This window comes from Pongo abelii, chromosome 19, assembly GCF_028885655.2.
Source record: "Pongo abelii isolate AG06213 chromosome 19, NHGRI_mPonAbe1-v2.0_pri, whole genome shotgun sequence".
Taxonomy (NCBI): Eukaryota; Metazoa; Chordata; class Mammalia; order Primates; family Hominidae; genus Pongo; species Pongo abelii.
Genome location: NC_072004.2, coordinates 93542591 through 93777981, shown reverse-complemented (window position 1 = coordinate 93777981; position 235391 = coordinate 93542591). Strand labels below are relative to the sequence as shown.

The 235391-nt window shown below is 54.5% G+C and overlaps 9 protein-coding genes, 1 long non-coding RNA gene and 1 pseudogene across 33 annotated transcripts; 4 read left to right on the top strand and 7 right to left on the bottom strand.

Moving 5' to 3' along the window:
* Window positions 1-19034: 19034 nt before the first annotated feature.
* Window positions 19035-41932, bottom strand: LOC129051464 (uncharacterized). 2 transcript variants are annotated; one of them, XR_008515749.2, is made up of 4 exons: window positions 41551-41932; window positions 39266-39527; window positions 32568-32690; window positions 19035-19623 (listed from the first exon to the last, which is right to left on the bottom strand). It is a non-coding gene; the product is annotated as an uncharacterized LOC129051464 (long non-coding RNA). The 2 variants fall into 2 exon arrangements; XR_008515750.2 differs by having other exon boundaries at window positions 41734-41926.
* Window positions 41933-73066: 31134 nt separating this feature from the next.
* LOC103892906 (uncharacterized) lies at window positions 73067-73684 on the top strand (annotated as a pseudogene).
* A 14906-nt stretch (window positions 73685-88590) lies between these two features.
* LOC100449110 (uncharacterized) lies at window positions 88591-96742 on the top strand. Its single transcript, XM_054535983.2, has 6 exons — window positions 88591-88712; window positions 90186-90694; window positions 92670-92753; window positions 93461-93549; window positions 93930-94262; window positions 95044-96742. The coding sequence occupies exons 1-6, from the start codon at window positions 88591-88593 to the stop codon at window positions 95353-95355; spliced, it is 1449 nt and encodes a 482-aa protein (XP_054391958.2). The 3' UTR covers window positions 95356-96742.
* Window positions 96743-105911: 9169 nt separating this feature from the next.
* TMEM235 (transmembrane protein 235) lies at window positions 105912-113142 on the bottom strand. 5 transcript variants are annotated; one of them, XM_054537447.2, is made up of 7 exons: window positions 112953-113142; window positions 111502-111582; window positions 111327-111410; window positions 110744-110878; window positions 108678-108791; window positions 108249-108335; window positions 105912-106200 (listed from the first exon to the last, which is right to left on the bottom strand). In XM_054537447.2, exons 1-7 carry the CDS (start codon window positions 113140-113142, stop codon window positions 105947-105949), a joined length of 945 nt encoding a protein of 314 aa, XP_054393422.2. In that variant the 3' UTR covers window positions 105912-105946. The 5 variants fall into 5 exon arrangements, with proteins under 5 accessions (XP_054393422.2, XP_054393423.2, XP_054393424.2 ...); XM_054537448.2 differs by lacking the exon at window positions 108249-108335 and having other exon boundaries at window positions 108678-108740; XM_054537449.2 differs by lacking the exons at window positions 108249-108335; window positions 108678-108791; window positions 111327-111410.
* Window positions 113143-120805: 7663 nt separating this feature from the next.
* Window positions 120806-131380, bottom strand: BIRC5 (baculoviral IAP repeat containing 5). 3 transcript variants are annotated; one of them, NM_001132255.1, is given in 4 exon segments: window positions 120806-122031; window positions 128778-128895; window positions 130782-130891; window positions 131145-131323. In NM_001132255.1, coding segments are annotated over 4 exon segments (429 nt in total). In that variant the 5' UTR covers window positions 131256-131323; the 3' UTR covers window positions 120806-121941.
* Window positions 131381-136950: 5570 nt separating this feature from the next.
* AFMID (arylformamidase) lies at window positions 136951-158987 on the bottom strand. 10 transcript variants are annotated; one of them, XM_009252080.4, is made up of 11 exons: window positions 158795-158900; window positions 155183-155273; window positions 144126-144233; window positions 143981-144029; window positions 142025-142110; window positions 141866-141938; window positions 141576-141673; window positions 141248-141326; window positions 141013-141163; window positions 140716-140820; window positions 136951-138627 (listed from the first exon to the last, which is right to left on the bottom strand). In XM_009252080.4, the coding sequence occupies exons 1-11, from the start codon at window positions 158855-158857 to the stop codon at window positions 138601-138603; spliced, it is 930 nt and encodes a 309-aa protein (XP_009250355.2). In that variant the 5' UTR covers window positions 158858-158900; the 3' UTR covers window positions 136951-138600. The 10 variants fall into 10 exon arrangements, with proteins under 10 accessions (XP_009250355.2, XP_009250357.1, XP_009250356.2 ...); XM_009252082.4 differs by having other exon boundaries at window positions 141028-141163; XM_009252081.4 differs by having other exon boundaries at window positions 144129-144233.
* A 15-nt stretch (window positions 158988-159002) lies between these two features.
* On the top strand, window positions 159003-171916 carry TK1 (thymidine kinase 1). 2 transcript variants are annotated; one of them, XM_024235364.3, is made up of 7 exons: window positions 159003-159299; window positions 159410-159441; window positions 160994-161104; window positions 163479-163572; window positions 170392-170481; window positions 170841-170960; window positions 171060-171916. In XM_024235364.3, the coding sequence occupies exons 1-7, from the start codon at window positions 159108-159110 to the stop codon at window positions 171249-171251; spliced, it is 831 nt and encodes a 276-aa protein (XP_024091132.2). In that variant the 5' UTR covers window positions 159003-159107; the 3' UTR covers window positions 171252-171916. The 2 variants fall into 2 exon arrangements, with proteins under 2 accessions (XP_024091132.2, XP_054391769.2); XM_054535794.2 differs by having other exon boundaries at window positions 159023-159299; window positions 170841-171916.
* A 1402-nt stretch (window positions 171917-173318) lies between these two features.
* Window positions 173319-177539, bottom strand: SYNGR2 (synaptogyrin 2). Of its 3 annotated transcripts, XM_009252079.4 has the most exons (4): window positions 177343-177539; window positions 174994-175231; window positions 174389-174528; window positions 173319-174299 (listed from the first exon to the last, which is right to left on the bottom strand). In XM_009252079.4, the coding sequence occupies exons 1-4, from the start codon at window positions 177439-177441 to the stop codon at window positions 174102-174104; spliced, it is 675 nt and encodes a 224-aa protein (XP_009250354.2). In that variant the 5' UTR covers window positions 177442-177539; the 3' UTR covers window positions 173319-174101. The 3 variants fall into 3 exon arrangements, with proteins under 3 accessions (XP_009250354.2, XP_063574370.1, XP_024091130.1); XM_063718300.1 differs by having other exon boundaries at window positions 173319-174528; window positions 177343-177522; XM_024235362.3 differs by lacking the exon at window positions 174389-174528 and having other exon boundaries at window positions 177343-177501.
* Window positions 177540-180006: 2467 nt separating this feature from the next.
* C19H17orf99 (chromosome 19 C17orf99 homolog) lies at window positions 180007-199751 on the bottom strand. Its single transcript, XM_002827888.3, has 5 exons — window positions 199511-199751; window positions 199041-199073; window positions 185058-185357; window positions 181945-182214; window positions 180007-180402 (listed from the first exon to the last, which is right to left on the bottom strand). The coding sequence occupies exons 1-5, from the start codon at window positions 199545-199547 to the stop codon at window positions 180245-180247; spliced, it is 798 nt and encodes a 265-aa protein (XP_002827934.1). The 5' UTR covers window positions 199548-199751; the 3' UTR covers window positions 180007-180244.
* Window positions 199752-203426: 3675 nt separating this feature from the next.
* On the bottom strand, window positions 203427-215746 carry TMC8 (transmembrane channel like 8). Its single transcript, XM_024234670.3, has 16 exons — window positions 215666-215746; window positions 214774-215230; window positions 214481-214629; window positions 214003-214152; window positions 213645-213727; window positions 212973-213109; window positions 212509-212656; window positions 211975-212145; window positions 211529-211668; window positions 209182-209305; window positions 208727-208824; window positions 208353-208536; window positions 208067-208197; window positions 207815-207973; window positions 207308-207386; window positions 203427-205564 (listed from the first exon to the last, which is right to left on the bottom strand). Exons 2-16 carry the CDS (start codon window positions 214920-214922, stop codon window positions 205286-205288), a joined length of 2181 nt encoding a protein of 726 aa, XP_024090438.3. The 5' UTR covers window positions 214923-215230; window positions 215666-215746; the 3' UTR covers window positions 203427-205285.
* A 1939-nt stretch (window positions 215747-217685) lies between these two features.
* TMC6 (transmembrane channel like 6) lies at window positions 217686-234436 on the top strand. Of its 5 annotated transcripts, none has more exons than XM_024234666.3 (20): window positions 217686-217822; window positions 219556-219674; window positions 219805-219929; window positions 220087-220176; window positions 220557-220715; window positions 221184-221289; window positions 221461-221557; window positions 221665-221922; window positions 222269-222459; window positions 224905-225049; window positions 225941-226096; window positions 226492-226643; window positions 226824-227003; window positions 228250-228345; window positions 228596-228671; window positions 229708-229841; window positions 230000-230176; window positions 230297-230375; window positions 233732-233808; window positions 234142-234436. In XM_024234666.3, exons 2-20 carry the CDS (start codon window positions 219619-219621, stop codon window positions 234203-234205), a joined length of 2418 nt encoding a protein of 805 aa, XP_024090434.3. In that variant the 5' UTR covers window positions 217686-217822; window positions 219556-219618; the 3' UTR covers window positions 234206-234436. The 5 variants fall into 5 exon arrangements, with proteins under 5 accessions (XP_024090434.3, XP_063574367.1, XP_063574368.1 ...); XM_063718297.1 differs by having other exon boundaries at window positions 217820-217869; XM_063718298.1 differs by lacking the exon at window positions 217686-217822 and adding an exon at window positions 218188-218755.
* Window positions 234437-235391: the final 955 nt, after the last annotated feature.

Below are 235391 nucleotides of genomic sequence, written 5' to 3'. Positions count from 1 at the left end.
CTGAGCACTGAAGACAGACTGGAAAGACGCCCAGGGATGGAGCCCAGCAGATGGCCTGGCCACCAGCAGGGCTCAGACGCAGGCTGTGTAGCCAGGGGGGCGTTCCCCCCCTCTGAGCTACCTGGCGTGGCCTGGCGTGCCCCAGACATTGCCTCACTTAGCTGCGGGATGCTTCCTGCGTTTCTCTGGTGAAGAGCTTCAGTCTTTACAACCTCAGATGACCCCTCAGACAAGAAACATCATCCTCTAGAAAGCTTATTTTGAGCTTCCACAGGCAAGGGGGGTGGGAGGTGGAACCGTGGAGCTGGGTGTGGGAAGTAGGGACAGTGCCACAGTTCCTTGGCAACGTCACCTAGGGGAAAGTTGAGGTGATGCCCAACAGCTAGCCAGCTCTTTCCAAAGCCCTAGAGTATCTGATGGGGAGGTGGAGACCCCATCTCTCAGAAGCTCCTTTCTTTTTTTTGTTTTTTGAGATGGAGTTTCACTCTTGTTGCCCAGGCTGGAGTGCAATGGCATGATCTTGGCTCACTGCAACCTCCACCTCCCGGGTTCAAGCGATTCTCCTGCCTCAGCCTCCTGAGTAGCTGGGATTACAGGCGCCCACTGCCATGCCCGGCTAATTTTGTATCTTTAGTACAGATGGGGTTTCTCCATGTTAGTCAGACTGGTCTTGAACTCTCAACCTCAGGTGGTCCACCCGCCTCAGCCTCTCAAAGTGCTGGGATTACAGGCGTGAGCCACCATGCCCAGCTAGAAGCTCCTTTCAAATCCATCCACCTGGTTGGAGAGCTGGGCCTTTCATCTGCACTCTTAGTCACTGCACCCTCATCATCGTCAGGCAGCGTGATACAGAAAGCCCTGTCTGGTCTTCAGCAGCTGAAGGGAAGGTTCTCAGCTACTCTCCAAGCCCTCGCCAATCAGGGCCTGCAGTCCCAGCTCTGGGCAGCAGGTAAACATCTTTCCCAGAGCAGCTCTCTGGGGCACCCAGGTCTGACTTGCAGAGCCTGAGAAAGGAGAGAGGGAGGATGCCAAGAAGGCATGGGGTTATGCCCTTACCTGAACCACAGGAAGGGGACTGCCCTGCCCCAGCATACCGGCAGCTGCTCTTCCAGGGACAGGAAGTCAGCTGAGTACCGAGCAAGCCGCGTGCCCATGTGGTTGGGGGGTGGGGGCACCTGAGCAGTCAGCTGGGCCATCCACCACTCTTCCGGGCCACACTGGTTCCCATGCTCATAGGCCAGATGGAGTGGGGATCAGGAGCCAGGGGGGAATCCCAGTTCGCATCCCAGGACACTAAATCGGCTCCCCATCTGTACAATGGGGATAACAACAGTTTTCTTAGGTGGTTGTGACAGTTCAGTGAGCAAACGCCCACATGGCGTAGTACATAGTGAGTGCTCAGTCAACACTGGCGGCTCTGATGCCCTCCAAAAGGGGCTGAGGCCCTGGACGGCCTTTTTTTTTTCTTGTAAATAACCTGGCATTTAGGTAGTGGCCCAGCCTGCTTAGGGAAGAGGAGCCACCTTCCAGGCAGCCTCATCTGGGCTACTAGCTGTCTCAGGAAATCAGTGACAGCACAGCCCCTCCACCCCCCAGTACACACACACTGGGCCCTGGCAATGGGAGGCAAGTTCTCCCTGAGTCCTCCCTACACCAGGGGCCTCTCTGGCCGGGCAGCCCAACCACAGGACAATCAGGCTTTGGGCCAGGAAGTTACAGTAAGTCAGGCCCGCCCTTCCCCACATGGGGTACCGCTGCTCCCCTGGTCCCAAGCCTCGGCTCCCCTAGAGGAAGAGAAGGGGGATCAAGATCCCTTCTCAACCCTCCCCCACCCCACTGTGCTCTGAATCCCACCCCAAGGACATGCTGGTCTTTCCAGAGATTTTCAGGGGCTGCCTCTTGCTGGCAACTTTGCAGCCCCAGCTGCGCAGGGCAGCTGAAGCCGCAACTGAATTTGGGAGGAGAGGCTGACTCACCCCAGCCAGGCTGGGCCTCCTCTAATATTCTTGGGTCGCAGCCTGGGATTCCTGCAGGTTCCGACAATAGGCCGGACCATCCTCTTGTAGGAGGCGGCGTTCAAGCTAACCCCAAGCGCAGGGAGGGGAGCTCTGGCAGGGGCGTCCATGTGTCCAGGACTCTAGGCCTGGGGGCTGGGGGTGACATGGGCACGCCCCGCTCCCCAGGCCTGATGCAGGAGGAAGGAGGTGTGGGACAGGGAAAGAGGACCACGTTTGGAGTGCACATGGCACATTACATAATTATTCTATTTTAATATAACAAGCCTGGATGGTAGCTATGACTAATCCCTAGTTAATAGGTGAGGAAACCGAGGCCGGGAGAGGTTAAAGAGGTTAGGGGTGGGTGGAGGGCCGGTGAGGGGTGGCGGCTGTGACGGGCAGAGCGTGAGGCCAGGCCCCTTGGAAACTCCCCCTCAGCCTCCGTGTCCACCTAGGCCAACAGTGCGGGGCCTGCGGCTGCGGCCCATGGGCTGTGGAGGCTCAGAGCCCCGGGACCCGCAGGCCCCAGGCCTGCATGTGTGAGCGCAGGAGGCCGGGAGGCAGACACCGCATTTCCACAGGACCCTGCAGGATCAGGGCGCAGGCCGGGCGGCGGGGTCCCTCGGGGCCTCCCCTGGCCCCAGCACCTCCCGCCCACCGCCGTGGGGTTCTTCCAGTCCATGCCAACCTGGCTCGAGCAGGACAAAGTGATCGAGGCTCGGCGGCCCCCGGTCCCCCAGCCCCACGCCCGGCCCGTGGCCATGGCAACCGCTGCGCTGTGGCTCCGTCACCGGGCAACGGAGAGAGTGGAAGGGAACGCGCCCGGCCCGCCGCGCCGCCAGCTGCGAATTCCTCAGGCCTTCCATCAGCCCCGCCGGCCCCGATGGGCTTCCTCGCGGGCTGTGAGGTCAGCGCCCGGCTCCACCCGCCTCGGGCTGGCCCCGCGCCCGGGATCCCGGTCCCGGCCCCGCGCCCCGCCCCCACCCCGCCTGCGGACCCGCCCACCCGGGTCCCCGCGTCCCAGGGCCCGGCCTGTACCCCGCAGCCCCTCCCGGTCCACGCGCGCGGGCCCCGGCTCCCCGGCGAGTCCTGCGGCTGGGGCGGCCCCTGGCGCCCGCCACCCGGCCGAGCCCTATTTCGGGCGCTGGCGCTGCGGGCCGGGGCACCCCTGCCCGGAAAGGAGGCTATTCTGGGCCGGGCCGCCCGAGCAGCTGCGGCCCCGGGCTTCCCGGCAGGGTGTGCGGCGCGGGACAGAGGGCACACCAGGGCAGGGCTCCCCTCCCTCCCCAGCGCCGCACCTTCCTCCCAGGCCGCGCCTAGCTCTCTCCCCTTTTTGGCCAGACCCAGGTCCTTCCTTAGGCCAGGAACATTCCCTAGTGCCAGGTCGCTGAGAATGTCCAGAGGCTAAGGCCATCCGGTGCCCTACCCCAGTGCCCTCCGGGCAGGTGCCTTGCCCTGAGCCTCTCCGCCCTGGGCCCCACTTCCTTCCTTTCTTTTTCTTGATTTATTTTATTTATTTATTTTTTTAGACAGGGCCTCGCTCTGTTGCCCAGGCTGGAGTGCAGTGGCACTATCTCAGCTCACTGCAACCTCTACCTCCCCGGTTCAAGCGATTCTCCTGCCTCAGCCTCCCGGGTAGCTGGGACTACAGGCATGCACCACCATACCTGGCTAGTTTTTGTATTTTTAGTAGAGATGGGGTTTCACCATGTTGACCAGGGTAGGGTGGTCTCGAACTCCTGACCTCAAGTGATCTGCCTGCCTCGGCCTCCCAAAGTGCTGGGATTACAGGCGTGCGCCACCGTGCCCGGCCCCCACTTCCTTTCTAGGGTGGTCTTCCCTACACCCTGTGCTGACCTCGGTTCAGCCCTTGTCCCCATGTGCTACTTCTCCGCTCATCCTAACCCTAATGACCTTCCTGTCCTGGGTCCATTTGGTCTGTGTTGAATCCGCAGTGCCCAGCACAGGATGGCTGCTTCCAAAACGGGTGTGGCATGAAAGCTCTTAGACCATCACATTCAGTATCACATTGCGGACACCAGCCCCTAATGGGCTTTTTACATACCAACCAGCAAACCCTTATGAGGACCAGAGGTCCAAATGCCCTCTTGCCCCCTTGCCCCACCAGAGTGAGTGATCACATCCACGGGTGGTGGCGGCTTGGTGGAAGAAGCTGCGGGTACTTGCATACGTGGCCCTGGTCCCCTTGGGTTCACCCTGTAACCTTAGGACCATATGCTGAACTCCTAGGGGCCACACTTTGCAGTCTGGCCCACATCAATGATTGCAAGGGGACAAAATATGTGCCGCACCACGAGAATGCAGGTCGCCCACATTTCGCCCACAATCCAACCTGCATCTCTCCCTCCCAAGCAAAAGGTCTCCCTGAGATGGTGTCTGAGGATGCTCGGGGGAGAGGAGGAGGGCAGCTGACGCCCATCCATGCCCACTCTCTGCCAGGTGTTTTACATATGTCATGTTATTTAGCCTGGCCGCTCAAACTTTCACGTCAGCACCAATCACTTGGATCTTGTTAAACTGCAGACTGATTCATCTGGCTGTGGTGGGCCATGAGATGTTGCATTTCTGAGCAGCTCTAGGTAGACTCTATCTTGCCAGGACTCTGCCACACTGGAACTGGGAGGGGGAATTCACACAGCAGATCTCTGAGCTCATCTGCCTGGTTTTCAAACGAAGAATCTGAGGTTTAGAGACATTAAGAAGCTTGTTGAGCAGTGAGGCCAGCACCCTGACCGACTGGCCACAGAGAATGTCCCCCAGATCCTAAACCCACTCTCTGTGACCCCAGAGAGTCTTCCCCAGGCTGTTTACACCCCTTAGTTTCCTTTGGTTTTTGAGGCAGGGTCTCCCTCTGTCACCCAGGCTGGAGTGCAGTGGCATGATCATAGCTCATTGCAGCCTCTGTCCCCTAGGCTCAATGGATCCTTCTGCCACAGCCTCCTGAATAGCTGCGACTACAGGCATGTGCCACCACACCTGGCTAATTTTTCTATTTTTTTGTAGAGATGGGTCGGGGGGGTCTCCCTATGTTGCTTACACTGGTCTCGAACTCCTGGGCTAAAGCCATCCTCCCGCCTTAGCCTCCTAAAGTGCTGCGATTACAGGCATGAGCCACTGTGCCCAGTCATCCTTCCTTTTTAAAAAAAGTTGACCGAGCGAGGTGGCTCTTGCCTGTAATTTCAGCACTTTGGGAGGCAGAGGTGGGAGGATCACATGAAGCCACGAGTTTGAGACCAGTCTGGCCAACATGGTGAAACCCCGTCTCTACTGAAAATACAAAAATTAGCCAGGCATGGTGGGGTGCGCCTGTAGTCCCAGCTACTCAGGAGGCTGAGGCATGAGAATTGCTTGAACCCAGGAGGCAGAGGTTGCAGTAAGCTGAGATCGTGCCACTGCACTCCAGCCTGGGTGACAGAGCGAGACTCCATCTCAAAAAAAAAAAAAAAAAAAGTTATCACACTAATACATTGTATTACATGGGTACTAAATATATAGCTATCCTCAAGGAAAATTAATACAAAATTGAACTCATCCCCATGCCCAGTCCAACTCAGCTCACTGCCCAGAAAAATAAATATGATCCACAAGTGGCTACTAATTCTTTAATTAACTAGATAGCTTAATTGAATAGTTTTATTTATAACTTGGGTTATTGCTGTAGAATACGGGTTAAAAGGTTTGGCAAGAGCTACCCAAATTGGGATGGAAATCTGCTGAGAGGAGCCTAGTCTGCTGAGAGAGACAGAAAGAAAGTACGGTTCAAATATGAGCTCAGGGAGAGGCAGGAAACCACTTTCTCCCCAGGACTCTGTACTCCAATCTTTCAGGGCGTGCTGGACAGGTGAGGGGAAACCTAAAGGCGCCAACACCCTCATTCATGAATAAGTAACAGCCGCCCAGTGCTTTGACTCATTCGTCAATAGATAGTTCACTTCCTGACAGAGCAGCCAGCGCCTTCACACTCACATGTAAGTGACAGAGTAATCAATTGACGATTAATTACGTGGAAGTTATCAGGAATATAGAATTGCTCTATCAAAACTCAGCGGCTAAGGCAGTATTTTTCAGGTGTGCCTCTGTTACGGAGATCACACCTGCAGCTGAAATAAACCAGAGTGGTGGTGTTTCCTGAAAGAATATATCTGCCCAATCTTGGGGGGCTTCCAGTTGGGGGGGCGGGTAGCCTGGGAAGACTGGGTCAGATCCTGGTGTCATCATCCTCCGACTAGGGTGTCATCGCTTCATCTGTAAAACGAGGATGCTGACCTCTACAGAGGGCTCTGGTGAGGTCCCTGGGTTCCTGGCCTGACACATAGTGGGGGCTCAACTGGAGGTTCTTCCTTCTCCTGTCACCTGCTCACCAGCACCCTCCTCCGACTGCCCCCAAACCCCCTCCTCAATTCTGGAGTTGAAAGGAACCTTACAAGGCTGGTTTCCTTTACAGATGGGTACTTTGGCAGACTTGGGTAATTGGGTAAAAGTCAGAGATCTCAATTTCTTTTTTAAGAGACAGGGTCAGCAGGACATGGTGGCTCATGCTTGTAATCCCAGCAATCTGGGAGGCTGACGCAGGTGGATCACCTGTTTAAGACCAGCCTGGCCAACATGGTGAAACCCCATCTCTACTAAAATTACAAAAATTAGCCAGGCATGGTGGCTTGCATCTGTAGTCTCAGCTACTGGGGAGATCTGAGGCAGGAGAATTGCTTGAACCCGGGAGGCGGAAGTTGCAGTGAGCCAAGGTTGAGCTACTGCACTCCAGCCTGGGCGACAGAGCGAGACTCTGTCTCAAGCAAAAAAGAGACAGGGTCTCACTTTGTCACCCAGGCTGGAGTGCAATGGTGTGATCATAGCTCACTGCAATCTCAACCTCCTTCCTGAGTTCAAGTGATCCCCCAACCTCAGCCTCTCAAGTAGCTGGAACCACAGGTGCGCACTACCACGCCTGGCTAATTTTTAATTTTTTTGCAGAGATGGGGGTCTCACTATGTTGCCCAGGCTGGTCTCGAACTCCTGGCCTTAAGTGATCCCCTCGCTTCGGCCTTCTGAAGTGCTGGGATTACAGGCATGAGCCACTGCACCCACCCAGTGGTCTCATTTCTGAACAGGGAAGGGGCAGAGGGCCCACACAGGGACTACGGTTGGGGTAGAGTGAGAAGGGAAAGGAGAAGGGGAAGGTGACTGGGAATTCTCACCCATTCTCACTTCTGCTTTGCGGGTTAGAAACACTGAGCTGCCTCATCCTGCTGTCTCTGAACTTCCTTCACAGCCCATTGGGCCATTTGCATATGTCTCGTTGAAATTCCGGATCACAGCGTCACCGCCTCCTCCCCATGGCCCCCAAAGGGTGACCAGAGCATCACTAGGAGCCAAAGAATGGGGATGAGCAGCGCGGGGTAGTGTTGACCGCCCCAACTTTCCCATGGTGACTCACTCTTATTCAATAGACAGACCATTTTCCTAGAATGTTGCAACAGGGGTATTAGGGTTTTTCCAGAGCTTTCCACTCTCGATTACCCAACCCTGAGCCCCTCGCGTGGAACTCGAGGTGATCCCCGCTGGCGAGGGCTGGACATTTGCCTCTGGCCTTGGCGTCTCCTTCATCTTGAACTTTCTCAAGGGGCAGAGCCAGCCTCCCGAGATGGGTTCTGTGCACCCCAGTTGTGCCCACAGTAGGCTCCTGGACTGTTTTTCTTTCTTAATACATATTTGTTTAATGGATGGGATGACTGGAAATTACTTATCCCTGACGAAGAAACAGGAAGGCAAACAGTTTTACATTTCTTTTTACAAAAACTGTCTTAAGTTTTACCCTGTTCGTCTTTCTTCACTTTAGATTGTGAAGTTTCCAGCTCTAACTCCTAAAAATCTTAGTGGAAAGATTCTAAACCCTTTGAGGGTGAGATCAAATCTCCTTCCTCCTTTCTCTCCCCAATCCCTGGTTCATAGTTATGTACTAGGTGCTTAATAGATCTTATTATATTGGATTATTTTAAAAGTCATTATTTTATACAAAAAATTAGCTGTGCATAGAGGTGGGCACCTGTAATCCCAGCTACTTGGGAGGCTGAAGCAGGAGAATCGCTTGAACCCAAGAGGCGGAGGTTGCAGTGAGCCAAGATCGTGCCAATACACTCCAGCCTGAGCAACAGAGTGAGACTCCATCTCAAAAAAAAAAAAAAGTTATCATTTTAAAAGTCAGCCCCTTGGAGAGTCAGGCGTATTAGGTATCATCAATGAAGCCTGGGCTGAGTTTAGGAATCCCATACCTGTTTGGGTGAATTTGAGCTCATTGCCTTGCCAAAAAGTTCAGTAATGGCTCTGGCAAACTATGGCTTTGCGAGAGTGGGTAGAGGGGATTATAATGGTCTTTATTCCAAGGGAAAGTCTACTGCTTGAGCAGGGTGCACTGGCTGGTGCCTGTAGTTCCAGGTACTCAGGAGGCCAAGGCAGGAGGATCACTTGAGCCCAGGAGTTCAAGGCTGCAGTGAGTGAGCTACTATCAAGCCAATCCACTGTAGCCTGGGTGACAGAGCCAGACCCTGTCTCTCTCTCTCTCTCCTTTTTTTTTGGGGGGGTGGGGCGGGATGGGATCTGGCTCTGTAGCCCAGACTGGAGTGCAGTGGCAGGATCTTGGCTCACTGCAACTTCCATCTCCCTATGGAGGTCTGGCCAGATGGGGTCTGGTTTTGTTGCCCAGGCTGGAGTGCAGTGGCTTGATCTCGACTCACTGCAACCTCCATCAAGCGGTTCTCCTGCCTCAGCCTCCCTAGTAGCTGGGATTACAGGCGTGAGCCACCATGCTCGACCTAAGACCCTGTGTCTTAAATTTTTTTTTTAGGTATATTGTTTGAACTCCAGGAAAGGAATTTCATTGTGGGGTCACTCTTCATACAGGGTGATTCCCTGTGAGTTTATAATAGCTCAGGAAGAGATACTGGAAATTATCACATAGGTACCCTATACTTTAGGGGAAATTTCTCCAAAAAGAAATTCTGGCCAAAAAAAGAAAGCTATAGGTTCTAAGAAGGAAAATGGTAAGGTGGACCAAAAAAAATCCACAATTCAGACAATTCAATCACAAAAGATTTCTATGAGAAAGAGGCCAGGCGTGGTGGCTCACGCCTGTAATCCCAGCACTTTGGGAGGCCAAGGCAGGTGGATCACCTGAGGTCAGGAGTTCGAGACCGGCCTGAGCAACATGGAGAAACCCCGTCTCTACTAAAAATAGAAAAAATTAGCTGGGTGTGGTAGTGCAAGCCTGTAATCCCAGCTACTCGGGAGGCCGAGGCAGGAGAATTGCTTGAACCCAGGAGGTGGAGGCTGCAGTAAGCCGAGATCATGCCATTGCATTCTAGCCTGGGCAACAAGAGTGAAATCCATATCAAAAAAAAAAAAAAAAAAAAAGAGAGAGAAAGAAAGTTGGTAGGGGTACAAAATAAAGCACTGATACCTTATGGGAGCTGAGCTCATATTTCAAAAGGACAGAGAAGAGGGAAGGAGGGAGGGAGGACTCTCAACCACAAGTGAAGGCAAAAGAGCCCCTTGAGCCTGGTGGGAGGGGCTGGGGTGCTATTAACCCTCAGCTCCCAATAAAACCTCTAAGAAAACAAAAATGGCTTGGAAGGTTGTAGTCAGGGCTACAAGGACGAGCAAAGGACAGACCTAGTCCTTAGCTGAGAAGACCGAATTGTGTCAGATGACAGAAGAGGAAAGAGAATAAAGACCACCATTATTGAGCACCTACTGTGTACTGGTGCATCCCCAATGCCTGTCCATCCTAAAGCTCTGTCCATCTCCCAACACAGACCAGGGGCTCTTGCCTCCTTCCTAACAGGGAGCAGCTCAGAGGCCAAGACCCTGCCACTGCTTGAAGCGCCTCCCAGGGGAATACAGATCTGCCCCAGGTTCTACCTGCTCCCCTGTCAAACTCAGAGAGAAAGTAGGGTGAGGGTAGGAGGGATCCGAAATCCAGGATAGGGAGGGCGAGCTGGGAAGCTCCACATCGACTTGAGAGTGGGCTGGGCAGCAGAGTGAGACCCTGTCTGGGTAGATGCCAGCCCCGGACCCTTGCTGGCTTTCACCCTTGGCCTGAGATGGAGAGAGGGACAGGAAGATGACAAACAAGGCCCCTGTGGGCCAGAAACTAGACTGGGGAAACTAGAAACTCACGACTATGTTACTCACCCACAAAACACTGCAGTGAATCACTAAGCAAATTCATATATTCTTGCCCTCAGTCAACAAATATCTATGGCGTGTCTGTAAGTGCAAGTTATTGTGTTATAGGTATTAGGGATGCAATCTTAAATTAGGATGGGATCTTTCCTAAGGGATCTTGGTAGCTACAAGCAGGGAGATGACAGGACATAATTTATTTTATTTTATTTATTTATTTATTTATTTATTTTTTGAGACAGAGTCTCGCTCTGTCACCCAGGCTGGAGTGCAGTGGCACGATCTTGGCTCACTGCAAGCTCCTCCTCCCGGGTTGACGCCATTCTCCTACCTCAGCCTCCCGAGTAGCTGGGACTACAGGTGCCCGCCACTGCGCCCGGCTAATATTTTTGTATTTTTTTTTTTAGTAGAGACGGGGTTTCACCCTGTTAGCCAGGATGGTCTTGATCTCCTGACCTCGTGATCCGCCCGCCTCAGCCTCCCAAAGTGATGGGATTACAGGCATGCCACCGCACCTGGCCAGTGACAGGACATAATTATTGTAGTGGAAAATATGCTTACCAAAGAAGCACAGATAAAAAAAAAGCTATAGGGATTCAAGGGAGAAATAGGTCTTGAATACTTAGAAAAAGGCTGACTATAACATCTGAACGTATTTCAGGGAAGGAGCCAGACATGTTCATAACAGGCATATATAACAATGTTTATAAAGACAAAAAAATAGAATCCAGTAATATGGGATCTGTTGAACAGGATATGTCCACATAATGCAATACCACCCAGCTAATAGAAATAGTTTATGTAGCTGTACATATATTCAATCACATGTGAAGATAGTCATGAAATATGAGGAAATGAGAAAAGCAGATAACAAAAGAGTATTTAGAGACTGCATTTTTATGAGTTTTTGGTATATGTACTTTGAGACGCTTTCAGAAACTTCCAGAAATGGCAGTGCGCAGTGGCTCACTCCTAGCACTCTGGGTGGCCGAAGCAGGTGGATCACCTGAGGTCAGGAGTTGGAGACCAACCTGGCCAACATGGTGAAACCCCATCTCTACTGAAAATACAAAAATTGGGCCAGGCCTGGTGGCTCACGCCTGTAATCCCAGCACTTTGGGAGGCCAAGGCGGGCGGATCACCTGAGGTCAGGAATTGGAGACCAGCCTGGCCAGCATTATGAAACCTCATCTCTACTAAAAATACAAAAATTAGCCGAGTGTATGGCACACACCTGTAGTCCCAGGTACTCGGGAGGCTGAGGCAGGAGAATCACTTGAACCCGGGGTGCAGAGGTTGCAGTGAGCCAAGATCGTGCCACTTCACTCCAGCCTGGGCGAAAGAGCGAAACTCCATCTCAAAAAAAAAAAAAAAAAAAGAAAGAAAGAAAGAAAGAAACTTCCAGAAATACATACCAAAATGTTTGAAGTGCTTATCTCTGCATAGAGGGTTTTAGAATGCTTTCACATTCTTTTTTCCTTTATCTGTATTTTGGTATTTTCATAAAACAAGTGCAGGAATATACAAACCATCCTTTTTTCAAAGGTAAAAACAAAACAAAACCCTATTTGCAACTCTGGCCTAAGTAACTCCTTTTTCCTTTGACAAGATTTTCAGATCATAGAAATGCTATGGGTATAGAATGCCTTGATTTCACAGAACATTCCACTTCCTGTGATAGCCTTATATAAGACATGAAACAAAGTAGCCTACAAAACAGGTTAATGAGGCCGTGGCAGGTAGAAAGATTCACTAAAAACAAAACAAAAGGCCATTGATAAGTAAACAGTGCTCATCTAGAAGTGAGTCTCCAGAGATGTGCCACAGGGCTCCGACCTAGACCATGTCCTGGTTAACGTGTTTATCAATGATTTGAATGAAGACCACGATGTGGTTGGATTTGCAGATAAAACTGGAGAGTAACCCCCAGAAGGATGATAGGCTACACCCACAGGTTGAACGACTCAGATGAAATTGAACAGGATTGAAAATCGAGTCCAGCAATCAGGTGACCCAGATGTCCCAGGATTGGGGGGCCTTCAAGGAGGACAGAAAGGCAGGGAAAGGGGTCTGAGGCTCAGAGCCGTGGGAGCAGCTGATGGAACCCAGGATATTTATGGGAGAGAGAGAAGCTATGACGAGGTTCACCAGCTAGTTGACTATCAAGTGACTGTCAGCTAGTCAGGGAGATGGCTTCCCTCACCCAGATCAAAGAACACAGGGAAATAACTTTCCAGGAGGCCGATTTCAACTCAATACAGTGATGGAAAAGAAAAACATCATTCACCAAGAGCCCTCCAAGTACCGGATTCTCAGAGGAGCATCTTTTCCAGCCTCCAAAGAGCCTCTCCCCTGGGATGTTCACTGCCTCATCACACAGACCAGGTGAGGAAGAGTCACTCTGAACCCCCGGGGCCGTCCACTCAGAAACACCGGACTTCGGGAGGTACCACTAGGGACGCTGGTTGGGACAACGCCAGGATCCCCCCTGGCTCATTGGAAGCACAGAGGAAATGGGAAGTGACCCAGCGAAGTGGTGACCCTCGTCCTGCAGGTGCCGTGAGTAGGGGTGGACCCAGCACTGGAACACAGGAGGGTGACCCCGTTGGACTCGTAACAGCAGCCTGATGACAATACAGAGGAGGAAGGGGATTGAGGGAAGGCCAAGAGAGAGCAGAAAGGGAACTTGAAAGAGAGAAAGAGGGCCGGGTGCGGTAATCCCAGCACTTTGGGAGGCCGAGATGGGTGGATTGCTTGAGCCCCAGAAGTTCGAGACCAGCCTGGGCAACACAGGGAAACCACATCTCTACAAAATAAAAATCAACAGCTGGGTGTGGTGGAACGCACCTGTGGTCCCTCCTTAGGAGGCTGAGGCCAAGATGAGAGAGTCAAGATGAGGATCACTTGAGCCTGGCAGGCGGAGGTTGCAGTGAGCCAAGACCATGCCACTGCACTCCAGCCTGGGTGACAAAGCAAATCCCTGTTTCAAACAACAAAAACATATATATATATATATATTTTTTGAGACGGAGTCTCGCTCTGTCACCCAGACTGGAGTGCAGTGGCGCGATCTCAGCTCACTGCCAGGTTCTGCCTGCCAGGTTCACGCCATTCTCCTGCCTCTGCCTCCTGAGTAGCTGGGACTACAGGCGCCCACCACCACGCCCAGCTAATTATTTTGTATTTTTAGTAGAGACGAGCTTTCACTGTGTTGGCCAGAGATGGTCTCGATCTCCTGACCTCGTGATCCGCCCACCTCAGCCTCCCAAAGTGCTGGGATTACAGGCGTGAGCCACCACGCCCGGCCAAACAACAAAAACATTAGCCAGGCATGGTGGCGGGTGCCTGTAATCCCAGGTACTCAGGAGGCTGAGGCAGAAGAATAGCTTGAACCTGGGAGGTGGAGGTTGCAGTAAGCAGAGATCACGCCACTGCACTCCAGCCTGGGTAACAGAGCGAGACTGTCTCAAAAACAAACAAATAAACAAAAACAGGCTGGGTGCAGTGGCTCACGCCTGTAATCCTAGCACTTTGGGAGGCTGAGGTGGGGGGATCACTCGAGGTCAGGAGTTCGAGTTTAGCCTGGCCAACATGGTGAAACTCCATCTCTACAAAAATACAAAAAAAAAAAAAAAAAGTAACTGGGCGTGGTGGCGTGCACCTGTAATCTCAGCTAGCTAGTCAGGGAGCTGAGGCAGGAGAATCGCTTGAACCCGGGAGGCAGAGGTTGCAGTGAGTTGAGATGGCACCACTGCACTCCAGCCTGGGCAACAGAGCAAGACTTGGTCTCAAAAACAGAACAAAACAAAAACAAAAACAAAAAAAAGGAAAAGAAAGAGAGAGAGGAGCAAAGGGAGACACACAGGAGGGGAAAGTTATGAACAGATCAGGAAAAGGGAGGCTAGAGAGAGACCTGCAGGGGAGAGTCCAGGAGACAGGAGCCCGCACGTGGTAGCGGAGGAAGGGGCCTGCCCAGTGTTTGCTGACAAGGAGCTGTGGGGGTAAGAGGGAGGGGCAGGAGGCTCCACTGGAATGGGGCAGGGTTTCCTGCAAAGGCTGGTGCTTTGCCCAGAGCCACCTGCAGCGGGTTTGAACCCATCGGGCACTCAGTCCCCTGATGTGTCAGGGGCTGCTGGGAAGGCTTTAGAAAGTGAGGAGGCCGCAGTCCTGGCCAGCCTGCCAGATTTGCCATCCAGCGAGGTGAACGCCCATGAACTGTCAAAATGCACAGCACGGTCATCCTGAGGTGGGATATGGGCAGGACCAACGTGGGAGTCAGGAAGGCCTGAGTTCAAATCCCGACTTCACCACTTCATGCTGTGTGACCTCAGGCAAGTTCCTGAACCTCTCTGAGCCTTAGTTTCCCTCTCTGTTGTGAGGATGTGAAACAGCAGATGCACAAGCATTGGGTCATCCTCCCACCAAATGTGAGCACGGCCTTAACGTTAAAGGGAGCAACCCCGGCCCTAAGTGCTCCTGGAGTCTGCAGAAAAGAAGTTGCAGAGGTCAGGACATCTTAGAGGAGGGACACAGTCTTGTCTCATAAGCAGCAGGGTTCATTCACTACCTGTTCTTTTTTTTTTTTTTTTTTTTTTTTTTTGAGACGGAGTCTTGCTCTGTCTCCCAGGCTGGAGTGCAGTGGTGTGACCTCAGCTCACTGCAAGCTCCACCTCCCGGGTTCACGCCATTCTCCTGCCTCAGCCTCCCAAGTAGCTGGGACTACAGGCACCCACCACCATGCCCAGCTAATTTTTTAAAATATTTTTTGTAGAGATGGGGTCTCACTGTGTTGCCCAGGCTGCTCTCTAACTCCTGACCTCAACTGATCCACCTATCTCGGCCTCCCAAAGTGCTGAGATTACAGGCGTGAGCCACTGCATCTAGCCTCAATCACCAACAGTTCTAAAGGTGTTGGTTTTGAGCCTACCGATGAGACAGTAGACAAGTCACTAGCACCAACCCGTGGAACTTGAGCCTAAACAGCCTGGAAGCAGCCGGGCCCCAAGGAACTGAGCCTTTGGGTGGTCTGCATGCCTGCTGAGTGCTAACAAGGCCCCCTGGAGAAGGTGCATGGCTGGGGGCAGCCAGCAGAGTTGGAGACCTTGGCAGCTGTTGCCGGCTCTGCAGACAGTAGGGAATTCTTACAGAATGTCCAGCACTGTGCACGTGTCCACAAGTGGCTGGAAAACTCTGCAGGCTGTGGGCAGAGCTGGCAGAGGGTAGATTTTGCCAGCCCCAAGAGGGCGAGGCGGGGCCCCCACCCCAGCTGAGTGCTCCAGGCCCCCCACCATCTAGGGCAGCCCTCCTTGGGGCTTGCCACTGTGGGGTGCAAATCCTCCTATCTTACAGATCATCACTGGCCTAGGGCCTGAGCTGCTATCCCGGCCTCCACAAAGGAGGGGGCCAAGCCACCCCGTGAGTCACTGTGCCCACTTCCTGCCACATGGAACCCGTGGCTGAGTCACCGGCCCCCCAAAGGGGAAGACTGGCCACAAGGCCGGAAAGCTGGAGCCCGATGGTGGCAGGAGTGGGGAGCTGGCGCTGTGATCCCATTACTCCCTCTTCCCTGGGCTACGTTCCTCCTGCGGAACCCAGGGTCCTCCCAGCAGCACCCACCCACCTACCGCCGGCAGGACTGGCTCTTTGCTGGTACTTTTTCCTCCAGCAATAATGGTTGTATCATACCCTTAAAAACAAAACAAAAAAAAACCCAACTTCTTATTTTGAAATCACTTCAGGATTACAGAAAAGTTGCAAAAATACTACAAAGAATGTTCATATAACCTTCACCCAGATTCCCCAAATGTGAACATTTTACTGCATTTGTATTAATTTTCTCTCTCTGCCTCTATCCTCATTTTTTTCTTTTTGTTTTTTTTTGTTTTGTTTTTTGTTTTTTGTTTTGAGACAGAGTCTCGCAGGCTGAAGTGCAGTGGTGTGATCAAGGCTCACTGCAGCCTCGACTTCCCAGGCTCAAGCGATCCTCCTGCCTCAGCCTCTTAATAGCTGGGACTACAGGTGTGAATCACCACAGCCAGCTAATTTTTGTGTGTGTGTACAGGCAGAGTCTCACTGTGCCGCCCAGGCTGGTCTCAAACTCCCGACCTCAAACAATCCTCCTGCCTGAGCCTCTCGAAGTGCTGGGATTCCAGGTGCAAGCCACGGTACCTCTCCCAATTTTTTCTAAGACATTTCAGCATAAGTCACAGGCATGATGCCTCTTTACCTCGAAATACTTCCGTGTGTGTGTGTGTGTGTTTGTTTGTTTCTTTGCTTATTTATTTATTTATTTCTTGAGACAGGGTCTGGCCCTGTTGCCCAGGCTGGCGTGCGGTGGTGCTATCACAGCTCACTGCAGCTTCGATCTCCGAGGCTCAAGCAATCCTCTCACCTCAGCCTCCTGAGCAGCTGGGACTACAGACTTATGCCACCACACCAAGCTAATTTTTTTTTGAGATGGAGTCTCACTCTGTCACCAGGCTGGAGTGCAGTGTGCGATCTCAGCTCACTGCAACTTCACCTCCCGGGTTCAAGCGATTCTCCTGCCTCAGCCTCCTATGTAGCTGAGATTACATGTGCCCACCACCATACCCGGCTAATTTTTGTATTGTTAGTAGAGACGGAGTTTCACCATGTTGGCCAGGCTGGTCTTGAACTCCGGACCTCAAGTGATCCACCCACCTCGGCCTCCCAAAGTGCTGGGATTACAGGCGTGAGCCACCGCACCTGGCCTTAGCTCGCATTTCCTAAAAACAAGGGCATTTTTTACAGAATTACAGTACAGTGATCAGCCTCAGGAAAGGCACATTGCACTGGACACTTTTTATGCACCATCTAAGGTGCTCCTCACTTTACCTGCCTCTAGGGCCAGCCCTGGGGGGGTTCCAGGCTGTACCTGGCCACTTGTGGTGTCCCTGCTGCTGCTGAGCCTGAAACGCTGAGGAGCCGCTAGGCACGGTGAAGCTTAGGCTGTGAAGGCACTGTAGAGGCACCTTTGACTAATGGAGTTGGGAACCATGGATACATTCCCCCTTCCTCCTGGCATTTATCCTCAGATCCAGGTTATTCTGTCTCTTGGAAGATATCCCGGGAGACAACAGCCAGTCACATTAGATACTCAGGGGCAGGGCTGTCATGCAGGGCCCCACACTCAGTGCTTGGGCATTTAATGTTCTGCAGTCACCTTGAAATTCTTTTTTTTTTTTTTTTGAGACAGAGTCTCTCTCTGTCGCCCACACTGGAGTGCAGTTGCGCGATCTCGGCTCACTGCAACCTCTGCCTCCCAGATTCAAGCGAGTCTCCTGCTGCAGCCTCCTGAGTAGCTGGGATTACAGGTGCCCACCACCACACCCGGCTAATTTTTTTTTTTTTTTTTTTTGAGACGGAGTCTCACTCTGTCACCCAGGCTGGAGTACAGTGGCACGATCTCGGCTCACTGGAAGCTCTGCCTCCCAGATTCACGCCATTCTCCTGCCTCAGCCTCCCGAGTAGCTGGGACTACAGGCACCCGCCACCACGTCCGGCTAATTGTTTTTGTATTTTTAGTAGAGACGGGGTTTCACTGTGTTAGCCAGGATGGTCTTGATCTCCTGACCTCATGATCCACCCACCTCGGCCTCCCAAAGTGCTGGGATTACAGGCATGAGCCACCAGGCCCGGCTGTGAAATTCTTAATTTTATCTTGAAAAATTTGAAATTGGTTGAGCACAGTGGCTGACACCCGTAATCCCAGCACTTTGGGAGGCCGAGACAGGTAGATCACTTGAGGTTGGAAGTTCAAGACCAGCCTGGCCAACATGGTGAAACCCTGTCTCTACTAAAAATACAAAAATTAGCTGGGCATGGTGGTGGGCACCTGTAATCTCAGCTACTTGGAGGCTGAGGCAGGAGGATCACTTGAAACCAGGAGGTTGCAGTGAGCCGAGATTGGGCCACTGCATTCCAGCCTGGGTGACAGAGCAAGACTCCATCTCAAAGATAAAAAAAGAGAAAGAAAAATATGGCCAGGCGTGGTGGCTCATGCCTGTAATACCAGCGCTTTGGGAGGCCAAGGTGGGTGGATCACCTGAGGTCAGGAATTCAAGACCAGCCTGGCCAACATGGTGAAACCCCCTCTCTACTAAAAATACAAAAACTAGACGGGCATGGTGGCAGGTACCTGTAATCCCAGCTACTCGGGAGGCTGAGGCAGGAGAAGCACTTGAACCTGGGAAGCGGAGGTTGCAGTGAGCTGAAATCATGCCACTGTACTCCAGCCTGGGTGACAGAGCAAGACTCCATCTGGAAAAAAAAAAATTTGAAATTGAATTTCAAATTGAAACTTGTGATTTGTAAGTCGAGTCTGATGGGACAATGGAACCGGCACAGTGGGCTTGGAGCCTCGGCTTTCACGTGGCCTAGCCTCCTGCCACCCAGGGGCAGGTTCTCAGATGCTGGCTTCCTATCCCCCACCCAGAAAACCTGCCACCCTCGCCCATTGTTGGGGTCTGGGTAGAGGTAGAGGGAGAGTCACACCCCATGCGCCTCTGAGGGTCTGCACCCATCGTGGGTTCCCGCAAACGCCAGATGAGGTCATTGTTATACCCATTTTCCTGCCAAGGTCCAGGTTTGCTGGACCAAAGAAGGCCCAGCCAGTGTTTCTGCTTCGGACAGAAGCTTGCCCCTTGCCCCGGCAGCCTGACTGCCCCTGCTGCCCTTGCTTCTGTCTTTGTGCACTGCACTGAGATGGCAAATTCCTACGTGTCCTGCTCTCTGGGGGCACAGGGCCCTGTGGGATGTGGAAGCACAGCCTCCACCTGCCTGAGCCAACTGAATAATCACAACAGTGATACTTTCCTTGTTTCTGAAGCTACTCGCCATGCAAAACCCCAAGCACTTTTAGGCATCACCTCCAGTGGGTCCTGTTACCCTGCCACCCATTTCACAGATGATATAACCAAGTGTCAGAGAGATTAACCCACCCAAGTCAGCCACTAATTAGTAGAGCTGGATTCAAATCCAGTTCTTCCTGCTCCAACGCCAAAGCTCTAACTTGCACATTAACTTGGTTGTTAATTAGGTAGCTTCTTTGATCCTCTGGAAACAGTAATGGATCTACGTCTTTGAACCGCATGAGGACTGTGGACACAGGAAAAGGTGTTGGACATGGACTTGGGAGTTAGGCAGGGTGAGGCCCCTGGAATGATGTTGGTGCTTCGGCCAGGTGGGCCTAGGGCAGGCTCTCCGCCATGGCCAAGCGGGGGTTGGGCCTGGGCCGGGGCCAGTCCTGTGTTCTTCCCGTGGCCCAGTTCCCCCAGCCAGGCAAAGCAGGTCTGAGTCATCGGCCATCGGAGTCCCCGTCCCTGACTCCTCGCTCGTACATCGTGCATTCCCGTCCTTGGCTCACAGCAAAACCCTTCTAGCTTCTTAGCTCGCCCCACCCTCTTCCCTGAAATAAATCAAAGAAGATTCAAGCTGGGAAGGAGGTCACTGAATGTAAGCTTTTCAGTTTGCAAACTGAGGGCCCAGGGTTCTGATAGAGGTCCCAGTGGATTGGAAAATGTCTGGGCTTGCCTCCTGGGGTGGAATCTTGTCTCTGCCACCAAGTCCCTGTAAGCCCTGGGCCAATTAACCTCTCTGCGTCTGAACATTCTCCCAAAGGGGGCTGATCATCATAGTATGATCACGGCATCTTCACTGTAGGATGCGGAATCACTGGCAGCGTGAACTACAAGAGTGTTCTGATGCAAGGACCCAGGAATTGCTCCTGACACTCTGCGTAGATCATCTCAGTACCCATTCAACAAATCCCCGCCGCACAGAGAGGTATCAGAGACTTCCAGTAACCTCTCTAAGGCAACCTAGCAAGCAAAGCAAAGCTGAGGTCTACCAGATGACTGAGCAGAACCTCTGCCCTTCTCTCCAGACACTGGCCCCAGAGGAGCTGTGAGTACTGGCCACATGCCTGGAGCTCCCGGAGTCCAGGGCTGCAGCCGTCCAGCACCGGGGCCAGCCCCGAGAGAGGAGCAAGGAAACCGACCCCCTCCAGATCAACAAAGCACTTCCTCCCCAAGCCTGGGCCCAGAAGGAGGAGGTGCCGCACACACAACTGTTTATAGAGACAGATGTTTGGGACGGAAAAAGAGAGACAGCCCTCCTCCATCCCCATGGAGACAGAGGAAGTTTGCAACTTGGGCAGTGGCGACTGGAACTGAAAAAGGAGAAGGGGAAAAAAGGGAGGGAGGCAGGTCTGACCCACTGGAAACAGTTTGACATTTTCAGATGCTGGTGCCTAACAAAGGGGTGTTGCCAAGGCAACTGGGCCTGTGGGCACAGGGCTGCCAATCCCAGCTGGATCTGGGGCCACGGCCAGGGAGATGGCAAGGAGAGAGATAAGTGCACGTGGGAGGACGACAGAGAAATTCCACCGGAGAGCAAAGAAATAAGCAAATACACAAGCAGCGCTTCTCAGCCCGGCTTCCCCTCACAAAGTGGGGGTCTGTCCCTCCTCTCCCCTTCCCTCCTATCCCACTTCCTCCTTCCTTCCTCTCTCCTTTCTCCCTTATTGTATTCCTTCCCCCCTCTACCCTTCTATCCATCCTTCCTCCCTCTCTCCTGCCGTTTCTCTCCCTCCCCTCCCTCCTTTCCTTCCTCCCTCCCTCCCTCCCACCCTTCCTTCCTTCCTTCCTTCCTTCCACTCTCCCTCTTTCCTTCCTACTTGCTCTGCAGGTGTTCAGCACTGCCCCTGCCCCCAGCCTAGGAAACATGTCCCCATCCTCCTAGTGACAGCTGGCAGGTGGCTCTGCATATGACTGATACCAAAGGGCTGCTTTTGCCCATAGAGTGAGGCCTTCAGGAGGGGCCAGCATGGCCACATTGGCTCTCTCTGGCTGGAGACCCTGGGCAGTTCAGCTGCAGTCACAGGAAGGAGAGAGAAGAAAGAGAAGAGGGCTTTGGGGCCTCTTCTAAAGAACAACATCTGGAGCCGGGCGCGGTGGCTCATGCCTGTAATCCCAGCACTTTAGGAGGTCGAGGCAGGCAGATCATGAGGTCAGGAGTTCGAGACCAGCCTGGCCAACATGGCGAACCCCGTCTCTACCAAAAATACAAAAATTAGCTGGGCATGGTGGCGGGTGCCTGTAATCCCAGCTACTCGGGAGGCGGAGGCAGGAGAATCGCTTGAACCCGGGAGTCAGAGGGAGTCAGAGGTTGCAGTGAGCCAAGATCATGTGCCATTACACTCCAGCCTGGGCAACAAGAGCAAGACTTCATCTCAAAAAAAAAAAAAAAGAACCGCATCTGGTTCCTTGTAATTCTTCTGCCTGTTCCCCCAGCAGAGCCAGCCTGGCTGCCTGTGGCAGGGCCCTGCTTCTTCGGCCTCTGGATGGGAGGTGATGATCACTGATGTTGGTGACGTTGTCATCTCATGGCCCCCAAAGCTGTGAGGCCCTATGTGGAATTCTACACTTGCACCTACCCCCATATGCCAACTGTCCCTGGACCCTGCCGCACCCAGGCTCCCCTCCCCAGAACCCCAGCCTTTTCCTCCGGCTCAGCCCGATGACCCTGGTCTCTCTCCTCCCTCCAGGGGATGAGGGAGGGGGACTTCCGATGAACTCTGGCCGCGGTGATGGGAATCCCTGAAGCCAGGATGTTCTGTGGGAAAGAGCTGGAAGGGAGTGCTGAGCCGAGTGACCCTGCTGGTCCTGGGGCCACTGCCTCAAGTCCAAAGGAGAGGGCCACCCCCATCCCCCACCTCAGAAACCTCCTGAGATACCCCGTGATTGGGAGGGAGCCCACAGCTGCACACCGTGTACATCGGGCGCAGCCCAGGAGCACGCCCCAATTCCCAGGCTGACGCTGGGAGTGGGAGGGTGCCGGGCAGTCATCCTCCTCTGACGCATGGGGAGATGAAGGCCTGGCAGAGATGGTCTGGCTGGAGGCTGAGTGCAGCAGGGCTGAGAAGAGGCCGAGGCCGTGGGGACATGTCCACAGCTGGGGGTGGGGCAGGGGAGACAGCAGTTACTGGCCCCAGCTGGGTTAAGTGATGGCTCCGAAGGAAGGCTCAGGAAGGGTGGGCTAGGGACTACAGAATCAGAGTCACTGACTCTAGCCCTGACCTGGGATGACTGAGAAGGCAGGACTCAAGCCCTGAAGACCAGGAGTCATAAGCCCAGTCCTAGAAATGACTCGTAAAGAATGCTGCTCCACAGAAGGGAAGGGGCCTTCCGGTGGATGGAGGTCAAGGAGCGCCTCCGTCAGTTCCCGAACAAGCCTGAGACCAGGGATGGAGGCAGGCTGGGCTCCCTGGACCCCTGGAGCAGCCCAGTCTCATCCCCTAAAGCCCTGTACCGGTGGACAGAGGCCAGGCTCCCAGCTGCCCGGAAAACAGTGTACGGGCTCCCTTTGTGCCTCTGCCTCAGCCAGCAGGGTGACATTGGACACGTTACTTAACCTCTCTAGACTTCAACTACCTCGTCTATAAAATGGGGATAATAGGCCAGGTGCGGTGGCTCATGCCTGTAATCCCAGCACTTTGGGAGACCCAGGCTGGCGGATCACAAAGTCAGGAGATCGAGACCATCCTGGCTAACATGGTGAAACCCCGTCTCTACTAAAAAAATATACAAAAAATTAGCCGGGTGTGGTGGCAGGCGCCTATAGTCCCAGCTACTTTGGAGGCTGAGGCAGGAGAATCACTTGAACCCAGGAGGCGGAGCTTACAGTGAGCTGAAATGGCGACACTGCACTCCAGCCTGGGCGACAGAGCAAGACTCCATCTCCAAATAAATAAATATAAATAAATAAATAAATAAATAAATAAAATGGGAATAAATGGGAATAATAGGCCGGGCATGGGGGCTCACGCCTGTAATCCCAGCACTTTGGGAGGCCAAGGTGGATAGGTCACCTGAGGCTAGGAGTTCGAGACCAGCCTGGCCAACACAGCGAAACCCCGTTTCTACTAAAAACAGAAAAATTAGCTGGGTGTGGTGGTGCACGCCTGTACTCCCAGCTACTCGGGAGGCTCAGGCAGGAGATTTGCTTGAACCCGGGAGGCGGAGGTTGCAGTGAGCTGAGATGGTGCCACTGCACTCCAGCCTGGGCAACAGAGGGAGACTCTGTCTCAAAAAAAAAAAAAAACCAGAAAACAGTGGGGTGGGGATAATTGCTATGCTTTGCTCAGACATTGTGAAGATCAAAGGAGACAATGTATAGGAAGCACCTTTAATCAACAAACTAGTAGGCCAGGTGCAGTGGCTCACACCTGCAATCCCAGAACTTTGGGAGGCTGAGGCAGGAGGATTGCTTGAGCCCAGGAGTTCGAGACCACCCTGAGCAACAAGTGAGATCTCATCTCTATAAAAAATAGAAAAAATAAGGGCTGAGCGCAGTGGCTCACGCCTGTAATCCCAGCATTTTGGGAGGCTGAGGCGGGTGGATCACTTGAGGTCAGGAGTTTGAGACCAACCAGACCAACATGGTGAAACCCCGTCTCTACTAAAAATACAAAAATTAGCTAGGCATGGTGGCTCGTGCCTGTAATCCTAGCTATTTGGGAGGCTGAGGCAGGAGAACTGCTTGAAACTGGGAGGCGGAGGTTGCAGTGAGCCGAGATCATGCCACTGCACTCCAGCCTGGGTGACAGAGCAAGACACCATCTCAGAAAAAAAAAAAGAAAATACAAAAAATTTGCCAGGTGTGGTGGTGCCTGCCTGTGGTCCCAGCTACTCGGGAGGCTAGGGCAGGAGGATTGCTTGGGCCTGGGAGGTCAAGGCTGCAGTAAGATGTGGTTGTACCATGGCACTCCAGCCTGGGTGACGGAGTGAGACCCTGTCTCGAAACAAAACAAACTGTTGTTGAGCACCTAGGGTGCTAGGTGGCCTGCCAGAAGACAGGCAGTACAGGTCTTATGGGCCATCTCACCTGGTCCGGTAAGGGAGGCTTCCGCTGAATATTGAGAGAGTTCCCCAACGGAGCAGCCTAGCACAGGGGTCAGCAAACCTCCACCACTGCCCCCAGGCTAAATCCAACGTGCTGCCTGTTTTTGTTCAGCCCACAAAAAATGGTTTTTACAGGCTGGGCACGGTGGCTTACACCTGTAATCCCAGCACTTTGGGAGGCCGAGGTGGGTGGATCATGAGGTCAGGAGTTCAAAACCAGCCTGGCCAACATGGTGAAACCCTGTCTCTACTCAAAAATACGAAAATTAGCCCAGCATGGTGGTGCGCACCTGTAATCCCAGCTACTCGGGAGGCTGAGGCTGAGGCAGGAGAGCAACAACAGGCAGGAGGCTGGGTAACAGAGCAAGATTCCATCTCAAAAAAAAAAATGGCTTTTACACGTTTTAGTTTCTTTTCTTTTCTTTTTTTTTTTTTTGAGACAGGGTCTCACTCTGTTGCCCAGGCTGGAGTGCAGTGGTGCGATCTCAGCTCACTGCAACCTCTGCCTCTGGGTTCAAGCAATTCTCCTGCCTCAGTCTCCCAACTAGCTGGGACTATAGGCATGTGCCACCACATCTGGCTAATTTTTTTTGTATTTTTAGTAGAGACAGGGTTTTACTATGTTGGCCAGGCTGGTCTTGAACTCCTGGCCTCAAGTGATCTGCCCATCCCGGCCTCCCAAAGTGCTGGGATTACAGGTGTGAGCCACTGCACCCGGCCTACATGTTTTAATTTTAATTTTAATTTTAATTATTTTTTTGAGACAGTTTCCTGCTTTGTTGCCCAGGCTGGAGCGCAGTGGTGTGATCATGGCTCACTGCTGCCTTTTGACCTCCTGGGCTCAAGGGGTCCTCTTGCCTCAGCCTCCTTGACTAGCTGGGACCACAGGTGTGCACCACCATGACTGACTAATTTCTTCATTTTTTGTAAAGACGGAATCCCACTGTGTTTCCCAGGCTGGTCTTGAACTCCTGGGCTCAAGTGATCCTCCCGCCTTGGCCTCCCAAAGTGATGGGATTACAGACGTAAACCACTGTGCCTGGCTGGTTTTTACATTTTTAAGTGGTTGAAAAACCAAGCAAAAGAAAAAAGCATATTTCATGATGTGAAAATCACACGGAATTCAAGTTGCAGTGTGCATATGCAGTTGTGTTGGAACACAGCCGTACTCACTTGTTTGTGAGTGGTCTGTGGCTGCTTTCTCACTAAGCAGAGGCTGAAATATTTACTACCTGGCCCTTTTCAGAGAAAGTTTGCTGCCCTCTGGCCTAGGGGAAGCACATGCAAAACCCAGCGGGCAAAAGACTACAAGGTTCTGGGCATTGGCAGAAGCCGACTGCAGCTGGAGCAGAGAAGGGAAGGCAGGTGTTGGTAGCAGGTGGGATAGAGGCCACCAGCTCCTGACACCAAAGAGGGCCCTGCCATTCCCACCCAGGAGAGGGCAGAGGTCAAGGGGCGGGGGGTGGGCTCTGTCCAGTGGCCACCATCCAGCTGCCCTCCTGCCTAAGCCTCCCGGGCAAGCAGGAGGAGAGGAGGGACTAGGGAGGAACAGAGAGCGCCCCATCTGTGTATCCGCAGGGAGCAGCAGACAGCATGGAAGCCTTCAAATTAGGATACCCTGATCCTTCTCCATGGAAACTGGGGGATGCCTCTCTTCTGTGGGGCTTGACTACCCCTCCCTTGCCCCATGGAGCCAAGACAGGCTTGGGGCTCAGGGCTCGGGGTTTGGGGAGGGGCTGCTGTCCTAACTCTAACCCCCCCACACACTCCCCCACTACATCCCCACCTCCTGCCACCAGCTAGGCCCGTGGGGTCCTCCCTCCACCTCTCTTCCGTGAAGAGAGCAGAGAGGGTGATGCTGACACAGCAGATTGAGGGCGGCCCCCTGGGGAGTCTGGGGCGGGCCCACAGCTGGCTGAGGGGTGCTGAGGTCACAGCTGGGACCCACGTGGCCCTCTGGTGGGACGAGGAGCTGCCACCAAGGAGGATGAGGAGCCAGAGAGCATTGTTGGGGCTCCTGTGGGAGGCTAGGACCGTAGAAGGCTCTCAGGGGACCCCCGGACACTTACGGGGCTGCCCAGGTGATCTCTCTGGGGGAAGGTGGTGCCCATCCCAATCCCAGCACACTTTGGTGGGATGACACATGCACACCCAACCCAGAGGGAGCTGCTAGGCTTCTCCCCTGGGTAAGGGTGGCGGTCGGGCTGGGGTCCCTCTCTACCTGGACGGATTCTTCTCTGAGATAGATTCCAGGGGTCGGTTTTTCCTTCCCGGCCCTTCCCTCACTGCACAGATCTGCAAACCCGGGGCTGGGGCTGGTCTGCCCCTCATTTGTCTCTGAGTTCCCTTCCAGTGTCAGGTCCTTAGGCAGCTGCCTAAGGACTGGCCTCCCAGGGTCACCTTCTGATGCATCTGGGACCAGCTGGAGTGGCTCTGGAAATATCCCCACTTCCTCAGTCATCTCCACACTCCCCAGAATTGGGGTGGAGTTTCAGAGGGGGGTGGAGGTGCTCCATGGTGGGAGCATGGAAGAAAAAGGAGGCTGGGAGCAGCCTCCACTGTCCTCCTTTCCGGCCCTAACACGCACTGCTTGCACCTGTGTTGGGTGCCCCTGTCTGGAAGACAACACACGGAGGGCACCTGAGTGGATGCGGGAGGCCAGTGGGGCTTGCTCAGGTGGGAAGTCAGGGAATCAGGGGGAGGCTGCAGGCTAAGTGGTTCTGGGGTGGGTGGCGCCATGGGAAATGCGTGTCTATCCCTCTGCCGGGCACACAGAGAACAGACTCCTCCAGTTAGTCCAGCAGGGCAGGGCATGCTTGCCAGAGCACAGGCCAAGCCTCCTGCCAGCCAGGACTGCAGAGGGTCCCCTTTCTTCCCTCTCTCCTCCTCACCACAGCTGCAAAGTGTGGGACCTGCTAACTCAGTCCTCATTCCTTCCCTCCTTTTTCTCTCCCTACCTGTCCACCTTCCCCTGGCCTGGTGCTGGGAGGTCCTCTTCAGCCAGGCTGAGGCTGGCGGCCTCGTCTCCAGCCCCCTCCTCTGGCAGCCACAGCTAACTCCCGGCCCACACACCCACCTGGCCCCTTCACCGAGGGGAGCCCCACCTCCCAGCCAGCCCCGGGTCTAGGATCCAGAGTGCTCAAGTCCTGGATGTCGCCTCACTGCATTGAACCTTCCAGCCAAGGTCCCCACCCTTGCCCTTCCCTGTTCCTCCCTCCCACTCTCTGAACTTCCTAAAGCCCCTCCCCTCCCTGCCTGCAAGTCACCTGACTGGGAGGCCAGCCCTACCCAGATTCCCCACCCCAACTCTCCCAGCTCTGAAAACAAGAAGCGCTGTCCCTGCACTGCAAACCCACACCTGGTCCCGGTCCACACATTCCAGCCATGCCGCTCAGGCAGTCATGCTCCTATAAACACGTACACACTCACACACGTGCACACATGCACACATACGCACATATGTACATGCACAGCGCACACATGCACAATCGCACATGTATGCGTGTACATCTGTGCATACACGTGTGCACCCTCATGCACATGCATATGTGTGCATATTCACCTTCTCACACACACACATGCACACTCACATGCACACACGCACATGCACTCTTGAACCACCTGGACAGTTTTACACCCCATGCTTCTTCCTCTCAGGCTTGCGAAGTGCTACTTCCTATATCTTAAATCCCCTCCAGGGACCTGCAAGTATGTCTTGGGGTCACCATTAGCTCACCCAAGGCTCTTTCCAGAGCAGAACCCCCACCCCACCCTTCAGATCAGTTATACTTCCCTGCTCCCAAGAACTGACATATACTTTAAAATATATATAGCTGAGCTTAAAAAAAAAAAAACCCTATTACTGTCGGATATTGGTTAATGATTGGTGGGGGAGTTGGAGGGGGAGAAATCCCCGCCCACAAGGCTCAGTTTCACTGGGAAAGGGACTTTCCTTAGAAGGAACCAAGACGTCTCGTATCAGCTCTTAACGATTTGGGAAGGGAAGCTAAATAGCTCTTTCCTGTAATTCGAACAACTAAATTATTCATCGAGAGCTGCAGACAGAGATTGGAGAGTGACCCGAGAGGCAGGAGACCCCAGCCCAGCCCCATGACCCAGGCACAGGGCCACCTCCCCGGCTCCTGAGGGGCCAGTGCCCGAATTAGAGGGGTCTGGAAAGTGAGCGGCCCCAGGGGTCCCAAAGGGTGGTGGGAGAGCCTGGATTCTAGCTGGGAGATGGGGGAGGAGGGAGACAGGAGAGAATCAAAGGGCCCTGGCACTCAGGGACTTGTCCAGATGGGAAGGGGCCTGAGTGGCTTCCCCTTGCTGTCCCCCCTGCGGCCTGGAGCCCCTCCCCTGACCTTGAGCTGTTGGGGTGAAGCAGGCACGCCCAGAATCTTCCCGAAAGATATGGCCTGGCCTCCTTCTGCCACAGGAGGCTTGGAATGGGGAGGCAGGGAACAAGGGACAAACAAGCTTGTCCCTCAAATTCAAAACAGCCCGCAGCTCCACTCCCCTTGACACCCGGTTCTGGGCATGGGAGGCATGGCTGGGTGAGAAACACTGCCCCGAAGCTCCGGCTCCACCACGCACTCGCCCTCAGCGTGCAGTCCTTGCGGTCTGAGCTGGGAGGGAGGCAGAGACAGCGTTGGCTTGGAATGGGATCCTCAAGCATCGTTCTCTGTTGGGGGCCCAGCTCTGTCCATCCGGTGGGACCAACCAGAGGAGCAGGGGCTGGGGAAGGGGACCCAGGCGTGGCCGTGGCTGACCACCTCCCGGCACAAGTCTCCTTTTCCAACAAGAAAGGGCTCTGGGAGGAGAGACCTCGGCCTCCTCTGCCTCCCCACTCCCTCCCGTGGTGCACAGTGCCTGGACTTGGTAGGTGCTCTGTAAACACCAAAGGAGCCAGTGGGTGCACAGATGGAGGCTGGACAGATGGACAGATGCAGGGAGGGAAACGATAAAGGGCAGGAAGTGAGTGGGTGCGCGTGTGTGAGGACTGAGATTCAGTGAGTTCGGTGAGGGAAAAAGTCAACAGGGGACCAGAGGAAAAGTAAAAGAGAAAGAGAGAGACCCAGGAGGAGGAGGGGGAGGAGCAGTGCAGGAGGCCCTTTTGGAAACTGGAGCCCCCGGGGGCAGCACGTGCTGACTCACCGCCCGCCTTCCATTTTCCCTGTTTCCTGGGGATTCTCATTTTATTTTCGGGAAAGCTGCCTGCTCTGTGACTAATTTGTTCTTAAACAAACCAAACCCAGGCAGTGGGGAGGCTGGGCGGGGCCTGAGTCACTCTCTACCCAGGGGGGACCACACCTCAGGGGGTGGCCTCCCCCACACTCCTGAGGGTCTCCCCGCCTTGGGCTGCAGGTGACTCCACTGCTCCTCAGAGACACAGTGCCCACTCCCGACAGGGACACCCTGGGCTGCAAAGAACCCCAGGCTGCTGAGCAAGCTCCTTGGTTATCCACAGCCTAAAACCATGCCTGGCACAGAGGCGATGCTCAGTTTGTGTTTGTTGACTGACTGTCTGACTGACCAACTCTGATTCCTCACTCTCCTCTCCCACTAACCCCTCCTTGAACCCCACCTATCCCACAGGCCCTCGGCTGCATGACACGGACTTTACTAATGACCACCCTTTACCGGAACCATAATCTCTGCCAGACCCCAGGATAAATGGGTTCTTTCTCTGAATCTGCAGGACACTGCAGGACCCTGCCTGGCCTCTGGGGTGTGTTCCTAACCACTTTGCCTTCTGGGTTCACTCAGGGCTGTCATCCCCCGGCCTATCTGTGCCCATCTGGCAGCAGAGCAGATCAGGAGGGCAGCCTGCAGCCCCCAGGCCCACCTCCAGGCAAGAGGGAGATGCCACTCCCTTTATTTTACAGAAGAAGAAACTGAGGCTCAGAGAGGTGGGAGGTCACTGGGCCAGGGAGCAGCAGACGCATGATTTGAACCCAGATCTCAAGGCATCCTCACTTACGCTAGTCTGCACTACAGACTACGCTCCACTGCAGGCTGTGAAGCCGAGACCAGGGCCCTGAAAACAGCTCAGCCCTGGACCTCATGAGGCAGGATGACGTGAACCAGGGGGCGGGTGGAGGTTTTGTCTCCAGCTCTGGGGAGGGGGGCGCCCAGCAGGATGCAGCCACTAAACCCAGGTCTCCAAAGTGGGACATGTGTAAGACAACTTACTGGCATACGGAAAGGAAAACAACTCCTCTGTTTCTATTTTTTAATTCATCCTCTTTAAATCTCAACTTCTATGGATACATAATATATAAACCCAGTAATAAAGTTCCTATGGTTTATAAATAAATAAATATACACGCTCGGGGAGAAAAGTGCCCCCACCCCCACTGCAGTGGCCGCACCTTGCCTAGTAGGTGCTCAATAAACATTTTTGTGACTGGGGCAGCTGGCAGGCGGCTCTTCCCGTGTCAGCAGACACACCCACCCCCAGCACCTCCTCCAGCCGAGCCCACCTGCGCCCTGGGCAGGGCGTGGCTGCGGGCTTGGCTCCCCGCCTCCGCCTGGCCCTGGCGTGGCGCCACCTTCCACCGGGTGGCCGCGAGAATACCGGGAAGGGAGGCGGGTTCGCCTCGCAGCTGCTGAAAGCCCGCCCCACGGCTTCCCCGGGCTGCCCCCAGCTCCCTCCCTCCTCCCGCTCACCCTGGGGAGAGCGGCGCTGGGAGGCCCTGGGCGCCCTCACGACGGGACGGGTCCCCGGGGGTGGCACGCGCCCAGGGTGGCCCAGCAGGGCGCGGCAGCCTGGGGCGCCCGGGCACCTGGCTCGGCCCTGCCCTCGGCCAAGGGCGGCCCCGGGCTCCAGCCGCCGAGCCTTGCGCCGCTCGGGAGCACGTTTCCAGTAAGCGCGAGCAAGTGGAGCCGGGCCGAGTTCCCGACAGCCCGGCCCGGGCGCGGGCTCGCAGAGAGGCCGGGGCCGCGCCGCAGCGGCTGCATCTGCACCACGATCAATGCGCGCCCGCGCCGCCCCGGGCTCCCCTCCTGCCCGTGGAGCGGCGGCGGTCCGAGGTCGTCCGAGCCCCCTGGGCTGCAGGGCCCCGCGCCCCCGCCCCATCATGCCTGGGTCCTGGGTCACCTCATTCCTGTCCCTGCTGGACAAGCCTCCAACAGTCGGTCCTGCCCAAGAGCTGTAAGGAGCATTAACCTGGCGCGGTGCTCAGGACCCTGCCTGGAGACCCCCGTATTGGCCACTGCTCTTACTATCAGATACCAAATCTGATAGTAGATCTAGACTTTGGAAGCTGAACCAGCCAACCCCGTCTCTTAACTACAACTACTTTCTACGCTCACCCTTCCCCCAGCTTTTTTTTTTTTTTTTTTTTTTTTTTTGGCAGAGTCTTGCTATGTCACCCAGGTTGGAGTGCAGTGGTGCCATCTCGGCTCACTGCAACCTCCACCTCCCGGGTTCAAGTGATTCTTCCACCTCAGCCTACCAAGTAGGTGGGACTACAGGCGCGCACCAACACACCTGGCTAATTTTTGTATTTTTGTAGAGATGAGGTTTCACCATGTTGGCTAGGCTGGTCTTGAACTCCTGACCTCAAATGATCCGCCCGCCTTGGCCTCCCAAAGTGCTGGGATTACAGGCATGAGCCACCATGCCCAGCCAGTGGCCTGTGTTTGTTACTGCCTGAGCCTCCTCTCAAGGGCAGGGGCTGTGTCACCGGTATCTCCTATTGCAAGCTTGGCTCACAACCTGGCCTGCAGCGGGATGGCTGGAAGAGGGTATTATATACAGATGGGGTTACCCCAGGAGCGGGTAGAACCATGACCAAATGAGGTGCTGGCTGAGGCGGAGGGATCATGGCTAGATGGTGGAAGAAGGAAGTTATGAATAGAAACTATGGCAGAGTGAGGGACCACCATACACCTTTCCCCTTTATTCTGTTCATTTTTGTTTATGTTCACTAATTTCCTTTTTTCCCTCTTTTTTTTTTTCTTTACTATTCTACATAAAGTATAGGACCCAGGGTCACCACATAGTGTTGTCCAGGTTGCACACTGCACAACTCCAAGAGGGCACTATTGGAAAAGTCTATATTGCAAATGATACTTAGCTTCTGGGGGCCCTAGGGATGGGTGACTTTAATTAATCTCATGGGATTTCTGCCCAGAAGAGGAGTGAACACCACCCACAGCTGAGAGTGACTGATCAGAACATCAGGTTTTTCATTCTGGGGAGAGGGTGTGTGTGTGTGTGTGTGTGTGTGTGCGGGGGGGGGGGGGCGGGGGCACAGTTGTATAGTATTAGGTGAAAGCTCTTGCTGCTTTTTATGCCATAGTGTGGAAGATCAGCAAGATGCTGGCTGGTGGAATCAGCTCCATTAATCTTTTGTTCAGATGGTTGGTGTCTTGGTCCATTCATGCTGCTTTAGCAAAATACCTAGACTGGGTAATTTTCAAAGAACAGAAATGTATTTCTCACAGTTCTGGAGGCTGAGAAGTCCAAGATCATGGTGCTGGCAGGTTTGGTGTTGGTGAGGGCTGCTCTCTGCTTCCAAGGTGGTGCCTTGGTGCTGCACCCTCCGGAGAGAATGAACACTGCATCCTTACAGGGCGGAAGGGATGGAAGGGCAAAAAATGAGCTGAATTGAACACTCTACAAAGCCTCTTTCTTTCTTTTCCCTCCCTCCCTCCCTCCCTCCCTCCCTCCCTCCCTCCCTTCCTTCCTTCCTTCCTTTCCCTCCCTCCCTCCCTTCCTTCCTTTCTTTCTTGACAGAGTCTCGCCCTGTGTCACCCAGGCTGGAGCACAGTGGTGCCATCTCAGCTCACTGCAACCTCTGCCTCTCAGGTTCAAGTGATTCTCCTGCCTCAGCCTCCCGAGTAGCTGAGATTACAGGCCTATGCCACCACACCCAGCTAGTTTTTTGTATTTTTAATAGAGACGGGTCTCGCCATGTTGACCAGGCTGGTCTCGAACTCCTGACCTCAGGTAATCTGCCAGCCTTAGCCTCCCAAAGTGCTGGGATTATAGGCGTGAGACACCACGTCCAGCCTTCAAAGCCTCCTTTATAAAGGTCTTAATCCCATTCACGAGGGAGAAGCTCTCCTGACCTAATCACCTCCCAAAGGACCCACCTCTTAACACTATTGCATTGGAGTTGAGGTTCATCTCATGAATGATGGGGGTTACATTCAGACCGCAGCAGTTGGAAAGCTAGAAAATCTTTCCCAGGTTCCCTCTAGATGTGACTTTCTCTCTGCAAATCAATGCGTTCTTGTGGAATTGGAAAGTGGAAGGAAGACAGACTCTGTTCTTTTTTTTTCTTTTTTTTTTTTTTTTTGAGATGGAGTCTCGCTCTGTCGCCCAGGCTGGAGTGCAGTGGCGAGATCTCGGCTCATGGCAAGCTCCGCCTCCTGGGTTCACGCCATTCTCCTGCCTCAGCCTCCCGAGTAGCTGGGACTATAGGCACCCGCCACCACGCCTGGCTAATTTTTTGTATTTTTTAGTAGAGACGGGGTTTCACTGTGTTAGCCAGGATGGTCTTGATCTCCTGACCTTGTGATCTGCCCGCCTCAGCCTCCCAAAGTGCTGGGATTACAGGCATGAGCCACCGCGCCCGGCCGACTCTTGTCTTTCTGCAGCTGCATGGGTATGAAAGTGGGTTCCAGCAGAAGCACTGGTTGACAGTGGCTGCATTTCCCATTCTGCCATCTCAGTGCCTGATTTGTGGGTGTGGGAGTGGGGAGGATCAGGGACTGTGGTGGAGGCATGGCCTTGCCCCAGAAAGCTTTGACCTTCCATCTCTCCCAGTGATTGTTTTTCTCAAGCTCATGAATCTTTACTAATGATTTTATGAATTTCTGATTCCTTATGTTAAAATCCCTTTTGGCTTGAACCACCTGAGGTGGATTCGCCTTGCACAGAACCCTGACAGGTACACAGTGCAAAATGCAGGAATGGGGCACATAGCTGCTGGCGCATCTGTCCAAAGGAACACTGGAAGGGAGAGAGCAAGAGCCCTTTCAAGGCTGATAGAGGACAGTCTGACAGTCTAAGACATATTAAGGGATAAAAATCAAGGTGCGGAAGAGTGTATATGGCATGCTATGATTTGTAGGGGGATAGAAAGAAGAAAGTTTGGCGGGGTGTGGTGGCTTATGCCTGTAATCCCCGCACTTTGGAAGGCTGAGGCAGGTGGATCACCTGAGGTCAGGAGCTTGAGACCAGCCTGGCCAACATGGTGAAACCCCATCTCTACTAAAAAAATATGAAAATTAGCCAGGCGTGGTGGTATGCACCTATAATCCTACCTACTCACTCAGGAGGCTGAGGCAGGAGAATCACTTGAACCTGGAAGGTGGAAGTTGCAGTGAGCCGAGATTGCATCAGTGCACTCTAGCCTGGGCAACAGAGCGAGACTCCATCTCAAAAAAAAAAAAAAAAGAAAGAAAGAAGAAAGTGTATATGTATATGCATGCATTTGCTTTCATGTCCATAAAATATACTTGGAAACATACTTTTTTTTTTTTTGAGATGGAGTCTCGTGTCACCCAGGCTGGAGTGCAGTGTGGCACGATCTCGGCTCACTGCAACCTCTGTCTCTGGGTTTAAGCAATTCTCCTCCCTCAGCCTCCCGAGTAACTGGGATGACAGGTGCCCACCACCACGCCCAGCTAATTTTTGCATTTTTTTTTTTTTTTAGTAGAGATGGGGTTTCACCACGTTGGCCAGGCTGACCTCAGGTGATCCGCCCTCCTCAGCCTCCCAAAGTTCTGGGATTACAGGCGTAAGCCACTGCGCCCGGCCTGGAAACATACATTTTTAAAAACGACTTGTGAGCCAGGTGCGGTGGCTCATGTCCATAATTCCAGCAATTCTTGAGGCTGAGGCAGGAGGATGTCTTGAGGCCAGAATGACCTGGGCAACATAGTGAGACCCTCATCTGTACAAAAAATAAGAAAATTAGCTGGGTGTGCTGGTGTGTGCCTGTGGTCCCAGCTACTTCAGAGGCTGAGGCAAAAGGATTGCTTGAGCCCAGGAGGTGGAGGCTGCAGTAAGCCGTGACTGTGCCACTGCCCTCCAGCCTAAGCAACAGAACGAGACCCTGTCTCAAAAAGTGAAAAATAAAGCCTGGGCATGGTGGCTCAGTCCTATAATCCCAGCACTTTGGGAGGCCAAGGTGGGCGGGTCACTTGAGGTCAGGAGTTCAAGATCAGCCTGGCCAACATGAGAAACTCCATCTCCACTAAAACTACAAAAATTAGCCAGGTGTGGTGGCGCATGCCTGTAATCCCAGCTACTCTGGAGGCTGAGGCAGGAGACTCGCTTGAATCAGGGAGGCAAATGTTATAGTGAGCCAAGATCGCACCACTGCATTCCAGCCTGGGTAACAGAGCAAGACTCTGTCTCAAAAAAATAAATAAATAAATAAATAAATAATTGAAAAAAAATAAACAAAAAATAAAAAGAAGGCAACTCTGCAAGTCAAGAAGAGAAACTTCATGGGGAACTGAGTCAGCCACAGGCTTGACCTTGAACTCCCCAGCCTCCAGAATGGTGAGAAATAAACATCTGTTGTTTCAGCCCCCAGTGTGGAATTTTGTTCTGGCAGCCTATGCTAAGACACTCTCCCTCCACCTTCAAAGTCAGCAGGCAGGGATGTCTCAGACCTACTTCTTAGAAGGACCCCTGTGATTACATTTAGGGCCCACCCAGATGATCCAGGATAATCTCCCATCTCAAGAGCCTGACCTTCATCACATTTGCAAAGTCCCTTTTGCCATATAAGGTGACATAGTCACAGGTTCCAGGAATCAGGACGTGGGCACCTTTGGGGGCCCATTATTCAGCCGATCACAAAGACAGACGTTTCTCAGTAAACCCTTTTCACGACTGAATTTTGAACCATATGAATGTATTACCCATCTAAAAATACAATGTCAATCAAACAGAGGAGACTGGAGGTGAGACCAGAGGTACCCAGGACAGGGACAGGAAGCTCAGGGGTCATTCCCCTCCCTGGCCCTCAGTTCTCTCCTCTCTAAGTGAGGGATTAAGACCCATGACTCCTGGGTCTGGAGGACTTTGAGCCTCAAGCTTCCCCCCTGATGGGGGTGGTGATGTTTCCTACCAGGGCTGCTGCAGGGATTAAATCCTGCAACAAGAAGCATCCCAAATCCTCCCAAGCAATAACTGCTGGTCATGGAAAAGCTGGTAACAGAAGCCGTTCTTAACTCAGCTGCTCTACTCTCCCTAGCATGGAGAGAAAGCTGTCCCTCAGGCCGGACACGGTGGCTCACGCTCATGCTGTAATCCCAGCATTGTGGGAGGTCAACGTGGGAGGATCACTGGAGCCCAGGAGTTCGAGGCCAGCCTGGGCAACACAGTGAGACCCTGTCCCTAAAAAAAGGTTGGGCATGGTGGCTCATGCTTGTAATCCCAGAACTTTGGGAGGCCAAGGCAGGTGGATCACTTAAGGTCAGGAGTTCAAGACCAGCCTGGCTAACATGGTGAAAACCCATCTCTACTAAAAATACAATAATTAGCTGGGTGTGGTGGTGGGTGCCTGTAATCCCAGCTACTTGGGAGGCTGAGGCAGGAGAATTGTTTGAACCTGAGAGGTGGAGGTTGCAGTTAGCCGAGATCATACCATTGCACCCCAGCCTGGATGACAAGAGCAAAACTCAGTCTCAAAAAAAAAAAAAAAAAGAAAAGAAAAGAAAATTAGCCAGGCTTGGTGACATGCACCTATAGTTCCAGCCACTTGGAAACCTGAGATGGGAGGATCACTTGAGCCCTGGAGTTCCAGGGAGCAGCGAGGTATGATCATGCCACTGCACTCTGGCCTGGATGACAGAGTGAGATCCTATCTCTGAAAAAAAAAAAAAAAATGAAGCAAGCTGTTCCTCCGCCCATGTCCTATTTTCTACAGAGGCCCTGTGCCTTCATGGTGCCCCCTTCCAGGAAGGACTGGCCTGGGAGTGAGTTAGGCACCCAGTACAGGTCCTGGCCACACCCGGGACTCTTCTCAGCACAGTGACTGACAGCAGTACCCTGGAGTCAGATGGAACTGGATTGGAATCTAGTTCTGTCCCCAGGCTGCCATCCAGTGCTGTTGCCTGCTCAGCACCCACTTTCTCTTCTCTTTGTGGAAGCATCTTGGATTCCACCCCTTCATCAGTCTTGCTGTATGTGGTTCAGCGATGGGCCTGACCTGCTCAGGGCTGGTCAAACAGAACATGCACACCCTAGTTGGTCCAGACCTGGTTGGGACAAGACCTAACCAGGCCAAGGCCATCCAGCCCCGGCCTTTTCCTGGAGCTGGCTGCAGCCATTTCTGCTACCGCTAGAGAGAGCCTGCCTGAGGGCGAAGCTATGGCAGAGGAAAGCCAACCTGGGAGATGGAGAGGGACAGTTTCCAGGTGACATCACTGGTGAATCTAGATCCAACTGTGCCTGAGGCCCAGCTCTAAGCCTTTGTGTTTCTGCATGGGAGCCAGTGATACAACCTCCTGCTAATTGCTTCGGGCGGTTTACACTGGCTTCAAAAAGCCCTGGCTGACAGCTATTAGCTGACCTTGGACACTTCACTTGTGTGTTCTGTGCCTCAGAAGGAATATTCCCTGGAAATAATAATACCTACTCATAAGGCTGTTGTGATTCTTAAATAAGATAATGAATTAAAGTCCCTAATTAGGCCGTGCATGGTGGCACTCACCTGTAATCCCAGCTACTAGGGAGGCTGAGGCTGGAGAATCACTTGAACCCAGGAGTTCAAGACCAGCCAGGGCAACATAATGGAATTGCATCTCAATTTTTTTTAAGTACCTAATTTGGTGTCTGGCACACAGTAAGCTCAATTGTGGTACCAGAGTTATTATTTTGTAGGAATTGGGTTAGAATCATGTTAACCAACAAACATGCATGATTCAAATGGGACTACTCTATCTTAACTGGGAAAAAAAAGCCTAATTGTTGGGAAACGAGTCTTAGCTCTCACTGCTGTAGAAAACTGGGTGGAGATGAGGAAACCCATGTCATGGGGCACCCAGTCATGAGGCAGAGACCCTCTCCCTCTTTAGAGCCAGCAAGGCTCTGGCCAAAGAAAACCCCCATCAGTAACTGTGGACATACCTTAAAATGACTGCAAGCAGTCACCCTTGCCTTTGGGTAAGCTCCTCTGGGCATGAAGGCAAAGCCTGGGAGCTTCTTCTAGCCAATAGAACATGGCAAAGATGATGACGTCACCCCCATGATTACACTACATTAGAAAAGACTCCAACTTGGCTGAATGGACTGAGATCCTCCTCATTGGCTTGGTGGAGTAGGCAGCCACATTGAGGAAGCCCATGAGGTGAGGAAGTGCTGGCAGCCTCTAGGAACTGCAGGTGGTCTCCAGCCTCCAGCCAGCAAAAACCTCAGGCCCTTAGGCACACAGCAGCAAGAATAGGAAATCTGACAATAACCAGCATGGCTCTGGAAGCAGAGCCTTCCTCGGTTGAGCCTCCAGATGAGAACCTAGCCCAGCTGACACCTTGTTTGCAACCTGAGGAGATCTGAAACAGAGGATGCAGTAAAGCAGTTTCCAGACTTATCCTTTTTTTAAAAAAAAACTTTTTTAGAGTCTCACTCTGTCATTCAGGCTGTCGTCACTCAGGCTGGAGTGCAGTGACACAATCACTGCTCACTGCAACCTCGAACTCTTAGGCTCAAGTGATCCCCTGGCCTCAGCTTCCTAACTGGAACTGCAGGCACACACCACCATGCCCGACTAATTTTTTCTTTTCTTTTTTTTTTTTTTGTAAAAGTGGAATCTCACCATGTTGCCCAGGCTGGTCTTGTACTCCTGGCCTCAAGCAATCCTCCTCCTTTGGCCTCCCAAAGTGCTTGCATTACAGGCATAAGCCACCATGCCCAGCCAGTTTCCAGACTTCTAACCTGAAGAAATTGTGATATAGTAAACGTGCGTGTTGTCTTAGTTCCTAAGTTCGTGATAATGTGTCGCACAGCATAGAAAACTAACACAGCAACCTGCAGAGGACTGAGGTTTCAGAGAGGAGACACACCAGGATGCCTTTCTCAATGAGTTGGGGTACAATTTCCCAAGGTATTCTGGTTACTTTGGCTACATTACAGTTCACCCCAAAACCTGGTCATTTAAAGCAACAATCATTTATTACCTCTCACAGTTTCAGCGGGTCAGGAATTCAAGAGTGGTTTGGCTGGGTGGTTCTGGCCTGCGGTCTCTCATGAGGCTGCAGTGAGATGGTGGTCAGAGCTGCAGTCATCTGAAGGCTTGACTGGGGCTGGAGGATCGCTTCTAAGGTGGCTCATTCATGCAGCTGTTGGCTGGTGGCCTCAGTTCCTCTTTACATGAGCTTCTCCGTGGGGTAGTTGAACTTCCTCGTGGAAAGGTGACTGGCTTCCCCCAGAGTATCTGAGCTGAAAGACCAGATGGAAGAGGCGATGCTTTATGCCCTAGACCTGAAGTCATGTGAATCTGCCTGATTCAGTGTGGGAGGGGCTACCAAAGGGCATGAATACCAGAGACAAGGATCTGGGGGGCCATCTTTTAGACTGGTCACCACACAAGGGATAGCAGTGGGGACAGAGGCTGCAGGGGCTGGAAGAGGGCTTTGGAAGGAAGACTGGGAGCCTTGACAGGTGGGAGAAGCTCAAAGTGTGAGGCCGTCCCCAGCTTCCTTCTCATGTTTTTCAGGGCGTGAACTATTTGGAGAAGATCTCGGCTCCCAGCTTGGTTTCTCCACCCAGCTTTGGAGTGTGTGCTAATCTCATAATGACCTCCTCATCCATCACCAGGCAGTGAAGTAGGGTCAGCAGCCCCTGGGACAGGGAGTGGTCCACAGGAAGGAGAAGCAGCCTCCTCCACCATGGAGCTCTCCAAATAGGGCCCTGGATCCCTCAGGCACTGGGGCCTGCAGAAGTGGCACAGGAAGGGAGGGAGACCCATCTGGGCCACTCCTCATTGCTGCACAGTCCTCACTCTTTACCTCCACCTCGAAGTTTTTATCTCACTACCTGTTGCTGCGGGAGAGCCTAATTGGCTCCCTCGGTCTAGAGATGGGGAGCTGGGGAGTGGGAAGGGGTTAAGGTGTGTTGGGGGCTGCAATTAGCTAGGCTTCTATATTGCTGTCTCATGTAAGCCTGGACTGATCCTGCACTGGGTGTCGTCCACCCACATCATCCAGATGAGGAAACCGAGGCTCCGCGGTGAAGCCACCTGCCCTAAATCCTGCGTTAAGTCATACAGGCCCAGAGAAAAAGCTGCCCTGACATCCTTCAGAGGTGCAGATCAAGGTTCCTGCACACAGGGCCTCCTTCCATGAGCTGAGCTCAGGCCAGAGGAGGAAGGAGGGAGGGAAATGGACTGGGGAGGTCACTGCCCAGCAGGAAGCAGCCGGGACCCGGGGCTGAGAGCCGCAAGAGGGCTAGAAACCTCTTGACCCCAGCTCTGATGCCGCAGCCCAGTCTGCTGGCGGCTGTCCGTCCCTGCATTGATCTGGGGAGCGGCCCAGGCTTCCTGGAACCATCCTGCTGTCCCCCTAGGGCTGGCCCGACCTGGCTACAGCAAGGAGGTCCCCACACTGGCAGGACGGGGGAACCCCCAGAGCTCGCTGGACATCCGAATCTCCCTCTGCCACCTGGAAGGCCCTGGGCTCAGGATCCTGGACAAAACATCCTTGTGCTTCAAGGGGAGGGCTTGGCGGGAATGCTGAGGCCAGATGTGAGTAGGAAAACAGCTGTCGACCTGGAATTCCAGAGGGGAAGAACAGGATGCTCTCCCAGTCAGGCAGCATGGGTAGATCTAATGTGCCCCGTGAGAGGATTCGGAAGGCCAGGTGGGGCCCTAAGGAAGGAGATAGGAGGGGGCCGCAGAAGCGAGAAAAAGTCGAGAACCCTACAGAGCCCCGAGGGCCCCGCTCCTCCCACTCATGCCTGGTCCTCGCTGCCCCTATCCTGAGCCGGCTGCATCCCACACAAGTGTCCCCACCACAGCCCCACGAGGTGGGGGATTCTCCTGCTCCCCAATTCCAGACTTGTGAGAGACAGAGTCACTGGCCCAGCTCACCCCTCCCATGAGTAGTCACGGGCCTGGAACCCAATACGACGCCTGACCTCACTTAAACACCAGAACCATGGCTGGGCACAGTGGCTCATGCCTGTAATCCCAGCACTTTGGGAGGCCGAGGCAGGTGGATCACGAGGTCAGGAGATCGAGACCATCCTGGCTAACGCAGTGAAACCCCATCTCTATTAAAAATACAAAAAAATTAGCTGGGCGTGGTGGTGCGCGCCTGTGGTCCCAGCTACTCGGGAGGCTGAGGCAAGAGAATGGCGTGAACCCAGGAGGCAGAGCTTGCAGTGAGTCCAGTTCACACCACTGCACTCCAGCCTGGGCGATAGAGCGAGAAACTGTCTCAAAAAATAAAAAAAAAAAAACCACCAGAACCGTTACAGATCCTGCACCGTAGATGAAGAAAGTGAGACTCAGGGGGTCCTATCACGTGCCCAGGTGCCCACCACTGTCCAGTGCCAGGATTAACATCTAGGCTCCTCACTGCATCCAGAAGGTGCAGCCCAGGTGTCCACCTGCGGATCAGTGGGGAAACGACACGGAGAAACTCACACGGAGGAGCAGCCAGCCCTGGAAGGGAGAGAAACCCAGGCACAGGCTGCAGCATGGGTGAGCCCTGGGGACGCTGTGCTGACTGCCATAAGCCCAGCAGAAGAGGACAAATGCTGTGTGACTCCGCTGACAGGAAGTCCCTAGTGCGGTCAGATTCGTGGAGACAGAAAGCAGATTGGTGGGGGCAGGGGGAATGGGGCGTTGGTGTTTAATGGGAAGAGACGTTTACTTGGGAAGATGAAAGCGCTCTGGAGATAGGTCATAGTGATGGTTGCACAACAATGGGAATGTGCTTAATGTCACAGAACTGTACATTTAAAAGTGGTAAAAATGGGGCCAGGTGTGGTGGCTCACGCCTGTAATCCCAGAACTTTTGGGAGGCTGAGACAGGAGGATCACTTGAGGTCAGGAGTTCGAGACCAGCCTGGCCAACATGGTGAAACCCCATCTCTACTACAAATACAAAAATTAACCAGGTGTGGTGGCAGGCGCCTGTAATCCCAGCTGTTTGGGAGGCTGAGGCAGGAGAATTGCTTGAGCCTGGGAGGCGGAGGTTGCAGTGAGCTGAGATCGCGCCACTGCACTCCAGCCTGGGCAACAGAGCAAGACTCCACCTCAAAAACAAACAGCCAGGCGCAGTGGGTCATGCCTGTAATCCCAGCACTTTGGGAGGCCGAGGCAGGTGGATCACTTGAGCTCAGGGGTTCAAGACCAGCCTGGCCAACATGGTGAAACCCTGTCTTTACTAAAAATTCAAAAATTAGCTGGGCATGGTGGCAGGCGCCTGTAATCTCAGCTACTTGGGAGGCTGAGGCAGGAGAATCTCTTGAACCTGGGAGGTGAAGGTTGCAGTGAGCCGAGATCATGCCACTACATGATCATGCTCCAGCCTGGGCAACAAGAGCAAAACTCTGTCTCAAATAAATAAATAAATAAATAAATAAATAAATAAATAAATGTGATAAAATGGTAGACTTTATGTTATGTATATTTGAGCACAGTAAAAATAATTAAATAAAAACAAAGAAATAATTAAATAAAAATATAATATAAATATATATAATGAAAATATAATTAAATAAAAAATTAAATTTTAAAAATAAAAAAAAAACTAAGAAAACCCCAGGCATCAACCTCAGTGTCCACGGTGCAGCCACCAGAGTGCATGGGGGCACGCCTTTGCTTCTTGCTGACCCTACAGTCCCTGCGCAGAGGTGTGGGGATGGGGGTGGGGACAGCCAATGCAGTGGCACATGCGATCCCACAATCTGGAGGCCTTGGAGATGTTCTGGCATAAGCACTCTGGGCAGCTGCCCTGGGGAAGGCTGTGGGTTAGGGAGCCAGACCCAAACTGCTCATGCCACCCCACCAGATGGGGATGTCTAGAGAAGACAGGGCCTGCCCAAGGTTTGCACTCACCCACGCATCCTAGGAGACTCGGCACATGCGGGCCTGTGACCCATCATCTCAACGCAGCCACCTATGCTAGCGTGTGCACATGCACGTGCACACACCCCACAATGAACGCTTGCACACACACAGGCACTCACACATGTCCCTTCCCTCCCAGGTCACCTGAGCTCCCAGGATGGCACAAGGGAGAGGCGGTCCTTGTCCCCGGTACCCAGCATCCCTGATAGCATCATGTCCAAGCCGCACCCACCCACCTCAGCTGCCGCCCTAAGCAGTAGCTCAGTTGACTCCAAACACGGACTCCCTGGCGCAGGGCAGGCCAGGCCTGGGACCCATCCCAGACACTGCCTGGAAATAGGAGGCCAAAGAATGCAGTGGGCAGCTTGGCAGAGAGACAGAGCCAGCGGGGCTTCCAGTAATTCACCCACCCTGCGCTGCCCTCGCCCACTGGTCCAGAGTCTCGGCCAATAGATGCCCGGTCCCAGACTCCAGCCCCCAGAAGTGCCCAGCCCCACATAGCTGCTCCAGGGCCCTCAGGGTCACCACCCCTGCCCCCAGAGACAACAGGACAGGGAACTGGATCCTGGTCCTTTCTGGGCCATGCCGGGAAGGGGGTATCTTTAGCTTCCCTTCCTGGAAGCCCACTGGCTCCCATCCACAGTGGCCCGGTGGCATTGCCTGCAGACCCTGGCCACCCTCTTGCATGGATTCCCTGGGAAAGGAGCAGCCACCCCAAGAGGTTTGCTTGGTCAGCTTGTCCCCAACTCTGGCTTGGGACCCCATGCCTAGCCAGGACAAGAGACACACTGGCGTGGCCCTCCTTCCGTCCCCTGCCCATTAGTTGGTCCCCGTGAAGTCAGCAACATGACGACATCGACTGAAATACTTCCTGTCCCCAGAGTCTCATTCGAGGGACTTAGATAACATCAAGGTGAATCCTTTTTTACCAGAGGAGAAGACCAAGGCCCAGAGAGGGGACAGAGAGTCATACACAGCGGCTGGGTGAAATCCCCCGGAGAAGGGCTTGGTGTCTCCAGAGGCAAGAAAAGCCTGGGATGGGGAGAAATGGCACCCATGGTGGAGCTTCTCCAGGGAAGAGGACCTGGGGTGGAAGAGGTGATTCGGGGCTGAGTCAGCCACAGGGCGCAGAGAGGACAGGCCGATGTGGAGCTGGGGTGGCCCTAGGGCCTCGCGTCGGAAGTGAATAACCCAGGAATGGGATGAGGTGAAGGGAGCCCGCCGGCCCAGGAAGGAATGAGGAGGCCTGACCTCGTTTCCTGCCGCAGAGAAGACACGTGGCAGACTGGTTAAACTGAGTCTGTGGCCTGCTCTCCATGTGATCCACGAGGCTGGGATGAGGGAAAGATACAGGAAGACGTACTCTCTGCTCCCTATGGGCTCACAGTTTGTGGGGGAACAGGAAGGTAGAGAGGACAGGCGAGAAGAGATGCAGTGATTGCCCAGCGACCCATGACAAAGGCAGGGCACGAGACACATCAGAAAGAAGGAGTAACCCCGGAGCACGCCTGCCCCTGGCTGCTGGGACACCTGGGAAGCCCCTGAGGAGGAGGTGGCCTTAGGGAGGCGCCTGGCTGGATGAACACAGTGTCCACAGCAGACCTGGGGGCCAGGGGCTCCGGGACTGGAACAGCATAAACGCAAGGGCTGACAGAGCATGGGAGGCTAGCAAGTCTCACCCCTGTGATTTCAGCTGCAAGAAACGAAGAGTTCAACCATAAAGACTGTCATTGTGGCCAGGCGAGGTGGCTCATGCCTGTAATCCCAACACTTTGGGAGGCCGAGGTGGGTGGATCACCTGAGGTCAGGAGTCAAGACCAGCCTGGCCAACATGGCGAAACCCATCTCTACTAAAAATACAAAACTTAGCCAGGCAAGGTGGTGCATGCCTGTAATCCCAGCTACTTGGGAGGCTGAGGCAGGAGAATCACTTGAACCCGGGAGGCGGAGGTTGCAGTAAGCTGAGATCAAGCCACTGCACTCCAGCCTGGGTGACAGAGGGAGACTCTGTCTCAAAAAAAAAAAAAAAAAAAGACAGTCATTGTTTACATAACAAAATGTCCAGGCTGGGCATGGTGGCTCATGCCTGTAATCCCAGCACTTTGGGAGGCTGGGTGGGTGGATCATCTGAGGTCAGGAGTATGAGACCAGCCTGGCCAACATGATGAAACTCTGTCTCTACTAAAAATACAAAAATTACCTGGGTGTGGTGGCGTGTGCCTATGATCACAGCTACTCGGAAGGTTGAGGCAGCAGAATTGCATGAACCCAGGAGGTGGAAGTTGCAGTGAGCCGAGATCACGCCATTGTGCTCCAGCCTGGACTACAAGAGCAAAACTCTGTCTCAAAAAATAAAAAATAAAAAAAGTCCAGAAATTAGCATCTTAACAAGGGCCCAAGTTTCTATCTTCCTGTGTCGTCAATTTAAGGTGACCAATCATCCTGATTTGCTTAGTACTTTCCCAGTTTTGGTGCTGAAAGTCCTGTATCGAAGGAAGTCAAACGGATTTCTGCTCACCCTAGTATTAGGGCTACTGCTTCTCATGGGCACAAAGTAGCTGCCACAGCTCCGAGCATCGCCCCCTCACGTAACAGTGCAGTGAGCAAAAGCAAATGCCCTCCAGAGATCCCCCCCACTACATTTCACTGGCAGACCTGGGTGAGGGTGACGTGGGCACTCTAGACCAATCACTGGCAAAAGAGCAGGGGGTTGGTAGGACCAGCTTAGGCCCATCTCTATTCATCCCGTGGGGCTGGCGCTCTGTTAATGAGGAGGAAGGGGGAATGGCTATTAGGCATCACCCAAAAGCATGAGGCCCTGCTGGACGAGCCACATTGCAGTGGTTCAGCCTGCAGGATAAGAGCACGGACCAGGAGGTAGGTGGGCCCTGCTCCGAGTCCCAGCTCTGCCCCCACTGAGCTGCGTGCAAGTCCCCCTTGAGCAGGTCCTCCATGAGTAGGTTCTTGAAATGGGGTATAAGAAGAGTGGCTGCCCACACACAGTTCTTGGGAAAATAAAATAAAATAATGCAGAAAAGTGCTGAGCACAGCATTTAGCAAACATGAAACAAGAGGATGGCTGGTGTCCGTGTAGACTGGCCACGCTCCACTATTTTTAGTTCAACTCCCAAGACAGTGATGGTCCCACGCAGATGCCTGCTCTTGTGCCTCAGTCTCCCACCAGACGGGTGTGCTGAAGGGTGGGTCAGGAAGGGCCTTCTTAAGGAGCCTCACATCTGCTCGGCTTAATCTTTTTGTTCCTGCACAACACTTTTTTTTTTTTTTGAGACGGAGTCTCACTCTGTTGCCCAGGCTGGAGTGCAGTGGCGCGATCTCTGCTCACCGCAACTTCTACCTCTCCAGTTCAAGAGATTCTCCTGCATCAGCCTCCTGAGTAGCTGGGATTACAGGCACCACCACCATGCACCAGGCCCAGCTAATTTTTCTATTTTTAGTAGAGATGGGGTTTCACCATGTTGGCCAGGCTGATCTCAAACTCCTGACCTCAGGTGATCTGTCCACCTCGGCCTCCCAAAGTGATGGGATTATAGGTGAGAGCCACCACACCAGGCCTTTTTCTTGATTTAGAATTATTTCTTTGGGGTGTTTTCCCAGAAGAGTAAATATTGAATCAAAGAGAATAGACTTTTTTTTTTTTTTTTTTTTTTTAGACAAGGTCTTGCTTTGTCTCCCAGGCTGGAGTGCAGTGGCACAGTCTCAGCTCACTTCAACCTCCACCTCCTGGGTTCTAACGATTCTCCTGCGTCAGTCTCCCGAGTAGCTGGGACTACAGGCATGCACCACCAAGCCTGACTAATTTTTATATTTTTAGTAGAGACTGGGTTTCACCATGTTGCCCAGACTGGTCTTGAACTCCTGGGCTCAGGTGATTCTCCTGCCTTGGCCTCCTAAAGTGTTGGGATTACAGGCGTGAGCCATAGCGCCTGGCCAAAAAGAATAGACTTTTAAATGATACTTTATTTAAATTATATATGGGTTACATAATGTTTGTAGAAAGCTAGAAAATACGGAGAAGCATTAAAAAGAAAATTAAGGGCCGGGCGCAGTGGCTGACGCCTGTAATCCCAGCACTTTGGGAGGCCGAGGCGGGCGGATCACGAGGTCAGGAGATCCAGACCATCCTGGCTAACACAGTGAAACCCCATCTCTACTAAAAATACAAAAAATTAGCCGGGCGTGGTGGCAGGCGCCTGTAGTCCCAGCTACTTGGGAGGCTGAGGCAGGAGAATGGCGTGAACCCGGGAGGCGGAGGTTGCAGTGAGCCGAGATCGTGCCACTGCACTCCAGCCGGGGCCAAAAAAAAAAAAGTGACAGGTAGCTATAACCTGTACGGTAGTGCTCAGTGGCCCTGGCAGGCTGAGCCCCCCAGGAAGAACGAAGAGGGACAGAGGCTTGGTGGGGGAAAGGACAGTTTCACTTTCCACAGTACCTTTTCTGTAATGTTTCTATTTTTAAAATAATGAGAAAGTGTTTCTTTTCTAAATGGAAAACAAACAAAACATAATGATCAGTTTTTGTTTTTTAAAAAGAATTCTATAAAGAACACCAAAGTTTAGCATTTGTTGTGGTCTTTTTAAAGTGGTAACTGCTGGGGTGGCCCCAGGTATGAAGTCCAGGAGGACCCTGCTCCACTGGGGACCTCTCCCCACTGCTTGTGGGGGTGCTGTGTTTCGGTGGGGACGACAGAGCTAGAGTGGGTCCCCATCAGGAGTGGCAGGCTGAGGACAGGCTGAGTGAGGGCCAGGGGCTTAGTCTGCTTAGGCTGCTATGACAAAATACTTTCTTATTTATTTATTTAGAGATGGTGTTTTACTCTTGTCGCCCAGGCTGGAGTGCAGTGGCGTGATCTCGGCTCACTGCAATCTCTGCCTCCCAGGTTCAAGTGATTCTCCTGCCTCAGCCTCCTGAGTAGCTAGGATTACATGCGTGTGCCACCACGCCCAGCTAATTTTTATATTTTTAGTAGAGATGGGGTTTCGCCATGTTGGCCAGGACGGTCTCAATCTCCTGACCTCGTGATCCACCCCCTTGGCCTCCCAAAGTGCTGGGATTACAGGCGTGAGCCACCCCACCCGGTCTGACAAAATACTTTAGACTGGGTAATTTACTAACGACAGAAATTCATTGCTCACAGTGCTGGAGGCTGCAAGTCCACCATTAAGGTACTGGCCAATCTGGTGTCTGGCGAGGACCCATTCCTTACAAACAGCACCTTCTTGCTGTGTCCTCACGTGGCGGAAGGGGAAACACGCTCCCTCAAGCCTCTTTTATAAGGGTATGAATCCCATTTGTGAAGGTGAAGCCCTCATGACTTAACCAGCCCCCGAAGGCTCCACCTCTTAGTACTATCCCATTGGGTGTTAGGTTCCAACGCATGAATCTGCGGGACACCAGCATTCAGACCACACCAGTCACAAGCTATGAAGAAGGCGGCAAGACTCAGCCCCAGGGCCGAGGCCCGTGCTCTCCTGTGAACTCCAGCTCCTGGCATGGAACCTGGAGAGTCCAGGTGCTTTATTGTTTGCCGAATGAATAAACAAGTGTATGGATTTGGGGCAGTGTGATTGAGACATCAAGACTCGACTCAAGGCCAGGCGTGGTGGCTCACGCCTGTAATCCCAGCACTTTGGGAGGCCAAGGCGGGTGGATTGCTTGAGATCAGGAGTTCGAGACCAGCCTGGACAACATGGTGAAACCCAAAAATTAGCCAGACGTGGTGGCAGGTGCCTGTAATCTCAGCTACTCGAAGAGACTGAGGCAGGAGAATCGCTTGAACCCGGGAGGCAGACACTGCGGTGAGCCGGGATTGTGCCACTGCACTCCAGCCTGGGCGACAGAGTGAGACTGTCTCAAAAAAAGAGGCTCCACCTGAGAAGCCAGAGGAACCCCCAGAGGGAGGTTTCCACGCCAGCAGAGGTGGGGTGGCGGAGGGCAGTGCTTGGGTGGTGCAGCTTGCTGGGTGCTAAGAAGACCTTCCCGCCCGGCTCCAGGCCCAGCTCAGAGCCTACCTTCTCCTCCAGGTGGTAGCTCCTCTTCACCTCTCCCTTTTCTGTGTCACTTGAATATTTTAACGCCTGGGGGAGGTTTTGTGCTTTCCAAGGAAGACTTAGTGACTTGAATTTGAATTGAGTCAAGGCTGGCCACAGTGGCTCACACCTGTAATCCCAGCACTTTGGGAGGCCGAAGTGGGAGGAATGCTGGAGCCCAGGAGTTTGAGACCAGCCTGGACAACATAGTAAGACCCTGTCTACAAAAAAAAAAAATTGAAAATTATCTGGGTGTGGTGGTGCGTGCCTGTAGTCTCAGCTACTTGGGAGACTGAGGTGGAAGGATTGCTTGAGCCCAGGAGTTTGAGATTAGCCTGGACAATTTAGTGAGACCTCTCACTAAAAATTTTTTTTAAAAAATTAGTCAGGCATGGTGGCATGCACCTGTAGCCTAAGCACTTTGAGAGACTGAGGTAGGAGGATTGCTTGAGCCTGGGAGGTTGAGGCTGCAGTGAGGCATGATTGCAGCACTGCACTCCAGCCTGGGCAACAGAGTCTAGTCTCAAAAAAAAAGAGTCAATATATCAAGTGTAAAAGTTGTCAGTATTAAAACCTAGCTCTTCTTAGACCTTGCATTCCAAAATCCAACAAGTTTTAGCATTCTCTTTATAAATCTAATTTTAATATGAAAACAATCACTTTCACTTGGGCTGTGCTCAATTAACTCATACATTTAACACACTGATTACTTCTTATGCATTTAACCACACTGACCTTTTTTTTTTTTATTTTGAGATGGAGTCTTGCTGTGTCGCCCAGGCTGGAGTGCAGTGACGTGATCTCGGCTCACTGCAACCTCCGCCTCCTGGGTTTACGCCATTCTGCTGCCTCAGCCTACTGAGTAGCTGGGACTACAGGCGCCCGCCACCACGCCCGGCTAATTTTTTGTATTTTTAGTAGAGACGGGGTTTACACTGTGTTAGCCAGGATGGTCTCCATCTCCTGACCTCATGATCTGCCCGCTTTGGCCTCCCAAAGTACTGGGATTACAGGCGTGAACCACCGCACCTGGCCTCACACTGACCTTCTTAAATAACACAAGAGCCTCGGGAGCACAGATCTAAAATCATGCCTTCGATGCTGCCGGAGTCTCCGAAGCACCTGGCCCGGCCGCCTGCAAATCAGTGTGTGAATTCTTCCAGAACGCGTAGGCAGCTCCTGTAAATTGAGGAAATCAGACTCATAAAGGCTGTGACTCAGGTTCTCCTCATCATCTCAAACACCATCAAAACAACAATAGAGACACAGAGCAGCATTCACTTCGCAGATGATTGCAACATACGGAAAAGCAACCACTCACCAGGCCTTTCTTGGATTTCTTGCAAACTACTGTATTCTTTCCACCCAGGGGTCACCAGCCAGGGCTGCTAAGCACCTAAGATCGCGGGGAGGGTGTTGGCCTAGGATTCCCGGCCAGGATGCAGGACTAGCCTTAGTTCTGGGATATTCTCCCGGCTTTAAGGAGAGAGGCCTCTTCCTGTGGTCAGTGGCCATGGCCTGTGAGCCTGTACTTGAGGCCAGAGTAGGATCAACACACAATTCCCGCTTCACGACCATGTCACATGCCCCCAGGCATTGCAGCCGCCAGGGTCTGGGGTCCTCACTCTCGCTTTCCCAGCTGCATCCCACCAGCAACCACGATTGGCCTTGGCGTGTACTATTCATCCAGACTGCAGCTGCCCCCCTACAGTATTGTGGGGAGTCTGCCCTGCTCTTCATGGTTAGACTCTCTACCTGCCTCACTCACCACCATTCACGGTCATTTATTGGCCCTCCAGGCATGTTCTGGGGACCTCTCAAGCCCTCCCTTGAAACGCTTAACCCATCGGGTTAGGGCCAAGCAGGAGGGGCTTGTGTGGATTTGAAGACCCTCTGGACGAGGGATTCCAGGGATAAGCATAAAGGAGCAGGCCTGAAGGCCAAGGTTTGGAGTGCTGTTTTCCTGGGCAGTGATAGCCCAGAATACCAGGGGTCAGGACTTGGGGCACACTGAGTTTGAGAATGACTGACCCTTGGGGGCACTGCTTCATCAGAGACGCACTCAACCAGCCAGGCCTTCCTGCACGGGGAGGGGCCCTGTCCTCTGCAGACTCTGCCTAATGGTCACAAGACACCCTTGGGCAGGCCCAGGCCGTGTGCCTCTAGGTCCCAATGCAACGGAAAGGGAACTACTTGGCCAGGTGCAGTGGCTCATGCCTGTAATCCCAGCACCTTGGCAGGCCTAGGTGGGAGCATCACCTGAGGTCAGGGATTCAAGACCAGCCTGGCCAACATGGTGAAACCCCATCTCTACTAAAAATACAAACATTAGCTGGGCATGGTGGCATGCGCCTGTAATTGCAGCTACTCAGGAGGCTGAGGCGGGAGAATCACTTGAACCCAGGAGGTGGAGGTTGCAGTGAGTCAAGGTCGTGCCACTGCACTCCCGCCTGGGCGATAGAGCAAGACTCCATCTCAAAAAGAAAACAAAAAAGAACCTACTTGCAGGTAAAGCAATTGAAACCTATTTATGGGGCCATCTGACCCGGGTCAGGACATGTATCCTATATCATTATAACCAAGGGCGTGAGAGAGTCCGATTGGCTTAGACCAATGAAGGCTCATCCCTGGGGTAAAGTGGATGGTGGAGAAGAAAGTGACAAAAGTTCACTATGGGAGGTGACCTGAATGAGCCCCAAAGTCTATGATTAGAAGCCAAGAGGACGGGGCCAGTCACAGCGGCTCACAGCTGAAATCCCAGCACTTTGGGAGGCCGAGGTGGGTAGATCACTTGAGCCCAGGAGTTTGAGATCAGCCTGGGCAACATGGCAAAACCTCATCTCTACACAAAATACAAGCCAGGCATGGTGGCATGCACCAGTTCATTGGGAGGTTGAGGTAGGAGGATCACCTGAGCCCAGGAGGTTGAGGTTGTGGTGAGCCGTGATCATGCCATTGCACTCCAGCCTGAGCCACAGAGTGAGACCTTGTCTCAAAAAAAAAACAAAACAAAAAAGCAGCCTGGAGGACAGCTGCAGCAGCACCATGCCTCTGTATCATGGGTGTTTAATAAGTGATTGTTGAGGAAGGAAGGAAGGAAGCTGGACACACAGAGGCAGGTATCCAGCTCTCACTTCTGGGAGATTGGTGGAGATGGGCACAGAGCCCAGGGCACCTGGCCAAATCAGGGGCAGGTCCAGCTAGGAGGGTGCCTTCTGAGAGCAGCGATCCAAGCTTGCTCCTCCCTGGGAGCAAAAAGCCTGGTCAGAAACACAGACTGAAGCAGGAGGTGAGTCCACGTGAGGCTGTGGCTTGGACACCAACCTGAGAAGTTGGAGACGTGGAGTGAGGCCCCATGGAGAGGGCAGATGAGGAGGGTGGATTAGGGCTGATTCTAATGGGAGCTGTTGCCCCCATGTCCCTTTGACGTTCACCTTTGCAAACTTTGTAGGCCCAGAGGAGAGTTCTCAAAACACAGCCAGTGTGGCCTGAGGGACACAGCCAGACTGGGCTGCAGGTGGTTGGATCCAAGGTGGATGAGACCAGCCCCCGTTGTGTCCTATGCTTAGATCTCAGGGCACTCTTGGGCGGTCTGTAACTGGCAACAGTGTCGCCACACCCAGGGAAAGCCGAGTGGGACCCAGGGTGGACCTTGGAGAGCCCTCCACCTAGGCTCCAGCTCTGGCCTGCCCACTGGTGAGGACATTACCTGTTCCCAGAACGCCATCTGCCCCACAGGCCATTCACCCTGGCGGCAGGCTGGGCCAGAGAGTAAGTGCCCAGCCCCAGAGCCAAGAGTGAGGCATCAACGATGCCACCAGAATGCCACACATCCTCAACTCGGGCTGCCTGAAGCACAGATACTGTGGCTCCCCTGAGTTGGCCCTTTGACCGTGGAGTCCACCGTCCCCAAGGAGGTGCTGGGGACAGAGGCATCGGCTCGGCAGCATGAGGGTTTCTGTTTGCAGACAGGACAGTGCAACACACAGGTGAGGCTCACACGAGTTTGCCTTGGAGCCCCCGCCTGCTTCAGGGAACTGGGGGTGTGGAGAGGCCCAGAAAGCTTCACAGATGTGGGGCTGACCAGCCTGGGGGAGAACCCTGTCTCTGGGGATCCCCACTAGCAATCTAGAGTGTACTGGGTGTGGGGTGAGAGGGGCCACTGCTATGACTGGGAAGCTTGGAGGTCTTCAACTGTCAGCCCCATTTTAGGAGGAGCAACTGAGGGGCTGACTGAGTGTGTGCCCAAGAGAGGAGGGTCTGCCTGTCCGCGTTGAGGAAGGTGCCTGCTGATGGGTGTCAGGGGTGCGTCGAGCCCGCTCTGCCCGCTCTGTCTCCAGGAACCCTCTCTGCTGCTCTTCAGTCTCCTTCCTCGCTGGGGGCAGATCATGCAGAGCACGGTGCAGGAGTAGAAACCGCAGGGCAGCCAGGCGCCGTGGCTCACGCCTGTAATCCCTGTACTTTGGGAGGCTGAGGTGGGCGGATCACCTGAGGTCAGGAGTTCAAGACTAGCCTGGCCAACATGATGAAACCCCGTCTCTACTAAAAATACAAAAATTAGCTGGGCGTGGTGGCGGGCGCCTGTAATCCCAGCTACTCGGGAGGCTGAGGCAGTAGAATCACTTGAGCCCATGAGATGGAGGCTGAAGTGAGCTGAGATCATGCCATTGCACTCCAGCCTGGGCAACAAGAGCGAGATTCCATCTCAAAAAAAAAAAAAAAAAAGAAAGAAAGAAAAGAAAGAAAGAAAAAGAAACTGCAGGGCAGGCCCAGCTATGACACTGGCAGGGCCCAATGCAAAATGAAGATGCAGGGCTCCTTGTTAAAAAATTACTAAGAATTTCGAAATGGTGACGGAGATCATTAAACCCAGCACAGGGTGCTCTGAGCATGGGGACCAGTGCACCTCCATAGGTCACACACCTCTGGAGCTGGCCCTGCAGCAGGGGGAGTAAGGGAAGTCCGTGGTGAGGTGGCATCTTATCTTTCTAATCGGCATCTTAGGCGCACACACGGTACATAAAAAGGCCCTGTGGCTGCGTGCCAAGGCTCCTGAGGAGGCCCTGAAGTCCGCCTCCCTCTGCATACGGTGTCCTATTAAACCTCTAAATAACCAGAGAAATAGGTGTCATTAGTCCCATCTTACAGAGGAGAAAATGGGGCTCAGGGAGGTGGAGGGACTTTCCCAAGGACACTCAGCAGGCAGGCGGCAGAGCTGGAACCCAGAGCCAGCCCACCAGGCTCCAAAGGCTGGCTTGGGCACACTGGCCATACCACAAGGCAGCTCCTTGTCCCAGCAATCAGGGCTCCTTTGTGCTGTGGAGCCCAGGCCCCAGTCGCCACTCCCTGGGTTCAAATCTCAGCTCTGGAAGTGACTCAGCCTCTCTGAGCCTCAGTTTCTTCCTCTGTAAAGTGGGTATTGTATTCATAGGCCCTCCTTCGATAGGACTGCTTCTCATAATACACGCAGGATGCAAAGAACAGTAGCAGGCACGGAAAAGGCCCTAAATAACATCTTCCGTGGATGCCACTGTAGCCTCGGTTGCTGTTCTTCCTGCCCCTGCCGCCCAGCCTGCAGGTCTCTCCCACCCTGGGTACATAACCCTTCCCCAGCTTTGGCAAGCCAGGCCACCTGGCAGTACGTGCAGGGCTCAGGTCACCGCCCACGCCCACCCGTGCGTGCCCAGGTAGGACACACACACTCTCTCTCACACACACTTACACTCGCACTTACACACACAACACACACACACTCATTCACACTCACACTCAGCACACACAACACACTCGCACTCACACACACAAAACACACACTCTCACACACTCACACTCATTCACACATTCACACACACTCATTCACACATTCACACTCACACCCAAGACACACACAACACACTCACACTCACACAAAACACACACTCTCACACACTCACACTCATTCACACATTCACACTCACACTCAACACACAATACACTCACACACACAAAACACATACTCTCACACCCACTGTCACACACTCTCTCACACCCCTTAACCTGGTGTCTTGAGCCAAGTGTGAGGCTGCGAAGGTCTCCCTCTAGCGGCCCAGAAACAGTAGATGCTCACCCAGGCCTGACTTAACTCACTGGAAGAAGCCACGGGAACTCCTCTGCCCTGGGCTGCAGCCGGATCCTAAGAAGTCCCCGTCCTGGCCGGGGGGCGGGGGGTGGGGGGCGTGGTGTCTCACACCTGTAATCCCAGCACTTTGGGAGGCCGAGGCAGGCGGATCATCTGAGGTCAGGAGTTTGAGACCAGCCTGACTAACGTGGAGAAACCCCGTCTCTACTAAAAATACAAAATCAGCTGGGCTTGGTGGTACACTCCTGTAATCCCAGCTACTCGGGAGACTGAGGCAGGAGAATTGCTTGAACCCCGGAAGCAGAGGTTGCAGTGAGCCAAGATCGTACCACTGCACTCCAGCCTGGGCGACAAAAGCTAAACTCCATCTCAAAAAAAAAAAAAAAATAGAAGTCCCAGGTCCCGGCTATGCCTAGACACCCGCCTTCTGTCCCTTCATTCATCTGAGCAGCAGGAGCTGAACACTTGTCAGCAGCAGCCCAGCCCAGAGGCTAGAATCAGAGCAGGTCCCATGTCCAGGACCCTGAGGAGGTCCCAAGGCTTTTGGGGGGCCAGAGCTGACTGAGGGGTGATGAGTACGAGGTCTCGCAGCCCTCAATGTCAGGCACAAGGGCAGAGGCAGGGTAGCCCAGGAAGAAGGACGTGCACAAGCAGGGGCACCATGCCTTCATGCCTGGGGCGGGGACAGGATCCAGCTGCAGAGGTGAGGCACACACAGTAGGACTGCAATAATGAACACACACAGTAGGACTGCAATAATGAGTGAAGGAAGGAGCACATGAACCAACAGCCTTGCAGGTTTGTTTTTGTTTTTGTTTTGTTTTGTTTTGAGACAGAGTCTTGTTCTGTTGCCCAGGCTGGAGTGCAGCAGCACGATCTCAGCTCACTGCAACCTCTGCCTCCCAGGTTGAAGTGATTCTCCTGTCCCAGCCTCCCGAGTAGCTGGGACTACAGGCACGCACCACGATGCCAGGCTAATTTTTGTATTTTTAGTAGAGACAGGGTTTCACCATGTTGGCCAGACTGGCCTTGAACTTCTGACCTCAAGTGATCAGCCCACCTCAACCTCCCAAAGTGCTGGAATTACAGGCATGAGCCACTGCGCCTGTCCAGCTTTGCCACTTTTGTATCACAAGAGTGCCTCTTGTACCTCTTAACAATAGATCCAGAGGTGGTTTGGTCTCAGCTGGAGAGAAGCCAGAGAACCTACACTTTTAAAGTAGCTCAGATGGGCCGGGTGCAGTGGCTCACGCCTGTAATCCCAGCTCTTTGGGAGGCCGAAATGGGAAGATCGCTTGGGCCCAGAAGTTCAAGACCAGCCTGGGCAACATGGCAAGATCTGTCTCTGCAAAATATTTAAAAACTTGGCTGGGGCATGGTGGTACACACCTGTGGTCCTAGCTACTTGGGAGGCTGAGGTGAAAGGGTCGCTTGAGGCCTGGAGGTTGAGGCTGCAGTGAGCCAAAATCCCACCACTGCACTCCAGCCTGGGCAACAGAGTGAGACCCTGTCTAAAAAAAAAAAAAAAGGAAGCTTAGCTTAGATAATTCTGAGATCGGGCAAGTCTGGAAACTTCCTGGCTCCTTGTGGCATCCCCAGTTGCCTGGACACTGATTAACTCACAGCCCCAGACCCTAAGACTCTGAGCTGGGAGGTCTGGGGCGGCCCTGGAAGCTGCCTGTGCAACCAGTGTCCCAGGCATGGGGGTCCCAGTCACCCTCTGGGGTGCAGCAAACTAACGAGCAGGAACAGGGGACTCAAGGGGATCCCCAGGACGATGGCATTAGCGGGAACTGCCGCAGGCACTGGCAACCTCAGCCAATCCCGTGCTTTCTGGGCCTCTGGTCCCACTCAGAAAACACACCACACACCTTGTCCAGGGCCAACAGCAGTGTGAGGACCAGGACAGGGACCCTGCAGTCCTCACCAGTCATGTGTCCTGGACAGCCCGCATCATCTCTGACACTTGGTCACGCAATGATGTGAAGATACTTACTGCCACTGAATTGAAACACTTAAAAATGGCTAAAGTTGGCCGGGCGCGGTGGATCATGCCTGTAATCCCAGCACTTTGGGAGGCCGAGGCGGGTGGATCATGAGATCAGGAGATTGAGACCATCCTGGCTAACACAGTGAAACCCCGTCTCTACTAAAAATACAAAAAATTAGCCAGGCGTGGTGGCGGGCGCCTGTAGTCCCAGCTACTTGGGAGGCTGAGGCAAGAGAATGGTGTGAACCCGGGAGGCGGAGCTTGCAGTGAGCCAAGATCGCTCCACTGCACTCCAGCCTGGGCGACAGAGTGAGACTCCGTCTCAAAAAAAAAAAAAAAAAAAGGCTAAAGTGGCAAATTTTATGTTATGTGTATTTTACCACAAATTTTTTTTTTTTTTTTTTTGAGACAGAGTCTCACTCTGCCACCCATGCTGGAGTGCAGTGATGCGATCTCGGCTCACTGCAACCTCCTCCTCCTGGGTTCTAGTGATTCTCCTGCCTCAGCCTCCTGAGTAACTGGGATTATAGGTGCGCACCACCCCACCCAGCTAACTTTGGTATTTTTAGTAGAGAAGGGGTTTCACCATGTCGGCCAGGCTAGCCTCAAACTCTTGACCTCAGATGCCACCCACCTTGGCCTCCCAAAGTGGTGGGATTACAGGCGTGAGCCACTGCGCCCGGCCCATTTTACCACAATTTTTTTGAGACAGGGTCTCACTCTGTTGCCCAGGCTGGAGTACAGTGGCACCATCTTGGCTCACCTACAACCTCTGCCTCCTGGGCTCAAGCGATTCTCCCACCTCAGTCCCCCAAGTAGCTGGGACTACAGGTGTGTGCCACTACAGCCAGCCTGTCTGTATGTTTAGTAGAGATGGGGTTTTGCCACGTTGCCCAGGCTGGTCTTGAACTCCTGAACTCAAGTGATCCACCCGCCTTGGCCTCCCAAAGTACTGGGACTACAAGTGTGAGCCACCGCGCCCAGCCCCACAATTTTTTTTAAGGGAAAAAAGCTCACAAGGAGCCCATGCACTTCGGGCCCTTTGGGTAATACAGACTTCAGGTGGAGTAACTCGCTGGTCCATGGACGGCACCTAAGACTGGTCATTCTGGCTGTATCACTGCTTCTGCCTCAGCTTCCCCATTCATAAAATGGGGATGATACAGGCAGAGGCAGCTCCACTGCCGCCCAGTGAGTGGCAGGCAGAGGCTCCATCCTGGCAGCCTGCACCCTCTCTGCTTGGCCTCCTCCTTTTCTCCAGGGCTGCTGCCACACCTCCGTCCCTTGAAGGTGGCTCTCTTGAGATTGCCTAAGGGGCCTACGGTCCTTTTGGATTTTAGGGTCATGTCACTTTTCATTTCATGATGGAGGAAGGGGGCAGTATCAATAACCCACAAGGCAAGGAGAAGCCAGTGGGATTTTGTTAGATATTCCCAGACACCTGTTCCAAACATTCTCTAGAGACAGAAGCTCAAAGCCCAGGGGAGGCGGGGGTGGGGGACAGGAGGAACAGAAGCATGTTTTCTTCCTTTTTTCATTTTAGCAGCTTTATTTATTTATTTATTTATTTTTGAGACAGAGTCTCGCCCTGTTGCCCAGGCTGGAGTGCAATGGTGCAATCTGGGCTCACTGCAACCTCTGCCGCCCAGGTTCAGGCGATTCTCCTGCCTCAGCCTCCCAAGTAGCTCGGATTACAGGCGTGTGCCACCATGCCCAGCTAATTTTTTTTTTTTTTTTTTTTTTTTGTATCTTTAGTAGAGACGGGGTTTCACCATGTTGGCTAGGCTGGTCTCAAACTCCTGACCTGGTGATCCGCCTGCCTCGGCCTCCCAAAGCGCTGGGATTACAGGCGTGAGCCACCGTGCCCAGACTTAGCAGCTTTATTGAGAGTGTTTACACACCACATAATTCACCCATTGAAAGTATACACTCAACAGCTTCTGGTGAATTCACGGAATTGTGCAACCATCACTGTAGTCAACCACAGAACATTTTCTTTTTATTTTCTCTCTTTTTTTTAGATGGAGTTTCGCTCTTATTGCCCAGGATGGAATGCAATAGTGCGATCTCGGCTCACCGCAACCTCCACCTCCCAGGTTCAAGCGATTCTCCTGCCTCAGCCTCCCGAGTAGCTGGGATTACAGGCGTGCACCACCACGCCCGGCTAATTTTGTATTTTTAGTAGAGACGGGTTTCTCCATGTTGAGGCTGGTCTCAAACTCCTGACTTCAGGTGATCCGCCAACCTTGGCCTCCTAAAGTGCTGGGATTACAGGCTTGAGCCACCCTGCCCGGCCCTACCAGAACATTTTCATCATCTCAAAAGTATCCATGAGGCTGGGCGTGGTGGCTCACACCTGTAATCCCAGCACTTTGGGAGGCCAAGGCAGGCAGATCACCTGAGGTCAGGAGTTCGAGACCAGCCTGACCAACATGATGAAACCCCGTCTCTACTAAAAAAATACAAAATTAGCTGGGCATGGTGGCACATGCCTGTAATCCCAGCTACTCAGGAGGCTGAGGCAGAAGAATCGCTTGAACCCAGGAGGCAGAAGTTGCAGTGAGCCGAGATTACACCACTGCATTCCAGCCTGGGTGACGGAGTGAGACTCTGTCTCAAAAAAAAAAAAGATCCATGAGCAGTCACTTCCCATTTCCCCTTCCCTCCCCCAGCCCCTGACAACCACTCATCTACTTTCTGTCTATGGAAATTTACTTTTTCTGGATATTTTTAATTTTTGTTTTTGTTTTTGTTTTTTCAGAGAGGGTCTCACTCTGTTGTCTAGGCTGGAGTGCAACATCATGATCATGGCTCACTGCAGCCTCAACCTCTTGGGCTCAAGGGATCCTCCTGCCTCAGCCTCCCAAGTAGCCAGGACTACAGATGCACACCACCATGCCTGCCTAATTTTTAAATTATTTGTAGAGATGGGGGTCTTGCTATATTGCCCAGGCTGGCCTCAAACTCCTGAGCTCAAGCGACCCTCCCACCTCAGCCTCCCAAAGTACTGGGATAACAGGTGTGAACCACTGCACCCAGCCTTTTGCTGGCTATTTAATTTCAATGGGATCATACAGTATGTGGATCAAAAGTATATACATCGTTTGTGTCTGGCTTTTTTTATTTTTACTTTTTGAGATGGAGTCCCGCTCTGTTGCCCAGGCTGGAGTGCAGTGGCACGATATTGACTCACCGAAACCTCCGCCTCCTGGCTTCAAGCGATTCTCCTGCCTCGGCCTCCCCAGTAGCTGGGATTACAGGCATGCGCCACCATGGCCAGCTAATTTTGTATTTTTAGCAGAGACAGGGTTTCACCATGTTGGCCAGGCTGGTCTTAAACTCCTGACCTTGTGATCTGCCCGCCTCGGCCTCCCAAAGTGCTGGGATTACAGGAGTGAGCCACCGCACCTGGCTGTATCTGGCTTCTTTCATGGAGCATAATGTCTCCAAAGCTCATCCGAGTTGCAGTGTGTACGAGAACCGCATTCTCTTTACGGCCAAGCAGTGTTCTACAGTGTGGTTACCACGCATTGTGTCTGTGCACTCATCAGGCAATGGACCAGCCCGTGTTCTCTGAGACGGGCTGACTTGCACTCTGAAATATTAAGTAACTTGCTCTCCAGGAGTCCTGTGAAGAAGTTGCTTCATCCTTTTGAAGTCTGCCCAGCAGCCGTAACTGCTAGACCAGGCTCCCCAGCTGCTGGTCTCATCAGGATAGCAATGGAGAGTTCACTTTTTCCGAGAAGGATGTTTTATGGGTTTACAGGCATTCTGTAGTTATGTTTATTATTTACGGTCAGTTTTAGGGACATAAAATTGCCACTGTATTGTTGGGAGTAAATTTTATTTCCGTGGTTTTAACACACACACACACAAAAATCATATTAGTAGCTGAATATTGTCATAATTCTGTAGGATATAAATTTTACTGCAATAACAACTATAAAATACCAAGAACCCACTGCAGCAGGATTATCAGGAATAAATGTTACTGCTGCTTCCAAAACACAAATGATCACTCCATTGGCGGCTGCAAAGAGACCTCACACTGGTAAGTATAAATGTGCTATGCGAGCAACTCTAAAACCCACAATACTCAACAACTGCGGTGGGATGATTGTGAATCCATTTTATGTCTCCAGTGAAGACAAAAATAAAATGAATGATGCCCTTTGTAGTTAAATTTTCAATCATCTTGCCGGCAAGAATTTTTTACTGCTGCAATTGTAAAACCATAAAATGCAAAAAGAAGAAGCCACTTCAGCCCCAGGAAAGACAAAATGATAAAAATGCAGCTTTATCCGTGAGAAATGTATGGTTGGGGCAGGAAAATCGTTCTTATAGATGTGAATTTGGAGGTCCGGGCGTGGTGGCTCATGCCTGTAATCCCAGCTCTTTGGGAGGCCGAGGCAGGTGGATCACCTGAGGTCAGGAGTTCGAAACTAGCCCAGCCAACATGGTGAAACCCCGTCTCTACTAAAAATACAAAAATTAGCCTAGCGTGGTGGTGCATGGCAGCTACTCGGGAGGCTGAGGCAGGAGAATTGCTTGAACCCAAGAGACAGAGGTTGCCAAGAGCCGGGATCACGCCACTGCAATCCAGCCTGGGCGTTAAGAGTGAAACTCTGTCTCAAAAAAAAAAAAAGATGTGAATTTGGAAGAGGGTGGGACTAGGATTGCTGGATAAAATACAGGATGCTCAGTTAAATTTGAATTTCAGAGAAACAACAAATACTTTTTTTTTTATTTCTGAGGCACAGTCTCACTCTGTCACTCAGGCTGGAGTGCAGTGACACGATCTTGGCTCACTGCAACCTCCACCTCCTGGGTTCAAGCAATTCTCATGCCTCAGCCCTCTGGTAGCTGGGATTACAGGTGCTCGCCACCATGCCCGGCTAATTTTTGTATTAGTAGAGATGGGTTTCTGCCATGTTGGCCAGGCTGGTCTCGAACTCCTGACCTTAAGTGATCCACCCACCTCAGCCTCCCAAAGTGCTGGGATTACAGGCATGAGCCCACACGCCCTGCCAAATACATTTTTTAGAGTAAGTATCTCTCTCATATTGCATGGGATATACTTATGCTAAAAATGTATTTGTTATTTCTCTGAAATTCAAATTTAACTAGGTGTCTTGGTTTTTTGTTTGCTTTTTTACAAAATTTGGCCACCTTTGGCTGGTCTGAAGAACAAGGATGGACCTCCAAGCCCATCAGTGAACACTTTTTTTGTTTTGTTCTGTTTTTTTTTTTTTTTTTTTTGAGACGGAGGCTCGCTCTGTCACCAGGCTGGAGTGCAGTGGCACAGTCTCAGCTCACTGCAACCTCTGCCTCCTGGGTTCAAGCGATTCTTCTGCCTCAGCCTCCGGAGTAGCTGGGATTACAGGCGTGTGCCACCACACCCAGCTAATTTTTGTATTTTTAGTGGAGATGGGGTTTCATCATGTTGGCCAAGATGATCTCGATATCTTTTTTTTTCTTTTTTGAAACGGAGTCTTGCTCTGTCGCCCAGGCTGGAGTGCAGTGTCGCAATCTCGGCTTACTGCAAGCTCCGCCTCCCGGGTTCACGCCATTCTCCTGCCTCAGCCTCCCGAGTAGCTGGGACTACAGGCATCCTCCACCACACCTGGCTAATTTTTTGTATTTTTTTTTTTTTTTTTTAGTAGAGACGTGGTTTCACTGTGTTAGCCAGGATGGTCTCGATCTCCTGACCTTGTGATCCACCTGCCTTGGCCTCCCAAAGTGCTGGGATTACAGGCGTGAACCACCGTGCCCGGCCTGATCTCGATATCTCGACCTCATGATCCGCCCGCCTTGGCCTCCCAAAGTGCTGGGATTACAGGAGTGAGCCACTGCTCCCGGCCCACTTTTTTTTTTTTTTTTTTTTTTTTTGAGACAGGGTCTCACTCACTCTGTCACCCAGGCTACAGTACAGTGGTGCAGTCATGGTTCACTACCATCTCAACCTCCTGGGCTCAAGTGATCCTCCCACCTCAGCCTCCCAAGCAGCTGGGACTACAGGTGTGCACCACCACGCCCAGCCACAAGTAGACTCTTACAGTGAAGAATGGCTGGGATCCCGGGGGACATTTGGAGGCTTAGAGCTAGCCAGGCAGGGCGCTCTTGGTCTCAGGCGGCTGAACTTGTCCCTAAGGCTTTAGGCGAGGTTCGGTGGGGAGCTCAGGAGCTGCTGCCACAACCTTGGCATGGGCCATTGAAGCACAAAGGCACGATGAGTGGCGCTGACCGGGATTCACACACACTTGTATGTCAGCCTCACACTATGCTGCCAAGTCGGGGGTGGTGCTGCTGATACACAATAGAAGAGTAGAAGGAGCTGGTCCTGGGCCACACAGCCAAACAGAGACCTGCAAGAGCTTTAGAGCCCCCAGTCCCTTCCCCTGGGCTGCAGGGTGAGGCCCTGATGAGGTCTGCAGAGGGCAACTGCATTCGGGGCTCCTGAGTGTGCTAACTTGGGAGGCTACACCTTCTGTCCTTAAAAGCTTTACAGAAGGCCTGGCTTCCCAACCTGTGCCCCAGGTACCCGAGAGTGGAAATCAGCCGCAAGTCTTAAGGAGCCAGGGCTTGTTTTGGAGTAAAAACTGCACGATCCAGTTTTGATCGCCCACTTACTCACTAGGCCTAGTAGCAAATGGATTTCAGCTGCTGCCAAAAAAACATCCACCTTCACAGAGAAGCAGCTTTGCCCCTTCCTCCCCCACCAGAAAACCAATAAGAACAGGAGGCAGTGAGGTGAGGCGAACTCCAGGGAACCCCTAGAATAGGCTCAACCCCCAGCGGGGCCTCCACGGGTGAGGACCTCCGTTCCCATGATTGTTACATAAACCTCTAGGCCCCATCACAGCCCCACCTTGTGGTTTCGCTGAGTTTGGGTGGTGGGTTTTGGGGGGTTGCCCTGAAGGAGAACAACACAGCCTCCCGGGTCTGCACAGCACCCGGAAGATGCCCTCCCCTGCTCCGTCCCCACTCCCAGCCTCCCCACCACAGGTACCCAGGCACCAAAACACATATAGTTTTTCCTTAATGCAAATTAGATGGAAATACAACAGCAAAAATATACTGTTGGGGCTCAGAAAATATGGCGCCTTGACAAGAAGGGACCCCAAGGCCTCTCTGAACTTCCTCCAGCCCCATGTCTTCCCAAAGCACAGGATGAGGCTGTTCTCGGACTTTCCTTAACTACCTAGAAACCAGACCGGCCAAGAGGAACACAATTGCCTTCCCTGAAATGTTATTAACGGGAGAAGATTAAAACTCACATCACAAAGGAAGAGGCCGAAATGAAACACCACACCTAGAGCCCAGACGAACTTCCTCCCAAACCATTGTCTGTTCTTCGGTCCCATTCAGTTCCCAAAGAGAATTATTCACTAACCACTGTCTGAGCAAGGGGCCCATTCATTTCATTTTCCCCAAAAAATCATTGACTTTGCCTCAAAGAGGTGGTTTCCCACCACCTTCTCCCATGAAGAAGGGCATGGCAGGTTCTGGACCCCTCTGGATTACTGGGTAATCACGTCTGGGGACTCCTGTGCTATGCAGTTAGAGTAAATTTTGTGAGCCTTTTCTCCTATGAATCTGCCTTTTGTCTGCTGATTTCTTGGCGAAGCTTCAGAGGGCAAACGGAAGCTTTCTCTTCCTCACCCAGAATCCGACCACTTCTCAGCCCTTCCACTGCCACCCCTGGCCGCAGCCCCCAGCATCTCCTGCCCAGGGGACTTGGTTCCCTCCGTGCTCTGCCTGTTCCCACCGCAACCTCCCAGGGCACCTGGGTGCAGGGCCCCGTCCCACTACATGGCTGCTGCACAGACGATACTCTTCCCAAGGCCCAGAGCTCCGGGCGCCTGGCTCCAGCCTCCTTATGGTTTCTGGAACACACACCGGTGCGTCCTCCTTGCTCATCCTGACTTGTCATCTGTATTTTTCTCTCCCTGCTGGAGCCCTGCAAGGCAGGCATTTTCATCTGCTGGGATATCCCCAGCCCCTGGAACAGCCCAGGCTCATAATAGACACCGAGCTTTGCAGAATAAGTGAATGAATGGGAGACTGAAGGAGCGAGCTTGCTTTTTACACAGCCATCTCTCAGAAGACACATACGTCTGTCTGCACTGGTCTGTCATTTTGAATTCTGGGGCGGGGAGGAGTGCCATTGATTTGCTTCATTCATTCGCCTGGTGGTGTGTGTCCCTCCCTTTTGACTATAGCTTACCTGACGTGAACCTTCTTCCTCACCGCCCCAAGGCCTGACCTGGAGTCCGGCCTGCCATAGGCGCCCCTGCATTCCTGCTGATGACCAGAGGGCTTCAGTGGTCTCACCTGGAGAGAGTGACCAGTTGTGGTTGGGCCTCATTTGCATGTGCTTTGCATAATGCTTTGCATAACCTCCTACAAGCCACATTGAGCAGGGAAGGTGGGGTGCAGAGAGGACTGGCCCTGGGGCCCCCTGAGAGCTGACCCCTGCAGCAGATGTTCTGGGGTTTGGGGCTCCTTGGGGACCAGCTCCACCTGGTGGCAGTCTCCCCAGGCCAGGTTGGGGGTGCAGATCTGGACATAGTGAGGGTGGGGGTATAGCCTTCCCTCCCCAGACGCAGCTTCTCCCTTCCTCTACCTGGGAAAGGGGAGGGCTTCCCTGCAAGCCCCAGGAACCTGCCCCAAGACTCTCCGAAGTTCAGGCCCTGCCTCCCTGCACTGAAGAGGCTGGGGTTGGGGGGCAAGTGTCACCCATGCCTCAGAGTGAGCCCTAGATCTGAGGAGAGACAAGATGGGGAGGAGGGGAAGGGGGTCAGCTCAGAGGGCAGCCCTGCCCACTCTGCCATGTCCCAGCTTTCAGATGTGGCTGAGAGGAGATGAGATGCCCCCCTCCCCGGAGCCGGTCACAGATCTCAGGGTAAGTTTCTGGTCTGCCGACCTGGCAGATGCCCCTAGAGGGTGGCCTCCCCAACGGCACCCACCTCCCCAGGGCAGGTGGGGAGCAGCGTCCCCCACCCCATGAGCCCGGCCGGCCTGGCCACCCTGCTGGGCCACATGGTGCCACAGGTCAGCAGGGGTCTTCAGGCCCTGTGAGGAAGGTGTCTGGGCTGGTGGCCAGGCTGGGTGGGAGGGGTGGGGGCAGGTGGAGCGGGGTGGGCGATTGGGCGACCTCGACCCCTCAGCAGGCTGCACCAACCCTGGCTGGAGCTGCCACTGGCCTCTGCTTCCCTTCTCAGCAACTGTGACCTCAAGCAGCTGCTGCACCTGTTGGGTGTGGGTGAGCCGGCTCTTCTTTCCCTTCCAGGGGAGGAGTCAGCCCAGGAATCAACTGCGAGGTCAGGGAGGGGATTAAGGAGCTGAGAACAGGAGACAGCAGAGGGGACAGGCTGTCTTCAAGCACAGCTGGCACCTGGGGGAAGCCGCCTCCTCCCTCCCACCGCCCCCACCCCCGCTTGTTACTGGAAATGAGGAGAGCCTCCCAGGTCCCAGCAGAGCTGCTGCTGGTAAGTCCCTTCCCCAGTGGCCCCTCCACCCCTCACAGGCCCAGCTGTGCCAGCCCAGCCTGGGCCCCACTCCCGGCTCCTGCTTTAGGTGGTCTCCTGTGGCCTGAGGCCCTGGAGGTGGGCAGGGGTAGGCACCCAGGCCCAGAGGCTCTGCGCCTGTCTCCAGGCTTCCCTGCTGCCTGGGCTTTGTGGTGGGAGGCAGGGGTGCAGGTGAGGGGAGTCCTCCGCAATCAACCCCGGTTTATAGGAATTGGGGCCCCAATGCCCAGACTCATGGGCCTCCAAGGGAGCAGGTGGGAGGCCCTGCCCAGCCCATCTCCCTCTGAGCACGGATCTGAGGTCACACACACCTGGTTGGAAGTGACTTATCCTGTGACCCTCAGTGTCCTTACCTGCAAAAGGCAACAAAATTCCCTCTTCCTCCAAGTGGCTGAGAAAGGTAGAAAAACAGCGTAAGAGCAGCTGGTCCCAGCCCCGTGAGCACCAGCCGGGAACCCTCGGGCGGGATCCCATCGTACCATCTCTGCCCATGATCCAAGGAGACCATTTCAGAGAGGTTGAACAACACGTCAGGCTCAGGGCACGGGGCAGGCTTTAGCTTAGCCACAGCCAGCCGGCTGGTGAGCAGGGGCGGGGCGGCCATGGGCCTGGAGAGTGGGGCTGACTTCTTTCTACCCCCTCCCAGAAGGAGAAAGCCCAAATTTTTAGGCACCACAGCAGCCCTTTTGGGCAACAGGCTTCCCTTTTTTTTTTTTTTTTTTTTTTCTGGAGACAGAGTCTTGCCCTGTCACCCAGGCTGGAGTGCAGTGGCGTGATCTCGGCTCACTGCAACCTCCGCCTCCCAGGTTCAAGCAATTCTCCTGCCTCAGTCTCCCGAGTAGATGGGACTATGCCCACCACTATGCCCGGCTAATTTTTGTATTTTTAGTAGAGACGACAGGGTTCCACCATGTTGGCCAAACTGGTCTGGAACTCCTGACCTCAGATGATCCACCCACCTTGGCCTCCCAAAGTGCTGGGATTACAGGTGTGAGCCATTGTAACCAACCCTCTTTTTTAAAAAAAAACCTTTTCAGTTCAGGGGTCCAAGTGCAGGTTTGTTATATAGGTAAGCCCGTGACATTGGGGTTTGTTGTACAGATTATTCCAGCACCCAGGTACTAAGTCTAGTACCCATTAGTTACTTTTCCTGATCGTCTTGCTCCTCCCAGCCTCCACCCTCTGACGGGCTCCAGGGTCGGCTGGTCTCTTCTACGCAGGTTCTTAGAAATATCAACTGAGACTGGGTGCGGTGGCTCACGTCTGTAATCCCAGCACTTTGGGAGGCTGAGGTGGGCGGATCACCTGAGGTCAGGAGTTTGAGACCAGCCTGGCCAACATGGCAAAACCCCATCTCTACTAAAAATATAAAAATTAGCCGGGCATGGTGGCACCTGTAATCCCAGCTACTCGGGAGGCTGAGGCAGGAGAATTGCTTGAACCTGGGAGGTGGAGGTTGCGGTGAGCCGAGGTCACATCACTGCACTCCAGCCTGGGTGACAGAGTGAGACTCCACCTCAAAAAAAAAAAAAAAAGATAAATACCCCTGATGGAATGCAAGGGGAAAGCTCCGCCGTGGCCCATCAATCCTGGCAGGTGCTCCATCCTCCCACCTGGGGACCCAGGTAGCAACTAGCCGAGCGAGCTCAGAAACTCCACGTCAAGGTGGCAAAGCAGCATCCGCCTGGGTCCCCTAAGGGAGTAGGGCTGCATAGACCGGGTGCACCCACCCTGGGCTGTTACAGAAGGAGAAATAAACTTCTCCACAAGCCACAGCTGCTATTGTTGGCTACTGTGCTGCAGCTGCTAAGCCTACCTTAACTAGTGCCAGTTACAAGAAACAGAAACTCATCTCAAACCAGCTTAAGTCAAATGGAGACTGAAATGCAAATTAAAACCACAAGAAGACACCACTCAATACCTATTAGGACGGCTACTATTTTTTAAAAAAACAACAGAAAATAACAAGTGTTGGTGAAGATGTGGAGAAATTGGAATCCTGTGCACTCAATTTTTTTTTTTTTTTGAGGCGGAGTCTCACTGTTGACCAGGCTGGAGTGCAGCGGCACTATCTCGGCCCACCACAACCTCCACCTCCTGGATTCAAGCGATTCTCATGCCTCAGCCTCCTGAGTAGCTGGGATTACAGGCATGCGCCACCATGGCCTGACTAATTTTTATATTTTTAGTAGAGACGGGGTTTCACCATGTTGGCCAGGCTGGTCTCAAACTCCTGACCTCAAGTGATCCACCCGCCTTGGCCTCCCAAAGTGCTGGGATTTCAGGTGTGAGCCATGGCGCTTGGCCCTGTGCACTCAATTTTGGTGGGAATGGAAAATGGTACAATTGCTGTGGAAAACAGTGTGGTGAGATGCTCCAAAAGTTAAACACAGAATTAGCGTATAACCCAGCACTTCTAAAATAATTAAAAGCAGGGACTCAAAGAGATATATGTTCACCCATGTTCATAGCAGCATTATTCATTTGCAATAGCCAAAAGATAGAAGCAACCCTAGTGTCCATGGACGCATGAATGGATAAACTGTGGTCTATCCATATGGTGGAATATTATTCAGCCTTAAAAAAGGAAGGAAATTCTGACCTGTGCTATCACGTGGATGAACCTTGAAGACATCACACTAAGTGAAATCAGCCAGTCACACAAAGACACATACCATGTGATTCCACTCATGTGAGATCGTTAGATTTATAGAGACAGAAAATAGCATGGTGGTTGCCAGGGGCTGGGGTCCAGGGGAATGGGGAGCTAGTGTTAATTAATGGGGACAGCTTCAGTTTGGGAAGATTAGAATGTTCAGGAGTTGGAGAGCAATTGCGCAACAGTGGTTAATTACTTAATGCTACTGAACTGTACACTTGAAAATGGTTAAAATGGTAAATTTTATTATGTGTGTATATATACATATATCTTTACATAAATTATTTATTTTACATATGGGAAAAAAAGTTTAAAAAATACACTTTACCAAGGGAAAAAAACAGGTTAGACAAATATGGGAAAATAATAATAATTGTAGAATCTGGGTGATGTTCTATGGGGATTCATTACACCCTTCTGCCTATTTTTATGTATTTATTTTTTTGAGATGGAGTCTCGCTCTGTCGCCCAGGCTGGAGTGCTGTGGTGCTATCTCGGTTCACTGCAAGCTCTGCCTCCTGGGTTCACGCCATTCTCCTGCCTCAGCCTCTCGAGTAGCTGGGACTACAGGCTCCCGCCACCACGCCCGGCTAATTTTTTTTGTATTTTTAGTAGAGACGGGGTTTCACCGTGTTAGCCAGGATGGTCTCGATCTCCTGACCTCGTGATCCACCTGCCTCTGCCTCCCAAAGTTCTGGGATTACAGGCATGAGCCACTGCACCAGGCCCCTTCTGCCTATTTTTTTAAAATATTTTCATGGGCCGGGCGCAGTGGCTTACGCCTGTAATCCCAGCACTTTAGGAGGCTGAGGTGGGCAGATCACCTGGGTCCAGGAGTTTGAGACCAGCCTGGCCGACATGGTGAAACCCCGTATCTACTAAAAATAAAAAAATTAGCTGGGCGTGGTGGCAGAAGCCTGTAGTCCCAGCTACTTGGCGGTGGCTGAAGCAAGAGAATTGCTTGAACCTGAGAGGTGGAGTTGCAGTGAGCTGAGATCACACCACTGCACTTCAGTCAGCCTGGGCGACAGAACAAGACTCGGTCTCAAAAAAAAATTTTTTTTTCTTTTTTTTTTTTTTTTGTAATTTTTTTTTCATAATAAAAACTAAAAACAAATAAGGGGAGGATGGAATGATTAGTCCTGCTTCTTCACTCCCTTGTAGTAGAATTATGCATTCACATCCTTGACTTGGGGCATAGCTATGGGACTTGCTTTGATCAGTGGGATGTCAGGGGATATGGAGTGAGTAGACTTGAACTGTGCTTGCACAATGAACTTGCTATCTTTCACTGCTGAAGTCGCCCTGGAAGGAACACGCCTCAGGTAGCTTGCTGGGCCAAGGTTGATAAAAAACATGTGAAGCAAACCTGGACCCAACTCACAGCCCAGATGCCAGCCAGCTAATCCAAGCCTGGATCTGGTGAACCCCCACAGACCCACAGAGATGTCAGCAAAAAAACAAATGCTTATTGTAGAATGCCACCAGGATTGCGGGGCTGCTTGTTACACAGTCTGATTATGGCAATCACTAACTGATACAGGGAGTTTCTCATAAAACCCAAGAGAAGCCACTAGTCAGTACTGTGACTGACAGTGGCACTCTGGTTAACCCAGGCAGAAAAGGAATTCAGTGGGTGTAACCGTTAGCATAGAATGGCCTGCATAGGGTATCGAGGCTGGATACTCACTGCGTGCTGTGACACGGTGCTGTCTGGCTCTGCCACAACCCTTGGGGACAATCCTAAATTACTCTTTTTATATTTTTTATTTTTTTTGAGACGGAGTCTTGCTGCGTCGCCCAGGCTGGAGTGCAGTGACGTGATCTTGGCTCACTGTAACCTCCGCCTCCCAGGTTCAAGTGATTCTCCTGTCTCAGCGTCCTGAGTAGCTGGGATTATAGGTGTGCACCACCACACCTGACTAATTTTTGCATTTTTAGTAGAGACAGGGTTTCACCATGTTGGCCAGTCTTGTCTCAAACTCCTGGTCTCAAGTGATCCACCTGCCTCGGCCTCCCAAAATGCTGGGATTACAGGTGCGAGCCACCACACCTGCCCCTAAATTACTCTTGAACTTGGCATCTCATCTTCACGATTAAACATTCAGGTGGAAGCATTTAATGTGATCACTTTGGTCACATTCCCAGGAGTCAGTTTTCAGAGCCTGGGAAAGGGAGCAGGGAACCGCAGGACCCTACCTCCAACGTAGAAAGGGTATTTGGACACCAAGCAACCAAAAGGGCAAATGTCTACCACTGGCAGGAATGCAGGCAGGGCTGAAGACAGGTGTGAGCTCTCGGCAGGAGTGGGAGGTGCTGCTCCTACCTCCTGCTGTTCCCCCATGTCCCCTCTGTTTTGAACTCAGAGCTTCAGACAAGAGCCCCCTCCTGCTGTCTGAAGGGCACCAGTGTGGCTGCCTGCTGCTCCCAGGTTCCACGTGCCTAGCTTCAGCCACCTGGAGGGAGACTGGTTCCTCTTCCTCATTCCAGTTCTGATTTCTGGAGCCAAGTGAATGCCATTCGGAGAAATGTCCCTCGGCTTCCACTGTCTCCAGGCAAAGCGTAGGAAGGAGCGGTTCCCAGAGGCCGAGAAGAGGACTCAGATAAGGCCACAGGTGTCTGCAGCCGTGTGGAGTCTGGTAGATGCAGGCGGAGACTTGCCTCTGACGTAGGGAGTTGTTGACATCCCAGCTAAGTCAGCCGAGAACAAAAAGCCAGCGAGGCAAACAACTCCAACTCACGGGATGGCTCGGGGGCTGGGGCGAGGCATGCAGAATACACCTGACTGATCCCAGCACAACTCACAGGGTGGCTGGAGGGTTATCCCAGCCCAACCCTAGGACAGCTGGAGGGCTGGGGAAAGGCATGCAGAGTATGCTGACCAATCCCAGCCCTGGACAGAGAGGTATGGAGAGGGCTATTGTGATACCCAACCTTGTTTTAACCTGAATTGACTCTCCCTTAGCTGAGAGAGCCAGACAGACTCCATCTTGGCTCGTTCACTTACAGCCCCTTACCCACTCCCTTCCTCAAGGACTTAACTTGTGCAAGCAGACTGCCAGCACATCCAAGGATGCAATTAACTGATAAGATACTGTGGCAAGTTATATCCGCAGTTCCTAGGAATTCGCCTGGTTGATAGCACCCAGAGCCCCCGCGTTTGTGTCCGGTTGATAACACCCAAAGCCCCGTGTCTATCACCTTGTAATAGATTTAAAGCCCCTGCACCTGGAACTGTTTGCTTTCCTATAACCATTTATCCTTTTAACTTTTTTGTCTGCTTTGCTTCTGTAAGATTGTCTTAACTAGACTCCACCCCCTCCCCGCCCCTTTCTAAAACAAAGTATAAAAGAAAATCTGGCCCCTTCTTTGGGATGGAGAGAATTTTGAGCACTAGCTTGAATTCATCTCAGAGAGTGGCGTTTCTCTATAACTTGCTCGGTTACAACACTGTGAGGGAGGCAGATAGAGGAAGGAACACCCACGCCCCCAACTGCACTGTCCCCCACCCCCATGTTCTGCAGGTGCCTCCCACTGTGGGCTCCACAGAGGCAGAGGATGAGGGAGCCACTGATGCGCCCCTGTAAGGCAGCCTCCCTGAGCGAGCAGGAGCAGGTCAGGGGTGAGTGTGGAAGGATGACAGCCCAGGGCATCCTAGGCCCCTGGGGCAAGAGCAAGCTCCCTGTGCTTCCTGACCTCCGCCTCATTTGCCGATACACATGCTTATGTCAGGAGATACCTGGAGTCATCTCAACTCCTGTCCCCATTCTGCAGGTCCACAAGTCACCAGGTTCCATTCCCCTTCCCCTCCACATATCTCGGAGCTGTCACAGACTCTCCATGCCCCATTTCAGGGGTCTTGGCCCAGGCCTTGTCATGCCTTATCTGGACCAAGAGCAACGGTCCCCAACCAGCTCCACCCAGGTACCCCCTGCCCCATGCATGTCCCCCATAGTTGCACCATGCCTGCTGGCACCTGCCCCCTCTCTTCACTGGTACTCCAGCAGCTGCAGAGGCAGGGCTGAACCCTGGGCCTGCTCTCAGGCCCCCACCTCCTGCTCATCCTCCACCTGGCCCGAGCCCTCCATGGCTGTTTGCCTCTTGCCCACATCTTCCATGTCGATATTGCCTGAGACTGGAGGATGCATCAGAGCATGGGTCCTTGAGCCAGCTTAAAAATGGTGTGTGAGGCCGGGCATGGTGGTTCACGCCTGTAATCCCAGCACTTTGGGAGGCCGAGGTGGATGGATCACCTGAGGTCAGGAGCTTAAGACCAGCCTGGCCAACATGGTGAAACCCCATCTCTACTAAAAATACAAAAATTAGCCAGGTGTGGTGGCACATGCCTGGAATCCCAGCTACTCGGGAGGCTAAGGCAGGAGAATCGCTTGAACCTGGGAGGCAGAGGGTGCAGTGAGCCAAGATCGCACCATTGCACTCCAGCCTGGGCAACTGAGAGAGATTCTATCTCCAACAAACAAACAAACCCGATGTGTGAGTCCAGCTTTGCCACTCAGCTTCCTCACATTCATTTCCTTCATTCACTCATTCATTCAATCAACAAAACTTTATCTGTGCCAGGTTCTGCCCTGAGGCTCCGCAGACCCAGCTGGGGAACAAGCCCACCCCGTCTTCACAGGGTCTACAGGAGTTAGTGCATGCAGCGTGCTTAGGACAGGGCCTGCTGGAGGACTGTTTACTACTATTATTAATGACTGGTACCCGGGGCTAGTGATCCAGCATTTCCTGCCTAGCGCCCCAGCCCTGTCCATTCCATGAGAACCAGCCCTCCTCAGCCTCACCAGGGACATCGACATGTCTGACCCCCTGCAGCCTGCAGGCAAGAATGCTTTCGTCTTTTCCTGTCACTCCCTAGTTCCCGAAAAGGGGCTGGGGCTCAGGCGGTGGGGTGGGCTGGACTGAAGGAGCCCAGGACCAGAGTCTATCCTGCAAGGGAACTGCTCCCAAGACTGAGCCACACCCACCCCCACTCCTGGAGGGGTCCCCATCTTGGCTCTTAGAAGATAGAGGGAGCAGAGTTGAGTCTAAGGGGTGCTGCCCTCCCCTTACCAGAAATCAGGACAGAACCACAGCAGGGTGCCAAGTTGGGGCTCAGCTCCCCCACTTCCTCCTGAGCAGGAGAGAGCAGGTCCTAGGCAAAGGCCGAGCCCCTGGTCCCGCTGAGCAGCCATGGGTGTGAATTAAATGTCTGGTGCGGCCCCAGCCAGCAAGCGGGCCCCACGCAGGCTTCCATCCTCCCTTTATCATCTGCAGCAAAGCGTTTACAGTCAATAAGCTGGCTAATTAATTCTCTTCAAAGACCTCTCAATTATTCATCCTGGGCTCAGAGAGAACAATTAGAGCATCTCCTTGCTCGCTCTGGCTGCAGAAGTGAGGCTAGGCCTGGGCCACGGAGCCCCCTGAGCCCCTGCAGCCTGGGGTGTCCCCAGGGGCCCCTCCCCCTGGCAGAGGCAGCAGGACAGAACCTTCTAGGGGGATCCTCTTCCCCAAGCTTGGAAGCAGCCCAGATCATTATCCCCACTTCTCAGGGGGAGGACACGGAGACCCTGAGCAGGCAGCGACTTCTGGAGTTCAACAGCCCCCTAGGGCAGACCTGTGGATGCAAAGCCGGGCTCCAGGTACGCAGTGCCCTTGGGGGCCGCCAGGTGCTGGCAGCAGGGCCATGGGGACCTGGGACTAAGCCCTCTCTGCCTCCAGGAAAAAGGTTTGTGCCGGGAGGGGAGAGGGGGAAGAGGGGATCGGCTAACAGGGTAGCAGCTGCAGCCAGGCCGGGAAGGGTCTCGTGTCCCAGCGATTGCGGCAGGGGTCACTCTAGAAGGGGTGAAGCCCCGGAACAGCCCTCAGGTTCCAAGAGGAGCTGCGCTGTGGGCCCCAGCTAGGCCTCCTCTGTGCCAAGGGGGCCCCTAGGTCAGAGCTAGCTTCACCGCTCCTCTCCAACTTCCTGGAGTTGCTCAAGTCACTCGCTGGGGCCTTCAAGGACAGGGCAGCTGGTCTTGCCCCCGCCCACCCTTTCCTCTCCAGCCTGGGGCCCGCATTGCCGGCTCTCACTCCCGTCTCCCCTAAACAACAGACACTGGCATGCGCAGGGTTAACTCCCCGAGGCTCCAAGACCGCGCAGAGTGGGGGGTGGGGGGCCGGGCGTGCCTGTCGGGAAGTATGGATTTCTGCAGTGGTTTTACTGGAAAAGCTGTAGCTGAAGGTGGGAGGGGGTCACCATGGCAACTTCTGGCTGTGAGAACAGGTTGGCTAGTGGGAACCCATTGTTCCGGGGGCCCAAGGGGGCCCAGCAGGCCCTGGGGGCCCCCACACTTGCCTCCCAGGGGTCCTCACCCACTCAGAGAGCTATGGAGACCCTCCTCAATCTGGAATTACCAACCTCCCCGCCTCCCTTCCCGTCCTCCCTCCTGTAACATCTCCCCTGGGCTGGGCCCCTGACTCAGCCGCCCCGCCCCCCACTGAAGTGCCCTTGCACCCGAGCTGTTAATCGAAGCACCAATTACCAGGCGGAGGCCCAGGAGCTCCAGGGAATCTCCCTCTTGGAAGAGCTTTTCCTGTGGAGCGAGCCTGACTTCAAAGCCTGGGGTGAATTCAGGGATGCCATAAATGAAGCTCCCCCACCCCAACACAACCCAACAGAGGGATCCCAGGATTCTGGCGGCAGAGGGTGGGCAAGAGCTCACCCCAACCCCGCCCCAATAGGGAAGATTCCAATCAAAGTGACAAATTCTAGGAAGTCCTCCCCACCCCACCACAAACCTGCACAGCCCTCCCTGCAAGGGAAATCAGGGAAAGGGGAGGCAGCCCGGAAGGGACAGGAGGCTCCCGGGTGCCCCTCCAAATCCCAATGCCCCCCTGCCTGCTCTCTGCCCGGGAAGACCCCTTAGTGGCTGGGATCAGCCCTGCCCAGCGTCCCACAACACGGCGAGTGCCCTGGGCTAAACCTCCCATAGGGACCCTCTGCAATGCCTTGCCGAAGGCCCTGCAGCTGATTCAGCCCCGGCCCCGGAGGGCCTACTGGGTGCAGGGTGCACGGGATCGGGGATCAGGCCAAGGGAACGCGGGGCACTTGAGAGCAGACACGGCTGGCTCCTAGACCCTCCAGGCTCAGGTTCCTCCCGGGTTCTGCAGGGCTCCGGGCTGGCCTTGGAGCCCTCCTGCAAACCCGGGAGGCGCAGAGTCGGGGGCTGGGAGGGCCCCGGAGGATGTGTGTGTGTGTGGCCCGAAGGCACTTCCAGGAATCTCCAGTGGCACTGCCCAAAAGGCCCTGGCCAAGCAGCGATGGTTGCGGGGGAGTGAGGGGGGATGGCGGCCGGGGGGGCGGGGGGTGAGGGGAGCCACGCCCCCTGCTTTTGTTCCTTTCTCTTGGGATGCTGCCCCAAAAGAAAGACCACCCACCCGCCCCCCACCTGGGCACCTCCCTGCTCTGCTGGAGGTCCTCAGATCTGTGACTCGTCTCACTCTGGTTTCCTCGTCTAAAAATGGGCCCGATAAGCCCACTTCCAGGGGGTGGTGGACACCGAATGAGATCAGGTGATACGCGGGAAGTTAATAGGTGACAGATTCCAAGGTCACGCTGCTTCCTCCTCCTTCACCCCCACCAGAAAAGGGCAGTGCCCCTTCTTAAGTCCTGGGTTGCTGCTGAGAGATGTAGCTCCCTACCTTCCCCCCAGTCCACCAGGGTCCTGCGGGGCAGAGGAGACATCAGCACAGGCCAGACCCCAGAAAGGCGCGGTAGGCCTGCCCAGGCTAAACACCCAGATGCGATTTTGCAGCACTGGACAGGGCCTGAAAGAGTTAACCTGACCATCGTTAACCAGGGTCTTTCCTTCCTCTGGGTCGTCCAGCTGATTTGGGGTACACTCCAACTTCTGGGGCCTCCCTGTGCTCCCATAATATCCCTGCCCTGCCCCCGCACCAGCTGCCTGCACACTCGGATCTGCAGAATCCCGATAAAACATTTGGGGGAGATAAGTGCTGCATATAAATAATTAAGACCACTTGCATATTCGCCAACAAAAGAAAAGTTTCAAACCCCCATTCCGGGAAGAGCTGCCCGTGTGGGGCCCGGCAGCGCTGTGGAGGCCCACCCCCCAGACTCTCTCTTCTAGGAGGATCAGCCAGGGGCTCCTCCCCAAGCCAGTGCCTCCCCCAGCACCAAGGGGCTTGGCTTCCAGAGTGGGCAGGGGGAGTGTGGCAGGGGCGCTGAGCCCAGAGTGGGATGGGGAATGCCAGCACCACCGTGGAGTGGCCCTCACACACCCACAGAGCCCAAATCCCCAGGCAGGGTCCCCCAACCCCAACACCAGGCAGGCTCTAGCCATCCTGTCGGTTCCCAATAAGCCATTTATTGAATAAAGATTGAACCCAAAACTCCAGGGTTCAGGGGAGTGTGATTCCTGAGCTCTGGCTGAGGGTAGCGGGGCTGGAAGAACTCCCAGAGGGAGTGGCTATCCTCTATGCCCTTCTCCTCTGCAGGACGGGTCGGTGCAGGCTCACCCTGGGCTAAAGGAAGACTTGCCCTGCCATGCGCCTGCTCAAGGACCTGCCAGGGCTCCCTACGGACGTTAGTATCTGATCCCATCCCTCTGCCTGGCTTTCAAGGTCCTCTGTCCCACAGGGCCATCCCCGGAAGTCAGACAGGCCTGCTCACACCATGCTCCATGCCCTCCCTGGAGCTGTTCTGTACTGGCCTCCCCACAACTCCCCACCACCCCCACCCTGCTTGGTCACCCCTCTAGGTTCACGTCTCACCTTCAGAAGCAAGCCCCTCTCCACCCTCTGCTATCCGTTTCCTCATCCAGGTTTCTCCAGTTATTTCCTGAATGCTCATTATGCCCTAAGCCCCCTGCTAGGGATCCTGAGAATGAAAGACTCAGGTCTTGCCCTCCATGAGCCTGAAACCCAGTGAGGGACACTGGCCAGTGACAAAGGCAACTGTGAGATAAGCCAGGTGCCAAAGAAAAAGGGAGAAGAGGGTGTGTGTGTTGGCAGAGGGGTAGGGCTATCATGCAAGGCTTCCTGGAGGAAGAGAGATGCTGAAAAACAGCTGGAATTCTTCCAAGTGCAGAAGAGGAGGAGGCTGGACAGTGCCTGGAGGCCCTGCCAGCACTGCCCCCGGCTGACCCCACACACACCTGGGGTTCACACAGCCAGGGTGGGTCCTAGAGGGAGGCAGAGACCTTAGCGGCGCACGTTCCAATCCTGGCTTTACTGCTCACTAGCAAGGTTCCCTTCCTCCCTAATCTGTTTCCTCCCCAGCAAAAGGGGATCATGGTCCCAGCCCCCCATTCGAGGTCCTCTCCGCTTGGCAGGAGACGAAGGACACTGACCCTAGCACTCAGCATGGGCTGGCAAACCTAATCAGTGCCCATGGATTATGTTTGTCATCCACTGACTGGTGGATGGATTGAGAACCTTGGAGTTATCTTTCTGAATCTTCCCTCCTTGACAGCAACTCACCTCCGCTCACCAAGGGGTCCAGGAAGGCACCTGACTCTCAGGACTGCTGGCGTCTTGTATGTGTCAATCACCCACCAGACCAGGAAGGCATGGCAGCACACACCACCTCTGCTCCTGCCAGGGCCCTGGCAGGAGCGTGACAAATATTTGTTGTGGAATTAGGTTCTCCAGCGATGACGCTCTGCCCAGGGATCCCAGGGCAGCTCGGCAAGTGGGCGTGCCTCAGCAGGTGCCAGTTGTCCTGTTCCCAGGAAGGGGCTCTTGGGTTCCTGATCAGAGGGCCCGTGGCTGGGAGCAGTGGCTCACGCCTGTAATCCCAGCACTTTGGGAGGCCGAGGCGGGCAGATCACCTGAGGTCAGGAGTTCGAGACCAGACTGGCCAACATGGAGAAACCCTGTCTCTACTGAAAATACAAAATTAGCCAGGCCTGGTGGTGTGTCGCTGTAATTCCAGCTACTTGAGAGGCTGAGGCAGGAGAATCACTTCCACCCAGGAGGCGGAGGCTGCAGTGAGCCAAGATCGCGCTATCGCACTCCAGCCTGGGCAACAAGAGCAAAACTCTGTCTCAGAAAACGAAACAAAACAAAACAGAGGGCCCAGTCTTGTCTCTGCTTCCAGCGGGGGCAAGCGCTCACCAGAGAGAGGCCCGAACCCCATGTGTGCCTACATCACCTCTCGGTCTTCAGGCCCGCCCATGCTACTCATTAAACTAGGCCTTTCTGCTGCAGCCTGTCCTGCAGGTCCCCAAATGTGGGACCTTCCTTTATCCTGCCATCCTAGACCTTGGAATCAGCAGGTGGGTGGCCAAGGACAGAAATCATAAGACCTAGAGGCAGATGCGGTGGCACACGCCTACAGTCCCAGCTACCCTAGAGGCTGAGGCAGGAGGATCTCTTGAGCCCGGGAGTTTGAGGATGCAGTGAGCTTTATCTTGGGTTACAAAGCAAGACCCCATCTCTAAAAAATAAATAAATAAATAAAAAGTAATTAAAGAAATAATAAGACCTAGGAGAAAGTGACCTTCAAACCTTCACACTATTTTGATCATGCACCCTTACCAATAAAAATGATATATGCGCAGTTATTTTTAGATTACAAGTTTCCATGACCGTATGAATACATTGCTTGCATTATAAAACATTCACGAAAGATAGGCATTTGAAAAGAATGAGATTTAAATGCTAAGTATAACATTCTCCTCCCTGCCCCAGGGGGTCATCCTGTATATCCCATTCTAGAGGCCAGTGTCAGCAGGACAGCCCTCCCCGCCCCAGCTAGGATGGAGCCCCTTCCCTATGATCCATTCCCCAGCCTCAAGTTCCAACCTTCCTTCTTCCCAAAGACCCCCGCAAACTCTGCCACTATGAAGACCTTACTTTTCCTCGTTTCCTGATCCCAGATGTTCTTTTTTTTTTGAGACAGAGTCTCGCTCTGTCACCCAGGCTGGAGTGCAGTGGCGCGATCTCGGCTCACTGCAAGCTCCGTCTCCCAGGTTCACGCCATTCTCCTGCCTCAGCCTCCCGAGTAGCCAGGACTACAGGCACCTGCCACCACGCCTGGCTAATTTTTTGTATTTTTAGTAGAGATGGGGTTTCACCATGTTAGCCAGGGTGGTCTCGATCTCCTGACCTTGTGATCCACCCGTCTCGGCCTCCCAAAGTGCTGGGATTACAGGCGTGAGCCACCGCGCCCGGCCCCCGGATGTTCTTTTCTTTTTTTTTTTTTTTGAGACGTATTCTCACTCTGTCATCCAGGCTGGAATGCAGTGGCACCATCTCAGCTCACTGCTGCAACCTCCACCTTCCGAGTTCAAGCGATTCTCCTGCCTCAGCCATCTGAGTAGCTGAGATTACAGGTATTTGCCACCATGCCTGGCTAATTTTTGTATTTTCAGTAGAGACAGGGTTTCACCATGTTGGCCAGGCTGGTCTCGAACTCCTGACCTCAAGTGATCCACCTGCCTCGGCCTCCCAAAGTGCTGGAATTAAAGGTGTGAACCACCGTGCAGGGTCTGTCTCAGCTGTTCTATCATCAGCTGGGGAGCCATGCCTGGGGTGCCCAGGGTGCGTCTAACAAGGGCCATCTCTCATCCTCTGCAGGGCCACCCTGGGAGAGAAATTCATCTGGCTTATGGCACAGGGACAGAAGCAGGCCGGCTGAGGACAAGGTAACAGAAGGGCTAGGGCTTTTAGAAGACAAAGCTTCCTTCACGGATGCAGAAGGAGAATGCTGTTTCGCTGCGCTGGGCAACCTGGGTTTGAATCCCATCGCTGGGATAAGTGACTGACAGGCAGGGCGCACAGCAGGTGTTCGGCACACAGAGCCCTTACTGAAGATACTGCTCAACAAGGCAGGATCTGCCTGGCCCTGGCTTCAGGCCCTCGGCAGGGGCTGGGCAGCCACTCTTGCCCATGCCCTGGTGGCCCCGAGATGCCAGCACTCCTCTAGGTAGTTGGGGAACCCACCCAGGGTGGAGGAGGTGGGCAAGGCCTGGGATTCCACGTCTCCAGGGCAGCAGACCCCACGGTCTCCAGGGATCTTGTCTGTGCCCAAACTCCTGAGCTTTCCCTGTCCCTTCCCTCAAGGGCCCTGGCCCTGGTGGCTGCAGAAGTGGGAGGAGGGGATGTGGGGGAGTCTGGGGAAGGCCACCTTCCATGACGCTCTGCCAAGCCAGGAGGGGCAAAGGAGTAACCTGGTCCCCATGCTGGACCCTGGACTCCAGGGAGCAGAGCCTACAGCCAGCTCAGCCTTGGGTCCCCTGCCTCTGTGGAGCTGGCCCTACCCCAGATGGCCACTGTGCCTGAGGCCCAGCATCTGACCCTCTGTCCTCCCTGCTGAGGGGCCAGAACAGAGGCCCCGGGAACAGGCAAGGCGCAGTGCATGGAGCTGACCCCGTGCCTCGGTCCAGGCCTAGTAACAGGAAGTGAGAGGCCAATGCCGGTAAACGAGATCCAAAAGATTAGAGGCCTCGCTGCCGCCCCAACTTAGAGGACAAGTTCCTGGAAGGAGGAGGAAGCTGCCGCAGTAAATAACGCCAGACCCCAGCATCCCAGCTGTCAGCAGCCAGTGTGGCCGCAGGCTGGTGGGCCCAGGAGGGAGCAGGTGGGGACAGAAGACACAAGGGGGTGCCCTGGTCTCAGCCCCAGCTGGGGACACCTGGAAGGCAGTAGAGGGGTTCCCGAGGGTCCCCCCAGCCCAATCTCTAAGTCCCCATTCCCCTGTCCACACACACCACAGCTTGCAACCGTATCTAAAGACAGAAGGGGGGCCGGGTGCAGAGGCTCACGCCTGTAATCCCAACACTTTGAAAGGCCAAGGCAGGTGGATTACTTGAGATCAGGAGTTCAAGACCAGCCTGGCCAACATGGTGAAATCCCCTCTCTATTAAATACAAAAATTAGCTGTGTATGGTGGTCAGTGCCTGTAATCTCAGCTACTGGGGAGGCTGAGGCAGAGAATCGCTTGAACCTTGGAGGTGGAGGTTGCAGTGAGCTGAGATCGCACCACTGTACTCCAGCCTGGGCGACAGAGCATGACTCCATCTCAAAAAAAAAAAAAAGAAAGAAAGAAAGAAAAGGAAAAGAAAAGCCAGTCAGCTGCAGTGGCTCATGCCTGTAATCCCAGCACTTTGGGAGGCCAAGTTGGGAGGACTGCTTGAGGACAAGAGTTTGAGACCAGCCTAGGCAACATAGCAAGACCTCATGTCTGCAAATAAAATAAAATAAAATAGCCAGGCATGGTGGTATGTCCCTGCTACTCTGGAGGCTGAAGCCGGAGGACTGCTTGAGCCCAGGAGGTTGAGGCTACAGTGAGCTATGATCATACCACTGCACTCCAACCTGAGCAAAAGAGTCAGACCCTGTCTCAAACAACAACAACAAAAAAAGACAAACCACAGCATGGGGGAATTTTTTTTTTTTTTTTTTTTTTAGACAGAGTCTCACTCTGTCACCCAGGCTGGAGTGCAGTAGCTTGATCTCAGCTCACTGCAGCCTCCACCTCCTGGGTTCAAGCGATTCTCCTGCCTCAGCCTCCCCAGTAGCTGGGATTGCAGGCATGTGCCACCACGCCTGGCTAATTTCTGTATTTTGAGTAGAGACAGGGTTTCACCAAGTTGGCCAGGCTGGTATCGAACTCCTGACCTCAAGTGATCCCCCTGCCTTGGCCTCCCAAAGTGCTGGGATTACAGGTGAGAGCCACCGCAGCTGTACTGGGGGGAATTTTTTTTTTTTTTTTGAGATGGAGTCTCGCACTATTGCCCGGGCTGGAGTGCAATGGCGCGATCTCTGCTCACTGCAACCTCTGACTCTTGGGTTCATGCGATTCTCCTGCCTCAGTCTCCCGAGTAGCTGGGATTACAGGCACACACCACCATACCCAGATAATCTTTTGTATTTTTGGTAGATATGGGGTTTCACTATGTTGACCAGACTGGTCTCGAACTGCTGACTTTGTGATCCGCCCGCCTTGGCCTCTCAAAGTGCTGGGATTGAAGGCATGAGCCACCGCGCCCGGCCCTGGGGTGAAATCTTTGCAACGCACAGAACCCACAAGGATCAGTATGCCTGCACATACCAACCAGCCTGACCAGTCAATGAGAAAAGACCAGAACAGGCTCTTCAGAAAGAGGAATTCAAATGGCTAAAACATAAGAAAAGGTGCTCTCCTTTAGCAGTTAACAGCAAGAGCAGGTCCCGGTGTGGTGGCTCATGCCTATAATCCCAGCACCTTGGGAGGCTGAGTGGGGCAGATTGCTTGAGCCCAGGAGTTCAGGCTGCAATGAGCTATGATTGCACCACTGCACTGCAGCCTGGGTGACAGAGCAAGACTCAGTTTCTTCAAAAAAAAAAAAAAAAAGAGGCCGGGCACGGTGGCTCATGCCTGTAATCCCACCACTTTGGAAGGCTGAGGCGGGCAGATCACCTGAGGTCAAGAGTTCGAGACCAGCCTGGCTAACATGGTGAAACCCCCATCTACTAAAAATACAAAAATTAACCAGGCGTGGTGGCGGGCGCCTGTAATCCCAGCTACTCGGGAGGCTGAGGCAGGAGAATCGCTTGAACCCAGGAGACAAAGGTTGCGGTGAGCTGAGATCGCGTCACTGCACTCCAGCCTGGGTGACACAGTGAGATTCCATCAAAGAAAAAAAAAAGATCAGATTAAAATTGCCAGGAGATATCACCACATATCACAAGGACGGCTAAGATGAAGAAGTCTGATAACACTAGTGTTACTGAGATGGAGAAGCGTGGGAAAGTGGGGGAGGACGGCATTTCCAGCACTTTGGGAAAGGATTTGGCTGCAGATGAGAGGCCCCAGAATCAGCAGCCCCACCACCAGGCGTCCGCCCTCCCGAAGCAGGCACGTGTGCCCCAGCAGACAGGAATAAGAATGCCCACCAGTGCCACCGTACATGGCCAGTCTGGAAACAAAACCCCAAATGACCCTAAACAGGTAGAATGGAGAAATAAACTATGCTCTAGGGACCCAGTGGAAAAGTACCTGGCAGCAGAGAATAAACGACAGCCACAGCACGGATGACTCTTGCAAACGGCCTAATGAAGCCAGACATAAAAGGAGACAGCCTGATTCAACTTCCGTAAAGTTCACACACAGGCCACACTCAACACTCAACTGCTATTAAGGGATACATCCACGGTGGCAAAATCATAAAGAAAAGCAAGTCCTGGTCATAAGAGTCAGGCCAGGCCAGGCCTGGTGGCTCACGTCTGTGATCCCAGAGATTTGGGAGGCAGAGGTGGGAGGACCACTTGAGTCCAGGAGTTCGAAACCAGCCTGGGCAACATAGCTAGACTCTGTCTCGAATATATATATATAGAGAGAGAGAGAGAGAAAGAAAAATGTCAGGGCAGCAGTAACTTCTGCAGAGGGAGGGGTTGTAAATAGGAAGGAAGCTTCTGGAATCCTGGCCATGGTCTATTTCTTGTGTGTGTGTGTGTGTGTGTGTGTGTGTGTGAGAGAGAGAGAGAGAGAGACACAGTCTTGCTCTGTCGCCCAGGCTGGAGTGCAATGGCACGATCTCGGCTCACTGCAACCTCTGCCTCCCGAGTTCAAGTGATTCTCCTGCCTCAGCCTCCCGAGTAGCTGGGATTCCAAGCGCCCACCACCATGCCTGGGTAATTTTTTGTATTTTTGGTAGGGACGGGGTTTCTCCATGTTGGCCAGGCTGGTCTCGAACTCCTGACCTCAGGTGATCCATCCGCCTTGGCCTCCCAAAGTGCTGGGATTATAGGCGTGAGCCACCACGCCCCGCCATGGACTATTTCTTGATCTGAGTGGCTATGGCACGGGAGTTTATTTTATATGTATTTGTTCGTAACACTGTACAAATATGCTTCATGAGCATTTCTGTATGAGTGGTAAATTTCTTAATTTTTTAAACAAGCAAGTGTATTTGAGCGCCCATCTTGTTGGGCACTGGGGATGGGCCATGCCGAGCTCCCGCTAGCCCATGGTGAGCTGATGGAGTGCAGGTGAACATCCTGTGGCTGCCCGTTGGGGTCATGCACAGGGTCTCCCCAGCTCTGTAGCCCCCCTGCTCTGCACCTGGCTGGGGAACAGCCCTCACACCCCCTTCACTCCACCCCTCATTCTCTCCCGGTCTCGCACCCTCATGGCACCTCACTCTGGATTTCCGGAGATGGTGCTGAAGGCGAACCTGGAGAGGGACGTCTTTCCCACTGGGGGGGTCCCAGTTGGGGAAGTGCAGGGGCTTGGAGGAGCTCCCTCCCTTCCCCTTCCCACCCTCCCAACAGCACATATGACCTTGACATCCAGTGGCCCCCACGTGGGCCAAGTGCATGCCCACCACGGGCCCAGCCAGGCCCCCAGGCCCAGCGCCCTGTCCTTTGCCACCCAGCCCCCCAGACTGGGAATGATGATGGCAGTGCCGACAGCTCCCCTCTGGATCCCAAGCTATCGGGGCTGGGCCTAGGCTAGGGCGCTATAGATCCTGCAGGCTCAGGGCCAAGAGGATGGGATGGAAAGGACATTTCCCCCCCACCCCCCCACCACCTGTTTACCAGGACCCAGGGCCGCTATCTCCAGCTGCGATCTGCTGCCTCCCTTTATCTCAGCGGGGCCAGCCCCGGGTTCCCAGCAGCAGCCTCCCCGGCGCGCACTTCCTGCCAGCAGCCCAGCGTTACAGGAATCCGCACACTGAACTCAGCATGTGAGTGTGTGCCCACACCCCAGCGCCTGCGCCTGGGCGGGTGCCAGGGAGCCGGGGGTGCCGTGAAAGGCAGCCCACCTGGGGCTTATGTCGCAAGCCCCCCTCCAGCCGGCCCAGTGGCCTCCCACTGCTCAGGGGAGCCGCAAATCTCTCAGGAAGGCCAGGGAGGGGGCTGTCTTCAGGACCCCCGAGACCTGACTCTGAGAGGCTGAGGCCAGGCCAGCCCCTGTTCTCCTGGAATCCTCGCCATGTCCTTCTGCACAGGGGTCTCACACGATGCACCCATGCTGCCTGGGGGTCCCAGGGGCAGGGGATGGCGAACCACACGTCCCTCCAGTGTCAGTCACCTGGCTGGTGTTTACTGAGTCCTGTGGCCCCGGCACTGGGCTAGGCATGGAGAACACACCAAAGGATGAGGCCGTCTGGGCCCTGCAGGTGCAGAGCATCAGCCACACGGAGGCGTCAGAGGAGTAAACAGGCAGCTGTGACCCGTGGGCAGTGGGAAGAAAAGGTGCTATAGGCACCACAGGAGGAGGGCTACCTCCATCCCCCACTGGGCTGGGCCAGGAGGGCTTCATGGAGAATGAGGTGTCTCAGCTAAGATCTGAAGACTGAGAAGGTGGTGACGAGGGATGCGTGCCGATGGTTGGGGGTTTTCCAGACAGAATGCAGGTGCAGAGATCTCGGGGTGAAAGAGAGGCCAGCGCATTCGGGAACAGAAGTGTTGCAAGCCAGAGTGCGGGGCGGGGAGGCGTCTGGGAGGCCGAAGGGCTGGATCCCACAGAGGCCAGGGAGGAAGCCCCGCCGAGGGGCCCCACTGCACCCACGGACAGAGGAGCTCAGAAGTTTGGGAAGGGCTGGGCTGCAGGGGTCAGTCCTGGGGGGCAGGGGCTCAGGAGAGAAGGGAGCAGCTGGCGTGTGGGGGCGGGGCCAGCCTGCGTTGGGGCAGGAGATGACTCCAGGACCTCCAGTGACGGTGACCCTTCTAGTGAGAATGTCAAGAAGAACTGCAGAGAGGGGAGGGAAGAGGGTCAGTGCTGGGACGGGGTGGGGGCAAGTAGAGTTGGCTCCACAGAGGGCTTTGGGCTTCTCCTCCCAGCCTGGGAACTGTGGCCTGTCCCCAGCTTACCAGCAAGACAACTCAGATCTCAGTTGCAGCCAGGGTCACACACGCACACACACACATGTGCGCACACACACAGGCACACACACACAGAGACACACACGTGTACACACGCATGCACACACACACATGTAGGAGCCCAGACAACCCCCCAGAGGCCAAGCCGCAGTCATGGGGTCCACCCGCCACAGGCCTCACTGCACCTTTCCCTGTGAGAGCCCACCCTTCTTGCTCCTCCACACTGTCGGACCCCACTGGGACAAGGCAGGGCTGGCCCAGGTGACCTGGGGACTAGATAGGAGGACCCAGAAGAAGGAAACTGTTCTGCCCCAGGTTCCCCCAGGGAGAGGCCACCTATCTGGGAGACAGCTCTGATTTGGGAGAATGGGAGAAAGGGAGAAAGGCCCTGTTGGGTGACCAGCTGTGCCTCTCGGGCAGGGTCCTCAGGCCTCTGTGACCCCAGCCTCCCTGGCCATCCTCCCTCTGCAAGGCTGCGGGACCATTGGCAGGGAAGCTGCAGAGGGCAGGCTTTGCAGACTGCGAAGCTCGGCAAACAGGAGGCCACTCTGTGATTCTGCCATAGCTCGAGAGGCCGGGGGTCCATCTGTTTGTCCCCTTTCTCCCCTAAGAGCTGCTATCCCTGCCCCCAATCCCTGCCCCGCCAGACCATCCACCTCCCTTCCTTCCCACAGAGGCCTCCGTTCCCCGCCCCCTACTTCCCAGCAGAAGGTCTGGAGCCAGACAATGAGATAAGGGGCTTGTTTTCTAAGGGCAGGAATTTGGTGCAGATTGTGGGTCAGGCCCAGAAGGGCTCTGGGGAGGGGAAGGCAGCAAGCCTGTCCATCAGATGGGTGTCCTTGGGACCACAGACCCTGCGGGTACTTACAATTCCCACCAAGCTGAAGGAAGAGAGATGGAGAGCCCCTGAGAGGTCACCAGGCCCCGGATGTAGCTTCTGGGCTCCATCCCCAGCCATGCTGGCCCTCAGGGTCACAAATGCAGCAGCTCCTCTTTACCCCGAGCCTTCACCCCTGCTATTCCTCTGTCCAAAGTCGGCTCCATCTTCGAAGGTCAGCCTAATCACTGCTTCCTCCAGAAAGCCTGCCCTGCTGCCTGGACTGGGCCTGTTAGAGCTGCTCCCTCGCTGCCATCCTTTCACGGCCAGCATCTTGTCCCCCACCTCTGGGACCTGAGCTCTGGAGGGCAGGCCACCTCTGCTCACCCTAAGTCCCCAGGCCTGACCTGGAGCTAGCCTGTGGTAGAGGCCTGGCCATGACTGATCTAGGATGGGTGTCCTCCTCACCAAGGGCCACCCTCACCAGACGCTTGGCCCAGCAGCTGTGGCCCCTCCTGGATCTACTTTCTCCTATGGGGGACAGAAAGAAGAGAAGCCGCTGAGCGGCAATGGGTGCCTGTGCTCCCTGTGTCGGGGAAGGGCACCCCACAGTCTGGACTGAGTCAGAGTTCACCCCAAAGCCCCCGGGCCCTCAGGGTTCCAAGCTGGGATCAGTAACGACAATGATAATAACAGCCACAGCTAGGCAGGTCGTGGTGGCTCACGCCTGTAATCCCAGCACTTTGTAGGGCTGAGGGAGAATCACTCGGGCTCAGGAGCTTGAGATCAGCCTGAGCAACGCAGCAAGACCTCGTCTCTACAAAAAGTTACAGAAAAATTAGCCAGGCATAGTAGCACTTGCCTGTAGTCCCAACTATTTGGGAGGCTGAGGTGGGAGGCTCACCCAAGCCCAGGAAGTCAAGACTGCACTGAGCCGTAATCACACCACTGCACTCCAGCTTGGGGGATAGAGTGAGACCCTGTCTTAAAAAATTAAAAAATAGCCACAGTGGGGTGACCACCCTGAGCTTACAGCAAGGTAGGCACTGGGGTCAGCACCAAATACATATCCAGTCACTGAATGCTCACAACAGCCCAATCTGCAGTTGAGGAAACTGAGGCACAAAGAGGCTACACGGCTTGTCCAAGGCCACACAGCTGGCTTGAACTTCAGCACCACCCTGCCCCCATGGAGGCAGTCCGCCCAGGGGCAGGGGCCTATGGAGGAGGGGCTCCCCACGCATCCTTTTAGCAGTCTCCCCTTAGACTGACACCCGGCTGGAGACATCGCCCTGTCCCCCTGCCTGGCACCTGGACACCTGGACACTGCCTGGCGCACCGAACTTGCTCAACAAATCAATACTGAAGACGGTAAACAAGGGAGGCTGCGTTTTAGGGGCAGCATGAAACGGTGATTTAGGGCTGCCCTCTGGAGACAGCAGTACCCCACCCCGACCAATTCCTACCCAAGTGGCCTCCGGCTGTCCGTTAGCTCTGCGTCTCCCGTTCCCCATCTGCAAGACAGGGATAGCAATAGCGCTTGTCTCCTAGAGTCGTTGGGAGGTTTAACTGAGCTAACATTTGCAAAGGGCCTGGGGCAGAGCCTGGCACACGGCAAATGCCACATGAGCGTCTGCGTTATAAAAGCTCGCCAAGGGCTGGGCGCAGTGGCTCACCCCTGCAATGCCAGCACTTCGGGAGGCCAAGGCAGGTGGATCACCTGAGGTCAAGAGTTCGAGACCAGCCTGGCCAACATGGTGAAACCTCGTCTCTACTAAAAATACAAAAAAAACAAAAAACAAAAAACAAAAAACATTAGCTGGGCGTGGTGGCGCGCGCCTGTAATCCCAGCTACTCGGGAAGCTGAGACAGGAGAATTGCCTGTACCCGTGAGGCGGAGGTTGCAGTGAGTCAAGATCGCGTCACTGCACTCCATCCTGGGCGACAAAGCGAGACTCTGACACACACACACACACACACACACACACACTCGCTCGGCCTCGGTTTCTCCTTCAATGAGCAGAACCTTCTGCTCCAGCGTCACAGGCTCGCTGGTTCTCCGCCGCGACGCAGCGAGTACTACAACTCCCAGAGTGCCACGGGGCCCGTTCGCAGAGGCTCGCGCACGCCCGCCTGCCGCGAGAAAGCGCGAACTACAACTCCCAGCGTGCCACGGGGCCCGCTCCCTGGACCCCAGGCCCAGGGCGCCTGCTTCCCAGCTCTAGGAATCCTGGCCGCACAGACCACCCCGCTCTCGCCGCCTTCGCTGGGGAGTAGAGGAGTCAGCAGCTCCCGCCGGGGTGGGGAGTCGGGCGCTGCCCGCGCCATGCTCCGCAGACTGGCCCGAGCGGCGGTCCCGGCACATGGGGCGCTCCGGGCGGGGTCTGGGAGCGCGGGGGTCGCAGCCCACGTGGTGGGCCTGCGCAGCGACAAGGTGACCAGGCCCGGGCCTGCCATGAGGCGCGTCATGGCCGAGGCGGTCGTGGGGGACGACGACTACGGCGAAGACCGGCGTGCAGGCCGGGGGTCGTGGAGGCGGCAGCGGAGCGCTGTCCGTGAGGGTCTGGGACGCAGGGGAAGTGGTTCCCCTGGCGCTTAAAACCCATTTATGCCTAGTGTTCCATTATTGGGAACTCTAAGCATCTGGGAGGTATTTATTTCTTACTGCTCAAGGTCATCGCCAAGGTCTGATGGCAAAAATTCAAAAAATTGCAACCTCCGACATAAATGGGTTTAATGAACACCTGCCACAGGATAGGCTTGCCGTCTGCGTGCGTGCCGCTGTTACCTGAAAGTTAGAAATGCAGATACCCGCCGGGCGCAGGGGCTCATGCCTGTAATCCTAGCATTTTGAGAGGCCGAGGCAGGCGGATCACGAGGTCAAGAGTTCGAGACCAGCCTGGCCAACATGATGAAACCCCATCTCTACTAAAAATACAAAAATTATCCGGGCGTGGTGGTGGGCACCCGTAATCCCAGCTTCTCAGGAGGCTGAGGCAGGAGAATCACTTGAACCCGGGAGGCAGAGGTTGCAGTGAGCTGAGATCGTCTCACTGCATTCCAGCCTGCGCAACAAGAGCGAGACTCCATCTCAAAATAAATAAATAAATAAATAAAAGAAATGCAGATTCGCATGGCCTGCCTAGGAGAACCTGCATTTCTACAGGCTCACCAGGTGGTTGTGTGTGTCCTGCATTGTCACCCAGCTGCCCCCTGAGATGGGTGATGTCCAGTCTTGCAGAGGAGGGTTCTGAGATGTGGAGGGAGGCGGTCCAGGCCCCATACTTAGTAAATGGCAGAACCAAGGTTTGAACCCGGGTCTTCTGACTCTGAAGCCCACAACTGTTCTCCTGCACTGCCTTCCCCCACGAAGGCAAATGGAAAATAGATGTAGAAAGGGGCAGGTTCTATAGACTGCACCTTGCAAGGAGTGGGTTCTAATAACCTAGGGAGTGTCTCCAGGGTACAGCAACCCCCAGCCCCAGCCCTGGGTTGTGAGTTGCCAGAGTGAACCACTTTGACTGTTGGGGTGTGCACACCTCTCAGCTAGCCCAGGACAAGCCATGGGGTCACCAGTTGAATCCCGAGGGTCCGTCTGCTAAGGGGTTAAGGGATGGCTGGGGCTAAGCATGTATCCAGCTGCCACCCAGCATTGCTGGAGATGCTGATCTCCATGCTCCCAGGCAGCCTCACATGTCAACAAGTCACTGCCACTCAAGGAGAGGCTGGGGAGGCACTTGAGTTGATGGGAGTCTAGAGAGGGTGCCCTGGGAAGCAGAGGATGGGGCGAGGCTATGGCTCACGGGGAAGGGGGCTTCACAGAGGAGCCCTCCTGCAGGCTTAGTGGAAGCATCCCAGGCAGGGAAGGGAGCGCCGGCTCACAGGGCAGGGGGCTTCAGCAGCAGAAGCAGACTGGTGAGAAAGGTCTTCAGGGTGCAGGTGGGGATGTGGCAGGAGTGGAGAGTGCAGGAGGCTATGAGGAGGGGGGGCAGAGGCCAGGTCACGCCAGCCCTGAGTATCATGCTAAGGACTTGATGCCACAGTTGGGGGGACCACAGTGGGCTTTACAGCAAGAGCGGGAGCCTTCCTCACCCTCCAGCTGCACCCTCATACCCTGTCCAGCCCCCCACTCACCCCTTCTGACGAGGAAAGGAAGTCAGCAGAGAAACCACAGGCCCCACCTGCAAAGGGCTGAGGGGAAAGGAAGTGAGACAGGTGTGAGGTCTGCCAGGGACAGGTTCAAACCACAAGAGAGGTTCTTGGGGGGAACGGGGAGAGGCCATGGCCCAGGGTAGGTGGGGTGCAGAGTTGACTGAGGGCCCTGTGGGGCTGGATGTGTGGTCGCTAAGCCCATAGAGTGTGCAGCTGGTGGATGGGGCTCCAAACCCACTCAGCCACTCACCGGAGCCTTGGGCTAGGGGCCTCACCTGGGCTCAGGGTGTGCTGTGGCCCAAGTGACACAGGGAAAGCAGCATGGACGGTGCTGACACCCGAGTGTGCGAGCACAGCAGCTTCCCTGTCCCTCCGCAGAGCTGCAAGAAATGGCTGTGGAGCTGCTAGGGCTGGGGCGCACCCTCTTTGTGCCCTCCAACACTATGGCCAACCTCATCTCTGGTGAGCGCAGGGCGACTTCTGTCTGCCTAGCAGGTCCTCAGTGCATACGGGGGGCTGTGACACTCGTGGACCACATTCCTGCATTTCTGTTGGGTTGGTGGGGAGCCCTGGAAGGAGATGGGGGAGGAGGACAGTGGGGGCTGCAGGTCTGCTCCTCCCCAGCTCCTCTTCCGAGGGTCCCCAGGGCCTCTGGGCCAGCGTCAGGGACCTCTCCACATAGCCCTGGCTCCGGGTTCCTGCAGCCACACCTTCCTCTCACCCCTCAGGCCTGTTCTCTGGGCTTCCCTGCTCCTGCCTCCCCTCCATAAACCGTCCCATGATTAAACACTGCCAGTTTCCCAGTGTGTGTGTGCCATCTGTTTCCTGCCGGCGTCTGACAGCTGCAGGTGCCTCGGCTGCTTGTCCACCAAGAAGCAGCATTGCAGCAGCTTCTCCAGCAGGCGATGCTCTGTGGAGGGGCCTCCAGGTGCAGGTGTGCAGGCTGGGCGTGGCCCAGCGATTCCCAGCGCAGCACAGCCATCCTAGACTTGTGTGTTTAATGGGATGGTTTTCCGGCACGTGGCACTGAGGTGTCTTGAAGGTGCTGTTTCCTTGCCGGCCTCAGGCATTTGTGAGTTGACTGTAGCCTTAGGGCTCAGCCTAGCCACGCTGAGCAGGGCCACATGCTTCCAGACTCAATGCCAAGACCTGCCCTCCTTCTGTCTCAGTGATGTGTCACTGCCGGCGCCGGGGCTCCCAGCTCCTCCTTGGGCAGGAGTGCCACCTCCACGTCTATGAGCAGGGTGGGGCGGCTCAGGTAAGGAGCAGGCATTGTTCACCTGGGGCCCTGGACATCCTCCAGCCAGCGCAGGCTGCTCAAGGGCAAACCCACTTCCCAGGCACCAGGCTGGGACCTGCGGAGGGGAGAAAGGGACAGCCATGGAGAAGCTGGCTGGGATGGCGGCCTCTCCAGGGGAGGAAGGAAGGAGAGCAGAGCCCCAGATTTGCCACGTGGGGGCGGCAGCAGCTGGGGCTGGCCCCAGGCTTGCCGGGCAGACACCTGGGCGGTGCTTGGTGCCTGGTGCCCTCTAGTGGGCACTCGGAGCACTCCCGCGCTCCCGACGGGAGCCAGACAGCAGTATCTGAAGAGTTAACAGGGGAGGGGCCCAGTGCCCCCCAGCTGGGACGTCTGTCCAGATGCACAGAACAGAGGAAAGGCTCCAAGGCCCAGGCCTCGGGGGAGCAGACACAGGACTCAGGTCTGGCTCCTTACTCCAGAGGAGCCCCCCACTCCGCCAAGAGGTGCCCCTGGACCCCTCAGCCCTCATCCCCTTCCTGACCCACAGATGGCTAGAGTGCACTCCCACTCCATCCAGAGCTGCCTCACTGCACCCTGGACTGGCTGAGCTGGAGAGGATGATCACGCGGGGCCTCCAGAGCCCCTACCACCAGGTCTGCGAGCTCATTTGCCTGGAGAACTCACACAGCATCTCGGGGGTCCCGGTCCTCCCCATCGACTACCTACGCCAGGTAGGCCCGGCCCCACCACTGTGTGCCCCCCACCAGCCTGATCCTGGCTTCCTGTGCCCCTGGCCCATCCTGGGGTTCAGTCCCCTCTGATTTATGCCATGGGCACCCATCAGCGGCCAGACCTGTCACAGGAAGGGCACATGTGTGGTCCTAGGCTGAGACACAAAGGGAATGATTGCTCCAGGTCAGGGCCCCTAGTCCCTGCACCAGCCCAACAGCAGAGATGCCCCCACCCCCAAGTCCCCAGAGCCGAGTCCCAGAGCAGCACCAGGACCTGCTGCCCTGGCCTGGAAACGTGCGCCCCATGAGGCTGTAGGAACAAGCTCGTGTGAGTGCCCTCCATCTGGTCCTTGCCACCCACGTGCAAGGTGAGGAGGCCGCAGTGTCTGAGCTCTGCTGTTCACCAGACGCTAGTTAGGCAGCAGCCTAACTCTCCAAGCCTTGCGTTCCTTGCCTGTGAAATGGGAGCAGTGGCGTCTCCCTCGAGTTGTCATGCAGACTAAATGAGGTGACACACATTTACCCTTGGCCCACGGTCGTTTGGCCCATGGTCAGTGCGCGACAAAGCTGGGTTAAATGTGCACCCCCAGCCCCTCCCAGAGCCCAGCATGGAGGCTTAGGCAGCACAGCCTGACTGCTCGGGTCCCAGATCGCCAGAGCCAGTCACCAGCCAGGTCTCCTGATCCCTCAAGATTCCTCAGGCAGCTAAGCCCAGGCCCCTCCTCCCTCTATGCCTCCCTCAGGCCTGGCCCCTCTGACTCTGCCTGCACCTCGTCCCCAGGTGCACCTCCTGGCCCAGACCTATGGGCCCCCGGTCCACCTGGACGGGGCCCAGCTGATGAACGTGGCGCTGGCCCTGCATGTCCCGCCTACCCACATTGTGGAGCACTGTGACTCTGTGTCTTTCTGCCTCTCCAAGGTGAGAAAGCCCTGGGCTGGCCTCCCGCAGACAGGTGGGGTGGGGCGCCCCAGCGGGAGGCAGGGTTGGATTCCTGAGCTCCATCCCTGGCAGCTGGCCCCAGGTTCCCCTTTAACATCTCTGCAGACAGGGCTACGCATCTGTCCCCACCCCGGCCCAAGGACAGGGATGTGAGCTGGCAGGAGTCTCTCCTCTCCACCTCCCAGGGCCTGGGCGCCCCAGTGGGGTCCCTGGCTGGGAGGCCCAAGGACTTCATTGAAGAAGCCTGGCGCCTCCAAAAAGCCCTGGGTGGAAGCGTGCACCAGGTGGGGATGCTGGCTGTGGTGGCCCTGGTGGGACTGGTTGACACAAAGCAGGCACTGTGGCAAGACCACAGGAACGCCCAGAGATTCACCAAAGGTGCCTGGACAGGATGCCCCACCCTCGCTTCCCTGTGCTTCCTCTGACTTGGCCTGAGCTGTGCCGTCGGGGGTCCCCCAGCAGGCCTGCAGGCTTCTGGATCCTGGGACTCAGGGTGGCCATTGAGTCACTAGGGCGGGACCCAGGGCACCAGCTGCTTCAGCAGACCCTACTCAGCGCAGAGTCCAGGCTGGGGAAGCCCTCGGTGGACGGCCAGGATTGTGATGGTCTGCAGAGTCTGGCAGAGCCTCTAACCCGGGTCTTTCATCTGTTCGCTGAGTCCCCCAACAACCCCATGATGTCCCTACTTCACAATGAGGAAACAGGCCCAGAGAGGTCAATAGGTTTGTCTGAGATCACACAGCTAAACGCAGCAGAGCCCAGTCTGTGTGATGTAAAGGCCAAGTCAGGACACGGGGCTCTTCCTTCCCCTACTGCGACTGGACTGCCCCCTGCCTCCCGGGTGACCTTGCTGGGCAATGGGGTCAGGGCCAGGGCCTGGGGTCGCCTCCGCTCACCTCAGGACCTGGCCCAGGACTCCAGGAGCTGGTGTTGTCCATCTGTTCAGTTTATCCCACCTTCGTGGAGACGAACATGGCAATGGTGAGCACGGCTGGGCTGCGGGCCGTGAGTGCTGACGAGGTGGCCCACACTGGACACGTGGCGTGCATGCCGCTGTTCCTATGGACAGAGCAGTCCATGCTTGCCGTGTGGCACCGTGACGTCTCGGCGCAGGACACTGAACTGGTGCTGAGGAAGTGGGAGTTTGCACTGAGGCCGTTGGAGTCCTGAGGACGGAGTGACCGGGACCCTGTGCCCGGGCTGGGGTGGAAGCGGGGAGTGGAGGTGTTCCCAGCAAACAGGCAGCAGAGGAGGCGTTACCTGCTCCTGGGGCTCTTTGGTCCCTTTTACCCCCACAACACTCAGGGTTAGGACCTCCCCCATGCTTGTCAGCACACACTGAGTTCCTCCAGTGTCTGGGACAGGGTGCAGGGACAGGAAGGACACCCTTCCAGCCCCTGTCACCAGAGCTTGGGAGGCAGCAGGGCAGGCCTTCGCTCTAGGTCAGAGAGGAGCCCTTTGTTCAGGGCCACGTGGCCAGTGACAGCTTCCTGAGTTCAGGAAGGGAAACATGAGAAGGAAGCAGAAAGGGACATGGGAACTTGATGGTGAGGGCTTTAACTGCCGTGGTGAGGGATTTCCACTTTATCTTGTGGTCCTCTAATACGTATTTTCCTTTTTAGGAAATAAATTACTCAGGGCCGGGCATGGTGGCTCACGCCTGTAATCCCAGCACTTTGGGAGGCCGAGGCAGGTGGATCACTTGAGGTCAGGAGTTCGAGACCAGCCTGGCCAACATGGTGAAACTGCGTCTCTACTAAAAATACAAAAATTAGCCAGGTGTGGTGGTGCGTGCCTGTAGTCCCAGCTACTTTGGAGGCAGAGGTGAGAGAATCACTTGAACTGGGGAGGTGGAGGTTGCGGTGAGCCGAGATTGCGCCACTGCACTCCAGCCTCGGTGACAGAGCGAGACTCCGTCTCAAAAAAAAAAAAAAAAAGAAAGAAAAGAAATTACTCTGCTTAACAAAATAATATGTCTGTATTGTAGATGATTTGGGAGTAAATCTCACTTTTAGCAACTCTTAGGGTAGTTCAGGCAGACTCAGTCAAAAAAAAAAAAAAAAAAAATGAAGCCAGGCGTGGTGGGGTGTGCATCTGTGGTCCCAGCTACGTGGGAGCCTGGGGTAGGAGGATCATTTAAGTCCAGGAGGTGGAGTTTGCAGTGAGCCGAGATCACACCACTGCATTCCAGCCTGGGCGACACAGGGAGACCCTGTCTCAACAAATTAACAAACAAACAAACAATCTGATAGTACTGAAGAGCCTGCAAGGCAGTCATGAATTGTGAGGTCAAGATCTGGGAGAAGAGGGAACCTAGAGAGGTGAGCCTGGCATTTGGGACACTTTTCCTCTACGCATCTGCTCGGGAGCTGAGGAACTGAGCAGAACTTTTCACAGGCACACAGGGCTGAGGGCAGAAGCTGAAGTTCAAGGCCTGCTGAAAGACCCTGGTAAGAGTCCCTCAAGCAAGACTCTGTCTCAAAAAACAAATAAACAAAAAAACCCTCAAGCTTTGGGTTGGGTCCCTGAGGGGCCACCCACTAGGAGTAAGGGTAATCGGAAGTAGACCGACGGTCATGAAAGTGAAGCCAGCTGTGAAGCACTGTGATCCCTGATTACAGCAATCTGGGGTGGCGGGTGCCTCTGGCCTAGCTGCCTGCCAGAAGTAAAGATCTGTCTTCTCTGGAGGAAGGTGACGTCTCCCAGAGCTTCCAATTTCCTCTACAGTTATTCATATGGGATGCCCCCACTCAATCAGAAATAACCAGGCATAGAATGGGACAAGATGTGATTGAAAATGAGAAAAAAAATGGACAAAAGAGGCCAGGCATGGTGGCTCACACCTGTAATCCCAGCACTTCTGGAGGCAGAGGCGGGCAGATCACTTGAGATCAGGAGTTCGAGACCAGCCTGGCCAACATGGTGAAACCCCATCTCTACTAAAAATCTAAAAAAACATTTAGCTGGGCATGGTGATGCGGGCCTGTAATCCCAGCTATTTGGGAGGCTGAAGCAAGCGAATCATTTGAACCCAGGAAGTGGAGGTTGCAGTGAGCCAAGATCACACCATTGCACTCCAGCCTGTGTGACACAGCAAGACTCTGTCTCCAAAAAAAAAAACAAAACAAAACAAAACAAAAAAACAAAAGAAACAGACCCTTAGGTGACCCAGATAACAAAGTGACTTGTGCCTGTAGTCCCAGCTACCCAGGAGGCTGAGGGTGGGAGGATCACTTGAGCCCAGGAGTTCAAGGCTGCAGTGAACTGTGATCATGCCACTGCACTCCAGCCTGGATGACAGAGCGAGACCTGTCTCTAAAATAATAAATAAATAGCTTGAGTGTGGTGGCTCATGCCTGTAATCCCAGCACTTTGGGAGGCCGAGGTGGGTGGATCACTTGAGATCAGGAGTTTGAGACCAGCCTAGCCAACATGGTGAAACTCCATCTCTACTAAAAATACAAAAATTAGCTGGGCATGGTGGCACACACCTGTAATCCCAGATACTCTGGAGGCTGAGGCAGGAGAATCGCTTGAACCTGGGAGGCAGAGGTTGCAGTTAGCCAAGACTGCGCCACTGCACTCCAGCTTGGGTGACAGTGAGACTCTGTCTCAAAATTAATTAATTAATTAATTAATTAAATATTCTAGGCTGGGTGTGGTGGCTCATGCTTGTAATCCCAGCATTTTGGGAGTCTGAGGCAGGCAGATTGCTTGAACCCAGGAGTTTGAAACCAGCCTGGGCAACATGGCAAAACCCTGTTTCTACTTCAGAGTACAAAAATTAGCCAGGTGTGGCACCTGTAGACCCAGCTACATGGGAGACTGAGGTGGGAGGATTGCTTGAAACTCCCAGGAGGTGGAGGTTGCAGTGAGCTAAGATTGTGCCACTGCATTCCAGCTTGGGTGACACAGAGAGACCCCATCTCAAAAAAATAAAAAATAAAATATTCAAGGAATTATAAGGCAAGATAAAAAAATTTGGCAGGAATCTTGAAACTATAAGAAGGCCACATGAAAATTCTAGAACTGAAAAATACGATAACTTAAGAACTCAGTAGATAGGTTTAATAGTAGATGAGACACAGCTGGAGAGAGAATTAGTGAAGAGGGAGATAAATCAAGAGAAAATATCCAGATAAACAAAAGATGGTTCTTTGAAAAGAGTAATACAATTGATAAACCTCTAATGAGACTGATCAAGAACAAGAGAAAGGAAGTATAAATGACTTGTGATAATGGCTGGGCACGGTGGCTCATGCCTGTAATCCCAGCACTTTGGGAGGCCGAGGAGGGCAGATCACCTGAGGTCAGGAGTTCAAGACCAGCCTGACCAACGTGGAGAAACCCCGTCTCTACTAAAAATACAAAATTAGCCAGGCATGATGGCGCGTGCCTGTAATCCCAGCTACTTGGGAGGCTGAGGCAGGAGAATCACTTGAACCCGGGAGGCGGAGGTTGCAGTGAGCCAAGATTGCGCCATTGCACTCCAGCCTGGGCAACAAGAGCGAAACTCCATCTCGAGTAAATAAATAAATAAATAACTTGTGATAATATTAAAAAGAATAAAGAGGCTGGGCACAGTGGCTCATGCCTGTAATCCCAGCACTTTGGCAGGCTGAGGCAGGTGGATCACCTGAGGTCAGTAGTTTGAGACCAGCCTGGTCAATATAGCAAACCCTGTCTCTACTAAAAATACAAAAAAGTATCCAGGCCTGGTGGCGCGCGCCTGTAATCCCAGCTACTCAGGGGGGCTGAAGCAGAAGAAGTGCTTGAACCCAGGAGGCAGAGGTTGCAGTGAGCCGAGATCCCACCACTGCACTTCAGCCTGGGCAAGAAAGTGAGACTCCATCTCAAAAAAAAAAAAAGAAAAAGACAATAAAAATTACCTATATTTTTATCATCCAAGAATAACTATTAATATTTTTGTCTATTTCATTCTGGATATGTATATATGTATATAAATCTCTCTGTGTGTGTGTGTGTGTGTGTATTAAAGAGGGGAGGTATACAGTCACATCAGTGCTTTAGAAAGCCCTTATTAGGAATCCCAGAAGGAGGATTGGTTTTAGAATGGTAAAGTAGAGACTTTAGCTTAAGAGTGTCAACTTCGAGACCCCAAGAAGAGGTGGTTAAGAAGCTGCCAGGAATATAAGCACAGAGCTCAGGAGAGGGCCTGGACTAGAGGAAGAGCTACGAGAAACCACAGCATGGGCTGGGCGCAGTGGCTCACACCTGTAATCCCAGCACTTAGGGAGGCTGAGGTGGGTGGATCACCTGAGATCAGGAATTCAAGACCAGCCTGACCAACATGGAGAAACCCCATCTCTACTAAAAATACAAAATTAGCTGGGTGTGGTGGCGCATACCTGTAATCCCAGTTACTCAGGAGGCTGAGGCAGGAGAATCACTTGAACCCGGGAGGCGGACTTTGCAGTGAGCTGAGATCACGCCATTGCACTCCAGCCTGGGCACCAGAAAACAGAGTGAAACTCCGTCTCAAGAAAGGAACGAAAGAAAGAGAGAAGGGAGGGAGGGAGGGAAGGGAAGGAAAGGAGGGAGGGAGGGAGGGGATGGTAGAAATCTTGGACTGCAGTGAGTGTAAGGGGAGAAGAGTCCATGTCGCAGGCAAAGGGGAGTCTCCCTCTGTCCCTGCGTCTCTTAGAAGAATCCAGATCCATACTGTGGAAGATCCAGTATACAGGAGTTCCCAGGGCCCCAAAACTGCTCTCCTGTGCTTGAGAAGGTGGTAACTCAGAGAATCAAAAGAAAGCCAACAACTCTCATGCCTATAATCCCAGCACTTTAGGAGGCCGAGGCGGGTGGATCACCTGAGGTCAGAAGTTCAAGACCAGCCTGGCCAACATGGAGAAACCCCGTCTGTACCAAAAGCGCAAAAATCAGCAAGGCGTGGTGGCCAGTGCCTGTAATCCCAGCTACTCAGGAGGCTGAGGCAGGAGAATCGCTTGAACCCGGGGGGCGGAGGTTGCGGTGAGCTGAGATCGCGCCACTGCACTCCAGCCTGGGTGACAAGAGCGAGACTCCGTCTCAAAGAAAAAAAAAAAAGAAGGCCGGGAACGGTGGCTCACGCCTGTAATCCCAGCACTTTGGGAGGCCAAGGCGGGCGGATCATGAGGTCAGGAGATCGAGACCATCCTGGCTAACACAATGAAACCCCGTCTCTACTAAAAAAAATACAAAAATTAGCCGGGCATGGTGGCGGGCACCTGTAGTCCCAGCTACTCGGGAGGCTGAGGCAGGAGAATGGCATGAACCTGGGAGGTGGAGCTGCGGTGAGCAGAGATCACGCCACTGCACTCCAGCCTGGGCGATAGAGCAAGACTCCGTCTCAAAAAAAAAAAAAAAAGAAGAAGAAGAAGAAAGCCAGTAACTCTAAGCCCCTGTAATTCCATGTCTCCCTTACTGCCCTGTCTGGGACAAGCACCAGCAAAAGCGCATTATGTTGGTTATCCATTGCTGCATAACAAATGACCCCAAAACATAGTGCCTTAAAGCAACAATCATTATTTCCTGTAGCACTGTGGGTTAGGAATTGGAGAGTGAGCTGGGTGTGGTGGCTCACGCACACCTGTAGTCAATCCCAGCACTTTGGAAGGCCGGGGCAGGTGGACAGCTTGAGCCCAGAAGTTTGAGACCAGCCTGGCCAACATGGTGAAACTCCGTCTCTGCAAAAACAAAAAGTAGCCAGGTGGCCGGGTGTGGTGGCTCACGTCTGTAATCCCAGCACTTTAGGAGGCCGAGGCGTGGGGTATCGCCTGAGGTCAGGAGTGGGAGATCAGCCTGGCCAACATGGTAAAACCCCATCTCTACTAAAAATACAAAAATCAGCCAGGCACGGTAGCACGTACCTGTAATCCCAGCTACTTGGGAGGCTAAGGCAGGAGAATCGCTTGAACTCGGGAGGCAGAGGTTGCAGTGAGCCAAGATCGCACCACTGCACTCCAGACTGGGCGACAGAGCAAAAACTCCGTCTCAAAAAAAAAAAAAAAAAGTAACCAAGCCTGGTGGCTCACACCTGTGGTCCCAGCTACTTGAGAGGCTGAGGTGGGAGGATCACTTGAGCCCAGGAGGGCCATGCCTCAGTGAGCCGAGATGGAGCCACTGCTCTCCAGCCTAGGTGACAGAGTGAGACCCTGTCTCAAAAAAAAAAGGGGGAGAGGCGGAATTTGGGAGTGGCTTACAGCTGGAAAGTTCTGGTTTGGAGTTTCTCAAGAGGTTTCAGTCAAGACATCAGTGAGAACTACATTATCTGAATAATCCTCTCGCAGGTGGTGTGCTCACACAGCTGACACGCTGCTGCTGCTGTTGGCAGAGGCCTCAGTCCTGTCCATGTGAGCATCTCCTCAGGGCTTCCTGAGTATCTTCACAGTCTGAGGACTTACTTCCCCTAGGGTGAGCAGTCTGAGACCGAGGCAGAAGCTGCCTTTTTATGACCTCCTCACACACTGGTGCTTCCTACTTGACACCCAAGTCAGCTCTGACTCAGTGTGGTAAGGCCTACAGAGGGGTGAGCACCAGGAGATGAGGACAGATGGGGGCTCTCTTGTGGGCTGCCTACTGCATTTATAAATGCCGGTTGGGCATAGGGCCTGAGTTGATGAGAGGCCCCTGTCCTCACAGAGGTCAGGCCCCTGGCAGGGGCACCTACCAGGTGGTGCAGATAAACATGCCAGAGTGGGATGCCAGTGGGCCCAGGACCTGGCAGAGCTGGGCCATCCCTGGAGAAAGGGCTTTGCTGTGGCGAGAGGAGCAAGAGCCTTCAATGCTGGGGGAAGGGCCTCTGAGTCGGCTCGTTTCTGGCACGCACACACGCTTGCTCACACACACACACAGAACACCTCTGGATGGACAGACGTGCGCACAGCTGGTGACAGTGTTAACTCGCCTTTGTGCTGTTTGTGACACACGGGAATGTGTTACCTATTTTGAAAAGTTCTAAGAAAAATCGAAGAAAGAGGCCCACTTGGGCCAGTGGATCCAACCGTGGGAACCACCTTTGAAGCGGATTTGGTGCACAGGCTCTCTCCTCTTGCTGTAAACAACGCAGCACCATTTGAGCCTGATGTCATGTTGTCTATTCTGGGTGACCTTGAACCATGCACTGTCTCTTCCCTGGGAGGCACTCATCTGCCTCCTAATCACAGCTGCAAAGCCTGACACTCAGAGAACCATGAACACAGACAGAACCCTTGGGCCAATCGCTGTGGAGACTAGCCAGAGAGTGAGGGAGTTAACTGGCCATTCAGAGGGTGAGGAACACTGACTGGCCAATCAGAGAGTGTGGGGCATCAACTGGCCAGAGTGGAGTCAACTAGCCAATCAGAGGGTGAGGGATGTGGCTGGCCAATCAGAGTGAAGGAGTTGACTAGCCAATCAGAGCATGAGGGAGTCCACTAGCCAACCAGAGGGTGAGGGTCGGCCAATCAGAGGGTGAGGGTTGTGGCTGGCCAATGAGAGAGTGAAGAAGTTACCTGGCCTGGCTAAGTTCCGCACCCCTCAGAACACGTGGAGGCAAGGTGGGCAGGTCTGTTCTGGAAGAGAAGGGGCAAGCAGCACACCCTCCCCGCCACACACACTCTCTGGGAACTCTGGTGGTCCCAGCAGCCCCTCCTCGGTGTGTCTTCCCCAGTGTCCTATCCCCAGAGCCCAAGCCTATCTGCTGTGAGAGGTCTGAAGTTAGGCTCACACCCCTGGATTCCCAGCAAACCCCCAGGAGAAGCCTCCTCAGCAGCAGCTGGGGGCCAGGAGGAGGAGAAGAGTCCCCCACACCTTTCCTCCCAAGCTGAGAGGACATGCCCGCGAAGCCAGCCCCCATTTCCAACACGGAGACCCAGGCCGCCCTCCCCACTCCCTGTGCTGATCTGGGAATAAGAAGTAGGCTTGTGTATCTGCAGATGACTTCACAGTGGACACACACACGTGCACACACGCTCTCAGAACACCTCTGGATGGACAGACAGACGCGCACAGCTGGTGACAGTGTTTGCTCACCTTTGTACTGTTTATGACAGACGGGCATGTGTTACCTATTTTGAAAAGTTCTAAGAAAAATAAAAGGCGTATACTGCACACAGCACAAGTGATTTACGTAAGGACAAATTGGCACAATGGTCCCACGTGGGATGGTAAACGTTCAAACACCAGGAGGAAGAGGAGGCCCCGCTTACCCCCCAGATTTGTCCTCACTGGGCCCCAACAAAACTGTGCCACCCCCTCGAGCCCCCAGGAGCTTCCTTAACCTTTGAATCAATAAACGGACCTAGGGGTGTGGCAGGGTGGAGGAAAATCAAGCTACGAGAGGCTGCCACCTTCCCCAGCACACCTCTCAAGACTCGGGAAGGGCCCCCAAACCCCAAACGGGGCCGTTTAGTGCTTCCACGTGTTGCACAGGCCCTGGGAACCCTTCTCCTGCAGCCGCCTCAACTGTCCATCTGCATAACGGTGAGCATGCCCCAGGCTTTGTGGCCCGAGGGGACTCAAGTGTGTGCTGGCCACCCCTCTTCTCACCTGTCTTTCCGTGGGACCGGCAGTGGGCCCGTGGGACCGGCAATGGGCCCGCGGGACCGGCAGTGGGCCTGCGGTCCTGGGCCTGCAAGCTGAGCCCCTCCCAACCTGGGGTTCTGCCTTCTGTTTAACAAGCCTGCATCCCAAACTCCAGGCCCAGCCCTGCGCCACCCTAGGCAGCCCTGGCCCCTGTGGTCAAGAAACCCCCTCAGCCAGGCCCCCTTTGAGGCAGGCAAGGAGTGGCCCCAAACTCCTCCACCATGGCATGACACCCCCACCCCACCCTTCTGGGACTTCCATCTCTGCCAGCTCAGTGTGCCCACCAGGGCACTCACAATGGCATACCTCCCCCTGGGTTGCTGCAGAGAGGAAGGGTCGGGGGCCGGAAGCAGCAGCAGCCTGTGCCAGGACAAGGCCAGAGATCTGGGCGCCTGCTCTTCCTGGAAGCGCTCAGTGAAAAGTACCTAGCAGGCTTGAAAACAAGGGAGGGGGCGGAGGGGCACATCTGGGTCGCTCAGCTCCTCGCCCCCCACCCCTGCCAATCGGAGGGGCTCTCGGGCCCTCTCATCAGCCTCTTCTCCACCCAGCCTGCCCTCCGGGGAGAGCGGCAGAACAGAGGCCAGGGAGGCCTTGGCTTGAGACGGCATCTCTCTGGCACCAGGCGATCTGGGTGGGTCCCTCTGCCGCTCTGGGCCTCAGTCTCCCCCTCTGTAAAATGGATAAAGGGTATTAGCCATTGAGTAGGGCCATTGCGGGACTGGAGAGCAGCACGGAGCCCAGCCCCGCGGCATTTAACAGACACCTGCTTTTCTCCCAGGTCCCTAGGAATGGGGGCAGCAGTGGCTCACTAGCCTGCTGCGGGAGGGGCGAGTTCAGGCCACACCCTTGAGAGGCGCCCTACCCAACTCTGCCACTCAGCCTGTGTCACCTGGGCCGCTTACTTCCTCTTTCTGGACTGGCTCTTCTCATCTCTAAGAGGCGGTTGAACCAGTTAGTCCCTAACGAGCCTGAGCCTGCCGGGGCAGGGGAGCCTCCCCAAATATCTACGGAGAAACATGAGGAGCTGGATTCTTGGCTCTGCCCTCCACCCCTTGTCACCCCCTGCTCCCTTCCTGGCCAGGACCGCAGCCAGGCCCAGAGAAGGGATTCCCAGACTCTCAAGGAGCCCTGGCCCTGACCGCCCAATCCCGGGAGGTGCAAAGGGAAACCCAGCCCCCTCTCACCTCCCTCCCACCTGCTGGGGACTCAGATGACCACAGAGTGGGGGGCTCAGGCTGAGGGTCTGGGCAGCTGAGAGCAGCAGGGTTCCGCTGAATGCCTCCAAGGCACAGGAGCCCCAGGCCAGGGCCATGGACCAGCCGAAGCTGACGCGGATGCCCTGCACGTGCTGCGGGCCATACTGCCGCGCCGTCTCCACAAAGGCCAGGTGCGAGTAGCTGATGTAGATGCTGACCCCCGCCAGTGTCAGGACACCTAGGGGAGAGATGGGGAGGGCAGCTGCTCGGTGTCTGCTCTGGCGGGCCCAGGCCCAGGTGGTCCTGCAGACATGGCCTCAGCATCCCCGGCCCCGCTGGCATTCAGGCAGAGCTGCAGGCAGCACACCGCCCTTCCTGTCCTGGTTAGCCCTGCTTGGCTGTCAACCTGGCCACCTGTCCCAGACACCACCTCCTGCTTGGGGTCGGACAGGGCTAAAGGTAATCAACTACATTTGGGGGAGTGGAGCTTTAAGAGGCTCCAATTCAGTCCTCAAACCCCAGAGACCTCATCCCACAAAGCCTCCTGCAAACAGTGCCACCTGCCCCTCAACATGGTTCCCACTCACATAACTGCCCCCCCCACACCCTGTACCCTCCATGGCCCCCAGCACACACATGCACATACACACACACACCTACACAAACACATTCACACACATTCACACACACACACACAGCCATGGCCTCTGCTGGCAGCAGGGTTGCCCGGTGCTCTGATCAGAGTGAGTCCCTGCCCTGCACCCCTGCCTCCTCTTCCTCACACCTTTGCCCTCCCTACCTCTGGGGCTAACGTCCCTCTCCCTCTGACTCCCCTTCCAGAGCCCCCCTGTCCTCCCAGCTCTGAGTTTCAGGCCCTTCCCCAGGGGAGGATGCCTGCCCTGGGCCCTCCTCGCTCCTCCCACCCGCCCTCCACATGGTTAAAGCTGTTGTCAAAGGAATGAAGCCGGGCTTTGCACAGGGTGGCAGGCACCAGGCTTCATCCGGCAGTTCAGGGTCCAGCAAAGAGCTGGGTAGGGGACTCGGCCCATGCCTCCAGGGCATTTTCCTGTCCACTGGGCTTGGAGGAACCAGCCCGGAGTGGCACCCTTTTCCCACAGCTTCAGGCTGATGAGAAAGCCTGTCCTTGGTGCCGACTGTAGGGAATGTTAGCCCGGGGGGCAGGTGTCCCTGATTTCCCCATAGGCACTTCCTGGGTGCACAGGGTCCCCTCTGGGCACTGCCCAGGCGAAAGAAGGCAACTGACCCAAGCTGACGTTCAGGGCCAGGTCTGGATCTCACTGGTGCCCAGTGAAGGGGCACAACCCAGCCTGGTCTTCTGTGATTCCTCCTGGGAACCAAACTTGGGGAGAAGAAGGCATGGGGAGACCGAGGGAGAGAGGACACATGGATGCCTGCCCGGCTGGGCAGCGTAGCAACAGAAATTATGGGTTTAATTTGGGGAAGAATGTGAAGCCAAATTGAATGAAGCGGGCCCTGGAAGAAGCAGGGGCGGGGGTCAGCCCCCAGCAGCGGGGGCTGACTGTGCGGCAGGAGGTGCCTGTCTCTGCCTGCAGCACTGGCCGCAGCTGCAGCCCAAGGCCCCACTTGCTGGCAGGCCGCCCCACCAGCTGAGCCCTCTCCAAACACCAGCTGCCTCCTGTAGCCTGGCCGAGGACACGGCCTTTCTCCCAAAATGAAGGTGAAGAGTAAGCTCCCGAACTGGGACCTGAAGCGCCTCACAACTCCCTGGTGATGGGGCCCAGGCTCAGCTCCTGGCAGACCTCCTTCTCAGCCTACCACCTCCTAAAGAGGCCCCAGTGGCTGGCACCTGCAACCTCGAGCTGGGAAACTCTAAAGGACTCTGTCACTGCAGGCCCTGTCGGTCCCCCAGGCCCCCCATGATCCTGTCTCAGGGAAGGACACCCAGTCGATCTGGGGCCCTCCATCTCCCTCCCCCTCCTTGCAGTGCTAGTGAGGGGTGAAGGCTGAGCTGACCCTAGGCAGGTGCCTTTGGTGTGACATCCTGAGAGCCCTCTGTGCTTCGGCCCACAGCTGACCCTCATTTTAGGATGGAGGCTCCCTCTGCCTGGGGAGGCTGGAGTCGCAGTGGAACCCCCACCCATCCACCAGCTACCTCCAGCCCCTCCGCCCCCTAGCCGGTGCCTTCACTCCCGGGCACAATGCAGAGGGTCCGTGTCCCTGTAAGTTCTTCCAGTTACAATCCCAACCCAATTACTCCCGTCGCCGGCTCCCTGAGGTCCTCTTAATTGGATTTTGAACACTCACAGATGGGCTGCAGGGTCGGGTCATTTGGATTCTTCCTGATTTCATTGTCTAGAGGAGACCTTGACTTCAATGTCGTTCTCATGTGGCCTGTGGCCAACACCAAGGCTGCTGGTTTCCCCAGTCTCTGCACCCAATTGGGCTTCCTCAGTGACAGAGGCCTCCCAGAGAAACAGGGAGGGTGCCCCCAGCCCTGGATGGTCTGCTCCTTATGACCACAGCCTTGACAGTGGAGCTGGCCTGAGACACCAGGGCCTGGCTCGGGCCTAGCCTTGGTTGACAGGGGCGGCAGAGGACAGACTGTCAGGAGCCCCCAGTCCACCTTCTGCAACAGCCAGTGCTGGGCAGTTGGTGGAAACTGAGGAGACAGCACCAGCGGGGGTGAAGGGGGAGCCCAGGCCCTCGGCCCTCTCCAGGCCTCAGACTTCTCACCTGCAGCTGGGACTGGGGAGCCTTCGGAGGAGCGCTTGGCCAGCACTCGGCATGTAGTCGGAGCTGGAACCACGTCAGCGGATGGGTGGTTACCGGTTACAGTCTCAGCCTGTGCTGGGGTCAGAGCTGAGGCCTCTGGTGCCCCGTCGCACCTGCCTTCATGCCTGGCCCTGCCTCTCCCTGAGCCCTTGCTCCTCCCAGGACAGTATGGGAAGGAGAAGGGTGTGGTGAGGGGCTGGCCCCAGGCCCCCCTGCATGATCTGACCCAGCAGAGCAGGTCCTGGGGTTGCCCTGGAGGCCCTCATGCCCCCCACACCAAGAAGCTTGGACCTTGGTGCTCCTCTGTGTGCCAGGCTCTGACCCACAACCAGAAGCCCTGCTCCTATCACGGTGCTAGGGTTTGGTGTCCCGGCCCGAATTGCATGTGGGATGGTAATCCTCAGTGTTGGAGGGGGGCCTGGTGGGAGATGACTGGATCATGGCGGTGGCTTCTCATGAATGGGTTACCACCATTTCACTTGGTGCTGTTCTCTGGATAGTGAGTGAGTTCTGAGATCTGGTTGTTTAAAAGTATGTAGCACCCAGGACCTGGCGCGGTGGCTCACGCCTATAATCCCAGCACTTTGGGAGGCTGAGGCAGGCGGATCACAAGGTCAGAAGATTGAGACCATCCTGGCTAACATGGTGAAACCCCGTCTCTACTAAAAATACAAAAAAATTAGCTGGGCATGGTGGCAGGCACCTGTAGTCCCAGCTACTTGGGAGGCTGAGACAGGAGAATGGCATGAACCCAGGAGGCAGAGCTTGCAGTGAGCCGAGATTGCACCACTGCACTCCAGCCTGGGAGACAGAGCGAGACTCCGTCTCAAAAAAAAAAAAAAAAAGTATGTAGCACCCAGCTGGGCACAGTGGCTCACACCTGTAATACCAGCACTTAGGGAGGCTGAGGCAGGTGGATTACCTGAGGTCAGGAGTTCGAGACCAGCCTTACCAACATGGAGAGACCCCGTCTGTACCAAAAATACAAAATTAGCTGGGTGTGGTGGCGCATGCCTGTAATCCCAGCTACTCAGGAGGCTGAGGCAGGAGAATTGCTTGAACCCAGGATACGGAGGTTGTAGTGAGCCAAGATCATGCGATTGCACTCCAGCCTGGGCAACAAGAGCGAAACTCCATCTCAAAAAAAAAAAAAAAAAAGAAAAGAAAAGGCTGGGCGCAGTGGCTCACGCTTGTAATCCCCGCACTTTGGGAGGCCGAGGCGGGTGGATCACGAGGTCAGGAGTTCGAGACCAGCCTAGACAACATGGTGAAACACCATCTCTACTAAAAATACAAAAATTAACTGGGTGTGGAGGTGCATACCTGTGATCCCAGCTACTCAGGAGGCTGAGACAGGAGAATAGCTTGAACCCGGGAGGCGAAAGTTGCAGTGAGCCAAGATTGTGCCACTGCACTCCAGCCTGGGCAACAGAGCGAGACTCCATCTCAAAAAAAAAAAAAAAAATTGTGTGTAACACCTCCCTACTCTCTTCCTCCTGTCCCAGCCATGTGAAATGCTGGCTCCCTGCCTTGACCTTCCGCCCGTGATTGTCATTTTCCTGAGGCCTCCCCAGAAGCCAAGCATCATGCTTCCTCTACAGCATGCAGAACCATTAGCCAATTAAACCTCTTTTCTTTATAAGCCTAGCTAATTTTTGTGTTTTTAGTAAAGATGGGGTTTCACCATGTTGGTCAGGCTGGTCTTGAACTCCTGACCTCAGATGATCCACCCACCTCAGCCACCCAAAGTGCTGGGATCACAGGCATGAGCCACTGCACCCGGCCTAAACCTCTTTTCTTTATAAATTACTCAGTCTCAGGCATTTCTTTATAGCAATGTGAGAACAAATACACATGGGTACCTTCTGGAACCACAAGGAGCTGCCTGCCACGGCTCCATCGCCAGGCTCAGCACCCGCCCAGAAGGGAGCAAGGGACGAGGGCAACAGGAGAGGCAGCACCCTACTCCCAGGACCTGTGGCCCAGCTCCCATCTTTGGAGCCACTCCCCCAGGGCCCCAGACTCACCCCCCAGCAGGAAGTAGCAGCCGGTGAAGAGCAGCAGAGGTGTGCTCTGGGCCAGGGAGCTGAGCAGGCCGCAGATCCAGCCGCACACGAGGACCAGGCTCAGGGGCAGGACCACCATGACTGCACGGTGCAGCACTGCAGAAAAGGGGGCTCGGGTGAGAATTCTGGTCCAGGTGGGCCCTTCAGTGCTTGTCTGCCAGAGGACAGTGACATGGTGCTTCATCTTCTCAGGAAAAGCGGCTGACACCCATCTCCGTGAAAACCACTGGACCCTCCCAGTGGCCCCATCTCACTCTGGCAGGGGCTTCCTAAGGCCGGGGGGGGAGGCGTCCCCAGAACCCTCCCAGTCCCCATCCCCAGGCCTCACATGTCCCCCAACCCGCCAGGTGGAAGGTGCCAGCCAGGTAGACAGCAGGCCATCTGGAAGAATCGAGTCCTAAATGGGGAGCCAGGAGTCTGCAGGGCCCGCAGGACCCAGCCGTGCTCGGAGCTGCCTGGCTTCCCCAACAACAAAGGGATGAGCCTTCGCCACTGAGAGGGAAACTGAGACAGGGGAAAACAGGACAGGCTGGGAGCCGGGCACCTGTGGTTAGGGACAGCAGCACAGCACTGGGACAGGTCTGCGTGGAAACGTCCTCTTGGAAACACAGGGGCGGTGGAAGCAGTGCTGCGGGATGGGGATGGAGATGGGGATGGCTGGGACCTGCCTTGCCTGAATATTTGGAAAGGATGGGGAGGTGGCCCCACCCAGGACTCACAGATGAGGTGCTGCACCGAGGCGGAGACGTCTAGGCTCTCACTGGCGAAAGGGTCGACCAGCGGGATGCAGCCGTTCTGCCCTGGGAAACAGAGGCCTGGAAGCCTGGGGCCTGGATGCTGTGGTGTACCCGGCAGCCTACCCAAGCCCAGGGGATATCCTGGCACCACAGGGCCCTGCTAGCTTCTCTCTCCTGCTGAAACTCGGGGCTGGGACTCCAAGTGGGATGAAAGGCCCGAGACCTTTCGCCTTGTTTATTTTCACGTGCAACTTATGCCTGCACAGATGCATGTTTAAAATTTCAAACGCTCCATGGAGACCCCCTCAGAGTCCCTCAGGCAGGGGTCCTTGTAATGTGTTTGTGTGTGGAACTCAGACTTTGCCTGAAAGGAAAAAGGTGTGTGCAAAACGGGCTCCTGGGAAGCCTCGCTCTGGAATCTTCCTGACTCGTGTCATGTGGACATACATACTCTCTGGTTCTCACACGCGTGCAGAGCCACCTGCATAGGCACATGTGTGTGCACACGTGCACAGAGGTGCATGTCAGGAGGTCTTTGGAGCACAGTTAGGCACAGTCTGTTGGATGGATAAACACATGGCTCCTAACTCCTCCCCAGTTGCCACCAGCACATGCGCACCACCTACACATGCACTCACTCATTTACTTGCCCACACACTCACATGCACACATATGCACACTGACATGCTCACACACACTCATATTCACATGCACACACAACTACACACACTCACACTCACACATTCATATTTACATACACAGCCAAGTGCTCACACATGTTCATGTTCAGCACGTGCACACATATTCAGATGCACACACATGCTCACTCACACACACATCCCTGCCGTGCCAGCCCTCGGCCTGTGCAGGGGAAGCTCCCCAGGCTGGCCCCAGCTCCGGAGGAGGGAGCTGGGGGGAATGAAGGGGGCCCTGTGGACCCTCCAGCCTGCTGGGATCCCCTTCTCTATCCCCGGACTCTTGAAGCCTCTGTATGCATTTGGAACCCCTGCCTCCGCGGCATCGGGAGGTGTGGGGTGAGCAGCTCTGACAGTGCCTGACAGGGAGGGGAACAAGGGGCTGCCAGGCCCAAACCCCGGGGAGCGTGATCAAGAAACAACCCCTGGGGACTTGGATGAGGCCCCCCAGCTACACACCTCGAGGCTTCCCTCCCCGACTCTCGCCCCACAGCCCCCTCCTCCGGCTGTGAGGGGCCCCGAACAGGGCTCCCTCCCTCCTGTAGCCCTTGGGTTGTCAGTTTTGGGGGGAGACGGAGGGTGATGGGGAGGGAGCTGAGAGACACCCTGGGGCAGAGCGGGATGCAAAGGAGGGGTCCTGGGAGGGGGTCTGGCGGGGCAACACGGGCAGGGCGGGGTTGGGGGGTGTCGGAGGGAAGAGGTCGCGGAGGGAGGAGGGCCGGCGGGGTGGCCGGTTACCTTCGCAGATGCGCCAGAGCCCCGAGTGCGAGAAGAGCAGCTCTGCGCGCCCGGGCCAGGCGCTGCCATTGCCGGCGTCCGCCACCTCCAGGATGTACCAGTAGTCGCTGGCGACCGCGGCGGCCAGGAGCGCGAAGCTGAGCAGCGCACCCAGGGCGGCGGCCAGGAGCAGCGGGCCCAGCCGGGCCATGGGGGCGGCCGGCGGGTGGGGACGGGTCGGGGGTAGCGGGGCCCCAGGGGCGGCGCGGGACGCTCGGAGCCGGGAGCCGGGGGACGGGGGGCGCTGGAGCCGGGGGGCGGGCGGGCTCGGGAGCGCCCGGCTCTTCTGAGCACGTCCCCGCTCCAGCCCGCACACTGGCCTCGCGGGTCCCCTGGGGTCGCAGGGAGATCGACCCCACCTCTCTGCGGTCGCCGAGCTCGCCCCTGGGGGAAGGGAGAGGAAGTCGGGAGCCGCGCGGCGAAACTGGGACCTGGGCTCCAATCCCAGCGTCCCCACGGGCTGGCCCCGGGTCCCTGGGCACGTTCCTTAATCTCCCTGAACCCCCGGCTCTTCAGCAGCCAAACGGGATGCACCTGCCTGGTAGGGCTGTGCACGGCTTGAGAGGAGGAGGGAGGATCCGCTAGAGACCGACCCCAGGAGGATGGCCGGCCAGGCAGCAGGACCACCCACCCGCGCTCCTGGAAGCATAGGAGCCTGGCATGGGCTGGCCCTGGGGTCCTGGTCTGTATCAGTCCTGAGGACCAACCAGACGGCATCCGGTGAAGTGCAGTGGCTGGGCCCCGTAGCTGGGCGGGGGGCTGCGGAAGGAAAAAACCTTGTTTTGGATTCACTCATAATTACAAATGCCCCCTCCAGCAAGGCCGGCCTCTGCCTGTCCAGCCACTCATGGAGAAAACAGGCAGAAAGAACCTTCTAGGACAGGCGTGGGGTGCCAGTGGGGGTGGGAAGCAGAGGAGCCGCCGAGAGGAGCCCCCCCCCCCCCCAGGACTAGCCCCATGAGCAACCCCAGCGTGGGCAGCCACGCAGGTGGAAGGGACAGGCTGGGTAGCCATCGCCTAAGGTCTGGGGTTAAATCTCAAACGAAGGGGAGGCTTCCTCTGGGTCGCCACACAGGGCTGGGCACAGCCTGCAGAGAGGGGGTCAGAGGTTTGAGGACATCCTCCTGGATGGTGGCCCTTGGAGGTGAAGCCAAGGCTCTCTTCTTGGGGTATTTTGGCCATGCTTTCCTCTGCTAGGCTCTTGTTGGTTTGAGGAATACAGTCAGGAAGGAAAAACCAGCCTAGCCGTTATTGAAACAATATTTGAAACGGAGTTCAGAGTGACAGAATGGCTCAGGTGTTTTGTAGCCGTCCTCACACCTGCAGCACCAGACTGTGTTGCCACACATGGGCGGCTCTGGGGTTTTCTGGCCCCCTTGGAGCTTGTCTGCCAGAGGACAGTGACATGGTGCTTCATCTTCCCTGACCACAGCCCCTCTCTGGGAGCCGTGTGGCATCCAGCAGCCCCCTTCTGCAGGGGGGGATAGCATGTTAGATCTGGAAGGTGAAAGAACTCAACAGGTGCTCAGAGAGTAGCAGCCGCTATAAAGGCAGAGGCAATAGGGATAGGGGGTGGGGCCTCTTTCCCTCCCTAAACTCACTACAGCTGGGGAAAGAACGTGCATGATGAAAACTCGTGGTACTCTGACACTGACCCCACAATAAAGCAATATAACAAGAATCAATATTGCTTTGGTTGGATCAACACCTTTATGCATGTGAAAGGTACAAACTGACTATGCGGGGAGAACAGAGGAGCCCCATTTGGGCTGCGTGCTCCACGTGTGTCCTCCCGATGACTTCCCCTTCTCTCTCTCTCTCTCTTTCTCTTTTATCTATTTATTTTGTTAGAGACAGGGTCTCCCTATGTTGCCCAGGCTGGTCTTGAACTCCAGGGTTCAAGTGATCCTCCTGCCTTGGCTTCCCAAAGTGCTGGGATTACAGGCATGAGCCACCAAGCCCAGCCTCTCTTTTTCTTTCTTTTTTTTCTTTCTTTTTTTCTTTTTTTCAGAGACAGGGAGGGCAGGGGTCTCCCTATGTTGCCCAGGCTGGTCTCGAACTTCTGGGTTCAAGTGATCCCCCTGCCTCGGCTTCCCAAAGTGCTGGGATTATAGGCGTGAGCCACTGTGCCCAGCTTCCCCTTCTCTTGAGCTGAGTGCTGGTTTGAGATCTGTTATTGCATCCACATAAAGCTTATGTAGGGCCAGATGTGGTGGCTCGTGCCTGTGGTCTCAGCTACTTGGGAAGCCAAGCTGGGAGGATTGCTTGAACCCAGGCAGGAGGTTGAGGCTGCAGTAAACTGTAGCTATGATCAACAGAGCGAGACTCTGTCTTAAAAAACAAAAAAAGGCCAGGTGCAGTGGCTCACGCCTGTAATCTCAGCACTTTAGGAGGCCGAGGTGGGCGGGTCACTTGAGGTCAGGAGTTCCAGACCAGCCTGGCCAACATGGTGAAACCCTGTCTCTACTAAAAATACAAAAATTAGCCGGACGTGGTGGCTCATGCCTGTTATCCCAGCTACTCAGGAGCCTGAGGCAGAAGAATCACTTGAACCCAGGAGACAGAGGTTGCAGTGAGCTGAGATCACACCACTGCACTCCAGCCTGTGCAACAGAGCAAGACTCCATCTCAAAAAAAAAAAATTGCTTAATGCCACTGTTATCTAGGAGGAGGTTTTGGCCAGGCGCAGTGGCTCACGCCTGTAATCCCAGCACTTTGGGAGGCCGAGGCGGGTGGATCACGAGGTCAGGAGTTTGAGACCAGCCTGGCCAATATGGTAAAACCCCGTCTCTACTAAAAATACAAAAATTAGCTGGGCCTGGTGGCGTGTGCCTGTAGTCCCAGCTACTCGGGAGGCGGAGGCAGAAGAATCACTTGAACCCAGGAGGCGGAGGTTGCAGTGAGCCGAGATCGCGCCACTGCACTCCAGCCTGGGCGACAGAGCGAGACTCCGTCTCAAAAAATAAAATAAAAAAAGGCCAAGCGCGGTGGCTCATGCCTGTAATCTCAGCACTTTGGGAGGCCGAGGCGGGTGGATCACTTGAGGTCAAGAGTTCGAGGCCAGCCTGGCCAACATGGTGAAATCCTGTCTCTACTAAAAATACAAAAATTAGCCAGGCATGGTGGCTCACGCCTATAATCCCAGTTACTCAGGAGCCTGAGGCAGAAGACTCTCTTGAACCCGGGAGGCAGAGGTTGCAGTGAGCCGAGCTCACACCACTGCACTCCAGCCTGGGCAACAGAGCAACACTCAATCTCAAAAAAAAAAAAAAAAAAAAAAAAATGCTTAACGCTGCTGTTATCTAGAAGGAGGTTTCAGCCGGGTGCAGTGGCTCATGCCTGTAATCCCAGCACTTTGGGAGGCCGAGGCAGGCAGATCACGAGGTCAGGAGATTGAGACCATCCTGGCTAACACGGTGAAACCCTGTCTCTACTAAAAATACAAAAATTAGCCGGGCGTGGTGGCACATGCCTGTAGTCCCAGCTACTCAGGAGGCTGAGGGAGGAGAATTTCATGAACCTGGGAGGCGGAGGTTGCAGTGAGCCAAGATAGTGCCACTGCACTCCAGCCTGGGCAACAGAGCGAGACTCCGTCTCAAAAAAAAAAAAAAAGAAGGAGGAGGTTTCAGCATCACAGAACCGCGTCTCTGTAGAATGCACACGTGTTTCACTCATGCTGCAGCGCTAGGAGACAGCCACGTTAGCAATCCATACCCCATCTGCATGAGAAGCCTGGGTTCAGTGTTTCCAATCCTAGATGTGCAGCTGGAACCACTGATTAAATTGTCCCCTAGGCAGCAGGCACCAGTCTTCGAGGGGCTACTTTGATGAATTCTGCTAGTATATTTCCCTTGAAATGGACCCAAATTATACCCTAGCCCAGTATGAAAAGGCACTGCTTTAGAACAGCCCATCATTTTTCATTATTCATCGTTCTTTCATCAACTTGGAACTCCAAGCCTGTCTCTAAGCTGTCGGGCCCTCTTCCAAGCCAGCATCAGACCCCATCACTGAAATCAGTGCAGAATGGGCTTTTGATGGACGAAACTCCAGTTATAAGTGACAAAAAACAATGTGGCATCCAAGCCTCTTCTTTTTTTTTTTTCCCCCAGAGATGAGGTCTTGCTCTGTAGCGCAGGCTAGAGTGGTGCAGTGGTGTGATCACGGCTCACTGCAGCCTCAACTCCCTAGGTGCGAGTTTTCCTCCCACCTCAGCCTCCAGAGTAGCTGGGACCACAGGCATGTCACACCATTCCTGGGTAATTTTTTAAATTATTATTTTGGTAGAGACAGAGTCTTGCTTTGTTACCCAGGCTGGTCTCAAACTCCTGGCCTCAAGTAATACTCCCCACCCTGTCTCTCTTATTTTTATTTTATTTGTTGTTTTTTGTTTTTTTGGTTTTTTTTAAGAGTCTCGTTCTGTTGCCCAGGCTGGAGTGCAGTGGCACGATCCTGACTCACTGCAACCTCTGCCTCCCGGGTTCAAGCAATTCTCCTGCCTCAGCCTCCTGAGTAGCTGGGACTACATGCACCCACCACCACGCCCAGCTAATTTTTTTGTACTTTTAGTGGAGGCTGCGTTTCACCATGTTGGTCAGGCTGATCTCGAACTCCTAACCTCAAATGATCACCCACCTCGGCCTCCCAAAGTGCTGGGATCACAGGCATGAGCCACCACACCCGACCCTGCCTCTCTTCTTTTAAACCCATATGTAACTACCTGGAGCCAGCAGCTGGAGGACCAGCAGGCCTGGCCCTTTTGATGCCAGCGGGCAGAGCCCTCTGCTCCAGGCTGATGACACCATCTGCCACCTCCACCAAAGGGCTGGAGAAGCAGCTGGAGCTGAGTCACTGTCGGAGCAGCTGAGTGTCACCTATGCTACAACTGATTTCACAGCATTTGACAAACATCCCCCCACAGAAAATGAACCTCACTGAGTTTCCCTGTCCAACAGGTCAATTCATTAACTCAGGGCATTAGGATGCTAATCCCCCCTGCTAGACTCAAAGCCACTGTTCGAGTCAAACCCCCACATTCTAAGGGCTCTTGCATGGTTGGGGCCATGGGTTAGAACCAGGTACCTTTTCATTTTTCGTGGACAGTGGTATCGTTTGTGAGATGTGGCCGTGATTGGGAGGCAGCTGAAGAGCTGGGAGCTCTGCTCCCCAAGCACAACTCCCAGGCCTGTGAGGGGCTCAGCACGGTCACCCAGGCTTCCCCAGCACCTGCCCAGCGAGCCTGGCTGCCCAACAGGGTTCCACTCTCAGGGAGGCAGGCAGGCTCCTCCGAGGCCACACAGGGTTTCTAAGGGACAAGCTTCTCGGGCAGCCGTGCTTTGGGCACTGCAGCACCTGCCCAGCATCCTGGATGGTGGCTGCAAATGATATGCTGGAGAAACAACTTCCTCAAAGGCAAATGAGTTCGTGTTTTCTAGAGTGAAAGTTCCTCCCCGGACAAAGCTGAGACCTGCACTGGCTTTGAGTGACTAAATATCTTTCTGGGAGGCTTTGACTCACTGGGTAATGTGGAATGGGCAGTGCCCTAGGCTGCAGGGCTTCTCCGACATCATCCCGGAACCAGCCTGTGTTTCCTTCCCCACATCGCAGAGCTCACCTGCGGTGCCCATTCCGTTCCCTCTGGCCTGTGCATCCTCCGCTTCCCTTCCTGGTCCTGCCGGCAGCCTGCCACCTGTGCCAGGACAAACAGCTACATAGGGATGCCCTTTCCTGTCGCCATCCAGGGCAGAGCTCACTGTCTTCTCAGTATTCCTGCAGACACCAGCCACACATGTGCAGACGTGCATGGCTATTTGCTGACCTGTCTTCCCACCATTCAGAAAACAAAAACCCGGGGAGCTCACTGCAAGAGTTGTTCCTGGGCTTCAATTCCTGGACCTGGCATCTGGCGCACAGTAGGTGCACAAGCAAATACCTGAGTGAACGAATGGATGTCACCTCTTTGGGGATCACGTGGAAACCCCGGAAGTCAAGGCCCCAGTTTGGTCCCATCCAGCTGAAAAACAGGTGTAAATAATGTAGGCTAAGCCCAGCGGAGAGAAAATCTGCCGCTTAGTTGGTCTTTTGCTTTGTTGAGCTACATTCAGCTGAGTCAGGAAATCCTTCGTGATGCCAAGACGGGCTTGGGGCAAGCTGGGCCACACAACTCACCCTCTCAACACAGACCTTGGATGTTGAAAGTGAATACAGTGCACTATCCTCACAACGGGGGAAAGGAGGGGAATGGTATGCGGGACCCCCTGTACTAGCCTTACAACTTCCTGTGAATTTTCATTTCAAAATAAAAGGTTACAATGTACAGAGAGGATCTACGGAAGCCTTGGGGAGGCAGGTGTCAGTTCCATATGACAGCCTTTCTGACAAAGCTGTCTGAAAATGGAATAGGGGTACTTTAAAGACAGCCCTCACTCCCTAGAATCAGACAGCCGACCATAGCCACCCTCCCAAGCTGACAGTGTCCTTCAGCAGTGAGGGCCCAGCTCTGGTTCAAATCCCAGCCCTAAAAGTTACTTATTCTACTATCTTGGACAAGTTATTTCATTTCTACAAGTCTTCATTTCTGCATTAAAAAATGGTAGCTAGGCCAGGCACAGTGGCTCACGCCTATAATACCAACAATTCGGATGCTGAAGCAGGATGATCACTTGAGCCCAGGAGTTTGAGACCAGCCTGGGCAACAAAGTGAGATCCCATCTAAACAAAAAAAATTTTTCAATTAGCCGGGTGTGATGGCGTGCACCTGTAGTCCCAGCTACTTGGGAGGCTAAGGTGGGAGGTTCACTTGAACACAAGAATTTGAGGTTGCGGTGCGCTATGGTCATTCCACTGCACTCCAGCCCGAGAGGGCAAGGCCTTGTCTCAAAAAAAAAAAGTAGATAAAACCACATGAGACTTTATTGGCAATTGTGAGTTACTCTTTCCACATGGCGACAGCCTGCAATGGGGGCTCCAGTTTGGCTTGCTGGTCTCTTCTGGGCGGCGGGCACTGCTGTCTCTACTTTCCAGGATGGCAGCTGGCCCGAGGGGCTCTAACCTGCCACTGGAACCTCACCCATAGCCCAGAAGCCTCCATTCACAACCCTTCCCAGACTCCACTCCGACTTAGAGAACCTGAAAAATGGACACGTATCTGAAAGAAAGTCTAGGCGGTTGTGCTTCGACAAGGGCCTACGGCTTTATTAACAGATGTCGAGGAAGCTTTCAGGTGCTGGCAGCCATGAGGGTCTGGTTTTAAGAACGGCCTTTAAGGAAAGGCCGTGGCAGGTGGGCTGAGAGGGGCAGCTCCAGTTCAGCCCTGCCCACAGCACAGGCTGACAGAAGCCGAGATCCACATCACCACCTAGCGTGCAAAGGAGTTGAAGACAAAACCATTTTTTTCCAGCTTCTCTACAAAGCCAATTACTAAGCAACAGTTATTAAAGTATCCATTTACCGACTAGCACAAATATAAAAAAAAAGCAGCTTAGATGAGTACAGAGGCTGGAGTGCATTTTCTGCTAACAAAAACCACTGTGATATTCTCCAAGTTTAGAGGGAAAAGTCTATCTCAGGCTGACTTAGATGTGGCAGAAATAAGTGGGTCTGAAGTGCATTTTCAGTCGTTTCTACCCGGAAGGAGTCCGGATGATACAAACAGGTCTGGGGGTCGCGGCTCTGGCAAGCGCCCAGAGACAACTGCGCCTCTGCCAGGACGCTCATCCTCACTGCGGCTGTCTGGGCAGATGGCTGTTGGCAGGCTAGGGACGACGATGAACAACTGACAATATTTTAAAAACCCAGTAGGGTCCACAGCAGTGTTTGAAATGACAGGCTTTTTATTTCTCAGGAACAGCCGAGATGACCTCCAGAGGTTTCCAACGAAGCTATAACAATCCACCCCGCAGCTCTATGACAGGGAGGAGGGCGAATCAAATCCATCTTCTTACGCCAGACTTCAGCCCTGCGGGAGCTGCTGCCTCCAAAGAAAGCGGGGACCTGGGCGGACTGCGTCCCTCCCCCATGTGGAGAACGTGACAGATGTGAAGGTCGGGCTGACAGACACACAGCCTGCAGCAGCCCAGCCAGTCCCCCACAGCATCGAGCCAAGTCATTTAAAAAGGATTCAGGCCACTGCCTTTTTCTGAGGGAGGAGCGGCAAGCATGTGCCCTGCGGCTCACTGGGCCTGTCTAATCATACAGCAGTGGCAAAAGGAGTATCTGCCAGACGCTTCCTATCACTCTATTCTGTCTCCACATCCACCTGAAGTTCACCCCGTTTCCCCAATGACTTAGAATGGCTTTGTGCTTCGTTTTAATTGTAGTTTGTGCTATTCTGTGAATTAACAATTCAAACAAAATAAGAAAGCCACGTTATTAAACAGCAGAGGGGCTGGGGACTCTGTCTCCATTCCCTCCTCATCACACACAAGTCATGCATCTACCAAAAAAAAAAAAAAAAAAAAAAAAAAATTGTCCTCTGAGGCAGCACAGGTGTGACAGATAAGGAACCTGCAGCTCAGATTCAACAGGCACCTGCCAAGTCCACACTCAGGACTGTGTGACAGCCTCAACATGAGGACCAGACACATTCACTGTGGAAGGCTCTGCCCATGCAAACGAAGCCGTCAGCTCTAGCAAAAGGGACACTGCCTTCTTCCTCCCTCACTTCTCACCTGGTATGCCCGGGAATCAAGACAGCAAAAATGAGCCCCCAAAAAAAAGAGAGAGAGAGAGAAGCAGTCACTGTTATCAGCAGCACCCGCTGCACAGGTAGAAGCACCTCTGGTGCCACTTTCAAGACAAAACAAGAGTACAGTTGAAACATCTAATTTGAAAATGTTGATTCCTTTCCTAAGACATTGCTAAGGGTCCCACAGGAAGGCTGGTGGCACCAGGGAATAAACCCTGGAAGTAGTGCAGCCACTCTGGGACCAGGCAGCTCCAGCCAGAGGCCTCAATCCATGGCAGCCAGCTGCTCGATGGCACAGCGCACTTTCTTCGCAGTTTCCTCAAATTCTTTCTTCTTATTGTTGGTTTCCTTTGCCTGGAAATAAATAATAGACACATGACTGAAACCAGAGCTTCCCAGTCACATCCTGTAGATAAGATGACAAAGGAAAAAACAATCAGGGAACACTGAGAGAGCACCTAAATAAACTGGGCACTGGGCTGGGCAGATGCCCAGCTACCTGGGACAAACATCCTGATTCAGCTCACCTCCCTCTAGTTTAAGCTGCCTCCTAATAATCGAATAATAGAAAACACTGACGGAGTGCTTGGTATGCACCCAGCACCACTCTACCTGCTTCGCTCCATTAACTGATTTATGTTCACAGTGATCCTGCGGTGGGTGCTCCCATATCTCTACTATACAGGTGAGGAAACCGAGGTCCAGGCTGAAGGAGCCACTCAAAGTACCCAGCTAGTCTAGGTACCCCAGCTAGTCTAGGCAGAGCTCTGCTCTTAACCACTGCCCTACCTTTCTCCTGAAACTCCTGGAGGAAAGTCCAGAGCCTTCCTCTTCATGTCCAGTTAAACAGACCCTGGCAAACATCAGGCTCTTCCTCGAACAGAAATTCTTTTGCTTCCAGTCCCTCCCTGAATCTGGCTTCCAATTTTTTCATTCTGCTAACAGAGCTCTCTCCTAAGGGGCAAATGACAATCACATTAGCAAATCCAGGGACCCCCTTCCCTATCATATTTTTTATAAACCCTAATTCCTCTACTACATTAAAAAACAAAGACCCTTATTGGGTTAAATTTGTTTGCTGACAGAGGTTAACTTAAAAAAAAATTACTTTTTTTTTGAGACGGACTTTCGCTCTTGTTGCCTAGGCTGGAGTGCAAAGGCACGATCTTGGCTCACCGCAACCTCTGCCTCCCGGGTTCAAGAGATTCTCCTGCCTCAGCCTCCCGAGTAGCTGGGATTACAGGCATGCGCCACCACCCCGGCTAATTTTGTATTTTTAGTAGAGATGGGGTCTCTCCATGTTGGTCAGGTTGGTCTCGAACTCATGATCTCATGTAATCAGCCTCCCAAAGTGCTGGGATTACAGGTGTGAGCCACTGTGCCCAGCCAAAAAATTACTTTTCAATATGTACTTTATATATTCTAATATATCCTAAGTTTTGCCTCATGTATAAGTAATAATTTGTCATTTATTTTATACAAATTTATAATTTATAAATTATTAAAAGAAAATTTATTAAAAAATAATAAATTGATAAGAAAACAGTGCACCGTTTGGTTTTTTTTTTTAAGAGACAGGGTCTTGCTCTGTCACCCAGGCTGGAATGCAGTGGCAAGATCATGGCTCACTGCAGCTTTGACCTGCAAGGCTCAAAGTGATCCTCCCACCTCAGCCTCCTGAGTAGTTGAGACTACAGGCACGTGCCACCATGCCTGGCTAATTTTTTGTGTATTTTTTGAAGAGATGAGGTCTGGCCACATTGCCCAGGCTTGCCTCAAAACTCCTGGGCTCAATCAATCCTTCTGCCTTGGCCTCCCAAAGTGCTGGGATTAAGGCACAAGCCACTGCACCTGGCCCAACAGCGCACTTGTAATGGACTGTGATGGACAACTCTGCAGTCCCAGGGAGCCTCACCTTTATTGATATGGAAAGATAACCATGGCTTTTAAAATATATATATACACATAGATTATTCAGTTTCTTCTTCTCTTTCAAAAAAGCCTAAAATTAACGAAGCTCCTTTGCATACATGCTATAATTTAACCACCCCAATGTGGAGGTCAATATCTCCATTTTATACATTTTTCCACTAAAGGTAGGAGCGAAGCAAACACAACTCTTGCTATTGAAGAACAAAACAGGCCAGGCATGGTGGCTCACACCTGTAATCCCAGCACTTTGGGAGGCCGAGGCAGGCGGATCACGAGGTCAGGAGATCGAGACCATCCTGGCTAACACAGTGAAACCCCGTCTCTACTAAAAAAATACAAAAAATTGGCCGGGCATGGTGGCGGACGCCCGTAGTCCCAGCTACTCAGGAGGCTGAGGCAGGAGAATGGAGCGAACATGGGAGGCGGAGCTTGCCGTCAGCCGAGATCATGCCACTGCACTCCAGCCTGGGCGACAGAGTGAGATTCCGTCTCAAAAAAAAAGAAAAAAAAAAAAATTTAAAATTAGCCAGGCATGGTGGCATGCACCTGTAGTCCCAGCTACTGGGAGGCTGAGGCAGGAGGATTACTTGAGTCCAGGAGGTCGAGGCTATAGTGAGCTGTGATTGCGCCACTGTACTCCAGCCTGAGCAACAGAGCAAGACCTTGCCAATGAAAACAAACAAAAAACTCCTGCCGCCCAGGTCTACAACTTGCCTCTCCTTCTAGTGCTTCATTTTGTCCTCATCACAAGTATTTACCAAGTAAACTCTTATGAAGAACTAAGTTGTTCTGTTTATTTCCACATTAAATTTATTCCCTGATCGATTTTCACACTGGTTCTAATTTATTTCATTGTTTCAAAAGCTAAGCACCAAGGCAGCGGCAGGAACAAGAATCAGCACCCAGTGCATCGCCCTGGATGGCCAGGCCTCAGCTTCCACAGCACTGCCCTCCTGGCACCCTGGCAAGGCAGCAGACAGGGGCATCCTGCCATCAAATCTGGGATCTTGGCAATCCCCAGCATCACCAGCAACAGCATCCTTGTCTTCAGGATTCGTAGAGCGCAGCACACGCGCCTATGGTCCCAGCTACTTGGGAGGCTGAGGTGGGAGGATCATTTGAGCCCAGGGGGTCGAGGCTGAGGTGAGCCAAGATCACACCACTGCACTCAGCCTGGGTGACAGAGTAAGACCCTGTCTCAAAAAAAAAAAAAGATTATATTGTTTCAGAATTAAAGTAATAAAAACAAATCCATAAAAGTATTCTGTATTCTGAATTGGGGAAAACACACACAAAAAAACAGTTCAAAATAAAAGCCAAGCAGTTTTTAAATCTCCCCACTTTTCTCGAAGGCTGGAATGTCTCCCCTCATTCCAGTCTGGCTGGGTCTGACTATCAGGAGATGGAGACCGAGGGGTCTCCTGCGGGGGCTGAGGCCTCTACTTCTGCCTCCTGCTCCTTCAGCTCACACATCATGAAAGCCTACTTTTCCTTTCTTTTTTTTTTTTTTGAGACAGTCTCGCTCTGTTGCCCAGGCTGGAGTGCAGTGGCGCGACCTCGGCTCACTGCAAGCTCCGCCGCCCCGGTTCACACCATTCTCCTGCCTCAGCCTCCCGAGTAGCTGGGACTACAGGCGCCCGCCACCACGCCCGGCTAATTTTTTATATTTTTAGTAGAGAAGGGGTTTCACCGTGTTAGCCACGATGGTCTCGATCTCCTGACCTCGTGATCCGCCTGCCTCGGCCTCCCAAAGTGCTGGGATTACAGGCGTGAACCACCACGCCTGGCCCTGAAAGTCTACTTTTCTTAATCATATCTTCCAACAGGTGAGTCGACTTCCCCTACCAGACTGCATCTTCATCCCTGTAACCCTAGAGCGGAGCACCCTGCGGCGTCCACCAGCACTTCAGGGCTTTCTGGAACTGGATGGTGTCAGATTTCAGTCGCTCTATTTGCAAGGGCAACAATCCTCTGTCTTCCTCAGCGCTCTGGGACCTGGTTTCCAGCTCACGCCTCCACATCCACTCTGCTCCTCCCCTGTGCCATGATGGTCCCAGGCACACAAGCTGCTCCTTGTCTAAAACAGGGCTTGGCAAGCAAGGGCCTGCTGGCCAAATCCATCCAGCCCGCCATGGCTTTTTCTCCAGCCCATGGGCTAAAAATGCTTTTTATGTTTCTAAAAGGTTGTGAAAAACTACAACAAAAGACAATATGCAACAGAGACTCTGACCCACGAGGGCTAAGAGATGGTCTATGGCATGCTACAGAAAAGCTGGCTGACCCCTGACCTGGAAAAAGATGATCCCTAGCCCACTTTCCAGTTCCCACGCTACAGCTCCCACAACCTCAACCAGGTGACAAGCTCTCTCACAGCATGCTTCACCCACAACTGGCCTCTTCCCTCTTCCTGACAAAACACAATCTTAGTCCTTAGCACTTAAAAGCCACTATATTGAGGCCAGGTGTGGTGGCTCATGCCTGTAATCCCAGCACTTTGGGAGGCCAAGGCGGGCAGATCACTTGAGGCCAGGAGTTCGAGACCAGCTTAGCCAACATGGCAAAACCCTGTTTCTACTAAAAATACAAAAGTTAGCTGGGCCTGGTGGCACACACCTATAATCTCAGCTACTTGGGAGCCTGAGGCACGAGAATCGCTTGAACCTGGGAGGTGGAGGTCGCAGTGAGCCAAGATCGCACCACCACACTCCAACCTGGGCGACTAAGTGACACTCTGCCTCAAATTAAAATAAGGCCACATATAAGGACAGAATTAGTTTACGCTGATCTCTACAAAGGAATACAATTTTCAAGCTGAAAAGGAACCTGAGAAACCATGGGATGGGGGTGTCTAACCTCTATTCAGCAAGGAAAGCATGACCACGACTGGCTTAAACTCAAAGTCTGCAAGTGACAGAGACAGAACTACGATGTCTCCTGACTCTCCACCCAGGGCTTTGCTACAAGGATATGGAATCCCCCAGTACTTATTCTGTGTGGGGCTGCCAGACATAGCAAATAAGAATATATGACGCCCAGGCCGGGTGCAGTAGATCACACCTGTAATCCCAGCGCTTTGGGAGGCCGAGGCATGCAGATCACTTGAGGTCAGGAGTTTGAGACCAGCCTGGCCAACATGATGAAACCCTGTCTCTAATAAAAATACCAAAAAAAATTAGCCGGGCGTGGTGGTGGGCGCCTGTAGTCCCAGCTACTCAGGAGGCTGAGGCAGGAGAATGGCGTGAACCCGGGAGGCAGAGCTTGTAGTGAGCCGAGATCGTGCCACTGCACTCCAGCCTGGGCGACAGAGCAAGGCTCTGTCTCAAAAAAAAAATTAAAAAAATTTAAAAAAGGCCAGGCATGGTGGCTCATGCCTGTAATTCCAGCACTCTGGGAGGCTAAAGCAGGCAGATCACAAGGTCAGGAGTTTGAGACCAGCTTGGCCAGCATGGTGAAACCCCGTCTCTACTAAAAATACAAAAATTAGCCAGGCATGGTGGTGCGTGCTTGTAGTCCCAGCTACTCGGGAGGATGAGGCAGGAGAATCGCTTGACCCCGGGAGGCAGAGGTTGCAGTGAGCCGAGATCGTGCCACTGCACTCCAGCCTGGGTGACAAAGTGAGACTCCGTCTCAAAAAAAAAAAAAAAAAAAAAAAGCCCAGTTACATTTCAACTTCAGATAAATGACTAAGTTTCTAGTAAATACTGACACAAAATGTGGGATTTACTTATACTTATACCGGTATATACTTATACCGGTATATACTTATACCGGCCACACTCCAGGAGTTTTAAAATCACACAGACATCCTAGGGGCTTTAAAAATGATTCCCAGCTGGGCACGGTGGCTCATGCCTGTAATCTCAGCACTTTGGGAGGCCAAGGCAAAGGGATCCCTCGAGCTCAGGAGTTCAAGACCAGCCTGGACAACATAGGGAACCCTCATCTCTACAAAAATAAATAAACAAATAAATAAATAAATTAGGTGGGCATGGTGGGGTGCGCTTGTAGTCCCAATTACTTGGGAGGATGAGGTGGGAGGATCACTTGAGCTCAGGAGTTCAAGGCTGCAGTGAGCTATGGTGTACCACTGCACTGCAGCCCAGGTGATAGAGTGAGTCCCTGTCTCAAAAAAAAAAAAAAAAGAGCCGGGCGTGGTGGCTCACACCTGTAATCCCAGCACTCTGGGAGGCCGAGGCAGGCGGATCACGAGGTCAGGAGATCGAGACCATCCTGGCTAACACGGTGAAACCCCGTCTCTACTAAAAATACAAAAAAATTAGCTGGGCGTGGTGGCGGGTGCCTGTAGTCCCAGCTACTCGGCAGCCTGATGCAGGAGAATGGCTTGAACCCGGGGGGCGGAGCTTGCAGTGAGCCGAGACCGCGTCGCTGCAGTCCAGCCTGGGCGACAGAGCAAGACTCCATCTCAAATAAATAAATAAATTTAAAAATAAAAATACTTCCTGAGGCCAGGCGTGGTGGCTCACACCTGTAATCTCAGCACTTTGGGAGGCTGAGACGGGCGGATCACCTGAGGTCAGGAGTTCAAGACCAGCCTGGCCAACATGGTGAAACCTTGTCTCTACCAAAAATACAAAAATTACCTGGGTGTGGTGGCACATGCCTGTAATCCCAGCTACTTGGGAGGCTGAAGCAGGCAAATCGCTTGAGCCCAGGAGGCGGAGGTTGCAGTGAGCCGAGATCGCGCCACTCCACTCCAGCCTGGGTAACAGAGTGAAACTGTGTCTCAGAACAACAAAAAAAAGCCAGGCGTGGTGGTTCATGCCTGTAATCCCAGCACTTTGGGAGGCCAAGGTGGGCGAATCACGAGGTCAGGAGTTCAAGACCAGCCTAGGCAATGTGGTGAAACCCCATCTCTACTAAAAATACAAAAATTAGCTGGGTGTGGTGGCACGTGCCTGTAATCCCAGCTACTTGGGAAGCTGAGGCAGGAGAATCACTTGAACCCGAGAGGCGGAGGTTGCAGTGAGCCAAGATTGCACCATTGCACTCCAGCCTGGGCAACAAGAGTGAAACTACTCTATCTCAGGAAAAAAAAAAAAAAAAAAAAAAGCTTCCTGAGGAAAACACAGAGTCCCTTTGAGGGACTAGGTAGTTTAGTGCTAAAGACATTGAACAGGGTTTGAACAGTTCTTATTCCCAATACATACAATTTTGTTCTTGGCTCTTTCTCTGTCCAGTTTCAAAAATTCACCAAGGGTTAATTCTTCAAACTGCTTCTTGACAGAAAGGAAAGCGCAACCGGACGAATGCTTTTTATGTTCCTCTCTAGAAAAATCAAAACAGCGGAAAGGCAGCTGAAGGGATTAAAGCAGCAGTCCACTCCCCACGGGCCACCTTCCCACGCCCTCCACAGGAACACCCTGCTCTGCCTCAGGAGTAAGACGTCAAGTCTGAAGTTGATGGCATCAGTGCTTTGCCCAAGCCACATTCCCATATTGCACCTCTTAGCACCTTCTCTCTCCCTATGGACATCTCCCCCCACATCTGTGTGGCTAATGTATCTATTTTATCTGGACTTCTTTAGCAATTCGTTGGAAAAATGTTACATGGTATACATCCAAAGGAATTACATGTCAAATCCCTCCAACATTCTCAAGGAACTGTTTGAAGTAATTTCATTTCACTGGAATTGTTATGTAATCCACTGTAAGGATTTTTTTTTTTTTCCTGAGATGGAGTCTCGCTCTGTCGCCCAGGCTGGAGTGCAGTGGCGTGATCTCTGCTCACTGCAAGCTCCGCCTCCTGGGTTCACACCATTCTCCTGCCTCAGCCTCTCGAGTAGCTGGGACTACAGGCACCCGCCACCACGCCCAGCTAATTTTTTCTATTTTTTTTTTTAGTAGAGATGGGGTTTCACCATGTTAGCCAGGATGGTCTCGATCACCTGACCTCGTGATCTGCCCGCCTCAGCCTCCCACAGTGCTGGGATTACAGACGTGAGCCACTACGCCTGGCCCACTGTAAGGATTAAGGGCAGAGAAAGGCATTATTGCCCAGGGTTCCCCAAGTAACCCCCTAGCTCATACTTTCATTTTCTGCTAGGGGAGTCTCCCTGCATAACTGATTATCACCATTACCAGAACTGTATTACAATGAAAACATGGCCCCACAAAGTCCAAAAGGACAGCCAGTTGTAACTCTAATCTGAAAATATGATAACACTTATTCATTTTCAAGAAGAATACCACTGATCTTTTCCCAATGATTACGGGGATGCAGTATAACCACCATAGCAAACATACTAAGAAAAAAAACAGCTACTCTCTTCTGGCCAACAACAAAAACAACTGGGGTGATTCTCAAGAGGAAAAAAATTAAAGTTGTGGAAGCAACTGAATCTGACAGAAAAAAAGGTGAGAAAAGAATATGGCGTTACAGTGTGGAAAGACAAATTCTGTACTCATCCGAGTACAGAATTTCATTTTCATTAACTAGGCATCTTGAAGAAAAAAATCCAAAACAACACTGAAGTATATGCTTTCTTTTTTTCTTCAATTTTTTATTTTTATGATGGAGTCTCGCTCTGTTGCCGAGGCTGGAGTGCATTGGCATGATCTCGGCTCACTGCAACCTCCGCCTCCCAGGTTCAAGCGATTCTCCTGCCTCAGCCTCCCGAGTAGCTGGGATTACGGGCGTGCGCTACCATGCCCGGCTAATTTTTGTATTTTTAGTAGAGACGGGGTTTCACCAAGTTGGCCAGGCTGGTCTTGAGCTCCTGACCTCAGGTGATCCGCCTGCCTCAGCCTCCCAAAGTGTGAAGTGCACACTTTCAAAGGGTAATTTTTGTGCTATGTGGGTTATATTTCAATTAAACCGTTTTTAAAAAAATCTCAAGAAAAGCACTTGGACATTCCTGGGAGTTCACAACAACAGGATCTGCTAATGTATCTGTTGAACATGAAAGGCATCAGGCATCTTACGTGAATGAGACTTTAACATCCACCCCAAAGGCATTTTGGTCAAATGAGATTTAATTAGGTGGTAAGCATCACCAAGGCACCAGCATACAGAGAGGTATCCGTTCCCAACAGCTGTTTAAGAAGCAATGAGGCTGGAAAGCAACCCTCCCATACTAGGTGTCTTCACAACTCAAATCTTTTGACAGCTCAGTTCAAAACAAAGCCCATCGAGGCTGGCCAGAGAAGACTTACATGGGGTCGTCATCTGGCTCCCAGCCTTCCAGCTCCTTGAAGCAGAAGAAACACTGGGCCAAGTCTGGCTCGTTCTCAGTGGGGCAGTGGATGAAGCCAGCCTCGGCCATCTGCAAGGGATAGCACAGCTCGTGAGTGGACTTGGCAGCCCGGAACCCCGAGGCCCAGCCACAAAGGCCTCGATGGGGACAAAGCAGGGAGGGGAGGCCGGCCCGGACTCAAGGGTCCCAGCCACAGTGGCCTCGCTGGGGACAGGACGGGGAGGGGAGGGCGGCTCCGTACTCCCGAGGCCCAGTCACAGTGGCCTCGCTAGGGACAGGGCAAGGCGGGCGTGGGGGACCCCAGGGGGCCGGGCAGTCTCACCCGCTCCGGGGTGCAGGCGCAGCCCTCCAAGAAGGGCCAGTTCTTGAATGTAGAGATGCGGTGGTCCTTGAGAAAGGGCTGCCAGGCAGGGGGCAACGTCGGGGCACCCATGCCGCCGCCGCCACCTCTGCCAACGGGTCCCGCGATTCAAACCTGGCGGTTAATGGCGCGCCGCGGGGCACGTCGGGAGCGCACGCCTTCTTAGGCGGTCCACCCCCCGCGGCCTTCTGGGAATAGAGGCGGGGCGGCGCGGGGTGTGCCGGGAGTTGTAGTCCTCCCGCCGCGTGGCTCTGCCCATGGTCGCTGTGCACCCAGCGACGCCGCGCCAGCTCGTCCCTGCCCACACCTAGCGCCCCCTCGACTGCTTTCAAAGAGCGCGTGCAGGCCAGGTGCAGTGGCTCACGCCTGTAGTCCCAACACTGAGAGGCCTAGGCAGGGGCATCACTTGAGTCCTGGAGTTCAAGACCAGCCTGGCCATCACGGTGAAACCTTGTCTCTACTAAAAATACAAAAATTAGCCGGGCGTGGTGGTGCATGCCTGTAATCCCAACTACTCGGGAGGCTGAGGCAGGAGAATCGCTTGAACCCGGAGGCAGAGGTTGCAGTGAGCTGAGATTGTGCCATTGCACTCCAGCCTGGGCAACAAGAGCAAAACTCAGTCAAAAAAAAAAAAAAAAGTCAGACAGGAGAGCTTTACAGGGCGCCACCTCTGCAAAAAGCAACCACTCCAGATGGGCATGAAGGACAAATGGACAGGGGAGGAATGGAGTGCAGCAGACATCACTATCCCGGCGAGTACATCGTTGACTGCACGACCTGGGTTTCCAGGAGGGCCACCTTCTGGAGTCAGGGGCCAAGGACTGGGCCATCACTGTGATAAGAAGACAAGGGAGCTGGGGAAAGCCCAGTGGAGGGTGGGGGCCTGTGCTCAGGGCAAACTCCTCCTTTCCCTCCGCAAAGCAGGGCATCCCACCAACAGTAAGTCCTGCAGCCTATTAAAAAAAAAAACAGTGTGTCCTCTGCTTTGGAACAGGGTGTTCTGGAGTCACTTCTGGAGCTGGGCATTAGAGGTTGGCACCTCTCACATCCGCTGACTTCTCTGGTTCTATGGCCAGAGATAAGAAGCCTGGCCTTATTAGCCCTCCAGCCCCACGCAGGCCTGGTGCCTCCACTCTCTTTTTCATTTTGGGTTTTATTTATATATTTATTTATTTTTGCAACCTCTCCCTACCCCTCCCACCCCGCCCCCATTCTTTAATACAGAAACTTTTTATTTTGATGTTTATTTATTTATTTGAAACTGAGTCTCGCTCTATCTCCTATGCTGGAGTGCAGTGGCATGATCTCAGCTCACTGCAACCTCCTCCCTGCTGTGGGTTCAAGCGATTCTCCCGCCTCAGCCTCCCGAGTAGCTGGGATTACAGGCACGCACCACCACACCAGGCTAATTTTTGTATTTTTAGTAGAGACGGGGTTTCGCCATGTTTGCCAGGCTGGTCTCAAACTCCTGACCTCAGGTGATCTGCCTGCCTCGGCCTCCCAAAGTCCTGGGATTACAGACGTGAGCCACTGCACCCAGCCTGATGTCAATTTAAATAAAAGATAATTGCAAGAATCGTACAAAGAATACTCAGATACCCTTCACCCAGATTTTCTGTTTATGTTTTGCCTATTTCCTTTAACATTCACTCTCTGCTTCTTCCTCCCTTTCTCTCCTCCTCTCCCTCTCTCTTACCCGTTCCCTCTCTCTACTCCCTGCTCTCTCGCTGTCTCCTTCTCTGTCTCCTCTCTTCCTTTCTCTCTCCCTTTCCCTGACCTCCTCTCTCTCCCTCTCTCTCTCTCCCCTCATATATATGAACACACACGCACCCCTGTATGTGTATATATCATATGCATGTATATGTACGTATATGGGTGGTTTACCTGAACCGTTTGTAAGTTGAAGGCATTAGCATACTACCCCGAAATACTTCATTATCTTACACAACCACAACACAATCATCAAAATCAGGAAACTTAACTTCGCTGCAGTTATCAAATCCAGTTGACTTTGGCAGGTTGCCCCTGGGTCCCGCTGATTGGCTCGCTAACCGGGCCCTGGCACCACCATGGCCTCTGCTGGGGTGGCCCCCGGGCACAGACCAAGGACGTGTCACCTCCACTGGCAACCGCAGCAGTTGCCTGCCCTCAGGAGGGAGGAAGGGAACAACAACTCCTTTTCATTTCTCTTTTTTTTTTTTTTGAGACAGAGTCTCGCTCTGTCGCCAGGCTGGAGTGCAGTGCAGTGGCACAATCTTGGCTCACTGCAACCTCCGTCTCCTGGGTTCCAGCAACTCTCTGTCTCAGCACCCCCAGTAGCTGGGATTACAGGCGCCCGCCACCATGCCCGGCTAATTTTTTTGTATTTTTAGTAGAGACGGGGTTTCACCATCTTGGCCAGGCTGGTATTGAACTCCTGACCTCGTGATCCACCTGCCTCAGCCTCCCAAAGTGCTGGGATTACAAGCATAAGCCACCACGCCTGGCCTAACTCCTTTTCACTTCTGCTCACAATGTCATCAAATGCATGGACAAGGACAGCCCAGGTGTCCTCCTGGACCTGAACACCCTCAAAACCGAGTTCCAGGAGCTTCAAAAGCTCATGGGCACCGGGCCCCCAGCATCCTCCCGAGCCCGAGCAGCAGCTGCAGCCCCACAGCATCCGGGTGCAAGTTAGGACCAGAAGGGGCTTCTACAAAAGTGCCGGAGTCTCTGCGCGTTTGAAATCCCCGAGAAGCAGAGTGAGGCTGACTTCAGGAATGGCTGAGAAAGATTGGGGGAAGCAGTGGCCTGTGTGCCCCGACCCCACACAGTCCCTCGGGGTGTGGTCCCTTTGAACCCCAGCTCTGACTTCAAGCCACCTGGGGTGGGGCTGCTGTGCTGTGCCCAGCTTGAATATATCCGCATGTCTAAACAAATAATAACTTGAGTGCCTGAAGGCAGGAGTAAGGATGGTCCTGGAGGCTGGGGAGTGGGTGGAGGATCCTCCCGTCTCTGGGAAGGGGGCCATCTGCGGCGAGTCTGGGCCCCATCGGCACACTGAAGGTGCACCAGGAAAGGAGGGGGCTGTTCTTTGCTTCCTTCCCCCCTCTTCTCCCACCCCGAGGTACGATCAGTGCGTACCAAGTACATATCATTCCTGTGATCAGCAGGTGCATGAAATATTTGCATAGCATTCACTGGACAAATTAGGCCTGCGGCCTGGACTTAATATGATAAGAGAAGGCTGTGAGAGAACGAACATTGTTTTTGAAAGGGCAGAAGGGTCAGGCCGGGCATGGTGGCTCACGCCTGTAATCCCAGGACTTTGGGAGGCAGAGGCGGGCAGACCACAAGGTCAGGAGTTTGAGATCAGCCTGGCCAATATGGTGAAACCGCGTGTCTACTAAAAATACAAAAATTAGCCAGGCGTGGTGGCTGGTGCCTGTAGTCCCAGCTACTCGGGAGGCTGAGGCAGGAGAATCGCTTGAACCCCAGAGGTGGACGTTGCAGTGAGCCGAGATCACGCCACTGCACTCCAGCCTGGGCAACAAGAGTGAAACTCTGTCTCGGAAAAAAAAAGAAAGAAAAAAGAACCAGGCGTGGTGGCTCACGCCTGTAATCCCAGCAGTTTGGGAGGCCGAGGCGGGTGGATCACAAGGTCAGGAGATCGAGAACGTCCTGGCTAACACGGTGAAACCCTGTCTCTACTAGAAAATACAAAAAATTAGCTGGGCATGGTGGCGGGCACCTGTAGTCCCAGCTACGTGGGAGGTTGAGGCAGGAGAATGGCGTGATCCCGGGAGGCAGAGCTTGCAGTGAGCCGAGATCACGCCACTGCACTCCAGCCTGGGCGACAGAGCAAGACTCTGTCTCAAAAAAAAAAAAAAAAGAAAAAGAAAAAAAGAAAAGGCAGAAGGGTCTTTTCCTCCCACAATAGTTGGGTTCCTTTTATGTTTGAGCCGCAGTGAACTGTATCCGTGGGGGTGTCAGTCCCGAGCCCGCTGGGCAGCCCCTGTCTCCAGGTTCCCCACCTTCTAGAGTCTCCTTACCTTCAGCTCACCCCCTCCAACTCCTGCCACCTTTGGAGAGTGACCAAGCCTCTTCCCATCCGCAGTGCTTCCCGGAGCTGGCAGGTGCTGTCCTGTCCACCCAGGCTCAAACAGGACGTCAGGCAAACAGATCTTTCATCAAACGGCATTTCAGCTTCACATTGCCCTCATTTAAAAAAGTATTTCCCAGCCCGGGGCAGTGGCTCACGCCTGTAATCTCAGCACTTTGGGAGACCAAGGAGGGAGGATCACTTGAATCTAGGAGTTCAAGATCAGCCTGGGCAACACTGAGATCCCATCTCTATAAAAAATTTAAAAAATTAGCCAGGAAAGGCCATGCCCGGTGGCTCACGCCTGTAATCCCAGCACTTTGGAAGGCTGAGGCAGGTGGATCACCTGAGGTCAGGAGTTTGAGACCAGCCTGACCAATATGGTGAAACCCTGTCTCTATTAAAAATACAAAAAATTATCCGGGCATGGTGGTGGGCACCTATAATCCCAGCTACTCGGGAGGCTTAGGCACGAGAATCACTTGAATCTAAGAGGCAGAAGTTGCAGTGAGCCGAGATCCTGCCATTGCATTCAAGCCAGAGCAACAAGAGTGAAACTTCGTCTAAAAAAAAAAAATCAGTCAGGCATGCACCTGTAGTTCCAGCTACTCGGGAGGCTGAGGTGGAAGGATCACTTGATCCTGGGAGGTCAAAGCTGCAGTGAGCCATGATTGGGCCACTGCACTCCAGCCTGGGAGAAAGAGATCTCAAAAAAAAAAAAAAAACAAAGCAAGTCTTTTTTTTTTTGAGACGGAGTCTTGCTCTGTGGCCCAGGCTGGAGTGCAATGGCATGATCTCGGCTCACTGCAAACTCCGGCTCCTGGGTTCGAGTGATTCTCCTGCCTCAGCCTCCCAAGTAGCTGGGATTACAGGCCTGCACCACCACGCCCAGCTAATTTTTTGTATTTTTAGTAGAGACGGGGTTTCACCATGTTGGCCAGGCTGGTCTTGAACTCCTGACCTCAGGTGATCCACCCACCTCAGCCTCTCAAAGTGCTGGGATTACAGGCATGAGCCACCATGCCCTGCCAAAAAGAGGATATTTTGAGAGAAAGAGAGCAACCCCATAACTTTGCTTGTTTCGTTTTGAGACAGAGTTTCACTCGTTGCCCAGGCTGGAGTGCAACGGTGCGATCTTAGCTCACTGCAACCTCTGCCTCCCAGGTTCAAGCGATTCTCCTGCCTCAGCCTCCCAAGTAGCTGGGATTACAGGCATGTGTCACCATGCCCGGCTAATTTTTTTATCTTTAGTAGAGACAGGATTTTGTCATGTTGGCTAGGCTGGTCTCGAACTCCTGACCTCAGGCGATCCACCTGCCTCAGCCTCCCAAAGTGCTGGGATTACAGGCGTGAGCCACGGCACCTGGCTTCACATAACTTTGATCATATTGTTTTAATCGTTCTACTTTATTAGTTATTGTTAATCTCTTAGAAGGAATATTTATATACCCTTTGCCAATTTATAAATTAAACTTTATCATAGGTATGTATATGCGGGAAAAAACATAGTGTATATAGGGTTCAGTATTATCCATGGTTTCAGAGGGTCTTGGAGTGAATCCTGCAGATAAGGGAGGCTATTGTGGCTCTTGGAGATATTCCACACGGTCAACATAGATCTCTTTGTAATGGCTGCAGGGTTTGATGCTGCTTGAATGCGTTTATTCCCTAATGAACACTAGGCTGTTTCTTGTTTTTTTTTTGCTATACTCAATAATGTCATGGTGGAAATTCTTTTTTTTTCCCCCAGCTTTTACTTTAAGTTCCAGCGTATATGTGTAGGATGTGCAGGTTTGTTACACAGGTAAATGTGTGTCATGATGGTTTGCTGCACACATACAATGGAAATTGTTTTTTTTCTTTGAGATGGAGTCTGGCTCTGTCGCCGAGGCTGGAGTGCAGGGGCACAATCTCAGCTTACTGCAACCTCCGCCTCCTGGGTTCAAGAGATTCTCCTACCTCAGCCTCCCAAGTATCTAGGATTACAGGCGCCAGCCACCACGCCTGGCTAATTTTTCTATTTTTAGTAGAGACAGGGTTTTGCCATGTTGGCCAGGCTGGTCTTGAACTCCTGACCTCAGGTGATTCATCCACCTCGGCCTCCTAAAGTGCTGGGATTACAGGCATGAGCCACCGCGCCCAGCCCACAGTGGAAATTCTTGAATGCTATTCAGTGTGAGAGAAAGAGGCGGTGTGGTGGGGTGGGTGGTAGATGGATGTGGCTGGCTTCTTGGGACATGCACACCACTCTTGGGTGCAGAGGAAGCTTGTCCTACATGTGGGTAGCATTGTCCTGTCAAGGTGTTGGCCCCAACGCTGAGACCCCGGGGCATTCAGGGACAGACCCAAATGTCAGGGAGACGGAGGACAGAGCAGACAGGAGACTGAAGCAGAAGGCAGAGGGTCCTGGCTTGGGGAAGCCCTTACCCAGGGGTCCACAAACTTTTCCTGAAAAGGGCCAGAAAGGAAATGCTTCAGGCACTACTGGCCAGGAGGTCACTGTCGCCACCACTCAGCTCCACCCTGCAGCTTGAAAGCTGCCCTAGACAATATGTAAATGAACGAGCAGGGCCGTGTTCCAATACAACTTTATTTACCATCATGGAAATTTACGTTTTATATAATTTTTACATGTTATGAAATAATATTCTTTTGTGCTTCTTTATGAACCATTTAAATATAATGCCATTCTGGCCAGGCACAGTGGCTCACGCCTGGAATCCCAGCACTTTGGGAGGCCAAGGCAGGTGAATCACAAGGTTAGGAGTTTGAGACCAGCCTGGCCAATATGTTGAAACCCCGTCTCTACTAAAAATACAAAAATTAGCCAGACGTGATGGCAGGTGCCTGTAGTCCCAGCTGCTCGGGAGGCTGAGGCAGAAGAATTGCTTGAACCCGGGAATTGGAGACTGCAGTGAGCCAAGATCACGCCACTGCACTCCAGCCTGGGTGACAGTGAGACTCCATCTCAAAAAAAAAAAAAAAAAAAAAAAGTAATGCCATGTAATGGCATTACTTTTGAGTGTCATCTTTGTCACGCTCTGTCAGCAGGTGGAGGGGCCAGATGAGGCTAAGAGGCGGCTCAGGGCATCTCCAAGCATTGACTTGTGGACGTTCCCCAGCCCTGGAGCTCCATCCAGGCTGGGAAGAGGGAGGACCTGGAGATTTTCATGAGTGTCCCAGTAGTGAGAATGGACTCTTGCCGGGCAGGCAGACACAGCAAGGCTCTCCTGGGTGCTGGGGGAAACTGAAGCTGTCAGCTTCAGATCCAAAAGCTCTTTGGAGAGGCTTCCCAAGGTGGGATGCATGTGGACCAGGCTCCAGGTATCGTCAGAACTACTGGAAGATTGTTTTCAAGATAATCTGGAGCAGGAAGAGAAGACACAAAAGGCCCAGAATCAGAGCAGCTCTTTGCAGGAATTTGATTAAGGAAATGAGACAGGGCTGGATGCAGTGGCTGATGCCTGCAACCTCAACACTTTGGGAGGCTGAGGTGGGAAGATCACTTGAAGTCAGGAGTTGAAGACAGTCTGGTTAGAGGTATAATATGCTGAGATGAAGGAAGAAGACGACGAAGAAGAAGAAGAAGACAAAGAAGACGAAGGAAGAAAAAGAAGGAGGAAGGAGGAGGAGGAAGAAGGAGGAAGAAGGAAGAAGAAGGAAGAAGGAAGATGACGACGACCAGCCTGGGGAACATAGAGACCCCATCTCTACAAAAACATTGAATAATTAGCAGCGCACAGTGGCATGCCTTTGTAGTCCCAGCTACTCGAGAGGCTGGGGCAGGATAACCACTTGAGCCCAGGAGGCAGCAGAGAGCTAAGATTTTGCCACTGTACTCCAGCCTGGGTGCAAGAGAGTAGACCCTTCTCTAAAGGAAGGAGAGATCAGATTGTTGCTGTGTCTGTGTAGAAAGAGGTGGGCATAGGAGACTCCATTTTGTTCTGACTAGGAGAAGTTCTTCTGCCTTGGGATGCTGTTGATCTATGGCCTTTCTCCCAGCCCCGTGCTCTCTGAAACATGTGCTGTGTCAACTCAGGGTTAAATGGATTAAGGGCGGTGCAAGATGTGCTTTGTTAAACAGATGCTTGAAGGCAGCATGCTCTTTAAGAGTCATCGCCACTCCCTAATCTCAAGTACCCAGGGGCACAAACACTGCAGAAGGCTGCAGGGACCTCTGCCTAGGAAAATCAGAGACCTTTGTTCATGTGTTTATCTGCTGACCTTCTCTCTACTATTATCCTATGACCCTGCCATATCCCCCTCTCCGAGAAACACCCAAGAATCATCAATAAATACTAGAAAAAAAGAAAGTTCAAATTCTTAAATATTAACAGTGACATTCTAGATTACCATTTTCTAGGTGATGTAGTTTGCATTTATTAGTACTACCTTTCAATTTTTCCTTTTGTGGTGTAAGGTTATAAAAATGCCTTCCAGTTGATTTCCTGGGTAATAGCAGAATCTGTTTTCTCAGTAGCCTAAGAATTCTTGATATACCACTCTTAGAGGTACTGAATACTTAGGCACTTGTCTGAGTTTGTTTATGACATCCCTTGCTTGGGGTAGCTGACATTACAGAAAAGAATATTGCTACTGTAGTAAAATTTGGAACAAATACTTATGTGCTTGTAAACCTTTGCCTTAATCCTTAGATAAACGTCATTCTGACTCAGTCCTTTTGGTACAACTGCTTATGATTCTAGAGTCTCCTTCCCACCAAAGTCAACCCATGGAGTTTTCAGCTTTTTATGTATATTTTTACCCAGTAAGCTTCATAGTTGACGTCATTACATTGGCCTCCCCCAGGGAATTCCTGAGCCTTAGAGCTGACCATCCTACCTCTTCCTTCTTGTCTTACATTGTCTGTTGCTGGGTCCCTCTCACTCCATATTTGAGCCTTCATGAGGCCTCAGTTTGGAGGAACCAGAGGAAAGCATTGTCATATATGTTTGGTTGAGAATCAGGATCCTCTTGAAGATAAAGACTTTACATTTATTATTCATAATACAAAACTGTATTTTTGAGATGTGGACATGTTTCACTCAAATTAAATAAAAATGATTTTATCAGTAAAAAAAAAAAAAAAAAAAAAAAAAAAAAGAAAGAAACAAGATGGTCTTTCTTAGGTTCTTTCTTTCCTAGGTCTTTTTTTTTTTTTTTTGAGTCGGAGTCTTACTCTGTCGCTCAGGCTGGAGTGCAGTGTTGCAATCTCGGCTCACTGCAATCTCTGCCTCCTGGGTTCAAGCAATTCTCATGCCTCAGCCTCCTGAGTAGCTGGGATTACAGGCACATACCATCACATCTGGCTAATTTTTTTGTATTTTTAGTAGAGACAGAGTTTCTCCATGTTGGCCAGGCTGGTCTCGAAGTCCTGGTTTGCGCATCTAAGGGGCTGTGACAGGACCTCTGCTGTCTACCATGAAAGGGCTGCCAGGGATGAGGCCCCACCTGGGTGAGCACGTTGTCCTTCTGGGTCAGATTCTCAACGATTTCAAAGTGGTCCACATCATGGAGCTCTTCAAACGAGGCTTTCCACTCTCCTTGACACAGGGTCTGGGCAGGGGAGACATGGGAAGAGGGGCCTGAGCAGTGGGAGGGCAGGCAGGGCAGGACATGGGGCCATGCCTGGCACAGGTCAGGGTTCACTCAGTACGTGTTAAATAAATGATGGACGGTCTTGTCCACTTGGGTAAAAGAAAGAGGAAAATAATGAGCTCACATGACCCTCGAACTCTGGCCACAAACCTGCGCTGGGAGTACCTGGTAAAACTCCCAGGACTGTCGGTGGAATTCGGGGGAGTCGAATTGGCCCACAACCACCAGCACACGGCAGGTGGGGTCCGCCGGCTGCGCCTGGGCCACCTTCAGCTGGGGGCTGTTCCTCTGAGCGTCCTCCCTGGGGTGGGGAGTGGACAGGGGTCAGGACAGAGAGGAGCCAGGCTCCTGGTGAACCAGGGGAGGTGGTGGGTAAGAAACTCACAGGGTCAGCTGGAGAGCAACGTTCTGTGAAGTATACACGATGGGCTCCAGGTCAAAGACCCCACTCACCAGGAAAAAGCCTGTGAAGGTACAGAATTGTCACAGGGCCAGGCTCCAGGCGGAGCAAGGCAGGGCCAGCCCACCCCCACCGCCAGAGGGGCAGGACCAGGGGAGGGGGCACAGAGGAAGCAGAGAAGGCCTTGCTCAGAGGGCTCGAAGCCCTGCGGTCAAGCCATTCACGGCCGGGAGGATTTCCAGCAGTTGGCCCAAACCCCAAGGCTCATGGGGAGATGAAGGTTGCCCAGCCAGGCTGTAGCCCCCATGGAGACCTTTGAGGTTGGGCGTGACCCCATGCTTGGTCCAGTTGGCCAGGAGCATCATGGCGGCCAGGTGGGCCCCGGCTGAGTGTCCACACAGGTAAATTCCCCTGGGAGGGGTCAGAGCAGAGAGATGGATTTGCACGCAGTTTCCCCACAACATCAGGCCCCCTTCGAAGAGTCCCAACTTGCTTTCTGCTCCACAGGCCAGTGGGGCAGCTTGGCTGTGTCCGAGGGACTGATTGCACTGTCCTCCCACCCAGTGAGGTCCAACAGGAAGAAAATCTACCGGCAACACCCACTTGTTGCTTGGATACCGCTTCTGGACAAACGCAACGCTGCGGGTCACCTGGTCTACCATCTGGTCCAGGGTGCCTGCACAGAGAGCATGAGCTGGGTCAGGGACGCGCTTCCTCCTAAAGCCCACTGGCCCTCGGACCTGCAGCAACCACCCCTATTACCTTTGGGGGCGATGTCGTAAGCCACTATTACCACGGCCACTCCCTGTGCCGTCAGCGGGTCGACCATGAAGGCAGACTCATCCTTACTGCAGAGAGACACACAGATGTGACAGCTGGAGGCAGCTTGGCTGCTACGCTGCTTCCTGTGTCCTGGACACACCACTTGCCAGATGTCCTGTCCACGCACAGCATCACCCCTTTCTGGCCCCATGTGAGAGAGTGAAGCGAACAGGCTGTCTCCCTGCCACATCACATGCTAGCTACGGGAACTTGAGGGAACTTCATGTAACTTTTTTTTTTCTAAGTGTTGGGGCCTTGCTCCATTGCCCAGGGTGGAGTGCAATGGTGTGATCATGGTTCACTGCAGCCTCGACCTCCTGGGCTCAAGCGATCCTCCTGCCTCAGCCTCCCAAGCAGGAGTACAGGTGTGCACCACTATGCCCAGCAAATTTATTTTTTCTTTTGTAGAGATGGGGGTCTTGCTATGTTGACCAGGCTGGTTTCTAACTCAATCCTCCTGCCTCGGCCTCCCAATGTGTGGGATTATAGGTGTGAGCCACTGTGCCTGGCAATTTATGTAACTTCTAAGCCTGGTTTCCTCCTCTGTAAAATAGAGGCAATTATGTTCCCTCTCTTAGAGAACTGTTTTTGAGAATTAAAGACTAGCAGCGTAGAGAGTTTTGTGTGCAATAAATGTAAGCTTTTTTTTTTTTTTTTCCCAGGGTGGAGTGCAGTGGCACGATCTTAGCTCACTGCAACCTCCACCTCCTGGGTTCAAGCGATTCTCCTGCATTAGCCTCTCGAGTAGCTGGGATTACAGGGACACACCACCATGTCCAGCTAATTTTTGTATTTTTAGTAGAGACAGGGTTTCACCATGTTGGCCAGGCTGGTCTCGAACTCCTGACTTCAAGTGATCCGTCCGCCTTGCCCTTCCAAAGTGTTGGGATTACAGGAGTAAGCCACCGTGCCTGGCCATTAAATGTAAGCTATTAACATGAACATGCTTGAAAGCAACTCTGTAGGAAGACCCTAGGGAACAGCAGTGTCTGCCAAGATCCCAAATTCCCAAATACCCACTGCTTAGCTTACAGTGACCAACTGTCCCATTTTACCTGGGACTCTCATTTTTTTTTTTTCTAAAGTACTGAAAACTCCATGTCCTGGGAAACCCCTCCTAAGTCCCAAGCAAACTGGGACAGTGGTTGGTCACTCTGGCTTTTCCCTTGACTCAAGAGGAGGCTGAACATGCTTCTCACTGGGTGTAGTGGGTTGAACTGTGTCCCTCAAAAAGATATGTCCAAATCCTAACCCCAGAACCTGTGACTATGACCTTATTAAAAAAAAAAAAAAAAAAAAGGAAGCTGGTGTGGTGGCTCACGCCTGTAATCCCAGAACTTTGAGAGGTCAAGGCGGGAGGATCACTTGAGCTCAGGAGTTCAAGACCAGCCTGGCCAACATGGTGAAACCCCGTCTCTACTAAAAATAAAAAAATTAACTGGGCGTGGTGGCGCACACCTGTAATCTCAGCTACTTGGGAGGCTGAGGCAGAAGAATTGCTCGACTCCGGGAGGCCAAAGTTGCAGTGAGCTGAGGTCGCACCACTGTGTTCCAGTCTGGGTTAGAGTGAGACTCTGTCTCAAAAAAAAAAAAAAAAAAAGAGATTTGAGACCCAGGAACACCAGGATCACATGTGAATGGAGGCAGAGGCTGGAGCTATGCAGACACAAGCTAAGGGCTGCCTGAGGCCACCAGAAGCTGGTGGAGGCAGGAAGGATCCTCCCTAGGAACCCTGCCCACATCTGACTTGAGACTTCTGCTCTTCAGCGCTGTGAGACACAGCCCTGCAGGGAGCGCCCAGCTTGTGGCAGTTTGGTTGTGGCAGCCCTGGAGGAGGAGTCCCCCGGGGAAAGTGGAATCTCTCTTGCAGTCCACCATCCACATCCCCCGACTCACCTTCCGCTCTGCCAGTATCCTCCGTGAAAGAACAGGAAGAAAGGCAAGGCTGCAAAACCAAGCACAGGGCGCGTGAGGGAGGCCCGCCCTGCTGAGCTCTGCCACTGGACCCCCAAGCCCCGGGACCCCCAGCCCCTTCACCGACAACCTTCAGCTGACTCGTCAGGGAAGTAAATGTCCACTTTCTCCCCTTCGCCGTCTCCATAGGGGACATGCAGCAGGCTCTTCCTGGCGGCCCGGGCCCTCCTGGTGGCTGTCTCAGAAATGGACAAGTCGCTGTCAGCACAAGCTCAGGTGGCAGCAATTTATCTTTTTTTTTTTTTTTTTTTTTTTGAGACGAAGTCTTACTCTGTTGCCCAAGCTGGAGTGCAGTGGCACGATCTCAGCTCACTGCAATCTCCACCTCCCCAGTTCAAGCGATTCTCCTGCCTCAGCCTCCCAAGTAGCTAGGACTACAGGCGCACGCCACTATGCCCAGCTAATTTTTTTTTTTTTTTTTAGTAGAGACAGGGTTGTTGGCCAGGCTGGTCTTGAACTCCTGACCTTGTGATCCGCCCACCTTGGCCTCCCAAAGTGCTGGGATTGCAGGCGTGAGCCACTGCGCCCAACCAGGTGGCGGCAATTTCTATTTCAGCACAGGTAGAAACCTTCCAGCTGAAAGCTCCGTTAAGTTGGCGTGTTGAGCTTCAGCTCTCAGCACCTCCCATTGAAAGAGGACTGCCAGGCCGGGAGTGGTGGCTCATGCCTGTAATCCCAGCACTTTGGGAGGCCGAGGCAGGCAGATCACGAGGTCAGGAGATCGAGACCATCCTGGCTAACACAGTGAAACCACGTCTCTACTAAAAATACAAAAAATTAGCCGGGCGTGGTGGCGGGCGCCTATAGTCCCAGCTACTTGGGAGGCTGAGGCAGGAGAATGGCGTGAATCCGGGAGGTGGAGCTTGCAGTGAGCTGAGATCGCGCCACTGCACTCCAGCCTGGGGGCAGAGCGAGACACCGTCTCAAAAAAAAAAAAAAAAAAAAAGAGACTGCCAGTCCTGACGTCTGTCAACAAGTGAACTGTGGTTCTGCGAGGACCCTTTTCAGCACAACTTTACTACATACTTATTATATGGGCCATACTTTTTTGTTTTAAAGGACAGGGTCTCACTATATTGCCCAGGCTGGAGTACAGTGGCTATTCATAGGTGCAATCACCGCATGCTACAGCCTCAAACTCCCGGCGCCAAGCAATCCTCCAGCCTCAGCCTCCTGGGTAGCTGGGATTACAGGCACATGCCACCACACCTGGCTAATTTTTGTATTTTTAGTAGAGATGGAGTTTCACTGTATTGGCGAGGCTGGTCTCGAGCTCAACCTCAGATGATCCATCCACCTCGGCCTCCCAAAGTGCGTGAGCCACTGCGCCTGGCCTCTTGCTCTATTTTTTATCCTAGCATTCATCGTTTTGTTTTTTTTTTTTGCGACGGAGTCTTGCTCTGTCACCCAGGCTGGAGTGCAGCGGTACCATGTTGGCTCACTGCAACTTCTGCCTCCTGGGTTCCAGCAATTCTCGTGCCTTAGCCTATATTTTCTAAAAATTTTTTAAAAAGTTATCTGGACGTGGTGGCGGACACCTGTAATTCCGGCTACTCAGGAGGCTGAAGTGGGAGGATTACTTGAACCTGGGAGGCAGAGGCTGCAGTGAGCTGAGATTGCACCACTGCACTCCAGCCTGGGTGACAGAGCGAGATTCTGTCTGGGAAGAAAGGAAAGAAAGAAAGAGAACATCCAGACCAGTGGAATGATCAGTCAGTAAACCCTGCCTCCCCTCCCACCGCAGCAACGCACTCCTAGTATTCACAGCTAGAACACTGCGCTCTTGGGAGAAGGAACCTGGTCTAGTCATCTTTGCAGGAACTCCCTGCTTTGCTGAAAATAAATATTGCATTTGTTTACCAGGGCAGCTGTAACAAAGTACTGCAAATAGAGTGTCTCACAGCAGTAGAATGCGCTTCTCTCACAGTTCTAGAGGCCAGAAGTCTGAAATTAAGGTGTGGACACTGCCACACTGCCAATGCCTCTTTTGCCTCCTGCAGCTCCTGGTGGCTCCAGGCATTCCAAGGCCTGTGGCTACGTCACTCCAGTCACCTCTGCCTCTTCCTGTCTCTGCCTCCGTCTTCACGTGGTCCCTTCCCTGTGTGTCCCTCCCTCTTCTGTCTCTTAGCAGGATACCAGTCAATGGGATTTAGGGCCCACCCTAACCCAGAATGACTTGACTTTAGCTAATAAAACCTACAAAGATGGTCTTTCCAAATAAGGAAATACCAGCCGGGAACCTGTAATCCCAGCACTTTGGGAGGCTGAGGGGGGCAGATCACTTGAGGTCAGGAGTTGAGACCATCCTGGCCAACATGGTAAAACTCTGTGTCTACTAAAAATACAAAAATTATCTGGGCATGGTGGCGCGTGCCTGTAATCCCAGCTACTCAGGAGGCTGAGGCTCGAACCCAGAGGCAGAGGTTGCAGTGAGCTGAGATCACACCACTGCACTCCAGCCTGGGTGACAGAGCAAGACTCTGTCTCAAACAAAACAAAACAAAACAAAATGCACCAAATAAGGAAATACCTTCATAGGTTCCCAGGGTTAGGATTTGGACATGTCTTTTTTTTTTTTTTTTATGTCGTGGTGGGGGTCACCTTTATTTGGCACTGCAGATGCTAAGTGTTTTACATAACACAGTTTTCAGAATTCTAGCTAGTCAGCAGAGACCTAAGGCCTCTGGGGGCCAGTCTGCAGGCCATGCCCCACCTCTCTCATCCCGTCACCCCAAGGATCTGGACACCCCCTTCTCATAGCTGTGCTCAGGCACCATCAGGGGATCCTTGGGCTCCTGGGTTGATCTCCCCAAAAGAGGTGGAATCCAGTTCCCTGTAGAACCTGCATCTCAGAAAGGGCTCCACGTATTAACCTGCAACTTGGGATTCCTGTCCCTGGAGGCCCCCTGGTCCCCAACCTTGGTGGCCACAGTGGGCCTAGAGAAAAAAAAACCTGGCCGGGCGTGGTGGCTCACACCTGTAATCCCAGCACTTTGGGAGGCCGAGGTGGGTGGATCACAAGGTCAGGCATTCGAGACCACCCTGGCCAATATGGTGAAACCCCATCTCTACTAAAAATACAAAAGTTAGCCGGGCATGGTGGCGCACACCTGTACTCCCAGCTACTCAGGAGGCTGAGGAACGAGAATCGCTTGAACCAGGAAGCAGAGGTTGCAGTGAGCTGAGATTGCACCACTGCACTCCAGCCTGGGCAACAGAGCAAGACTCTGTCTCAAAAAAAAAAGAAAAGAAAAAAGAAAAAAGAAAAAGAAAAGAAAAAAACCCAACCGTGCTTTCCTCGGGTGGTGATTCATTCTACAACTCCAGAAGGGTAAACACGGCAGAGGAAGAAGAAGTATGGGGCTGAGAGCTTGTACGAATTGCGTCTATGCCAGAATGCAGAACCGTAAACCAGGCTGTCTCCACTTCAGCTGGATGGATTAAAGCTGAGAGAAATCAAAGGGAAGTTGCCCATGTGCCAATCCAGGCAGGAAGCTGCCTTTGCAGAATGCCAGTGAGGTTGCAAAACCTGTTTTGCCAGCACCCACGTTACCAACCACTTGCCCCTGAAGGGCTCCCTATGTACTGACGAGAAGCTATCTACGTACAGATGAGGAAGCATCTCCAAGAAATACTAAGTGAAACTGGCAGGGTGGAACTGTGTGTACTACGGGGCCGTTTGGATGAAAGGGAGGGGGAGTCTATATCCATATGAAGAACAGTGGCCACCTTGGTGGGACCCAGGGGAACTGGGTGGATGAAAGGGAAGAGGAGCGAGCATTTCGCTGAAGAGCCTTGTCTGGTTTTTGTTTTTGTTTTGTTTTTTTGAGACAGTCTCGCTCTGTCACCCAAGCTGGAGTCCACTGGCGCAATCTTGGCTCACTGCAACCTCCGCCTCTGGGGTTCAAGTGATTCTCCTGCCTCTGCCTTCCAAGCAGCTGGGATTACAGGTGTGCACCACAATACCTGTCTAATTTTTTTTTTTTTTTTTTTTTGAGACAGAGCTTTGCTCTTGTCATCCAGGCTGGGGTGCAACGGTGCAATCTCCGCTCACTGCAACCTCTGTTTCCTGGGTTCAAGTGATCTGCAACCTCTGCTTCCTGGGTTCAAGTGATTCTCCTGCCACAGCCTCCCAAGTAACTGGGATTACAGGCACCCGCCACCATGCATGGCTAATTTTTTTTTTTTTTTTTTTGCATTTGTAGTAGAGATGGGGTTTCACCATGTTGGCCAGTTTGGTCTCAAACTCCCGCCTTGGCCTCCCAAAGTGCTGGGATTATGGGTGCGAGCCAGTGCATCTGGCCCAGGCTAATGTTTGTATTTTTAGTAGAGACGGGTTTTCATGGTGTTGGCCAGGCTGGTCTCGAACTCCTGAATTCACTTTTTATTTCTGAGACATGGTTTCACTCTGTCACACAGGCTGGAGTGTAGTGGTGCAATCTCAGCTTACTGCAGCCTTAACCTCCTAGGTTCAAACAAGCTTCCCACCTCAGCCACCAGAGTAGCTAAGACTACAGGCATGTGCCACCACGCCTGGCTAATTTTTGTATTTTTTGTAGAGACAGGGTTTCGCCATGTTGCCCAGGCTGTTCTCGAACTCCAGGGCTCGAGTGATCCTCCCACCTTAGCCTCCCAAGTAGATGGGACCACAGGCAAGCACCACCGCACCCAGCTAATTTTTAATTTTTTTGTAGAAACCAGGTCTTGCATGTTGCCCAGCTGGTTTCGAACTCCTGGGCTCAAGCTGTCCTCCTGCTTTGGTTTCCCAAAGTCTGGGATTACAGGCATGCGCCACCAGACCCGGCCCCCTCTCTTTCTCAAACCACATCTGATCATCAGGAAATCCTTGGACGCCCCCTCCACTGCTTGTCCTGGGTCTAGAGTCTCCTTCCCACCTGCACTGAGACCACTCTGGTTGGATCCCCTTTGACCTGTTCCCTGGAAGGCAGCAGCCACCCCTCTAGGCTCTTCCAGCTTCTACTCGGACTCCCTACAGCCACAAGCGTGAGCTGGTTGTAACACGCTCACATCCATCCTGGGTTCCTGTCGGAGTCAGCCTGGGTGGCTATAACAAAATACCACAGACTGGGGAAACTTAATGGAGATTTTATTTTCTCACAGTTCTGCAATCTGGAAGTCCCAGATCAAGGTGCCAACAGGGTTGGTGTCTGATAAGCCCCAGGGCTGCAGACCTGCCACCAATCCTTTGCTGAAAGCCATCTGGGCTGTCTCCCAGGCCATGCTACCACAAACGCCCCTGCTGTGAATAGCCTTGTACATCCATTACCGCACCACTTACGAGCTTCTATAGGACGCACTCTCAGGGGTAGAATTCTGGGTCAAAAGGCAGACGCATTTGTCACTGTGAGGCCACTGCCGGCTGCCATCCATGGGGGTTTGCCAACAACCCTGCCCCAGCACAGTGTGAAGACAATGCGCCTCACAGGCTCATCGGAGTGGCTTCATCAGAAGGTCGTGATTTAATTAACACAGGAGTTCTTAAGCCTATAAATGGACTAGATTAATATTGTGCTACGATTAAGAAAAACATCATGAAATTTATGTTCTAAGTGGAATGGCCATTAAAACCAAGCAGCTGTAGGTGTTCATTATCATGTATAAGCCTCCCTCAGATATTAAAAAACTCTACTAACCTCAAGAAAGAGAAATTGCCTCTCTCTAGGAGAGGACAGCTGGGGTGCAGAGACAGAGAATGAGGCGACTCATGCTTCCCACAGAGGGCCCTCCAGTCCCTGAACCCCAGGGCAAGAACACAGGAGGGCTTCAGCAAGACACCCCAGAAGAAACCTTATGGCAAACTTCCTTTCTCATTAAAGCAAAAGCTTCATTGCTATTATTTACAACTCAGGCTGTGTGGAAACGGTGCTATGAACACGCATGTCAAAGTGCTTGTTTGAGTACCTGTTTTCAATTGTTTTGGGTTAGAAATAATTTCTGGGCTTTTTTTTCTGTTTTTTTTTTCAGATGGAGTTTCATTCTTTGTTGCCCAGGCTGGAGTGCAATGGCGCGGTCTCGACTTACTGCAACCTCCCCCACCCGGGGTTCAAGCTATTCTCCTACTTCAGTCACCTGGGATTACAGGCATGTGCCACTATGCCTGGCTCATTTTTGTATTTTCAGTAGAGAAAGTGTTTTGTCATGTTGGCCAGGCTGGTCTCAAACTCCTGACCTCAAGTGATCTGCCCACCCTGGCCTCCCAAAGTGCTGGGATTACAGGCATGAGCCTCTGTGCCCGGCTGGGTAGAAATAATTTCTTTTCTTTTTTTTTCTGAGCCAAGGTCTCGCTTTGTCACCCAGGCTAGAGTGCAGTGGTGCAATCTTGGCTCACTGCAACCTCTGCCTCCTGAGTTCAAGCAATTCTCTTGCCTCAGCCTCTCAAGTAGCTGGGATTATAGGTGCACGCCACCATGCCTGGCTACTTTTTGTGTTTTTAGTAGAGACGGGGTTTCACCATGTTGGCCAGGATGGCCGTGGACTCTTGACCTCAAGTGATCCTCCTGCCTTGGCCTCCCAAAGTGCTGGGATTACAGGGATGAGCCATCGAGCCCAGCCTGGGTTAGAAATAATTTCTAATGCTACCATCCTGGTTAACACGGTGAAACCCCATCTCTATTAAAAATACAAAAAATTAGCCAGGCGTGGTGGTGGGCACCTGTAGTCCCAGCTACTCGGGAGGCTGGAGCTTGCAGTGAGCCGAGATCATGCCACTGCACTCCAGCCTGGGCAACAGAGCAAGACTCCGTCTCAAAAAAAAAAAAAAAGAAATACTTTCTAATGCTGTGCATGATATTAAAACCAGGACTGCAAGGCCGGGCGCAGTGGCTCTTGCCTGTAATCCCAGCACTTTGGGAGGCTGAGGCGGGCAAATCACCTGAGGTTGGGAGTTCCAGACCAGCCTGACCAACATGGAGAAACCCCATCTCTACTAAAAATACAAAATTAGCTGGACGTGGTGGTGCATGCCTGTAATCCCAGCTACTTGGGAGGCCGAGGCAGGAGAACTGCTTGAACCCAGGAGGCAGAGACTGAGGTGAGCTGAGATCACGCCACTGCACTCCAGCCTGGGTAACAAGAGTGAAACTCCACCAAAAAAAAAAAAAAAACAGGACTGCAGGGCTGCACACAGCAGCTCGTGCCTGTAGTCCCAGCACTTTGGGAGGTCGAGGCGGGCGGATCACCTGAGGCCAGGAGTTTGAGACCAGCCTGGCCAACATGGCGAAACCCTGTCTCTACTAAAAATACAAAAATTAGCCGGGCATGGTGGTGCACATCTGCAATCTCAGCTATTCGGGAAGCTGAGGCACAAGAACTGCTTGAACCCGGGAGGTGGAGGTTGCAGTGAGATGAGATAGCACCACTGCCCTCCAGCCTGGGCAACAGAGTGAGACTCTGCCTGTCTCAAAATTAAAAAAAAAAAGAAAGAAACTGTCCCCTTTAAACACTCCCCATTCCTCCCTCCCCTTACCCCTAGCAACCACCATTCCATTTCTTGTCTTTATTAATTTGACTTCTCTAGGGACCTCATTTAAATGAAATCATACAGAATTTGAACTTTTGTATCTGGATAAAAAATATATACAGCATTTTGCTGACTGTAAAATGCATTTTTTTGGGCCGGGTGCTGTGGCTCAATCCCAGCACTTTGGAAGGCTGAGGCAGGCGGATCACCCGAGGTCGAGAGTTCGAGACCAGCCTGACCAACATGGAGAAACCTTGTCTCTACTAAAAATAAAAAATTAGCCAGGCATGGTGGCACATGCCTGTAATCCCAGCTACTCAGGAGGCTGAGGCAGGAGAATCCCTTGAACCCGGGAGGCAGAGGTTGCGGTGAGCCGAGATCACACCACTGTACTCCAGCCTGGGCAAAAAGAGAAAACTCCGTCTTAAAAAAAAAAAAAAAAAAAAAGTATTTTAACTGAAGGTCACAGTAAAACTAATTTAAAAGCTAGTGGTAAAGGAAATGTTTCTTAAAGCCCCTCTCTGCCAGCCTCCTGCGCCCTGGCCATACTCACTTTGTTCTCCCTGAGCCCAGACGAGGGCGGCCAGGCCTTGATGGGGATGAGGCTGTCTACTCATTAAAAGCGAACATCCCTCATTGCAAGTTAACAGGCTGGCTTTGTAAGGACGAATACAAATCAAAAATGAGAAAATTCGTAATTCTCCCTGGTGCAAAGAAGGAAAAGTGTGGCTCACGCCTATAATCCCAGCACTTTGGGAGGCGAGCAGATCACTTGAGGCCAGGAGTCCCAGACCAACCTGGCGAACATGGTGAAACCCCACCTCTACTAAAGATACAAAATTAGCTGGTGTGGTGGCGCGTGCCTGTAATTCCAGCTACTCGGGAGGCTGAAACACAAGAATGTGAGACACAAGAATGGCTTGAACCCAGGAAGCAGAGGTTGCAATGAGCCAAAATCACGCCACTGCACTCCAGCCTGGGTGACAGAGCGAGGCCTTGTCTCAAAGAAAAAAAAAAACCCAATATATAAAGAAATATGCAGCCTTGAACTCCGAGGCAGCAGTCATCCTCCCACTTCAGCCTCTCAAGTAGGTGGAACTACAGGTGCACACTACCGCACCCTGCTAATTTTTGAATTTTTTTTTTTTTCGAGATGGAGTCTCGCTCTATCACCCAGGCTGGAGTGCAGTGGCGCCATCTCAGCTCACTGCAAGCTCCGTCTCCTGGGTTCAAGCCATTCTCCTGCCTCAGCCTCCAGAGTAGATGGGACTACAGGTGCCCGCCACCACGCCCAGCTAATTTTTTTTTTTTTTTCTTTTTTTGAGACAGAGTCTCACTCTGTCACCCAGGCTGGAGTGCAGAGTCACGATCTCGGCTCACTGCAAGCTCCGCCTCCCGGGTTCACGCCATTCTCCTGGCTCAGCCTCCCGAGTAGCTGGGATTATAGGCGGCCACCACCACGCCCGGCTAATTTTTTGTATTTTTAGTAGAGACGGGGTTTCACCGTGTTAGCCAGGATGGTCTCGATCTCCTGACCTCGTGATCCGCCCGCCTCGGCCTCCCAAAGTGCTGGGATTACAGGCGTGAGCCACCGCGCCCGGCTGCTTACAGCTCTTGTATGTTTCGCCACACTCATGTATTTATCGAGCAAATAGAGATGAATTTGGATCAGAGCTGGGCAGCAGCAAGGAACATGAAGAGCCCAGTAAACAGCTCCACCCCAATCTATTGAGACAGGAGGATGATGGAATTGCTGGAACACACTTCTAACAAGTCTGTTCCTCCTCCTGGGTTCTCTCTGTTTAGAAAACCACCAAGCCCAGGAGCCCAGGCATCTGCCTCTGAAAGGCTGTGTTGAGCCTGCTGCAACAGAGCTAATTTGCCAAGCATGGCTGGCTGCGTCCTCACCCACACTTCCTCCTCGGGGCCCGCTCCCCATCCCAGCACAGATGCATTACCAGGTGTTCAGATCGTGGTACAGCACTTTGCAAATACAGGGTAGAGATGGAAATGGACCTTAAGACTTCACTAGTTTACAGGTTCCCAAGTCCAGATTTCTTTAAAGAAAGAAAAGGTGAAAGGCCAGGCACGATGGCTCACACCTGTAATCCCAGCACTCTGGGAGGTTGAGGCAGGAAGATGACCTGAGGTCGGGAGTTTGAGACCAGCCTGACCAACATGGAGAAACCCCGTCTCTACTAAAAATACAAAATTAGCCGGGCTTGGTGGCACAGGCCTGTAATTCCAGCTACTCGGGAGGCTGAGGCAGGAGAATCGCTTGAACCCGGGAGGTGGAGGTTGCGGTGAGCCGAGATTGCACCTCTGCACTCCAGCCCGGGCAGCAAGAGCAAAACTGCGTCTCAAAAAAAAAAAAAAAAAAAAAAAAAAGTCAGGGCATGGTGGCTCACACCTGTAATCCTAGCACTTTGGGAGACGGAGGAGGGCGAATCACCTGAGGTCAGGAGTTCAAGATTAGCCTGACAAACATGGAGAAACCCCATCTCTACTAAAAAAAAAAAAAAAAAAAAAACAAAAAACTTAGCAGGGCGTGGTGGCGCATGCCTGTAATCCCAGCTACTTAGGAGGCTGAGGCAGGAGAAGCACTTGAGCCCAGGAGGCGGAGTTAGTGGTGAGTTGAGATCATGCCATTGCACTCCAGCCTCGGCAACAAGAGCGAAACTCTGTCTCAAAAAAAAGAAAGAAAGAAAAGGCGGCCAGGCGCGGTGGCTCACGCCTGTAATCCCAGCACTTTGGGAGGCCGAGGAGGCCAGATCACGAGGGTCAAGAGATGGAGACCATCCTGGCCAACATGGTGAAACCCCATCTCCACTAAAAATACAAAAATTAGCTGGGTGTGGAGGGGCGCGCCTGTAGTCCCAGCTACTCAGGAGGCTGAGTTAGGAGAATCGCTTGAACCCTGGAAGCAGAGGTTGCAGTGAGTTGAGATCGCACCACTGCACTCCAGCCTGGGCAACAGAGCAAGACTCAGTCTCATTAAAAAAAAAAAAAGGCTTCATTGCTTTTTTTTTCTTTCTGGAGACAGGGTCTCACTGTTATCCAGGCTGGTGTGCAATGATGCAATCTCAGCTCACTGCAACCTCTGCCTCCCAGGTTCAAGCAATTCTCATGCCTCAGGTTCCAGAGTAGCTGGAATTACAGGTGTCCAGCTAATTTTTGTATTTTTTTGTAGAGATGGGGTTTTGCCATGTTGGCCAGGCTGGTCTCGAACTCCTGGCCTCAAGTGATATATCTGCCTCGGCCTCCCAAAGTATTGCTTTTTATGAATAGTGACCGCATTCCACATTCAGCAGCGGATGGGGAACATTCCTCTGTTCACTTTACCTCCCTATGCCAACCACAGCCCGCAGCCTTACGGGCCTGGGTATGGTTGGCTGAGCAGGAAAGGCCAGGCATGGTCAACTGAGCCATGGACCTCCCCCAGACCTCTCCTGCCTCCAGCAGTCCCTGCAGCAAGGGGTCCTGGGCACCTGCCCCTGAGCAGGGAGGTTTATAAAGTGCCTGGTGTTTGGGAAATGCCCCTCGAGGCCCAGGTGGTGCAGCGCAGCCCCCAACCCCCAGCATTCTGAACCACTGCCACATGCTAAAGGCCACCCATTGCGGCCACGGAGAGGTCACACCAGTACCTTCAATTCCTATCTGTAAGTAGGTCCTCAAGGATTCCTCTGCTCCCAGTCGGACAACCCATCGGCTGGGACAGTACTGATTCTCCAGCTCCTGCAGGGTACAAACATGAGGCTCCGTAAGACTTTCCTTCTCAACAGAGTGTGCCCCTCCCCCTCGCCCATGCCCAGCTGCTCCTCTCTGCCTTAGAAGCCCTCTCCCCAGTATCCCAGGGTCTCCAAGATGCCCTCGGATCCATGGTCTAGAGGTATGCCAGCGACCACTGTGCCTTTAGCCAGCTGGCAGCCTTAAGGGGAGATGAGGTCCCCCAAACGAATCCAGTTAATGCCATCATGGGCACCACTCCCACAGCAGTTACGACCATGGGAGGCCAGGTGGCCCGGTGGCTCACACCTGTAATCCCAGCACTTTGGGAGGCCGAGGCGGGTGGATCACCTGAAGTCAGGAGTTTGAGACCAGCCTGTCCAACATGGCAAAACCCCGTCTCTATTGAAAATACAAAAATTAGCCGAGCGTGGTGGTGTGCACCTGTAATCCCAGCTACTTGGGAGGCTGAGGCAGAAGAATTGCTTAAGTCTGGGAGGCGGGGGTTGTAGTGAGCCGAGATCGCACCACTGCACTCCAGCCTGAGCGACAGAGCAAGACTCCATCTCAAAAAAATAAAAGGAGGAGCTGATCTGCCCAGAGAGGGTGCGATTCTGACCACAGAAGGTCACTGCACAGTCAAAGGCACAGAGGTGAAGAGGAAGGAATGAAAGGTCAGTTTGCAAATGCTGGCAGACCCTATGGCTGACGCACAGAGGTGAGGCTGGGAGGCCGGGCTGGAGGAGGAGGGGCGGTGAGTGTCAGGCTAACACCTTCACACTTTATGCAGAAAGTAACAAGGAACCATGCTGAGGCAGTTTGGAGAATTTGAAAAAAAAACAAAAAACAAAAAAACAGAGGCCGGGCGCGGTGGCTCATGCCTGTAATCCCAGCACTTTGGGAGGCCGAGGTGGGATCACGAGGTCAGGAGTTCGAGATCAGCCTGACCAACATGATGAAACCCCGTCTCTACTAAAAATACAAAAATTAACCAGGTGTGGTGACGCGCACCTGTAATCCCAGCTACTCAGGAGGCTGAGGCAGGAGAATAGCTTGAACCAGGGAGGCAGAGGTTGCAGTGAGCCGGGATCATGCTACTGCACTCCAGCCTGGGCGACAGAGTGAGACCCCGTCTCAAAAACAAATAAACAAACAAAAAAAACAGAAAATGCTGGACATGGTGGCTCTCGCCTGTGATCCCAGCACTTCGGGAGGCCAAGATAGGCGGATCACTTGAGTCCAGGAGTTCCAGACCAGTCTGGGCAATATGGCGAAACACCATCTCTACGAAAAATATGAAAAATCAACTGGGCATGGTGGTGGACACCTGTAGTACTAGCTATTTGGGAGGCTAAGGCAGGAGGATCACTTGAGCCCAGGAAGCAGAGGTTGTAGTGAGCCAAGATTGCGCCACTGCACTCCAGCCTGAGACAGAGCAAGACCCCGTTTCAAAAAAAAAAAAAAAAAAAAGACTGGGCGTGGTGGCTCACACCTGTAATCCCAGCACTTTGGGAGGCCAAGGAGGGCAGATCACCTGAGGTCAGCAGTTCGAGACCATCCTGGCCAACACGGTGAAACCCCGTCTCTACTAAAAATACAAAAATTAGCTGGGCATGGTGGCAGGCACCTGTAATCTCAGCTACTCGGGAGGCTGAGGCAGGAGAATCGCTGGAACTCGGGAGGCGGAGGTTGCAGCGAGCTGAGATCCCACCATTGCACTCTAGCCTGGGTGACAACAGCGAGACTCCATCTCAAAAAAAAAAAAAAAAGTAACAAGGAACCAGATTTTGAAGAAAGGGCTCAAAACCATCATGAGAAATGGGAAGTCAGGGCGGCCTCACGGAAAGGCCTGAGGTCAAATGCCATCTGACCTCCCTCGCTTACTTACTGTTTTATCCTGAACAAGTTACTTAGTCTCTGGGATTCAGTTCCCTTACTGGTAGAAGGCATCTATCCAGGCCCGATACAGTGGCTCACATCTGTAATCTCAGCACTTTGGGAGGCCGAGGCGGGTGGATCACTTGAGGCCAGGAGTTCAAGACCAGTCTGTCCAACATGACGAAACCCCGTCTCTATTAAAAATACAAAAATTGGCCAGGCGCAGTGGCTCATGCCTGTAATCCCAGCACTTTGGGAGGCCGAGGCGGGCCGATCATGAGGTCAGGAGATGGAGACCATCCTGGCTAACATGGTGAAACCCCATCTCTACTAAAAATACAAAAAAATTAGCCGGGCATGGTTGCGGGCGCCTGTAGTCCCAGCTACTCGGGAGGCTGAGGCCGGAGAATGGTGTGAACCCTGAAGGCAGAGGTTGCAGTGAGCCCAGATCGCACCACTGCACTCCAGCCTGGGTGACAGAGTGAGACTCCGTCTCAAAAAAAAAAAAAATTAGCCAGGCATGTAGTACCAGCTACAGTGCACCTGTAATCCCAGCCACTCGGGAGGCTGAGGCAGGAGAATCACTTGAACCCGGGAGGTAGAGGTTGCAGTGAGCTGAGATCATGCCGCTGCACTCCAGCCTGGGTGACTGAGCGAGACTGTGTCTCAAAAAAAGAAGGCATGTATCCAAATCACAAGATTAAAAGAGATAAAGCAAGCGACTAAAATAAAGCAAGCCACTCAGTGTGGGTTGCTTTTTCCTCCCAGTGAAGGAGCTCTTTGTCAGAGGTCCTTGGATCTGTCCAATCTGTACCTGGAAAGGTTATTACCTGTAGGATCCTTACAGCCACATATGGCACACTCTGTGATCACTACCACCATCTTTGTTGCTATTATTTATGATCATGATTATACAATGAGTTTCTTTTTTCTTTTTTTTTGAGCCACCGCACCCGGCCTGCATGTTTCTAACCTTCACAACAACCCCAATGTAAATACCAGCTGTTCTGAATCCTTCAGCCTGTGCCACATAAGCACAGACCCAAAAACATTGTGTAACCTCAGATCAAGGTCCAGAACTTTGGCCCCTAAACTCCTGCGGGTCCATGGATTTTTTTATTTTTTTTAGACGAAGTCTTGGTCTATCGCCCAGGCTTCCAGGCTGGAGTACAATGGCATGATCTGGGCTCACTGCAACCTCCACCTCCTGGGTTCAAGCGATTCTCCTGTCTCAGCCTCCCCAGTAGCTGGGATTACAGAGGTACATCACCACGCCCGGCTAATTTTTGTATTTTTAGTAGATACGGGGTTTCACCATGTTGGCCAGGCTGGTCTCTTACTCCTGACCTCATGATCCGCCAAAAGTGCTGAGATTACAGGTGTGAGCCACCACGCCTGGCAGGGTCTACGGATATTATTAGCATAGTCAGGAGTTCAATTTTCTCTATCCTGAAAATCAGGCTAACAAAAATCCTTAGGAGAAGGTAAAATACACCATGGTACTCAAGCACTGGGGACCTGGCACACACTAGGCGCTCAGCATGCCCACAGGAGTGCTCTAGACGGCTTCTAAGCTTCCTTCTTAGAATTCCAATCTAATAAATGAGCTAACTCCGCCCCAGTCCCTTAGTCCCTCCCTGCAATCCGCCTACCTCTGCAGACATCATCTTCCAAGGAACCTTGCTTGGGAAACCCACACCCGACACATCCATCATGGCGTCCACAGCCGGATGGGCGTGCGTCCCGCTCTTTTATATAGCCAGAGCCCCGCCTCGGTCCGCCCCTTTAAACTTGGTGGGCGGAGCGAGGCGGGGCTCAGACCAGGCCCCAGCCGATCAGCCACGTCCATCGCCCTGATTTCCAGGCCCTCCCAGTCCCTTGGCCCACGTCCCGGATTCCTCCCACGAGGGGGCGGGCTGCGGCCAAATCTCCCGCCAGGCCGGCGGCCGGGCGCTGATTGGCCCCATGGCGGCGGGGCCGGCTCGTGATTGGCCAGCACGCCGTGGTTTAAAGCTGTCGGCGCGGGAACCAGGGGCTTACTGCGGGACGGCCGTGCAGAGTACTTGGGTCCGTGAACTTCCCGGAGGCGCAATGAGCTGCGTTAACCTGCCCACCGTGCTGCCCAGCTCCCCCAGCAAGACCCGGGGGCAGATCCAGGTGCGGGGACCAGCCCTGCGCGTGGCTGGGGATGAGGGGGTCGTGGTGGTAGCCTGTGCCCAGGCATCCGCGCAGGGCGGGCCCTCAAATGACCTCACCTTCTCTCCTAGGTGATTCTCGGGCCGATGTTCTCAGGAAAAAGGTAATGGCTTCGCGGGGCTGGGGTGGACCTCCTTCCTCTTCTCCGGGGACCCCTTGTCCCTTCCCTTCCCTTCCCCTAGAAAGACCAGCACAGCCTCCTACAGCTCCCGCCCGGGATGCTCCTCCTCCCTTGAATTCGGTCCAGGAAGAAGTCTCCGCCCCCTTCTGCCCAGGCCAAGCCCCTCCTCCTGTGTGGACGCCACTCCCTCCTGGAGCTGGTGACTGCTGCTTACAGCTTAGCTCTCCTCCCCACCAAGTCCTCTGAGAAGGTGGCAACCAGTTGTGTCCACTGTAGACCAGGCCTTTTTGTACACCCCTATTCAATGTGGCTGTTTCCTTATAAGGCCAAGGAAACGCAGTCGCTTTCTAAACCAAGGAGTCTGAAACCGTGGAGCCTCTGCTCTCCTGAGGTGATAGAACCAATACCTGACCTGGGTGGGGCTAGTAAGTTTCTTGAGTAAACTGCCCACGCACCATTCTTTTTGTTTTGTTTTTGTTCTTGTAGAGGTGGGATCTTGCTATGTTGCCCAGGCTGGTCTCAAACTCCTGAGTTCAAGCAATTCTCTCACCTCAGCCTCCCAAGTAGCTGGGACTACAGGCATGCACCACCCCCACCCAGCTAATTTTATTTTATTTTTGTAGAGCTGGGGTCTTGCTATGTTGCCCAAGCTGGTCTTGAACTCCTGGTCTCAGGCAATCCTACTTCGGCATCCCAAAGTGCTGGGATTACAGATGTTAGCCACCATGCCCTGCCCCAACATTCTTTTATGGCCGTGGGGATCACTTCAGCTCAAACCCCTTGCTCAGGAAGATGTGGCTCAGAGTTGGACTTCTTGGACCCAGAAGCAACTGCTTTTGACGCTGCACACAAAGGCTTTCTGAAATTAATTTAGAAAAGCTCTATGCTGGGTGTGGTGGCCGACACCTTTAATCCCAGCACTTTGGAAGGCTGAGGTGCGTTGATCACTTGAAGTTAGGAGTTTGAGACCACCCTGGTCAACAAGGTGAAATCCTGTCTCTACTGAAAAAAAATAGAAAAATTATCTGGGCGTGGTGGCAGGCTCCTGTAATCCCAGCTACTCGGGAGGTTGAGGCAGGAGAATCTCTTGCACCCGGAAGGCAGGGGTTGCAGTGAGCTGAGATCGCTCCACTGCACTCTAACCTAGGCAACAGAGCGAGACTCCACCTCAAAAAAACAGAAAGAAAAGCTCTGAACTCTGGGATGAGCTTACTTTGGAATGCAGTCGCAGGTCCCCTGTACACGTAGCCTTTGCTTCTGCCTTCCCCACTACATCCTGGAGAAGGTTACTCCTCCCACACTTCTGGGACCACCTGAGTACCATTCCTGGACCTCTTCCCCATAGAGAATTCTGACTTCCAACCCTCTTTGTAGGGATATTATACCCTGCCTGCTCTGCCCTGCTCTTTTCCGGCTGTGGTGGGCTCAGTCTGCATACCAATAGGGACAATGAGGAGCCAGGCTTGTTGGGGAAGGATCTCCTCCTCCCACTCCTCCCGCCGTGGACCTCACCTGACCCTCCCTCCTCCTGCAGCACGGAGTTGATGAGACGCGTCCGTCGCTTCCAGATTGCTCAGTACAAGTGCCTGGTGATCAAGTACGCCAAAGACACTCGCTACAGCAGCAGCTTCTGCACACATGACCGGTCAGTCCCTGCCCCCTGCAGTCCTGTGCAGTGGAAAATCACAAGGCACAGGACACACTGTTAGAACTGTCTTTAATGGGGATGGTTAATCATGCTGACCTGGCAATGAATGATTCAAATCAGCACACTTTCCGAGGTGTTTGGCAAGGTAGCACACACTCTCCATTCCCTGAGCTGGAGCCAGTGGTTCTCCACTGAGGGTGATTTTGCCCCCAGGGTCCATTTGACAATGTTTGAAGACATTTCTAGTTGTTGCAACTGGAGAGGGGAGGGGATGCTACTGGGCTTTAATGTGTAGAGGTCAGGGACACTGCTGCTAAGGGTCCTATGGTGCACAGGACGGCCCCCATGCAAGAATGAGCTGGCCCCAAACGTCAGGAGCCTGCCAATGTTCAGAAACTCTGCTGTAGGGTTTCAGCTTCACACAGGCTGCAAACTGGTTTGGTTTGGCCTGCACGTTGATTTTTGTTTAATTTTTTAGTTGTCCGTTGTTGGCTGGCTCCCCGTCACCTGGCAGCCTTCACGCTTCCCTGTTTTATGTGTAGCTGTTTGAGCTCGCTGGACATTTCCACCTGCAACCTCAGGTTGGGAGTTAAATTCACTTCTTTGGCGGCAGATGTGGGCCTGATGTTTCTGAGCCTGAGACGCTTTGCTCGGTCCTCTGGACTTGTCCACCTGGGCACCCAGTGGCAAAGCCATGCTGTGCCACACATTGTAGGGCTTCGGCCTCAGAGCCCTGGCTGGGAGCTGTATCTGAGAGTTGCTATAGCGATGCAGAGAACAGATCCACCCGGCGTGTGGCCTTCGGTGGGAGCTGAGGGGCTCCTGAAGCCAGATGGTGGTGGAGTGGAGGGTGCTTGGGGCTTGGAGTTGCGTGTGGGAATTTAACCGCACTTCCTGACCATACTCTCTGATGTAGGCCATTTACTTTTCCAAATTTGCTTCCTCATTCCTAAGATGCGACGTCCACGGCACAGGGTGGTGTTGCACCTGGCGGGGACAGGGAAAGCAGAGGAGGTCACTTCGTTCCAGCTGTTGGAAGTGCAACTTCTGGAGTCAGTCAAATCCAGGATTAAATATGAGTTCTGCCTGTGTGTCACAAGTCATCTCTAACACGAGCCACAGAGGCCAAGGCTGGGCCAGCAGCATTGACAGCTCCAGAGAGGCTGCCCTTGCAGGGGCCACAGCTGGCCTCCCACCTGCCCTCACTTTGTCTTTCTCTGTTTAGGGAGGGAAGAGGGAATTTAAAATGCCCAAAATACTGTTTCACACATTCTTTCCAGAACTCGAAGTAGGATTATAGCAAGGTAATAACGAAACAATAGTTGCGAAGTATGTTTTTTTGTTTGTTCGTTGTTTGTTTTTGAGGCAGGGTCTCTCTCTGTCACCCAGGCTGGAGTGCAGTGGCTCAATCATAGCTTACTGTTACGTGACCTCAAACCTTTGGGCTCAAGTGATCCTCCCACCTCAGCCCCCTGAGTAGGTGGGACTATAGGTGCACACCACCACACCCAGTTAATTTTTAGATTTTTTGTCACACAGTGTCTCGCTGTGTTATCCAGGCTGGTCTCGAACTCCTGAGTTCAAGTGATCCTCCCGTCTTGGCCTCCCCGAAGATTACAGGCATGAGCTGCTGTGTCTGGCCAGAATACAGGATTTTAAAAATTTATATTTTGCAACATAATTAATATAAAGACAAATATAACCCAGGCCCAGTTCTAGTTATTCATGCTTCTGAATTTTAAAAGGAAACATTTGGCTGGCCCCTAATGGTATCATGGGCCCTGGTACCTGATGAAGTTGGCCTAGTCTGCCCCCAGCTCCTGAAGAGTGGAAGAGTTTTTAGTCTCATTGAGCTTTGTATTGGACATTACTGATTGCTAATCCAAAGCATCAAGTGAAATGGCTTCTATAAAGGTTTTCCTCTGGGAGGCTAAGGCGGGTGGATCACTTAAAAGTTAGGAGTTTGAGACCAGCCTGGCCAACATGGTGAAACCTCATGTCTGCTAAAAATACAAAAATGAGCTGGGTGTGATGGTGTGTGCCAGTAGTCCCAGCTACTCTTGAGGCTGAGGTGGGAGAATCGCTTGAGCCCCTTGAGAATTGGGAGGTAGAGATTGCAGCGAGCCGAGATGGTGCCACTGCACTCCAGCCTGGGTGACAGAGCAAGACTCTGTTTCAAAAAAAATAAATAAATAACTGGTTTTCTGGACGAGGGCCTTTCCCATAGGTGCTAACTTCTCAAAGCCCGGCTGGGTGAACACTGAGCCTGCTTTGCAGGTAGCGGGTGGTCACGACAGTGCCATTCCCTGGCCCCTGCATTGTGGCTTCTGGCCTCCCCGGCCCTGCTCACGCTCTGGCTTTCTCTTCCCAGGAACACCATGGAGGCGCTGCCCGCCTGCCTGCTCCGAGACGTGGCCCAGGAGGCCCTGGGCGTGGCTGTCATAGGCATCGATGAGGGGCAGTTTGTAAGTTGGCTTGTCCTGGCATCACCGTTCCTGCCAGCTCCCACTCTGTCCTCCCATTTTCCCTCGCTGACTTGGAGGTTATCTGATCTTTTAGTAAAATAACAAGGTTAAATAGCTACAACTAGTGTTGGAATACCCTCTGAAGGCCCCTTTCTAGTTTCACTGTCATAGTCATGTAGGATTCATTTTACCTTTTTTTTTTTTTTTTGAGATGGAGTTTTGCTCTTGTTGTCCAGGCTGGAGTGCAATGGCACGATCTCACCGCAAACTTCGCTTCCCGGGTTCAAGCAATTCTCTCCTGCCTCAGCCTCCCGAATAGCTGGGATTACAGGCATGCACCACCATGCCCAGCTAATTTTATATTTTTAGTAGAGATGGGGTTTCTCCATGTTGGTCAAGCTGGTCTCAAACTCCCAACCTCAGGTGATCTGCCCCCCTTGGACTCCCAAAGCGCTGGGATTACAGGTGTGAGCTACCGCACCTGGCCATTTTACCTTTTTAAAAAAATATATATCTATTTACTGGCAAGATGCAATGACTCACACCTGTAATCTCAGCCTTTGGGAGGCCAAGGTAGACAGATCACTTGAGCTCAGGAGTTGGAGACTCACCTGGGCAACATAGTAAAACCCCATCTCTACCAAAAAAAAAAAAAAATTAGCCAGTCATAGCGGCGCACACCTGTGGTCCCTGCTACTCAGGAGGTTGAGGTAGAAGGATGGAACCTGGGAGGTCAAGGCCTCAGTGAGTGGTGATAGCGCCACTGCACTCCAGCCTGGGCGACAAGGCGAGACCCTGTCTCAAAAAAAAAAAGTGGGGGGAGGTGGGGAGTAGTGTTTGGTTTGCCTCACGGTTCCCTTTGCTTGTTTCTTATACGTTTATTTTCATCTTGTTGAAGTACATTTTTTAGTAGTTTTTGCAGCCAGGATGTATAGATGGGAAGCTGCCCGTCTTTGTATGGAAATCTTTCTTTTGTAATCTAGTTTAAGCTGGGCAGCGAGAGGTAGGTTGATCTTGTGTGGGGTTTTTTTTTTTTTTGAGACGGAGTCTTAATCTGTCGCCCAGGCTGGAGTGCAATGGCGTGATCTCGGCTCACTGCAACCTCTGCCTCCCGGATTCAAGCCATTCTCCCACCTCAGCCTCCCAAGTAGCTGGGATTACAGGCGCCCACCATCATGCCTGCCTTTTTTTTTTTTTTGGAGATGGAGTCTTGCTCTGTTGCCCTGGCTGGAGTGGAGTGACGTGATCTTAGCTCACAGCAACCTCTGCCTTTTGGGTTCAAGCAGTTCTGCCTCATCCTTCCGAGTAGCTGGGATCACAGGTGCGTGCCACCACGCCTAGCTCATTTATGTATTTTTAGTAGAGATGGGGTTTCACCATGTTGGCCAGGCTGGTCTGGAACTCCTGACCTCAGGTGATCTGCATGCCTCGGCTCCCAAAGTGCTGGGATTACAGGCGTGAGCCACCGCCCCCGGTCTTGATCTTGTTGCTTTGAAAAGTAGCAGCGCTGGTCATTGTGTTTTTGCTCAGAGGAAGGCCGCCATCTCTCTAATGTTACCTCTGGTCAGGTATTCTATCTGTTCTCTCTCAGCACAATTTGTGTAGGGGAAGCTTTGTTTCATTTATCCTGCTTTATAGCTGGTGTACTTTTTCATTTCTGGGGAAGGAATGAAGCCATTATCACTTCAGGTATTTCTCTCCTCATCCCTCTCTGAGGTGTTCTGGGTTCCATCTTCCAAAGTGTGTTTTGTTTCAGTGACTATTTTTATATCTGCTGCTCTAATTCATCATGCTCTGTTTTGTTTGACAAGTTACTGTTGGGTTATTTTTAAATTTATGCTGTTCATTCCATTATGTTTCTGAAAATCTTTTCTTAGACTTTTCCAGATTTTTCTATTTCCTCAGGAACACATTCTGCGGTTGAGTTTCTGAGTTATTTTCTGTTATCTTAGTTTTCTTTCCTCTGCTTTGGAGACTTTATTTTTGTTAGTTTATCACAAATGAATGAAACTGAAACTCTCTCCAAGGGGTTTAGCAGACTTGACCTCTTAGGTACTTTTAGGGCTGCCTCGAAGTACACAATGTGGTGGTTTGACATAAACATAACAGGAATTTATTTCTCGCTCACAGACCCCGACGTGGTTCCAGGCCGGTTGATGGGGAGGCCGCCCACGAGGCGGCTTAAGTCCCCCTGGCTGGCTGTGTACAGACACGGAAGGGTAGAGACGTGGCGGAGCCCCTGGGTGTGAGGTTTTCATGGGCCTGACCGGAAGCTGCAAACATTACTTTTGCTGATCTTCCAAAGACTAGAACCTGGGCACAGGGCCACCTATATGTTTAGTATACTTAGTCCAGTTCTTTTTTTGTTTGTTTTTAAAAACAGAGTCTTGCTCTGTGGCCCAGGCTGGAGTGCAGCGGCGCAATCTTGGCTCACTATAACCTCCATCTCCCAGGTTCAAGTGATTCTCCCGCCTCAGCCTCCCAAATAGCTGGGATTACAGGCTCCTGCCACCATGCCCAGCTAATCTTTTGTATTTTTAGTAGAGACAGGGTTTCATCATGTTGACCAGGCTGGTCTGGAACTCCTGACCTCAGGTGATCTGCCTGCCTCAGCCTCCCAAAGTGCTGGGATTACAGGCATGAGCCAGCACGCCTGGCCACACTTAGTCTAGTTCTATACCCTGGAGGAAGAATAAATGAGTTTGTTTGGTGAGCGCTTCGAGATCTCTACCCACCCTGCCTCCCAGCACAGAGCCAGGCTGCTCTGGCTCGAATACCCTGCCCGGACGTCACAGGGCCTGTACCCCCAAAAGGCCAGTCCTGCCCTCCTGGTTCTGTTCTTGCCCAGCATTCTGTATGAGTCACAGCTGCAAATTCCATTCCCATGGGGAGGCTGACGGGTCCCTTCCCCTGTGCAGGGCATCTGTCCTGTGGAGTTGAGGCTGCCAGTGTCCACTCTGGGTTCCCGACCACCCGGCAGCTGGCATCTCCTCCCCGCTTGGGTGTGCCCATTCCGTTTCTGAGCTTCAGAGGTGCGCCCCTGAGCACCCCCATGCCTCTGCGTACATGGAGACGTTGTAGTTGCTGCCCCGTGGTGGAGGGACTCCCGGCAAGAAGGTGAGCGCAGGCTGGGAGTAGGGCTGCAGCTGTTCTCTTTTGCTCCCAAACTGTGGCCTCAAAATGCATCCAGGGATTCTGCATCAGCTCTGGGGACATGGCCCTCTCAGAACAAGGAAGCTTCAGCTTTGGCAAGGCTCTCCCTCCTTCAGACCTGCCGCTGTGAGTTGTTCAATAGCTCTGTTCTCCTGGCTCTGTGTAAACCTTGTTGACAGAGGCTGACCCAGACCCCCGAGGTGGAAACCTTTCCCTTCTCCTTCCTCCTTCCTCGACATCCAAATGCCCCGAGTCAGGAGCCAGCGTATTCAGTCCTGTCCCCTGTTCAGCCTATAGGTGGGATTTCTCGGTCTACTTCCTCCCTGGCCAGCAAGTAAAACTTGAGTTCATTCAGTGAGTATTTATTACACCCTACCCAGACATCAGCATTCTGCTCTAGCCTCTGTGTCCCCTTGTTCTCTTCAAGAAGTGCCAGGTCACCAGCCTGACCAACATGGAGAAACTCCGCCTCTACTAAAACTACAAAAAGTAGCCGGGCGTGGTGGCGCATGCCTGTAATCCCAGCTACTTGGGAGGCTGAGGCAGGAGAATCGCTTGAACGCGGGAGGCGAAGGTTGTGGTGAGCCAAGATCACCCCATTGCACTCCAAGCCTGGGCAACAACAAGAGCAAAACTCTGTCACAAAACAAACAAATAAACAAAACAAAACAAAAAAAACAAAAGAAGTTCAGGGTCTTCCCATTGCAAGCAGTTCTAGATTGAGAGGGGTTCCTAGCATGGGACCCAACAGAAGGACTGTCCTTCGCTCCTTCATTGTCTGCGTGGACAGTGGATGAAGCCCAGCCTAACCTGCCTTGTTCCTGTTTTCTGGGTCAGCAGGGAAAGCCTTTCACAGAGTAGCCACCGTGCCGTCCTGAGGAAGGCCCTGGGTCAGAAGCTTCTGTGTTTCTTTGTACCCCGGGCAAGACACACAGGTGTTCACACTGCTTTGTAGAAACCGTTGGCATCCAAGGGAGATTCACCTGGAAAACCCGAAGCTCCTAGCTGGGGATGCTGTGCTTCAGATGCTGGTAGTGGGTGGGCACCCTGGCCCCAGCGCCACCCCCACGTGTTCATCAACAGCTGCACAGTTCGTGGTGGGCTTGCAAGGTCGCTTGGCAATAGTAGGAGCTCTGATTTATTTTTTTAAACTTTTTTTCTGGCTGGGCACGGTGGCTGACTCCTGTAATCCCAGCACTTTGGAAGGCCGAGGCGGGCAGATCACTTGAGGTCAGGAGTTTGAGACCAGCCGGGCCAACATTGTGAAACCCCGTCTCTACTAAAAATACAAAAATTAGCCAAGCGTGGTGGCACGCACCTGTAATTCCAGCTACTTGGGAGGCAGAGGCCTGAGAATTGCTTGAACCTGGGAGGCAGAGGTTGCAGTGAGCCAAGATTACGCCACTGCACTCCAGCCTGGATGACAGAGCAAGACTCTCTCAAAAAAAATGGACAAGGCCAGGTGCAGTGGCTCACGCCTGTAATCCCAGCACTTTGGGAGGCCGAGGTGGGTGAATCACGAGGTCAGGAGATCGAGACCATCCTGGCTAACATGGTGAAACCCCGTCTCTACTGAAAATACAAAAAAATTAGCCAGGCATGGTGGCAGGCACCTGTAGTCTCAGCTACTCAGGAGGCTGGGGCAGAAGAATGGCGTGAACCTGGGAGGCAGAGCTTGCATTGAGCTGAGATCACGCCACTGCACTCCAGCCTAGGCGACAGAGCGAGACTCTGTCTCAAAAAAAAAAAAAAAAAAATAGACCTTTTTGTGTTTTCTGTTCTACTACACAAGTAATACAGGTTGAGTATTCCTTATCCTAAATGCCTGGGACCAGAAGTGTTTCAGATTTCAGGTTTTGGAATATTTGCGTGTTCATAATATAATGAGACCTTGGGAATGAGCCCCAAGTGTAAACACAAAATCCATTTATGTTTTATAGACATCTTAGGCACATAGCCTGAGAGTAATTTTATGTATTTAGTAATTTGGGCGTGAGCCACAGTTTTGATGGTGACCTGTCCCATGAGGTCAGGTGTGGAATTTTCCACTTGTGGTGGGCGCTCAAAAAGTGTCAGATTTTGGAGCCTTTCAGGTTAGAGACATGCAATCTATAATAAGTTTAATCTAGGAAAAGTTAGGGTCCGGCACAGAGGCTCACGCCTGTGATCCCAGCACTATGGGAGGCTGAGGCAGGCAGATCGCTGGAAGTGCTGGGTGGAAGAACCAAGCTCTTTGACTATGGTCCTCAGCCCGAAGTTGGTCAAGAGGTGGAGGGAGTGGGGGCTGAGGACCTTCCTCTGTCCTGAAACCCTGATGCAGGAGAGTCTGGGGTCTGCCTTCTACCCTCATGTGGAGGGTTAAGGAGCAAGGTTCTCAACTCAGGAGGGTTCTTCCCCTCTCGATTCCCACCCAGGGACATTTCACAACAACTAGAAACAATTTTGTCGCAGCTGGGGGGTGGGAGGCGTGTTCCTGGCATCTATCTAATGGGTGGGGGCAAGGAACGCAGCCCAACACCCTACAGTGCACAGGACACAGCGAGATCCAGCTTTAAATGGCAGCGATGGCAGCGTCAGCCCTCCAGGGGGCGCACCCCTGGCGCAGGAGGTGTGCTGGCCTCGCGACACGTTATGAGTCCTCAGAGAAAAAGAGAGAACGAGCGCATGGTGGGGAGGGGCCCTGGCGTGCTAGAGTCTCTGGGCTTCCTTCTCCAGAGACCCCTGCAGTCAGCTGAGCGCAATCAGTCACGCTGGGCTTTGCTTGGATCTCACTGGAATTTTTCGAGCCACCCCTTAGTCCTCACCTTGCTAAGCCCTCACGTCTCAGTAACCTCAAACCTCAGTACCTGGGCTGAGAGAGCCTGAGTGGCCCTGGGAGAGAGACCCTGCACCCAAGGACAAGGACATCCCTGCTTCACCCAACCCAAAGGCCAGTCTGGACATATGAACTCAACCAGCTAAGAGTGATATGATTGACTGATGAGAATCACCAGAGCACTTGCCAGAGTTTCAGCTTCTCCCTGAGCCAAAGTGAAGTTTGATTTACACAGTAAATGTGCTCTGTGCAGGCCCTGAATTTAGAAGGCTGTGCTGTGTCATCCTGCTCTGTAAATGGCCGGTAGGACCCCCGCCCCTTCTCAAGGCACATTACCTGTTTAAAACGGGGGAGGCAAGAGCACAAAGTGCCCACTTATTCACCGAAGAGCATGTATATAACTTAGGGCCTTCCATCCTTAAACAACAGGACCTTCCTTGCTATTAACGAAAAGGAAACAGGTTGAGAGACGTTAATTCATTGCCAAGGTCACACACATAATGGGTCCAATGAACAGCGGTGTCCTAGCCCAAGGCAGCAGGCCTTTGGCCACTGCAGTGTTAAACAGCACAGCTGGTGTGGAAGTCCGGTGCTGAGTCCTGGGTACCTGGATTTGGAGCGGAAGCTGGCTGCAGGGGGAAGGGGCTGCGCAGTTGTGGATGTGCCTGTCGTCTGCTGGGGGGCATGTAGATGGACACAGTCCCCCGGCCTGGGGAGCCTCGTGGGAGAATTAGAGTTGCTCCGGGCCAAATGGCCGGAGTTGTCAGATCTGGCAGCGTCTTCGCTGGGGCTCCAGGGAGCTGCTGCTGGGGTGGAAGCTCTCACGCTCTTTCTCCACGTGCCCTTTCCAGTTCCCTGACATCGTGGAGTTCTGCGAGGCCATGGCCAACGCCGGGAAGACCGTAATTGTGGCTGCACTGGATGGGACCTTCCAGAGGAAGGTAAGGCGTCTGATCCAGGTCTGGAGCTGGGTTCGAGGAGGGCAAGAGGCTTCTGGGTAGGCACAGAGACACCAGCTCTGGGTGACCAGGGCTCAGCCACCACAGGGGTACAGCCGAGCTGCTCAGGCCTTGGCTGAGCCCAGGGACTCCATGGTCTGTGCAGACTGGGTGCCATCTGTTGTGGCAGGTGCTTTGAATTGGCAAAGGGACAGAGCCGGGCATGGTGCTCTAGGGGTTGGGGGAAGGACTAAGTTCCGAGCAAACTCTCCTGGCTTCAGTGCTTGTGAATCAGAGGGTTTAAAAGAAAAACCCGTCTGGTGATGTGGCTGAGCGCCCGCTGTCTTTCCATGGGAGCGCAGCCATTTGGGGCCATCCTGAACCTGGTGCCGCTGGCTGAAAGCGTGGTGAAGCTGACCGCGGTGTGCATGGAGTGCTTCCGGGAAGCCGCCTACACCAAGAGGCTCGGCACAGAGAAGGAGGTAGCTCCACCTGCCTTCCCTGCGGGCCGGCGGGGTGGGGGTATGGCTCTGCCTCCGTCCTGTCCTGGCCCTTCACCCGTCCCCTGTCCCTGCGGCCAGGTCGAGGTGATTGGGGGAGCAGACAAGTACCACTCCGTGTGTCGGCTCTGCTACTTCAAGAAGGCCTCGGGCCAGCCTGCCGGGCCGGACAACAAAGAGAACTGCCCAGTGCCAGGAAAGCCAGGGGAAGCCGTGGCTGCCAGGAAGCTCTTTGCCCCACAGCAGATTCTGCAATGCAGCCCCGCCAACTGAGGGGCCGGCGAGGGCTGCCCGCTCCCTTTGTACCACTGCCGCCTAGTGGACGCTGCCCTACATGCTGCCTGGCCACTCCAGGAGGAAGTCGGGAGGCGTGGAAGGTGACCACACCTTGGCCTTCTGGGAAGTCTTTGTGTGGCTGCCCCACCTGCCACATGCTCCCCCCTCTCCTACCCACCAGCCTGCTTAAAGCTTCCCTCTCAGCTGCTGGGATGATCGCCCAGGCTGGAGCTGGCCCCGCTTGGTGGCCTGGGATCTGGCACACTCCCCCTCCTTGGGGTGAGGGACAGAGCCCCACGCTGCTGACATCAGCCTGCTTCTTCCCCTCTGCAGCTTTCACTGCTGAGTTTCTGTTCTCCCTGGGAAGCTTGTGCCAGCACCTTTGAGCCTTGGGCCACACTGAAGCTTAGGCCCCTCTGCCTGGGATGGGCTCCCGCCCTCTCCTGAGGATGGCCTGGACTCACACCCTCTTGTTTCCTTTTGGGCTCAAAGCCCTTCCTACCTCTGGTGATGGTTTCCACAGGAACAACAGCATCTTTCACCAACATGGGTGGCACCAACCTTGCTGGGACTTGGATCCCAGGGGCTTATCTCTTCAAGTGGGGAGAGGGCAGGGTCCACACCTCTGCTGTAGTGTATGAAATTAACTAATTGAAAATTCACTGGTTGGTGGACGCACATTTCTCTTTCACCTGGGTTTCCTCGGGTCTCGTGGACAGCTCCAACTTGATTGGGGTGGGGATTTTCTTCCAGATCTTTTTGTTTTCTTTTGTTTCGAGACAGGGTCTCTGTCGCCGAGGCTGGAATGCAGTGACGCAATCCCTGCTCACTGCAGCCTCTGCTTCCCCAGTTCAAGTGATTCTCCCCCATCAGCCTCCCAAGTAGCCGGTATTACAGGCATGTACCACCACACCTGGCTACTTTTTGTATTTTTAGTAGAGACGAGGTTTCACCATGTTGACCAGGCTGGTCTTGAACTCCTGGCCTCAAGTGATCCACCTGCCTCGGCCTCCCAAAGTGCTGGGATTACAGGCGTGAGGCACTGCACCTGGCCCCCAGATCTTTCTGTAGTAATACTGATCTCTTAACCACAACCCTTGAACTGAGAAATGATCATGGGGTGTGTCCTAAGCGGAACATCATCTGCCTTCCTGTCTGGGCCAGTGTCAGGACAAAAATGGGTGTACAGAGGAGCCCGGGGCCCAGTTGGAAGGACGAGGCACTGTCCTGCCCGCTGGGCCTGTGAGGTCAGGTTTTGTTTGTGAAACAAACTCTTGGTAATTCAGGAGTCAAGACATCTCTCAGCTGTGCCTCAAGAGATGGGCTGTTGGCAGCTCACTTGGGGGCAAGCATCGCTGGGGTAAGGTGTGTCCTGTGCAGGCAGGGTCACCGCTCCCAGGGCCTCCCCAGCCTCCCTCTTCCCTTCGCTAGTGATGTGTCCCAAGCCAAAGCCATCGGGTGAGGCTGGGAGCAGTGCCCTGTTAGTTTGTACTGGGGATTTTTAAACAATCGGGACTTGCCGATGACAGCTCCCTCTGTCACTGCTCAAAAGAAGAAGCCAGAAGTTGCTTTAGGGCCCTGACCTCTTCCAGAGATGGGCCTAATCTCCGAGGGGCAGGCTGGACGGCCAAGGCCGTGTCCCAGGAAGGCTCCAGAGGTGCTGACCCTGGAGGAAGGTAGAAACCTGGTCTTACCTATGGTGCCCCTATTCAGTGCTAAGAAAGGGCCGAGAGGGAAAGGTTACAGGGAAAGGGGCATTCACCGACAATTCCCAGGTACCCCCACCCCAACTCTAGGAAGGCAGCAGCAGGACCCTGGCACTGCAGGCCAGAAAAATCATCTTGTTTACAAGCTGAGCACAGTTACTATTTTAAGATGTTGATGAAAGCCTTGTGCGGAATGCGACCCCAGATAGAGGGAAGGGGCCAGCCAGGCAGGCTGGAGGGGGCGGACTGCCACTGCCTTGTTCAAAATACAAGTTCCATAAAGCCAGCCCCTAAGGGTGTACCCAGAGTGGAGTCTTCCCCCAACCCCTAGGCTGTCGCTCAACCAATGACTGGAGACTGAATGAGAAAACATTTATTCCGTCTCCAAACAGCATCCCAGGGCCGGGCATCTCCCCCACGACTTTATAATACACTTGGCACAGATAGGGTCTGGGAGCCATGGGGTACTCCTGCCCTCCCCAGGCTTCCTAAGTAACAACTGCAGAATATTTACATAAAGCTGGGTGTTGTCAGGCAAAGCCCTTCCCTGCTGCCAGGGGTGGGAGCAAGGAGGAAGTGCCATGAGCACCAGCCCCGCCCTCGCCATGGGAGGCAGCCCAGAGGCCACCAGCACAGGGCGATGGCCCCCAGATCATACAGCAGTGGGTACAGGGGAAGCAAACCTGAGTGAGGACACAACAGCCTGGTCTGGCTCCGCTGCACAGGGCAGGTGTGATGGCCCCCACGAGTCTTTGGCAGAGAACGCAGATAATAGCGGCTCCCACGGCCTGACCCGGGCCGGGGGGAAGCTGAGGCACTTGTCAGTAGCACATGGGTGCCTGCTGGCTTCTAGCCACTCCAGGCGGGGCTGGGGTCATTAAAAGCAAGGAAAAACACTAGCTAAAAATCCTTTCCTAAAAGTGCCCTGGAGGAGTGAGCGGCTGACTGAAGCCCTCTGGGCACAGGCACTTGGGGTGTGGCTCTGCCAGCCCCCGCCAGGCTGTGAGGCTCCTTAGCTGTGTGTCAGCTGCACAGGATGGAACAGGTGAAAGAGGGGGGCTGGCAGTTCCAGGAGGCTCACAGGAAAGTCCAGGGCAGAGGGGAGGGCCCTCTCTGTCCCCCTTCCCACCCTAACTGCCACTCAGTACACAGGGGGCGGCTGGTAGCCCTCCGTGGTCTCCGCGTTCTGGGTGAAGGGTGGCTGTTGGTAGTTGTCCACGGATGCACCTGGGTAGGAGGCGTAGGCGGTGTTGGGGTCCGGAGTGGGGTCGACGTAGTTCTGGATGAAGTCGTCCACGCCAGCCTTGTAGCGCTGGTAGGCCAGGGAGGCCAGCACACCCTGCAGGGGCAGCACAGCAGGGTACAGGTGGGTGGGGGAGCCCACCCTCCACCACCCTTTACCCAAGAACCGGCCCCTGGCCGTCCTACCCAGGAGAAGATGGAAAAGAAGCTGAAGGTGATGGCTGCCCTCGCAGAGTCGGCCCCCACCAGCACGTCCTTCGGGTTGGTGACCGCCCACTGGTTGGTGAGGAAGCAGAAACCAACAAACCACAGGAAGGTCCAGAGAGCTGGGGGAGGACGGGTGGAGCGTCAGTTCCATGGAAAGGGAGGGGCTTTCCAGGACTCTGGGAGGGGACGCGGGCAGGTAGGGCAGGGCCTAGGCAGGGACCTTCCAGGGGAGCCTCCACAATATGGAGGGGAGGACTTGGAAGCCGGGCCGGGATCCACCTCCAAAGTCCCCCACACTCGGGCCTTGGCATGGTGGGTCCCAGCAGACAGCCTAGGGTACAAAAGGGGCAGAGGCAAAGCCCGTCTGCTCGGGTGTGCTGGGGGTCCACTCAGCTTCTAGCTACCTCAGGCAGGGCTGGTGCCATTCAAGCAAGGAGAAACACTAGCTGAAAACCCTTTCCTAAAAATGCCCTGGAGGAGTGAGCTGCTCCCTGCCCCTCCCAGAGAGGCCGAGACCCCCCAGCTGCGGAACCCTAGAGTTAATGCCTCCCCCAAGATCAAATGGAGGTGCCACAGGCAGATACCTGAGAAGAGCAGGTCACCAATGACCAGGTACTTGCGGTCGGTGGCGTTGCTGATCTGGGGGAAATATGCGTCGACCACCAAGAAGAAGGCCGAGGCCAGGAAGGCCAGCATCCCGATGGCACTGCCATAGCGGCAGGCATCCTCGTTGCGGTTGAACACGCAGTACATCTGCTTAGACTCGTGGGCGTTGCTATAGCCCTCACCATAGATGCAGGAGAACACGATCAAGGCGAAGACCTGCCGGGAGGGGAGGACCTGGTAGGGCTGGTGGCCGCCTGAGGGGCACACACAGCGGGGACCCTGATGGGATGTACAGATGCTGGCCTCTCCCACCACTGCTGTCCCCTTTTGGATTTTTGTTGTTGTTGTTTGAGATGGAGTCTTGCTCTTGTTGCCCAGGCTGGAGCGCAATAGTGCAATCTCGGCTCATTGCATTCTCTGCCTCCTGGGTTCAAGCAATTCTGCCTCAGCCTCCCTGGTAGCTGGGATTACAGGTGCCCTCCACCACACCCGCTAATTTTTGTACTTTTAGTAGAGACAGGGTTTCACCATGTTGACCAGGCTGGTCTGGAACTCCTGACCTCAGGTGATCCGCCCTCCTCGGCCTCCCAAAGTGCTCGGATTACAGGCATGAGCCACCTCGCCCGGCCTGCTGTCCCCTTTTGGAGGCTGACATCTTAGCTCCTCCAAACTTGTGGAGGTGAGCTGATGAGCAAAGTGCTTCCTGGTGCACCCCAGGATGAGAATCTGCAGGCACCAGGGGGCCTGCCCCTGGGAATCCTGGACCGGGGAGGGGTGGGGAATGGGCAGGGACCTCCTAGGCAGGGGCTGCTCCTGCCCCATCGGCCTGCCTGCAGGAATCATTCTGCTTAGGTACCTGATGGATGAAGGGCAGTCCTTCCATCCCCAGCCCAACCTCACCTTGAAAGAGGTTTAAACAAGACAGGCCAAGTCACAAAGACTACCCATCCCCCATCACCTTCAGCCCAAGTCACTTCTACAGCGCCCAGCCTCTGCCTGAACACCTTGGTGAAGGTGGACAGGCCCTCTTGGGAAGGCCATGCCGGCGCCCCTGTGTCTTCACCTCCTGGAACCCCCTCTAACCCTCCCTGGTTCAGCCTGGCCAGCTTTCTCCACACAAGGACTTCCAGCCTCTGTGGCATCCTGGTCCCTCCCAGTCTGTCTCCCACCCCACAGAGGGCCCTGCATGCACAGGGCACTACCAGAGGACTAACTCAGGCCTGTGGATACAGCTCTGAACTCAGACCCCTCGAGGACCCAGGGTGGATGTAGGGGGGCTCCAGCCCCTTGGAAAGAGCCCCATGCCACCTCCCTAAACCTGAAGGCCACCACCCACGCCTGCTCCACCTCAGCAGGTGTGGGACAGGTCTGTGAGCATCAGGCTCCCTCTGGGATGGCCCCAGGACTCTCCCCTGCCAGTCCTGCCCTGTCGTCCCAGGGAGCTCTCCACAGGGCTCTGGAGCTGGCAGTCACAGGCCCCGCCCCCAGCTGGAGATGAAACCGGATCTCCGGGATGATGGGAGCAGGGTGCCCATCCAGGACTCCTGGCACTGCCATCCCGACCCACTGGGCACCTGATTCTTGGACACAGCCCAGGACAGAGGCGGTCAGACCCCACAGCCTGGCTGGGAGCTGGTGTGGGTGCCCTGGGGGACCTCAGAAGCTCCAGGCCCAGGCATGGTCTGGGCACAGCAGGCCCACCTCTGCCTGCCCTCTCATGACACCCACTCCAGCTTTCAGGGCTGGCTGTCCAAGAACAGGCCCCCCCCACCTCCCACCCCCACACAAAACCTGGTTTTGGAGGTATTCCCCAGCTTACAGGAAGGGGGTACATCTTGGGGTCCCTCAATTTCGGGTGGGAAGGCGGACCCGTGGCCTGCCCCGAGTGGGAAGGACACCCTGTTTCCGGGCGTTGGGTCGCCCCCCGCCCCCTCCCTTACCCCACGTGGCTTCGGAAAGCCCCGTCCCGGTGAACTCCCCAATCTGGGAGTCGCGGCGTGCGGGCCACCTGTCCGGGAGCTGCCCCCAAACTCCTCCCACTGCCAGCGAGGCAGGGGCCCGCTCCCTGCGGAGCCTCAGGAGACCCCGCGTCGGGGCGCGAGGCTGGGGGTGGGGTGGGTGGCGGGACCCGGGACCGGGAGGGGACAGCGGGACAGACTGTGGAGGGCGGGAAGGCGGGGCCCGGGACGCTGGACGCCGGCCCCGCTCGCCGCCAGGCCCCGGACGCGGCCGCCGCCACCTGTCGCGCTCGTGGGCTAGGGGCCCCGCCGGGCCTGGCGACGGGGGGGATCCCCAGGGTGCCCCCGGCCCGCCCTCCCCGGGCTCACCAAGCACACGGCGCGCGCCACCACCTGCGGCTGCGTCAGGAAGCGCCGCAGGTCGAAGGAGCCGCCCGCCTTGGCCGCGCCGTAGGCCCCGCTCTCCATGTCGCCGTCGCCGCCGCTGCCGCCGCCGCGGAACGCTGAGGAACCTGCCCGGCGCTCCGCCCGACTCCACCCTCCGGGGGCGTGGCCAGGCGCCGCTAGGGACCGAGGGCAAAGTGCGGCCCTCGCGAGCGGCGGGCGGGCCGCGGGACTGCGCTTCTAGCGGCGGGGAGGGGCTCTGGCCGCGGAGCACCGGTGTCCACCCCACCTCGGGGTTGAGGGGCTATAGTCCCCGGGCCACGCCGGCCGCAGCACGGACCAGAAAGGGTCAGAGAGTCCCCCAGGAAGACGGATGAACGGAGAACCGCTCACCCTCTTTGCCCCTGCCCTCCCATCGCCTCCTCTAGGAAGCCCACCACCTACCAAGAACCCACCCAGGCTCATAAGCAACCCCTCCCCCATCCCACTGAAAAACCCAGGCCACACCCTGGAGCCCCTCCCTGCCTGGCCTGCCACTCTTTCCTCCTCTCTGGGGCTAAGCCTGGGGTAGGGTCAAAGACCCCCTCCCCATTCCTCCTGGTCTGGGCAGAGCCCCAAGGCTGTGAAGGGCAGTGTGGCTTCACACTTAAGATGGTGTGCAAGGCCGGGAGCGGTGGCTCACACCTGTAATCCCAGCACTTTGGGAGGCCGAGGCAGTTGGATCACCTGAGGTTAGGAGTTGGAGACCAGCCTGACCAACATGGAGAAACCCCGTCTCTACTAAAAATACAAAAACTGGCCGGGTGTGGTGGTGCATGCCTGTAATCCCAGCTACTCGGGAGGCTGAGGCAGGAGAATCGCTTGAACCTGGGAGGTGGAGGTTGCGGTGAGCCGAGATTGTGCCATTGCACTCCAGCCTGGGCAACAAGAGCAAAACTCTGTGTCAAAAAAAAAAGATGGTGTGCAAGGCCGGGCGCAGTGGCTCACGCCTGTAATCCCAGCACTTTGGGAGGCCGAGGTGGGCAGATCTCCTGAGGTCTCTACTAAAAATACAAAAAAATTAGCTGGGCGTGGTGGCGCATGTCTGTAATCCCAGCTACTTGGGAGGCTGAGGCAGGAGAATCACTTGGACCTGGGAGGCAGAGGTTGCAGTGAGCAGAGATCACACCACTGTACTCCAGCCTGCGCGACAGAGTGAGACTTTGTCTCAAAAACCAAAAACAGGCCGGGCGAGGTGGCTCACATCTGTAATCCCAGCACTTTGGGAGGCCGAGGCAGGTGGATCACCTGAGGTCAGGAGTTTGAGACCAGCCTGGCCAACAGGGCGAAACCCCGTCTCTACTAAAAATACAACAACAACAAAAAAATTAGCTGGGCGTTGTGGTGAGCGCCTGTAATCCCAGCTATTTGGGAGGCTGCGGCAGGAGAATTGCTTGAAACCGGGAGGCAGAGGTGGCAGTGAGCTGAGATCGAGCCACTACACCCCAGCCTGGGCAACAGAGCAAGAGTCCATCTCAAAAAAACAAACAAACAAACAAAAAAACCCCAAAAAACCAAAAACGAAAGTTAGCGAGGCGTGGTGGCAGCTACTAGCAGTCCCAGCTACTCCAGAGACTGAGGTGGGAGAATCGCCTGAGCCCAGGAGGCGGAGTTTGCAGTGAACCAAGATCGTGCCTTTGCACCCCAACCTGGGCGACAGAGTAAGACCACATATCGGCCGGGCGCGGTGGCTCACGCCTGTAATCCCAGTACTTTGGGAGGCCGAAGCGGGCGGATCATGAGGTCAGGAGATCGAGACCACCCTGCCCAACATGGTGAAACCCTGTCTCCACTAAAAATACAAAAATTAGCTGGGCATGGCCTGTAGTCCCAGCTACTTGGCAGGCTGAGGCAGGAGAATCACTTGAACCCGGGAGGTGGTGGTTGCAGTGAGCCAAGATTGTACCATTGCACTCCAGCCTGGGGGACAGAGTGAGACTCCATCTCAAAAAAAAGAAAAAGAGAAAAAAGAAAAGACCACATATAAAAAAAAAAAAATGATGGCATGCAAACAGAAATGAAGTTTTCAGGGCAACAGGCAGAAGGCAAAGTTGAATCCAGTTCCAGTTCAGCCCCCTCTCGCCTCCGTCCCTCTCTACATCCACCCCAAGAAAAGCCGGTACAGAGGGTCCGGTGCAGGGAAGGCTGGGGCAGGCTCTGTGTGTGTTGGAGTGGGGAGCGGACGTTGTACAGGCAGAGGTGTGGGATCACAGGCTGACTGAGCCCGGAAGAATTCCAGACCCCCCTTTGCTAGTTGCAGGTGCAGATTAACAAGAGCAGGCGTGCCAGGTGGGGCTCAGAGTCCACCCAGGTGAGCTGGACCACGTGAGATTGAACCATAGGACTGGGCTACCAGGAGGTGGGGTGCCCCTCCAGGGAAGAGGGGAGCAGGTGTGGGGGAGGGGCTGGGCCTTTTCCCAGTGTGCCCCCCTCCCTCTCCCTACACCCAGAGAGATGTGACAGCACCTGAGAGGCGAGGACAGGGCCACACAGACCCCCTTTCTGTGACCCTCCTGAAGCCCTCACACCAACACTGTCTGCGTTTGCTGAAGGCCGCCAGGGCTCCAAGAATCCCAGCTGGCAGGTTTTTTTCTTTTTTTTAAATAAATGTTTTTGTGTATATTTAAGGTAGACAACCTGATATGATGGGATTCATATAGATAGCACAAAGGTTCCTACAGTGAAGCAAGTTAACATATCCACCATCTCTCATAGTTATCCATTTTTTTTTTTGCTTTTGTGGCAAGAGCAGCTAAAACACACTCATTTTGCATGAACTCTAAGTACAAACAGTGCACGCTGATGGCCTGCAGTCCTCTGCCGTGCTTGGCTCTCTGGACAGTTCATTCTACATGGCTGCTGCTTTGCGTCCTCTGACCTCCCCATTCCCTATCCTGAACCCCCCAAACTCTTCTTCACTCAGACGGTGGGTGCTCCTGTAGGGCGGCAAGGCAAGCATGGGGCTCTCCAGGGAACCCTGCCAGTCCTCCATCTTCTGGTCACGACCTTGATGACAAAGCAGTGGAGACTCAAGTCAGGCCAACTCACCTCCCAGCCATCCCCTCCCGAGGCATCTGAGAGTGTTTGTTTGTTTGTTTGTTTGTTTGTTTTGAGACGGAGTTTTGCTCTTTTTGTCCAGGCTGGAGTACAATGGTGCGATCTCGGCTCACTGCAACCTCTACTTCCCAGGTTCAAGTGATTCTCCTGCCTCAGCCTCCTGAGTAGCTGGGATTATAGGCACGCACCCACCATGCCCGGCTAATTTTGTATTTTTAGTAGAGATGGGGTTTCACCATGTTGGCCAGGCTGGTCTCGAACTCCTGACCTCAGGCGATCCGCCTGCCTCAGCCTCCCAAAGTGCTAGGATTACAGGCGTGAGCCACCGTGCCCAGCCTGCCTCTGGGAGTTTTATGGTGCCAAGCACATCAGTGCCCCAGCAGGAGAGACATGAGTCTTACTCACCCCACTAAATGAAGGCTGTACCCCATTTTACAGAAGGAAAAACTGAGGCTTGGCGAGGTGACATGGCTCACCCACAAGTCTGGCCTCTGGAAAGAACAGACTTGGTGGAAGTGAGATGGGAGAGTGCCAAGGATGGACTCCTGGCAGAGCCACGTAAGGGCCTGGGCCACGGGCAGAGGATGAGAACCAGGACACGGCAGTGTCTCCCAAACAAAGAGAGGTGAGTTCACAGAGGCAGGGCTGGCCACCATCAAAGCCAGACAGGCAGAGCACACAGGCCTGTGGTGCCTGCGCTCAGACACTACAAAGGCCCTGGTCACCTTACATGTCAGCAAAGCCATGGCCTTGGAGAGGGACCCCGGGAGGCAGGGCCCCAGGCTCTTGCCACCACCTCGGAAAGACTGCCCAATGTGGTTCTTACAGAAGGCAGGAGCTCCTGGTCCACCTTGGTCTCCTGGAGGTATCATCCCTGCATCCCTGCTCAGTTCCCACGAAGAACTTAGGAGAATGCCCTCCCAGAGGCCAGCAGACTCCGTTACAGGGCAACTGGGTCCCTGTTATCGGCCAGGGTCCGATAACGCCTTGAATGTGTAAGCCTCAGTAGGCACATGGCACACAGTAGGTCCTCATAAACACCTTCGAGTCGTGCGATGATGGCCCTTCTTTGCCCTGGCCACAGCCCTGCCCTGCAAGCCCCACCACCTGAGCTCCGCAGCTAGGGCCTGGTTGGACCTCTCAGGCCATCAGCAGCTCTCCCTCCTCCCTGCATCCAGCACCCATTTCCTACCTGGCCCACGTGGTCCAGCCCAGCATCCCAGAGGTGATGGCCGCAATGGAGGCGAGGCTGCCAGCCAGCACGATGGTGGGTGCCTTGGGCAACTCTCCTGGGAGGGGGGCAGAGGCAGCTGGGTTGGGCTTCCTTTAGGCAGGGGCCAGGGTGGGCATGGTTGCCTCCTGTACCCTCTCTGTTCTCAGCAGTGGCCGGGTAGAGCTGTCCCACTTCCCATCGACCTGTGTCTTGGACACTAGCACACTCCCGGCACAGAAGCGCCAGCTGCCCCTCTGGAAATCCAAGGGCCCTCTCACCTGGGGGCACCAGTGTGAGGGCGCTGTGCTGGACATTGACGTTGTTTGCAGCCTGGCACTGGAACCAGTCCGATGTCTGGCTCGGCAGGAAGGAGAAGTTGGCAGGCTGCCCGTGGTGTGGTCTCTGCTGCAGGTGGACCTGCCCATCCTTCCCGACCAGGCTGTAGGTGATGGGTGGGCTGCCCGAGGACGCCTGGCAGATCATCTCCACCCTGGGGCCTGCCCCTCTGTCCCGCAGAGTGAAGTTGGCCCGCAGCTCAGACACTGGCTCTGGCAGGGTGGGAGAAGGTAGTACAGGCATGGCTGAGCGGTTTTAAACCCCTCCTCCTCAGTAAGTTCTCCTCATTACAAAATGCCTAATGAGCTTAGCTGTGGCTGCCGCCTCCTCCAGGCTGCCTTCTAGAGTTTGCCCTCCACCTGTGTCTGGGCTGCTGCCCTACCTGCCATGTGTACCACACAATTTCACATTTGGTTTTTATCTTATTTTTACTTTATTTTGAGACAGGGTCTTGCTCTGTCGCCCAGGCTGGAGTGCAATGGTGCAATCTAGGCTCACTGCAACCTCCGCCTCCCCACCTCAAGCAATTCTCCCGTCTCATCCTCCTGAGTAGCTAGGACTACAGGTGTGCACCACCACATCCAGCTAATTTTTGTATTTTTTGTAGAGATGGGGTTTCACCATGTTGGCCAGGCTGGTCTCAAACTCCTGGGCTCAAGCAATCTTCTGCCTCAGCCTCCCAAAGTGCTGGGATTTTAGGCGTCAGCCACCATGCCCGGCCTGGTTTTATTCTTGTGTAGTATATTTCAGATTGCCAGACTTAGCAAATAAAAATACAGTTAAATTTTAATTTCAGATAAACAATGAATAATTTTTTACTATACGTATGTTCTATGTAAAATTTATCTGGCAACTCTATCATTCAGTCTCGTCTTTTTTACTGAAAGGCAAGCTACTTCAGGACAAGAACTGTCACGTAGAAGATTCTAGAATCCCCCAGGCCTTGAGCCTAATGCTCTAGACATTCTTACTGATTAGTAATAACCACCACACTTGCCACCTACTAAAAGGCTTTCATTTAATAGGTCCCCTGGAGTAGGACCTATTATTATTTTAGAGACAGGGTCTCTGTTGCCCAGGCTAGAGTACAATGGTGTGATCACGGCTCACTGCAGCCTCCAACTCCTGGGCTCAGATGATCCTCCCACCTCAGCCCCCCAAGTAGCTGGTATGACAGGCATGCACCACCACACCCGATTAATTTTTTTTTAAATTGCTATTGGCTGGGTGCAGTGGCTCACGCCTGTAATCCTAGCACTTTAGGAGGCCTAGGTGGGTGGATCACTTGAGGTCAAGAGTTTGAGACCAGCCTGGCCAACATGGTGAAACCCCGTGTCTACTAAAAATACAAAAATTTGCCGGCATGGGGGCAAGAGCCTGTAGTCCCAGCTACTGGGGAGGCTGAGGCAGGAGAATCGCTTGAATCTGGGAGGCGGAGGTTGCAGTGAGCCGAGATCGTGCCACTGCAGTTCAGCCTGGGTGACAGAGCAAGACTCCGTCTCAAAAAAAGAAAATAATTTTTTTGTAGACATAGAGTCTCACTCTGTGGTCCAGGCTGGTCTCAAACTCTTGGCTTCAAAGGATTCTCCTGCCTTGGCCTCCCAAAATGCTGGGAATACAGGTGTGAGCCACCCCGCTGGCCTCTGTTATCATTTTCCTTTTGCAGATAAAGCAGTTGAAGCTCAGCGGTCCAATGACTTGTTCAAGACCCCAGCCAGTAAGTGTAGGGATTTGAACCTTGGACCCGTTGGGCTGCAGACCCTGCGCTCATCTCCCCCAGGCTGTCTTTTCCTGGTGTTCTTAGGGTGTGGGCCAAAGGATGAATGGGGAGTTTCCTTGTCCCACCCTAAGTCAGGCAATACTTCCTAGTTCCCATACCCCATAGATCTCACCAAGAAGGTTACCTGAGTTACTATCAGGAGGGAAACAGGAAGAAGGCAGGGTTTGGAGCTGGACAGAGTGGGGTTTGAAAGCAGCCTTGGCCACTTGCCAACCATGTGGCCTGAGGCGACTTTCTTTTTTTTTTTTTTTTTTTTGAGATAGTCTCACTCTGTCACCCAGGCTGGCGTGCAGCAGCACAACCTCGGCTCACTGCAACCTTCATCTCCTGGGTTCAAGTGACTCTCTTGCCTCAGCCTCCCCAGTAGCTGGGATTATAGGTTCCCACCACCACACCCAGCTAATTTTTATATTTTTAGTAGAGATGGGGTTTCACTACGTTGGCCAGACTGGTCTTGAACTCCTGACCTCAAGTGATCCACCCGCCTGGGCCTCCGAAAGTGCTGGGATTATAGGCGTGAGCCACCACACCCAGCCCCTGGGGCAACTTTCTTAACTCCCCAGAGCTTTAGCTTCCATAGCTACAGACCCAGAGGCCCAGACCCCACCCCGGACACTGCTGTGAAGACCAAGTGAAGTAATGCACAAAACGTGCCTAACTTTTCTTCGTTTCTTTCTTTTTTTTTTTTTTTTTGGAGACACTCTATTACCCAGGCTGGAGTACAGTGGCGCAATCTTGGCTCACTGCAACCTCTGCCTCCCGGGTTCAAGCGATTCTCCTGCCTCAGCCTCCTGAGTAGCTGGGACTACAGGTGCACCCCACCACGCCCGGCTAATCTTTGTATTTTTAGTAGAAACGGGGTTTCGCCATGTTGCCCAGGCTAGTCTCGAACTCCTGGGCTCCAGCGATCAGCCTGTCTCGGCCTCCCACAGTGCTGGGATTTGCGCCCAGCCAAATGTGCCTAGTTTATCACCTTGAGGTCTGAGCTGACAAATGGGGCCCAGTCATTTCTGCCACCATCGGGCTCTTTCCCTCTGTGCCCTCAGGCCCCTGCCAGGAGACTGTGCCCTCAGGGCCCCAGCCAGGGACAGCAAGTCCTGATTACAGGCCCCAAGGGACTGAGAATGGCCTTGGAGGTGGCAGCCTGTCCTTGTCCACACCCTCACACCCTGGCTGTCTCTAACCCCAGCAAGGTTCACAATCCCCACTCCCAGAGCTCCCCATTGATCTGCACCCCACCTGCCGCCTCAGCCCTGTGCCCCTCACCGCACTCACTGGACCACAGCTCCCAGTACATCTGCAGCCTGGCACTGTCCACATGGGCACCTGAGGTGGAGGCCGCCCGGCAGAAGTAGGTGAGCAGGTCTGGACTGGACTTGAGTGTGATGTTGAGGTTGAAGGAGGCCGGCTCATGGGTCTTCACCACCTTCTTGGCCACTTTGATGTTCTTGGTTCCACAGAGGGAATAGGTGATGGGCGGTGGTACCTGGGGTGCGTGGCAGGTTATGAGCACCCGGCGGCCTTTGGGGAAAACTTCCAGGACTTTGTAGGCAATGGAGACCACAGGGGTGATTTCTGGGAGATGAAAAGGTCCAAGGAGGAAGAAAGAAAATAACATTGATCAAGCACCTTAAGAAGGTACTGGTTTGGCCAGGCTCGGTGGCAAACACCTGTAATTCCAGCGTTTGGGAGGTCCAGGCGGACGGATCACTTGAGGGCAGGAGTTCAAAACCAGTGTAGCCAACATAGTGAAAGTCTGTCTCTACTACAAATACAAACATTAGCCGGGTGTAGTGGTGCGCACCTGTAATCCCTGCTACTCGGGAAGCTAAGGCAGGAGAATCTCTTGAACTGGGAAGGCGGAGGTGGCAGTGAGCCGAGATCACGCCACTGCACTCCAGCCTGGGTGACAGATGGAGACTCAGGGGAAAAAAAAAAAAAAGGATATTGGGTTTAGCATGTTCTCTCTTTCTTTTTTTTTTTTTTTCAGATGAATTCTTGCTCTGTCGCCCAGGCCAGAGTGCGGTGGCACGATCTCTGCTCACCACAACCTCCACCTCCTGAGTTCAAGTGATTCTCCTGCCTCAGCCTCCCGAGTAGCTGGGACTACAGGCGCATGCCACCACGCCTCGCTAATTTTTGTATTTTTAGTAGAGACAGGGTTTCACCATGTTGGTCAGGCTGGTCTCAAACTCCTGACCTCGTGATCCACCCGCCTTGGCCTCCCAAAGTGTTGGGATTACAGGCGTGAGCCACCGCACCCAGCTGCAGTTTACTTCTATAACAAACCTGCACATGTACCCCTGAACCTAAAAATTACAAGTAAACAAGTGAAACCAGTAGACCTCAGAGTAAAGAAAAAAGAAAGAAAGAAAATACTGATTTAGTGGTTCCTCAAAAAGTTAAACAGACTTACCATATGACTCAACAATTCTACGCCTAGACATATACCAAATAATAGAAAACAGGGCCTCAAACAGATACCTGTACACACACGTCCATGGCAGTGTGATTCACTACAGCCAAAAGGTGGAAATGGCCCAAATATCTATCAACGGACGAATGGGTAAATAGAATGTGGTTGATCCATATAAGGAATATTACTCAGCCTTAAGAAGAAATGAGCACAGATGCAGGCTGCAACAGGGATGAGCCGTAACAACATTCCACTAAACAAAAAGGCAGACGCAAAGGGCAACCGTTGCATGATTCCATGTGTGTGCAAAGTTGAGAATAGGAAAACCCAGAGACAGAAAGCAGATTGGTGGTTACTGGGGCCCAGGGGAGGGGGAAATGGGGAGTAACTGCCTGATAGATACGGGGTTTCCTTTTGGGGTGATGAAAATCTCTTGGAACTAGATAGCGGTGGTGGTTGTGCAACACTGTGAATGCACTAAATGCTGCTGAATTATCACTTTTTTTTTTTTTTTGAGACAGAGTCTTGCACTGTCGCCTCCCATGTTCAAGAGATTCTTGTGCCTCAGCCTCCAGAGTAGCTGGGATTACAAGCACCCGCCACCACGCCTGGCTAATTTTTGTATTTTTAGTAGACATGGGGTTTCATCATGTTGGCCAGACTGGTCTTGAACTCGAGACCTCAGGTGATCTGGCCGCCTCAGCCTCCCAAAGTGCTGGGATTACAGGTGTGAGCCGCTGCGCCCGGCCCACTTTTATTTATTTATTTAAAGACAGAGTCTTGCTCTGTCGTCCAGACTGGAGTGCAGTAGCATGATCTCAGCTCACTGCAACCTCCACCTCCTGGGTTCAAGCGATTCTCATGTCTCAGCCTACCATGTAGTGGGGTCTCCAGGCATGCACCACCATGCCCAGCTAATTTTTGTATATTTAGTAGAGACGGGTTTTTTTTTTTTATCATATTAAACTTGTAGTTTTATTCAGGTTTGATTTTAACAAATGTGTCGGGGAGAGAGCCCACAGGGAAAGGTAAAGCCCATGGGGGCAGGGCTCTCCCAGATGCCTGAGGAGGGGGCAGGTCCCCTCCCCTCTCCTCCTCTTCTCTCCCCATCTGAAAGGGTTTGGGGAGAGACACAGGCAGGGGAGGGGGCTGGTCCCCAGTCTGTTGGGGTGGTGCTCAGGGCTATGGGTAACAGGGGACCAGAGCAGGGATGAGTGGGGAGGGCACAAAGACCACTTGCCAGAATCCACCGCTTTCTGATTCCAGATTGAATTAAAAAACAAAAACAAACAAACAAACAAAAACTAAACTACAAGCAGCACCCCGCCCGACTTCTCCCGGAGCAGGGCTGTAGTGTGAGGGGGAAGAGGAGGGCAGCTTCTCCAAGGCCACGGCTTCGCTTGCTCCTGGCCAAGGGAGCTAGGTGAAGGGCAGGGGCTCCCCGACAGATTGAGGGGATGCGGAAAACCAAAATAAAACATCAAATAAATTGTGTAGGAGGAGGCCGAGGCGGGTGGATCACAAGGTCAGGAGATCGAGACCATCTACAAAATACAAAAAATTAGCCGGGCGTGGCAGCGGGCGCCTGTAGCCCCAGCTACTCGGGAGGCTGAGGCAGGAGAATGGCGTGAACCTGGGAGGCGGAGCTTGCAGTGAGCCGAGATCGCGCCACTGCACTCCAGCTTGGGCGACAGAGCGAGACTCCGTCTCAAAAAACAAAAAAAAAAATTGTGTAGGAGGAGTCCAGCAGCCTAGGACCAGGCCAGAGCCAAGCCAGGCTGGGGGAGGGGGCCTCTTGGGAGGATCACTGCTGCCACCACTGCCACCCTGGGAGCCTTGATTGCAGCAGCTGCCTCCTCGGTCATGGCAGACAGCACCGTGATCAGGATCTCTTCTCCACAGCCGTACTTCTGCTCAGTCTCCTAAACAAGGTCTCCCTCATGCAGACGAAGGTCCTCTCGCACCTCCCCACTGTCCTGGAACAGTGATAGGTGCCCATCCTGGATGCCAATCAGCTGGAAGTCATTCCTTTTGATGTTGGGGACATCCATGTTATGAGTTGACGGGCAGATATCTTCATATTTCTTCCCAGTAAAGATGTCAGTACCAACCAGGTGGACCTTGGCATGGCCATGCTCGCCAGTCCTCGAAGTAGACATCTCGACGATCTTACAGGCTGGAGTGCAGTGGCGCAGTCTCAGCTCACCGCAAGCTCTGCCTCCCCGGTTCACGCCATTCTCCTGCCTCAGCCTCCTGAGTAGCTGGGACTACAGGCTCCCGCCACCACGCCCGGCTAATTTTTGTATTTTTAGTAGAGACGGGGTTTCAACATTTTAGCCAGGATGGTTTCAATCTCCTGACCTTGTGATCCGCCTGCCTCAGCCTCCCAAAGTGATGGGATTACGGGCGTGAGCCACTGTACCTGGCCCACAAAGCCATTCTTACACAATGCTGAGCACTGCATTGGGAAGGTGGCTGAGGCCCCTGCATCTCCTGTCTCGAAGTCCAAATCATCTGCCATTTTAAGAGGCTTCGATTCCAACTCGCACGAATGCACTGACTCGATCCTGTCCGCTGGCTGCAAGCCCAACCGCTGCCTCTGAGCCCACCGCTGCTGCCGCCGCCGCTGCTGAACACAGGTCTTAGTACGCAGGCACCCGAGACGGGTTTTCACCATATGGGCCAGGCTGCTCTTGAACTCCTGACCTCATGATGCGCCTGCCTCGGCCTCCCAAAGTGCTGGGATTACAGGTGTGAGCCACCGTGCCCAGCCTAAGTTTTGTATTTTTAGTAGAGACGGGGTTTCACTATGTTGGTTAGGCTGGTCTTGAACTCCTGGCCTCAAGTCATCCACCCGCCTCGGCCTCCCAAAGTGCTGGCATTATAAGCGCGAGCCACTGTGCCCGGCCAATTATCACTTTTAAATGGTTGACTTCTTGTTACGTGAATTTCAACTCTAAAAAAAGAAAATACTAGAAAAAGGGCTACCTCCTGCGTTTAGGCTGTTTCTTTCCAGAATATTTTTCAGGTTTTTTTGGTTGTTTTTGTTTTTGTTTTTTAGTTTTAGTAGAGGCAGGGTTTCACCATGTTGGCCAGGCTTGTCTTGAACTCCTGACCTCAGGTGATCCACCCTCCTCAGCCTCCCAAAGTGCTAGGATTACAGACGTGAGCCACCGTGCCCGGCCCCAGAATATTTTTTTATAAAAACAAAATGCGTCCAGGCACAGCGGACACCGTACCTGGAATCCCAGCACTTTGGGAGGCTGAGGTGGGCAGATTGCTTGAGCCTCGGAGTTTGAGATCAGCTTAAACAACACAGTGAGAACTACTCTAAAAATAAATAAATAAACAAAATTAGCCAGGTGTAGTGGTGCTCGCCTGTGGTCCCAGCTACTCCAGAGGTTGAGGGGAGAGGATCACTTACTTGAGCTTGGGAGACTGAAGCTACAGTGAGCTACAATTGTTCCACTGCACTCCAGCCTGGGTGAAAGAGTGAGACCCTGTTTCTAAAAAAATAAAATAAATAAATAAATAAAAGGACTTTTGAAGAATGGAAGTCTCCTGTAGGAGACCAGCCTGCTCACGGCACCCAAAGTGCTCTTCTCCCTAGATCCAGATGAAAACCAGCCCGTCAGCCCATTCCAGCAGGCTTTCACCCACCTACACCAGGTATCTGCTTTCTGCTTGTGAGTGACTTCTCTGTTTTGGAAGCAAATCCTGGAGTCAATTTCATTGTGGAAAACATCTCTGAGATCTTCCTAGTGGGCCTGATGCTGTCTTTCCTTGCTGATTTTTTTTTTTTTTTTTTGAGAAGGTTTTGCTCTGTCGCCCAGGCTGGAGTGCAGTGGTGCGATCTCAGCTCACTACAACCTCCGCCTCCTGGGTTCAAGTGATTCTCCTGCCTTAGCCTCCCAAGTAGCTGGGACTACAGGCGCCCACAACCACGCCCGGCTAATTTTTGTATTTTTAGTAGAGACTGGGTTTCGCCACGTTGGCCAGGCTGGTCTTGAACTCTTGACCACAGGTGATCCGCCTGCCTGGGCCTCCCAAAGTGCTGGGATTACAGGTATGAGCCACCGTGCCTGGCCATTACTGATTCTTTAAGACAGCAATTGGGATTAAACAAAAATGTTTCTAGAATAGGGGTTTGAGGGAGAGGGTTGTATTATACCAATGGTGGGGACCTGTTTGCATTTCAAGAATAGTGTGTAGGCCGGGCATGGTGGCTTACACCTGTATTCCCAGCACTGTGAGGCCGAGGCGGGTGGATCACCTGAGGTTAGGAGTTCGAGACCAGCCTGGCCAACATGGCAAAACCCCGTCTCTACTAAAGATACAAAAATTAGCTGAGCATGGTGGTATGTGCCTGTAATCCCAGCTACTCAGAAGGCTGAGGCCAGAGAATCACTTGAACCCAGGAGACAGAGGTTACAGTGAGCCAATATCCTGCCACTGTACTCCAGCATGGGCGACAGAGCAAGACTCCGTCTCAAAAAAAAAAAAAAAAAAGAAAGAAAAAGAATAGTGTGTATCAGGTGGGCACAGTAGCTCAGGCCCGTAATACCAGCACTTTGAGAGGCCAAGGCGGGAGGATTGCTTAAGCCCAGGGGTTCCAGACCAGCCTGGGCAATACAGTGAGACCACACCTCTATTTAATCAAAAGAAAAATTAAAAAGAAAAAAAGAACTCTGTGTGGTTGGGGCAGTGCTTGGGGGAGGGGTAGAAAGAAGGGTCTATGAAATCTGAATATCATCGACGTCATGAATCGCTTTTGCTCGGCTGGGCATGTCTGCTCTGGAAACCACCCTGCAATGAGGAAACTGCTGATTGAGCAGAGAACTGGAACAAACTAGAATGTGTGACCACTAAGCATGTTTCATGCTAGACCAGTAACTCTCAACCAGGAGCAATTTTGCCTCCAGGGGACCTTTGGGTCTGGGGACATTTTTGGTTGTCAGTATTGGGAGGTGGACTAGCTTGGGCAACACAGCAAGACCCCATCTCCACAAAAAAAAAAAAAAATTAGGAGTTGCTGCTGACATTTAGTGGGTAGAGGCCAAGGATGTCACAAAGCATCCTACAGTGCACAGTCAGCCCCCACCGCGAAGAATGGTCTGGCCTCAAATGTCAGGAGTGCTGGGGTTGACAACTCTGGTCTAGACAACTGGCAGCAGCCTTCTAGAATCAGGATGTCTTCCCCTGCCCAGCGCTGCAGAGACACCAACAATTATTTTCTCATCCGTGCCCCTTTGAAAATTTCATGAGAACTCTCCTTTTTATATTTATTTATTTATTTATTTATTTATTTTTGAGATGGAGTCTCACTCTGTTACCCAGGCTGGAGTACAATGTCGTGATCTTGGCTCACCACAACCTCCACCTCCCAGGTTCAAGCAATTCTTCTGCCTCAGCCTCGCAAGTAGCTGGGATTACAGGCATGCGTCACCATACCTGGCTAATTTTGTATTTTTAGTAGAGATGGGGTTTTACCATGTTGGCCAGGCTGGTCTGGAACTCCTGACCTCAGGCTATCCTCCCACCTCGGCCTCCTAAAGTGCTGGGATTACAGGCATGAGCCACTGCACCCAGCCAGACTCTCATTTTTAGATGGGGAAGAATACTTCTTTTTTTTTAGGCCTGGCACAGTGGCTCACGCCTGTAATTCCAGCACTTTGGGAGGCTGAGGAGGGTGGATCGTTTGAGGCCAGGAGTTCAAAGCCAGCCTGGGCAACATGGTGCAACCCTGTCTCTATTAAAAATACACAAATTAGCCCGGTGTGGTGGCTTGAGCCTGTAGTTCCAGCTACTCGGGAGGCTGAGGCATGAGAATCACTTGAACCTGAGGGGTGGTAGCTGCAGTGAGCCGAGATTGCGCTGCTGCACTCCAGCCTGGGTGACAGTGAGACTGTGTCTCAAAAAAAAAAAAAAAAGGAATGTTTTTTTTTTTTTTCCCCCCCAAACAGGCTTTCATGGAAAAATCTTCAATTTGAAGAAAGTGAAGGTGTATCTGGAGGTGAAGGCATCCTCTTGGTCATCCTCTTGCAGATGCTTCTGCTGATTCATTTAGTCAATTTGACCCTCAGAGCCAAGAGGCCTTCTCTTCATTGTCCAAAAACTATCGCAGGGGCCAGAAGCCTGCCTCATGTGGGGAAGTGGGAGTCCAGGGCTGACACGTGGTCACCCTTTCTTTTTGCTCCCTTTGTGAAGGGAAATGATCTTGACTTACAAAAGTGGAAAGAGAAACTGCTCTCTCTTCATTTCCATTTCGGTCTTCATTAATAGAAGCTTGATTTGCATAAGTTCACAGACAGGAACCATTTTTAAAGTACACTGTACCAGGGACATTCACTTTTTTTTTTTCTTTTTTTGAGACGGAGTCTTGCTCTGTCGCCCAGGCTGGAGTGCAGTGACGTGATCTTGGTTCACTGCAACCTCCGCCTCCTGGGTTCAAGCGATTCTCCTGCCTCAGCCTCCCAAGTAGCTGGGATTACAGGCATGCACCACCACGCCCGGCTAATTTTTTATATTTTTAGTAGAGCCAGGGTTTCTCCATGTTGGCCAGGCTGGTCTTGAACACCTGAGCTCAGGAGATCCGCCCCTGTCGGCCTCCCAGAGTGCTGGGATTACAGGGTGAGCCACCTCCCCCGGCCGGACATTCACTTTATATCCTCACAAGACTTGTGTGGTTTTTTCCTTTTGATTATTTAGTTTATGGATAAGCCTGCCAATAAAGGATGGTCTATCATATTTTTTTAATTTATTTTTTTTCTTTGAGACAGGGTCTTGCTTTGTCTCCTAGGCCTGAGTGCAGTGGCGCGATCTCAATTCACTGCAACCTCTGCCTCCCTGTTTCAAGTGATTCTCCTGCCTCACCCTCCTGAGTAGCTGGTATTACAGGTGCACGCCACCATGCTTGGCTAATTTTTGTATTTTTAGTAGAGATGGGGTTTCACCATGTTGGCCAGGCTGATCTACAACTCCTGACCTCAAGTGATCCACCCACCTCAGCCTTCCAAAGTGCTGGGATTATAGGCGTGAGCCACCCGCCTGGCCTATCATTTAATTTAAAATTCTTCTGCTTGTCTGGGCGTGGTGGCTCACGCCTATAATCCCAGCGCTTTCGGAGGCCTAGGCAGGGGGATCCCTTGAGCCCAGGAGTTTGAGACCAGCCTGGGCAAAAAAGCAAGATCCTATCTCTAAGAAAAAAAAAAATTGGCTGGGTGCAGTGGCTCATGCCTATAATCCTAACACTTTGGGAGGCCGAGGGGAGCGAATCACTTGAGCTCAGAAGTTCGAGACCAGCCTGGGCAACATGGCAAAACCCCATCTCTACTAAAAATAGAAAAATTAGCCGGGCGTGGTGGCATGTGCCTGTAGTCCCAGCTACTCAGCAGGCTGAGGTGGGAGGATCTCTTGAACCTGGGAGGTCGAGGCTACAGCAAGCCAAGATTGCACCACTGCACTCCAGCCTGGGTGACAGAGCAAAGACCCTGTCTCAAAATAAGTAAGTAAATAAATAAATAAAATTCATCTGCTCTGCAAGAGTATTTAAATAATGGGACGGCACACTCAAAATTTGATAAAGTGAGGACAAGGCTGCCCTCGAGACAGGAAGCTAAGCCAAGCCCAGGCTGGGTGCGGGGTCACTGCAGGGAAACTGTGGAGGGCTCACGTCCAGGCCCAGACACGGTGCTGGTGCCCTGAGTGACTCCGAGGCCCTTCCAGATTGTGCTACCCCTCTCCAGACTGGCCTCTGTGACAACAGGAAGCTTGGAAATTCCAGTCCCAACCCTGGGGGTTGCAATTCATTAGACCTAGGGAGGGGCCCTGGGATCTGATTTTGAACAAGTCGCCATCCGTTGAGGGTTGAATTATGTCCTCCAAAAAGATAGGTTCCAATGGTGATTCCCAGGACCTGCCCATGGGAACAGATTTGGAAATCAGGTTTTTACAGATAGCTCCCCCTCTCTCAAGTTAAATATTAACTCCAGTAATTCATGCTGGATTAGGGTGGGGCCTGATGAGAAGAGGAAAGGAGACTCAGACACACACAGGGAGAATGGCATGAGGGAGGCAACCCCCGGAAACCAGGCCAGGAGCCAGGAGCAGGTGCTCCCGCCGGGCCTTGGGAGGACCCAGCCCTGCGGACTCTGAGTCTTGGAATTCAGCTTCCAGCACTGTCAGAGAATGTGTTTCCTTCCTTGTTGCTGTTGTTTTTTGCTTTTTTATCTTTTGTCTTTTGCTTTTTTTTGAGACAGAGTCTTGCTCTGTCGCTCAGGCTGGAGTGCAGTGGCATGATCTTGGCTCACTGCAACTTCCGCCTCTGGGTTCAAGCGATTCTTGTGCTTCAGCCTCCTGAGTAGCTAGGATTACAGGCACGCGCCACCATACCTGGCTGATTTTTGCATTTTTGGTAGAGACAGGGTTTCTGCATGTTGGCCATGCTGGTCTGGAATGCCTGACCTTAGGTGATCCGCCCACCTCGGCCTCCCAAAGTGCTGGGATTATGGGCCTGAGCTGTCACGCCTGGCCTTGTTTGTTTTGTTTCTGTTTTGAGACAGAGTCTCACTCTGTCGCCCAGGCTGCAGTGCAATGGCGCCATCCAGGCTCACTGCAACCTCCGCCTCCCAGGTTCAAGCGATTCTCCTGCCTCAGCCTCCTGAGTAGCTGGGATTACAGGCGCCCACCACCACGCCTGGCTAATGTTTGTATTTTTAATAGAAATGGGGTTTTACCATGTTGGCCAGGCTAGTCTTGAACTCCTGACCTCAAGTGATCCGCCTGCCTCGGCCTCCCAAACTGCTGGGATTACAGATGTGAGCCACTGTGCCCGGCCTCCTCTGCGCCATTTGGAGTGTAGGCTCAGCCGGAATCAAAATCCCCTGTATCCTCAACCTTCCAACCAACACCCTCCATCCTCTACATCTGAAGGAAACCAGATCCCTCCTTCCCAGAGCACCGTCTACCCCTTCAGGTGTCCCAGGCGATGTGGATCCCGGCAGCCTTCATGGCACGGGGCTAGGACAAAGGGGGACAACATCTTCTTGACATTTCCCCTTCCCTAAACTTTTCTCCCCTCTCCTTGCTAAACAGCAGCTATGTCTTCAGATACATTCCACTCTGTCTTCTGGGTTACAATGACCTACCAACACCTATCCCTCCTTGAAGATGCCTGTCCGTGGTTCCTACCATGCTTAATGCTACACTTGCCAGAATTCTTGGGGATTTCAAAATACACAGGCACAGTGGCTCACACCTGTAACCCCCGCACTTTGGGAGGCTAAAGGGGGAGGATTGCTTGAGGCCAGGAGTTCAAGACCAGCTGGGCAAAATAGGAAGACCCAATCGCTACAGAAAAAATCGAAATATTAGGCCAGGCAGGGTGGCTCATGCCTGTAATCCCAGCACTTTGGGAGGCTGAGGCGGGCAGATCACTTGAGCTTGAGTCTGAGACGAGCCTGGCCAACACAGCAAAACCCTGTCTCTACAAAAAATACAAAAATTAGCTGGGCATGGTGGTGCGTGCCTGTAGTCCCAGTTACTCTGGAGGCTGAGGCGGATGATGGCTTGAGCCTGGGAGATGGAGGTTGCAGTGAGCCGAGTTTGTGCCACTGCATTCCAACCTGGGCAACATAGCAAGACGCTGTCTAAAAAAAAAAAAAAAAAATTAGCTTCCGGGCGTGATGGCTCACACCTGTAATACCAGCACTTTGGGAGGCCAAGGTGGGCAGATCACAAGGTCAGGAGATCGACACCATCCTGGCTAACATGGTGAAACCCCATCTCTAGTAAAAGTACAAAAAATTAGCTGGGCGTGATGGCATGTGCCTGTAGTCCCAGCTACTGAAGAGGCTGAGGCAAGAGAATCCCTTGAACCTGGGAGGTGGAGGTTGCAGTGAGCCGAGATTGCACCACTGCACTCCAGCCTGGGCGACAGAGCGAGACCCCGTCTCAAAAAAAAAAAAAATTAATTAATTAAATATTAGCTGGGTGTGATGGCATGTGCCTGTAGTCCCAGGTACTTGGGAGGCTGAGGCAGGAGGATTGATTAAGCCCTGGAGGTGAAGGCTGCAGTGAGCGGTGATTGTGCCACCGCACTTTAGCCTTGATGACAGAACAAGACCCTGTGTCTGAAAGCAAAATGGAACAAAACAAAAAGCCAACCTACACAGAGATCATCTTTTGAATATCCTGATCCCTCAGGTCCTTCACGTGTACCCAGCTTTCCACTCCCACTGAAGCTGTTTCAGCTGCACAATATGCCATCTCCAGCCTGCACTTTATTTAGCCAATCCTTCCAGATGGGCCAAGGACTTTGGCGCCTTTTTTTTTTTTTTTTTTTTTTTTTTTTTTGAGGCAGAGTCTCTCTCTGTTGCCCAGGCTGGAATGCAGTGGTGCGATCTTGGTTCACTGCAACCTCTGCCTGCCGGGTTCAAGGGATTCTCCCACCTCAGCCTCCCGTGTAGCTGGGATTACAGACGTGCGCCACCACGCCCAGCTAATTTTTGTATTTTCAGTAGAGACTGGGTTTTGCCATATTGGTCAGGCTGGTCTCAAACGCCTGACCTCAGGTGATCTGCCTGCCTCGGCCTCCCAAAGTGCCGGGATTCCAGGCGTGAGCAGCTGAGCCTGGCTTGGCGCCGTCTTTCATGGCTGTCCCCATCCCATCCCATCCCATGCCATCCCATCCCATGCCATCTGCCAGCAGCTGCTATTGGCCTCCAGAATGTATGTCCACCCCATCTCCCTGCCTCTCCCACATTGCCCAGTCTCTCCTCTGGATCCCTAGGGTAGCCTAATGGCTCTCTTGGATTTTGCCTTTGATTTCCATCCCACACAGTGTCCAGATGACCTCATCAAGGGTAAATCAGATTGCGTTTTCCCCTCCAAACCTCCTATGGCTGCGCCCCACAGGGCCCTCCCCGGTCAACCCCACACCATGCCTCTGACCTCATTCAATACCCTTTGCCCCTTGCTTCCTGTGCTCTGGCCACATAGGGTCCCTGCCCAGGTACTTCCTGCTCAGTCGGCTCCTTCGGGTCCTTGCTGCACGGCCCCTTCCCAAACTCCACCCTCCCCCGCAAATGCTGCCCTCCTTCCCCTACCTACCCTGTGTTCCCCTTCCTTCTACCCGCTTGCTTTTCTCTAGAACATTCTAACATACCTTAGAATGTGTTTTTTTGCTCTGTCACCCAGGCTGAAGTGCACTGTTAATGATTACGGTTCACTGCAGCCTCACTTCCCGGACAAGCTCAGGTGCTCACTTCCCTCCCCCCTCAGCCTCAGGTGCAACAAGTGCGCCGCCCACCATGCCCAGCTAATTTAAAAATATATTTTTTTTTATACAAAAAAATCAGCTGGGCATGGTGGTGCACATCTGTAATCTCAGCTACTCAGGAGGCTGGGTGGAAGAATCCCTTGACCCCAGGAGGCAGAGGTTGCAGTAAGCTGAGATCGAGCCACTGCACTCCAGCCTGGGTGACAGAGTGAGACTCCATCTCAAAAAAAAAAAAAAAAAAATTTTGTTTTTTCTTTTTTAGAGATGGGGGTCTCACTGTGTTGCTCAGGCTGGTCTTGAACTCCTGGGCTCAACTGATCCTCTGGCTACAGCCTCCCAAAGTGCTGGGATAACAGGCATAAGCCACTGAATGTTCTTATTTTTATTATCATCTGTCCCCCCAACCCCCACTAGAATGTAAGACACAGGAGGGGTTTGTTTCCGTGCCTTGCCACATTCTCAGGGCCTGGAATGGTGCCTGCAACCAAACAGGTGCTCAAGTATTTGTTGAATGAATAAATGATTTATCAGTCAGTCTCTTAGGAGTTTAGTTAGCAGGACTTGGTTGGCAAGAATCGGAGAAGTCAGGAGCCAGCCAAGAGGGGGAGGCGGAACTGCCCTGCACGGGTACTTCCCGGAGCCCCAGCTGCCTGCTCTCTTTTTAGCAGCCACACCAACAATGTATCCGTTTTTGGTAATGAGGAAATAATGGTTCAACCTGGGCCTCATTCAAGTGAGATTGGCGTCATCATTACCCTGTACCTGCCCTTTAGCAAAATAGAGGGGGAAGGCCCTGCTCTGTAACCTGGTGGTCTAGCAACAAGGTGCAAGGGTTGGTTGGGACAATACAGGGAGGTGACTGTCCATCCTCACCTTAATGGACATGAGGGGAGGGGAGGGAAGGATGGGGCAAGAAACTGCAGGCAGAAGGATGGAGCAGGCAAAGATGAGGAAGCAGGCCAGGCTAGGGGCTGTCAGGGACCTTCCACAGCGTCCCCTCCTCCCTGGTCCTGTACCCAGCTGGGTCCTAGATGCTCTCCACTCCCCGGCTGCCTCTACAAGGAAGGCAGCCTCAGGTATGTCAGGCCCCTGGGGGAGCCTCAACTTCACCATCCTCTCACAGCCCTCCTCCTGGTCAGAGAATCCCGACCTCCCAGGCCCCACCAGAATTCCCCAGCCCTCCACGGGGCCTCGCCCACCGGGCAGAGCTGTGAGGGTCTCAGGGGGGCTTCTGCTCCCGATCAGGGACCTGGGGCAGAGTGATGAGGATGCACCTGCCCAGGGAATCTTCCCTCCAAACAGCCTAGCCAAAGGCTGGAAGCTAAGCAACTTCCCTGCCTGTGTGCCCCGGAGGTCCCCACACTGGCCTGCTTGGCCTGCCCATCTCTATCACTCCTAGGGCCCTGCAGGGTGGAGAGAGTGTTCCAGAACTGTCCAGCCATCCTCCAGCACACACCTCCCCACTAGTAACTTCCTTCCCAGACGAGGCGCCCTCCACCGTGGGGGTTCTGACACCAGGGTCCCAGCTGGGGGACTTCTCCCTGCAGCAGGCTGTGCCACTTACCTTCCTCCTGCGCCTTGGAGAAGCTGCTGGCGGCTGTAAGAGAGGTGAGGGCAATGAGGAGAGGGCCTGGCGTGGAGGGGAGACCAGAGACAGCCTCAAGACCCACCTGCTGAATCTAGGAGGGAGGAGCAGGCTGATTCCTGGCAGTGAGGCCCCAGGACTCAGCTGGCACCATCACTCACAAAAGCTCTTTTGCGCCGTTCCCCGCCACAACATCTCCTATCATCAGCCCATTTTGCAGATGGGTAAGTAGTGAGCCCAGAATGGTGAACCAATCCCTGGACCACATATGCAGCAAGTTTAGGGGCCGGTCCAAGACTCAAGCCCAGATCTTTCCCTCTCTGTCCCATGTTTCCAGAGGTGCCCTTGCCTTCAGGCCTCATCTCTCCTGTGCTCCCAGTACCCCTACCTGAGCCCAAGACCTCAAGGCCCCAGCAGCAGCCCCACCATCACGTCCCTGGTGGACTCACCCAGCACGGCCAAGCAGAACAGCCCAGGGAGCCCCATGCCTCGGTGGGTGTGGGGCCTCTGCTCAGGCAGTGAGAACCTCCTAGTTCCTGGCCTCCCCCACCCTGAGGCCCCTGGGATGCTCCTTGGGTGGGTGCCTGCAGTGGGGAGATAACCTGGAGGCTGCAGCACCCCAGGGCCTCAGCTACCAGGGCTGGGCCCAGAGAGCCCAGGCAGGCCCAGTACAGCAAACTCCCCCTCAATCCCCAGAGAAATGGAAGGAGTTTGGACCTTGAAGCCAGACCAGGGCTTAGACTCAGCAGTCACCTCTGAGCCGCAGGACCCTGGGCTCACATGGTGGGCGGAAGGTGTCCATGCTCAGCGGGGCACAGTGGCTCACGCCTGTAATCCCAGCACTTTGGGAGGCCTGGGTGGGCAGATCACCTGAGGTCAGGAGTTCGAGACCAGCCTGGCGAACATGGTGAAACTCCATCTCTACTAAAAATACAAAAATTAGCCAGGTGTGGTGGCGTGCGCCTGTAATCCCAGCTACTCCGGAGACTGAGGCAGGAGAATTGCTTCAACCCAGGAGGCGGAGGTTGCAGTGAGCCAAGATCATGCTACTGCACTCCAGCCTGGGCAACAGAATGAGACTCCATCTCAAAAAATAAAAAAAATAAAAAAGATGTCCACGCTCTAACTTCTGGAGCCGGTGAGCACCATGTTATGCGGCAAGGGGAATGAAAGCTGTGAATCTTCTCATTTTGAGAGGAGGAGCCTGTCCTAGATGACCCAGGTGACCCTCATGTAATCACTGGGGCCTTTCCAAGCAGCTGGGGACCTGCTGGGCTGAGAAGAGGCAGCCCCACCCATGATGGTTCACAGCCGGGTGGCCAGGCTGCACCCAGCCCCAGAATGAAACCCCAGACCGACGAGGGCCCTGGTCCTGGAGTGTGATGGGGTCCTGGAGTCCTGGGTCCTGGAGTGTGGTGGGTCCTGGAGTCCTGGGTCCTGGAGTGTGGTGGGTCCTGGAGTCCTGGGTCCTGGAGTGTGGTGGGTCCTGGAGTCCTGGGTCCTGGAGTGTGGTGGGTCCTGGAGTCCTGGGTCCTGGAGTGTGGTGGGTCCTGGAGTCCTGGGTCCTGGAGTGTGGTGGGTCCTGGAGTCCTGGGTCCTGGAGTGTGGTGGGTCCTGGAGTCCTGGGTCCTGGAGTGTGGTGGGTCCTGGAGTCCTGGGTCCTGGAGTGTGGTGGGTCCTGGAGTCCTGGGTCCTGGAGTGTGGTGTGCCCAAGCACCGCCCTTCAGAAGCTCCTCACACCCCACTGAGGGTGGTGGGAGGTCACATGGATGGTCATTCCCCAGGGAACTAGCCCCAGTGCTGGCCTTGGCCAGCAGCAGACCCAGCTGCATCGCAGGCAGTGTGTGTGCAGAGGTCAGCGGCAGAGCCTCCTGCACAACAAGGAGGGTGGGGGTGAGCAGGGCCTCCCAGAGCCCTGAGGCCAGGGCTGGGGCTAGGCATTCCCCCGAACACAGAGAGATGTAAGGGCGCAAGGGATTGAGGCTGGGACCCTGCCAGCTCCATTGTGGGCCACTGCACCCGGCTTTGTGCCCAAGCTCAGCCTGGGGCTGCTGGACCAGCCTGTCACTTTCTGGCCCGGCTCAGTTTCCCACACTTTGTGTGGGGAATGCCTTTTCTGGCTGCCTGCTTCAGGAATGTGTCCCCCGCCACCAGGTGACCACTGCCTCCTGTGGGAGCTGCTGCCACCTGTGGCTCCTGACTGGTCAATCACACTCTCTGCCCCTGGGCACCGTCCAGGAGTGAACACCTGACCAAGGGAGGCCACTCACAGCCCCGCCCCAGCTCTCCTCTCGGCCTTTCCCAGGCACTTGCTGCACCGGAGGCCTGGGTGTGTTGGGAAGCTGGTCTGAGGGAGTGGCCCTGCGGACCAGGGAGTGGCCAAAAGGATGGTGGGGAGGCAGGTGCAGGTGTCCTGGAGGTTGCTGCAGACTGGCTCTGTTGACCCTTCAGTGGTCCCCTCTCCCAGCTGGCCTGAGTCTGTTTCTGCCCCTTGCTACCCACGGTCCCGGGGATGGAGCCTGCCTCCTGTGCACCCACCGGCCTGTTTTCAGTTTCTCCCAGCTGGGGAGCAAGAGCATTTTCTCTTAGTTTCTTAGTAAAACTCCCTTCCCTTCCCAGAGTCTGTTCTCACTTCTGCTGAAGACGGGTGGGGAAGGGAACTGAAGACTGAAGGGAGCCAGAGGTCACTGGGGAGCTGGCTGGCTGCCCAGGCCCCGGGCTGCTGGCAGCCTCTTGCCTGGAGGCCAGGGAAACTCACTCTTTTTCTCCATGTGGTGTTCAGGGGAACCTTGAGTTAAGGAGCTCTTCCTCTTCCCAGTCTGTGGGGAAGCTGGGGTCAGAGAGCGAAGGCAGACTCATGGGCCATTTTCCCCAGGCCTTGGGGGACCCAAACATCTCTCCTGCACCCCTTCGCCCCCAGGAATCACTTGTGCATCGGTCTGATTGACCAGTTCTCTGGGCTGCGCTGCCCCTCTGTCCAGACTGCAGAGTAAGCCAGGACACAGCAGCCACACCTCCGAGGTCACCCCCAGGTCACCTTGCATGGAGTTTGGGGGCCCCCAAAAGCTCTCTAGCCACCCGCTTCGGGCTGATGTTCTGTGATTTTTGCTCACAGAGGCCACTGTCCTCGGTAACAAATGCTCTTCCCAGCATCTCCGCGTTTCCTCCCCCATACTGTGTCCCCGGAAGTGTCCTGCGGGTGGGAGTCTGCTCTGGGCTGCCCTGGCCAGGATAGCGGGGTTGCAGGGGCACAGAAAGACGGGGCAGTCTCTCAGGGCTGGGCAGGGGAGGGCCCAGGAGTCCCCAAGGCTGGGGGCGGCTGGGACACTCCACCTAGGTGGGCTCTCCCGCCTGGTGAGATCTTTACTGCATCTATTGCAATAAGCCCCAGAGAGTCCCTCCCTGCCCGGCAGGACTTCTGAGCTCCTGGCAGAGCCCCTCGTTATGTCATGGCCTCCAGCTCCATCATCTACAGAAAGTCATCCCAGCCCATAGCACCCACTGCCAGAGCACCGGTTCCGTCTTCACACTGGCCCCGTGTGCCCTGCATCCCAGTCTAGAGGCCTCAGATTTCCAGCTTCCCAGCCTCCACCGTGGCCCCTTTACCACATCTTTGCTTAGGCCCTCTCTCTGCCCTCAGCTCCTGTCCAAAGCCTCCCTTTCTCCAAGGCCCTACCTGTCACTGGCTCCAAGAGCCCTCCTGTGGGAAGAAGCCCATCGCTCGAGGCCCCCTGGGCTGTCTTCCTGGGTGGTCCTGATCACAGGGGGCCCCAGGTCCACTCCCCATCATCTCCCATTTGGCTCCTTCAGGCCAGTGACCACATTGTAATAGGAGCCGCCACTGCACTTCTAGGTCCCCATGGGGACACTTCAAAAGTCACTGTATGGGCCGAGTTTGGTGGCTTACACATGTAATCTCAGCACTTTGGGAGGACGAGGCAGGTGGATCACCTGAGGTCAGGAGTTAGAGATCGGCCTGGCCAACATGGTGAAACCCCATCTCTGCTAAAAATACAAAAAATTAGCCAGGTGTGGTGTTGGGCACCTGTAGTCCCAGCTACTCAGGAGGCTGAAGCAGGAGGATGGCTTGAACCTGGGAGGCAGAGGTTGCAGTGAGCCAAGATCGTGCCATTGCACTCCAGCTTGGGCAACAAGAGCAAAACTCCATCTCAAAAACAAAAACAAAAACAAAACAAAACAAAAAATTAGCCAGGCATGGTGGCAGGTGCCCCTAGTCCCAGCTACTCAGGAGGCTAAGGCAGGAGGATGGCTTGAACCTGGGAGGCAGAGGTTGCAGTGAGCCAAGATCTTGCCACTGCACTCCAGCCTGGGCAACAGAAAGAGACTCTGTCTCAAAAAAAAAAAAAAAGTCATTGCTCATTTAATCTTGGAGGCCACTTGGAGGAGCATGGCGTCTTTGTCTCACCCTGGGTGAGCACGCTGAGGCCCAGAGTTTGATGATTCCTTCAAGGTCTCAAAGCTTGTCTTCTTCACAGCACTTGGTGATGCACGTGGTTGGTTCTCAGTATGGTTTGCCAAAGGGATGCTCTGATTCAGGAGGCTGAGGTGGGGCCTGGGAATGTGCATTTCTAACCTTTTCCCAGGTGATGCTGAGGCCGCTGGTCCAGGGGCCACCTTTGGCCCTAAGCCGCTAATTAACAACATGAGTCACTTTCATCTGGTCCAGGCTTGTCGCCCCCTCGACGGAACACAGAGCTCCCTCTTTCCCTCTTCGCCTCATTGCCAGCCCCCAGAACAGGACCCAGCACTAGCAGCACTTAATTGTGTTTGTTGGTGAACTGATGCGTCATGTGATGCTGGGTGAGACAAGGACGGCCGCAGGAGAGGCGGAACTGGCCAAGTCTTTGATGACCATGTGAAAAAGCCCCCAGCCCTGAGGGCGAGAGGCCAGAGCCTCCTGGATGCTGAGTCCAGACCAGGAGTCCGGCCAGGAGCTGGTCACTGGTGGAGCTAGAGGCTTTTCAAGTGCATCCTGGGACTTCTGACCTTCCCTCCTGACAGTTCTCATCCCCGGCTGCCGGTGAGTCACCTGGGAGCTTCGAAAAGTCCCGATGCCCTGGCTGCTGGCCACACCCAGACCAACCACATCAGAGTCGCTGGACTGCAGCCAGCTTGTAGCAGCTACTCAGGTGTTCTCCAAGGCTGAGAACCACAGATCTAGAGTCACTGCAGCATGGCAGGGGTGGGGGTGGGAGAACAGGAGACTTGGAAAAGGAACCTTGAACAGGTTCAAGAATATCAGACACAGCCTTGGGAGGGGGGCCCAGCCCTGCCCTTGTGGCCAGCTGCCTCACCTGCCTGGGCCCCCACCCGCTGCTCACAATGCAGGCCCGTACATACCACTAAGGCCCAGGCAGTGCGGGTACCTTCACCCCATGGATCCGCAAGCTTGGCTCAACCAGGGAGCCATGAAGCAGGTTGGGAGAACAGGGCTCTGCAGGAAGCCAGGGCTCTGCTGAGTTTCCCAAGGCAGCCCTGTGGATGTGAGGCTGCTGGTTAGAAGACTGGACGGAAAGGATTCCTGCCAGGGGGAGGCTGACCCAGCACGCTCTCACCAGGCTTCAGTCAGCCCCTCAGTCAGGGCCAGGAGCAGCCTCTAAGCCCCACACTGGGGCAGTGTGGCTCTGGAGCCCGAGTACCTGGGTTCAAATCCCAGCTCTGGCCCCAGCTGACGCTGTGGCCTCGACTGTCTCAGGTGAAGGAAGAGTAACAGGAAGGGATGATACAGGCAGTTTGCAGCTGGAACACAGAGCAGGCTCCCAGGCAGGCTTGCTCTAACTGTGGCCAGCTCTTTCCTTCCTTAGGAAGTGGTCCCCAGACTCTTCTGAAGGCACTTCCATCAGTAAACAACTTCTGAGCATTCCCAATAGATGTATGTGTATAAATTGCACTCATGGCTCTAAAACAAATCAGCAGAACACACTCTAGAAAAAATTGCATTCAAGAGATACTATACTAATAGATTATGTATATTATAAAAAACACAATAAAAAATAGACATTTTAAAGGGATGAGATTAAAATATATAGAGAAAATTCCCATATGTTCTTCCTGCTGCCCCTGGGGTTGTGTGTCCGTCTTTGGGGACCTCTGAGGGAGGCCCTGGAGCCACTAAGAGGGGCGGTGGTCGCCAGGAGTCTGGAAGATGGAGTAAGGAGGCCTGAAGGGGCCCCAGGGAGGCTTCGAGGAGGCAGGGGTCGGGGTTACAGCTCCGCGCCGCTGGGGAAGCGGAATCTGCGGGCGGAGGCCGGGGTACCGTGCTGTCCTGGGCAAGGGGAACGCAGTCCCGCGGCATCCACGACGGAGGGGCCCGGCCGCGGGGCCTGGGGGCCCGGGGAGCCAGGGCATGGGAATCTGGGGCAGAAGGACCGCGGGCGCGAAGCTTGGGAGGCAGGGTACTTGGGGCCCGGAGAGTCGCTCGGGCCTGGCTCCGGCAGCAGTCGCGACAGGTCCTCCACCAGGTGCCACTTCTCCTGAACCTGCTGTGAGGAGAGCAAGTGGCGAGTTGCGACAGGCGCTGCTTCCCACGAGCGGGTGTGAGGACAACAGCGGCAGCAACTCTGCGGCCCATGGGCCAGCCCGCACCCAAAGTAGCCAGAGGCCACGCCCCGCCCGAGACCACGCCCCGCCCGAGACCACACCCTCCCAGGGCCACGCCCCACCAGGGTCCCGCCCCGATGCAGCCCTAGACCACGCCCTCAAGAGCCCCACCCACAACGCAGCCAGATGCCTCTCCCTCCACTTCCCCGCCCGAGACTACGTCCTCCAAGGGCCCCGCCCCCAATGCACCCTAAGACCACGCCCCACTAGGGTCCCACCCCATGCAGATCTAGACCACGCCCGCTAAGAGTCCGTCCCCAAGCAGCCCAAGGCCTCGCCCCCGTTAGAGGCCCCACCCTGAGGCCACGCCTTAGCCAGGTCACTGTTCCGCCCTCAGATCTGTTAAGCCCCTGTCCCCAAGCCTAAAGTCGTATTTTTTTTTTTTTTTGGAAACTGGGTGTCGCCCTGTTGCCCAGGCAGGAGTGCAGTAGCAAGACTACAGCCCACTGCAGCCTGGAACTCTCAGGCTCAAGCGATCTTCCCACCTCAGCCTCCGGAATAGCTGCGACCACAGGCACGCGCCACCACGCCCAGCTCATTTATTTGATTTTTAGTACAGACGAGGTCTTGCTATGTTGCTCAGCCTGGTCTCAAACTCCTGAATTCAAGCACTCTTCACGCCTTGGCGTGAGCCACTGCACTCAGCCATATTATCCTTTTTTCCTTTTTTGAGACAGAGTTTTGCTCTTGTTGCCCAGGCTGGAGTGCAATGGGGCGATCTCAGCTCACTGCAACCTCTGCCCCCCGCCTCCTGGGTTTAAACGATTCTCCTGCCTCAGCCTCCCGAGTAGCTGGGATTACAGGCGCCCGCAATCACGCCCAGCTAATTTTTTGTATTTTTAGTACAGACGGGGTTTCACTATGTTGGCCAGGCTGGTCTTGAACCCCTGACCTCAGGCAATCCACTCACCTTGGCCTCCCAAAGTGCTGGGATTACAGGCATGAATCACCGTGCCCGGCTTTTTTTTTTTCCCCACTCTTATTGCCCAGGCTGGAGTGCAATAGCGCGATCTTGGCTTACTGCAACCTCCTCCTCCTGGGTTCAAGCAATTCTCCTGCCTCAGCCTCCCAAGTAGCTGGGATTACAGGCGCACACCACCACGCCTGGCTCCATTTTTTTTTTTTTTTTTTTTTTCAGTAGAGATGGGGGTTTCGCAATTTTGGCCAGGCTGGTCTTGAACTCCTGACCTCAGGTGATCCACCCACCTCGGCCTCTGAAAGTGCTGGGATTACAGGCATGAGTCACCACGCCCGGCCACATTCTCTTTTTAAAAAATGAATTACTTATTTTTGGTGGAGACCGGGGTCTTGCTTTGTTGCCCAGGCTGGTTTTGAACTCATGGCTTCAAGTGATCCGATCCTCCTGCCTGGGCCTCCAAAGCACTGGGATTACAGGCAAAGGCCCAGCCCCTAAGGTCATGTACTTACCAGGTCTGGCTCCCGGTCTCAGGAGCCCCAGCTGTTCTGTTCCTCCCCTTCCCCGTCTTTACCCTCAGCCTGAGGCCACGCCCTCCAGTAGGAAGAACCCACCTGACACGCTCAGACATGTTCTAGGCCCTTGGCCACACACAGGGAAGGGTTTCCACTGAAGCTGCTGTCCCCTCGCCAGCCCCAAGGACACTCACCCACACCAGCTGCTTCCGGAGCCTGTGGATGGCCCTGGCATTCGCCTGGGTCTGGGAGATGCACACCGTCAGGACAAGGCTTGGGTCGGAAGGGGATTCATGGTCAGTTGCCCCTGGGGCCACAGGCGCCTCTCCCTGACTTCCTCTCTCCCCACCTCAATCTCTACAATACTCGGTACTGGGGTCTTCTCACTGCACACTGCTGTATCTGAGGATGGGACCCTCCTCTCCTTCCTCGCAGAGCCCCTCATCCCCTCACCTCTGGCACAGCAATACCAATAGCTCAGCAGCTGCGGCCACCCAGACACGGTGCTTCCTCAGTGATCCTGCAATCCCCACGGCAGCCCAGAGGGTGGGCCCAGGAGGTTCCTGCTTTTCAGGGGCCCCTGCTTCCCTTGGCTTTCTGCATCTGGCTCCTGGCTGGGGGTGCACAGGCTCACCACCCCCATGGAAGGAAGGACCTCCCCTCCAGGTGTCCCCTCCCGTGGCCCCTGCTGCCCTGAGCACCTAAGCATGATGAGGAGAGGGAAGCTGAAGGCGTGGGAGCCCAGGTAGTGGAGGGCACGCTGGCCAATGGGCGGGAGCCCAAGGGCCACCAGCTCCGGGACCACTTGCCAGGGGGCTGAGTAGTTGGTGAAGAGGCCGCAGTCCCAGGAGGAGTGGATGCTGGAGAGAGATGGCCAAGAGGGGCTGGCATCAGGGTCCTGGGTGAGAAGCTGCCCCTGCCAGCCTCTGGGTGCCCCCTCCTCTTCCCCTCACCTGCTGACCACATAGCCCAGGGGCACTGCAGCCAGAAGCAGGCCCAGGAGGAGCACCAGCTGGAAGAAGAAGGTGGAGCTGGAGGCGCGGAAGGGCCGCGAAGACGCCCTGGAGTTCTTCAGGAGGGTGTACTGGGGGCGCAAGCAATAGCAACCAGGAGTCAGCGAGTTATGCAGACCCCAGGGGGCTGACACCCAGGGAAGGGGGCAGGAGCAGGAGGCGAGCCCAGCTCAAGGCATCCACCCAGAGGCAGGAACCCCAATACCCCCCAGCCATGAGCTATCACCTTCTTCATGTAGAAGGTGAGGAAGAGGAAGATGCTATTCAGCAGGGGCAGCAGGGGGCAGTAGAAGAGGCCCATCCAGGTGACCGTCTGCCCCGCCACGATGTCCAGCACATTCTTGGGGACCAGGAACTCCTCCCGTTCCAGCCAGGCCCAGAACCGGCCTGAGAACCGATCCACCAGCAGCCTGCAGGGATGGGAGGGTCCAGGTGCTCACCACTCCAGACAGATGCGTGGGCCGTACGGGTCATGGCCACAGCCTGCCACTCACTCCCGGGCTCCACACTGGACCCGCTCACCCTTGGCTGTAGCCACTGGCCACCCCCAACATGCCCACGGCACCCCCACCCTTCCGGAGGCGTCACCCTGGGGCTCACCTCCGAGGCAGGGTGACCAGGAAGGCGAAGGCCACGGTGAGAAGGAAGTTGAAGATACTCAGCTTGTACAGCTCCTCCCCCACGGAGTTCTCCCAGCACTGGGGTGCAGGGGAAGGGGACCTGTCACCACTCACGGCCACCCCGTCCCTCCCTTCCCTTAGCCTCCTGTGAGGGTTTCTGTGGTACAGGTGCCTTGCCTGGTGTCTGATAGAATCGTTAGGTTGAAACCCAGGCCTTGAGGATGGGATTAGAGCAGGAAGCCCCACAGCCAGGGCAGCCACACTACACCATGTGGCAGCAGTGGCGCCCCCTGGAGGTGTGCCGCGGTGCAGGCAGCCCTGCTGACAGCTTCTCTCAAAGGTGACTAAAGGGGCAGGAACAGGGCTCTGCACAGTTTGAGGTGAGCTTTTGGGGAGAAGGAAAGGAGAGACAGGCCCCGCCGGGCTGCCAGCCACCTGATAGTCACAAGCGTTGTAGCCGTAGGACTCACAGCTGGTCTTGTCTCTGCCAATGCACAGTATGGTCTGACCCAGGGAGAGGGAGAACATCCCCAAGCTGGCCAGCTTCAGCACCACGCACCTGGGGGCAGGGACCTTATCAGGTGGAGGGGCCCAGGCACATGGCCACCGGGCTCCACCCAGGCTACAGGTGTGGCTGATGTCTGAGTGGGATCATGTTGTGTCCTGGGCCCAGCCTCTTTCCAACCTGCTCTGTCTGTGGCAATGTGGTCCAAAGTGCATTCTCAGAGTCCGAGTCTCCCGGTGATTCATGGGAAAAAAGGGTTCTGTGTTTTTTTTGTTTTGTTTCGGGACCGAGTCTCACTCTGTCACCCAGGTAGGAGTTCAGTGGTGTGACCTCGGCTCACTGCCACCTCTGCCTCCTGGGTTCAAGCGATTTCTGACTAAATTTTGTATTTTTAGAACAGACAGAGTTTTGCCATGTTGGCCAGGCTGGTCTCGAACTCCTGACCTCAGGTGATCCACCTGCCTTGGCCTTCCAAAGTACTGGGATTACAGGCATGGGCCACTGCGCCTGGCCAAGGGTTCTATTTTTAAATCTGTTTGAGAAACACTGCACAGTCCAGCCATGTTCCCTCACGCCTGGTGTGGAGAGGCACATGCAGCAAGCCCGGCGGTGGAGAAGCCTGTGGCCTTTTCAGGATTCTGACTGCAGGCAAGCTCCTCCTTTCCTCCGCCACCTATGGACATTGAAGCCCACTGACACAAGCTTGCATGTCATAAACACGTGCCACACATATGTACTGCACAATGCATGACCAGACCAAATAGATGATTGTCTAAATGAAACATCATCACATGCATGTCATCTGTTTTTGCTTTTTTTTTTTTTTTTGAGATAGGGTCTCACTCCATTGCCTAGGCTGGAGTGCAGTGACGCGATCACAGCTCCCTGTAGCCTTGACCTCCTTGGGCTCAAGGGACCCTCCCACCTCAGCTTCTCTAGTAGCTAGGACTGTGTGCCACCATGCCCAGCTAATTTTTTTGTATTTTTTGTAGAGACGGGGTCTTGCCATGTTTCCCGGGCTGGTCTCAAACTGCTGGGATCAAGTGATTCTCCCATCTTGGCCTTCCAAAATGTTGGCCTTGCAAGCGTGAGTCACTGTGCCTGGTCGTGTGTTATCCCTAAGGGTGAACATTCCTACTGCTGATACGGGGCTAGAGAGTGGCTGGGAACAGTGGTTCTCCTGTTGAGGGAGCTAGGGGTAGGTGAGAGTTTTTTTTGTTTTTGTTTTTGTTTGAGATGAAGTCACACTCTGTCACCCAAGCTGGAGTGTAGTGGCGCAATCTCTGCTCACTGCAACCTCCGCCTCCCAGGTTCAAGTGATTCTCCTGCCTCAGCCTCCCGAGTAGCTGGGATTACAGGTGTGCACCACCACACCTGGCTGATTTTTGTATTTTTAGTAGAGACAGGGTTTCACCATGTTGGCCAGGCTGGTCTCGAACTCCTGACCTCGGGTGATCTGCCTTGGCCTCTCAAAGTTCTGGGATTACAGGCGTGAGCCACTACACCCGGCCTCAAAAAATAAAGTTTCAAAGCAAACCAAACACAGCTGACTTTGAGGAAGCAGAGGGAAAAGCAGTTAGGGTAAGTGGCGGGTGAGGGTGGTGGGAGGGAGAGATGCCAGTTGGAGCTCAGGTGGGCTTTACACAAGAATTTCTGCAGCTGGATGAGGGGTGGAGAAGTAGGGGGTCTAGACAGGACCTAAGTGCTGAGACAGAAGATGGCAGAGCCTGGGGGTGGTAGTCCCAGCTGCTCCGGCGGGAGGATCGCTTGAGACCAGGAGGTCGAGGGCTTGCTTTTGAACTTGCACCTGGCAGGCACGATGAGCTTGACTTTGGCTGGGCGCTTCACCCATGTGAACCCCAGTTTCCTCGTCCCTCAAGGGGGATGAGGATGGTCTGGACTTCACGGGTCATGTGAGGGTTGTCCAGGTAAGGGGAGTAAACCCTCCGTGTGTAGAAGCTCTGCATGTCCCGTGTTGCTGGTTTTCCTGTGTGCAAAGCCCATTCCCAGCACCCCTGGCCACAGTCCCTTGCTCCACTGAATGGCCGGAGCTTGGTCCAGACTGGCGGCTTCCTTTGGAGGTGGGAGATTGGAAAGCCTTAGACCTGGGGCCCTGAGTTCGTGTGCTGTGAGGCGTGTACCTGCCTTCCCTTGGGCCACTAGTGAACGGGGAAGCCTCTCAGCTGGGGACCCCAGGTGCCAGGTGACAACCAAAACAGAGCAGCAGGATGCAGACTTGTTACGTGTCCACTTGTCCCCACCAAGGGTGGCACTCACCAGATCAGAGTGAGGTTGACCTCTGTGTTGGGAGGGTAGTTCTCCAGCTGGACCAGGAATGTGAACAGCAGGGGACCCAGGAAGTTGACCAGGGCAATGACCCCAGGGGGCAGGTACTGGAGCAGCAGAAACAGGGACTCCTGCGGGAAAAGGCAGGTCAGGGGAGCCCGCGTGCTGGGGGGGCCCCTGTCGGCTCCCCGCCCCCAACAGTCCCCTGAAGTGTAACTCTGGGGCAGGCCCAGAATAGGGAAGCCTGTAAGCTATTCCCTTCGGCAGCCTGGCAGTTGGCGGGAATATCCAGTGGGAGCCCGCCTGCCTTGGCCGTGACCTGTGGCCATGACCGATTGAACCTCTCTGAGCCTCGGTTCCCTCATGTGTAAAATGGGATCATCCCGTCTCCCCCCCACAGTTCTGGCCAGGATTAAATGAACGCAGTTGCCTGGCACCTCCTTGTTGTCCTGTGAGTACTTGGTAGCCCAGAAGATGGCGCTGATGGCCCCAACCACCAGGAGCCCAATGAGTATGTTGACCCGCAGGTAGGAGAGCAGGTGGCAGGCCCTCTGGGCCCGGGTCTGCTGCTGCATCAGCTGGAAGCGACGGCCCTCCTCCAGCTCCACCTGCCCGGAAGGGTGGGGACAGAGGCAGCTGCAGGCGGGGTGGGTGTGGGAGGAAAGGGTGCAGGAAACGCTCTCACACACAGTCACAACCATTCACACTCACATACACAGTCACAAACTCTCACACTGTCACGCTCCCATAGACACTCAGATTCACACATTCACAGGAGTGCTCACCATCACCCATTCAGTCACATGTGCCCTCACACTCGGCCACACATACACACACATTCACACGCTCTCCGTCATGCTCCCACAGGTTCCCACACACGCTCACACACACGCTCACACGCACTGGCACGGTCGCACTTGCTCGCACACACCTGGAACATGTGGCTCTCACGCACTCACTCGCGCACACACCTTGAACTCGTTGCTGAGCTCATGCTTCTTGATGGTGGCTGCTTCCTGCACCCGGATGCAGAAGTCCCACGAGGAGAAGACCTTGGCGCTGAGAGGCGCCTGATAGCCCTGACCCAGCAGAGTCTTCTGCGGCAGCCCCTTCACCATCCTGCGGGGCAGGAGACCAGAGGCTGCTGGAGGAGGGGCACCTCTACCATCCAGCCTCAGCTTTGGCTCAGCTCTGGGTCTGGGGTGAGGAAGGCGCCTGCAGTCCCAGGTGCAGGTCCTGGTGAGTGAGGAGTCGGGGTAGGGGGCGGTGGCCCTGTTCCTAAGGTCTGCGGCCAGAGCCTGGGCTGAGGAAGCACCCAGGAGCCGGCTGTGTGGGGCCATGGGTCTTCCTGCCAATGGGAGGGTACCCTGCCAAGGAAGGGGTGATCAGGGAAGATTCCCCGGGGAAGGGGTGAAGGTGTGGGTTTCGCTCTCACCGCCGCAGAGTCCCACAGAAGCAGAGGAGCAGGCAGGCCAGTGGGCTGAGGAGGTAGGCCAGGCGGATGCTGTACACGGAGCTGCTCTCGGGCCCCACTCGGTACGCACCGTAGAAGAGATAGGTGTTGGTGAAGGCCTGGGGACAGCGACGAAGATACCCAGCCCGGGTGAGCGCCAGGCTCTGTTCAAGTGCTTTCCATATATGATCTCGTTAGCCCCCGTGCAGTCCCCCCATCAGGTAGAGAGTGTCCCGTCTTACAGAGGCCCACAGAGGTTTGGCAACTTGCCAAGGTCACAGGGCTTTGAGAAATAGAGCCATGACTGGAACCCAGGAGCCCCCATTGGTGACCACTCGATGGCTTCCCAGGATGAGGGTGGGGAAGTGCTTCTCTCAGAGGTTGGGGCACTTTTCCCCTTTTGTCCCTGGCACCCCCTACACCAGCTGGGCTCTGAGGACCACGGGCATGTATCCATGAGTCTATGTTGGGCACAGTGGCCTCGGCCTCTCTCTAACCCCACCACTGGCCAGGCCAGTCTGTCTAGGTAAGACCATCCCCTGAGGAGCCGAAATGTTCCTGGAGGAGTAGAGGTCCTCTTAGACTTGTGTCCCCTGAAGCCAGTTCCCTGGGTCTCCCAGACTCTGGACCATAGCCAGGGCAGAACTCACTCACCCTGCCAGTTAAAACATGCCAAAGTCGATTGTGGAACCTCAAAATGCCAGGCTGGGACTGGCGGCTACCAGGGCACTGGAGGGCTGTTGAGGAGGAAGGGGGTCAATAGAGAGGGATCCCCAAGGCATAGGTGAGGCTCTGTGGCTACTGCTCTATAACCCCCAACCCTGGGGAGGCCTCAGCAGGGGGCTGAGGATGAGCCAGAGGTGTGCGCCACACAAGCGAGGTCAGAGAGAGAGCCCCCGAGCCTGCATGGCAGGACCACGCCCAGCGTTGTCCCCACGCTCTGGGCCCTGGGCCAGCCCCCCATGGCGCAGGTGGGCACTGGAACGCTTCACCTGGTGGGCCGCACACTCACTCAGGTTCAGGGCGGGGCCTGGGTCAGAGGGGTGGAGCCAGAGCAGGGGCAGCAGCACGAAGCTTGCGGTGAGCAGCAGGCTCAGCAGGTTGAGTAGCAGCAGGAAGCGGAGGAAGGTGAAGTAGGACCGGATTCCTGTGCCGAAGAGGCCTGCGGTGGGAGAGCAGGGTGGGTCAGGGAGGCCGGGGCCGGGGCTGGGGCTGGGCTGAGAGTCCAAGGGCGGACCCACTGGACGGGGTGGGGTGCCCGCCCGGCTCCCACCCGCCCGAGTCCGGAGGTACCGCTGACAGTCACCTGAGGGTGCTGCGTGGGCCCGAGGTTTGCGGTGCCTGCGGGCGGAAGGGGTGGGAGGGGGGAGGGGCCGATTGGTCGGGGGACCCGGGCGAAGGCAGGTGGGATGATGCCACTCTCCTTTTTCCGATCTGGGCAGTGGGGTTCCAGAGAGGGCAAGGGGAGGTGCGGGTCGCGCGGGTCCTACCCCCGATCTCGTAGAGCGCCCTCTCCCAGAGCCCAAGGCCCCGGGCCAGCCGCTGCGCTGCCTCCCGCAGGCGCCTTTCCACCGTCTGCCGCCGGCGCTGCCACCGCTGCCAGCGCAAGGTCTGCACCCCCGCGGGCTCCCGCAGCTGCCTGGACGGGGGTGGTGACAGGGGCGCCCCTGAGTCACCCGCCCTGCCCACCCGGGCCAGGCAGACGGGGTGTTCCCACACCATCCGACGGGGCAGCCTCGCAGCACCCCCCTACCCACCGGTCTGGCGCCCGCGTGGCACCCACCAGATGAGGCGCTTGTCCATCATGGCATAGGGCAGCCCGCGCACGGGCGCCCCGGAGCCGCGCAGCCGCTCCATCTCTGCCTCCCACAGCTCCTCCGGCTCCGGCACCCCAGGCGCCCCCTCCGATGGCACCGACCGCGGCAGCAGCATCTCGGCGGGCGCGGGTGGAGGCTGGGGCGCCGGGCTGCCGGTGGAGGGGATATGAGTCCCCGGCTGGATGAGCCTCAAGGCCTTGGCCGTGGCCTCTGTGCAAGCTGGGCTGGGGGCGGGCCCTTCCTTCCCCTCTGCGCCGGCGTCGGGGCCTGGGCTCCTGCAGCCCTAGGGTTCACTTGCCCGGGTCTGCCGCTTTGCCACCTCCGGGGCTCACAAATGAGAGAGAATCCTGCTGGGGTCGAATTCGGGACCAGCCCCGCTCCAACTCTCAGAGGGACACACAGCCACGGCCTCAGTCTCCCCATCTGTCAAATGGGGTGAAAGACCCAAGGGGCACAGAAAGTCCGGACCGTTACAGGCAAAGCCAAGACCTGCTGCACCCCGCACCCACCTGTGCCTGCGCCCACCTTCACCCCAAGGAGAGACAATTCCTGCTCTTCTCCACGTGCCAGTTTGCCCTTCGGGAAGAGCCTGTGTCCCAAACCCCACAGTTCCTGGGACTCGGCATCTGCCGCATCTGACTCTGGATGTCAGGGGACCCCCTTCTGTCTTCCTTCTTGTGGTCCAGCCTCCAGGCCCAGGTCTGCCCAGGTACCCCGCGAGCCCCCGATGAGGGCCTGTGGCTACAGCCCCAGCCGTGGGGACAGGAGCAGGGACCCACTGCTACCCTTGCAGGGCTCTAGCTGGCCCCCACAGCCCCACACCCTCTGCCTTCTCCCTCCACTGGACATCCAGCTCACCTGGGGACCTAGGGACCAAGTCCCTGGAGGAGTCCCCTTCTCAGACGACTCCTGCCAAGCCAGGCAGGGCAGTGAGGGAGCCCAGAGGAGGGGTCACGTGACAGGAAACCCAGCTTCCCTCTCCACTACCTCCCTCCTCCCCTCCCACCCCACAGTTTCCTCTGCTTTAAACTGAGGACAAGCAGGCACTTCCTGCGAGCGCCTGAGATGCAGAGGTGACGGTGACAGGTGTAGGCCACTTGGCCTCCCCGGGAGCTCTGTGCATGCTGGGCTGTGGGTGGCCCACCCTTCCCCTCTGCACAGGAGTCAGGGCCTGGTCTCCTGTGGCCCTAGGGTCCACTGGTCCAGGTCTGCCGCCTGGCTGCCTCCAGGGATGCCCAGCCTGCGACTGAGGCCCTCTCCGTTCAACCCCTTCCAGCCTGGAGAGGCGAGACCTAACCTCGAGGCCCGAGCTGGGAGCCTGACATGGGTGGGGATGGGGACGGCGGGGGCACAAGGGCCAAACTCTTTATCTGCCGGCCACAGAGCCCCTGGAGGGTGTGATAATGACAGGATAGTGGGCTCCCCTGAACCTGGCTGCTGGGTTTCCAGATACTCTTGGTGTTACTGCTGTACTTCCAGCCCCTGTCATTGGCGTTATGGTTGTGCCAAGGCCCAGGCCTAGCACCTGGCCCATAGTAAGTGCTCAGGAATTGGCTCCATTCATGCTCTCCCAGGCTAGATGTTTAAGACACATCTTTGCCAATTCTCTGTCCTCGGGCCCCTGGGAAGCCTGCAGCCCTTCCTCTCTGCTCCCTCTCCACCTGCTATATAGGGCCCAGTCATCTCAGGTCTGAATGTTCATAGCTTTTCTGCCTCTCTACCCGCCTCCTTCCTGGTTTCCAGAGTCCTTTCTGTGTGTCGGGCCCAAGCTGGTGCTGGTGCTGGGCACACAGTGGGCTGGGGTAGGAGGGGGCACAGAACCACAAATGTACATGTCAATAGGAAGTGGCAGGTGCTCCACCAGGGTTCAATCTGGGGAGGCTCCCCAGAGGAGGTGGCATTCACGCAAATTCAGTGTGGGTATGCCGGGAGGGGGAAGCAGTGGGAGGAGAGGCAGGGGCTGGGTCTCCATGCCAGGGTGCCACTTGCCAAGGACCAGCTTGGGGTAGCCATCTGAGGACCACACTGGCAGCTCCAAAAGTCCCCAGCCTTGGCCCCTGCCTGGTCCTCGCTTTTGCTTGCCTGCTCTCCCCTGCAGCAGCGCCCTCTCCTGCCCTCCTGGGCCCCAGCTCACATTCACCCTGCCTGTTTCATGGCCTCCCTTGCAAATGGGCTTGGGGTGGGGGGTACCATCTCAAAGCCAGCTTCCTCCATAGAGTTCCCAGGTGGACCACTAAGTCTCCTGCTTTGGTTGGGGGCACCCTAAAGGGTGATTAACCTCTCTCAGCCTCAGTTCCCTCATCTGTGAAGTGGGAATATCAGTGCATACCTTCCTGGCTCATGGGGAATAACAGAAAACAGGGCAACGGGTACAGCACCTGGGGACAGTCACCTAAGTGTCAGCGTGTCCTCCTTCTCCTCCCCTCCTCTCCACACAGCACACAGGAAGTGAGCCAGAACTTTTGCTAGATAAACAATGAACCCCGCCCGGGTGTCAGGAGTGGGAGATAACCAGGCTCCCCCAGCCGGGGTCGGGGAGAGTCAGCAGGAGACTTGCGGTGGGGGGGCTGCCCCATCTGGCGTGAGATACTCTGTGTTCGGGGCTTTCGGCGGCATCTTACTTGGGCGATCCCTAACCATGGGAAGCAGATGGGTCTGGAAATATTGCCCCTTTTTGGAACGTGGGGAAATTGAGCGTCACAAAAATTGGGGACTTCAACCAGGGGCTGGAATGAATCCAGCCCAGCTCAGACCTCAGGAGGAGGGGTCGGAAGTTGGCAGGGGAGGAAGGCATAGTCGCCGCAGGGCGCCCGGAGGAGGGAGGGGTCGCCGCGGGCCGGGTCACGTGATAGCCGAGGCCCGCCCCCCTCCCCCCCGCACGTGGGCCGGGAGCTGCGGCTACTCCCCCGGCCCCGGCAGACCTGCCACTGGCCCAGTCGCCCCCTGGGGCCCTTTGCCACTCCCTCGGGAAGAAGAGCCGAGACCTTAGTTCCCGGCAGCCCTTGCGGGACACAGGTGAGTCCTGGCTGCGCGCGCGGCCCCTCCTCCCCGGCGCCTCCCAGGTGAGCGGCCGCGATCCCGGTCCCGGGTCCTGCCAGCCCCGGCCGCTTCTCCCATGCGGGGACAGCGGCAATCCCCCCTGAATTCCTTTCGGCCTCTGGGGCCATTTGGCAGCCGAGTTCCCTCCCCGGGTGCTCCTGGAGCTCCCAGGGCTTGACCCTACGGCTGGGACAGAGCTGGGAGCGGCAGGGGCGGGGAGGACAGTGTGGGGAGCAAAATCCGCAGCCCCCACCCAGATCCCCCCAGCCGAGCCCCGGGCACTGGGAGGGGAGGGGGTGTGGCCGGGATGGGAAGGGGCGGGGGACAGGGAGGCCGGCTGGGCGGGTTCGGTGGCCCCAGAGTTGCAGCCGCTCTGGGCTCTGGGGCCAGGTTGCTGTTCTGCCTGGGTAGCGGCTGCTCCCGGGGGGCTCGCTGCCGGCTGGGGTGGGGGTTCCTGGAAACGGGCGCCACCCAGCCCCTCCCCACCAGGCTCAGGAATGGTGCTCCTGGAAACTCCGCTGGACTTGCCTGGACCTCGGGGCGGGGTGCTGGGTCCCCGGGTTCCCTGAGCTTAGAAGACCCTGTCTGGAGGAAGGGATTCCAGCTCTAGGGACTGGGTGGGGCGTCCTCAGCCCCTCCTTCGGCAGCTGTCCCTTGTTAGGCTGGGTGGGGCCGACTCGGACCCAGCTCTGGGCTGGTTTTCCCACGTCTTTGCTCCTGCTGGAGGGAGAGGGTGGTGTGGAGCCTGGGCCCGAAGATGGCACCCAGGACACTGAGGGAGGGCACAGTCTGGTCCTGTGACTGGCACCCCTGCAAGGAGCTGCTCTGTCGGGGCACCCGGGCTTTGCCTGTCCGAGGAAGTGTCCTTCAACTTTGAGCCGGCCGACTTTGAGCCCTGAGTTCCTGAGGGTGAGGGCAGGAGGAGCCCAGGGCAGAGGCCAGCAGGACTCGCTGGTGGCTGGGAGCTGAGTCCTGGCTTCACTCTCACAGGGTGAACAGGCCCCGAGCCAGGGCCCCAGACAAGGCTGCTCTGGTTCCAGTTGTGCCGGGTGACGGCAGAGCCAGGACAAAGGAGGCCTGTTGAGGTCCTGGCCACCCCCAGCCGGCCGCCCTGGGATGATGGAATGCAGGGCAGTGGGTCTTCTGAGAACATGAGGACCTTGGCGCCCTGACGGGGGTGGCATGGAGTGACCTCTCTGTGTGGGGGAGGAGCCTCCTGTGCTGCTTCCGCCTGGGGCTGGTGGGGGGTGAGGGCTCCAGCAGCTAATTTCCTGCTAGAGGAAGTGCTTTGGGGTCACAGGGCAGACGCAGAGAAGGCCTCCAGCCTGCCCTGACCTTTCTCTCCAAAAAGGAGGTGTCTCTGTGCCAGAACACCGGGCATGGAGGTCTGAAAGGGGCTGTGTCTACAGGCACCCTACCTCTTCCCCATTTCCCAGGGACTGGCGACATCGAGGAAACAGATGGGGAACTGCAGACCCCACACCCTTCCTTCCTCTCTCCCCTCCCCAGACACTGGAGGGGGCCCCCCATTCCATTCTGGCATGAGGCTTATTCGGTGCCTGACCATGTGTTTACCTGGGGTGATAGGGTGGCAGGCGGGACTGCCTGGGCTGTGAATGGCACCTCCCATGGTCCCCCCAGGAATGGGCGGTGTGGACGCCTGCCAGGCATTGAAAGCCACCCCTGGCTCTGTGCCCCTGTCTCATCAGATGGGCAGCAGGAGGCTCCGGAGGTGGCGCCCAGGCTCTGAGCTGCCCTAGGTCTGCAGAGACATGGCCCAGCCACTGGCCTTCATCCTCGATGTCCCTGAGACCCCAGGGGACCAGGGGTAAGCGCTCTGGGGCTGGGGGCTGGAGGCTGGAATGTCCCACCCCCCACGGAGAGGTCACCTGAGCAGGGGCTGCTGGAAGGAGAGAGATGGCTGGAGCCTGACCACCGCCCCCCAACCCCCTCTGCAGCCAGGACCCCAGCCCCTATGATGAAAGCGAAGTGCACGACTCCTTCCAGCAGCTCATCCAGGAGCAGAGCCGGTGTGCGGCCCAGGAGGGGCTGGAGCTGCAGCAGAGAGAGCGGGAGGCCACAGGTAAGCTCAGGCCTGGATGCTGGGTGGTGTGGACCAAGACTTGGGTGCCCCAGCCCCTCAGGACGGGCCTCCCAGCTCTGCAGGCCTGGGATGGGGTGGGCGATACTGTGGCCAGTGGTATCTCCAGGACCCCTGGTGAGTTTTTCTTGCTTTGTAGGAAGTGGCCAGCAGACACTCTGGTGCCCCGAGGGCACCCAGAGCACAGCCACACTCCGCATCCTGGCCAGCATGCCCAGCCGCACCATTGGTGAGTGGGACCCTGGGCCTCGGCCCCGAGTTGACCCCAGTCCCTGGGGCTGGGCTGGGCTTCCCGCCGGGCATCTCCCTGGGTAGTGGCTGCTCCCATAGCTCAAAGCCAGGCCCAGGGCGGGCTCCTGGCCCATCCCGTCTGCTGCCTGGAGGCCCAGCACAGCCCCATGTGGCCCTCGCTGGGCTCTAAAAATGACTCTAGAGTCGTCACGGGGTAAAAATAGGCTTTTGGAATGCAGTGGTGCCTGAAGTCTTTGTTGAAAGGATTTTCCTGGGTCCTGGGAAGGGGTGAGGGACTCGGAGGCCTGTGGTGAGCCCATCCTGAGGGGAGGGAGGCCTGGCCCTGCCCGGCCCGGCCCTGCCCAGCTGCCTCCGTAGGCCGCAGCCGAGGTGCCATCATCTCCCAGTACTACAACCGCACGGTGCAGCTTCGGCGCAGGAGCAGCCGGCCCCTGCTTGGGAACTTTGTCCGCTCCGCCCGGCCCAGCCTCCGCCTGTACGACCTGGAGCTGGACCCCATGGCCCGGGAGGAGGAGGGTGAGTGAGTGGGCACTGGAGCTCCAGTGGCAGACACCGGCCTGGGGTGGGGTGCAAGAGGCCAGCCTGGCCTGGGTGGTGGCTGGGGTGCCACAGAGCCAGAGGCCCCTCTCCTATCCCTTAGCAGGCTGCCTAAAGGTCCCCCCGTCCCTCTGCAGGGACCCACGGGGACAGGGAAGTGGGGGTCTTACCTCACAAGCACCTTGGAGTGCTTGGAGGGCTGTGGCCCTGGGCCCCGAGTCGGGGACTGTGCGTGGGAAACAGGCGCCTGTGCTCTGTGAGCTTCCTGCTTGTCGCGGCGGCTGACTGAAGCAAACACACGGCTGATCGGTGATTCAGGCTCAAATAAGGGCACTGAGGTGTCTCGGGACGGTGCCGCAGGGACGCACAGGCCTGTCCAGGGTCCCGGCTGTGGGCTGCAGGGAGGGGCCCTTGGGGATGGACAGGACCTCCCTCTCCCTCTCGCAGAGAAGCAGAGCCTCCTGGTGAAGGAGCTCCAGAGCCTGGCGGTGGCACAGCGGGACCACATGCTGCGAGGGATGCCCTTAAGCCTGGCTGAGAAACGCAGCCTGCGGTGAGCAGCCCCGACCCCGACCTGCCCCCGCTGCTGCGCTCCCAGACCCACTTCCTCAGCTGGGCTAGGTGGTGGGGGAGAAGGGGCTGAGCCCGTGGGTGGCTGGTCTCCAGGAAGGAGAGAGTCAGGCCCCTCATTGGTCCAGGCACCTATGGCTGCCTCTGTCCCCAGAGAGAAGAGCAGGACCCTGAGGGGGAAGTGGAGGGGCCAGCCGGGCAGCGGCGGGGTCTGCTCCTGCTGTGGCCAGCTCAGATATGCCTGCGTGCTGGTATGGGCCCCCGGTCTGCCCTGGGGCTGGGGCGGCTGGGCAGGGCTGGGGTGGCTTCGGTGCCTCCTCCGGCCTCACCCTCAGGGCCTCTCTGCCTGTGCCCGCAGGCCTTGCACAGCCTGGGGCTGGCGCTGCTCTCCGCCCTGCAGGCCCTGACGCCGTGGCGCTACGCCCTGAAGCGCATCGGGGGCCAGTTCGGCTCCAGCGTGCTCTCCTACTTCCTCTTTCTCAAGACCCTGCTGGCTTTCAACGCCCTCCTGCTGCTGCTGCTTGTGGCCTTCATCACGGGCCCGCAGGTCGCCTTCCCACCCGCCCTGCTGGGCCCTGTCCCCGTCTGCACAGGCCTGGAGCTCCTCACAGGCGCGGTGAGGAAGCCCTAGGACTGGGGAACGGGGGGGTGCCTGTCTTTTGCTGCCCTGGTACCGTGTCCCCTTCTTGTCCCAGCTCCCCTGGGGCCCCCAACCCTTGCCCTGCTGTGACTCCAGGTGGCCACAGCCAGCTCCCCGCCTCCCCCTCAATGGCCCTGGATGCCCATCGTGCTGGGGTTCCCATGGGGCTGGAGGCCCAAGATTGCTGTGGCCATGGCCCCTCCTTGTTTCCCTCACTGCCCCTGCCTGGCCTCCTCCTGCTCTGCCCCCGTGGCTGTCAGGCCTGAGGGTCGGGGTGGGGCGGGGGGAGAGTCCCTGATTCGGCTGGTTCTCCCTGCGGCAGGGTTGCTTCACCCACACCGTCATGTACTACGGCCACTACAGTAATGCCACGCTGAACCAGCCATGTGGCAGCCCCCTGGATGGCAGCCAGTGCACACCCAGGGCGGGTGGCCTGCCCTACAACATGCCCCTGGCCTACCTCTCCACTGTGGGCGTGAGCTTCTTTGTCACCTGCATCACCCTGGTGTACAGGTAACGCCTCCACCTCACGACCCAGGCTCCGAGCTCCACTCATCCATCCATTCGTCTTTCGACCCATTCATTGATTCTTCCCTCCTCCTTTGTTCCTTCTGTCCGTCTACGTGTCTGCTCTCATCCACTCACCTATCCAACTATCCACTTACCCACCCATCCATCTACCTACCCACCCATCCACCCATTCATCCATCCACCCACCCATCCACCCACTCAATTCACCCACCCATCTACCCATTCATCCATCCACCTACCCATCTACCCACTCAATTCACCCACCCATCCACCCACTCAATTCACCCACCCGTCCATCTACCCACCCATTCACCCAATCAATTCACCCACCCATCCATCTACCCACCCATTCACCCAATTCACCCACCCATCCACCTACTCAATTCACCCACCTGTCCATCTACCCACCCATCCACCCACCCATCCATCTACCCACCCATTCACCCACTCAATTCACCCACCCATCCACCCATTCATCCATTCACCCACCCATCCATCCATTCACACATTCACCCATTCATCCATCCACCCACCCATCCACCCATTCAGTTCACCCACCCATCTACCCATTCATCCATCCACCTACCCATCCACCCACTCAATTCACCCACCCGTCCATCTACCCACCCATCCACCGCTCAATTCACCCACCCGTCCATCTACCCACCCATCCACACACTCAATTCACCCACCCATCCATGTACCCACCCATTCACCCAATCAATTCACCCACCCATCTACCCATTCATCCATCCACCTACCCATCCACCCACTCAATTCACCCACCCGTCCATCTACCCACCCATTCACCCAATCAATTCACCCACCCATCCATCTGCCCACCCATTCACCCAATCAATTCACCCACCCATCCATCTACCCACCCATTCACCCAATCAATTCACCCACCCATCCATCTGCCCACCCATTCACCCAATCAATTCACCCACCCATCCATCTACCCACCCATTCACCCAATCAATTCACCCACCCATCCACCTACTCAATTCACCCACCTGTCCATCTACCCACCCATCCACCCACTCAATTCACCCACCCATCCATCTACCCACCCATTCACCCACTCAATTCACCCACCCATCCACCCATTCATCCATTCACCCACCCATCTATCCATTCAGACATGCACCCATTCACCCATCCACCCACCCATCCACCCATTCATCCATCCACCCACCCATCCACCCACTCAATTCACCCACCCATTCACCCATCCACCCACCCATCCACCCATTCATCCATCCACCCACCCATCCACCCACTCAATTCACCCACCCATCTACCCATTCATCCATCCACCTACCCATCTACCCACTCAATTCACCCACCCGTCCATCTACTCAATTCACACACCCGTCCATCTACCCACCCATCCACCCACCCATCCACCTACCCACCCATTCACCCACTCAATTCACCCACCCATCCATCCATTCACACATTCACCCATTCACCCATCCACCCACCCATCCACCCCCTCATCCATCCACCCACTCAATTCACCCACCCATCTACCCATTCATCCATCCACCCACCCATCCACCCACTCAATTTAACCCACCCATCCACCCACTCAATTTAACCCACCCATCCACCCATTCATCCATCCACCCACTCATCCACGCATCCATCCATTCGCACATCCATCCACCTACTTATCTACCCACCCATTCATCCACCCATCCGTTCATCCATCCATCCACCCACCCACACATTTATTCATCCATCCATGCACCCACCCACCCACTTATTCATCCACCCACACATTTATTCATGCATCCATCCACCCACCCACCTACTTATTCATCCACCCACCCACCCATGCATCTATGTATTCCACAGACATTCTCTGTGCTCAGCTCAGGGCAGGATGGTAAATGTCCTGGGGGGCTTGCTGTCTCTGGGAGAAGATGGACCACTGAATGGGCTGGGACAATCCATGAGGCTTAGTGGTGTTTCCCCGGTGTTATGGGAGCACTGGGGAAGGAGTCAGGCTGCTTCCCAGGGGAGGCGGCACTTGCCTGAGAGGGGAAGGTTAGATAAGAGTGGGGATGGATAAGGAAGCAGGGAAGATGTTTTGGTCATTGGGACCAGCAGTGCAAAGGCCCTGAGGTGAGCCCAGCATCTTCTGGTCCATGTCTCGCTGGGAGGCAGCCAGCCAAGTCCATGGTGAATGCAGCCCTGCCCCCTCTTCTAGGCAGATGTGGCTGGTGGGTGCTATGTTGGATGAGACTGGTGTAGAGGGCTGGTGGTGGGGCAGGGGTGTGGCAGGAGGCCCGGTCAGGGCCCAGATGGCTCCTGAGTGGGTGGTGGGGTCTGGCTGCCGAGAGCATCCGGTCTGCCTTCTCCCCTTGGCCTCTGCCCGTCAGCTTGTCAGTTGCCATGTCTGTGTCTGCTTCTCCCCAGCATGGCTCACTCTTTCGGGGAGAGCTACCGGGTGGGGAGCACCTCTGGCATCCACGCCATCACCGTCTTCTGCTCCTGGGACTACAAGGTGACGCAGAAGCGGGCCTCCCGCCTCCAGCAGGACAATATTCGCACCCGGCTGAAGGTGAGTGGTCCCAGAACGCCAAGCTGGCCTGCCCAGCTCCCTGCAGGCCTGGCCCTGGGTCCACTTAGGACCATGTGGCTAGAATCATGGTCTAGAGGGAGGGCCATCTGTCCGTGAGCTGAACTCGGGGCGCTGGGCAGGCGTGGTCTTCTGCTTGCAGTGATGGGCAGGCCCTGAGTTTTTCTTCGGTACACACCCCTCAGTCAGGGGCTGCCTCTGTTGTCTGCTAGCGGGTAGTAGCGCCATGGCCCAGTGAACACCCGGGAGCCAGCCCTGAGGCCTCAGGCCCCAGCTGGCACGTGCTCCCTGGCTGGCGTTAGCTTGGTTGGTGGCCACAGGAGCCCAGTGGGTGAGGACTGTCATCTTTTGTGTGCCTCAGTGAGGAGACTGAGGCATAGAGGCCGAGGCCCTTGTAGAGGTTGCGGGGCCAGAAGGCTGCAGAGCTGGGCCTCGTGGAACATTCTTTGCCTTTCTGGGGTTCTGTGCTTCAAGGAGCTCAGAGCTGTGACCTGTCATGAGCCACTCCATGTGGGGGGGGCTTCTGGTCACTGGGGGCCACCCACATCCACAGGGAACAGGAAAGGACCTCTGAGCAAGGCCCCTGCCCCAGCGGGCAGGGCTGGGGAGGCAGGTGGAGAGGGGTTGAGGCAGGCCTCGGGAGTGAACGCCAGCCCAGGCACAGGGGCCTCCCTGCAGGGGACTGGGTCCTCTCTGTGCCTGGAGGGAGGGCCCTCAGAGGATAAAAGGGCAGGTGGGGCATCGGGGACTGACCCTCTGTCCTGGTTCAAGCCTCCTGGTGTGTCTCGTGTGTTGTATGTGTTGTGCTGTGTCTGCACATCTGCACGTGTCTGTGCTCTGGTGTGGGTGACAGGGACACGGTGCCACCTGCAGGAGCTGCTGGCCGAGTGGCAGCTGCGGCAGAGCCCCAGGAGTGTGTGCGGGACGCTGCGGCAGGCGGCTGTGCTGGGGCTTGTGTGGCTGCTGTGTCTGGGGACCGCGCTGGGCTGCGCCGTGGCCGTTCACGTCTTCTCGGAGTTCATGATCCAGGTGCGGGGATGGGGGGAGCCTGGCCCTTGCTTGGAATGTGTCCCCAGTGACTCTGGGCACCTGCCCCTGGGGAGGCAGCCTTGCCTGTCCTCCACCCAGCCAGCCCAGGGTGCCATGTACGCTGTGCCCCGTGTTGGGGCCCCCTCCCAGCCCCACTTGTCACCCCTTGTCCTATCTCACGGTTTTATTTTTTGGTTTCTGGTTTCTTTTCCACTACTTGTGCCCCTCCCCGCTTCCTGTGTGGTTTGAACTTGAGGCCTGGGGAGGGCCGGATCTTGGAGGAGGGAGGTGCTACCTGCCAGTTCCACCCTGGGCCCTTCCCTGTAGCTGCCCCCTCCCAACATGGATAGGGGGGCTTCCATGACACCGCTCCCTGTACCCCTGCACCCCTGCAGAGTCCAGAGGCTGCTGGCCAGGAGGCTGCGCTGCTGGTCCTGCCCCTGGTGGTTGGCCTCCTCAACCTGGGGGCCCCCTACCTGTGCCGTGTCCTGGCCGCCCTGGAGCCGCATGACTCCCCAGTAATGGAAGTGTACGTGGCCATCTGCAGGTGTGTGGCCGCACATGAAAACATCATTTGGTGCTGGAGCTGATGCTGGTTGTTTAGCTCTGGGTGTATCCAAACCTACTTAGGATGAGGCCGGTGTGACCAAGCCCCTGGTGGGGGCCCTGGGGTGCATCTTCTGTCCCCTGTACCTGCCCCTCAGCCTTTGCACCCTGCCCTCCGCAGGAACCTCATCCTCAAGCTGGCCATCCTGGGGACACTGTGCTACCACTGGCTGGACCACAGGGTGGGCGTCCTGCAGGGCCAGTGCTGGGAGGACTTCGTGGGCCAGGAGCTGTACCGGTTCCTGGTGATGGACTTCGTCCTCATGTTGCTGGACACGCTTTTTGGGGAACTGGTGTGGAGGTGAGGGGGTCCTGGGCAGGCTGGGTGGGGAGTGTTCTCCCCTTAGTGGCTGGGACGTGTGGCCGGGAGGTTCTCAGGCCTGGACCTTTCACATTGGGGCCCTGTGTCTCCACCCTTCAGAGGAAGACTCAGGAAATAGAACTGAACTCATTTTTAGATTGTAAAGGAAAACAGGTTTCAAAGTGATGTGTATGGCCAGGCGTGGTGGCTTATGCCTGTACTCCCAGCACTTTGGGAGGCTGAGGTGAGTGGATCACCTGAGGTCAGGAGTTTGAGACCAGCCTGGCCAACATGGCAAAACCCCGTCTCTACTAAAAATACAAAAATTAGCAGGGCGTGGTGGCGCGCACCAGTAGTCCCAGCTACTCGGGAGGCAGAGGCATGAGAATCACTTGAACCTGGGAAGCAGAGGTTGTAGTGAGCTGAGATCGCGCCTCTGCACTCCAGCCTGGGTGACAGAGCAAGACTGTGTTGCCAAAAAAAAAAAGTGACATGTATATCACACAACCTCAGTCTAGGATACAAAGGAAAAACACACAGCAGGGAACAGACAGCGGAGGAACATTTAAAAAATGTTCCAGGTATCCCGCTGCGGGTTCTGGCACTTCAGCTGTTTTTTCCTCTTGGTGTTTTCTTCAAGAATATATGAATTTAATAATAATAAAAAATAAGATTAAAAAAATCAGTAGGAGGCCCGGTGTGGTGGCTTACGCTTGTAATCCCAGCACTTTGGGAGGCTGAAGTGGGAGGATCACTTAAGCCCAGGAGTTTGAGACCAGCCTCGGCAACAGAGTGAGACCTCGTCTCTAAAGAAATAAAAATAAAAATAAATAAAAGTCAGCTGGGCCTGCTGGTGTGTGCCTGTAGTCCCAGCTACTCGGGAGGCTGAGGTGGGAGGATCGCTTGATCCCAGGTCAAGGCTGCAGTGAGTCACGATTGCACCACTGTGCTCCAGCCTGGACAACAGAGCCAGACCCTGTTTCAAAAAAGAAAAAGTCATTTGGTGCTGGAGCTGATACTGCTTGTTTAACTCTGGGTGTATCCGAACCTACTTAGGATGAGGCTGGTGTGACCAAGCTCCTGGTGGGGGCCCCCAGGCTGGTGGCTGACTCTCCTTGGCATTATCTGTGGAAGGGCCAGGATGTCCCCTGGCTGGGGGCGGGGTGCCTCTGGGTGTGGGGACTCAGGCCGGCCTCCCTGGGCATGGCTTTCCCATCTAACGATCTGGGGTCCTCCTCGGAGGCAGGATTATCTCCGAGAAGAAGCTGAAGAGGAGGCGGAAGCCGGAGTTTGACATTGCCCGGAACGTCCTGGAGCTGATTTATGGGCAGACTCTGACCTGGTGAGGGTCCTCTGCTCGCCTCCTGCTGTCTGGCCCCTCGGTCAGTGCCCCTTTCCCCCTGGGGGTCCTGCACCTGTCTCCCCCTGGGGCCACAGCCAGGCCCGGCCATGGACCCTGGAGTGATGCAGGCCCTGACCCCGGGGACTCAGTTTTGGCCACTCTCACATGCCCTGCCCGTGGTCTGGAACCAGCCTGGTCTCAGGGAGGGGAGGGCACTGGAGCAGCCCCTGAACTGCCACCCCCTCCCCAGGCTGGGGGTGCTCTTCTCGCCCCTCCTCCCCGCCGTGCAGATCATCAAGCTGCTGCTCGTCTTCTATGTCAAGAAGGTGAGGCTGCCAAGGCCTGGGGAGGGCTGGGCTGGCAGGGTGGCCAGCAGTGGGGGCAGGACTCAGCTGGGCAGAGCCTGGGACACTAGAACCCTCCCCACCTGAGTGGAGTGGGGCTGGCGGCCCGGGGCTGCCCTGGCCTGTCCCTCAGCCCAAGGGACGGCTGACCCCTCTTGGCATCACTGTCTTTGGCAGGCCGGGAAGCATCGCTGGGTTCAGAGGTCATCAGCAGGTGCCTGGGTGCACCTGGCCAGGGGTAGGGCCAGGGCTCTGGGAGACACTAAGCCTTGGGACCTCTGGGTCCCTGGAAAAGTGACCTTGGTCCTCTATCCGCAACTGGGTCATGCCCAGTGGCTGAGAACTGGGACCTTCCTTCCCATCCTGGCTCCTGTCTTTTTATTTTATTTTATTTTTTGAGACAGAGTCTCGCTTTGTCACCCAGGCTGGAGTGCAGTGGCGCGATCTCGGCTCACTGCAAATTCCGCCTCCCGGGTTCACGCCATTCTCCTGCCTCAGCCTCCCGAGTAGCTGGGACTACAGGCGCCCACCAGGAAGCCCGGCTAACTTTTTTGTATTTTTAGTAGAGACGGGGTTTCACTGTGTTAGCCAGGATGGTCTCGATCTCCTGACCTCGTGATCCGCCCACCTCAGCCTCCCAAAGTGCTGGGATTACAGGCGTGAGCCACCGCGCCCGGCCGTCCTGGCTCCTGTCTCGTCTGGTCTTTTGTTTCCTCATCCTTGCAATGGGGACCATGTTCCAGTGGGGACTGAGGGAGGTGGCGTGTACAGTGTTGTGTGCAGAGCCTGGCATGGCAGCAACCTTCAGTGGATGGAGGTGCTGTTGGCATCACCCCTTTGCGTGCGAGTGACCGGCAGGCTTCTGTCTTCCTCTGTAAATGAGGAGGCTGCAGGGAGCGGGGTCCAGCCTCTGCCTGGACGCACAGCCCTGGTCGCCCTTCCCTCTTGAGCTCCCTCAGGCCTTGGAGGGGTGCTGAGGGGTAGCAGGACGGTGGCACAGCGCAGACTTTTCCCGCAGACCAGCCTTCTGGCCAACTGCCAGGCGCCGCGCCGGCCCTGGCTGGCCTCACACATGAGCACCATCTTTCTCACGCTGCTCTGCTTCCCCGCCTTCCTGGGCGCTGCTGTCTTCCTCTGCTACGCCGTCTGGCAGTGAGTAGGGGCTGGTGGAGGGAGACCCTTCTGTGTCATCCGGGGGTTGGGTGGTGGTGCCTGAGGGGCCCAAGGCTTAGGGGTGCAGAGGACGGGCTGGGAGGGAGCCGGGTGGGCTGTTGCCCGGGCTGAGGGTTCCTGGTCGGCATCTTCCCCAGAGTGAAGCCCTCGAGCACCTGCGGCCCCTTCCGGACCCTGGACACCATGTACGAGGCCGGCAGGGTGTGGGTGCGCCACCTGGAGACGGCAGGCCCCAGGGTCTCCTGGCTGCCCTGGGTGCACCGGTACCTGGTAGAAAACACCTTCTTTGTCTTCCTGGTGTCGGCCCTGCTGCTGTGAGTCCCGCAGGTGGGGGCAGTCCTGGGGAGATGGCCCTCGCTGGGCCTGCACCGTTTGGGGACTGGCCGCTCCTGGTCTGTGGCCCTGGGCCCTGCCCGACAGCCCCTCTCCCGCAGGGCCGTGATCTACCTCAACATCCAGGTGGTGCGGGGCCAGCGGAAGGTCATCTGCCTGCTCAAGGAGCAGATCAGCAATGTGAGTGCCCCCTTCTGGGCTGCTCTCAGCCCCCACCCTCTCAGGTCACCTGGGGGTGACGCTCCCCTCTACTCCCCTGTACATCTTCTCCTGTGGGCCTTGGCTGGTGAAAGGGTTTGTTTGCCAAACAAGTGACCCTGATCAATACGTGCACTTCAGATCAAGTGACGAAGTAGCCGTGAGACAGAGCCAGGCTCCTGATCCCCAGGGCCCCACAGGGCCCCACTGGGCCCCACTGGGACCAGGGCTCCGGGCGGTGGGGTGTGATTTCAGCCCCCGGGTGTGGCCCCGCTGAGGGCTCAGACAGTCTCTGTGAGGATTTTTGGATCCCTATGGACTCTTCACTCATTTTACAAACAGGTGGATTAAGGTTGAGGGAGGGTCAGGACTTAAAACTTTTTTTTTTTTGGAGATGGAGTCTCGCTCTGTTGCCCAGGCTGGAGTGTAATGGCACAGTCTTGGCTGACTGCAACCTCTGCCTCCTGGGTTCAAGCAATTGTCCTGCCTCAGCCTCCCGAGTAGCTGGGACTACAGGCTCCTGCTGCCACTCCGCCTAATTTTTTGTGTTTTTAGTAGAGATGCAGTTTCACTGTGTTGCCCAGGCTGGTCTCGAGCTCCTGAGGCAGTCCGCCCACCTCAGCCTCCCAAAGTGCTAGGATTATAGGCATGAGCCACTGCACCTGTTCAAAACATTTTTATGAAGAAAACAATGTTTGGCCGGGCGCAGTGGCTCACGCCTATGGTCCCAGCACTTTGGGAGGCTGAGGTGAGAGAATGGCTGGAGCCCAGGAGTTCGAGACCAGCCTGGGCAACAGAGCGAAACCTTGTCTCTATAAAAATTTTCAAAGTTAGCTGGGTGTGCTGGTGTGCACCTGTAGTCCCAGCTACTTGGGAGGCTGAGGTAGGAGATTACTTGAGCCCAGGTTGAGGCTGCAGTGAGCTATGATTGTGCCACTGCACTCCAGCCTGGGTGACAGCGAAACTGTCTCATTAAAAAAAAAAAAAGCCCGGGTACAGTGACTCAGGCCTGTAATCCCAGCACTTTGGGAGGCTGAGGCGAGCAGATCACTTGAGGTCAGGAGGTCAAGACCAGCCTGACCATCATGGCAAAACCCCGTCTCTACTAAAAATACAAAAATTAGCTGGCCGTGGTGGTGTCCACCTGTACCAGCTGCTCAGGAGGCTGAGGCAGGAGAATCAGCCGAGATTGCGCCACTGCACTCCAGCCTGGGCGGCACAGCGAGTTGCTGAGGCCCTCATGCTGTGTCATGGGAGTGAGTTGCAGAAGGGGGTCAGACCCCATACCCCAGAGGCAGCCCCCAGGAGGACTGTCCACCCGGCAGCTGGCCCCCGTGCCCACTCCCTCCACTCTTCTCTGCCCAGGAGGACCTCCTTGCCCACTGGGCAGCCACCAAGTTGGAGACGAGGCACTTTCCCCCCTGGGCCACCCAGTCTGGCCTCCTCCTCAAGGCCTCTCCCCTGGGGAACGGGCCCCCTGAAGCAGGTCCTGTGGTTTTTCCAGGCTTGCATCCTGCTGCTGGGCTCTGCCCTCCCCCAAGGGCTCCCCGTCCCCTCCCATTGCCATTTGTCCTCCTGCAGGTTTTCACTCTGGGGCTGGTGAGTGCCAGTGTCCTTAGGCGTGCTCCACACCAGGGCTAGGGGGGCGCTTGTGGAGATCAGCGGCTGGTGTCTGCCAAGGCGAGGGCAGGGCGGGGTGCAGCCAGTGGGCCTCGGCAGCCATGTGACCGTGCTGCTGGTTAGTTGGTGCCAGGATCCAGGGCTCCAGGCAGCTCGTCCCAGCTCGTCCCAAGCACTCATGGGACGGCTCCCACATTGCTTGGGTTGTAAACACTGTAGTACACACTGTCCCATCTCCTGCCTTTCTTGTTTCACCACATAGAGCTAAAAGCCAGGCACCTCGGCTACGGTGGTTGTCTGGCCGTAGATATTGGAAGTGGGACATGGCTCCTGCCCTACTGGGTGGCATTTCAGAGCCCCTAGTAGGGCCAGGTGGGTCCAGGCAGAGAATGCAGAGTGGTGCTGGGAGAATCCCAGCTCTACCCGCTGTCGCTCTGGGATGGGAAGGACCTTTCTCCAGGGGGATGCTGGCTGTGGTGTCTACCCAAGGCCGAGCTCTGACCCGTCTTTGGGGCTGTCAGCCTGAGCTTTCCCCGTGCAGGTCGGCATGGCTCAGGTGCACAGCCCCTCCATACTCATCAGCAACTCGATAGAAGCAACTTAGGTTGTTGCTTAAGGGGCCCATGGTCTCTCCTTGAAGGTATTCTAAGTGGTCCTCCTAGGCTGAGCCAGGTTGCCAGGTGCCCAGAGCCAGTCCATGTGGCTCTTGACAGAACTGTTCTCTTTGTGAAGGTTCCGGGCAGGGAATCCCGGTCTGACCCAGGCACTGATGATCAGTGTTTCTGTGCACCAGGTCCTTTGCTAAGTGCCCCCTCTGCTTGTCATTGTCGAAAGAGCCCTGGGTCAAGTCCAGTACTGGCCCCAAAGATGTCCCCGTCCTAAGACTGGATGGAGCCTGTGAATATGTTATGTTGCGTGGCTGGGGGAATTAAGGTTGCAGGTAGAATTAAAGTTGCCAGTCAGCTGACTTAGGATAGGAGATGGCCCTAGATTATCGTGGTGGCCCAGCGTGATCTCAGGGTCCTTAGAGGTGAAAAACGGAGGCCGGAGTGTCAGGGTCAGAGTGGTGCCACGTGAGCAGGACTTGAGCTGCCACTGCTGGCTTTGAAGTGGAGGAAAGGGCTGAGAGCCAAGGAGTCCAGGGGCCTCTAGAAGTTGGAAAAGGCGAGGAAGAGGATTCTCCCCCGAAGCCTCCGGGAGGAACGTAGCCCTGATGATGCTTGACTGGAGCCCAGTGAGACTCATTTTGGACTTCTCACTTCCAGAACTGAAAGTTGAGAAACTGGTGGTGTTTTAAGCCACGAAGTTGATGACTGTTCATTACGACAGCAGCAGGAAACTAATGTAAACCCTGTACCTTGTGTTATTATCCCCCTTTACAGATGCTGCCACTGAGGTCAGAGTTAGTAACCGAAGCCAAGAGCCAGTAGGTGGCAGGGCTGGTTTTAAATTGAGTCAGGCTGGCTCTGGGCTGCTGATTACATTTCCCTTTTCACTTTGGCCACTAGGAAGCTTAGATCCACACATATGCCCCCTTCCGGGCTCTTGGTTTTTCCTTGTCCTTGTTTGGTGGCCCTTTCACCTCTTCTTTTACGTTTTTGCTGCTTGCGATGTTGAATACACCTCGTGAGTTTTCCTTCAACTGCAGTTTGGAAGAGGATGGCTCTGGATGGGCTGATGGATGGTTTCTCCTCCCCTTTGTGTTCTGGCCTTTCTAGGAGGGGGAGGACAAAATCTTCTTAATCAACAAGCTTCACTCCATCTACGAGAGGAAGGAGAGGGAGGAGAGGAGCAGGTGAGGGTCCATGGAGGGATTGGGGACACTGAGCCCGGAGGGGAGAGGGGCCAGGGCTGGACAGTAGGGCTGCCACTGGGGCTACACCACGACATTGCTGACACTTGACCGCTTTTGACCTACAAAAATCCTCCCCCAGCGCCCACCTTCACTCTCTCTAGAGCCTTCTCTGGCCTCTGGAGCCTGGCCATTTTGACAGGGACTTAAAATACATCTCAGGAGAAAGGCTGTGGGGCGTTTGGCCTGTCCCTCACCAGGCCTTGGCTGTGCCCAGCCAGGTTGCAGGGATGTTGACGTTTATGGGGTCCCCTCAGTGATGTCTCTTTCTGGCAGGGTTGGAACAACTGAGGAGGCTGTGGCACCCTCTGCCCTGCTCACGGATGAACAGGATGCCTAGGGGGACGGCGATGGGCCTCACGGGCCCGCCCAACACCCTGAGACCACACTGGTGCCTCCCAGTGACCCTGCTGGGACACCAGGACAAGGAAGACACTGTTCACCTCTCGAAAGCTGCAGCTGCGCCTAGGCTGGAGCTGGAAGGGTGGGTGAATCCGGCTTGGGCATCCCCAGTGAACTCTGCCCTGCCTGGGACTCTATTTATTCTGATTAAAGGGCTTTTGCAGATGGGCTTGTCCCTTGGGGCTCTGTGCCTGAGCACCACACCCAAGGGCCTGCTTCCCGCTTCCCTGGGGCCGCCTCCAGGTGCAGGTCTGGGTCCTGGGAACCTCAGCTGGAGTGGGGGCGCCCTCTGCTGGCCAAGCTCCAGATGGCAGGGGCTGGACCGCGCCAGGGCTTGATCCGCTGGCTGCCTTTGACCAGCCTGAACCCGCGCCCAGGAGGGGCTTATACCTGCACAAGTGAGCCGAGCAGGCATGGACTGTGACCACAGCGATGCGTTAACCATTGGGTGATGCTGTAGCATCTACTGGAGCAGAAGGCAAATTTAGAGAGGGACTTGGAGGGGAGACACATCAGTTGCAAATGAGTTGTGGGGACAGTTGCCTCCCAGGCATAGGTAACCAGCACCTGGGCTTTGAGGCGAACAGGGCTTGGTGAGGCGGGGCTGGCCCCCTGCTTCTCGCTGCCAGCAGCAGGCTGGGGGGTGGTGATCCTGGGTCTGACTGGGCTGAGTTTGAGGAGCCCGTGGGATACCGAAAACTGTAGGCTGTGGGGGGTGGGCACAGGGATTCGGGGACCAGCCCGCCACGACCCCAGTGCTCCAGGCCTGCGGGGACCAGCCCGTCACGGCCCCAGTGCTCCAGGCCTGCGGGGACCAGCCCGTCATGGTCCCAGTGCTCCAGGCCTGCGGGGACCAGCCCGTCACGGCCCCAGTGCTCCAGGCCTGCGGGGACCAGCCCGTCGCGGCCCCAGTGCTCCAGGCCTGCGGGGACCAGCCCGTCACGGCCCCAGTGCTCCAGGTCTGTGGGGACCAGCCCGTCATGGCCCAGGGCTCCAGGTCTGTGGGGACCAGCCCATCATGGCCCAGGGCTCCAGGCCTGCAGGAGCTGCGCTTGGGATTGGGGGAATGAACCCGGGTGGGGAAATGGTCGAAGAGAGATGGGCCCAGAAAAGGGTCAGACCCA

Coding starts and splice junctions, on each gene's coding strand:
- LOC100449110 (XM_054535983.2), top strand. CDS start 88,591: ATGGGTGTCCTCCTCACCAAGGGCCACCCTCACCAGACGCTTGGCCCA. Junction 90,695..92,669: donor GCGGCAGCGGAGCGCTGTCC/GTGAGGGTCTGG, acceptor GTCCCTCCGCAG/AGCTGCAAGAAATGGCTGTG. Junction 94,263..95,043: donor CCATCGACTACCTACGCCAG/GTAGGCCCGGCC, acceptor CCTCGTCCCCAG/GTGCACCTCCTGGCCCAGAC.
- C19H17orf99 (XM_002827888.3), bottom strand. CDS start 199,547: ATGGGGCTCCCTGGGCTGTTCTGCTTGGCCGTGCTGG. Junction 185,358..199,040: donor CTCCAAGGCGCAGGAGGAAG/GTAAGTGGCACA, acceptor TTCATCTCCCAG/AAATCACCCCTGTGGTCTCC. Junction 182,215..185,057: donor GTACTGGGAGCTGTGGTCCA/GTGAGTGCGGTG, acceptor CCACCCTGCCAG/AGCCAGTGTCTGAGCTGCGG.
- TK1 (XM_054535794.2), top strand. CDS start 159,108: ATGGCGGCGGGGCCGGCTCGTGATTGGCCAGCACGCCGTGGTTTAAAG. Junction 159,300..159,409: donor AGACCCGGGGGCAGATCCAG/GTGCGGGGACCA, acceptor CTTCTCTCCTAG/GTGATTCTCGGGCCGATGTT. Junction 159,442..160,993: donor CCGATGTTCTCAGGAAAAAG/GTAATGGCTTCG, acceptor CTCCTCCTGCAG/CACGGAGTTGATGAGACGCG.
- TMC6 (XM_024234666.3), top strand. CDS start 219,619: ATGGCCCAGCCACTGGCCTTCATCCTCGATGTCCCTGAGACCCCAGGG. Junction 221,923..222,268: donor TGGAGCTCCTCACAGGCGCG/GTGAGGAAGCCC, acceptor TCCCTGCGGCAG/GGTTGCTTCACCCACACCGT. Junction 233,809..234,141: donor GAGAGGGAGGAGAGGAGCAG/GTGAGGGTCCAT, acceptor TCTTTCTGGCAG/GGTTGGAACAACTGAGGAGG.
- BIRC5 (XM_024234193.3), bottom strand. CDS start 131,255: ATGGGTGCCCCGACGTTGCCCCCTGCCTGGCAGCCCTTTCTCAAGGAC. Junction 130,892..131,144: donor GCGCCTGCACCCCGGAGCGG/GTGAGACTGCCC, acceptor TATCCCTTGCAG/ATGGCCGAGGCTGGCTTCAT. Junction 122,032..130,781: donor GAGCCAGATGACGACCCCAT/GTAAGTCTTCTC, acceptor ATTTATTTCCAG/GCAAAGGAAACCAACAATAA.
- AFMID (XM_009252080.4), bottom strand. CDS start 158,857: ATGATGGATGTGTCGGGTGTGGGTTTCCCAAGCAAGGTTCCTTGGAAG. Junction 142,111..143,980: donor GGATACTGGCAGAGCGGAAG/GTGAGTCGGGGG, acceptor GTCTCTCTGCAG/TAAGGATGAGTCTGCCTTCA. Junction 138,628..140,715: donor AGGACAACGTGCTCACCCAG/GTGGGGCCTCAT, acceptor TTCCTGCTCCAG/ATTATCTTGAAAACAATCTT.
- TMEM235 (XM_054537447.2), bottom strand. CDS start 113,142: ATGGCCCGGCTGGGCCCGCTGCTCCTGGCCGCCGCCCTGGGTGCGCTG. Junction 111,583..112,952: donor GCTCTGGCGCATCTGCGAAG/GTAACCGGCCAC, acceptor TCTGTTTCCCAG/GGCAGAACGGCTGCATCCCG. Junction 106,201..108,248: donor CCCGACCCTGCAGCCCATCT/GTGAGTGTTCAA, acceptor TCTCTCCCCTAG/GTGTCCTGACACTGGCGGGG.
- SYNGR2 (XM_063718300.1), bottom strand. CDS start 177,441: ATGGAGAGCGGGGCCTACGGCGCGGCCAAGGCGGGCGGCTCCTTCGAC. Junction 175,232..177,342: donor TGGCGCGCGCCGTGTGCTTG/GTGAGCCCGGGG, acceptor CCCTCCCGGCAG/GTCTTCGCCTTGATCGTGTT. Junction 174,529..174,993: donor TGGTGACCTGCTCTTCTCAG/GTATCTGCCTGT, acceptor GTCCTCCCCCAG/CTCTCTGGACCTTCCTGTGG.
- TMC8 (XM_024234670.3), bottom strand. CDS start 214,922: ATGCTGCTGCCGCGGTCGGTGCCATCGGAGGGGGCGCCTGGGGTGCCG. Junction 213,110..213,644: donor GGCATGTTTTAACTGGCAGG/GTGAGTGAGTTC, acceptor CGCTGTCCCCAG/GCCTTCACCAACACCTATCT. Junction 211,669..211,974: donor ACTCACAGGACAACAAGGAG/GTGCCAGGCAAC, acceptor CTTTTCCCGCAG/GAGTCCCTGTTTCTGCTGCT.